The sequence below is a fragment of the Felis catus genome, chromosome D1 (assembly GCF_018350175.1).
Source record: "Felis catus isolate Fca126 chromosome D1, F.catus_Fca126_mat1.0, whole genome shotgun sequence".
In the NCBI taxonomy this organism is placed as follows: Eukaryota; Metazoa; Chordata; class Mammalia; order Carnivora; family Felidae; genus Felis; species Felis catus.
Genome location: NC_058377.1, coordinates 6011643 through 6281787, shown reverse-complemented (window position 1 = coordinate 6281787; position 270145 = coordinate 6011643). Strand labels below are relative to the sequence as shown.

At 40.3% G+C, this 270145-nt stretch overlaps 2 protein-coding genes and 1 long non-coding RNA gene across 20 annotated transcripts in view; 2 read left to right on the top strand and 1 right to left on the bottom strand.

Annotated features, from left to right (window-relative positions):
* The first annotated feature begins 3179 nt into the window (after nt 1–3179).
* ALKBH8 (alkB homolog 8, tRNA methyltransferase) lies at nt 3180–68947 on the top strand. 17 transcript variants are annotated; one of them, XM_045038219.1, is made up of 13 exons: nt 3180–3277; nt 10415–10587; nt 12378–12513; nt 15117–15354; nt 18424–18555; nt 19214–19309; nt 20616–20720; nt 21829–21899; nt 43530–43636; nt 53073–53224; nt 55987–56243; nt 65282–65431; nt 66546–68947. In XM_045038219.1, the coding sequence occupies exons 3-13, from the start codon at nt 12385–12387 to the stop codon at nt 67101–67103; spliced, it is 1995 nt and encodes a 664-aa protein (XP_044894154.1). In that variant the 5' UTR covers nt 3180–3277; nt 10415–10587; nt 12378–12384; the 3' UTR covers nt 67104–68947. The 17 variants fall into 17 exon arrangements, with proteins under 17 accessions (XP_044894154.1, XP_044894153.1, XP_044894162.1 ...); XM_045038218.1 differs by lacking the exon at nt 3180–3277 and adding an exon at nt 6128–6179; XM_045038228.1 differs by lacking the exon at nt 3180–3277 and adding an exon at nt 6141–6225 and having other exon boundaries at nt 10415–10583; nt 15161–15354.
* A 34816-nt stretch (nt 68948–103763) lies between these two features.
* CWF19L2 (CWF19 like cell cycle control factor 2) lies at nt 103764–253024 on the top strand. Of its 2 annotated transcripts, XM_003992324.5 has the most exons (18): nt 103773–104003; nt 105804–105914; nt 109982–110104; nt 121844–121954; nt 122676–122795; nt 127553–127646; nt 136282–136397; nt 152763–153424; nt 170395–170491; nt 172072–172164; nt 195435–195548; nt 197150–197287; nt 229504–229716; nt 233224–233340; nt 240734–240889; nt 243090–243170; nt 248643–248744; nt 252343–253024. In XM_003992324.5, exons 1-18 carry the CDS (start codon nt 103785–103787, stop codon nt 252484–252486), a joined length of 2811 nt encoding a protein of 936 aa, XP_003992373.2. In that variant the 5' UTR covers nt 103773–103784; the 3' UTR covers nt 252487–253024. The 2 variants fall into 2 exon arrangements, with proteins under 2 accessions (XP_019666792.2, XP_003992373.2); XM_019811233.3 differs by lacking the exons at nt 229504–229716; nt 233224–233340 and having other exon boundaries at nt 103764–104003.
* Nucleotides 253025–260979: 7955 nt separating this feature from the next.
* Nucleotides 260980–270145, bottom strand: part of LOC123380318 — a 15737-nt gene continuing 6571 nt past the window's right edge. The window contains exons 2-3 of the long non-coding RNA XR_006585885.1: nt 262781–262834; nt 260980–261140 (exon numbers count right to left, since the gene is read on the bottom strand). This is a non-coding gene — a long non-coding RNA (uncharacterized LOC123380318). The remainder of the gene's footprint in view (nt 261141–262780; nt 262835–270145) is intronic.

Sequence of the window (270145 nt, the reverse complement as noted above, 5' to 3'; positions counted from 1 at the left end):
CAAGCAGGCTCCATGCTGTCAGCACAGAGCCTGATGCCAGGCTCAAACCCATGAACCGCAAACTTGGGATCACGACCTGAGCTGAGATCAAGAGTCAGATGCTTAACCCACTGAGCCACCCAGGTGCCCCTTGATCCTAACCTTTTTAAAGCCATAAATCCCAGTACTCTGGCCACCCCAAAGGTTTTCCTGTACCCAGAGTGGTCTGCTCTTTATTCTATTTATGAAAAGTATGTTGCAGGAAAAAAAAAAAAACTCTGGGAAGTAAGCAGGTCTTTAGCCTCAAGAACAAATCATTTTGTGTTTGTCTGTTGGCGGGGGGGGGGGGGGGGGGGGGCAATTAAAACATTGTTTTACAGCTAAAATGTTATGTTTTGTAACTGACCAAAAAAAATCCCAGAAACAATCCTCCAAGCAGTGTTTTACGTTCTGTATAACAAATTGCAGGCTGGCCCCTTTCCTTTTTTCTTTTCCTTTTTTTTTTTTTTTTTTTTTTTTGCCTCTAATTACTGCATGGGAATTTCACCATATGACAACCCGCAAACTTTTCATTGAATTTTTATCACCAGAGCATGAATAATGCATTCAGTCTTGAAATGTCACTGTGAACATCAAATGCTTTCCCATTATGCATTCTTGCTGGAGTTTCAAGAAGCCAGCGATCTGGGAAGCAGCAGAGACAAAAGTTTGGAAAGGAAATTTGATACAAACTTGTCATTTACCTAGGAGGGATAAAATAAGTCGCAGAAGAGTAAGTGGAAAGACTGAGAAATGAAAGTGTATTTTTAAAACCATAAGGAGGAAAGGGGCGCCTGGGTGGCGTGGTCGGTTAAGCGTCCGACTTCAGCCAGGTCACGATCTCGCAGTCCATGAGTTCGAGCCCCGCATCAGGCTCTGGGCTGATGGCTCAGAGCCTGGAGCCTGTTTCTGATTCTGTGTCTCCCTCTCTCTCTGCCCCTCCCCCGTTCATGCTCTGTCTCTCTCTGTCCCAAAAATAAATAAATGTTGAAAAAAAAATTAAAAAAAAAAAACCATAAGGAGGAAAAAAAAATAATAAAACTTGCCAGTGGGGACAAGCGGGGAAAAAGCCAGAAGGTAGCCAGGAACAAATGGTCTGGGGTGGGAGCAAGGGAAATGAGAAAACTCCTAAGCATAGGAATTGAGTTTGAAAGTGCCGTGAAATGGCATCACAATTTGGAACCATAGTAAAAATGTAAGAAGTCTCAGGGTCTGTTGGGAACATCTTCAAATATTTTCTGATTGAGGAGTCTTGAAGTAGAGATGTAATGCTATTAGAATCCTACCTTTGGGGGCGCCTGGGTGGCTCAGTGTGTTGAGCGTCCAACTTCGGCTCAGGTCATGATCTCACGGTTTGTGAGTTTGGGCCCCACATCGGGTTCTGTGCTGACAGCTCAGAGCCTGGAGCCTGCTTCGGATTCTGTCTCCTCCCCACTTGTGCTCTGTCTCCCTGTCTCTCAAAAACTAAAGTGTGAAAAATTATATAAAAAAAAGAATCCTACCTTTGAATGCTCTGTTAGTTTATCACAGCACTCACCCTTCTAGCAATGCTGTCCCTTAGGTTTTAAGATAAATCCAGCCAGGTCAACTGTTCAGTCCTTTTATGGAATATGCTGTCTCTTGTCTACCCAACAGTTGTCTTCCTGTTTATTTCTTGCTAACAGAAACCTACTTTTAGAGTTTATGCCATCAAGGTCTCTTGATCTCGGGGAGGATGGGGCTCATCCCAGCCCCATGGAATTAATGATGATTAGCCTAAAGCAGCCATGGAAATCCCACACTAGTGATCGGTCAGAGGGTAAACACATGTTTTTCTATTGCTGCTGTAACACATAGGCACACATCTATTACTTCACAGTTTTGTAGGCCCTAAGTTTGCGTTGGCTCACTTGGTTTCTCTGCTCTGAGTTTCATAAGCACAGAATCAAGGGGTCAGCTGGCTGGGCCCTGACTACAATGCTCTAGGAAGGATTTGCTTCCAAGCCTATACAGATTGTGGGCAGAATCCAGTTCCTTGTGGCTGGAAATGTGGAAATGTCCCCATTTCCTTGCTGGCTACCAGCTGGGGGCTGGTTCTAGCTTATAGAAGCCTCTCTCCAGACGCTGCACACAGACTCTTACTTCTTGGAGACAGCAACAATATATCAAATCCTTCACACTTGAAATCTTTTTGATTTCTTCCACTTGAACTGTCTTGCTCTGGCTGGAGTAGATGTTCTGTTGTTTAACGACTTGGGTGGTTATATTGGGCCCCTGGATACTCTTATTTTAAAGTTTGCAAACTTTATTATACCTGCATATTCACAGGTTCCAATGTTTAGAGTGTGGTTATCTTTGGGGGTCCATTATTCTTCCTACCGCAGTATGCAACTCATGTCTGCTCAAAGAAATAAGAGGGAGTCCATTGGGACTGAATGGACTCCATTTTCTGAATGAAAAAGACGTAGACTCTGCTCCTTTTTTCCAGCTAGAGACACTAGTATGATGACAAGATATCAGGAGCAGCAGCAGCCACCTTGTAACCAGGAGACATCAAGAATGAGGATAAAAAGTGAACATACAAAGGATGGTGGAGTGGGAGTGTAGAAAGCGCCTGGGTTCTTGATGACATTTTGGAACAGGAGAACCAAAACCAGTGATTGTTTTGGTCTGGATGGCTTGTCAGTTGAGGGAAAAAATACTTTTTAAGCAGTCTGCCTAGGTTTCTGTCCCTGGCAACTAAAAGCAATTCTGAGTGATATGTTGCTCCTAGCCTTAATTCCCAGAGCTCTACTGTGGGACAGACTTCTGCTTTTCCATGCTTAAAATGTAGTAGTGACTAGCCTGATAAAATTCATTTATACACTAATTCATTATAAATGTCTTCAGTGGTGGTGCCAATGTTAGCTTCACCTTGAGACCGGGGTCAGGATTACAGGGTCCAGGAGTCAGAAAACTATAACCCATGAGCCAAATCCTGCTGGCATAAGCCAGGGGAGTTAAGGAAGGTTTTTAGATTTTTTAAAGGGTTGTTTAAAAGCAAACAAACAAAAAGGACAAAAAAAGAATATGTGACCGGAAACCATGGGTGGCCACAAAGCTGAAAATATTTACTTTCTGGTTCTTTTACAGAAAAATGTTGCCACCCCTGCATCAGTCACTCAGAGGACAATAATAATCATGACGCTGAGATGAGGTTTACTAAGGAAAGAGTCATTAGGTCAGCATTTAAGGCCTTAGAGAAATGATCATAGATCACCATGTAAAGCTTTTGGCACAGGTAAGGATGAATTCTATCTTCAAATTAAGTTTATTTTCAGCTCAACATTGATTGGATTTCTATTATTACAAGACTATGGAAGACCCTGGAGTTACATAATGAATACAACAGGGTCTTAGTGCAGCTGAAAATCGCTCCAGGGAGTCCTCTTCTCTGGGAGACACGATCCATGCAGTATTCCAAGCAAGACATAAGGGCCAGTATAAAAAGGATCGCATGCAAAATTTAAAAAAATGCTTACTTATTTGAGAGAGAGAGAGTGAGCGTGAGCAGGGGAGGAGCAGAAGAGAGAGGGAGAGCGAGAATCCCAAGCAGGCTCCCTGCCGTTGGCACAGAGCCTAATGTGGGGCTCCATCCCATGAGCCATGAGATCATGACCTGACCATCCCATGACCTGATCATGACCGAAATCGAGTCGGACACCTGACTGACTGAGCCACCCAAGAGCTACTGCATGCATAATTTTATACGTATCCACCTCTTTCTAAGGATGTCAAGGTGTCATCCTTAGATGTCCATTGTCAAGGATGGACAGCAGGTAGTTAGAAATTTGTGTCTGTAACTTAAGGTCTGAAGGGTAGAAAAGGAACAAACAACCATCTAATGGCTACTTTATAGTAATTATTACATCAGTCCCAAAAGGTGAATGCCATCTTGTAGTTTCTACTTCAGGTCATTCCCCAATGCCTGTGTTGTTTTCATTAAACCAAACTCCCTCCTACAAGGAAGTCAGGGGTGAAGATAAAACATGAAGGAATGATTCACAAATCTTTCAAACTCTGGGGAAGTAGGGAAAGACTATAGAATAAGAGAAAAACATCAAATACACAACCTGAAGGATTGCTTGCATTTAATTGTGGAAAGATGAAGGCAAGCTAGCAAAAAACCCGAAAACTAGTGATCAGAATGTGTAAAGACCTAAGAAAGAGAAGTTTCATGGAGGCTAAGAAGCTCAAAAGTTTTAAAAGCTTCAGCATATTCCAGCTGGGTGGATAAGCACATGAAATAATTGAACTTGGCCAACAGGAGATATTTTATGTTGTTGTTCAATTTGGGAGCCACTAGCCACATGCAGCTGTTTAAATTTTTTAAATGTTTATTTTTAAGAGACAGAGCATGAGTGGGGGGAGGGGCAGAGAGAGAGGGGGACACAGAATCTGAAGCAGGCTCCAGGCTCTAGGCTCTGAGCTGCCAGCACAGTGCCCTATGCGGGGCTCGAACTCATGAGTCCTGAAACCATGACCTGAGCCGAAGTTGGACGCTCAATCGAATGAGCCACCCAGGCACCCCACAGCTGTTAAAATTGAATCAAAACTCAATAAATATTTTTATTTATTTATTTATTTATTTATTTCATTTATTTATTGAGCACTTGAGCAGGGGAGGGGCAGAGAAAGAGGGAGAGAGAAAATCCTAAGCAGCCTCTGCCCTGTCAGCACAGAGCCTGAAAGGGGGGGGGGGGGGTGGGGGGGGGCTGGAACCCATGAACTGTGAGATCATGACCTTGGCTGAAACCGAGAATTGGACGCTTAGCTGACTGAGTCACCCAGGTGCCCCTCGATAAAATTTTTTAAAACTAAAAATTCAGTTCTTCAGTTGTACTTACTAGCCACATTTGAAATGCTCAAAAGCCACATATGGCTAGTGGCTAACATATCGGGCGCCTACAACATTGCCATCATCACAAAGCCCTGTTGGAGTGTGTTTTTGAAAGCATCCAGTTGTGCAGAAGTAAGAACGCAATGGGGGAGACTGAAGAGGTTGTCCCTTATGCCCTCTTTGGTAGTGGCCATGGTGAGGGTGACTTGACCTCTCCAGCTTGCACCTGGCCTCTTCACTTTTGCAATTGGGACTTCCCCTCACACTCTTTCCTGGACTGTTGCAGTGGCTGCCTTTCTGCCTCCCGACTTCTGTTCTTTCCTGCTTCTAACCTCCTCTCCGTGAAAACCCTTCCTCCGCTCAGCAACACTCTCGTTGGGGCCATGTTTCCCGGGCCGGTCCAACCTCAGCTTTCGCTGCCGCTCCACTGTGCTGGGGTGCGGATGGGGGGCAGCACTTCAGCGCCGCGGGGAGTGATCTCCTCCTGGCTCCTGGCTCCACTTCCTTCCCTGCGCTCACGCGGTTCCTAATACAATGCGGGCGGGCTGAATGGTGATCGGTGCAGTCGTGTCACACGGAAAACACTAGAGCCGCAACAATGGCTAACCCTCATCCTCTCCTGTTAACACCTTTTTCTTTTCCGTGCGCCAAGCCTGGGTCCTGGTTAACTGTTTGCTACCGTGCCTTTTTTTTTTTTTTTTTTTTTTTACCAGTGCAACAGCCTGTTAAACAGTCTTCTTTAGTTCCTCGTTCCGCCTCCCAGCGGAAGCTCTGGTCCCAGACCCGCAGGACAGGATGGTTTCTGTGATCACAGAGCGTCTTCCCTGACTCGGGGCGGCCCCTCTTCCCTGCCCTGCACCCGCCTCGGCGTTTTTCCACACGTCTTCCTGTCGCTGTGTGGTACTCACCAACCCCGGGCACGTTCGTGCATATTCCCTGTCCTCTCTGTGGCCCACGCGATGTCACCTTCCAGACCCCAGGGTCCTCGCCCGTCCCTCTTAGAAGATTCGGGAGGAAAGGTGCTCAAAGCCCAAGGAGTAGGGGGGACAGGGGGACACAACCGGCTTGGCAGTGCCCACCTGGGGAGCTATGCAAAGTAAGGAGCACTCCCAACCCTCACTATTCCAGAGAATAAGACAACCACACCTTGATGGTACCACACAGCCATTTACAGGCGGCCGATCTAGGCCGGGGGAGTGGCCGAGGCCCTCGGGGCGGCGAAGGGGATTGTGGGAGCGCTCCTCGCCGCCCCGCAGACTCACGGGAAATGTAGTGCAGTTTCCTCCAACATGGCTGCGCCCAGGTGAGGGGATGCGCCTGTAGCCGCCGCCGCTTTCGGGGACAAACCGGTGAGGCTGGCGAAGGAGAGGGCGCCGGCGCGGTGAGAGCCCAACCTGGGCCGTGGCGGAGATGTGAGGCACTTGTCAGAGGCGGGAGGGGTGGCTGCAACCCCGCGTTCTCCTGTCGGCCTCTTCCGGTCTCCTCTGACCGCCTCACCCCGTGGGCCTCGGCACGGAGGGAGGGGAGGGGTGGCCGGAGCGGGCCCCTGGGACGGTCCGTGGGCTGCGGGGTGTCTGTGCGTCGTCTGGTCGTGCCGCCGTGTGAGGTGCACGTGTGTGTGCGCGCGGTGCGGATGCTCACGTGACTTCGGTGTCGCTCTTGGGTTTGCTGTGGGGTTGGGGACTGGCGGTCGGCCTGGGGAGTGTTCGTCTGGCGCGATTAGGGCTTGTCCGACCTGTGCATTGAAAGAAGGGCGTTGCTCGTGGGGCTGGGCGGCTCACACAGCTCGCTCTTCCTGTGCTCCAGTTTGAGCAACCCCGGAGGCCTTTTGGCCGTTGGTGGTGCCAGGCTCTGATTTTAGTTGATTTCGTTTAACAGGCGTTTACCGATTCCCGCTGTCTGCCGGGCACTTTCTCCGTGACCTCAAGTAGACAGCATTTTTCTGGGCGAGCCCATCACGCAGACGGGTAGTTGTGATACAATCTGAAAAGTGCACAGATAGAGATACACTACGCATTAGTGAAACATTGAAGAGGGCCGCCAGACTCAGAATTCTGAGTGGCTTGGGAGGGTAGAAGGCAAGGTTAGGTAAATTTAGTGAGTATAGGCTTACTCAGTAAACGTTTATTGGGTGGTTACTTGTTGCCAGATCCTGTTTTTTGTTGTTGTTGTTTTTCCTACTTTTTTTTTTTTTAAAGTTTATTTTGAGACACAGAGAGAGGGACGAGTGGAGGAGGGACAGAGAGAGAGAGAGAAAGAGGGAGGGAGAGAAAGAATCCCAAGCAGGTTCCTCGCTGTCAGCACAGAGCGCCATGTGGGGCCGGGTCTCATGAACAGCGAGATCATGACCTGAGCCAAAATCAAGAGTGGGACGCTGAACTGACTGAGCCAGCCAGGTGTCCCTAGATCCTAGGGACGAAATACAGACAAAATACAGACTTTTCTTATTTTATTTATTTTATTTTCTGTTAAGTTAGAGGAAGAAGAGAGGAAAATAATGAGTAGTTGTTCTTCAAAGTAAGAAAATACAGAGTAGGTGTTCTTCAAAGAATTGAAACAGTGAAATGACAAGTGACAAGTGAAATGACAACCATTTACAATTTCAGGGGCACCTGGGTGGCTCAGTCATTTAAGCATCTGACTCTTGGTTTCGTCTCAGGTCGTGATCTTGTGAGTTGGAGCCCCTCATCAGGCTGGCTGCTTGAGATCTCTGTCTCTCTCTGCCCCTCCACCACTCACAGTTTCTCTCTCAAAAATAAACATTATAAAAATTTAATTTTCAGGGCACCTGGGTGGCTCAGTGAAGCCTCCTACTCTTGATTTTGGCTCAGGTCAGGATCTCACAGTGGTGAGACTGAGCCCTGAGTTGGACTCTGTGCTGGGCATGCAACGTACTTAAGGTTCTCTTTTTTTCCCTCTATTCCTCCTGTCTCCCCTCACCCTTACCCATTCACTCTTTCAAAAAAAGGTTTTTAATTTTATTTTTTATTAAAAAAATTTTTTTTAATGTTTATTTATTTTTGAGAGAGAGACAGAGTGCAAGCAGGGGAGGGGCAGAAAGAGAGGGAAACACAGAACCTGAAGCAGGCTCCAGGCTCTGAGCTGTCAGCTCAGACACAGGGCTTGAACTGACGAGTTGTGAGATCATGACCTGAGCCAAAGTCCCACACTTAACCGACTGAGCCACCTGGGTGTCCCTTTAATTTTCTTTTTAAATAGGAATGCAATTTGAAAAGCTGCTAAATTCAAAAGTTATGAAAGAAGAAAGCTCCCTCTCATTCCTGTACCCATCTACCCATTTCCCCTTCCTGGAGGCAACCCTTATCACTAATCTTGTATGTTCTGGAGATTTGTGTGTGCAGCCTATATACCTGTGCTGTAGTTTATAAACAGGGCTCATTTGATAGGAATTTGCCTACAAGCACAGAAGCATTTTTCTTTCTTTCCTTCTCCCTCCCTCTCTCCCTTTCTTTCTTTCTTTCTTTCTTTCTTTCTTTCTTTCTTTCTTTCTTTCTTTCTTTCTTTCTTTCTTTCTTTCTTTCTTTCCTTAATGTTTTTATTTTTGAGAGAGAGCCAGAGCGCCAGCCAGAGATGGACAGAGAGAGACACACACACACACACAGACACAGAATCTGAAGCAGGCTCCAGGCTCTGAACTGTAAGCACAGAGCCCGACATAGGGCTTGAACTCACAAAGCATGAGATCATGACCTGATTCAAAGTCCGAAGCTTAACTGACTGAGCCACCCACATGCCACCAGGAGCATTTTTCTATACTTCTTTGGTTAATTATAGGCACCCCGTTGTTCAAGGAGGATGACACATACTGCTGTTACCACTTAGGGGGATATCCAATAGGATATGTCGGGGTTCAGCTTACTAGCAGAGTCTGTGTGATCTCCAGACTCTTGTGTCCTACAGAGAATGTGCTTTAGACTTTGATTAGACTGGACTCACCATGGCTAGTAGGCTGTCTGGTAAATCGTGATCTCACTCCCGTCACACTCCCACAACATGGCAAGCAGCATCCAAACCTTTGTGCAGTGGTAGAAATTTCTTGGTGAGGGAAGTGGGTTTTCTAGAAAGAGGGCACCTCCAGACCTCAGCAGCTGCTAGCAGTCTGCTCCTGCTTGAGGTGACTCAGACCTGCTGGGCCAGCGCATTGCCACGTCCCTCTAACGGGAAGAAACGAGCCTCCGTGGCTACCTGGATTTGTCTTTCTTCACGTGTAATAATGTTGTTTGAGGGAGGAAGGGAAAGAGGATGACAGAGTGTGGTCATGAGGCTCCATCTGCTGGCACTGGGCTCTTAGTGTCATACTTTTACGAACATGTATCCAGCATCTTTTCTTTCTCATTTCTTCCACTTTGCAGTCTTTGCTCATGTGGCATGTTAAGAAAAAAAAAAAATCTTAATGCGTTCATCCCTTGTTTTCCATTTCACACTGCAAAAATGCCGTTCCAAAGATCATGATCTTGGGATAGAATGGCAATGAGATAGTTCTTTGAGGGCCCTCGGCTTTCCTTTGTCTTCTTAAACCATTCTGATCTGGCTCTTCTGGAAGTCACCAAATAATTATTAATAGGCATATTTAATCCTTTAAAGAAATTTGTGACATAGTGTCAGAGATTAACACAGCCAGACACTAGTTAAAGTGGTGAAAACAGGTTTTAATTAGTAACTACTGACAGTAGGAGAAAGAGCTCAGCTCCGTTCCAGTTTGTGAGAAATGATTCGGATGTTTTAAAGGGAGACTAGGAAGGGAGAGCAGAGCAGGGACTCCGTAGGGCCAGAGAAGAATTACAAAGGATTGGTCCGTGCAAATGCAATACCAGCCAGCCGTGTTTGCCGCTAGCAGTTATCGAAGTTAGGATTCTGTCCTACCATGGAGACTGGGACAGAGGCCCCATCCTTCCCGATGACTACATTCCAAAGGAATGGCCCTTAGGTCCTTGAGAGCAACACTTCTGAGCAGCAAGAGATACATAGTCACAACTGTAATTCCCTTTCAATAAATACTTTCAGAAGGGGAGGTAGGGGTCTGTTGACAGGTGTTGCTGGGACAAATGGCACACTTTCCTGGCAGCATTTTTAGTTTTCTCAGGCAGGCTTTTAATGGGGGTGCTGGGGACATCCTGGCTTTATGCTGCTGGAAGCCATAGAAGAGTTTGGTCAGATTTTTTAGTGCAGGGTTTAGGTGGAGTTACGTGCCAGGAACAGGCACTGTTACCCCATTTTACCGGTGGGGAGCCTAAGCACAGAAATGAGTAACTCACCCGGGATCATATTGCTAAGATTTGAGTGGACAACCGGGACCCCTGAACACTGTGTTACACTGTCGCTTAGCAGTGACAGAGGCTCCGGGGAGGCCATATAATCCTGGTCCTCAGAGAGCGCGTAGTCCAGTGGAAGGGACCAGATGCTGGAAACAGATCATTGTAATTTGTGCAGTTTTAAAAATACCCATTCAGCTGTCCTCTGCCTGTCTGTTGAGGACACCAAAAGCTTTCTCTCTCACCTGGTTTCTTCTCCTTTTAGCCACTTCACACTGTCGCCCGCCAGCCAGGCACCGCAACTCCGTACCTCGCCACGACCTCACACACGTTCTGTCCTAAATCCTACCCACTACCGTCTCGTCCTGACCTTCTTCTGACGTTTGGAGTCAGCCCGGTGTCCGAGTGCCATCACTAGCCTGAGACTCTGCCGTGTTAGTGAGTGATCTGTGTTTCCTCTTTCCCTCACGTCTGGGGAGTCACCAGGCCCTCCTGATCGTACTAGAACTTTCCCCGTGTCCTCCCCTGTCCCTGTTTCCTTTCTTCTTTCTTCCCTCCTTTCCTTTCTTCTTCTTCTTTCCTTTCTTCTTCCTCCACCCCGATCCTCCTGTCAGTTTCCACCTGGTGGGCTGGATTATCGAAGGTCCTCTTGCCTCCCCCTCCCCTAGTGCGCTGTGCAGCCCGCCTGTTGTCGCGGCCTTCCCTCTCACGCGCACTCCGTGTGCCAGGTAAGCTCCTTCCTGGCTGTTGTTTCAGCTGACTCAGCATTTTCTCTCTAGACGTAAAGATGGCTAATTAGAGTTTGGGCTGTTTATGAGCTGTTTTGGAGTATGATTTTATTGAACTTCCTACATTTATGTTGTTTGCTAACTTTGGAGGCTTTCAAGTGGGTGACGAGTGGGATCAGCGGATCAGCCAGCATTCCCTGCTCTAAAATTTTGCCCACCTCTCACTGCCTTTGCCAGACGCATCCAATTCTGTGTTGAGCTTCTGTTGTCTCGCTCGATACCCTCCTTCCGAATGGCCCTGTGTTCCTCCTGTCCTTCAGCGCTCAGCTCAAGTCGGCTTCTGATTTGAAGTTCCCCCAGATTTTTCCAGTTAACATCAACCTTATTTTTCTTGTAATTCACGGCACATCTGAAGACTGTACGGCTAACAATTGTAGAAAGATGTGTCATTCTTCCATTGCTTAGCGTCTGTGTGTTTTCCTCAGCTACGTGTAAGCTGCCTGTTACAGTTGTGGGCTGCACGCGCTGAGACCGTCTGTAGGCACGTGTGTATTTGCCCATCATCATCCGTTTATCCCTTCCACACATTTTCCTTGAGCACCTGCTCTCTTGGGGTTTACCTCCTGAGGGGGGAATTAAGCCAACAAAGGAATCATCACAACTTATGTTAAATTCTGTGACTGAAATAAGTAGGCTACTGTAATAAAGCATGACGTAGGGTCCTGATTTGGATTGTGTGAAGGCCTTTTTGGCAAAGTGCTCGGTAACGACTTGCTGACTGGCATATTTTAGTAGAAGGCAAACAGAGTTCTAGGGGTTCTTATGTCTGTATTTAAAAACTATAGAATTATATAACATGTACTGCTTAAAAATAAAATATACCTGAAACTCCATGTAACTTAAGAAAGACCTTGATGCTTTGTATGTGCCTTTTATATCACCTTCCTCTCCTCCCCCGCAGGAATAACTTTTCTCCTGCATTTTCTCTTTATTATTTCTTTGTTTTTCCTTGCATTTTGCTATGTATGTATTTCTAAACAATATATGGCTTATTTTGGGTTTTGAAGGTATGTCAGTAGAATCGTACTATATATTCTGTGAATTTTTTTGTTTCGTTTGTTTCTTTTTTTTTTCTTCTCTCCTAACATTATGTTTGTGAAATTTGTCTGTGGCGCATTTTACCTAGGCCTTCATAAGTAAGGGGGTATATACCTGTGGGTGATAGAGTGCATTTAATAGAGCTAAAGCATTGGAAAGTTTTGTAGAACCTCCAGAGATACTCTTAGATGTCCTTGCTTCTTTGTTACCTTCTTAAATATGTCTTTGTTGTCCAGGCATCTGTTTGTTTTCACTTCTCTTGGTTGGTGAAAAGTAAAGTAAACATTTTTAAAAATTGTCACATAGAAGTATCTATAAACTATAGAATATACCAATAGCATCATTAGAATTCCCTTTGGGATTCTTAAGGTTGACATTTTGTATCTTTTTTTTTTTTTTTAGTACTGCCATGGACAGCAACCATCAAAGTAATTACAAACTGAATAAAACTGAGAAGAAGTTCTTAAGGAAACAGATTAAAGCCAGGCATACTTTGCTGAGACATGAAGGCATTGAGACAGTATCGTATGCCACCCAGGTGACCTAAAACTATTATTTGAATGTAAACGTATTGCCATGTTATTGTTACAGTAATATTCGTTAGTAATTGCTCAGAGAAGGTGGCTATGATTGTTCAGTCATGTGATACATCTCTACCAAATGTGCATACGGTAGTACCTGCTAACCCTGGATTTGGGGACATACTTTGAATTTCCATTGATTGTGTTGGTTGAATTATGGATGCATATTAATAACATACTGTATATATATATATATATATATATATATATACATACTGTATGTATATATACACTGTATAACTGTTTATTGTTTACAGAGTGTCATTACATTCATTATTATATTTAATTCCTTAAGAATTCTTACATGATAGTTGAGAAAACTAAGGTTCTGAGAGGTTGTGATGTATCCTTTGATATAGTGTGGCTGAAGAGGAAACTAGAGCTAGGTCTTTTGTAACCTAATTCAGTCTTCTCCCCTCTATGCCTGACTTCATTTTTGTTATAAAGTATTTTGATCATATGCTATAAAACATTTTTAACTTATTAGACCTTATTTACAAAGCCTTTCCTTTTTCCGATGACCGTAATTCAGTCATATCCATATCCATATATATATGGGACTATGAGACGTCTCGGACTGTGGGTTAAGAAGAACTTACTTTAACTCTTAGCTTCTCCTCTTACTTGGACACGGGCAGTGCCTCTGATCTCAGCTCTCTTCATTTGTAAAGACCTGTTCCTGCATCCTTTTTATTCTGTTGGATTGTTAGATGCTAAAGGGAACATGTATGTGATGGTACTTACTAGTCATTAAAATTCCATGTGAATATCAAGTATCTTTTCTGGTTGTAAACAGTAGGAAGGAAGCTCGGCCATCATGTAACTGAAAGCAGGAGAGAGACATGTCTTTGAGAAGATGAAGCTGGGATTAAAACTTGGGTTTCTTGACTCTCAGACCAGTTCTCCTCCCTTACGCCATGATCACGCTGTGTCCTGTGACGAGTTAAGGTTGCCAAACGAGTGCTCTGTTGAGGGGGATTTAAATTGGCGAGGAAAAGGCCCATACTTAGATTTCATTAAGCACCATATCAATGACTTCAGAGAATTAAACTAAAATCCTGTAAAGAGGATAAAATACATAACATTACAAGTGGTTTGCCTGCACACACTTTACTCTTTGTGCCAAGAGCCACCGAGGCTGTGGGACGCTCAGAAGATGAAGCTGGCTTGGTCTCGTCTCATTGCCTCCCCAGTGCAGCTTGCTTTCTTTTCCTTCCGGGGTCGTGAAGCGAAGTGGTAAGGAAAGAAATGGGTTAAGTTTCTTTCCTGCCTTGGAGGCTTGTTTCTAGTAGATCCGTTTTCTTAGGATTTCTAGAAGCTTTAATCCCACATTTATGGCTTCCAAAATGTGTTCTTATTTGGGCTTGCTTATTTTTTCTCCACAGTATTTTTTATTTTTATTTTTTAATATTTATTTATTTTTGGAAGATAGAGAGACAGAGTGCAAGCAGGGGAGGGGCAGAGAGAGAGGGAGACACAGAATCTGAAGCAGGCTCCAGGCTCCGAGCTGTCAGCACAGGGCCCAACGCAGGGCTCGAACTCACGGACTGCGAGATCATGACCTGAGCCAAAGTTGGTTGCTTAACCGACTGAGCCACCCAGGCGCCCCAGAAGAATGTTTTTTAAGGGGTGCTGTGATTATAAGAGGTGCTGGGCCATAAGCATCAGAATAAAAACAGGAAGCTTCTCCCCCCCACCCCTCACTCCCACCCCTGAAACAAATCCCTGAAGTAAAGTTTAACGCAGGACTGCAAATAACAGGCAGGAATCATGAAGCTTACTAAGGAAAAAGTTTTAATTGTAAAATGGCTGAGTTACTCAGACACAGAGGAAAATTTTCCTGTTTATGTTCAGCAGAAGCTGTGGTTGATTTTTCCTTGAGTCAGTACCTTTACTTCAGTTTTTAGTAGCCATTGTAGCATGGTTATGTCAAAAGTGTGGATTCTGGAAAATGACAGAAGTATAGGTTGGAAACACAACTCCCCCCAATCACTATCTTAACCTACTTTTCATCTCTTCAATTTCTTCCTTTGTGAAGCGGGGTTAACATTAACCACCTTGTAGGCTTGTTGTGAAGCTTATGTTAACGAGGATTAAGTGGGTAAAAGCATCCATGGTGTAAGGTCTGGCAAAAAGTATTATGTAACTTCTTGTTCCTTCTCTACCTCCTTTCTCTTTCATTGCGTTAAACTTACAAACAGTAATAAATGTTATTTTAATTTGTGTGGCCATTAAAAAAGGAATATTTTGCTGAAAGGGCTATTTAAAAATCATCTATTATTTACACATAGGTGTACTTTTTAATCCTCAGTGTTTAATAAATTGTTTTACATACTGTGTATGAAATTAGAAAACCAAATAACCGCCATAAGGAGACCTTTTTTTCCATCTTAATTACACCTTTGTAGAAATCTAATTTAAAAATAGCCTTATTTTTATTTGAAAATAAAATTTCAAATCTTATTTGAAAATAAATGGGTTGATACTAATTGCTCCTGTTTTTTTGTTTTTGTTTTTGTTTGTGTGTGTGTGTGTGTGTGTGTGTGTGTGTGTTTCAAAGAGCCTGGTTGTGGCCAATGGTGGATTGGGTAATGGTGTGAGTAGGAACCAGCTGCTCCCAGTGTTAGAGACGTGTGGACCAGTAGATGCTCTCTTAATGCCTCCTAACAAGCCCTACTCATTCGTGAGCTACAAAACTGCAGAAGAATCCAAGAAAGCCTACGTCACCCTCAACGGAAAAGAAATAGTGGATGATTTAGGACAAAAGATCATTCTGTACTTCAATTTTGTGGAAAAAGGTATTAGCATATGGGCATCTTTTAAAACATAGTTGTTGCTTTTGGGTGAGTTTTCTTTTCATACCTAAGTGAGGAGGTGTGGTTTTTGTGAAACCGAACAGGACATCAGTTAAGTGCCCCCTCTCTCTTTTCAAACCCTCTTTACGCACCTAGTTTGTTCCAGGCATGGGGTAAGTAGCTGAAGGGACGTGAATTAGACATAGCCTCCCTTTAAGGAGCTGGGCCTACCAGCCCAACAGTGTGTGTATTATGTATGTCACGTAGTTTGGAATCCTGCTGTGTTTTTCAAAATTTAATGGTGAGGATTCAGATTACCAGTTTTGCAATCTACCCAGAAGCTTTCAGTTTAGCACTTTAGAGTTAATTGTGATCCAGATGACTGTGTGTCAGACTTCCATTTATGGAGGCTACCCGTTAGCCGCCAGACCCCTACAGCTTTATAGTGGCAGCGTCCAGTAGAACTCGCTGTGATGATGCAGATGTTCAGACGTTCATAGTGGCACTGTCCAACATGATTGTGGGATTGAGGAACTGATTTTTTAATTTAATTTTCTTTAAGGTAACTAATTTAAATAAAAGCTTTATAGGCTGATTTACAAAACTGCTAGGGAGATTATTGTCTCTTCACCCTTGTCCCATGGAAATGAGATGAACTTTGACTTAGACATCTGATCTCCTATTAAATTCACTTGCCACCTCTTTTTTTTTTTTAAGTTTATTTATTTATTTTGAGAGAGGGAGAGAGTACAAGCAGGGGAGGGGCAGAGAGAGACGGAGAGAGAGAGAATCCCAAGTAGGCTTCACACTGCAGCGAGGAGCCCGACATGGGACTCGATCTCACGAACCATGGGATCATGACCTGAGCTGAAACCAAGAATTGGACACTTACGTTATTGAGCCACCCACGTGCCCCTAACTTGTCACCTCTTCAGACAATGTCATGTTTTGTTCAGGTATCCTGGGGACTGGTAGGTGAGCATAATCTGACCAAATTTATGTGTTGGTAAAGTAAGACTCAAAGGAAACTTTTTAAAACTTTTTAAAGATCTATTTTAGGTGTTATAATTTTCAGTATCTGTATGTGTTTAATTTAAAATCTGGCTTAAGCTTTGCAGATTGAAAAAAAAACATATTATATCTAGTATGTGTTTATGATTGGCTTTTGAAAACTGAATGGTTTGGGAGTAAGTTTTAATTAGAAAATACTGTCTTTGGGTTTTCTCCTAGTCAGTATGTTGAACACCCTGTAAGAAATTGCCCAAAGTGAGTTCTAGAGTGTTCTTTATTTGAAATCCCGTGTTAGATACAGATATACTTTCAAGACTGTTGTTATCATGTTTATAACCTTGGAAAAAATTCTTTTTAAAACTTTTTTTTTAAGTTTATTTATTTTGAGAGAGAGTAAGAGCAGGAGAGGGGCAAAGGGGGAGAGGAGAGAGAGAATGCCAAGCAGGCTACATGCTGTCAGCTGAGAGCCTGATGTGGGGCTTGAACTCGGGAACTGTGAGATCATGACCTGAACCCAAATGAAGAGTTGGGCACTTAACCGAATGAGCCACCCAGGTGCCCCCACCTTGGAGATAATTCTTGGTAGAAATGAATAGACAATAGAGTTGTGTCACAGATGTTCTGATAATCACCACCAGAGAGCCACTGAGTAACAAATACAAGGGGTATTTTTAATCTTTTTTTAAATGTATTTTTAGAAAACTAAGTATGGGGGCGCCTGGGTGGCTCAGTCGGTTAAGCGGCCGACTTCGGCTCAGGTCATGATCTCGCGGTTCTTGAGTTCGAGCCCCGCGTCAGGCTCTGTGCTGAACGCTCAGAGCCTGGAGCCTGTTTCAGATTCTGTGTCTCCCTCTCTCTCTGACCCTCCCCCATTCATGCTTTCTCTCTCTCTGTCTCAAAAATAAATAAACGTTAAAAAAAAAAAAAATCAAACCTTTAAAAAAAAAAAAAAGAAAACTAAGTATGAATTTCTTATACTATAAATTGCCTATCTGTAAGGAATTTTCCCCAAGTGTTTCTTACATAATTTAAACAAATAATATAATGCCTGACATACAGTAAACACTTTGGTAAATATTTATCAGGTTATTCACTATTTGTATTTCTGAAATAGTAATAAAATCTAGTAGACATTTATATTATTATTGTTGTGAATTTTTATATTACATGATTCAAAGATGAAAACTCTTCAGCAGAAAAGCTTTAGAAATCACGTCTAACATGAACAATGAGATCCCTAATGATAAATGTGAATTGCACTGTTCCCTTTAATCATAAATTCTTTTTTTTTCTTTTACGGTTGCATCTATCTTAAACTTTAAGGACACAAGGACTTAAATTATTTTAATATATACCAAATAATTCCTTAATGCATCAATTCTACAATGATATTTTTATTTCTTTAGAATAAGTTTTTTGTTGTTTTACCTTTTTCTGTTACTTGACCATAGTTAGTATCAAGAACCTAAGGGCCAAAATGAGCATTTAAATTTGTGTTTTCAATATTTACAGACAATCTAGCTTTTAAATAGAGGAGCATATTGTAGATATTATGAAAAACCTTGTTTCCTAGTGAGATTTAAAAAGCTCAATCGTGGGGTGCCTGGGTGGCTCAGTTGGTTAAGCATCTGACTTCGCTCATGAATTTGCGGTTTGTGAGTTAGAGCTCCGCGTGGGGCTCTGTGCTGACAGCTCAGAGCCTGGAACCTGCTTCGGTTTCTGTGTCTCCCTCTCTCTCTGTCCCTCCCCTGCTCATGCTCTGTCTCTCAAAAATAAATAAATGTTAAAAAAAAAATTAAAAAAACCCCCTCAATTGTGTTCAAATAATATTGAAGTATATATTGTTTTATTTGCTGTTGGTAACTGTAGTGGATAAAATGTACCATGATTTTTATCTTGGTCTTTATTTTTATATTTTCCTATGTCGTGTGCCTCTAGTGTTCTTATTTATGAATATAAGGATTGGGAATTTTAGGATCTCATAAATGGCTATGGACAGAATTATTTGTATTCAGAAACTGTAAGTTTTGTATGTGACTGTTTTAATTTGGTTTCCCACAGCACAATGGAAAGAGTTGGGGCTTCAGGCCTTACCTCCAGGCCTCATGGTAGTAGAAGAAATTATTTCTTCTGAGGATGAGAAAATGCTTTTGGAAGGTATTAACTGGACAGAAGATACAGGCAATCAAAATGGTAAGTAAAACTTTTAAAATGTGTTATTTAAGTGTCTCAGCAAAATACCACGTTACTGCCCCTTCTTTCCTCCTCCTCCTTTGCTTTATTAAAACTTCTAATATTTCCTCAAAGTTATTGGAAGTAGCCTAGATCTAATATTAGGCAAGTCATACCAATAATTCTTAGGAGCATTAATCATAAATGACATTTATAGAACTATCAATTTTAAGCTCCAAACTAATTAATATTTATTAGCTAACTTTTGTAGAGCTAACACAGATAAGCCCTTTCACATGTATTATCTTAGTTGATCCTCTCCCCTCTAAGGCACGTTTCCTGTGAGGAATCACCAGTTCACAAAGCAGTAAGAGCCTCCTGGAGAGTCTTGCAAATTAGTTACCCTGACTCTTTCCGGATCTTTAATGGTCTTGTGATTGGCAGTGTTTGTGTTTAACTCTTTAAAGTTGACTGGAGTGAAAAAAGGGATTGTCACAATTTTAGACTGAAAATGTAGCAGAGATGAGGTAGAGTGGTTAATTTTATTAACGACCATAATTTAGCAGTTAGCAAAAATTACTGTTACTAAGGGAATCTTTACTCACAATTTTGACTTCGAATATACAAAGAAATGCAATTCTTTTTCTCTCAAGTAGTTTATTTTCTTCTCTTCGCATAGTTCAAAAATCTTTAAAGCACAGAAGAGTAAAGCACTTTGGTTATGAATTCCACTATGAAAACAACAATGTGGATAGAGGCAAGCCATTACCTGGGGGTAAGTAAGGTGACAAATGCTGAGTCAGAAAAGAAAGATTTAATCTAGTGGAAGGATGTCATAGTATGTTTCATTTGTCATTTCTAGGTAAACTGGTGAGATAACTGGTTAAATTTAAAACATTTAAATTGCATACGTAGTGCAGTTTTGTTATCAAAACTGGATACATATAGCCAAGGCTCAAGTCCCTCTTGAACACCATCCTCAGTCGCATACTTCTCAGAAGTAGTACTGTCAACCGGCTAGTACATTTTATTCCAGTCCTGTAACAAATGAGTTTACATCCCACCAGGGACACCTGTAAAGGTAGATAGTTGTTAGTATGTCATACTCACTATGTTGTGGTTATATGTGGTATGTTCACATATTACGTGTATCCTTCTGCTTGTTCTTTTCCCTTCGTTAAATGTCTGGGAGATCTAATACAGCTTTTTAATTTTATTCAGTGTTTAGCGGTAGCTTATTCAATTAGTTCCCTGTTGGTAAACATTTAGGTTGTTTCTAGTTGTTAGCTGTTATAAATAGTGCTGCTGTGAGTGTCTTTGTGCCCGCCTGTCATGCAGTAAGCCAGGAGAAGTAGAATAGTTAGATCAAGGTTGTGTTCATTTAAAAATGTTAGTAGACACTGAAAAATTGCCCCCTAAAGCAGCTGTGTCAACATATTCTTACCAAGCGTGTACCTCCTCTCCCACCCGCCACGCCAACATTTGATGCTGTAAAACTTTTAACTTTCTGTTATTTTTGACTCCAGTGAAAGTAAGTTGGTTCTACTTTGAAAGCTGTGTTTTGTTTTTGTTTTTTAAATATTTTATTTTTTAAAGTAATCTCTGTACCTAACATGGGGCTTGAACTCACAACCCGGAGATCAAGAGTCTCATGGTCTTATCAGCTGAGCCAGCCAGGTGCCCTGAAAACTGTGTTTTTCTAAAGGGAAATGACTTGGAATAACTAAGTTAGATTTAAATTTAATTTAAAATAATTAAAATAATTTAAAAAGAGGGGTCAGGCTAATGTCTAGTATATAATAGTAACTTTTATAATCTTATTGCTGTTTTACAAAATACCAAAATTGTCAGCACAAGTGTTCTTTTGGATACTTTATTGATTAAAATCAACAAAATAACTTCAGAAGCTTCTCAAGAAGGTTTTGTTTTTATTTTGTTTTGCGTTATGGGTCTATTGCTGCATTTGGATCTGACTGCGAAATTAAAAGCTGCGTGATTTTTCTCACAGTGACTTTATTCTTGAGTAAAACATGCAAAGTAAATATTTTAATATGTTTCACCTTTATGATTACCGACATCAGGTCTTCCTGACATTTGTGATGGCATTTTGGAGAAATGGTTGAAAAAAGGTTACATTAAACACAAACCCGATCAGTTGACTGTAAACCAGTATGAACCTGGACATGGTGAGTGCTTCTTCTTTTAATACTCCAACCACATATTTCATAACGAAGTAGAGTGTGCAACTCCCTAAAATCAAAGATGTTATTTTTTATCTTAAACTATCTCTTCACAGTAATTTGCTTGTGTTTGTTACATGTAAGGCAAACGTTAATCCCTTGAGGAACTTGCTTCTCAAAGTGTAGGTAAGCAGGCTGACATAGTTGCTGTGTGATTTTTTTTTTTTTTTTTTTTTGTGATTCCTTTTTTTGTTCACTTCTCTACGTTTCATTTAGAGAGAGGGGAGATTGTTTTAAGGACATAGGAGACAAGTGTGATAGAGGATCCAAATAATTTACAGATACCTGGTCTCTCTCTTCTTTCCCCTCAGAAGGTGAAGACAATTCTAGAATTGTATGTGAGTGAAAAAATCTTTAGGGTCCTGATTTTTTTGCATTTATTAGCATCTCCATTTGATGTTTGTAGTAACGAAATGGTCTTAAGGATCTGACTGATGTCAGACATTGTGGGGTTTTGTTTTTTTTTCCTGCTTTTATCACAATGTATTATAATTGCCTGTTTACCTGTCAGTGTTTCTGTTGGTCTGTACGTTCCTTGAGGACCATACATCTTACTTGTTTTATGTACTCATACCATGAGGCAAAGTTCCTTTTTCTAGGAAATACTCAGTTAACATAGATGAGAAATGGGTAGAGGAAGCCGCATGTTAATTATTGATAGGCTTGGTCCTCACACCTGGCTGTCGCTTTTGCCCTGCGTGTACTTGGGGATCCAGTGTTCAAGGAGAACGTGACTTTGGTATTTATCTTTCACACCTTTCTCTCGGGCTGGGACTGGGTCATTGTCCTAGGTCAGCAGTGACTCTCACGTTTTGGTTTCAAAATTGAGTGCCAGTGGCACTTCATCATGAAGTTAAGATATTTTTAGTTGAGATTTAGTTTGATTTTGTTTAGTCACGTTCACCCTAAATGTTTCCTTTTTACTAAAATTATCCTCCACTCCCGATTATCACACAGTGTTCTCAACCATAGTAATGAGAGGCTGTATTTAGAGTCATCTTAAATCTGCTAAAAGGAAAAATGAAGTGACATGGTATTTTATTTTCTGTCCCAGGAATTCCTGCTCATATTGACACACATTCTGCTTTTGAGGATGAGATTGTTTCTCTCAGTCTGGGGTCAGAGGTAAACGTTCACACATTTTTATTCCCCATCTACAACTCTATTACCTTATCGGATGCCAGGAAAACCCCTGTAATTTGATTTTTCACACATTTCACCGGAAGCCCTTGACTACAATCCAGACTGGCCTTACCCATGCAGCACTGCCATCTAGTGGCGGAAGGCGGTAGCTGCCGGCCACGCAGAAAGGAAACAAAACAGAAATGTGCGTGTCCAGAATTTTGATGCTTTTTCACATATATTAAGTGATTTGGTCTCTTCACGACACCTGAGCAGTACACGGTAATATCCTCATTTTTACAGATAAAGAATAAGTGGCTCATGTATATTCATTGACTTGTTTGTATCGCTGTACTTTACTTGAACTGCTAAAGAAGATGTGAAAAGTGTGATTTCCAGTGATGTTTGCAAACTGCAGATAGAGTTTTAGTTAAAAATCAGAACTTTAAGTCCAGAAGAACCCTTAACATATGAGGTCATGTGATCTAACTAGAGGTTGCTTCAAAATCTAATCTTGTTGCTGAGGGCTGATACTATTGACTAGGGGGTTTGTTTGTTTTTTTAATTTTTTTTTTCAACGTTTATTCATTTTTGGGACAGAGAGAGACAGAGCATGAACGGGGGAGGGGCAGAGAGAGAGGGAGACACAGATTCGGAAACAGGCTCCAGGCTCTGAGCCATCAGCCCAGAGCCTGACGCGGGGCTCGAACTCACGGACCGCGAGATCGTGACCTGGCTGAAGTCGGACGCTTAACCGACTGTGCCACCCAGGCGCCCCTGTTTGTTTGTTTTTTTAAAGGATATTTATTTTGAGAGAGAGAGAGAGAGAGAGTGAGCAAGAATCCCAAGCAGGCTCTAGGCTGTCAGCACAGAGCCTGATGTGGGGCTGGAACTCATGAACTGTGAGATCATGACCTGGGCCAAAACCAAGAGTCAGACACTTAACTGACTGAGCCACCCAGGTGCCCCAGGTGCTTTGGCTTGTTAACCCATGCTGAGCTCGTGTGATCATGTTGATTCTGGGACAAGCAAGCTGGTCTCATTTGATGAGACAGGACCATTGTATCAGCTACATGTGTGGATTTTTTATTAAATGCTTTAAAAAGTAATGAGGATGGGTAGGAAAAAGAAAAAGGTCTTCTTTGTCTAGCTTATTTTTATCTTCTTAATACTGGCTTATGGCTCTAGGGGATCAGTAAAGAACATCTTTGTCCTTTCCTCTCAACTGTGTACTGAACTGAGAAAGGAGACATAACTGGAGATCAGACTGCCCTAGATCTGTAGCCGTGTCCGTGTTAATACTTCCCCTTTGAGTTAAGAGACATGTCGTCCTTGTCCCTGGCACAGCCAGATGGCTGGACACCGTCCTCATAGAGGCAGAGACTTCCCCTAAAACAGGACTTGGAGGAGCATATATTAGGTTCTGCAAGCCAGCTAGATCTGAAAGAGAGAGGAAAGAGCTCAGCCAGATGCGTGGCCACAGGCAAGCCACTCAGTGGAAGCCAGGCCTTCTCTCCTGGGAAGTTAGGGGTGGGAGTGGGGTGGGGAGGAAAGCCTGCTATGTTCTGTACTTTCACTCCAGGGGACATTCCCTCCCCTCCTGGGGAAATAGGAGGACTGGGAACTAAGTGTCCCCCCATAGCCGAAAGTTGTAGAGAAGGGACAACGTGCCCCTTACCTGCACCGATAATCTGCTGTAATTGTTGTCTCCACTTGGTGTCTCTGAAGGCACATAACTGTTAGCTGCCAGTTTGCATGGTGGGGATCTTGCTTACAGCTGGCCTGGTAAGAGCAGGAAAGCATCCATGTTATACATGATGACATGAACAGATTTTCTTGTAAATGAGTTTTTGGGGGGTGGAGAATCTTTCTAACTTGGGGAAAAATATTCACTCGACAGGTAAGTTTGTCATGCTATTTAAAAAGTTGACTGTATTTGGAGCCCTTTGTCTCATATGAAAAATGGCATTAACATCAGCTCTTGCCTGGCTGAAGGATTGGGGGCTAGCGTATGCGGACTGCGTTCTAACTCTGAGCACTGGGTACATGTAGAGACGTCTTACTGAGGGGGAGCTACTTCTGGGGCTCCTTCCTGGAAGGTGTATCAAAAGGAAGGTTACATTCCCATGGCCTCAAAATAAGATTTCCAGTGGTCACCAGAAAAGTGACCTCAGCTTTTCCTCTTGAATTTACCCACTGTCACACCTGGGCCGTGTGCTGTTTGCTTTTTCCTGCTGTGCAATTGCTGGTTCTTTACCCCCGACCTGGAACTGGCTCCCAGACTTCTGTCCTTTTTTTCTCTATGTTCTCAGCCTTGACATCCTTAATTGTTGTAAGAAATGTATTACAGTGTCTATGCCAGTAATAATTTGTCAGCATAACCTTTTTTTTTTTTTTAGTGTTTGTTTTGTTTGTTTCTCCTTGCCCAAAATCTTTGAGATTATATTTAGCTCTTGACTTGCTTGCTTTTCCTAGAAAATTTCTGAGAACTCCTAATTTTTTTGAGTATAATTGACTTATAATATTATATTGAGTTCAGGTGTGATGTAATGATTTGATATTTACATATATTACAAACTGATCAGCCATAGCAAGTCTGGTTACCTTCTGTCACCCTGCCAAGTCCATATGTATCACATCAAGATTCATGGAAAGACTGTCCAGACGGTTACCACAGTGGGCACAGATCGCTGCTGGAATTAAACACAGAGATATTTAGAGAAGTACTAATTTTACAAGAAGTTGGTTTATCCGTAAATATTTTTCATATTGGTTTCTTTTTTTAAGATTTTTATCTTATTTTAAAAAAATTTAACATTTTTTTCAAAGTTTATTTATTTATTTTGAGAGAGGGGGAGAGAGAGGGAGAGAGAGCACATGTGAGCAGGGGAGGGGCAGAGAGAGAGACGGAGAGAGACAGAATCTAAAGCAGGCTCCAGGCTCTGAGCTGTCAGCACAGCCCGATGAAGGGCTCAAACCCACGGACTGTGAGAGCATGACCTGAGCCAAAGTCGGACGCTCAACCGACTGAGCCACCCAGGCGCCCTGGACAGTTATTTTCGTTATAGTACAGTCAACATGGCATTGGGCCACATCTTCATTTTTCTTTTTATCCAGTGTGTCCCTAACATTCAGAACTTCTGTGGATGAGTAGGTCTGCTGGTTTGTGGGCCAGAAATAAATGCTTTCCCTTACTTGGTCATGTTCATTTTTATAATCAAATTCTGTTTTCACTTAAGTATTTTCTCAAACTTGTGTTCGGAAGATTCCTATATTTGTGTAATTTTCTCATCTTACAAGGTCCCTTGGGAGCCAAACTTCCCTTTTGTGTCAGTTGGGCAAATGAGGGTCTGCTGACAGTTTTTAAAGTGTACTCTTTATCTCCTTTATATGCAGTAATATTCGTGCCCTTACAGTAAGGATAATGGCAAAGACATATGTCTATTTTGGCCAGTAATCTGCTAACAGGGTCTGTTTCGTGGTGCGACATCATAAAATAGAACATTTTGTTGTATTCGAGGTCTTCTGAGTACCAATTCTTGGATCTTTTCAGGTAGAATTCGTACATTTGCTTCGTAGCAAGATAGCAGCATTATTGTCACTCCAGGTATGTAGAACTAGGATAAAATTTATCAGTTGAGTGCAGAAAACTACCATAGAGTCAATTTTAGGAGATGTAGTTGGATCCACTGGTTGGCTGCTTATTGAGAAGTCACTGATTTGGGGATAATATTAGTAAAGATACATGTGTATTGTAAACATTTTGTTTTACCTCACATATAAATTTACTCACCAGTATTTTGATGTAGGTCCTTTCTGTGAGAGTCCACGGTCTGCCTTGTCTTTACAGTTTTCATTCCTTTAAAGTGAAGCAAAAGCTTAAAGACATCTATGGAACCTTCCATAGGTTTTAGGTTTTTTAAGGTTTTAGGTTTTGATGTTTTTATTTCTAAGGCTTTATTATTGAACTGTCACATCTGTTACAACGTTTATTATTTTGCCCACTTCTACTGAGTCTTTCAACAGCATTCAACCTGATTTATAGAGAAAAAAACCTATCTTCTCTTAAGTCAGTTTCATCGGTTTGCGTAACAGATGATTAAATCGAGTAACCGCAGAACATTTGTGGATGGCACAGAGTGCTTCACTTGCTCAGGTACAGCCCAGCCGGTGAGAGTAGAGGTCCGAGAGTGTGTCGGAGAGTTGCCGAGGATCAGCAGACACTCAGGGCATGAGTGTACTTTCTAGAAGTAATGGAGCCGGTTGGTTGGTCAAATAGATAACCTCTTAAAAGTGCTTTTATTTTTATTTTTTTAAATTTTGTTTTTTATTTTTTAAACTTTACATCCAAATTTGTTAGCATATAGTACAACAATGATTTCAGGCGTGGATTCCTTAGTGCCCCTTACCCATTCAGCCCATCCCCCCTCCCACACCCCCTCCAGTAACCCTCAGTTCTCCATATTTATGAGTCTCTTCTCTTTTGTCCCCCTCCCTGTTTTTACATTATTTTTGTTCCCCTTCCTTTATGTTCATCTGTTTTGTCTCTTAAAGGCCTCATATGAGTGAAGTCATCTGATATTTGTCTTTTTCTGATGGACTAATTTCACTTAGCATAATACCCTCCAGTTCCATCCACGTAGTTGCAAATGGCAAGATTTCATTCTTTTTGATTGTCGAGTACTACTCCATTGTGTATATATACCACATCTTCTTTATCCACTCCTCCATCGATGGACATCTGGGCTCTTTCCATACTTTGGCTATTGTCGATAGTGCTGCTATAAACATCAGGGTGCATGTGTCCCTTTGAAACAGCACACCTGTATCCCGTGGGTAAATGCCTAGTAGTGCAATTGCTGGGTCGTAGGGTAGTTCTATTTTTAGTTTTTTGAGGAACCTCCATACTGTTTTCCAGAGTGGGTGCACCACCTTGCATTGCCACCAACAATGCAAAAGAGATCCTCTTTCTCCGCATCCTGGCCAACACCTGTTGTTGCCTCAGTTGTTCATGTTAGCCATTCTGATAGGTGTAAGGTGGTATCTCATTGTGGTTTTGATTTGTATTTCCCTGGTGATGAGTGTTATGGAGCATTTTTTCTTGTGTCGGTTGGCCATCTGGATGTCTTCTTTGGAGAAGCGTCTATTCATGTCTTTTGCCCATTTCTTCATGGGATTATTTGTTTTTTGGGTGTTGAGTTTGATAAGTTCTTTATAGTTTTTGGATACTAACCCTTTATCTGATATGTCATTTGCAAATATCTTCTCCCATTCTGTCGGTTGCCCTTTAGTCTTTCTGATTGTTTCCTTTGCTTTGCAGAAGTTTTTTATTTTGATGAGGTCCCAGTAGTTCATTTTTGCTTTTGTTTCCCTTGCCTCCGGAGATGTGTTGAGTAAGAAGTTGCTGCGGCCAAGATCTAAGAGGATTTTTCCTGCTTTTTCCTCGAGGATTTTGATAGCTTTCTGTCTTTTTTTTTTTTTTTAATATTTAATGTTTATTTATTATTGACAGAGAGAGACAGAGCATGAGTGGGGGAGGGGCAGAGAGAGAGGGAGACACAGAATCTGAAAGAGGTTCCAGGCTCTGAGCTGTCAGCACAGAGCCTGAAGCAGGGCTCGAACTCACGGACAGTGAGATCATGACCTGAGCTGAAGTCGGAGGCTCAACTGACTGAGCCACCCAGGCGCGCCCGATGGCTTTCTGTCTTACATTTAGGTCTTTCATCCATTTTGAGTTTATTTTTGTGTATAGTATAAGAAAGTGGTCCAGGTTCATTCTTCTGCATGTCGCTGTCCAGTTTTCCCAGCACCACTTGCTGAAGAGACTGTCTTTATTCCATTGAATATTCTTTCCTGCTTTGTCAAAGATTAGTTGGCCATACAGTTGTGGGTCCATTTCTGGGCTCTCTATTCTGTTCCGTTGATCTGAGTGTCTGTTCTTGTGCCAGTACCATACTGTCTTGATGATTACAGCTTTGTAGTATAGCTTGAAGTCTGGGATTGTGATGCTTCCTGCTTTGGTTTTCTTTTTCAAGATCGCTTTGGCTCTTTGGGGTCTTTTCTGGTTCCATACAAATTTTAGGATTGTTTGTTCTAGCTCTGTGAAGAATGCTGGTTATTTTGATAGGGATTGCATTAAATGTGTAGATTGCTTTAGGTAGTATCACCATTTTAACAATATTTGTTCTTCCTATCCAGGAGCATGGAATCTTTTTCCATTTTTTGGTGTCTTCTTCAATTTCTTTCATAAGCTTTCTATAGTTTTCAGTGTATAGATTTTTCACCTCTCTGGTTAGATTTATTCCTAGGTATTTTATGGGTTTTTTGTGCAACTGTAAGTGGAATCGATTCCTTGATTTCTCTTTCTGTCGCTTCATTGTTCGTGTATAGGAATGCAGCCGATTTCTGCGCAGTGATTTTATACCCTGCAACTTTGCTGAACTCATGAATCAGTTCTAGCAGTTTTTTGGTAGAATTTTTTGGGTTTTCCATATAGAGTATCATGTCATCTGCGAAGAGTGAAAGTTTGTCCTCCTCCTGGCCGATTTGGATGCCTTTTATTTCTTTGTGTTGTCTGATTGCAGAGGCTAAGACTTCCAATACTATGTTGAATAACAGTGGCGAGAGTGGACATCCCTGTCTTGTTCCTGACCTTAGGGGGAATCTCTCAGTTTTTCCCCATTGAGGATGATATTAGCGTTGGGTCGTTCATATATGGCTTTTATTATCTCGAGGTATGATCCTTCTATCCCTACTTTCTTGAGGGTTTTTATTTTTATTTATTAAAAAAAATTTTTTTTAATGCTTTTTATTTATTTTGAGACAGAGAGAGACAGAGCATGAGCAGGGGAGGGGCAGAGAGAGGGAGACACAGAATCCGAAGCAGGTTCCAGGCTTGGAGCTGTCAGCACAGAGCCCGAAGCGGGGCTTGAACTCACAAACTATGAGATCATGACCTGAGCTGAAGTTGGATGCTTAACTGACTGAGCCACCCAGGCACCCCTCTTGAGGGTTTTTATCAAGAAAGGATACTGTATTTTGTCAAATGCTTCCTGTGCATCTACTGAGAGGATCATATGGTTCTTGTCCTTTCTTTTATTGATGTGATGCATCATGTTAATTGTTTTGCAGATATTGAACCAGCCCTGCATCCCAGGTATAAATCCCACTTGGTCGTGGTGAATATTTTTTTTAATGTATTGTTGGATCCCATTGACTAATACCTTGTTGAGGATTTTTGCATCCATGTTCATCAGGGAAATTGGTCTATAGTTCTCCTTTTTAGTGGGTATCTGTCTGGTTTTGGAATCAAGGTAAGGCTGGCTTCATAGAAAGAGTTTGGAAGTTTTCCTTCCATTTCTATTTTTTGGAACAGCTTCAAGAGAATAGGTGTTAACTCTTCCTTAAATGTTTCGTAGAATTCCCCTGGAAAGCCATCTAGCCCTGGACTCTTGTTTTTTGGCAGATTTTTGATTATTAATTTGATTTCCTTACTGGTTATTGGTCTGTTCAAGTTTTCTTTTTCTTCCTGCTTCAGTTTTGGTAGTATATATGTTTCTAGGAACTTGTCCATTTCTTTCAGATTACCCATTATATTGGCATACAATTGCTCATAATATTCTTAAAAAAAAATTTTTTTTAATGTTCATTTATTTTTGACACAGAGAGAGACACACAGCTTGAGCGGGGTGGGGCAGAGAGAGAGGGAGACACAGAATCCAAAGCAGGCTCCAGGCTCTGAGCTGTCAGCACAGATCCCAACATGGGGCTGGAACCCACAAACTGTGAGATCATGACCTGAGCCAAAGTTGGACGCTTAACCGACTGAGCCACCCAGGTGCCCCGATAATATTCTCTTATTATTGTTTTTATTTCTGTTTTTTTGGTTGTGATCTATCCTCTTTCATTCTTGATTTTATTTATTTGGGTCCTTTCCTTTTTCTTCTTGATCAAACTGGCTAGTGGTTTATCAGTTTTGTTAATTCTTTCAAAGAACCAGCTTCTCATTTCATTGATATGTTCTACTGTCTTTTTGGTTTCGATAGCATTAATTTCTGCTCTAATCTTTATTATTTCCTGTATTCTGACTGTTTTGGGTTTTATTTGCTGTTCTTTTTCCAGCTCCTTAAGGCGTAAGATTAGGTTGTATATCTGAGATCTTTCTTCCTTCTTTAGGAAGGCCTGGATTGCTATATACTTTTCTCTTATGACTGCCTTTGCTGAGTCCCAGAGGTTTGGGGTTATGGTGTTATCATTTTCATTGACTTCCATATACTTTTTACTTTCTTCTTTAACTGCTTGGTTAGTCCATTCATTCTTTAGTAGGATGTTCTTCTGTCTCCAAGTATTTGTTACCTTTCCAAATTTTTTCTTGTGGTTGATTTCTTGTTTCATAGTGTTGTGGTCTGAAAATATGCACGGTATGATCTCGATCTTTTTGTACTTACTTAGGGCTGATTTGTGTCCCAGTACATGGCCTATTCTGGAGAATGTTTCATGTGCACTGGAGAAGAATGTATATTCTGCTGCTTTAGGATGAAATGTCCTGAATATATCTGTTAAGTCCATCTGGTCCAGTGTGTCATTCAAAGCCATTGTTTCCTTGTTGGTTTTTTGATTAGATGATCTGTCCATTGCAGTGAGTGGGATGTTGAAGTCTCCTACTGTGATGGTATTACTATCAATGAGTTCCTTGATGTTTGTGATTCATTGATTTATATATTTGGGTGCTTTCACATTTGGCACATAAATGTTTACAATTGTCAGGTCTTCTTGGTCTATAGACCCCTTGATTATGATATAATGCCCTTCTGCATCCCTTGATACAGTCTTTATTTTAAAGTCTAGCTTGTCTGATATAAGTATGGCTACTCCGGCTTTCTTTTGTTGACCATTAGCATGGTAGATGGTTTTCCATCCCTTTTCAATCTGAAGGTGTCTTTAGGTCTAAAGTGGGTCTCTTGTAAACAGCATATAGATGGATCTTGTTCTTTTAACCATTCTGTTATCCTATGTCTTTTGATTGGAGCATTGAGTCCATTGACGTTTAGAGTGAATACTGAAAGATATGAATTTATTGCCATTATGATGCTTGTACAGTTGGAGTTTCTGGTGGTGTTCTCTGGTCCTTTCTAATCTTTTGTTGCTTTTGGTATATATATATATGTTTTCATCTTTTCTCCCTCAGAGAGTCCCCCTTAAAATTTCTTGCAGGGCTGGTTTAGTGGTCACAAACTCCTTTACTTTTTGTTTGTTTGGGAAACTTTTTATCTCTCCTTCTGTTTTGAATGAGAGCCTTTCTGGATAAAGAATTCTTGGCTGCATATTTTTCTGATTCAGCACACTGAGTATATCCCACCACTCCTTTCTGGCCTGCCAAGTTTCTGTGGATAGGTCTGCTGCAAACCTGATCTGTCTTGCCTTGTAGGTTAGGGACTTTTTTTTCCCTTGCTGCCTTCAGGATCCTCTCCTTGCCTGAGTAGTTTGTGAGTTTGACTATGATCTGCCTTGTTGATGATCAGTTTTTGTTGAATCTAATGGGAGTCCTGGATTTTGATGTCTGTGTCTTTCCCCAGGTTAGGAAAGTTTTCCGCTATGATTTGCTCACATAACCTTCTACCCCTATTTCTCTCTCTTCCTCTTCTGGGACCCCTATGATTCTGATGTTCCTTTTTAAGGAGTCACTGATTTCTCTAATTCTTAAATTGTGCTCTTTTGCCTTAATCTCCCTCTTTTTTCCTGCTTCATTATTGTCTATAAATTTTGTCCTCTTTATCACTGATTCTCTGTTCTGCCTTGTCCATCCGTGCTGCCGCTGCATCCAACCGTGATTGCAGCTCAGTTATAGCATATTTAACTTCATTCTGGCTATTTTTTCTTCTTTTATCTCTGCAGAGAGGGATTCTAATCTATTTTTGACTCCAGCTAGTATTCTTATTATCGTGATTCTAAATTCTGGTTTAGACATCTTGCTTATATCTGTGTTGGTTAAATCCTTGGCTGTCGTTTCTTCGTGCTCTTTCTTTTGGGGTGAATTCTTTCGTTTTGTCATTTTGAACGGAGAAAAGGAATTAATGAGCGAGAAAAATTGAAATTAACAAATTAAAATTAAAAAAATATTTAGATTAAAAATTAAAAACTCACACATACACAAAAATCGAATAGATGATGCTAGATCCTAGGTGTGTTTTGGTCTGGGTGTTGAAAGTGGTTTGACAGATTAGAGAAAAAAAAGGGGGGTGGGAGAGAAAAAAAAAGGATATCGTTGAGAATTTGAAAAGATGAATACACTGAAGTAGACTAAAACAAGATGATGGGGGTAAAATAGAATTTGAAAAAACATACACGAAAGTAAAGAATATAGTAGAAAAAATTAAAGAAAAATATTTTTAATAAAAATTAAAAATAAATATGAAGTTTTTTGTTTTCTGCATTTAAGAAAAAAGAAAAGAAACAAAAAAGAGAAAAAAGATAAGAAAAAGAAAAAAGAAATTGTTTGAAAATTTGAAAAAGTGAATACGGTGTAGTAGACTAAAATAAAATGATGGAAGTAAAGTAGAATTTGAAAAAATTTACATAAAAGCAAAAAATATAGTAATGAAAATTAAATAAGAATATTTTTAATAGAAATTGAAAGTAAAAATGAAGTTTTTCTCTTCATTCAAGAAAAAAAAGAAACAATAAAGAAAAAGAAAGGAAAAAAAGGAAATTGTTTGAAAATTTGAAACGGTGAATACACTGAAGTAGACTAAAATAAAATGATGGAAGTAAAGTAGAATTTGAAAAAATTTACACAAAAGAAAAAATATAGTAATAAAAATTAAAGACATTTTTAATGAAAATTGAAAATAAAAATGAATTTTTTCTCTTTCTGTATTCAAGAAAAAGAAAAGATTTGTAAAAGAGAAAAAGGAAAAAGAAAGAAAATTGAATAGATGAACCTGCTAACAGATTGAAGTAGGACTGAAATTGCTTCGTTTTCCCCTAGAAGTCAGTCTATGTAGCTCTTTATAGTCCATAAATTAAGCCAGCAGTGAGGTTTGTGTTCTTGAAGAGCGAAGCTGTCCCAGTTGGGTGGGACTCGGTATAACAGCTCCGCTCTCCACTAGATGGCGCTGCTAGCCTACTGGGGTGGATTGTTGCGGCGCTCATAGGTGCGTATTCACATGCTCGGGAGCGGTGAAAATGGCGCCACCCAGCTGCCCAGCGTGTTCTCCTGGATAGGCAATTGCGCACCGTCGTCTGCCTTCAGCTCTCGTCCACTCCCCGCTTCTTTACTCTCTCTGACCACACCCCAGGCAGTACCTCTCTCCCAAGCCTTGTCTCAGATGCGGCTGTTTTCCCCGGCCCCTTACTTCCAAGGTCTGCGGCTTTGACCCATTCCTCCCCTCTGCAGGAGGGTTTCACCAAGCAATGGCCAAATATAGGCTGTACCCAGGTACGCCCGCTGGACCCTGTTGTTGCCGGTGCCCCGAGACTGCAGGCAGATGCCAGCCCGCCCCAGAAAAAGTTCGTGAGATATAGCATAGCAGCAGCGTCTCAGGGATTATGGAAAATCGCAACCGAAATCTGGCACCAGGCTGTACCCTTAACGACCTTGTCCCAGCACCAGCGAATGTGGCCGCCTTCCAGAGTCTTCTGGGACCAGGTGGCTTCAACAGTCTCTACCAAATGTCCTTGCAGCAGTGGAACTGCTTTTCCCTGTGTGGCCTGAGAACCTCCCAGACCCCGCTCTGTTCCTGGGGATTCACCCTTCCCACCAGAGCACCACCAGGTATTGAGCTGTGGAGTTGCAGCCTTTGCGCTCCCCTTGTTTACAGTCTTAATGGAATTTAAACCCTCTCCTTTCTCCTTTCTCCCTTTTTAGTTTAGTCCCTGCAGCTGTTTCCAATTTTCTACTTTCTCTCCAACTGCTTTTGGGGAGGGGTGCTTTTCCTGTATTCTACCCCATCCCCAGTCTCTGTCCTCTCTCTGCCCACAAAAGCAGTTCCCTACATTTTGCGGCTTCTCACTCCCCAAGTTCAGCTCTCCGTGCCATGTACCTGCTGAATTCTGTGGTTCAGGTTGTGTGCATTGTTGTGTTAATTCTCCAATCAGTTTTCTAGGTGTGTAGGATGGTTTAGTGTTGGTCTGGCTGTATTTCATGGACACAAGACGCACTAAAAGCTTCCATGCTGTTACGCCATCTTGGCTCCTTCCTTAAAAGAGCTTTTATTGATGTGAACAGCATTTTCACAAGCAATTTGGGAGATAGAAAAACATTTCCAGCCTTGACTACCCCGTCCCCACCTCAGGTTTTCGATGTGAATATCCAGCTCTCTAAAAGATGTTTTCTTTTTTCTAAATATGAACTTGTTATCTTTGTCTTTAGCCATTTTCCACCCACTGCTATTCTCCCATACAAAACAAAACAGACTTTGTCTCTTCCTCAGTTCCCTGCTCTGTTTAATTTCCTCCAATCGATCAGTGTAGAACCTGGGAAACATTCTTGACGCACATTTTTAAAAATGTGAATTTTGCTTTCAAGTACTATTTTCACTGCACCCCACAATATTTTCTTCCAAGAACAGCTCCTACGTGTAATTGTCAATAGCTGCACATATTAAAATAAACACTCATGAAAGCTTCACCACTCTCAAGATAATGAACATATCCATCATCCCCAAGAGTTTCCTTGTGTCCTCCTGTTCCTTAATATCTTAGATTACATAGTATTTTCCAGAGTTTTTATACAGCAGTCATGCAGTATGTACTCTTTCCTGTATGGTTTCTTTTATTCATCACAATTATTTGAGATTCATTCAGAGTTGAAGCTTAATTGGAATCTTTACTTTTTTGCTGAATAGTATAAGAACTTCAGAACACTTTAACTCTGAGACTCCATTATAATTTACATACTGTTATTACTGTGCAGTTGAATTCTCTTCATTTTTTTTAGCTACTTCCCTGATTTATACCATTAGTGATCATTTAGACATACTTACCATTTTCTTTTCTCTTCATTCCTTGATCTCAGACCTCCCATCTGGGATCATTTTCCTCTTCCACAATGTACAACCTTTAAATTTTCTTGAGTCCAGGTGCACTGCTGGCTGTCCCTGTTATTCTGTCTGCAGGTGTCTTCACCTCACCTTCATCCTTCAGGCTATTTTCACTGGGTATAGAATTTGAGGTTGGCAGTTCCTGTAGTGCGTGCAAGACTTCATTGACTTCCTTGTGGCTCACATTATCACTCCCATGACCTTTGTTTATTTCTCTGGCTTCTTTTCAGATTTTCTTCTTTCTCTTGTGTTTCCTGTACTTTTATTTTGATGTGCCTGATTATTCTGTTTATTTTTATGGGTTTATTTATTCTTGGGACTTATTGGGTTTCTTGAACCAGTGGATTTTTTACTCCCCATCAATTTTGGAAAACTCTGAGCCATTATCCCTATAGATTTTTGCCTCTGTTCTGTTCTCTGTCCATCTGCCTGTTTTCTATAGACTTTATTTTCCTTGCCCTCTCTTCTGTGTTTAGTGTATTTTGTTAGAGACAGTTTTCTTCTGTCACTAATTCTTTTTTTCAACCATGTCTGATTGCTGTTAAACTCATTCATCAGTGGCCTAGTTTCAGTCATGGTATTTGTCAGTTTCAGAGTATCTACTTGGTTTTTCTTCAAATTTACAGTGTCTTTAAAAAAAAATCATTTCCAGTTCTCTGCTGAAATTTTCAGGTTTAGCATTTATATCTGTAAACTTGGTAAGAATTTTTGTTTTATAGCCTGTTTCTGATATTTATATATTTGAGGTCCCTGTGGTTCATTTCTGTTCTTTAGAGATATCTAGAGATGTTTCTCTAGACTATCTAGACTATCTTTTTCCAGAGCAGGTACTGTGGTTTATTCTGATTCAGAATGTCTGAGATGAAGGCCAGTTCTCTATATTTATAGAAGGCTTACAGACAATTATGATATTTAGCTAGAATTCTGAGTCGTTGAGTTAGAAAATGTTAAAATGCTAAATCTGTACAATATCAACTTCAAAGGCAGTAGGATTTCATATTAATCTTTCACAGAATAAATAGAAATGAGGTAATATAGGCACCCGATGGCAGTTGTAATCATCATTCAATCAAATGTTCCAGTGCAGTGCTAGAAACTGAAAAAGTCTGTGTGTCTTGTGTCCAGATCCTTACGTTTGCACACAGGGATTGGGTTCATCACTGGACAAGTCAGGAGAGTTGGGTTGTAGCTCATCCCTACTGGTAACTCTTAATGGACCATGGAGAAGTCACCTCCTTTCTGTGCTCTCTGTCACAGATTGAAGTTGGCATATAATTTTTGAATTTTAATTGTACAGAATTGAGAAGAATTCAACAATAACGGCAGCTACTGTTGCTGCCACCCCTATTGCTGACACTGATGTACCATAATCATCGCGCCAGCAGTGAGTTGTTGTTGTTTTAGTGTATATTTCATAGTTTTGGGGTTTTTTGTTTTGTAATCGAGATGTAATTGACATATAACATTGTATTAGTTTTGGGAGCACAACATAATGACTTGGCATATGTGTATGTTGCGGAATGATCAGCACAATAAATCTAGTAAGTCCCAGTAACTCTAGTGAGCATCTATCCCTGCATATGATTACAGTGTTTTCCCCTTGTGATGAGAGCTTTTAAAATCTCTCAGCAACTTTCATATATACACCACCGTATTACTATTAGTCATCATACTGTACCTTATCTCCCCACGATTTACTAGTTCTATAACTGGAAGTTTGTTTACCCATTTCACCCACTCTGCACTCCCTGCCTTTGGCAACCACCAGTCTGTTCCCTATCTGTGAGTTTGGTGTTTTAATTTTTTTATATTCTACATATTAAGTGAGCTCATATGGCATGTCTTTGTCTGACTTATTTTACTCAGCGTAATGCCCTCCTGGTCCGAGTCCATTCATGTTGTCACACATGGCAGGATTTCTTTCTTTTCAATGGCTGAATAATATTCCATTGTGTATAAATATCACACCTTCTTTATCCATTCATCTTTTGATGGACACTTAGATTGTTTCCATGTCTTGACTGTTGTATATAATACTGCTGTGGAAATGGGGGTGCAGATATCTTTTTGAGTTAGTGCTTTCATTTCTTTTGGGTAAATACCCAGAAGTGGAATTGCTGGATCAGAGAGTAATTCTAGTTTTAACTTTTTGAGGAACCTCCACGCTGTTTTTCACAGTGGCTGCACCAGTTTGCATTCCCAGCAGCAGTGCACAAGGGTTCTCTTTTCTCCACGTCTTTAACTCTTTAATACTTGTTTGGCTTTCCTTCCTTCCTTCCTCCCCTCCCCTTCCCTTCTCTTCCCTTATTTTTTTTCCTTTCTTTCTTCCTTCCTTTCTTCCCCTTCCTTCTTTCCCTTTTCCCTTCCCTCCCTTCCTCCCTTCCCCTCCCCTTATTTTTTTCTTCCTTCCTTCCTTCCTTCCTTCCTTCCTTCCTTCCTTCCTTCCTTCCTTCCTTCCTTCTTCCCTTCCCTTCCCTTCCCTTCCCTTCCCTTCCCTTCCCTTCCCTTCCCTTCCCTTCCCTTCCCTTCCCTTCCCTTCCCTCTAAGAGATGTGAAGTAGTACCTCATTATGGTACCTATGGAAGCTATTCTAATAAGTGGGTTTTGTTTCATGAGAAGTAAGCTAGGGCCTCAGCAGTAGATATACTCGTGATTACTATTGTTCTTTTTGCTTTAGCTGTCTCATTGTGGTTATCTGTGTATGTGAATCTGTTGACTTATTTTGCCTAAGGAGGAAAGCTCAGAAAAGAATTAAATGGAATTTTGGAAGTTTTCTGTCCAAAAATGTAAGGTACATCACCCTATTCTTTTCAAATAAATTGTTGATGGTGAATTTATTCATTAATTTATTCATTCAAAAATATTTGTTGAGTGTAATCTACTAGACAGAATGTAACAAGTAAATAAGCATAAAATATCAAATAATTTTTTAAAAAATTTTTAATGTTTGTTTTTGAGAGAGAGAGGCAGAGCATGAGTGGGGAGGGGCAGAGAGAGGGAGAAACAGAGAGAGGGAGAGAACTCAAAGCAGGCTCCAGGCTGTGAGCTGTCAGCACAGAGCCCAACGTGGGACTTGAACCCATGAACCGTGAGATCATGACCTGAGCAGACATCGGATGCTTAACCGACTGAGCCACCCAGGTGCCCCCAAATAATGTTTTTTAAAGCTAAAATGTTTCATTACCTTTGGAGTTTTGTCATATATAAAGCAAAACTTAATTTTACTGAAGTGGTTTGTGATTGTCTCTTGTTTTTGGATTTCGACTTTGGGGGATGTGGATTTTCACTTGACAGTTCCTGCAAAGGAATGAAGCCTCCGTGTGGTAAATGAAAGCTGATAGCAAGTGGTCCCAGTGCAAACACGTGAGCATGAATATATTACAGACATTTATGCTAAGCATTTATAATATTCATTGGTGGCTACAGTGTGTCCAATTCAGCATCTTTTCTTTTTCCAGTGTATTCTTCCGTTGTGCAGTGTTTACTTTGCTCTCTTTTGTGCCTTTTGCAAATGTATTTAGACCATTTAAACTAAAAAATGCTTCCACTTTTGTTTTATATTCTACTTGAGCTCAGCCAGACAAAACGGTTCAAAATCATGTGTATTTGGGGAAGATGTAGAGATGCCAGCCTCTATTCTTTCAGCAGTGGAGACCTAGTTTTGGAAGACAGAGTTGTATTCGAAAGGTGGAATTTGCTGACATACGCTCTAGAGTTGTTTGTGGTGTTTTCTTCTGAAATTTTAGCCTGATTTTGCTTGTTTCACACATCCACTACTGTAGGCAGGTTCCCAGGTATGGATCCTAAGTGCAGACGTGGTATCTGAGCAGCGGGGAAAGTTTTCACACCAGAAGCTCAGATGATGCTCTGCTTCTCGCATCCTCTCTCAGAGGCAGTGGGGAACGAGGGCATTTGGGCCACAGCGGTAGTTCTCTCCTGCACGTACTTCTTGAAGGACCACTTTGCTGTGCCACAAAGTACCATCTCATCTGTATGTTCTAATGCGCGACTTTGCCCCTCACGACAAGAATATTGAGGCCTGGACATTACAAAATTGCTTCTGACTGTGCAACAAGGGAGTAGAGTTTGTTTTCTTTCAGTGATTTTCAAATGGGAGACCATGGGTCTAGTATGTTCAGGGTGTGTGGCTGCCACAGTTTCTTTCCTTTGAGTTTCACAAGACTTGGTAATCTTGACTTCTCAGCTTTCAAGAAATTTAGCAAATTTCAAGGCTCCTGCTTTTGTTGTTGTTTGGAAACTTATCTTGCCAATAGGAGTCCAGGAAGGGAAATAGGTTTGTTTTGGTCTTTGATTTTAACTTGCCTTAAAGGATGAAAACTAAGCAGACTTATATGGCGTGGGTAAGAGATTGAAAGGTCATTGACATCAGCCAGTGTTCTCCAAGTGTCCCAGACAAAATTCCTATTAGTTCCTCTGCCCTGGAATAATATGGCGTATCAGCAGGCTTTTCTTCCAGCTACTTTTCAGTTTAGCAAAGTACACATTTAGGGGCGTCATTTTTTGTAGAGAGACAAAAAAGCTATTATTTGTTTTACTAAAAATGTTCTAAGTTCCTCTTCTCTCCCACAATGGACTATATATCTCATGATACACTGGGATTCTGTATTTGTGGTCCAAGGAAAGTATGTAAACAGACATTTTTGACATGACCTGTATTTCTTTGTAAATACTTTATAGCTTCAGTCTTGTATATTTGCATTCGTGACTCTCTCCCTTTTTCCTTTTCTCCTTTCCCACTTGTCCAAATGTGGTAGACATGGCCCTGATGAAACATGTAGAGTCACTTGTTTGCCATTTTTAAAAAATATTCATTTATTTATTTTTTACAGAGATAGAGGTGGGGGTGAGATTGAGTGGGCAGACACATAGGGAAAGAGAATCGCCAGCAGGCTTCACGATGTCATCTCAGAGCCCGATGTGGGGCTTGAACTCACAAACCATGAGATCGTGACCTCAGCTGAACCCAAGAGTCGGACGCTTAACCAGCTGAGCCTCCCAGGAGCCCCCTTGTTTGCCATTTAAAATAAGCAAATTCTTGCTTCATTTGAATCCAATGAAAACATCAGTGCAATTACAGAAGATTTATATTTGGCAGGAAATGGGGAACAGGTGGACTTCTCTAGCTCCTGCTACATTCTCAGCTGTGGGATATTTTCTTCAGTCAAACATAGTGACTTCCACCCTATCAGTCTTCATCGTTCTCTGTGACTCACATGTCATGCTTTACATCATATTGTCTCTCGTGCATATGCCGTTCAGGGTTTCAGAATGTTCATGATCTCAACCCAGTTTTCGAACCAGTAAGGATCCACATTAAGTTTGTCTTCTTTCTTGGAAATGCTCCCAGTAGCAATGTACTCTTCATTTTCCTGTTTAGCCGACACGCAGATCTATTTATTTCATGTACTTTTCTGTCATGAGTCATCTTTCCTTGAGGATAGAGTGATGGCTGTGTCTGGGGTTTTCACTTCTATTGTACTTTGAATGCATAAAGGTTTTATAAGATCAGAAAGTCTAGGATTTTTTGTTTGCTTGCTTTGAACTGAACATTATTCTCCATCATGCCCCACGAGCTTGCTGGGACCTTGATCTTTATTGACTCTGCCATCTCGGAAAATAAGGAAAATAGGTAAAACCACAAAGAATAATTGGAAAAAGCTCCTGTGGAGCAAAGCTGTCACATTGGCAGAATGATTCAGCAGTTGCAGGGAGCGTTATTGATTGTGAATCCTTTGTGAATTTTTTAAAAAGTTGTTTTTATTTATTTATTTATTTATTTTTTTTAGTATTAACAAGCCTTGTTTAGTTAAGATACAGATACTTTAAATAAATATGATGATAATGACAGTCTTTTATGATGGACTGTTTTAAGAAAAATTTAATTTTTTTAAAATTTTATAAATAAAAATTACTTTCTTAAAAAAAAAAAACAAACTCTCACATTGTATACCTGTGAGGTAATAGAAAACAGGCATATTAGTCTGTGTCCCCAGTTCCTGGCACAGAACTCCAAAAACACTTCTAAATTTCCTAAATAAGAAGAGTACTAGGAGCATTTTTTGTTCTAATATTTGGTAACTCACCCGGGTTCCTGACACAGACTTCCTAAAGCCTTTGGAATTCCCTGGGGGATGGCAGTGTCTTGTCCTAGTGAGATGACTCCTCGTGGGCTCCTGGATGGTGGCTGCTCACCAGAAAGACCTAGCCAAGGTCAGAAGCTTGGAATTTTCAGTCCCGTTCCCTGTTTTCCAGAGGCGAGAGGGGCTGGACATAGAGTTAGTAACTGGTCATGCCTACATGATGAGGCCTCCGTAAAAATCCCAATAGTCTGGGGGTCAGAGAGCTTCCGGGCCGATGAACATGCAGAGGTGCTGGAAGAAGGGCACAGTAGAGAGGGTATGGAAGCTGTGTGCCCCTTCCCACACACACACGGCCCTGCACGTCTCTTCCATCTGGATGTTCATCTGGATCCTTTATAATATCATTTTATAATCAACTGGTAAACAGTGAGTGAACTGTTTTCCTGAGTTCTGTGAGCCTGTCTAGCAAACCAATAATGATTATCATCAAAAATAATAATAAGTATTATGTATATTCTAACCTAATTCCCGTAAAATTTGACTTATTTGGTAGTGTGTTTTTCTTCCTTGAAACTTGGCTTCTGTATTCAGGACAAATATTTCCCAAATAATTAGCATCAAGTTCATACTTGTCTTGTTAGTTCTGATCATTTGTCTAAACTGAGATTTCTGAATTTTAAGATCATTACTCTCTGTTGATGGAAGGAAATGTGTTTGCATTTTACAAGTAAATAGGCACTGTAGATTTGTAACAAATGTTGAGTGTTTAATTAGCCAGGAACTGTAACCTCTGGGCAGGCAAGGACATGTTTCTTACTTACCATTGTGGCCTTTGAAAGCTCACACAGTGAAAAATAAATATTCATCTAAGGAATAAATGGGAGTCTAGTCTCTCAGAATAGTTTCTTGTCAGCAGTTTTCATTTCCTTAAGCCACAAATGATTTTCTCTGATAAAAAAAATTAATAAATCTGCTTGTCATTCTGTCCTCTACATGGACCTTAGTTTTTCTTCAGAAGATTGAAACCTTCATGTGTTGGTCTAAAAATGGGTCAGAGTGGGTTTTTCTCCCTTTCCCTCAACTTTTTAGTATGAGAATTTTCATATAGGAAAATAGAATGAATTGTATAGCAAATACCTATATAGGTACCACCTAGATTCTCCAGTTTTTAACATTTTTGCTTTATCGAATAGTTGTCCATCTGTCCATTCTTTGATCAGTCCATCGTCTTATGTATACATTTTAGAAAGTTGCAGGTATCATTATACTTCACCCTACAACTTAAGAATTCATCTGCAGTGTTTATAAATAGAATATTTTTAGAGCATGGTTTTTTGAAATTTCAAAAGTGATCATTTGGAACAGATAATTGTTAGAAAATGAAATTCTGTCAGTTCGCTTTATTTTCCCTATTTCCCAGGACAGATGCGAAAGGGAGAAAAGCACCTTGGGTCTTTATAATTCTTTGTAGTTTACGAGGAATTTTCATGTCTGTTGTCTACTTTGAACCGATAATAGTCGGTAACAGTTGTTATGCGAGGTACTGTGCTAAAAGTTCACCTTTAACAAAGATGCTTTGCTAAGTTCGTTCATCCTGCTGATACTTAGTTGTCATATTTATTTTTCAAGTGGATTGAATTGTTCACTTAAAAATATTTTTTAGCCCCGTGGTGTGCCTTTTAAAGTCACCTTTGTTAGCTGCTGCTATGTTTAGACTGAACTCTTTGGCATTTGGGTTCCTGAGGACAAATAGTTTCCTGGTGTTGTATCTTAATAGGTTGTTATTCATAATAATATTTGAGCACAACTTAGAAAGAGTTACTGAAAATGTTCCTGTGTTCTTCGATTGTCTCCTATAAATTAGCCTTCAGTATCCAAAATGTTGCATGACTTTAAAGGCAAAATGGGTTATATGAGAATAGGCATCTAATAGTTGTTTGGGGGGGTGTTATTAATTATTAATATCCTGTGTATAATTATATTATAGAATTTTTATATTATGTGCCAGATAGTGTCTTTTATGTCCATTATATATTTAATTCATGTAACAATCCTATAAGGACTGAAGAAACTGAGGCATGGAGGGGTTAACTGACTTGTCCTGGATCACATAGCAAGTAAATGGAAGAGTCAGGATATGAATGTTTCAGCCCCCAGTCCTAGCATTTGACCACTGCCTTCGTGTTTTGCATTGTATGTATGGTCCTCAGACCACCTGCATCATAATTTCCTGGGGTGATTGTTAGAAATGCAGATTCCTGGGCCTCATCCTAGACCTGCTAAGTTTGAGCTTATGGATGAAGGGTGTTTTTTAGCCATCCAGTTGATTTTTATGTGCACAGAAGTTTGAAGACCACCGTGCTATACTCTTCTGTAAGCATTATCATGTCTGAATCCCTGTTAACCTGGAAAGCCAGAATCAATTAATCATCCTTACCCTTGGAGTACATGACATTTTTGATTCATCTTTATGCTTTTGTCTTTCCTTCAAGGTTGTCATGGACTTTAAGCACCCAGACGGCATCACGGTGCCCGTTATGTTGCCTCGTCGGAGTTTGCTGGTGATGACCGGAGAATCTAGATACCTCTGGACACATGGGTATGTATTGAAGTGACCTTGATGGCAGAATACCTCTTCCTTTGTGACAGTTCTCATTCTCTCCTGCTTGAGCTGCCAGAACCAGGCCCCATGTCTGCACATTGAGGTGTCCAGGTTTAAATCCCCAGAGATATCTATGCCCCTTTTTTGGTAAATCTTACCCTTTTATTTTGATAAAAGTCAAGTTTAATGGAAAGTTGCTAGCATGGTATAATGAACTCCCCTCACCTTTCACCTAGATTTACCATTTGTGAACATTTTCCCGCGTGTTTTATTTCTCTCGTACATATTAGTATTATTATTGTTATTGCTGAGTCATTCGAGAACAAGTTGCAGACATTATGATCCTTTACTCTTCCATGCCTCATTGCAGTTTTCCTAAGAGCAAGTATATTTATTACATCAGGGGTTGGCAGCCTATGGCTTGTTGGCCAGATTTAGCCCATAGCCTGTTCTGTGCAGCTCTTGAACCAAGAATGGTTTTTACATTTTTATTTTTATTTTTTTTTAATTTAGGATTATTATGATTGTGATTATTATTTTGGTTTTTACATTTTTAAAGGGTTGTAAGAAACAAAAGCAACAGAGAATATGTCACAGAAACTGTACATGGCCCTCTATGCCTCAAATATTGGCTATTTGATCCTGTTACAGAAAAAGTTTGCCAAACCCTATGATAGAAGGCTGCTGTGCAACTCAAATTCAGAAAACTCAACATTGATAAAAATGCTCTTAGCACAGTCTTACACAAACCATCTACAGATTTTGCTGGTTGTACTTCATAGTTCAGTCCTGTCAAAGACTGCCAGTAGTTAAAGTGGCAAAACCGGATTTTCCTCAAACTGTTGCAGTAGGAGAAAAGGGACCACAGTATAGAACTTGCCCGGATTCCAAATACAACAAGGAAAAGTCAGGATTGATAGCCAAGGAGCTGGGATGGGGGTGGGGCAGTGTCAGTAGAGGGAAAATTACGAAGAGGAAACATCAGTGATGGGGCCTGAGCAGGGGGGCCGGGGGTGGGGGCACTTCTGGCTAAATCCACATAGGATGCTTGCAGATCAGAGGTCACCTGGGGGTGCCAGTTGGGGAGTGAGGAATATGTTTGGTTATTGAGGACAATCAGATATCTAGAGTGGGGGATTCTGGTTAAACTGACTCAGCAGGATTCTTTCTAAAATTGGGCTCTTGCCCAAGGATGGGGTTGAATCAGGCTCATAGAAGGCCAACTAAAGTTTGGTCAAGCAGAGGATCTTTCCTAGTGGTTTATAGTACACTTCCCCTCTGATCTGGGATCCGTCTGGGAGTTCACAATGTCCTTCCCCTCTGATCTGGGACTCTGCCTATGACATGCTAACTTGTCAGTTCTCTTTAGTCTTCTTTAATTTAAACAGTTCCTCAACTTCTCTGTTTCATCATTTTGGCATATTTAAGGGGCCAGTTGTTTTCTAGAATGTCCCTCACTTTGAGTTTGTTTAACTGAATCTAATCTCAAAGAAATGGGTTTATGCACTTTTGATAAGAATATATCTTTAGTCTTCAGAAGGGAGACATCATACCATTAAAATTTACTTCTATTCTACTTAAAATACTGCTGAGTTCTTCACTTACTAATAATGTCCTGCTTGAAGATTTTAACTGATTCATTTTTATAAGAATTCAAGGAAATGAACATGTAAATGAATTTGTAACCTGTCTTGAATGTGAACCATAAAAACGGATGGCCTGATTTTGTGCAGTGAGGCTTAAATTTACCTGATTTTCTTTTCATGGCCATCTAAAATATTTTCACTTACAGTAAATGAAAAAGGTGAGGTGATCCAATGGCTTCAAGTATTCCTAGAATTTTGAGAATATTCACATTTTCTTTTTTTTAGGTTTAAGCATTTTTACTGTTGGTAACATTTAAACTTAAGAGCAGTGGTATTTCAGCAAATACAAAATGAAAAATGACTTTTCATAAGCCTGTGTTATAAACATATTTTAATCTATTCTGGGTGATGGTACAGATTAATTCTCCTAAACATCATTTTGATGACATTATTTTCTCATCCAAAGTATATTGTGCTGTTCATTGTTAAGAGGAGTTATCTCTGCAAGATTGACCAGAGGGCAGTTATGTCTGCCCTAGAATGTTACTTACAAATTCTTAATTTGATCTAGTTCAGGTTTCCTATTCTAGTCACCATGCTCTTTACGGCAGATGGGCAGCACGTGGGTCAGATACAGTGGTCAGGCGTGTTCTCTTTGGCTGGGGTAGTGGTGGTATGTGTGGTAGCATGTTAAAAAATTGTGTACGTAAGAAAATCAGGTGCTTTCACATAAAAATCTGAGTCTTCAGCGTCCTTTGAAAATTGGGAAATGTGAGGCGCCTGGGTGGCTCAGTCAGTTGGGCATCCAACTTCAGCTCAGCTCATGATCTCACAGTTCATGGGTTTGAGCCCAGCATCGGGCTCTGTGCTGACAGCTCGGAGCCTGGAGCCTGCTTCGGGTTTCTGTGTCTCCCTGTCTCTGCCCCCACACATGCTTTGTCTCTCTCTGTCTCTCAAAAATGAATAAACATTAAAAAAAAAAAATTTAAAAAAAAGGAAAATTGGGAAATGTGACAACAGTGGGCCCTAGCAGCCCTTGGCCGTGGTTTTATTAAGTCAGTGGCCTTCTTTAGATGAGGCGGATGTTCTCAAGTTCTCTGCAGTTCCTGCCTGGTTCTGTGGTTCCCCACACTGAGGCTGAGCATCACCTGTCACTTACCACTGTGCTTGCACTGTTGTGTTTATCTTGTGACAGAGTCACCTGAAAACTAAATAGATCTCGTCTGTGTTACAAGTAGAGAATGGAAAGCTAGAATGGGTGGAAGAGAACACTTTGTTGTTTTGAAATGAAACGATTCCAATGTGTTTAACAGCAAATGACGCATTTCTTTTTATTATTGTTTTTAATGTTTATTTATTTTTGAGACAGACAGAGAGCATGAACAGGGGAGGGTCAGAGAGAGAGGGAGACACAGAATCCGAAGCAGGCTCCAGGCTCCAAGCTGTCAGCACAGAGCCCGACGCAGGGCTCAAACTCACGGACTGTGAGATCCTGACCTGAGCTGAAGTCGGACGCTCAACGGACTGAGCCACCCAGGCGCCCCATCAAATGACACATTTCTAAACAAGCCCACCTGCTTCACTCCATGAGGGTATTTGACTGCCTGGGGAGGCCCTTATTTATACATTTCTTTGATTCTTCTTTTAAATTACTTTTGGAGCGTTTTCTTTGTGCTGGCCCCTTGTGCTTAGAGTTTCACACAGTTTGCTGACTTAACTCATCCTGTCACAGTGGAAAGTTTGTTCCATGCTTTGTCCCATTTTTAAAGGAAATTGGAACATAAAGAGGTTATGGAACTTGTACAGAGTCATAGAACCATTAAGTGTCAGAGCCAAGATGAGAAGCCAGGCAGTCTGGCTTCAGGATCTGTGCCCTTAACCATGATGGTCCAGCTGGACTCGATTGCTCTCTTTCCTCCGAATTTATATGGTGCCCTCTGTACCCTCTAGCCTTTCCACTTGCGCCAGCCCTCAGTGCAGTAAGCTTCCTTTCCTTTGTTTTTACAGTAAAGCTCAACCTTGACTTCCTTTATAATTTATAAAACTTCTGGGTACATTAGCCTGAAATAATTTCTCCCTTAAACTCCTAAAGATTGTTTGATCCTTGAGATGTCTCTTCTATTGAACTATTATTTAAATCTAAAAAACGTTTTTATCTTTTTATTTAAGATTTTTTTTCAACTAGATCATAATTTGAGTACAGAAGGAAAAAAAAAGGATGTTCAGTACTGTTTAAAGAATTCATTCTTAAAAAATTTTTTTTTTAAATGTTTATTTATTTTTGAGAGAGGGACAGACAGAATGTAAGCAGGAGAGAGCCAGAGAGGAGGAAAACACAGAATCTGAAGCAGGCTTCAGGCTCTGAGCTGTCAGCACAGAGCCTCATGCGGGGCTTGAGCCTATGAACCGCAAGATCATGACCTGAGCCGAAGTCAGATGCTTAACTGACTGAGCCACCCAAAAGCCCCAAGAATTCATTATTCTTAACCTATGGATTACCCATTGCGGAAAATCTCAGAAAAGCAGTTAAGTATTGCTTGGCCTTTGTCTAAGCTTTAATTGTAGGCAAGTGAAGTAATTGACTTAAAAGAGCCATAACTGGATAGAACTGGAGAGTGTTATGCTAAGTGAAATAAGTCATACAGAGAAAGACAGATACCATATGTTTTCACTCTTATGTGGATCCTGAGAAACTTAACAGGAGACCATGGGGGAGGGGAAAGGGAAAAAAAAGTTAGAGAAGGAGGGAGGCAAATCATAAGAGACTCTTTAAAACTGAGAATAAACTGAGGGTTGATGGGGGTAGAGGGGAGGGGAAAGTGGGTGATGGTCATTGAGGAGGGCACCTTTTGGGATGAGCACTGGGTGTTGTATGGAAACCAATTTGACAATATATTTCATATTTAAAAAAAAAAAAAGAGCCATAACAGAGAAGTACTTAGTCCTCAATAGAGAAATTTACTTGCTAATTACAGTTTCAGGATACTCATTGTACTAAAATATCTTGACTGCATTTAATACCATAGCTTTAATCATTTTCAGCTATCAGGGTAACAATCATATAAAATCAGGCAATGATTGCTTGCTTCTGCTTCTAAAAAATTGCCTTCAGTGCAAGCTGTTTTCCAAGAGCCACTCTCCTAACTTGTTTTATGAGACCAGCATTACCCTGACACGAAAACATGTCAAAGACATTACAACAAAAGAAAATTACAGACCAATATCTGTCATAACAGAGATGAGAAAACATTCTTAAAAAATATTAGAAAATCCGATTGTATGAGATATATATATAAATACATCATGACCAAGTAGAGTTTATCCCTGGATTGCAAGATTGGTTTAACATTTGGAAACCAAAACGTGTAATTCATGACATTCAAAGGACAAAGGAGAAAAAAAAATATTTAATCATCTTGATTGATGCAGAAATTGTATTTGACAGAATTCAGCATCCATTCATGATAAAAACTTGGCAAACTAGGACAAGAAGGAAACATCTTCAGTCGGATAAAGGCTATCTGTGAGGAACCCACAGCTAACGTTTTATCGAATGGTGAAATATGGAATGCTTTTTCCTAAGATTCTGAACAAGGCAGGGATGTCTGCTCTCACTACCTCTATTGAATATTATAGTGAGTGTTTTACATAGTATAGTAGGTCGAGAAAAAGATGTAAAGATCATTGAGATTTGAAAGGAAGAAGTAAAACTCTTTATGATTGTGGATGTAGGAAAATCCTAGGAAATCTAAACAAATGTTAGAACTAAACCGTGAATATAGTAAAGTTGTAGCATACTAGGTCAACATTCAAAAATTAATTTTTGGAAAATGAAATAGAATACTTAAAAAATTTTTAAAAATATTTATTTACTTTTGAGACAGAGAGAGAGAGAGAATTGGGGAGGGGCAGAGAGAGAGGGAGACACAGAATCCAAAGCAGGCTACAGGTTCTGAGCTGTCAGCACAGAGCCAGATGTGGGGCTTGAATGCAAGAACCATGAGATCATGACCTAAGCTGAAGTGGGACGCTTAACCAACTGAGCCACCCAGGTGCCCCTGAAATAAAATTCTTTTTAAAATAGCATCAAGACCTGTAAAATACTTCGTTTTAGTACCCGAATTAGTTAATTATGATGTGGTTTAAAAAGATATTAGCCTGGGAATTCTGATTCTTTTTTAAATTGAGATATAATTCACATATAAATTGTGTTAGTTTCAAGTGTACAACATAATGATTCTTTATCTGTATGTGTTGTGAAATGATCATCACAGTAAGTCTGGTTAACATCCATCACCACATGTAGTTACAGGCTTTTTTTTTGGGGATGAGAACTTTTAAGATTTACTGTTAGCAACTTCCAAATATACGGTTCAGTGTTATTCACTGTAGTCACCATGTTATACATTGCATGCCCAGGATTTATTTATGTAACTGGAAATTTGTACCTTTGACCACTTTCACCCATTTTGCACAGCTCTGCCTACCCTGGCCCGCCCCCACCAGCCCCACAGCCCCACATTTAAGGTGTTTTAACAATGTTTATTTATTTATTGTGAGAAAGAACACGAGTGGGGGAGGGGCAGAGATAGAGGGAAAGAGAGAGAATCCCGAGCAGGCTCCACACAGTCAGCACAGACCTCTATGCAGGGCTTGATCTCACAATCAAGTGAGATCATGACCTGAGCCAAAATCAAGAGTCAGATGCTTAACCAAGTGAGCCACCCACATGTTCCAAGTTTGCTTTGTTTTTGTTTTACATTCCATATATACGTGAGATCATATGGGATTTGTTTCTCTTTGCCAGACTTATTTCACTTAGCATAGTACCCTCAAGGTCCATTTACATTGTTGCAAATGGGAAGATTTCTTTCTTTTTTATGGCTGAATAATATTTCATTACCCTTCCCTCTCCCTTACACACACACACACACACACACACACACACACACACACACACACACGTTTTCTTCATTCATTCATTGATGAGCACTTAGGTTGTTTCCAAGTCTTGGCTGTTGTAAGTAATGCTGCAGTGACCATGGACTGCAGATATCTTTTCAAGTTGTTTCCTTTGGAAACAAAAAATCCAGAAGTGAAGTTGCTGGATCATAGGATAGTTCTACTTTTAATTTTTTGAGGACCTTCATCCTGTTTTCTCCAGTGGCTGCACCAGTTTATATTCCAACCAACAGTGTACATGGGTTCTCTTTTCTCTGCCTGCTCGCCAACACTTGTAATTTCTTATCTTTTTGGTAAGAGCCATTCTAACAGGTATGAGGTGATATCTCATTGTGGTTTTGATTTGTATTCCCCTGATGATGAGTGATACTGAACACATTGTCATGTACCTGTTGACCATCTGTATGTCTTAGGAAAAATGTCTCATCAGATCCTCTGCCCATTTTTAAATGGACTGTTTTTTTGCTATTGAGTTTTATGAGTTGTTTATATATTTTAGATATTAGCCCCTTACCAATATAATTTGAAATGTTTTTTTTCATTCTGTAGCTGGCCATTTCATTTTGCTGATGGTTTCCTTCACTGTGCAGAAGGTTTTCAGTTTGATGTAGTCCCAGTTTATTTTTGCTTTTGTTGCCTTTTTTTTTTTTTTAATTTTTTTTTTCAACGTTTATTTATTTTTGGGACAGAGAGACACAGAGCATGAACGGGGGAGGGGCAGAGAGAGAGAGGGAGACACAGAATCGGAAACAGGCTCCAGGCTCCGAGCCATCAGCCCAGAGCCTGACGCGGGGCTCGAACTCACGGACCGTGAGATCGTGACCTGGCTGAAGTCGGACGCCCAACCGACTGCGCCACCCAGGCGCCCCGCTTTTGTTGCCTTTTGGGAATTCTGGTTCTAGCAACAAATTGAAGAAACAGTATAACAGTGACAAAACGAAAACAGAGCTGAAATACATTATTTTCACTTCAGGATCAAATCCATTTTAATGATATAGTTGAACTTTCTCTTTTTTAGGTGTGTAGAAAAAAACGTATCTGGCTCTTAGTAAAGAGAAGTCAACACATTAAGTATAAAATTATGCTTTTGTATAATTTGCTCAGACCTTTGAGGCTTAGCACATTCTCTCTGAATGTAAAACCCACCTCTATAGGGAGATAAACTTGCTAGGGTAAATCAAGCAGAAAACTTGGCCTCAGATTTAAATCTTGGGGCACCTGAGTGGCTCAGTCAGTTAAGTGTCTGACTCTTGATTTTGGCTCAGGTCATGATCTCACAGTCATGGGTTCAAGTCCCACATCAGGCTCTGTGCTGATAGTGCTGAATCTACCTGGGATTCTCTCTCTCTGCCCCTCCCCCAGGTTGCTTCCACTCTTTCTCTCAAAATGAATAAATAAACATTTTTTTAAAAAAGTTTTAAGTCTTAGGAATAACTTAACAAAAGATATGCAACACATATACACTGAAAATTATGAAACACTGCTGAGAGAAATTAAAGAAGACCAGAAAGAATGAAGAGATAGAGATGCCATGATCATGGATAGAAACTTAATATTGTTCAGAGGTTGTCCCAAGTTGATCTAGTGTTTCAGTGTAATTCCAGTTAAAATCTTAAGACTCTTTTTATATAAACTGATGAGCAGATTCTAAAATTTATAAGGAAATAGGAAGGATCTAGAATAATCAAAACAATCTTGAAACAGATGAACAGTTTTGGAGGATTTATTTTACCCAGTTTTTAAAATTTACTGAAGCTACATAATCAAAAGAGTATAGTGTTAGTGTATAGACAGACCATTGGGGCAGAATACATCCACATATATAAGATCAGTTGATTTTTGACAAAGACCCCAGTATAATTCAGGGTGGAAAAGACATTTAAAAAAAAATTTTTTTTAATATGAAATTTATTGTCAAATTGGTTTCCATACAACACCCAATGCTTATCCCAACAGGTGCCCTCTTCAATACCCGTCACCCAGCCTCCCCTCCCTCCCACCCCCCCACCCCCCCATCAACCCTCAGATTGTTCTCAGTTTTTAGGAGTCTCTTATGTTTTGGCTCCCTCCCTCTCTAACTTTTTTTTTTCCCCTTCCCCTCCATGGTCTTCTGTTAAGTTTCTCAGGATCCACATATGAGTGAGAACATATGGTATCTTTCTCTGCCTGACTTAGTTCCCTTAGCATAATACCCTGCAGTTCCATCCACGTTGCTGCAAATGGCCATATTTCGTTCTTTCTCATTGCCACGTAGTATTCCATTGTGTATATAAACCACAATTTCTTTATCCATTCATCAGTTGATGGATATTTAGGCTCTTTCCATAATTTGGCTATTGTTGAAAGTGCTGTTCTATCCTATTTTTCAGTCTTTCTTTTCAACCATTATCTGTCCTTATTTTAAGGTATGCATCTCTTATAATTGACATAGAGTTGGACTTTATTTTTTTAATCCAGTTTGACATTCTTTGTTTAGTTGGATATGTTAGTCCTTTTACATTTGACGTAATTGTTGATTGGATTTAAATGGGTTTTTTTGTTGTTTTTGTTTTTGTTTTTTTTTTACTGTTTGTTTCCTCTTTGCTCCATCTGTTCCTTATTTTTTTCTCTCATAATTGGTATTAATTAAATATTAGTTACTCTGTATCTCTTGAATAATTTGTTAGTTGTACATTCTTTTAATATGATTACCCTGAGGATAACTTTTTAAAAGATAGAGACTTCTATTTTTTGTTTTCTCTACAATGCTTAACAATTCAGGAAATCCAGTAGATATTTGCAATAAATTCTTCTAAATTTGCTCTGTTCCCTTACTGTTTTTAAAAGGACCTGAAATACTTTTATGAATGCAGTGTTAAATAAATTATTTTGACTGTCGTTTTTAGAATCACACCCAGAAAATTTGATACTGTTCAAGCATCCACGGGTCACAAAAGTGGAATTATCACCAGTGATGTTGGAGACTTAACTTTAAGCAAGAGGGGAATAAGGACATCATTTACATTTAGGAAAGTGAGGCAAACACCTTGTAATTGTAGTAAGTATATAATTTTGGTTCCACTGTACAATGGAGTAAATCAAGTGTAAAAATCTTTTAAAGTCCCATTAGAACCAAGGAGAGCTCGGTCTTAACTTCACTAAGGGTATTTTCCATATTTTGCTTAGTGTTGTACTTAATGTAGACTTTTCTTTTTTTTTTTTTTTTTAATTTTTTTTTTTTCAACGTTTATTTATTTTTGGGACAGAGAGAGACAGAGCATGAACGGGGGAGGGGCAGAGAGAGAGAGGGAGACACAGAATCGGAAACAGGCTCCAGGCTCCGAGCCATCAGCCCAGAGCCTGACGCGGGGCTCGAACTCACGGACCGCGAGAGCGTGACCTGGCTGAAGTCGGACGCCCAACCGACTGCGCCACCCAGGCGCCCCAATGTAGACTTTTCTTAACCCATCCCCATTAGAGTTTATATTCCTTGAAGGCAGGGACTGCATTTTATTCATCTTTATTTTTCCTAAATATAGTAATTGAGCATAGTTGGATGCCGAATAAATATTTTATTTATTGGAGTCACACTTGTAGGACATTAAAATATCACTTATACAAAAATAGTTTTTATTGGAAATAGCTTGTCTTGTTTCTAAATTACTTCTCATTAACCCAGTGAGGAAGTTAGAGATGACAGATTGTTCCTTAGTAAGTGGGTAACTCTAGGGGGATAAACAGTGGTTTGTGTTTTGGTCAGTTTGGAAATCTAGAAGGGAATAAAAGAAGTGCTCAAAAACATGTCAGGAGTATGTTATTTCTACTTATCTATACAAGTACATCATGACCTGTATTTCTTAGACTCAGTGAATAAAAATCCCTTTCATTTTGTAAATAGTATCTGTTAGAAAACTTGAAATTGCTATATTTGATATCTAGTGAAACTTCAGATTTTTGTTTCTTTTGCTAAAAGTGTCATTGCTACCTTAAAACATCAAAATTTTTATCAATTAAAAAAAAAGCTTATTTAGTATTTGTTGAGTGTCTAAACTGCCAGTAGTTTTATTTATTTATTTTTTTATTAAAAAAATTTTTTTTAATGTTTATTTATGTTTGAAGAAGGGAGAGAGCATGAGCAGGGGAAGAGCAGAGAGAGAGGGAGACACAGAATCGGAAGCAGGCTCCAGGCTCTGAGCTGTCAACACAGAGCCCGACGGGGGGCTTGAACTCAGGAACTGCGAGATCATGACCTGAGCTGAAGTCAGAGAGGCGCCCCATAAACTGCCAGTAGTTTTATAAGATACTGACAAATAAAGCATGGCTCATGTTCTCCAGGAACTGAAGTCTAGTTGGAAAGACAAGCCGGTTTTCTTATGCAAATGTTTCTTTGTTGTGGACATTAATTAAATGTAAGGCGTATTGTAGAAGCTCTGAATGTATATTCAGTTTACAGATGATTTTCACGTTCAAGGCCATCTTTTAGACACTCTTTGTCAAAATGTATGGGTTTTTAAGGATAAGGGTTGCTCCTCCCTTTAGCTAACTTAGATGTTTATAATTTCCAAGAGAATAAAAATGTTCCTAAGATCAGTTTAGGATAATTCTAATGTATATTGTGTCCAAGATAAGGTGACCTGTCTGTTTTCACATGTACGTTTTAGAGCCCTCAGGCTTTCTGTGGCTGCCCTTTTCTGAAACGTCCACATAAACTGTTTACAGCTCCACCTCACACATTAGCATAGATGAGCTATCTCCTGCCCCATTGCTCAAGGTTCAGCACCTTCTAACTATAGGCAGGGAGAATTCCTGAAGCCGTGAACACTGCAGCCCAATTCTTAGCTGCCTCACGATTTCTGATTATTTCCTTTGTCCTGACTGTGGTTTCTCCAGGGACACCACTCCTTTTTCCTTTATTTTCCAGAATAAAACGATGTGTATCATGGACTTTGGCTGAAGATAAAGGGAAATTATAGGACAGCAGAGAACAGACAAGGATTTAAAATGAGTATTAGACATGATTGCAGAGAACAAAGGACAACTTCAGAATTCAGTTAATTAGAATAACAGTGTATCCTAAATTTCCTTCATCATCTTGACTTGATGGTGTTCTCCTTGGAGTTTGCTGATTCGACTGAAGGAGGCGACACCTGTAGTCACTGAGAATGTGGGCTCCTGTGTTCCCACCGGCTGGGTGCAGTTCGGGCTCTACGACTTGCCATCTTTGTTGCTTGAGGATTGTTATTTGATGTTCTCTGCTTCAGTTGCCTCATCTGTAAAGTGGATGCAATAGTACCAGCTCATGATGTTCCTGTGAGAACTGAGAACACACATATAAACTGTTTCAAAGAGTGCTCGTTTAAATGTCTGTGATCATTACCAAATGATGCACTTTGCTCCTAGGGCTTGTTTTTCTGAGAGTCTGAGGGCCCCGGAAGTCCTATCTCCTCTGCCCACCAAGAGAAAAACCCTACGTCATGTTGGTTCAGCTAAATTTCTTCTGTTTGGGCCAGGCCCATCAGGAAGCTTTCCTGAATGAGAGGACCCTTAATCCTGAGAGGTGATAGGCACCTGCATTATATGGCCTGCAGACTTGCAGTCATTTCTGTCGCACATGGATTTTTCCCCTTCTGTGTGTGTTAGACCCTTGCACATATAATTAGACTTGTTGGGTACCAGCTATTTTTAAACTGATAAATCAGAGCCTGCTTAGCCCCCGTCACCAAATTTGGATTGATTTGCTTGTTCTTTTAAGAAAACATGATGCCTTATGAATCACTTGGATAAAAATGAAAGGTTTTTATTGCTTAATTTTTGCATTAGGTTACCCTTTGGTCTGTGACAGCCAGATGAAGGCGACCCCCCCATCATTTCCAGAGAGCGAAAGAGAAGCCTCACAACTGGAGCAAGAGTATGTCCACCGAGTCTATGAGGAGATTGCTGGGCACTTCAGCAGCACAAGACATACCCCTTGGCCACATGTGGTAGAGTTTTTGAAAGCTTTGCCCCGTGGTTCGTTAGTGGCTGATGTTGGCTGTGGAAACGGAAAGTATCTTGGCATCAATAAGGAGTTATATATGGCAAGTAATTGTTGCCTCTGGCTCTCTTTTGCTTTATTTGTAAGGGTTGTTAGCACCTTCTGCCTTATGATATAATGTTGTTTGTTGATTAGGCCATTACAGAAAAGTTATAACCAACAGATGGAAAATTAATGAGCACTCATTCTTATTTATTCCCCGAGAATTTGTGGGCATGCATACCATTATTTGTAATTTCCCCCTTCCCTTTCCTTAGATTTTGCTTCCTGAGATTATTTTATCAGTAATACTATCTTATATCTGTAAAACTCTTTACAGGTTAGAAAGGATATTTACATTTTTTTTAATGTTTATTCTGAGAAAGAGCTTGCAAGTGGGGGAGGGGCAGAGAGAGAGAGAGAGGGAAAGAGAGAATCCCAAGCAGGCTCTGTGCTGTCGGCGTAGAGCCTGACATGGGACTCAATCCCATGAGCCATGAGATCGTGACCTGAGCGGAAATCAAGAGTTGGACACTTAACTGAGCCACCTCAGGTGCCCCTGGAAAGGATATTTATAGAAGCCATTTTCTTTGCATTGATCCTCCTAAATATGAGAAAGTTAAAGCAGATATTTTCTGTTTTTTTTTAATCCTGTTATTTATTTATTTATTTATTTGTTTGTTTGTTTATTTACTTACATCCAATTTAGTTAGCATATAGTGCAGTAATGATTTCAGGAGTAGAATCCAGTGATTCATTCCCTACATATAACACCCAATGCTCATCCTAACAAGTGTCCTCCTCAATGCCCTTTGTCAGTTTAGCCCATCCCTCCACCCACAATCCCTCCAGCTAACCTCAGTTTGTTCTCTGTATTTAAGACTCTCTTATGTTTTGTCCCCGCCCTGTTTTTATATTATTTTTGCTTCCCTTCCCTTATGTTCCTCTGTTTTGTATCTTAAATTCCACCTGAGTGAAGTCCTATGATATTTGTCTTTTTCTGACTAATTTCAGTTAGCATAATATACTCTAGTTCCATCCACGTTGTTGCAAATGGCAAGATTTCATTCTTTGTGATTGCTGAGTAATATTCCATTGTGTGTGTGTGTGTGTGTGTGTGCGTGTATACACGTATATATACGTACGTATATATGTATATATATGTATATACACATATGCACACACAATGGAATATTACTCAGCAATATACATGTATATATATGTATATATATGTATATACACACACATATACATATATACATACACATACATGCACACACACAACACATCTTTATCCATTTATCTGTCGATGGACATTTAGGCTCTTTCCATATTTTGGCTGTTGTCGATAGTGCTGCTATAAACATTAGGGTGCATGTGCCCCGTTGAAACAGCACTCCTGTATCCTTTGGGTAAATACCTAGTAGTGCAATTGCTGGGTCATAGGGTAGTTCTATTTTTAATTTTTTGAGGAAAAAAACTCTGGAAAATACTGTTTTCCAGAGTGGCTGCACCAGTTTGCATTCCCGTCAGCAATGCGAAAGGGTTCCCTTTCTACACATCCCCACCAGCCTCTGTTGTTGCCTGAGTTATTAATTTTAGCCATTCTGACAGGTGTGAGGTGGTATCTCAGTGTGGTTTTGATTTATATTTCCCTGATGATGAGTGGTGTTGACCATCTTTTCATGTGTCTGCTAGCCATCTTGATATGTCTTCTTTGGAAAAGTGTCTATTCATGTCTTTTGCCCATTTCTTCACTGGATTATTTGTTTTTTGGGTGTTGAGTTTGATAAGTTCTTTATAGATTTTGGATGCTAACCCTTTACCTGATATGTCATTTGCAAATATCTTCTCCGATTCTGTCGGTTGTCAAGCAGATATTTTCATCTGGTTTTTTACTAATGAAGAAACGGACGCTCACAGACTGTATTCTTCCCTAATGTTGTAGAATTAGGGAATATAACTGGGATTTAAACCCATGCCTCTGACGCCAAATATAGTGTGCTTTTATTCATAGTAGGAAAATATAAAGGTTACTATTTATTGGTGTCTTACTGTTGAGGAAACTAAAGCTTAAGTAGATTAAAAAATGTGACCGAGGTTACAGTGCTAGGCCCAGAATCTGAACTCACCTGTCTCTTATGCCAGGGTTTCTGTTTTCAGTTGCTGTAATTTCCTTTTTCTAAGGTTGACTTTTTTTTCTCTTATGCTGGGAAGTAGAAAGTTCTCCCTGCACTAGTGCATTATTATAAATACATCAGCGCTGTTCTGGGAGGACTGAAGCTTCCCTTTCTCAAACTAGGGAGGGAGGACTAGAGTGAGGACAGTAGGCGAGGAGAATGAGAGCCATCTACGCTCACGGGCTGCTGTAGCACATCAGATTGTGCGTAATGTGTTTGCACCTCATCCTTGACATCACACACCTGTGTCAACAAAGTAAGTTACTCCTGTGCTTGAGGAAAGGTTTGTGCATTAAGAGATAAAAGCATAGCTTTTCATCACAATAAAATGTTAGTAGTTGTATATTGTCATTATGTTTGGATGAAGTTTTAGTTTATAAAGAGAAAGATCGAATGAATTATGTTTTTTCATGTTGAAGAAGTAGGTTTTGATATGCCACTTAAAATCAAAGTGATATTTCTGATTTTATAATCTTAAGGCACTGTCCAAAATGTTTCTCAGTGAGCTCTGCTTTTGCACTTTCTTTTCTTTTTTTTAATGTTTATTTATTTTTGACGGAGAGAGTGACAGAGCATGAGTGGGGGAGAGACAGAGAGAGAGGGAGACACAGAATCTGAAGCAGGCTCCAGGCTCCGAGATGTCAACACAGAGTCCGATGCTGGGCTCGAACTCACAGACCGCGAGATCATGACTTGAGCTGAAGTCGGATGCTCAACTTTTTGAGCCACCCAGGCGCCCCTGCTTTTGCACTTTCTTGATGATAACCCTTAACTTTATCTAGTCAGGCAGCATCTGTGACCAAGAAGCTAGGTTGAAGTCAACCACACTGACTTAGTCATGATGATAACATTATCCTGTTACAATTGAGAAAAATGACTTCTTGGTAAACTGAGGTATAAATCTGAAGCTATTCGAGAAGGAATATATTTAGAAGAGTGGGAAACCCACAAGTACTGTTACCTTCCATTGCTCGTATTCATTTTATCAGTGGCTGTCCGCGTGTATTTCTTCCTGTCTGCTATTCCCAGAGCCTCCTGCACTGTCTGACTTCTCGGGAAGGCTCAGTAAGTGTTGGTTCAGTGAATGAATGAAAGGTACAAGTCTGGTTGGACTTACAGTTTTCATTACACCAGAAATGAAATTATATACAATATAGGGGAGCCTGCTCTTGTAAGCTGCTGAGGCTCCAACCTGTGTATTTGAATGTACTTTGAGCAGCTGTCTTTGAGCCTGAAAATATGTATGTTTCTTGACATTCATGAGGAAATGTGACCTGAGACATTCATTCTAGGTATTAAAACATAGGATAGTCTCAGAATTTAAAAAGTCATTAATATTATTAGTACATAATTCCTTAATAAAGCACTTTATTTATTTATTTATTTATTTATTTATTTATTATTTTAAAATTAATCTTTGTGAGAGAGAGAGAGAGAGAGAGAGAGACTGCATGAGTGGGGGAGGGGCAGACAGAGGGGGAGACATGGAATCTGAAGCAGGCTCTAGGCTCTGAGCTGCCAGCACAGAGCCCAATGTAGGGTTCATGAACTCATGGACCTTGAGATCATGACTTGAGCCAAAGTCAGATGATTAACCGCCTGAGCCACCCAGGGCCCCTAAAGTGCATTTTTGAAATAGTAGCTTAAGCTCTCTTGTAGATACTTTTATAAACTGCTTTTCATTTTTTATAACATCATCGGTTACTGTTCATTTCTGTCATCAGCACTAGCTGTTGTCTTTATTTTCAGAGTTAAATTTTGTAAGCAAAACTTGAGACCTTCAAGAGATTTATTGCCTTTATAATAGTACCAATAAGAGGTGAGACAGTATGAACCCAGAGCTCAGCCTGACTCATCCATTGTAGGGACTTTCTTGGTTGCTTTAAATAGTCTGGATTGCAAATATAAGAATAACTCCAGGAACCTATTTATAATTAGAAAAAATTGGAGATATGTTTATATAAACCTCTTCTGCACGTTTCTGGTTTGGTTTGGTTTTGTGTTTTAACTGTCAACTATGCCAATAAAGGAAAGAACAGAAGGGATATTAACATCGACAGGTTCCTCCCGTGAGCTGAGTGCTGTGCTGTGTGTTCTCACACAATGTGGGAGACTGGCATTACTCCCTCCATTTTACAAATGGGAAACCGAATGCTCAGTCAGGCTATGACAGGCTCATGGTTACATGGTGTCAGGACAAGTGTTGGAGCCTCATGTCCAGCCGCACAGTCTGTACTCTGTGGCATTCTGCTAAGAGAGATTTAGAAAATTAAAAAAAAAAAAATTTATGTGGAGGGGGGAGGGGGCGGAGAGACAGAGGGAGAGAGGGAATCCCAACCAGGCTCCGTGCCTTCAGTGCAGAGCCCAACGTGGGAATCAGTCCCACGAACCATGAGATCGTGACCTGAGCCCAAATCAAAAGAGTCAGTCATTTAACGACTGAGCTACCCAGGTGCCCTGAAATCGTGTCTGTTTTGTTGTCCACCTACTTGGCACGTGATAGAAGCTTATTAATGGTTTGTTGAACGGTGAGGAGCAAACCTGTGAATTCACCCTCAATTTCTTACATGGAAAGCAGAGTATACACAATGCCGTGTTGTGTAATCTTGAAGGAAATGCAACAACATCAAAGTGGGTGGGCCTTCCTCCAGAGTAATGTACCTTGAGGATACAAGGATCTCTCTTTGTATCTAGACTCTGGGATGCGAGTTTTTGTCCACTCTTTGTTCCATATAATAATAATGATAGCATTTGCATAGCCCTGCTGTGGTTAGTGAAATATTTAGTTTACATCATTTTGTTTGATTCTCATATGAACCTTGAGAAGTAGGCATTTTTATGATGAGGAAACAGAAACTCTGAGATACCATGTGGCTTTCCTAGGTTGTTCGCCTAGTTACTGCTGGAGCCAGACTTCAGCTCGCGAGTTCCGAGTGCTGTTTTCACTGTACTGGACTGACTTTGACTCTTCCCCGGCTCTCTCAACTGTGTACTGCCCGTCTGATCTCCCTGTAATTGCTTGTTTTCTTAGTAGTTTTAAAAATGTTGTATTTTCTAAGTAATAAAAATAATGTAGCTGCAGTTCCAAAGATGGAAGGAAAGGTGTTTACCTATAATCTTAACACCCTAATAAACCAGTTTGTTGTGAGAAAGATCGTTCCAGTGTTTTCCTGTAATGTTTATATTGTCATGAGTATGTGTACAGCTCAATAACTCATTTGTATTGCTTCATATTTCCATTTTGCTGTGTGGCCTTACATGGGTCCCGGACTTTATGATGCTCTTTGAGTTACTTGATGGTTCCTCATGTTCAGTGTGAAGTTGTTATAAATAACACAGTAATGAGAATCTACCCTGAGAAATACTGTGACAAGAAGGAAGAACGCGGCTTTTTGGAGTGAGAGACGCCCAGGTTTAAATCTCTGCTCCGCCGCTTAACTATCTTACTTGAGCCAAACTACCTACATGCTTTGAGAGGAGGTTTCCTCATCTGCAGTGTAGTAACAGTACCTGACTCAGGGTGTATCTTTGCGGTGGGTACATTAGCACAGAGAATCTGCTGTAAGATTTAGTGGGTGCCCCAGTAAAAGGCCCCCCCCCTTTTTTTAAATCCTGTTTAGCTTTTTCCATATGTTGGATTATTTCTTTTTTAAGGATGAATTTCTAGAAGAACAATTATTGGGTCAAAAGTTGTGAACATTTTTATCTTCCTTGAAAAGCGGTGTGCCAAACTGCTTTTGAAAATGGGTAGAGTCCATTTGTAGCATCACTAGCACTTTTGAGAGCAAGTTTTGTTACTGCCGTCACCATGGTGTACTGTGGTTTTAAAATATTTTTGATACCTTTGAGGGAGAAAAACGAGATCTTGTTTTTCTAGTTTGCCCCTTTGATTACTAGTTTGAATACTTTTTCTTTTTTTTTTACCAGCCCTTCCAGAATTGCATGTTTAACGTTTTGTTGGAGATTTTAAAAATTATAAACAAGTTCAGGCACTAAGTGGCTCAGTTGGTTAAGTGTCTGACTGGATCTCAGCTCACATCTTGATCTCAGGGTCGTGGGTTCAAGCCTTGTGTTAGGGCGCCACTCTGGGCGTGGAGACTACTTAAAAAAAATAAGTGAAAAAAAATTTTTTTTAAGTATAGAGGAGTATAAGCAAACATTTTAAGTCCAACCTGTATGTGTTTTTATTCATTGATCTCCATCTGCCATACAGAATTAACAGAGCTTTACGTAAGTCTTTTAATGAATGCTAGTATTTATAATTAGGCCATTTTCTGTCATATTGTTGACATTATGCAACATCATTAAGGAGAATTTCAAGTACTGGGTACTATCCTTGGTATAAAAACTTAAGGAAATTTAAAAAGAGAAAAGAGAAAAAGATAGTGATGATTTTGACTGTAGTATATGAAAGACTCAGGCCAGTTAAGTGCAGGATGAAAGTTCTGAGCCAGGCACGAATCACGTTTACGCTACACCTGATGCTTTGTGACTGAGACTGTCCCATCCCTCACACTGCCACACAGGGGCACTTTGTACAGGTAACGGTAGCAGCCTGGCAGCGGGAAGAGGGACATTTCCTCTTGTTTTATTTGGCTGCTCTTCTCCGTGTTCTGCTTTATCTATGGTTCTTGGGTAATAACTTTCTTTCCATGTTGAGCTCTATCTCCTGGTATTTGTTCTGTAGTAAAGTTGCACTTTTTTCCTGTCGACTTTCAGCTAGATTTATAGCAATGTGTCAGGGTTGGACATACTTGAAACATCTGATTCCGTGAACTGAATTTTATTATAAAAACAGTGGCAAACTCTAGAATGTAATATGCATATTACTTCAGTGGTGTTGTCATCTTGATGTTGTCACTGCTAGCTCAGTGGTATAGAATATGGGTGAAAATAAATACAAGGAATAATAAAGCACTTAACGTATCTTGCATAGTTAAAGACAGCAATCATTTGGGAATTGGGCCCCTGTTGTTATTAATGGGCTCTTGGTACTTTTTCATTTTTTTTTTTAAATTCATTTTGAGAGAGAGATAGAGAGGCAGAGAGAGAGAAAGAGAGCGAGCGAGTACAGGTTGGGGGGCAGCGAGAGAGGGAGAGAGAGAATCCCATGCAGGCTCCACACTGTCAGCACAGAGCCTGATGTGGGGCTCGAACCCACGAACCATGTGATCGTGACCTGAGCTCAAACTAAGAGTCAGTTGCTCTACTTACAGAGCCACGCAGGTACCCTAGGACTTTTTTGTCTTAAAATATATCAAAGGGAAATTGCTATATTTTACCTCTAGTGTGGTACCTTTTATTATGCTTCAAAAATAAATGCAGCTCTGGGATAGAATATAGAAGCTGTTTAATACCAATTAGAAATTGAGCAAATTCATATTAAGTATGAGTAGCCTGGCAGTGTCCATTAACTTAATAAGAGTTGTTTTGAGGGGCACCTGGGTGGCTCAGTCAGTTAAGCATGCAACTTCAGCTCAGGTCATGATCTTGCGGTCCATGAGTTTGAGCCCCACATCTGGCTCTGTGCTGACAGCTCAGAGTCTGGAGCCTGCTTTGGATTCTGTGTCTCCCTCTCTCTCTGGCCCGGCTCTGTGCTGACAGCTCAGAGTCTGGAGACTGCTTCAGATTCTGTGTCTCCCTCTCTCTCTGGCCCTCCGCCCGTTCATGCTCTGTCTCTCTCTGTCTCAAAAATAAATAAGAAAAAACATTAAAAAAAAAAAACTTAAAAAAAAAGAGTTGTTTTGACATGAGGACTCATGCTCCTTATTCTCACATAGACCAAGGGAACCCTAACAATCAGTGCTCACTGCATCAGAAATTCAGATGAGTAAACACAGGGTCGAGGTGGCCACTGCTATCTGATGAAACCTGCTTTCACATTTCTTTTTCTCTTTTGTAGAGAGTGAGTAAAGAACTGTCTGGGGATAATTATTAATTAGTGGTTTAACCTTTCTGATGCCCTGCCCACCTTCCCTGTCCTCCCTCATTTCACGTGTGCACACTGCGTACATGCTCTCTCCCTCCCCTCCACACGCACACACGCACACACATGTGTGCACACACATGGTGCCCTCAGAATCAAACAGCAAAACTGAACACAACAGTAACAACCAAAGTAGAGAGGAGAGAGGCTGCCGCGGTGCCCAGATGCTTCCCGCAGAAGCAGACACAGGCAGAAAGGCACGTGAGGTCCCTGCCCAGGGACATGAAGGGAGGCTGCGAGCTGCCTTCATGCTGCCTTTCCCTAGGGACGGTTCGCTTAGACTGCAAGGTGTAATTAGATAGCACTTGACAGATTTTGAATTCAGCACTTCATTCCTGATTTATATGGGTTAGGTGTTTAGCAGAACAAGACTCAATAGCTTTAAAAAATGAAATGTTATTTTACTTTTGTGTTGTTTGGGGTTTTATTTTCAGATTGTACAGTAATATGTACTGAAAAGTAAAAAGAAGCAGGCACAAATCCCAGCCACCCTCTTGCTATCTGGGCCAGCACAGTATCATTGGTGTAGTGATGAGGGACATCTGTAGGTCCGCACAAAGGACCGAATGTCTGCGTTTACAGAATAGTTTTCATTTTTATACGTGCGATCTCACATAAGGATCTAGGTGGGTGATCGATTAGAGGGCAATTAGGCCTTTCCATTTCCACTGCTGCCATCTTTATACTAGTCGTTTTCTTTCCGTTCGCTACTTTGAGCTCAGTCTGGTACCTGGTGAGATCATAAAAGCTGTCCCCTAAACGACGGAATCTGACTTTGTGCCGGCTGTAAGAACTGGTAAACCCTGGCTTCACCCGCTTCACGGTGCATACAAGGTCTGCGCCCTCACTTTATGGTAATGAAGAAGCCCAGTGCTCTTAATTTCCCATGACCTTTAAACAAGGGGTTGTGAGATTCGTCGCTTCTGCCTGTTACAGATCGGTTGTGATCGGAGCCCGAGCCTCGTGGACATCTGTCGAGAGCGGCACTTCCAGGCCTTCATCTGCGATGCGCTGGCTGTGCCCATCCGCGGCGGGGCCTGTGATGCCTGCGTCTCCGTTGCTGTTATTCACCATTTTGCAACAGCGGTGAGTGCTGTCTCTCTCTCTCTCTCTCTCTCCAAGACCTCGTGGCTGTGGTGGCAGGAAATGCTCATGGATTTCACCCACGTGGACCCTACTTTAGCTTTTCTTTTCTTTCCCTTCTCTTCCCTCTTATGTGGTTTGCCCCCTGTGCTGAGAAAGCGCGTGGAAGGAGGTGAGGTTCCCCGCTGCGGTGGGCCTCTGCCCTCTGCCCTCTGCCCACCACCCGCCCTGAGCCTTCCTCATTGTTGTGTCCTCGAATCCGGGGCCACGGCGCTCCGGCTGTCAGGGGCTGGAGGCGCTCATCGGCCCTGCGCCTCCCCAGCAGTCTCTCCTCGGCCTCTCGGCCTCTTCTCTGTCCGTGCCCCACCTGCCTCTCCCTGCCCTTCTCCGCAGCCCTGACATCTGTGTCCTCTCCTTCCCATTCTGCTTTTCTTCTCTTCTCAAAATTCAAGTATTTAGCTGCTGGTGGTATGTTACTCATGCTTTTAGTTAGGCACACAGGTCCCTAATTTTAAAATGAGTGAATTTAGGGGCGCTGGGGTGGGTCAGTTGGTTCAGTGTCTGACTCTTGATTTCAGCTCAGGTCGTGATCTCGTGGTTCGTGGGATCGACCTCCACATCTTCATGTCTCTCTGCCCGTCTCCCGCTTGCACTGTCCCCCCCCCCAAATAAATAAATAAACTTTAAAAAAAAAGTGAATTTAATATTTTATATTTTTCTTATAAGAAAACAGAATCTTATTTTTCCTGTGTGTGGGTGGTTTCTCCCTTAATCTCAGCAATAATTTTATAAATCGCCCTGTGCTGGCATTACCAGCAGTCCCCACGCACCTTGTGACTGAACTGAACGCAGGACAAAACCAAGTGGCAAACCCTCTATGCCTCTATTTAATTAACACAAATAAAAATGTCCTTTTCCTTATTTCTTCAACACTTTTTCCCCTCAGAAGATTTCCCGTCTCTTTTTTCTCTTTTTTGTTTTTTATTTTATTTTTATATTTTGGTAGATTTTCTGAGCTGTTCATCGTAATGAAAAGCAGTGCTATCGCCGGTCCAACTTCCTGTTTCCTCTCTATCTCCTCTTGGCTGATAAATGGCAATGTGTGTTTTTACCGTAGGAGCGCAGAGTAGCCGCTCTCCAAGAACTCGTTCGACTCCTGAGACCTGGCGGGAAGGCACTTGTTTATGTCTGGGCAATGGAACAAGAATATAATAAGAAGAAATCCAAGTATCTTAGAGAGAACAGAATGAGCCAGGGGAAGGAGGAGGAGGTCAGCAGCGATACGCCAGGCCCAGAGTTGCTTGTGGAGCAAGTGCCTGACACAGGCCATAAGGAGCCAGCATGTCGAATGCCCTCCATCAGTGACTTCCAGGAGGGAGGGCGGAATTCAAGGGAAGTTACTAATTCCAAGCTCCCCGTTCACACTAATAGGACTTCTTTTCATTCTCAAGACGTACTGGTTCCCTGGCACCTTAAGGGCAACCCTGGGAAAGACAAACCTGCTGAGCCGTTTGGTCCGGGAGGATCCCATGACCCAAGTGCTGTGTTTCATCGTTTCTACCACGTGTTCCGTGAGGGGGAGCTGGAAGCCGCCTGCCAGACTCTGAGTGACGTCCGCGTCCTGCGAAGCTACTACGATCAGGGGAACTGGTGTGTGATTCTCGAGAAGGTCTGACGTCTCTGAACATACACACCGGAAGGAAAGGCTCGGCTTTATTTTTTAAAGGACTCTAAATTTACTGTCTTTTTAAAGAGAAAATGTGTGGAAAAGAATCAAAGAAAGGAGAACGCCTGAGAGAAAATTGGAAGTAGAGATTAGTTAGGACACATTTGGGCTACTAGTATGGCCATTTTATCCATAAATGTGGGAACGGTTCTCTTAAATAGGGAGGCATAGGGAGGGATTTTAAAAGTGACTGAAGTAGTTTGTGAAGTTTTTGGGGTCCCAGCGTAAGAATGCAGCATTCTGAAGACAAAGTTTTGGTATTAAGGTTACTCAGCGAACTAAATCATGTAGAATCTTAGTGATGCAATCATACAACATTTTAATAAAGAAGTATTTCTGGACAGTAGAGAATTGTCTGAAGACTTTGACTCTTAGCTCTGTAAAGTCACAGGCGATAACCTCTCCCCCCTCACCGTCCTAACGCAGGCTTGACACGTAGTAGGTGCTCAGTAGAATTTCAGCCCATCAGGTCGTTCATCCCACAAATACTTACAGAACCCCTACTAAGTATTTAAGTACTGTGAGTGGAGCTGTGAACAAGAGTGAAAGCTCCTGCCCTCCTGGAACTTCCGTTGTGGAAGAAGGACAGCCGGTATGCAAATGAAATTGATCCAATGTGCCGGGTAGTGAGAAGTGAAACAGGACTTGGAGGTTTTCCCTGGGAACAAAGGATCATTTCCAAAGGGCTGCGGTAACCACGAATCCTGACTGTAGTTGGTTACCGAGAATTAGTTGGTATTCCTGATGTATTTGACCAGGTGTTAAAGGCAACCCCAGTGGGCTCTTATAACTCCTTTGTTTAAGTAGCAAAAGTTAGAATGGTCGGTCAGACTTAATTATGCCCTTACAGCCACAGCTGTGGTGTCACTACCGGCTGTCTCCAGTTCCTTCATGGTTTGTACCAGTCTGGGCTCAGTCAGCAGTTTTTACCTCCAAATACTTCACACTCAGTCAACTTACCACCCAGGTCAAGTTTCCAGGAAGAACAAAGGTAGAAAGTCAACCGTAGCTCAAATGATCACGCAAAAGGAAAGTACTTTTTAAAACATGCATTGCTTTTATAGCAGTTATGCTTAAGACTGCTTCAAGAAAAATTGCTTCCTGTGAACGATGACGCCCAGACAATTGTGTCTGTTGTTATTGTTGAGATGTTTCTTTTCCAGCGTCAAGCTTTCCGAAACCGGCCGTGATGAATAGGTCTCGGATGAGACGACGATTGTTTTTGTCGTGGAATCTTCACTGCAAGATTGTAACTGTTCCCTCCAGATGAATGTATAAGGTTCATGATATGAAAAGACAAATTATGGGGCTAAAAAAAAGCAGTTTTATTCTGACAGAAATTCTAGAACTTCACATTGCAATGTGAAGCTCAGCTCCTGCTAATAACTTTTAAAATCTAGATGAAATGGGCGATTTTCAAGGAGGATGCATATACATGAACTCAAGAAGAGGCAGAAAATGGAAGGTGTTGAAAAAGCCGCATAGGAATTCAGAACTTGGCTCTTGATTCAGACTGGAAATTGAATTCTCGATCTGCCATTAGTTTTAGCCGGAGACTCTGGACAAACTCCCTCCCTTGTCTGTGCTCCAGTTTTCTCAGCTGTAGTGCTGGAGGAGTTGTTCTGCAATTAGCTGGGATAACAGCTCTCAGAGCAGTGCAAGAATAGAGTGTGTGTGTGTGTGAAACATGTTTATTATCATTAGTCCCAGAGAAAGCCCTCAAGAGTTTCAGGAATTGAATGACATCAAATCTAATTTGTTAATTGTGTATTAAAAACCTATGGTTTTACTGATTTTTTGTCTTTTTGCTTGTTCTTATTAGTTGCAACAGATACATCACAATTTCGTGCTATGATTGTGGATTTCTCTATTTTTCCTTCCAGATCTATCAATAATTATAAGGCAGAACTGGAAGGAAAATCCCAATGTCCATCAGCAGTAGAGTAAGTGAATCGAATGTTACTACCTAAGCAGTGGAAGTGAATAAATCGTCTTCACAAGGTACCCTGTGAATAGATCTCAGGACCATAATGCTGAGTAACAAACCCCACAAAGTAAGACCATACAATTCCTTCAGAGTGCAGGTGTCTCTGAGACTACCTTCGCTTCTGACACTGACTGCAAGTTCAGGGGCTCCCAAGAGTATCCTCAGGTTTGGTCATTTGCTAGAAGGATTCATAGGACTCAGGGAAACTGTCATACTCATGACCATTGTTTATTACAGCAAAAGGCTACAGCTTAAAATCAGCCAAGGGAAGAGGTGCAGGAGAGTTACACGCATGGAACTTTCTGTTGCCACCTCCCGGTGAAATCTGGATGGAGCTGACTTCTCCCAGCAGCGGGTAGGATAATACACGTGGAGTGTTGCCAGCCACGGAGGCTCACATGAGGCTTGGGTTCAGATTTTTAACTGAGGGCTTAACTACACGCACATGGTTGACTACCCATATGGCTGACCTTTCATCTCTAGCTCGTCTGGAGGCCCCCCCAGGTAAACATCCTTCTCAGGCAGGATATTGCAAAGGCTTAGAGATTAACTCCCAGGAGCCTAAGACAAAGGCCAGACCTCTTCTTGGATAAGGTCAACTCTACTACATAGTTTTTTTTAAGTGAGAGTTTATAAACAAGCAATGTTATACTTTTACAAGACTGGATAATAGTGAACTTTTGAAAGGAAGGAACGAGTTCAAGGCCTTCTGGGGTGCTCACAGTTTATTTCTCGGGGTGGTATGTACATAGGCGCTTGCTTTGTGTTAATTCACTAACATTGAGTGTGTGATAAAGCACTTAGGATTTGTTACCTTTATATGTAATATAAACTTCAAAATTTAAAACAGTTTGTAAAAGAAAGTTCAAAACATGCAGTGAAATATTTTAAATATTAAAAAAAATTCAGTTTTTTTTTTTTTTTTTTTAAATTTTGAGGGAGAGAAACAGAGTACAAGTGGGGGAAGGGCAGAGAGAGGGAGACACAGAATCCAAAGCAGGCTCCAGGCTCTGAGCTGTCAGCACAGAGCCCAGTGTGAGGCTTGAACACATGAACTGTGAGATCATGACCTGAGCCGAAGTCAGATGCTTAACTGACTGAGCCACCCAGGTGCCCCAAACCAAACTTTTTTTTATGAAATAATCTCTACACTCACCATGGAGCTTGAACTCATTACCCTGAGATCAACAGTTGCATGCTCTACTGACTGAGCCAGCCAGGCACCCCTGTCAATTATTTTTTAATTTTAAAGATTGTGCTTCTTGTGTTCTGTTTAAGAGATTTTTGCCTAAACCAAATCACTAAGATTTTCTTTTATGTTGTCATCTAGAAGTTTTATAGCTTTACCCCTTACATTTAGGTCCATGATCCATTTCAAATTAAGTTTTGTGTACATGTTGTGAGGGTTGGCTTACCTTTCTGCATGCTGCTATCCAGTCGTTCCAATATCATTTTGAAAAGATTAGTCTCTTCCCCAAGTGAATTGCTTGACACCTTTGTGGAAAACCAATTGGTCATACATATGTGGATCTATTTCTGCATAGTTTTTTTTTAATTTGTGTGTCTATTTTATGCCAATACTGTTTTGGCTACTGTAGCTTAATAGTAAGTTTTGGAATAAGGTTTCCAACTTTGTTCTTCTATGCACTTAATAACAGCTTCAAAATACACAAAGCAAAAACTGATGTAAGTATAGAAACATAGACAAATGTATAATTACAGAGGGAAATTTCAATAATTGATAGAACAAGTACCTAGAAAGTCAGTAGGGTAGTATTAACCTCAGCCTTATTGGCATTTTAGAACAGCCCAGCCAACAACAGCAGAATACACAAGAACATTTATTAAGACCATCTTCTAGGCCATAAAACAAGCCTCAGGAATTTAATAGTATTAAAGTCATACAAAATATGCTGTCTGGACACAGTGGAAATAACCCATAGATTCAGCAAGAATTCAAAAGGGAAAACAGAAAGTATTTTGAACTGAATGAAAATAAAAGCACAGCCTATCAAAATTTGTGCACAAAAACAAAAGTATACCAGGCTTGACATTGCTGTCCTTAGAAAGACCTGCTTAGAAGGTTAGCCCTTAGCTGGTGTCCGTGAATTTGGATTTCAGGGCGTGGGATTCCCACTGCCCTAACTGATAGGAGTAGCTCCCTGTGCCTAACATGTTTCTACAAATGCTATGGTTTATGCCGAACGCCTGCTTCCCTTTTGGGAGTCTGGAGTTGGGCTGTGTGCCAGCAGAGAGTGCCTACGTGACCAGCTCTCAATAAACGTGGGCGCTAAGTCTGTAGCTTCCCTGGTTGGCAGCATTTCATGCTGGAGGGATTAGGCATGTCCTACGTGACTGTACTGGGAGAAGACTCTTGGAAGCTTATGCCTGGTTTCCCCTGGACTTCGTCCCGTGTGCCTCTCCCTTTGCTGACTGAGTTGTGTTTTGCTCTCATAAATCTTAGCCCTGAGAACAATCATATGCTCAGTCCTGTGAATCCTCCTAGAGAATCACCAAACCTGGGAACCGACTTGGGGACTCCCAGCACATTGCTCAGAGTAGTACTGAGGGGGAAGCGTACTGCACTAATTGCCTATGTTAGAAAAGAAGAAAGGTCTCAAGTACAAGCACCTCAGCTTTCTTCCTAAGAAACTAGAAAAGGAGGAGTGAATGCAGTGCACTGTATGCAGATGAAGTGATAACGATCAGAGCAGGAATCAGACACACAGAACAACGGTAGAGAAAAGCAGTGAAACCAAAAGCATGTTCTTGGAGACTAATAACATTGATAAACCTCTAGCCCGTCTGAGTTGACCAGGGAGACAATTCTCTGAATTTTATAATTGGAAAATTCAATTAATAAAAAAAATTAAAATTCTCATGTACTCACTTTTTAAGCCTAATGGTTGAAAAGGGTTTATTATTGTATTCATAATGCTTATTTTTCCAAAAATATTTATAGTAGGATTACTTCAAATTCCAATTAATTTAATTATGCAGTTTTTCTATGATCTGTTGAGAGAAGTAAGACACTGTTTGTATATGAAAGAAGCATGATCTTAGTCAGTTCCTAAATATGTTTGGAAATTGTGTTTGAGAATTTGAGATTCCGGGTAGAGCAAGAAAGCCATGTTGACTGACTATAAGGATAAAAATTCTTTTTTTTATTAAAAAAATTTTTTTTAATGTTTATTTTTGAGAGTGAGAGAGAGACAGAGCACAAGTGAGGGAGGGGCAGAGAGAGAGGGACAAACAGAATCCGAAGCAGGCTTCAGGCTTTGAGCTGTCAGCACAGAGCCAGATGTGGGGCTCAAACCCATGAACCTTGAGATCAGGACCTGAGCCGACGGTGGACGCTTAACCGACTGAGCCACCCAGGAGCTGCAAGGATAAAAATTCTTAAAACATATTATTTATTCTTTTTGCCACTTTGAGTATTTCTCTATTACTTGACATTTAAAAAAAATTAAGAGAAATTCTTTCATTGTAATATTCCCTTCATTGCTTTTCTGCTTTCAAATAGCAAATGTGTGCTGTTGGCCACATTAGGAGTTTACTAAGTGAGTCCCTTGTTCTTGCCAATAGCCTCAAGTCAGCCTCCTGAATGTTTTCCACTCACAGTGGGCAGAGAGTGTGTTACTTCTCTCTACGCCTCGCATTCCCGGCTTCTTCTCGGTTCCTAGCTTCGTCTGGTTATTTTGTCTTCACTTGAAGTGGAAGAGGAACATTCAAGGTACAGTCTTGTTGGCATTCTCCTGAAGAACCTTCTTTAGTAAAAGTCTTGATCTTGCCATAAAAGAATTCCCATATAGGAAGAGAACACATACACTAAGATCTGCAATTCGCTTTTGCGGTTATGACCCTATAGTTTTTTGTTTTGTTTTTTTTAATTTTTTTTTTCAACGTTTATTTATTTTTGGGACAGAGAGAGACAGAGCATGAACGGGGGAGGGGCAGAGAGAGAGGGAGACACAGAATCGGAAACAGGCTCCAGGCTCTGAGCCATCAGCCCAGAGCCTGATGCGGGGCTCGAATTCCCGGACCGCGAGATCGTGACCTGGCTGAAGTCGGATGCTTAACCGACTGCGCCACCCAGGCGCCCCTATGACCCTATAGTTTTGAAGAGTTTCTTTAGTTAATGAGAGGAAGAATCTCAAGTTTTAATAGAGGGCGTTGGGGGATCAGGATATACTGCGACTCATAATTCTTCCCTCTACTGTTTGATTAGTTTTTGAATTAAAGTGTTTGGGGGCTGCAGGTAGGGTTAGAAATATTAGCTCCCCACGTGTGGCTTCAAAACCCTATTTATGGTATGGAAGATAACCTAAGTGCCTCTGTTAGAAAAGAAGAAATAATAACCTGTTTAAATCAGCACTGGATAAGATAAGACCCAAGTATAAGAAATAAGAATAGGGCTCTCATGTGATAGGAATCATAGTTTCTATAGCTGGCTCTTTGAAAATTAGTTGTGAATAGCAGAGTATGGTGGAGACTATGGCTGCTTTACTTTTCAGCATCTGCCTTGCTAAATACTCTTCCCTAGTGTCCTTCTGACCTGAGGCAAATTGGTTTAGTGGTTCTAGAATGAATAAAATGTTTTTAAGCCAGACGTGGATTTGAAACTGAACTCCAGTACTTCCCAGCCATAAGACCCTGGGGAAACATGTGTCTGCAAAGAGAGAACAATAATACCCACCTGCAGGCTGTTGGGTGGATTATGTGATTGCGTGTAAAATACTCACGGCACTTACTACATACTAGACAGTCAGCAAATGCCAGGTCATTCCTTCCCCATCTCCCGCTTCATCGCATCCCTGAGAGCAAACAATCTGGTCTTTACCTTCCCTAACCTGTGTGTTTATGTGTATGTGTGTGGTCAGTTTGACACAGGCATTAATGAGTTCAGGGCTCATTTCTCGATCGCTTACTATGTGCCAGGCACTATTTTAAATAATGGATACATCAGTGAACATGAAAGGATCCTGTGCCCACGGAGCTTACAGTCTAGTTGGAGGGAGTAGTATCACGGCCTGTGGTGGAACGGGCGATAAACATAGTAAGTCAACCGTGTATTATGTTGTTTTCCTCCATCGAGAAAAGAAGCAGAGCAGAGAAGGAGGTTAATGGTGGGAGGGCACATGAGTTCCAGCTTCTAAAAGGGTGGTCAGGAGAGTTGTCTCTGAGAAGATGACGTCTGAGTGAAGACTTGTAAAGGGGGAGGATTAACTGTGTACTTATCTGGGAAAGAACATTCCAGAGAGAAGGAGAAACCAATGCAAAGGCCTGAGACGAAGGAGCGCCGGGAGGCCGGTGTGGCCGGGGGACTGCGTGAGAGCTGGTGGAGGTGAGTGAGGTCCGAGAGTTGCTGGAGAGGTGAGGCTTACCAAGCGGGACGTGCCAGAACGTCTCCGGATTTTGCTCTCAGACGGTGAGCTGTTTGGAGTGGCTTTGGGTGGACCAGCCACACGTTCATCAGCTCCATTTTAAGAGAGATGCTCCGGCCACTGGGTGGAGATTAGACAAGAGGATGCAGGTGGTGCGGGGAGACAGGATGGAGGGCTGTGGCCATAATCCAGATGGGAGATGACAGCTGGCGTGCCACAGCGTGGTGGCAGTGGAGGTGGGGGCAAAAATAACAGGCTGGTGATTGTGTGATTTGGAGGTAGAGGCATCAGTGTTTCTGACGGGTTCGATGTGGGGTGTGGAGAGTAGGAGGCGTCAGCGATGCCCCCATCCCCGTGAGAGGGCAGCCACTGCACAGCGATTCCCATCTGTCCCGTGGGCCCTGTCGTTCAGAGGCAGTTTCTGCTTGTCCTATTCTTCCCCTCCTCGGTCGTGGGCACAGATCCATCGTGGCACTGCCCCCAGCATGTCGTCCTGGTAACATCTGCAGATAAACCCAGCAGGTACTTTAGGCTCCCGAGAAGCTCGATGTTCAGTCAGTGTGTGAAAACAGAAATAGAAGGCAGCACAAGGATTGTGATCATAAACTCCTTTAGGGACCATTAGATCGAGGTAAACACACACACCCAGGGATTCCAAAGTAGTGTAAGCAATAGAAAGGCAGGTGATGGAGGGCACTTTATTTTTAGTAAGTTGCTAAGGAGAAAATGCTTCCCCAAGAAGAGCCAGGCATGCAGGACCATAACCTTCCAATGCCCTTTGCAGAAGCAAGGGGAATAAACAGTGATGGAAAGAGGGAGTTAAGAGCTTTGTTGCTGCCTTGCTTCTGTTGCACCTCTGTCAACAGGATCCCCAAAACCCTGAAAAGCAAATGTGAAGGAAGAACAACAATAGATACTCTCTCATGTGCAAAGCCTCATTTTCTTCCCTCTTGCAGAAGAAGCCAGTGGAGTTGGTTATTGATTAATGAGAAATGGCGAAATAAGCCTATCGTGCAATTTTAAAGAATGTCCATTCTGGCTTTTGTAGTTTCCAGCAAGGAAAAGAGGGCAGTTAAGGAAATAAAACCTTTTAAAACACATTTTAAAGGTTCAGCCTAAAGGGCTAAGAGAGGTCTATATAGAGTTCAGGAAGGAATTCTTAACCTGTGGTCCATGACTAAGCTTCAGAGTGTTTGTGAGTGACTCACAATTGTGTACATAACTGTGGGCAGGTGCATGTACACATCTTCTTAGGAGAGGGTCCATTTTTTTTTCTAAAAAAAGTTAAAACTCACAAGCTATAGACTCTAGGCAGTGACCCCCTCCCTTCACCTTGCTTATGCTCATGAGATTTTAGAGACAGCCCAAAGTCCAAGCACCAGAGGCACTGATAGATTCGGATATAAAGGTGCCCCCAAGGTGTGTGTGTGTGTGTGTGTGTGTGTGTGTGTGTGTGTGTGTGTAGGCGGTAGTATGTCTATAAGATTATTACTTATTACTTGAATCAGTCTTTGATCCAACCCTTTTGAATACATATTTAGGTCCTATTTGGAGAAAAGACTGTAAGCAAAAATGAAGAGAGTACATGGTATGTTCTTTAATTTGTGATTGACCTTGGGGCAGGAATAGGAGAGACATGATAAGTATTAACCAGGATAGTGGGTATTTTCCTACAGAAAACTCCCATTTTTGCTCTTGGACGATAAAACAAGCCAGACTAGTACATTTCCTTGTTAAATAGAGCGATTGAACCAATAGTAATGGAACCCTCCCACTTTCAGACAGACCCGTGGCAACAGCCAATTATAGAAAAAGACGAAACTGGGGCACCTGGGTGCCTCAAGTTGGTTGAGCGTCTGACTCTTGATTTCAGCTCAGGTCCTGATCTCACGGGTTCATAAGATCATGCCCCGCGTCAGGCTCTGTGCTGTTGAGAATCTAATTGGGATTCTGTCTCTCTCTCCCTCTCTCTCTGCCCCTCCCCTACTCCACTTGCATTCTCTCCATCTCTCAAAATAAATATTTTTTTTTAAAAGAAAGAAAACAAAAACTATTCCCCTACAGATTATCAGTGGCTACTGGGCTGTACAGTCATAAGACTGGTGGTGTAGGATTGTCTCTGATCTGTTGCACTATCACTGTGGCCAGGGGAATGAGGTGCTGATTGGCTCAGGCCTGGGTTGTGTGCAATTCTCTACACCCATCACTGTAGCTGGAGGAATGGGGTACCTTGATTGGCTTAAGGAGTCAGGACCCTCCTGTGTATCTTTGGGTAGCACCAGTACTACACAAACTATGGGATTGGGAATGGGGAGAAGGTTTCCCGGAGGGAATTTGGCCTGTACTAACCTGAATGACCATAGATGCTGGGCTGCACATAACAAGGATTTTACTGTTACCCCTCCAGAAAAGGGTGCAGGTGAACCTACATCATATAAGGTTTTGTAGCCTTGGCACCATGAGGCTTTCTGGCAGGGCAGAAATGGTATTGCAGCATCTTCTGTCCAGGACCATCATACCCGTGGGATGATAGCAATGTCTCCCAATGACAGGCAGAGCAAGAGGGACTATCCAAGCAGCAGCCAGAGAGACCTCAGAACCATGTGGAGCAACGATGGCGTCAGGAAGAGTGTTGGTGGCTGGGACCTCCGAGGAGATCTCAAGTTTGTGAGGAGTCCCGAGGATCCTTGAAGAGCTCTGTGCTCACTCTTCTCTGAAATTACAGTGAGAGCTGCCAACAAACTAGGACCCCCAAAGCAATGGGGGCAAGGGGATTCTTGGGAGGCAGGGGCTCAGTGGCTGCCCTTGACCACCAAAGCAAGGTGGGCACAGTTACCATGAAGGACAGCAGAGTGGAAGCAGCAGTCAGAGTCTGGCTGCAGGAGACCAGGTGCTGGCTCGTTGACTATTCTGTCCCTATAAGACAGTTGGATGAGAATCTACTAAATTTTTACTTGAACAGTAGAAGCAGGAAAGTTCCAGTTGAAGACTAACTTGAATCACCAAAACAAAGAGTCACAGCTGTTCAGTCAGTTCCCAGGCATGAGCCAGTTTACAGACCAGAACTCCTTGAATTAAGAGGAAGCCAGCTCCCCTTGAGGAAGGATGCTGGTCCCCTGCTAAAAATTTATATTGTGAACCTTTCTCTCAGCCTTCCTCAAAGGGACACACTGGCCTTGACCGGGCGACTGTGCACTGGGAAAAAGAAAATAATCAGACCTTGTGGGGATCACTGGACACGACGCTATAGCTCTGGGAGACCCAAGATGGCACGTGGTCCAGCAGGAAGAGCAGGGGCTCACGGAGGTCAGGTGATCATTGGAGTTTTAGCTCAGGTCCATCTCACAGTGAGCCCAGAGGGCCCCCGAACCCAACTTGCAGTTACTTCCCTGGTTCCAGAATGAATAATTGGAATATTCAGCTGCCACAATCCCTGTGTGGGTTCCCTGCCCTCTGGAGTGAGGGCTATGATTGTAGGAAAGGCCAAGTGGAAGCCACTAGAACTGCCTCCCTAAGGAAAATAATGAGCCCAAGGCAGCAGCACATTCCTGAAGGCACCGCACAGATCAGTGTCACCATCGAGGGCTCGAGCCACATCCCCATTCCACTGGCCTTTCTTTGGCTGGTGCAGAAAACAGGCGGACCTTGACAAATGACGGGGCGATGGTCATAAACGTGCCCAGGTCATGACTGCAATGGCAGCTGCCAATTCAGACACGGTCTAAGTGCTCAGGCTACTGAACCTGTCCCCTGGTTGCTGGCGTGCAGCTGGGTCAACCACCAGGACACATTGCCAACGATTTTTAGTTTTTCTTCGATTACTCTAGCTCAATACTGCATTGTTTGAATAATGAAAAATACTTAGTGACTTAGTTCTTTTAGTAATGAGGAGCAAGCCATGTTTTGGATTCTCAATCTGCCCTTAAATAAAAAGCATAGGTCTTTCACACCAAGAACACCACACGGACTTGTGACTTCTTTAGCAGCAAAGTCACAGCTCCTCGAGGACTCCCAGAAGGCACGACCTCATAACTAGGTATTCAAACATCTACTCTGGCCTCTCCAGCCCTTTTATTTTGTTATTTTTAATTTTTTTTAATGTTTATTTTTGAGAGAGAGACAGAGCGTGAGTGGGGGAGGGGCAGAGAGAGAGAGGGAGAGACAGAATCTGAAGCGGGCTCCAGACTCTGAGATGTCAGCACAGAGTCCAACGCGGGGCTCGAACTCACGAGCCGTGAAATCATGGCCTGAGCTGAAGTCCGATGCTCAACCGACTGAGCCACCCAGGCATCCCTCTCCAGCCCTTTTAAACTACTCCCCACCCTGGACTCCATTCCACACACTGCCTGAACCTCCAGATTCAGTACTGTGAGAGATTCTGTCTCGTGCTGTTCAGTCATTTCTTGCATTTTAGGTCGCCAAGTTCCACTGATTCCTACTCCCGAATATTTCATGCATTGATTTCTCCCCTGCCCCATGCCTCACCTCTCTTTGATTTTCTACACTGCTGCCAAAGTGAATTTTATAACATCTGAAGCTGTTTGTCCTTAACTCCATCGTGACTTTTACTTCCCAGCGATGAAATTCAACCACTGTGAATGTCGGACGTGACTCTTCATCGAACAGTGCTCTGCTAGGTGTGCCCCTCACTTCTCTCTGCTCCCCACCTCCACCTAGGGCCCCATTCATACCAAGCCACTTGGTCATTTCCATGCATGCTTCACACTTTCCCTGTGTTGTTTACTGATTCTTTCTCTTCCTGCTCCCGAGATGTTCTTTTCTGTTATTTTCAGACGCTCAAATCTTATCCATTATTTAAGACCTACTTTGAGTGCTGTCTCCTCTGTAAAGCTTTTTCCCATTCCCCTACCCCAGTTGGGAGTAATATCTTTTTCTTCCAATCTCCAAAGCATTTTACCTGAGATGCTCCTGTTTATTCTTTTGTACCTTATTATATTCATTTGTATATATGAATTACCATCTTTATTTTAGAATGTAGGGAATAAGAACATAGTAGGGAATCGGTAATTCTTTGTTGAAAGAAATGTCATAATTAAAGGTATTAGAGCTAGAGGTGTCTGGGGGGCCCAGTCGATTAAGCATCAGACTTCAGCTAAGGTCATGATCTCGTGGTTCATGGGTTTGTTTGAGCCCTGCGTCGGGCTCTGTGCTGACAGCTCAGAGCCTGGAACCTGCTTCAGATTCTGTGTCTCCCTCTCTCTCTGCCCTTCCCCAACTCGTGTTCTGTCTCTCTTAAAAATAAACATTAAAATTTTTTTTTTAAGTAATGAAGATATTGAAGCTAAATTTTGGAAGGAAATATTAATAAATCTGATACCTATTATGCTTGCTTTTTATTAAAATGTTTAAATGTTTATTTTTAAAAGAGAGACAGAGACAGAGCATGAGTCGGGGAGGGGCAGAGAGAGAGGGAGACACATCATCTGAAGTAGGCTCCAGGCTCTGAGCTGTTCGTGCAGAGCCTGATGTGGGGCTGGAGCTTACGAACCATGAGATCATGATCTGAGCCGACGTCAAGAGTCGGACATTTAACTGACTGAGCCACCCGGGTGCCCTGAAACCTGTTATACTTGTATAAAGTTTAATTATCTCTCAAGAAGCTCACAGGTGTGGAAAAACAATCTGGTTAGAAGTAGAGTAATGGGATAAGAGCTATGTCATGCCATTGGGTTGATAAATTGTTACTTTTTTTTTTACTTCATTCTCAACTTTATTTCACTTCCTTGTGATATGAAGATATGTGTAATCAAATCTATTCTCTTCTTGTCCTGTGTACACTGTCACGCTTAATGCTTGTATCATTCATTGGTTTGTTTGTAATGCAACAAATAATTACTGAACGCTTGCTGTGTGCCAGGTCCTGTGGTGCTCCTGGGTACTACGCTGGGAATGAAACACACCTGCCCTTGCCTTCCTAAAGTTTAAAGTATTGAGAAAAGAAAAACAACAAACAAGTTAAGATGCAAGTCATTACATAAATTACAAATCCTGTAAGTGCTCTAAAGAAATAAATCTGATTTGGGGAGCCTGGTGGCTCAGTCAGTTAAGCATCTGACTCTTGATTACAGCTGAGGTCATGATCTGTCAGTTTGTGACATGGAGCCCCAAGTCGGACTCAGTGCTGACAGCGCAGATCCTGCTTGGGATTTTCTCTCCCTCTCTCTGCCCCTCCCCAACTTGCCTTCGTGCATGCTCTCTCTCTCTCTCTCTCTCTCTCTCTCAAAACAAATAAAAAACATTTAAAAAAATCTTTAAAAAAAATAAAAAAGAAGTAAATTGGATTTACTGATAGAGAATAAAAGCAGGAGAGCTCCTGCAGAATGATGAGATTACCAAAAAAGTAAATGCATTTTTAATTTGAAAACTTAAATAAGGGACACCTGGCATGAGACTCTTGATCTTGGGGTCATGAGTTCGAGCTGCACTTTGGGTGCAGAGATTACTAAAAAAAATAATAATAAACTTAAAAAAAGAAAAAACAAGAAATCTTAAGTAATATAGTCACATGGTTCAGAAAAATTTAAATACAAAAAAGGTGTTTGGTTGCTTCACTACCAAGTACCTTTTCACTGATAACCTTTTTGTTATTTTAAAATTTTGGGCGGCGCCTGGGTGGCTCAGTCAGTTAAGTGACTGTCTTCAGCTCAGGTCGTGATCTTGTGGTTCACAGGTTTGAGCCCCACATCGGGCTCTGTGCTGACAGCCCAGAGCCTGGAGACTGCTTCAGATTCTGTGTCTCCCTCTTACATTGCCCCTCCTCTCTCTCTCTCTCTCTCTCTCTCTCTCTCTCAAAAATAAAGACATTGAAAACCTGTTCACCACCTTGTCATCTATATGCCCAGTTTCTGACATCTTCCTGTTGTAGATTGTGGTTGCAAATGGCTCCCCATGATGCCTGCCTTCTGGTGTTCATGCCCTTGTATGATCTCTCCATTTTCTGTGTGGACTAGACCTTGTGGCTTGCTTCTGAATACAGCAAATGTGATGGATGTCACTTCCATGATTAGGCTACAGAAAGTGACCTCTGTCCTGCTAGCTGACTCTCTATTTCCATCTTGGCTAGCATGCTTGGATGATAGCAGGTGCTGTGGGGGAGAGGCCTTGTGGCAAGGAACTGAGGGCAAGCTTTGGCCATCAGTCAGTGAGGAACTTGGTCCAACAACCTTTGAGGAACGGATGTTGCCAACAGCCACTAAATGAGGTTGGAAGTGCATTCTTCCCCAGTTGCAGCTTCTGATGAGTCTGCAGATCTGGCGGCCTCATGAGAGACAGTGGGGCCGAGGACCAGCTGAGCTATGCCCAGATTCCCAACACACAGAAACCGAGATCGTAAATGTATATTGTTGTAAGCCTCTACGTTTGGGGATAATTTGTTATGCAGCAATATAACCAATACACTTATTATCAGCTATTGTAAAAGCACGTGTCTACCTCATACACTTGTATATTTTTCAATAATATATCTATAGGAACAGCTCCAAAGTGCGGGATCACTGGCTCAGAGAGGATGTGCATATGTAAATTTGTTTGCAATTTCCAATTACCCATCACATAATCCATACTGATTTATAATCCCATCAGGAGTAAGTGAGGATGACTCCCCATCTGAATTTGCTATTAAAATGTTGGATAGATGGAAAATCATAGCTCATGGCATTTAATTTGCATTTCTCTTGTGAGTGAGGTTCAGTATGTTTTCTTGTATTAAGTCATCTATATTTCTTTTTCCATGAATTGTCTCTTCATGTCTTTTGGCCATTTTTCTCTTAAGTTTTTCTCTGTTGATTTTTAAGGATTAGGCCTTTGTGAGATGAGTTGAAAATATTTCTTTCCAGGTTTTTATTTGTCTTTGTAGTTTTCTTATGGTATTGGTAGCCAATCATGGGGCTTTAGTGTCGATCTTTTCTTTCATGGTTCTGGATTTTGAATCAAACTTAGAAGGATCTTTCTTATCTGTGTCTTCCATTCCCACCCCACACTTAGATTTTAGTAATCTTGGCTTTATTTTTTATGCTTAAATATTTGATCTATTTGGAGTTTATCTTATTTCATACTGTACCATAAGGGTCAAATTGATTAATTTCTGCCACATGGCTACTCAGTTGACCCAGTACCATTTATTAAATAGTCTGTATTTGCTCAGTGGTTTGAGATGTCACATTTACCACATATTAATCTTCTGTATGTAGCTGGATGTATTTATGTGCTTTCTAATTTGTTTCATTATTTCTTAATCTACTCATGCACTAGTTCCATAAAGTTTTAATTGTTGAAGATTTATTGTATCTGGCGAGTCTGGTCACCTCTCCCTCCCCACCAATTGTGCTTCTTCAGAGTTTCTGGTGTGTGTGTGTGTGTGTGTGTGTGTGTGTGTGTGTACTTTTGAATCACCTTAATTTTAAAAACTTGGAGGTGCCTGGGTGGCTCAGTCAGCTGAGCATCCAACTCTTGATTTCAGCTCAGGTCATGATCCCAGGGTCATGGGATCAAGCCCCCCAGTGGGGTCCCCTACTCAGCATGGAGCCTGCTTAAGATTCTCTCTCTCCCTCTCCCCCTCCCCCACTCATACACTCTCCCTCCCTCTCTCTCTCTCTCTCAAATAAAATTCTTAATAAAATACTAAAAAACTTGTTGGTCTTTTTGCTTAATAGTTTTAACCCCTCATTTATAATTGTTATGACTCTAGTTTCTTTTCTCATCTATTTGTGTTACTCAGTATCTCCAGTAAAATTTTATTTTATTTATTTTTAATGTTTTTATTTATTTTTGAGACAGAGAGAGACAGAGCATGAGCAGGGGAGGGGCAAAGAGGGAGGGAGACACAGAATCTAAAGCAGGCTCCAGGCTCTGAGCTGTCCGCACAGAGCCCAATGCAGGGGTTGAACTCACAGACCATGAGATCATGACCTGAGCCGAAGTCGGACGCCTAACCGACTGAACCACCCAGGCACCCCTCCAGTAAAATTTTAAATAATAGTAGACATAGTGCTTATCTTTGTCTTATTCTTTTAAAAAATTTTTTAATGTTTATTTATTTTTGAGAGTGAGAGAGACAGAGCAAGAGTGGGGGAGGGGCTCGAACGCATGAACCGTGAGATCATGACCTGAGCTGAAGTCGGAGGCTTAACCACCTGAGCCACACAGGTGCCCCATCTTTGTCTTATTCTTAACATGAGTGGAAATGATTCTTGTGATTTCCTTTAAGCATGTTACTTGTATTGAGGCTGAAATGGCTGAAATTTTATTCTAGTATCAAGTCTATTCCTATTTTATCGACTTTTATTTAAACAGGAATGTTGTTAACTTTTTAAAGTGCTACTTTAGCACCCCAAGACATGGATGTAATTATTTTTCCTTATATCTATAACCTGATAAGTTGTATTGATAGATGTTTTAATGTTGGAGCATTGAAAACTGTTCAGGTGAACCTCATTTGGTCATGTGTGTTTTATTTTAGTAGGCTAATACTTTATCCCAGATCTTTGCATTGCCATTCATGAACAAAAATTGTTTGTAGCTTTCTTTGGAGTCTTTGTCAGGTTTTAGTGTCAATGATATATTCTTTTCATAGAACTAGTATGGAAGTTTTCTCTCCACCTGCCCATTTCCCTCCACCTCCTTCCTCAAGCTCTGAGATGGTTGAATAGCATTGGGATGATCTCCTTGAAGTCTGGGTACAACTCCTATGAAGCAGTCTGGGCCTTTTTGTTTTGTTTTGTTTTGTTTTGTTTTGTTTTGTTTTGTTGAGTAGGGATAGTCTTTAGCAAGTTTTCTATTTCTTCTATGGAAATGTAATTAGATTTTTCTGCTTCCTCTGAGGTCAGATGTTGTATCTTAGAATATTCTCTCTCTTCCTCAGGTTTTCATAATTGTTTACACAAGGTTGAACAAAGTGGTCTTTTATGATTCTTTTAACTTTCTTTTCCTGTGGTTACTTTTTCTTCTCATTTCTTATTCTGTGTTTCTGTACTTTGTCCCATTATCACTTGATTCGGTTAGTAGTTTGTCCAACTTTCTCTTTAAAGAATTAGCTATTGGTGGGGGCACCTGGGTGGTTCATTTGGTTGAGGGTCTGACTTCGGCTCGGGTCATGATCTGGCAGTCTGTGAGTTCGAGCCCCATGTCAGGCTCTGTGCTGACAGCTCAGAGCCTGGAGCCTGCTTCAGATTCTCTGTCTCCCTCACTATCTGCCCCTCCCCCACTCTTGCTCTGTCTCTCTCTCTGTGTCAAAACTAAACATTAAAAAAATTAAAAGAATTAGCTATTGGGGGGCGCTGGGTGGCTCAGTGGGTTAAGCGTCCGACTTCGGCTCAGGTCATGATCTCACGGTTCATGGGTTCGAGCCATGTGTCAGGCCCTGTGCTGACAGCTCAGAGCCTGGAGCCTGCTTGGGATTCTGGATCTCCCTCTTTCTGCCCCTCTGCTGCTCACACTCTCTCTCTCTCTAAAGAATTAGCTATTGGATTTATTCCTTAATACTGTTTTTCTATTTTCTAACTCACTGACATCTTTCTGCTTTCCTTTTTGAGACACGTGCTTAATTCATTTATTTTCATTTTCCTTTTGTATTGATTTCCCTTGTCCTCTAAGCTCTTCTTTAGATTCTGATAACGTCACGTTTCCATCATGGTTGATTTTAAGAAATCTGGCAACTTCCATTTGTCAAAGCGTTAATTACAAAAAAGACCTTTAAATTTCCCAGGCACAGTGGAAACATTTATCTTCTGCTTTTACAATAAATTTTTACAAAAATTCCCTTACTTTTCTCCTCTTACTGCATTTATGATCATAGAATGTTGTCCGTGCTGTTTCTACTTTTTAATAATTTACTGAGGCTTGGTTTGTGGCCTAGCATACGGTTAGTTTTTGTGAATGTCGTAGCATCTGAAAAGAAGGCGTTTATTTTAGGGATATAAGGTTAGATCTGTATCAGTCAGATCTGCCTTATTTATCACCTTATTTGAGAGCTCTCTTTCTTTACTTTCCAAATTTGAATCAAGGCAGCCCCAGTGTCTTTACACCAAGGTTACTAAGAAGTTCAGTATTGTTATGGCCTATTTAAGGGTTACTCTCTGTATAAGTTGGGGTCCAGCAAACAGCACAGATGACATACTCTAATTAGGTAATGGGGGAAAGTTTACTGAAGGGGCTGGTGACAAAAGTGTGGGCAAGGTTAAGGGAAACCATCGGAGAGAAGTACCCCATAGCTGGCAACAGCTGGGAGCCATAACACTCTCCAGGCATGAAGTAGCAAGACCAGAGGGAGGGGATAGTTTCTGGAACCAGGAGAGGGTGGCCGTGGGAGAGGGCTGCTTGACAGCAGCAGTGGCCTTTGATAGAAGAACACAGACTATTTAATCTACAGCCAAGCAGGTAGGGAGTCAGGGGAATAAATACCCCTACTCTTTCTTTTCCTGTCTGCAGTCTTCTGCCTGTGTCCCTCACTGGCTGAACTGAAGAGGAAACCAGAAAGCAAAGGAGCCCGGTGATACAGTCCATGAAGGGCAGCTTCCTGGGGCACGGGGAGAAAGATGTGGATTGGATTTTGCCACGTCTGACCTACAACTAACTCCCTTTTGGCTTGAAATCGGAAAGTTAATTAGTTTCCCACTCCCTTTCCAAAGCACTAGACGGCCTCAATATTGTTTTGAGAGTGGGAAAAATTCTTTTCAGAGAGCAAGACACAGCACTGGGTAATTTGCCAATACCCTGTAGGCTTATCCTCGGTATTATTGTTATTACTGGCCAGATACTCCTGACCTTCATCAGAAACCAGAGGACTGGGAAGGGCAAAAGACAGAAGTTCTTTGAGCTCTAAAATCAAGTGGTGCTCAAGAGAATAGAGAGCCTTCTTTTAAAATTCAGTTTAAACTAGACACAAGGGCTCATCGGATACAGTGTTCTCTCCTTTCTCTACATGATGCTGCATAGTTGAGGGAAGATTCCCTGAAGGAATGAAAGATCTGTTGCCTCCAGTTAGAGAATAACCTTGATAAAAGTCCTGCTGGAGAAATGAATAGACCCAAGTAATCTTGGACGACACAAAGTTCGCACAGGTAAGTCAGGATATTGTTGACATATTTGACCTGCAGAAGAAGTTTCATGCCAAAAGGCCAAGTGTCAGTTTTTATTCTTGGTGATACATTTTCTTCAGAATGTGAAGGTTGTTGTAAAATGGTCTCATTTAAAATACTGGAAACATTTTCCACAGAAGCAGGTGGTTCTGTTTCTAATCTAGGCAGAGTTTTTTGGTTTGTTTTTGTTTTTTGGTTTTTTTTTTTCCAGGAAGCCATAGAACATTACCCTGGTCAACTGAGCAGAATGTCAGTGAAGAGTCTCTCATGAGGGAAATTTGGTTTGAAAGCTCCAAGCCAAATAAACTCCTCCAAAACCCTTCTGGAATGAGAAGTGCTGCATGCGACTTCTGTGCTTCCCCAAGGACAAATATAAAGCCAGTGCACCTGTCATAATTCAGGGGGAGGAGGTTTGCAGTGGCCGCCAAGCAGTCATCTGGTCAACCCACTGTCTGCTGGTCTGGAAGACTGACAGCTGTGGTTTTAAGAAACAACTTTCACAATTACAAAGAAAAGACTCTTGGGCAAAAGGGCTGTGATCTCAACTGGCCAAAAAGTGTTTTTCCCTCAATTAATTCTTAATTATTGTAGAATTATCATTTTACATGGGTAATATGGCCCTTTGGAAGTTTTCCTACCATCTCCATATGGTGTGTATTCACCTAGAGCAGTTTTCCTCAAAATGTGGCTCCTTAACACCTGCCTAAGAATTACCTGGTTGTGCCCAAGGAGATCTGTGCAGGTAGACAAGCTAGAATCGCTGAGGCTGGGACTCAGGTGTGTGCGTTTTAACAGGCTCCTGGAGTGATGTTTGTGCACGGCAAGGGATTTGATTCCGTTCCTGTTTTAAATATTTCTGACCAGGTCATGATGCTCAGAAGACCCAGGCTCAGCGTGCTACTTTGTCATTTACCAGCTGTGTGAGCTTGGGGAAAAAACCACACTCTCTGAACCAGAGTTTCTTCATCTATAACTTGGGGGAGATAAAACCTCCATTATATGGTAAACTGAAAATATTAGGAGAGATTTGCAGAAGAACTTTGTGTACTGCCAGACCTGAAATCAGTGATAATTGATTACTTATCACAATGAGAGATTGTGTAGGTGGAGCAGATTGATGTAAGAATTTGGAGAAAGTCTGAGATAACCTCGGGCTAGGGGAACCCTGACAGAGATTCATGGAGGGTGGTGTTTTAGGGGCACAATAAAGAACGGGTAGGATTTCCACAGCCGTAAAGGAGCTAATTAATCACAAAGAGGTGAAAGCAGAAACGTCCACACTGTCATTTTCAGAGTCTGGTTTGACTAGACCAGGGCTTCTCTACCTCCCTGTACACTAGCATCACTTGGGCAGCCTTTAAAATACAGAGGTCTGATGGGGCGCCTGGGTGGCTCAGCTGGTTGAGCATCTCACTTCTGCTCAGGTCATGATCTCATTGCTTTTGAGTTCAAGCCCCGCAATGGGCTCTGGGCTGACAGCTCAGAGCCTGGAACCTGCTTCAGATTCTGTGTCTCCCTCTCTCTCTGCCCTTCCCCCACTTGCACTCTGTCTCTCTCTCTCTCTCTCTCTCTCTCTCAAAAATAAATAATCATTAATTTTTTTTTTTTTAATAGAGAGGTCTGAGCTACCCCAGGCCAGCTAGAGAAGAACCTCTGAGGACTGGGCGTAGGCATGCTCAGGCGCTTGTAGGTGGAGAAGTGCTATTTTACACAGTGTTGTCTGCGTGGAGGGAGGGGCACCGGTGGTGAGGCTGGAGAGAGGTTGGGATAAGGATACAGTGGGCTTCAAATGCTCGTTAAGGAAAGTGGAGCTTATATATAATAGGAACTGAGTCCTAATAGTTTTCTGAGCAGCAATTCAGGAAGAGGTATCCTGTGGTGGTGTTTGGATCAGGCTGGAGTGGGAGGGGGCCAGAGTAGGGTGCAGGGGTTTGGCCGCAGCAGACTGGTCCCTGAATGATGTGAAAGAAAGACAAATAAGCCTGTCTTGACAAAAGGTGAGATCAGAAAAATGAATTTCTTCTTTAAGGAAGATGTGCAGCTTCAAGGCCCTGTGGTGCTTGTTGGCTAGATGGGAGGTTAAAGGAAAGGTGTCGACGCCAGTGTATTTTTGGTTACTTTTTTCACTATAATAATTGATCTGTAACCGCCTAACTCAGAAAGAAAAGAAGTTTCCAGCGCTTAGAAGTCTCGTGATTCACTGCTTTTGTTTTTCCTCCCTCCCTTCCAACAGATTAAAGACCTTGCATCTCTGGGGCCTTTTAAATGTTTCCAATGCTTCTTACACACTGTTCAGATAATTCTACTTCAGGAAACAGTTGTAGGTGTGAATATTAAAGGTGACTTAAAAATGTATTTATTAAAAGATATAAAAACGTACTCTTTTTCTTTCAGAGGCCGCCATTCATAGCTCATGAGTTTCATCTCTCTTGTTGGTGTTCAGTGTACAACTACCACAGTGGTTGTCAAAGGTGATTTGAAAAGTTTTCCTGAATCTTAAACAGTGCAGAAGAGTTTTGTTTGCCTAATTGTCTTTGACAGTCACGTGATAAGAAAATGTAGCAGTTGGGTAGCAATGGGAGGAATCCCCTAAAAGAAGATACAGCAACTGCCTTGATGGGCGGGAACAAGGGCAAAAGAAAATTGCCCTTGTGGGAGTCCTGGAGAGACGTCCTGAAAGAGAAGCCGGCTCTTGGGAAAGATAAATCCAGCATCACTGACTCGACAGTCTGAGATGCCTGCCTCCCTCCCTCCCACCACCTCCTCCTCCTCCTTTGGACAGGTGGAGAAGATGACCCCAAAGATTACAATGTCATTGCCCTCCTGTTTCTGGGAATGCAAATGTGTGCAGCCACTCTGGAAAACAGTGGAGGTGTCTCAAAAGAGTTAAAAATAGAACAACCCTATGATCCAAGAATCGCAATACTGGATATTTACCCAAAGAACACAGGAACACTAATTCAGAGGGACAGATGCGCCCTGGTGTTTATAGCAGCATTATCTACAAAAGCCAAATCATGGAAGCAATGCAAGTGTCCATCAACTGATGTATGGATAAGGAAGATGTTGGAGATATATATATATATATATATATATATATATATATATATATATATATATATATATATAATGGAATATTACTCAGCCGTAAAGAAGAATGCAATCTTGCCATGTGCAACCACAGGGATGGAGCTGGGGAGTATTATGCTAAGTGAAATAGGTCAATCAGAGAAAGACAAATGCCTGTTTTATGTAGGTCAAGCTTTTGCTTATGAGGTAACATCCATGGGTCATAAACATATGTAGGCCTTTGGCGGCTGTTGATCTCCTACAGTTTACTGAATGACAGAAAGAAATTACAAATCGTCACCCCTGGTCCCGATCACCATGAGTCACACTGTCATTATTCTCCAATGCTGAGTGCTGTGGAAGCAGGGAGAGGACTTTTCAATAGTTCTCTGGCACAGACAATGGCTTAACCATTTCTTTCTTCTGGAGTCGTGTTGTCCAATATGGTAGCCACTAACTACACATGGTTATTAACATTAATTAAAACAGAATAAAACTTAAAAATTCAGTTCCTCACTTGGACTGGTCACATTTCAAGTGCTCAGTAGCCACATGTGGCTAGTGGTGGCTACTATACATTTGAGAGTGAAGCTATAGAACATTTATATCATCACCGAAAGTCCTGTTGGACAGCACTGGTCAAGGAAATTTCAACCTTCGGTGAAAATCTACAGTAGAGCCGGATGCCACGATCCCAGGAGTACTTCTTTGGAAGTCCGTCCTGAAGGATGAAAATATTTTAAAAGGCATCCTTACCCTACCCCGTGCCGTGTTGTGCCCCCTGCCCTGCCCCACCCCTGCTTTGGTAAACGCTATCTTCTGCAGAGATGCTGCTTCATGAAAGTGCTTGGGTATTGACTGCAACCTGAATTCTGGTCTGCAGCACAACCACCCCATGCAGTGAGGGCATTTGGAAGGGAACATGTGTGATACCCTAGCACATCGGATGCAGAATCCCTCAATAGCGGGTTCGGTTATTCTTATCAAATCCATTGCATTTATTTTGTGAAGATACACTGGCACCATGAATTGGGCGGGTTTGGGGGGGCCTATAGGAAATCGTTCTGTAAGAAATTAGGTAAAAGGAAAACAATGCAGACCTTGGGACTTCCCTTCAAGAAGGTGAGTCATGATGAAAAGGAAGCTAGAGCTGGAGGAAAGGAGGAGAAGCTATAGAGAAGTGGAGCTCGAGCTCCTACCCCAGGGCCTCCTAGCGTGTGACTCTTGTGTTTCTCCTGGCGTCCTGTCCTTGGACAGTCGCCTCTTTAGATTATGAACTCACTGGGGAATGACCGTGTTCACTTTACGAGATGCCTTGCACCTGTTCACTAACGGTGCTCAGTTAATATAAACCAGTACAACATGGGGAATTATAAAAGTTGCTGCAGTTACAAAGCAATGAGACTTGCTGCCTTCCAGACAGGGCCGTCTGCGTGACGTGACAGATGGGCTGGTGGTCATCACTGTCCGGGTTTTGGCCTCAGGCTTGCAGATCCTGAAACTCAATTTTGACCAGAAGGCCAGGGTTGATCAGGAGGAGCAGACTGAGTCTCAGTACCCAAGATCATAAGAGGCTGATCAAGTCCCCTCTTGTTCCTGTCTAATGGAAGACTTTTCTTTCTAGAACCTAAACTTCAACCAAAAACATTTGTTATATGTTCTTACTTGTATTTCCAGACACTCCCTTGTCAGAATTGACGTTCCTGGGAGGTAGAGTTAGTCTTAAAATGATGCTTGTGGAATCCCTAGAATAACATGGACACGGTGGCTCCTAGATGTGTGCCTCGTGATGGCCTGGGAATCACAGCACAGATAATATTACAGCCATGATAAGAATTGACAAAACGTTGACAGGTCACATCGCTCTGGTGATTGGCATGTCAAAGTGTTATCTGCTTTTTCCTCTTGAACAATAGCTGATATGTGTTCTTAGCTTTTTCTTCTTCTAGGTTCCCAAAGACTCTTCCCTTTCTAGCATGTGGTTTTCCTCAGATGTAGTTCCCCTCTGTTTTTTTTTTTTTAAGTTTATTTATTTATTTTGAGAGAGATAGTGAAAGCTTGAGTGGGGCAGTGGCGGGGGGAGGGGGGTAGAGAGAGAGAATCCCGAGCAGGTTTCGCACTGTCAGTGCAGAGCCCAACGCAGGGCTCGAACCCATGAACCATGAGATCATGACCTGAGCTGAAACCAAGAGTTGGATGCTGAACCAACTGAGCCACCCAGGTGCCCTCAGTTCACCTCTGCTGAAGCAGGGGCATTTGTATAAAACATAATCTGCATTGACCTACTGTTGTACATAATGCAGATTGAACTAAAATGGAGGTAGAACTGGATAAAGAAGATGTGGTACACACACACGCACACACGCACACACACACACACAATGGAATATTACTTGGGCATCAAAAAGAATTAAATCTTGCCATTTCCAATGAAATGGATGGTGCTAGATGGAATGTATTAGTGCTAAGTGAAATAAGTCAGTCGGAGAAAGACAATACCATATGATTTCACTCATGTGGAATTTAAAAATAAAACATTAACATAGGAGAAGGGAACAAAAAATAAAATAAGATAAAAAACACAGGGAGGCAAACCATAAGAGACTCTTTTTTTTTTTTATAATTTTTTTTTCAACGTTTATTTATTTTTGGGACAGAGAGAGACAGAGCATGAACGGGGGAGGGGCAGAGAGAGAGGGAGACACAGAATCGGAAACAGGCTCCAGGCTCTGAGCCATCAGCCCAGAGCCTGATGCGGGGCTCGAACTCCCGGACCGCGAGATCGTGACCTGGCTGAAGTCGGACACTTAACCGACTGCGCCACCCAGGCGCCCCTAGAGACTCTTAACTATAGAGAACAAACTGGGAGTTGGTGGAGGGGAGGTGGGTGGAGGATGGGCTAAATGAATGATCAGCTTTAAGGAGGGCACTTGTTGGGATGAGCACTGGGTGTTATATGTAAGTGATGAATCACTCAATTCTACTTCTGAATCCAATACTATACTAGATGTTACCTAACTTCAATTTAAATAAAATCTTGGAATAAAAAAAGATTAAAGCACCTAGCTTTAAAAAGTATTGTATGGGAGGGGTGCCTGGGTGGCTCAGCTGGTTAAGCGTCCGACTTTGGCTCAGGTCATGATCGTACGGTTCGTGAGTTCGAGCCCTGTGTAGGGGTCTGGGCTGTGCCCAGAGCCTGGAACTTGCTTCAGATTCTGTGTCTCCCCCTCTCTCTGCCCCTCCCCTACTCATGTTCTCTCTCTCTCGCTCTCTGTCTCAAAAATAAGTAAACATTAAAAAAAATTCAAAAGTAGTGTATGGGAAATAAAAGCAGATAAACAAATGTGGATATCAAGAAAACAAAAATATAAATATATCTCCACGACCTACCCCTAGTTTCCGTTTAGCACTCAAACCATCGCCATCTTTTGTCCAAGATTAAAAAAATCTCAATCACTACAAGAAATGTTTCCTCTTCTTTGATGTTCTGTTCAAGTTATACTTAACATCACTGCCCTTTCTACTGTGAAAGGTGGTAGAAAATAAATAGGGAATAATACTGCTGTCGAAATCAGATTGTCTTGGGTTCTTATGCAACATAACCTCTCTGCATTGCCCACCTGTGAAATGAGGACAGTGATGGTACCTTCCTCGCAGGGTCGTGGCAAGGACTCACAGAGCTAATACACATAAATTGCTTAGCACAATTCTTGGCGATACACTTAGCAAGTGGGAGCTTTTCCTCTCTCCTTCCCCCTCCTCTTTTTCTCTTTCTTTTTTTCTCCTGCCCTCTCTCAACGTCTTGACTACCTATTTTATTATAAAATTATTTTCAGTGTGAGGTAAACAAGCATAGTGCTTGAACATGTCCACATCGCAACAGGTCGTTGCTGATAAATGTGTTCTCTCTCTTTTTTCTGCCTGTGTTATTCCATGAGTATTCCATTGGCATAACTGTCCACATATTCAATGCCTCGTTCTAAATTACACCCCACCTGCGCCCCTGATTCCACCATATGCTCTTGTTACGTGATGTCTCAAGTGCTCATAACGGACTCTTCACAGATGTATGGGATTTTCCTATAGTAAGCATCTCGTCTAAATATCTAAGCCAAGTCTGGCCTCTGCCACTGAAAAAAGCTTTTGTGATGTCTTCTCCTATGATTTTAAGGCTCGGTGCTCAGGGAAAGCAGACTCATTTCAATAAAATTACAAACGCAAGATAACTAGCAAAGTACATCTGCCGTTGGGGAGAATAATGAAGCTCCAAAGCTTATGCTATTTAGGACAGTGCTCTACAGAAATATGTCATTCCTCCCTTCTATTACTGTGGACAATGAAATGTTGATTGGTATTTAAAACACAATGAACTTTATACATGGGAAATAGAAATTAATATTTTGTTATTACCCGCCTTTGTTGCTTACAGGACTAAAAATCTGCTGACTGTAGGCTCAGCCAACCTGGGTCCCAAACCCATGAAAACCTCATGTGACAAAACAGTGAAAGTCCAAAGCCCGCTGACATGGGTGGGATCGGTATCCTGACCCCTAGTCACACAGTACACCAGTGTTTCCATCGAGTGGGGGGCACAAGTGAATAGTAGCAGGAATTGGGAGAAACTGTAACAGGGGCAGAAGATATGGTGACCTCCATGGAGAAACAACATTCTTAAATCACTAAGAATAAGGAACTATAGCCAGTTCTGCTCTGCCTAGAGCAAGGGCCAATATCCAAGAGGGCTGGGCCAACGGGAAGACTGTGGGGAATCTGGTAGAGAGATCAGAATCCTACAGGTCGGGGATCCTTGCAAAATAGTGTGAGATAACAAAAACAGGGTCAAGCCCCAGGAGAGAGGCTGGCAGGTAAGGGAGATCCTAGAGCCCCTTCCGGCTGAGCTGAGGTGCAGAACCAGGCTCCAGTCCTAGAATCCAGCTCCAGTTTTACCCCAGTAGAGGAAAACCAGAAACTGCATACTAGTCATGCAGATAGACCACAGCTAGTGCGGAGATGAATGCAAAACACCCATTGTCCCGGATTCACCCCCAAGAACACCAAATGCTGGGTCAAAAAGTAACTACCTAACTCCCTAGTACATGAAGCACTCCCAGTATCCTGCTGATTTAGACTTTAGTTTTCCACTGGGTGGAAATGAACTTGTCAGGTCGCAGACCTCTGGGGTTCATGGTAGTCAGAACACATCAGACAGATGTGTTTGAATACTTTCAAAGCAATTCTACTGAGACATCAGACAGTAGTGAAAGAGTTCATCATGGTGACATCTCTCACCTTAAAAATCAATTATTAATTGAGAATCAATGAAGTAAAATGAAACACATCAGCATTTAACTAACGAGGGTCAGGTGAGGTGAAGGTATTTTGGACCACATGGTCTCTAAGTAGAAGCTAGCGCTTTGTCTGGTGCCCAACCAGGCGAACAGTGATCTGCCAGTTCTGGACAAGTACTGGCAGGGTGGACTCACTGAGAAATGGTTCTCTTCGTTTCCTGTATGACTCGAAAATGTGCATGCGATAAATCTAGCCAGCACCCATGTGGTAAAGATTAGAGAGAAAAGAATGGTTTAGTGTGGCGTCAGGTAATAGACAAGGATGGGATGAAGTCTGAAAAGATTATTGCTGACATGCCCTGAGCTGCAGTTTTGACACATTGTTCTTTTTTTCTTTTTTTTTTTTCTTTTTTGTTTGCTTTGAGAGAGCCTGAGTGGGGGAGGTGCAGAGAGAGAGAGGGAGACAGAAGATCCGAAGCCGGCTCAGTGCTGACAGCACAGAGACTGACACAGGCAGGGCTCAAACTCACTACCCGTGGGATCATGACCTGAGCCAAAGTCGGACCTCAGCCAACTGAGCCACCCAGATGCCCCTTGTCATACTGTTCTAAGGTTTAACTTATTGTACGTTTCAACCCGTCTAATTCTCGCTGAAGTTCTGCGAGGTATCCGTGACCATTATTCCCATTTCACAGGTGATATAAACTGACACAGCTAGTCAGTGGCAGGGTTCGTATCTAACCCAGAACACTGGCTTCGGAACCTGAGCATTTAACACCCAACTAATTCCTTTAAATTATTACAGTCATGGCTGGAGGACAGGGACTTTTAAATCTGTGTGATCGACTGCAGCATATTGTTAGAAGACTCTTGCCCTTTCCTTCAACTCTACCCTCTTCTGAAGATAGGCAGGAGCAAGATCTTCACGGTAGAGTGGCCGTATGATATATCATCCAAACTGGGACACTTCCAAAAGTCAGAAGCTATTAATAACTTCACCAGGAAAACTGGGACATATGGTCAGACTACTCACAAGGTAAGTTTAACTTTCAAGACCTGCAGAGTACTGGAGAAGTTGTAGAAACCTGAATCTGACACACACAAATACGTGTATATTACTGTTTACGGTTGTTTTCACGAGATAAGGTGCCTGTATTTCATGGGCAATTTGAAGGTTTTGATGGATAATTTTGACTGTGCCTGCCTTACCCCAGGGTGGTAGAATTTAACCCCTACAAAGAAACCACCCCATACAGTTAGGTGAAGGATTTTTCAAACAAGTTCTCTTATCTAGCAGGTTAGCCAACTTGCAGAAAGACGTTTTTGAGAGACTCTGTATGAACTGATAGCTTTTGATTTTCCTGCAAGAATTAATACAAATTCCAAATAAATGAGGTTTGCAAAGAGTTTTTTTTTAAACTGCAATAGATTAATACACTTTTTTAAAATATAAATTCATCCCTTCCCTGAATTTGCTGAGCTGCCCTGTCACACTTTGCTAAATGCTGCAGAGACAGCAGGAAACAAATTGGCAAAAAGAAAAAAAAAAATCTCAAACAAAACCTCCCAAAACAAGTGGAGACAGTTACAGGTGGAGACAAGAGCTATGTTGGAAATAAAATAGAGGGTGTGATGGAGTAACCGGGGAGCAGTGTCAGGACAGGGGAATTCGAGTGTGGTCAGGGAAGGCTTCCTCGAGGAAGGGACATTGGATCTGAGACATCCATGACAAAAAGTTGCCAGTTACATGAGTCCCCGGAAGACGCAACAGCACGCACGTGCAAAAAAGCCTGAACTCATGCGCAGGGGTGGGAGGTGCAGAGGGAGAGAAGGGATAGGGGCACTGCAGCTCCCACGCCCTGTGTGTGCATCTCCGTCTGTCACTCAGAGACCAGATTTCCATCTCTGTCGTCCCTTGAGCACTGGCTGTGTTTAGTGTGGATCGGGACCCAATAATGTCTGCATTGGGCAGGCGGCAGGCCTCACCTTTAGGTGAACCAGCCCAGCTAAGCACACTGATGGACCTCCTGTGCAAAGACCTATTTCTTTTTTTTTTTTTTAATTTTTTTTTTCAACGTTTATTTATTTTTGGGACAGAGAGAGACAGAGCATGAACGGGGGAGGGGCAGAGAGAGAGGGAGACACAGAATCGGAAACAGGCTCCAGGCTCTGAGCCATCAGCCCAGAGCCCGACGCGGGGCTCGAACTCACGGACCGCGAGATCGTGACCTGGCTGAAGTTGGACACTTAACCGACTGCGCCACCCAGGCGCCCCAAGACCTATTTCTTGGAGATGTAAAGAAGACGAAGAAGGAGGCCCCAGGTGGGAGCTAATCTCATAACTGAGCCATATTTCCTCAAGGCGATGGAAACTCCTTTCATATCTAGGCTTGAGAAGACCTTCCACTTCTGTAGATTTTTCAAGAAGCCCAGGAGTAGAATCAAGCATCCGCGTGCTATTCAAAGAGGCAGCATTCTCCCCAAGTGGCTACATTAGAAAAAAGGATCATTCTAATTGGCTCCTAGCTACTTTTGTTACCTTTGGGTCCGCAGTTCACCTCCCTCCCCCTGCCAAGGTGTCATGTTCTCTTGTGCTTCTGTACATTTCATTACATTGTGCTCTCTGCCCTGAAGTCGCCCTCTCCCCCCATGCCCTGTCCTCTGTTCTTAAAGGTGTGTCGAGATTCAGTTTAGGATTGTTGCCTATGGGAAGCCTTTTCAGAAACCTCAACGCTGACCTCAGATCATTCCTCTCCCCTCCCCACCACCTACAGTCATGATCACCTAGGGGTTCCTCTAGCAGAACAACCACATGCCTTGAAATTCTCCTGACAAAAACAAGAAAATACAATGTGTATTTACGGTAGGCATTGTTGTGGGCACTGAAAAAAGAGTAGACTAAAATCTCTGCTCTAATAGAATTTATTTTTGATGGGGGAAAACAGACCGTAAGTGGATGAATAAATTCCTATAATTGGATACTATGCTGCTGTGAAAAAGAATCAGGAAGAGATACGTAGCTTGCTATATGGCCTCTAGGATGTATAACTTGTCTAGTAAAATTCTGGACTTGGTGGGTTGGATCACTTCTGTGTAATGTCACTGAGCCTGTTTCTCTAGCTCCTGTGTTTTCAATAAACTAGTTAGATCTAGAAGTTGGATTGAATTCACGGGTTTGTTTGTTTGTTTGTTTGTTGGCAAAAATGCCTTGTCAGCAATGTGCTTCCTAGCGGGGAGGGACATAACGGGAGAATTTATATCAATATTCCTTACAGTGGAAAATATATCATTGCAGTTTTGTATAATAACAAAACATATTGGGAAAGAGAAGGAAACATTGGTAAGCAAGGAAACTTGCAGTATAAAATTAATCCATATTGGTGATAATGAAGTTTATAAATGCTGAGAAAGAAGTTTTTGAAGCCAAAGAGGTATAATATAAGGGAAACACAAAAACATCCTACAAATAACTTGTTAAGATTTAGAAAACTCAAGCATGTGTATGGAGGTGTGTTTAGAGATGACAGGGAGAGGATGTCCAGAAGGCATTTTGATTTCGATGGAAATGAGAGGGTTGGGCTAATAGATGATCCAGATGAGGATGTACAAATAGATATTATTTTTACATAATAATGAAGATATAAATGTTTAATTATATCATGTGAGAGCAGTGAGATAACTGTTAAGAGAGCTAGAATACATACCAAGGATTATCAAATCAATGAGGGAAACCTTGCCCAAGGCAGTGAAAGTAATTAACAGGCGAAAAAAGAAACAATAAAATAAATAGAACAAAATAAAATTTAAGAGAAGCATAAAACAAGGAAGGCCAATATCTGGTTTATCAATCATTACACCAAATTTGAGTGAACTGATTTCTCCCAAAAGACAGGGTTTAAAAAAATCAACATCCAGTTACATATAGAATAAAAGAAATATGTCTATAAAACATGGACTGCTCATCCCCCAAGTGTTGAAAAAATAAAGATATAGGCAAGGAAGCTATACCAGGAAAGTACACAGAAACAAAGCTAGCAGTGGTAATACTAATATCCATTCAAGGTGAGGAACATTAAATATGCTTTAAACAGAGCAATTAAATAGAGTAATTAGAGACATTATGTGTTTTTTTTTCAAGCTTTTATTTAAATTCAAGTTAACGTATAGTGTTGTATCGGTTTCAGGAGTAGAATTTAGTGATTCATCACTTACATACAACACCCAGTGCCCATCCCAACAGGTGCCCTCCTTAATGCCCATCCCCTATCCAGCCCATCCCCCACCCTCCTCCCTCCATCAACCATCAGTTTGTTCTCTATCATTGAATCTCTTGTGGTTTGTTTCCCTCTCTGTTTTTATATTATTTTATTTCCCCTTCCCTTCCCTTATGTTCATTTGTTTTGTTTCTTAAGTTCCACTTATGAGTGAAATCATACGGTATTTGCCTTCTCTGACTTATTTTGCTTAGCATAATATACTCTAGCTCCATCCACATCATTGCACATGGGAAGATTTCATTCCTTTTGATGGCTGATGTTCCGTTGTGCATATATATCATATCTTCTTTATCCATTCATCAGTTGATAGACATGTGGGCTCTTGAGGCACTATCAACAAGAGATATTATGTGTTAATAAAAGGTACAACCCAACAAGAGAGCATAAACTGAAAAAAAAAAAATGATTGTGGAATCTCAGCAGAGGTGGCATAGTTTTTGAATCCCTTGAAATCTCCGAACACGAATATAGACAACAACTAGGAAAGCAACACTTCAACCCAAATAGGCAAGAAAATATCCCAACAATGGAGAATTTGAGTGGGTTAGGCCAAATCATCTACAACTTCAAGAGCTACGAGGAAGCACAGGTGTATGGGAGCAAAGGGAGCAGGGATAGAGGGCACTTCTGAGTGTCCCAAGAACCATGACCCGGAGATCAGCAACAAGTGCTCACTTCAACATGATGGCATCCAACGCCGAGTGAAGGAATAGTTTAACCTAGGAAGGGCTTTACATACTCCCATCTGTAAGTGAGTAGACAGAGGCTGAAGTAAGAGCTGAGCTGAGGTGGCCTGGGTGCTCAAGGCTCTCAGAAACATCCAGAAAACATCTTGGCTGTAGGAGAAGCTTCTGATAATAGAACACACTGATCAGGGCAAAACTCTTCTGGTAAAGGAGACAGAAGGGTCAGATAAGACTGTAAGAGGTGCCAGAGAATGGAAATACAAAAACCTGAGGGAAAGCTGGTGAAGATGTAGAAACTACATTTTTCATGTCATGGAAACAGTGATAAAAGGCACCCTAGAGCCGTGAAATAAGTAATCCTGGCCCCACACATCCTCCTTCTAAAATTCCTAGATAACCCATCTCCCAGATAAGATATTGTAAAGGGGAAAAAATAGAATGATGGGACTATCATATTCACAGAGAATGATATATTGGAGAAATAGAGCTATAAAACAGAAGAAAATAGTAATTCGTTGTTTTAAACAAAGCTGTAGGAAATTAAAGAAAAACAGAAGCTATAAAAAGAATGCTCAGAGAACTTTGGAGAAAATCAGAAATCAAAGAAAACATTTCAGAAAGAGGTACCTGGAAAGTATAAGGAAAGCAGAGGAAGAAGAAAAGTGGGAAAAAAAATCAAACAGAAATGAAGGGAATAAAAGTTTTTGGAAGTGATAGTTATAGATGAGAGTCAAGGAAGAGTCGAAAGGAATCCAAAGAGAAAAGTCAAAGCAATGGCAGAAAACAAACAAGGGTCCAAGGACCTATGGAGAGGGGAGAAGCCTGACTTAAGTTTGGTCAAGTCAGCTTAGCGGGTAGATTGTGCAGATCGGTGAGTGGGAACAAACAGTCCAGCTAATCATTTATTATTTTTTAAAAAGAGAATTTGGAGAGAAGTTGTAGTCTTATTTGTAAATAAGGATGTCATGAGCAAGTCTCATCTAAATCACATGGGAAGGATGGTTCTTTACAGCAAGCCATTTCCTGGCACACAAATGGGTAGGTGGATTCCTACTCCTGACCTCTAAAACGACAACTGTGTCCAGGAGCACAGGGCTCAGGTAAACCTCAAAATGGTCAAAGTGAAGATCTGGGCATTAGACACGATCATTAACATTGGGGGATTGCTGTTTTTAGGTCCTCTTAATGGACAGAGCTGGGGAGACAGGTGATATAGATACACAGAAATGTTTGTATTTCTATATCTACCTATAAATACTAACAACACGAATGCTTACAGATAACTCCAAATCCAATTCAACACCACAGTGTCCATTAGAGTTTGCTTCATTTCCATGCACAGTAAAACGTTGGTTTGTGAGCCTAACTCGTTCTGGAAACATGCTTGTAATCCAAAGCTCTTGTATATTAAAGCGAATTTCCCCATAAGAAATAATGAAAACTCAGATGATTTGTTCCACAACCCAAAAATATCCATATAAAAATGATTACAATATTGTAATATAATACAAAAAAAATAAAATGGAAAATATAAAGAAAAATAAACAAATTAATCTGAACTTGCCTTTGAAAACCTCGTGGCTGGTGTGAGGGAGACAAGAGAGTGTAGGATGACTTTCACTATCACCAACGGAATCACTGCTATCTATTGGCTCAATGGAATCTTTTTCTTTTAGTGAAACTTTAACAAGGAACCAATAACCTAGAATGAAGCAATGCATTCCTAAGCTTACTCTTGTATGGAAAAGCAAAGGTGCTGTCCATAGGTGCTTTTCTTTTTACTTAAAAATTTTTTCTTTAAAATGGTTATTTATTTTTGAGAGAGAGAGAGAGAGAGAGAGAGAGAGAGAGAGAGAGCATGAGTGAGGGAGGGGCAGAGAAAGGGAGACACAGAATCTGAAGCAGGCTCCAGGCTCTGCGCTGTCAGCACAGAGTTCAACGTGGGGCTGGAACCCACGAACTGTGAGATCATGACATGATCTGAGCCCAAGTCGGACGCTTAGTTGACTGAGCCACCCAGGCACCCCCATAGGTGCTTTGAAGTGACAAAAAATACAATAGTGCCCGTGTGGACACCTTCCAACGTTCTGGAAAAAATCACTGATTTCTGACAAACACTGTGGCCTGAGACCGAGCAATTGAGCATGGGAGATGATTGCCCATTCCTGCAGAGAGAGAGAGCGAGAGAGTGAGAGAGTGAGAGAGCGAGAGAGAGAGAGAAAACCATTGGCTCAGTTGTGATCATGTGACATTTGGCATCACATACTATTCGTATTCCAAGACACTGCTAGTTTGTCACATTAAAATTGATGAGCAGTGTTTGCTCATCTTGCAGAACACGTTACTCACAATCCAAGGTTTTACTGTATTCTTAAAATTTGAGACAGAGAGAGTGTGAGTGGGGGAGAGGGGCAAAGGGAGAGAGAGAGAGAAAACCCAAAGCAGGTTTCGTGCTCAACCCCGGGGCCCCACCCAGGGCTCAATCCCACAATCCTGGTACCATGACCTGAGTTGAAATCAAGAACCGGTGGCTCAACTGACTGAGCCACCCAGGCACCCCTTCATTTCCATATTTGAAACTCCATTCTACAACAGGGATAAAGCTAGTATATTAACATCTTTGTGCAAGTATCCAAGATATAATGAGTATTTGTTGCCATCATGGTTCCCTTCCTGGCATGGAGGCCCTCCTCACCCCACTCGAGCCCTGACATCCTGTGCTAGGTATCCCACTCACGTTCCAACAGTGTTAAGTAGGCCACCCTCCAACACAGATGTACTCCTTCCTCACCTGCTTGGGTCCTGACACCCCGGTCTCAGCTGTCCCTCTGCCACAGCAGCACTCTTCTCAACCCTCCTGTTCTGGGAGCATTCCTTCCCATTGCCCCCTAAGTATGCACACCTTGCTTAGCCCACCCAATGAATGACTTCCGGGCTGACATGTAGGGGAAGGGAGTGAAAAGGAGAGGAATTGGAAAAGAAAGATGACCTAATAAACCCGATGCGAATCTGATTTCCTTTCTCTTAAAACGGAATCAGTCTTCCTTCATTCTATTTGTTCTATAACACACACGAATTCCATTTTATTATCATTATTTTAGTTTATTTTATAGATGAAATTGTTGCTTTTATTTAATGGAATATATGAACAATGAACAGGTGAACACGATTTAAAAACACTACATAAACATATTCACTTAAGTCATAGAAGAAAACCTATTTTTTTGTCCTCAGCAACCTTTTAGAGACTAATCTCCATGTGTTTGATTACTGATGCCACACTCATTTATATTTACAAAAAACAAAACAGAAAAACGCAATTGAATCGATCTTTCTGCCTGTATTCTCCAGATACTGTTTTCCCTTTAAAATCCCAATAGTTTTCCTATAATAGGTCTCATTGCTCGCTGTTCTGGGTTGATTTTCCCAAGTACACAGCGCGTACTTTTAGTAAGTAGGTTTATGGCTTTTTTATTAAAAAGAAGTTTTCTTGAATTGTAGCAAAGCACCGAAACTGCACAGCAACTGGTCTTTCCTGCCCCCTTTCAGGCCATCCCTCCTGCACAGGGAAATTCTTTGCCCACAAGGGCACTTTGGTGGGAAATTTCGAGATGTAGGGACTTAACTTCTATGAGCTTTTAACTCGTAGATTTTAAGAGGAAATCGAGGAGAATGCCGTTGGTGTCGTGCGAAGCGCGTAACAAACGCAGTGTGACATTTTTCCTGCTCGAGGAGATTCCAATTTGCGAAGGGAGCACCGGTCCTAACTTCATTCTGCAAAGTCTCCCCTGAAACCTAAAATCCGCGTCAGCACCGGAGACTTAACTGACGCTCACACGCGCGCATGCTCCGTTGGTGTAGCAGCGCCCCTCCTTTTCCGCCAGGAGGAAGTCCTGTTTGTTTATTAAATTACGACAGTCGTAAACTGAGATTTTTGTGCCGGCTTCCTAGCTTTACGACGGTAGCAACAATGGCGGCCACCAGTGGCAGGTTTGAAAGTGAGAGAAGTATTGAAGAACGTAAAGAACAGACCAGGATTGCCAGGGCCGAGGTGTTGCGCCAGGTATCTCCGTTTTGGGGGTTTTGGAATCATTTAGAATTGGGAGTGGACGGTTCCTGGGAACTAGGCCTCTGGCTGTCTTCCTAACCCCCTCTCTTCTTTCGCTACCTCAATGTCTCACCTAATCTGGGTGAGGGTCTCCCTTTGGGATGCGCAAAAAGTCTTGGTTATCTCCCGCCTCGGAGATGCGTTGGCAGTCTCTAGTTGCTCATTCTCTTTTTAGGAAGACCTGTTTCTTCCCTGAGTTTACTTACTTTTGAATTTCTCCATTCTTGATATTTCCATCACTTGGCTACCAGGGGCAGCGCCCTTTTGAGGTACTCTGCCACTAATGACGGCTCTCCCAGCGCGTTTCACAGCCTCGGTCCTCGCCCCTCTTGTATCTGAAATAAAAATTACGGTTTTGAGAAATACTTGTGAGGCACATTGCAACAGACTGTTTCGCGCTCTTGTCTTACTGTTGATATTAGTTGCAGGGTTATTGTAAATCCTTACTGATCAATGCAAGGATTGACAGGAGAGACTCGAAAAAGGTTAAGACACATTGTATTTCTAAGGTTGAGATGCATAGAGGGTAACCTGTAAAGAATGGAGGAAGTAAACTGTATTATCTGACAAGATGTAAGAATGAAGGGGAAAAGTTGTGACTGAAGAGCAGCATGGGGTACAAGTGGGCGTTTTTGTTTTTGCTTAAGATGGAATACTTTTAAATAAATACCGATGAGAAAGAGCGGGTAGAGGGGAAAGGCATAATGACTATAGGCAGATGTCAAGGGGAAGAGTAGGCGATTAGTGTTGGACAGGTGAATGGTTGGTATTGTTCTCTGATTTCAGCATACTGTAACATACATGTATAATAAATATTCTTCATCCTTGCTTTTTTGGTATCTCGGGCAGTTTTTGGAGGGAGTAAGATTTGTAAGCTAGGATAAATTTTATAGTAAAGGGGACTGGATGACTCAGTCGGTTAAGCGTCTGACTCTTGATTTTGGCTCAGGTCGTGATCTCACGGGTTCGTGAATTTGAGCCCCATGTCGGGCTCTGTGCTGGCAGTGTGGAGCCTGCTTGTGATTCTCTCTTCCCCTCTCTCTGTCTGTCTCTCCCCTGCTCATGCCCTCTTGCTCTCTCTCTAAATACATAAATAAACTTAAAAAAACTTTTTTGTAGTAGAGATACCCATAGAGTTTGAGAAGGACAAAACCAGCTTTGGAATTTGGAGAGAGAATGAAAAGGCAAAAGCAACCTCCTAGGAAGAACTTATTTTACTTGACTAATTGTTGAAAGATGAATACACATTAGTAACCCGATCATTTGTTTTTAGAAAGATGATTCTTCCTGAAGCATTGAGGGCATGAGAAGAGTATGACATTGCAGATTGAAGGCATTGCCATTCTCCTAACAGTCACTGAAGTCCCAGGCAGTAGCAGTGGGATGGTGAAAGAAAAAGAGATTCAAGTCCTATTTAAGACAGGGAGCTTGGGCAGAGGGGGCGGTCTACTATAGATCCCAACATTCTGTCCCTGATTCATTAGAGACTGGTGATGTGATTAGTAATGTGGAAGGAGAGGGTTTAAAAAAAATATATATATATATATATATATATATATATATATATATATTTTTTTTTTTTTTTTTTTTTTTTTTTTTTTTTTTCTTCCCTATACTTTGGTAGAAGCAAATTCCTGTCAGGGACAGACAGTGATTTATGAGACTTTATATGAAAGTGGAAAATGACTTTGTTTTACTTTTTTTTGTGAAAAATAATTGGATCACTTGTTAATTTTTCTTTTTTCATTGTTTTAGGCTAAAGCAAATTTTGAAAAGGAAGAGAGGCGTAAAGAACTTAAACGACTTCGGGGTGAGGATACATGGATGCTACCTGATGTGAATGAGCGAATTGAACAGTTCTCACAGGTGAGTATTAACAGGTTTATTGATGTAACAAATCTGTCTTTTTTTTGCTCTTATTCAAGTTAATATTGGAAAAGCAACTTTATTTTTTTTTAATTTTTTATTTTTCAATATATGAAGTTTATTGTCAAATTGGTTTCCATACAACACCCAGTGCTCATCCCAAAAGGTGCCCTCCTCAATACCCATCACCCACCCACCCCTCCCTCCCACCCCCCATCAACCCTCAGTTTGTTCTCAGTTTTTAAGAGTCTCTTATGTTTTGGCTCCCTCCCTCTCTAACCTTTTTTTTTTTTTTTTCCTTCCCCTCCCCCATGGGTTTCTGTTAAGTTTCTCAGGATCCACATAAGAGTGAAAACATATAGTATCTGTCTTTCTCTGTATGACTTATTTCACTTAGTATCACACTCTCCAGTTCCATCCATGTTGCTACAAAGGGCCATATTTCATTCTTTCTCATTGCCACGTAGTACTCCATTGTGTATATAAACCACAATTTCTTTATCCATTCATCAGTTGATGGACATTTAGGCTCTTTCCATAATTTGGCTATTGTTGAGAGTGCTGCTGTAAACATTGGGGTACAAGTGCCCCTATGCATCAGTACTCCTGTATCCCTTGGGTAAATTCCTAGCAGTGTAATTGCTGGGTCATAGGGTAGGTCTATTTTTAATTTTCTGAGGAACCTCCACACTGTTTTCCAGAGTGGCTGCACCAATTTGCATTCCCACTAACAGTGCAAGAGGGTTCCCGTTTCTCCACATCCTCTCCAGCATCTATAGTCTCTTGATTTGTTCATTTTGGCCACTCTGACTGGCGTGAGGTGATATCTGAGTGTGGTTTTGATTTGTATTTCCCTGATAAGGAGCGACGCTGAGCATCTTTTCATGTGCCTGTTGGCCATCTGGATGTCTTCTTTAGAGAAGTGTCTATTCATGTTTTCTACCCATTTCTTCACTGGATTATTTGTTTTTTGGGTGTGGAGTTTGGTGAGCTCTTTATAGATTTTGGATACTAGCCCTTTGTCCGATATGTCATTTGCAAATATCTTTTCCCATTCCATTGGTTGCCTTTTAGTTTTGTTGGTTGTTTCCTTTGCTGTGCAGAAGCTTTTTATCTTCATGAGGTCCCAGTAGTTCATTTTTGCTTTTAATTCCCTTGCCTTTGGGGATGTGTCAAGTAAGAGATTGCTACGGCTGAGGTCAGAGAGGTCTTTTCCTGCTTTCTCCTCTAGGGTTTTGATGGTTTCCTGTCTCACATTCAGGTCCTTTATCCATTTTGAGTTTATTTTTGTGAATGGTGTGAGAAAGTGGTCTAGTTTCAACCTTCTGCATGTTGCTGTCCAGTTCTCCCAGCACCATTTGTTAAAGAGGCTGTCTTTTTTCCATTGGATGTTCTTTCCTGCTTTGTCAAAGATTAGTTGGCCATACGTTTGTGGGTCTAGTTCTGGGGTTTCTATTCTGTTCCATTGGTCTATGTGTCTGTTTTTGTGCCAATACCATGCTGTCTTGATGATGACAGCTTTGTAGTAGAGGCTAAAGTCTGGGATTGTGATGCCTCCTGCTTTGGTCTTCTTCTTCAAAATTACTTTGGCTATTCAGGGCCTTTTGTGGTTCCATATGAATTTTAGGATTGTGGAAAAGCAACTTTATATACAGTTTTCACAAGTTACAGAATGAGTATTACATAGTTGGCATTACTGACTGGTTTTATCTCCCTGGCAGAAATAATATATTTTAATATTTTTGGACATTATAACAGACAGATTTTGTTACTTGAGTTGATGGGTAGGAAGCTTAGCAAATTTCTGGCCCACTTATATCAAGCTTGTGGATCTAAAAAATTATATCCTTTAATATTTTTTTTAAATTTATTTAAGTTTATTTATTTTGAGAGAAAGATAGTGGGAGAGAGAGAAAACGTGTGAGCAGGAGAGGGGCAGAGGGAGAGGCATAGAGAGAATCCCAAGCAGGCTCCATGCTTTCAGTGCAAAATCTGACATGGGGCTCAAACTCATGAACTGTGAGATCATGACTAGAGCGGAAGTCAGATGCTTAGCTGACTGAGTCACCCAGGTGCTCCTACATTTTATATGGCCTAATAATCTTCTATAAATTCTTACAGGGCCATAGAATAATATATATATATATATATATATATATATATATATATATATATATACACACACACACACACAGTTTGTGTATAAATGTATTTATTTGATTATATCTGTCAGATGAATCTACAAATAAATTAAAACTAAAACATCCCCCATATTTTCCTGATAAGGTATCTCAGCTCTGTGACTTATTTGTGGGGCATATATAATAGATGCCCACATCTAAATCTCAGAGGATTTTATTTCAATGTATTTGTTGTCTCATTTCATGAAAATATGGTTTTTGGAATACAGATTTGTTTTTCCTCAAAATACTTGTTTTATTTTTTTAATTAATTTTTTCCCCATGATCCATTTGCTCAAATTACCTCTGATGCTTTTATTTATTTATATATTTATTTATTTAATGAATATAATTTATTGTCAAATTGGCTAACATACAACACCCAGTGCTTATCCCAACAGGTGACCTCCTCAATGCCCATCACCCACTTTCCCTGCTCCCCCACCCCCTTTACCCCTCAGTTTGTTCTCTGTATTTAAGAGTCTCTTGTGGTTTGCCTCTCTCCCTATTTGTACTGATTTTTCCCCCTTTTCTTTCCCCCATGGTCTTCTGTTCAATTTCTCAAGATCCACGTATGAGTGAAAACATATGATATCTGTCCTTCTCTGACTGACTTGTTTCACTCAGCATAATACCTTCCAGTTCAATCTACTTTGCTGCAAATGGCATGATTTCATTCTTATTGCCAAGTAGTATTCCATTGAATATATAAACCACATTTTCTTTATCCATTCGTCAGTTGATGGACATTTAGGCTTTTTCCACAATTTGGCTATTGTTGAAAGTGTTGCTATAAACATTGGGGTACAGGTGCCCCTATGCATCAGTACTCCTGTATCCCTTGGGTAAATTCCTAGCAGTGCTACTGCTGGGTCATAGGGTAGGTCTATTTTTAATTTTTTGAGGAACCTCCACACTGTTTTCCAGACTGGCTGCACCAGTTTGCATTCCCACCAACAGTGCAAGAGGGTTCCTGTTTCTCCACATCCTCGTTAGCACCTGTTGTTTCCTGAGTTGTTCCTCTTAACCACTCTGACCAGTGTGAGGCTTTGATTTGTATTTCTCCCCTTGGGGAGAAAGTCTCCCCTTGGTGGTGGTGGGGAGAAAAATAGCGACACCCCAGTCTCTCCTCCATTGACTGAGTGTCCCAAACCACTCTGTTCCAGCCATTGTCACTGTGCTGTGGATGCAAACAAGGTGGTTTGTCCTGCTCTGCCGACTCCTGTGCCTGGCTCTTGGCTGGGACTCAAACTCCCGCTCCGTGCACCGGGGTACTGGGGAAGCACCGTTACACGCTGCCGGATATGTGGTCCCCGACCGGCGGGCACAGCAGGCTTCGTCCTCTCCTGCAGCACTCCAGGGAGGGGATCGCTTTCTCCTACTGCAGACTGCATCCCTGACCTAGCCACTGAGCCTGGGGCTGGCTCCTTCCTTCCCAGTCACATGATCTGGAGACCTGACCCCAGTCTGGAGCAAGCCCCGCAGTTAGAGATTGGCTCTTTCTCTGTCCTGGTTTGAGGTTTTTCTCTTGTCCAGATACAGTCCTATGCTTCCCCAGCTGCACTTTCTCTTCCCTTTGTCTCTCTGCAGAAGGGGATCCCTCCCCTCCTTTCGTTGTATCTCTCCCAGTTCAGAATCACGCACTTTCGGCCCGTCAGGTTGTCCCTGTGGGTCCCTGGAAGCGACTGTCTCTTTTCCTCCCGGACTCTCAGAATTCACAGTCCTTTAGCTTCAACACTGCTTTGTTTGATAGACGAGGGAACTTGGGATCCCCCTACTTCTCCGCCGTGTTGGCCCCTCCTCTACTGGGTGATTTTTCAAAATGCTTGTTTTAAAGTAAGATAAAACTAAATTCCTTTCTCACCTCTTTGAAATGATTATTTACAGGAACACTCTGTGAAGAAAAAGAAGAAAAAAGACAAGCACTCAAAAAAAGTAAAGAAAGAGAAGAAAAAAAAGAGTAAGAAACAGAAGTGTGAAAAAAGCAAGGAGTCAACTGATAGTTCATCAGTAAGTATGTATTAAAGCCAGGCAAAGCAGCTGCTTGAGAAAATTGTGTTTGAAGGAATGATGTTTAGGAACTTAAAATATATGAGAACTGAAAAAACGTGACGAGTTAGGGTATGAAAACGCCTGGGAAACACCGACTTGGAGATGTCCAGGAAATGCTGGAAACATGGATCTTAGGTTACAGGGAAAGGTAGGAGGATGGAGTTAGGATTTGGGAGTCATTGCTCTGTGAAGCCATGAGAATAGATGAATTGTCCAGGGACACTGAAGAAAAAGGGGGGCACAACACTGAAGAGCCAGGCAGGAGCGAAGGCTCTTGAGTAGAAGTAGCTGGAAATTGGAAGGAGTTGCAGGGAAAGAGCTGTTGTGTACACATAAGAGAAAAGAGTTTTTTTTTTTTTTTTTTTTTAATTTTTTTTTTTTCAACGTTTATTTATTTTTGGGACAGAGAGAGACAGAGCATGAACGGGGGAGGGGCAGAGAGAGAGGGAGACACAGAATCGGAAACAGGCTTCAGGCTCCGAGCCATCAGCCCAGAGCCCGACGCGGGGCTCGAACTCACGGACCGCGAGATCGTGACCTGGCTGAAGTCGGACGCTTAACCGACTGCGCCACCCAGGCGCCCCAAGAGAAAAGAGTTTTAAGACACTTGTGAGTCTACTACTCTTGTTTATTTTTTTTAGTAGAAATTAGCAATTCTTTAAAATAGGACATGGTAATATATTTATCTTCATGGTCACAAGGATGTGGCCCCACTGTGTCTCTAGCCAGTTCTGGGATGAGAGGACTCACAGCGGAAGGGAAAGCCTCTCATGAGTATTTTCAGGAAGAAAGAGGTACATGGTGCTTAGAGAGCTATGGGCTATAGATGTTGAGGGATAGTTTGGTTTTCTAGGTCTGATCTTCAGAGGGTTGTATGTGCAGGTGAATCACCAAATTCCCAAGTGTAGCCCTCTTGCCATTTCAGAAACTGAGCGTGTGGCGGTACCCCTGAGATGATAAATGGCTCGTGGAAGCCTGTCTTATGTGAGAATGCAGTTTATTAATTCACAGTGGATACTTTATCCACAGCTGGATACTTTGGTCAGGTAGCCAGCATATTTTGTAGTGGTAGGAATATTTAGGTTTTACAGAAAAAAATTTGTTAAATATAATTCAGGACGAAGTGAGTTGGAAAGTCTTAGAGCAGAAAGAAGGTAGAAACGGTGTTTCCACAGCTCTGTGTTGAGTTGCTGGTCCTGTTGAGAAACTGAAAGAAGTGAGTGCTCCTCTTTGTGAAAAGAAGTTTGTATTTAAAGTTGTTTATTTCAGTGGGATTTATGAAACTCCCTGGGGTTTAGGCAGAGATCACAGGTTCGGCATCCCTGTCCCATGGGGGTGGATCTGGCAGGCGGAGTAAACATTTAATAATCTGACTCAGGGTGCTTGCTTCCTTTTAGAGGCACACTGCCTGTTATTTCTCTTTGTTCTTCCCTAGAAATACAGTTGCCCCTTGAACAGCATGGGCTTGAACTTTGTGCATCCACTTACAAGCAGATGTGTTTTAGATAAATATAGTACAGTACTCTATTTTTTCTTCCTTATGATTTCCTTTTCTCTAACTTACTTTATTGTACGTATAGGTGCATAATTCATATAACGTACAAAATACATGTTCACTGATCATGTTATCAGTAAGTCTTCAAGTGCACCCATAGGCTATTAGTAGTTACATTTTTGGGGAGTCAAAGTTGTATGTGGATTTTTGACTATGTGGGGAGTCAGCACCCGTAATACCCTCGTCATTCAATGGTCATCTGAATAGATAAGTCTTTTTGTTGCAACACACAACGTGTACACTTTTACATATATAATAAGTTGTATAGCTTTACCTCGGAGAGAGTTGTTTGAGTGAAAGGTCAGTGAAAGCACAGAGAGTTCCAAACAAGATGAACACAAGATGGTGTCTACACCATGGCACCAAATAATTAAAGTGTCAAAGGTTAAAGATAAAAAGAGAATCTTAAAAACATCAAGAGAGAAACAAAAAGTTACCTACCAGGGTAAAACCTATAAGGCTATCTATCAGCTGATTTTTCCTCAGAAACTTTGCAGGCCAGAAGCGAGTGGCATGACATAGTCAAAGTGCTGAAAGGAAAATGCCTACAACCAACAACATTCTCCCTGGCAAGGTTTTCATTCAGATTTGAAGGAGACATGAAGAGTTTCCTAGACAAACAAAAGATAGAGGAGTTTATCACTACTAAACCAGCCTTACCAGAAATGTTAAGGGGACTTCTTTTTTTTTTTTTTTAATGTTTATTTATTTTTGAGAGAGAGAGAGTGAGAGAGAGAATGAGTGGGGAAGAGGCAGAGAGACAGAGACCCAGAATCCAGAGTAGGCTCCAGGCTCTGAGCTATCAGCACAGAGCCCGATGTGGGACTTGAACTCACAAACTGTGAGATCATGACCTGAGCTGGAATCAGCAGCCCAGCCGACTGAGCCACCCAGGTGCCCCAAGGGGACTTCTTTAAGTGGAAAAGAAATGGCCATACTTAGACATAAGATTAATACGAATAAAAAGATGTAAAATAGGACAACACGTACATAAAATGTGGGGAAGGGTGTAAAAAGGGAAGAGAAGGAGAAAAAGATTTTTTTTTAAGAAAATGTTTGAACTTAGATGACCATCCAATTAATATAGACAGCTGTTTACTTAGGATGCTATGTATGAACCTCATGCTAACCACAAACCTGAAACCTATGATAGACTCAAAAAGTGAAGAGAAAGAAAGCCAAACGAAAGACTATAAATAATCATTTGATCACAAAGAAAGAGCAAGAGAAGAAAGGAAAGAACTATGAAAACAATAGAAAGCAAATTTTAAAAATGGCCATAAGTACATACCCGTCAATAATTACTTTAAAAGTAAATGGCCTAAATGCTCCAATCAAAAGACAGAGTGGTGGAGTGGATAAAATACCAAGAGCCATCTGTGTGCCATCTGGAAGAGACTCACCTCAGGCCTAAAGATTCACCGTGCAAATGGAAGTGGAAAAGAAAACTGGGGTAGCAATATTTATATCCGATAAAATAGACATTAAAACAAAGACTACAACAGAGACAAGGGCATTACATAGTGATTATCCAATGATTCCACTATTGGGTATTTACCCAGGGAAAATGAAAACACTAACTTGAAAAGATACATGTACCACTGTGTTTACTGCAGCATTATTAACAACAGCTAAGACTTGGAAGCAGCCCAAGTGTCCATCAGCGGATGACTGGATAAGGAAGATGTGGTACACACACACGCACACACACACACACACACACACACACACACACACACACACACAGAGGAATATTACACAGCCTTAAAAAAGGATGCGATTGTGCCATTTGAAACAACGTGGAAGGACCTGGAGGGTATTACAGTAAGTGAAATAAGTCAGACTGAGAGAGACAAATACTGTATGGTTCTACTCATAAATGGGACCTGAAAAAGATGAATGAATACACAAAAAGAATAAGAACTGCAAATATGGAGACCAAACTGATAGCTGCCAGAGGGGAGGGGTGTAGGGGGGTTGGGTGAAATGGGTGAATAGAAGAGGGAGGTACAGGCCTCCAGTTAAGGAATGAGTAAGTCACAGGAATCAAAAGCAGAGCATAAGGAATTTAGGCAGTGATGTAAAAGCAATGTAATGGGGCGGATGGTAGCTACATTGTGGTGAGCACAGCATAATGTATAAACTTGTCAAGTCACTAAGTTGCACACCTGAGACTAATGTAACATGGTAGGTCAACTGTACTCAAAAAAGAAAGAGAAAAAAACCTCATGTGTAGGTTAACAATAAATATCCTTTGAATCTTGGACTTTGAAAAAAAAAAATTACTGTGACTTATTTTTGGGCCCAGCCTGTGATCTATCTTGATGAAAATTCCATGTGTATTTGAAACAAGTGTGAATTCAGCTGTTGGTAGGTGTAGTATTCTATAAATGCCAGTTTGGGAAAGTTGATTAATAGTGTTAAGTATTTTATATTTTTACTGATTTTTGATTTTTCTCTTCTGTCAGTTATTGAGAGAGCAGTATTAAAATCTCTAACTGTAGTAGATTTTTGTCTATTTCTCCTTCAATTTTGTCAGTTTTTGTCTTATGTATTTTGAAGTTTACTAAGTATGTACACGTTTAGGATTGTTATATCTTTTAGATGAACTGGCCATTATATTTTTGTGAAATGTTTCTTTTTATCTCTAGTAATACTTTTGTTGTAGGTAACTTTGTTTCATGTTAATAAACTTCAGTTTTGCTATTTGTTTTTTCATTTTTTATTCCTTTATTTTTAATTTCTTTTGTTTTTATTGAAAGTATTCTTGTAGACAGTGTATATTTGGGTCTTGCTTTTTTTTTTTAAATAAAAAAATTTTTTTTTAACGTTTTTATTTATTTTTTGAGACAGGGAGAGACAGAGCATGAATAGGGGAGGGTCAGAGAGAGGGAGACACAGAATCTGAAACAGGCTCCAGGCTCTGAGCTGTCAGCACAGAGCCCGACGCGGGGCTCGAACTCACAGACCGCGAGATCATGACCTGAGCCGAAGTTGGCTGCTTAACCGACTGAGCCACCCAGGCGCCCCTGGGTCTTGCTTTTTTATCTAACCTATCAATTTCTGCCTTTTTAATTAGAGGCTTTTCTGCACTATCTAATACAGTAGCCATATGTGGTTTTTAAAATTTTAATTAAAATTCATTAAAGTAATATTAGATTGAAAATTCATTTCTTCATTCTTATTTGCCAAATATTTTTTTAAATTTTTTTTAATGTTTATTTATTTCTGAGAAAGAGAGAGAGAATGCGAGCAGGGGAGGGACAGGGAGAGAGGGAGACACAGAATCCGAAGCAGGCTCCAGGCTCTGAACTATCAGCACAGAGCCTGAGGTGGGGCTTGAACTCATGAACTGTGAGATCATGACCTGAGCCGAAGTCCAACGCTTAACCAACTGAGCCACCCAGGTGTTCTGCCAAATATTTTAAGTATTTAGTTATCACTTATGGCTAGGTTATGCCCACTGTATTGGGCAGTGTAGTATAGAAAAATTCTATTGGATAACAGTGGTTTAGATCACTTATGTTTAATGTAATTATAGATCTTTCTTGACTTACAGTTGGGTTATGTCCCAACAAACCCACTGTAAATTAAAAATATCGTAAGTCAAAAATGCACTCTATACACCTAACCTACTGATTGTTACGGTTAAGTCTAGCCCACCTTAAATGTGCTCACAGCGCTTAACATTAGCCAATGTTGGGCAAAATCATCTAACACAAATTCTGTTTCCTTAGCTCAGTAAGATTGTCATATTCAGCTCGAGTCAACCCTTTCTTGTGCCTTGGTCTGGAAAGTGCTTTGAGGCAAAAAGCTGTGGAGATAGTAATGATAACATTCACCTCATTTGTTTCCCTTTTCAGGGATCACGGCCTGGTATTACTGAGATTCAGTGTTCCGAATAGAGCTTCAAACATTTTCCATTATCATTTCTATTTCTGTGTATTTCTATTTTGATGCCATTTATTTTGTCACGGACAGAGGCAGAAGTCCTTAAGTTCCTTTGATTTTTACTGGTAGCACTTTGCTGTCTGGGTTCCATCTTAGAGATTTTGGCTGATAGGATCAGAGGTATGGTTGTTATAAAGGCTGCATATGAGAACAAGAGTTCTGGGAGCTCTGTTAGGTCAAGCACATTAAGCTTGATGGTGTAGGAGTTCTTCAAGGTACAATGGAGGATTGAAAAACTGAAATCCGCAGAAGGACTGAGGTCATAGCATATTGGGGAGAGGGAAATAGCAGCCATGCTGAAGTAGTGAGCTGACTGTGCAATGGTGAAAGTGAGAAACAAAGTTAACAGACAGGGAATGAAGGTAGGCGCTTTGTACACAATGGTGCAGGTATCACCCTTCTGTAAACAAATAACAAGAATACTAAGTGTATCATTGATGCTTCTTTCCTTCAGTGCCTGGTATTTAATGCTTGAATGCTGGCTGCCGATTAATGTTTCTGATTAGGGCTATTGGAAGGGCAGGAAAAGAGGAGTTAGTTAATTTTAGGTTCACCTTTATTGCATGCCAACTCTGTCAGACACTGGTATAGACACACGGAATGTAAAAATATAGTTTTTTTTTTCAGGCCTTTGGAGAACTCATTTTGTAGCTAGATAAATAGATACATAATTTCATTATGTAGTCTCCTGATGCCAAGATAGAACAATGTATTAAGGGAAAGAGGATTTCATCTGCAGACTTGTTGGGGAGATAATATTTGAGTTGAGACCTGAATAATGACTAAGAATTAGCCAGGCACAGAAGGTTACTGGCATTTCATGCACAAGGAATTGTGAGAGCAAAGGCCTGGAAGTGAGATAACATGGTGTATGTGTGTATGTGTATGTGTAAGTAAATAGAACTACGAACAATATGATAGCACTAGGTTACAAAACAAGGGGGGAGTGGATGGTGATGAAAATGGAAGAGTTGATAGGGCCTGTAAACCAAGAGCTCTGGCACTATTCAGTAGGAAGTGTGTCCTCTAATTAGGTTCAGTCGCATTTACCAGAAAATCTGAGAGTAGCCATAGGTTAAACAAGATAGTTAACTTTTCTCTCTCATGAAAGAATCAGGTAGGCAGTCTGGGACTCGTGTGGTCTTCCGGGACTAAGGCTTCTTCTGTTTTGCCCGTCCCTCATCTTTATAGCATTACCTCTTCATCTAGGTGACAAGAAAGGGGACCCTCTCTTTCATAATTTGTCTTCCAGAAAGTCCCACATAATACCTTCATTTCAGTGTCATTGGACACTTGACCATAGGGCTTTGCTTTGCAGCAAGGGAGGCACGGTAGGTCTCCCAATAAGATTGGGTTCCGTTGGTAAGAAAGAAGAGGAGCTTTGTGACAGGGAGCCATAGAAGGGGTCATATGTGCCCTTTCTGTTTCTCCAGATGTGTCTAGGCTGGAGATTGGAGAAGGAAGGACCGGCGTCCAGGTTATTGCAGTTGTCTGGGTGTGAGATAAGATTTGACCTAGGATGCTTCAAGGATGGACAGGAGAGGTGTGTATTAGTTGGGGCTTTTGGTTGCAGGCAATAGAGATAAAACAAATTGGCTTATCCAGAAAAGGGGGGGACACTTTATTTTTTTTTAATTTTTAAAAATATTTGTTTTTGAGAGCGAGAGAGAGAGCGAGCGGGGCAGGGGCAGAGAGAGAGGGACACACAGAATCTGAAGCAGGCTCCAGGCTCCGAGCTGCCAGCACAGAGCCTGATGTAGGGGCTTGAACTCACAGACCCCAAGATCATGACCCGAGCCGAAGTTGGATGCTTAACCAACTGAGCCATTCAGGCGCCCCAGGGGGGCAATTTATTATCAGAGTACAAAAGTCTCATAGTACCTCTAGGTGTGGGAATGCAGCTGGCCTTCAGGAATGGCTGGAACTGGAGTTGTAATGGTTTTATGAGTTGTCTTGCCATCTTACGTTTTTGTTTTTCTCCGAGTTCACTTTTTTTCTTGGTAACAGATCAGTTTTTTGCTGAATTCTATCCTCATGGCAAAAATGGCTTCTGCCAATCCATTTCCAGTTCTCTTTAGTTTAGAGCAGCCCCGTTTCGTTTTGATTTCAAATTCCTGGAGAATAACTCAGATTGATATCAATTGGCTCAGAATCCTACCTTTGAACCAGTCAGTTATGGCCAGGGGTGGAAGTGGGGTCCCATGGTAGGCATGTGGTGTTCACTGGATGATGTATTTGAGAAAATATTTTGGAAATGAAAATAGTAGGTTTTGATGGGAGGGGCAAAGTTGATCCTAAGATTGTTGACTTGGTTAAGTGGGTGGTTGGTGGTACCAGGTGATTCAGTTCAGCAATTTAGGAGGAGGAACAGGTTTTGTGGAAGAAGACGATGGGTGTATGTTTTGTGTTTATTGAGTTCAGCATGGTATCCAAATATGGTAGGTAGTTGGTTAAATCACCGATACTTTGGGTAGACCAATTTGAAAGATATCAGCACAATTGATGGTAGTTCAAGGCATGAGAGTGGATTTAATGGCCAAAGGGGAATGTTTAGAGATTAAAAAATTAGTGTGCCAAGAAAGGAGCCCCACACAGCATTGATATTTAGGGGCTGAGCAAAGGAGGAAAAATGCATAAGGGAAATGGAGAAGAAAGCAAGAATGGAAGCAGAACTGGGAAAGGTCCTGGAAATCAAGGAAGTTGAGTTATCAAGAGTTGTATTCAGAAACGTTCTGCTGCATTGGACAAAGTGGCAGCCGGTGGTGACCTTTGAAGAAATTTCAGCAGATTAGTGAGAAACTTAGCCATATTGTAGAGTTTTGTGGGGATGTGAAGGCAGTGGCTACAGACTACTCTTTGAAAATTTTGGCTTAGAGTAAAAGTTGGAAGATAAATTGCTGCCAGGGGGAGACATAAGGTCAACAGAGGTTCCTCTTCTTCACTCATTTATACACACATACCCACACACATGCACACACACACGCACGCACACACACACAGGATGGAAAATGCTTGAGCATATTTCTAGGCCAATAGAGTGCTTCTTGTAGACCAGGCTACAAGAAAAGGAGATAATTGATGGTCCATGGTCCTGGAGGAACAGGAATGGTTGGGACCAAGATCTTTGGAGGAGCACCTGCCTTGAATAGGAAGAATTAACAGGAGGAAAGGAGAGGCACAAGTGTACATAATTTTGTTGGGGGTTGGATAGGAAGTTAAGGTGGCATCATTTTGCTTGGTCAAGGAGGAGGAGAGATCCATTAGCTGAGTATGTGGTGAATGGGGTTTGATAGAAAACTTGAGGAAGATGTTGAAGAATATAATAAGCATCACCTCTCTGCTAAGGTGTTAAGCTATGTCTTTGGGGATACGACCTAGGTGAGAGCAGAAGTGGTTTTTGCCCTCCTAGAACTTACTGCCCAGTGGGAGAGTGAGACATCAATCAGATAGTTACACAAGTAAATGTAAGAGTGATACATCTTCAAAGGGGAGTGAGCCAGGGGAATGAAAGGGAGAACTGACCAGGGGCCAGTAAGAGGAATACTGGTTGTGAATGAGAGTCTAGCTCAACTGAAGTTGTAGGTCATGATATGGACTGGCCACCGGTTGCAGCTGTGGTGAAGCAGCTGGTGGCTCTGATCACTGACTCGCAGGTGATTGGTTAGCAGCTAGTAGGATACAGAAAATCTGTGGTTTTAGAGGAGGGCCTTCGAGGGGCGCCAGGCTGGCTTCGCCGCTGGAGTGTGTGACTCTTGATCTCGGGGTTGTGAGTTCGAGCCCCACACTGAGTGTAGAGATTACTTAAAAATATAAATCTTAAAAGGAAGGCCTAAATGTCCATCAACTGATGAATGGATAAGGAAGTTGTGGTTTATATATACAATGGAACACTACTTGGCAATGAGAAAGAATGAAATCTGGCCATTTGCAGCAACGTGGATGGAACTGGAGGGTATTAAGCTGAGTGAAGTAAGTCAGGCAGAGAAAGACAGATACCATATGTTTTCACTCATATGTGGATCTTGAGAAATTGAACAGAAGACCACAGGGGAAGAGAAGGGGGAGAAATAGTTGCAAACAGAGAGGGAGGGAGGCAAATCATAAGACTCTTACATACAGAGAACAAACTGAGGGTTTTTGGGGGGTGGGGGAGAGGGGAAAGTGGGTGATGGGCATTGAGGAAGGCACCTGTAGGGATGAGCACTGGGTGTTGTATGGAAACCAATTTGACAATAAATTATATATACTTTTTTATTTAAAACATTTTTTTTCCCTAACATTTATTTATTTTTGAGAAAGAGAGAGACAGAGTATGAACGGGGGAGGGGCAGAGTGAGAAGGAGACACAGAATCCAAAGCAGGCTCCAGGCTCCCAGCTGTCAGCACAGAGCCCGACGCGGGGCTCGAACTCACAAAGTGCGAGATCATGACCTGAGCTGAAGTCAGACACTTAACTGACTGAGCCACCCAGGCACCCCTATTTTTTTTTTTTAAAGGAAGGCCTTTAACAGAATCCTGTGGAAAGCTAATGTAAACATTTTTTTTTTTTTTTTTTTTAGCTTGATGTTAGCAAATTGGCACCCAAGGGATGTGCTTTCAGATAATAAACTTCCTTTCAGCGGGTAACAGCAAGTGGTAGGAACCAGGCTGCTAAATTGATCTTTTTAAAAAGTTTTTATTTAAACTTCAGTTAGTTAACATACAGTGTTCTGTTAGTTTCAGGTGTACAATATAGTGATTCAACACTTCCATACAGCACCCTGTGCTCATTACGACAAGTGCACTCCTTTCTAAGTTGGTTTGACGATGTAAATATGACTAGACCAGAAATATGTTCATAGTGGTTATCTTAAAAAGTTTTAACTATATATGTCAGTAAGTAGCTCTAATGTTTCTGTAAGTCCAAATCAAGGTCTGAATGAATGAATGAATGAAGTCTGCTTTGTATTGGGAAACAGTTGGCACTTGAAATGCCAGAGACAAATATGTTTTCTCTGAGTAGATTATACCTTTTACCAGACATATGTTTGTTCTCTGGTTAGATAATTATCAAGAACTTTGTGTAGATAGGGGGCGCCTGGGTGGCTCAGTCAGTTGAGCATCTGACTTCGGCTCAGTTCATGATCTCGTGGTCTGTGAGTTTGAGCCCCGCATCGGGCTCTGTGCTGACAGCTCAGAGCCTGGAGCCTGCTTCAGATTCTGTGTCCCCTTCTCTCTCTGCCTCTCCCCTGCTCATGTTCTGTCTCTCTCTCTCAAAAATAAATAAACATTAAAAAAAAAAAAAAGAACTTTGTGGAATGAAAAAATATTGTTCTCATTCAGGAGACCCACCTTTGCTTCCCTTGGCCTCCAGGTTTCTCTGTGGGACATTAGCAAGTGTTGTGTGCTAGGTGATTTCTAGGGTCTCTCCTACACTTCCATTGTACAGCTCCAAAGAGATTTTAGAGCCAGACACATCTAGGTTTCTATTCTGGTTCTCCTGCTTGGATACCGTGGAACTTGGGCAAGTTACCTCATTTGGGGAAGCTTTTTCTTATTTGTAAAACCAAATAGTATTTTATGTAGGGTTGTTTTAAGGAGTCAGCTTGAGAACATATGTGAACGTACTTATTACAGTACTTAACATAGAAGGAGTTGATTGATGTATTTGTGGAAAACAAAATCCAGAACTTGGCATAATGCTGAGCACATAGGGGATGTTGGCTAAATACTTCCTAGCTGATTTAATAATCTGGTATTTAAACACATTAACAAAGTGCCTTACCAGTCTGGCTGTTCACTGCGATCTCTGCATTTTTAAACCCAGGGAAATCCAAAAACTCGAAACTTAGAGGCAGAGTCATTTACTTGGGTGTTGTTTCCCTTGTTGTAGTTAAACAAAGATGTCGATATCACCTAATGTTGGTAGGAACCGCAGCTCTGTGTTGAAGTGAGTTCTCTGCTGTCACTTCTGATCTTTTGTTTTTGCTTTCCCCTGGCAGGAAAACAGTCTTGGTGTTTCATGGGCTTGTCCCAAAAGAGTGGGTTTACAGGTTCTTTGTTCAGATTTTCAGTGTAGCTTTTTCAAGGGGAAGTATACTCTAAGAATTTTCTCTAGGAAACTGAAGAATTTACCATTTAACAACAGCACAGAATTTTTATGTGGAAGTGTGCACGTTTGAGAACTTCTCTTCTATGCCGCCTGTTCCTAGAGCTCTGAAGACGAGTGGGTGGAGGCAGTCCCGGCCCAGGCTCCTGGCAGGGAGAAGGCCTGGAAAGCGAAAGGTGAAAATACGGAAAGGGAAGGCAACCAGGTTGTCCAGGTAAGTCACCCGATTTTAAAGAAAGAAGTATGGACTTCTAAAAATAGATGGATGCTAAAATGACAGATGGATCGAATTGCTTCAGGAGAAAAATGAGACTGTGAAAACAGTATACTTTTACAAATAATTCTGGCAGTGGTACCGTTTGCTTAGTCTTTAGACTTCCATTTTTCTTCTGTGAGAAAGTGAGTACTTCCCTCTGTGTGAGTCCCACAGAGGGTTTCCTGCTTCCAGTTGTTGCTAGAAACACAGCCCTTTGTCCTCCTGCCCTGGCAGCTCTGTGCTGTTACCTGTATGTGACCTTTCTCTACTGAGTAGTTTCCCTTTGCCACACCATGTCATCATTTCTCTCAGCAGTATTTAGAGTTGGGTAGTTCACAAATTTGGGGCCCTAGTTCACCCGGCTATGTGCGAATGCATCGAGCCACAGCGAAGAGGGGTGGAAAGAACTGGTGTTTGAGTACCTGTTGTCTGTCGGGCACTGGCCTTTGCTCCTTAAATCTTGTTTACTCCTTGAAACAGTCCTAAAAGGTAAGACTTTATTCCACTTTACAGGAGAGAGATTAAGGCATACAGAGACTAAAAAACTTGTTTTAAGTTAGGCGAATGTAGGATATGATCCAGGTTTCAGTTCCCCCAGAATCCCTGCTGTTATTACCAAGTGTTTATTTTCACTTCTAATCAATTTAGATTGAAGTGACTTTTTTTTTTTTTTAAACAGAGAGATGAGTGGATGACTGTTGATTTTATGTCTGTTAAAACTGTGTCATCATCGTCGCTCAAAGCTGCAAAGGAAACTGTCAGGAAAATAGAGCGAGAGAAAACCCAAGCGCTAGAACAGGTAAGAGAATATTTCAAATGCTGTAACTTGTAGTTTACCTTTACTAACCAGTGAGACATTTAGGTAAATGCAGTTTCGCTTGTGAAGTATTATTTTCTCTGCTGTGGTAGTTAATAATATTAGTGGGAACAGCTATGAAGTGTGATAGAAGTTCTAGTGAAATGAATCTCCTGTAGGAAGTCAGCTGAATGCTATGCTAGATTTATAAATCCCAGGCATGTATCGTTGCCTGAGTATTGAGTTTGGTTCACGGCATGGATTTGTAATGGTTTCACTGCTGCCTGTGGTCTGAGAATCTTCAAGGTGAGAATTTCTTTTAAAGCTCTCTTGTGTTGGTAGTGCCTTGAAGTGCTTGGCAGTGGTGAACCCTGAGGCTTTCTGGAGGACCGCAGTGTCGCTGTGCATACCACGGGTTTTCCAGAAACAAGCTCACAATGTGGAATCACAAAATACATGAAAATACAAGGCTGGTCCATGAATGAGAGGCTTCTGAGGTAATGAGCAGTAGGATCAGACACGTGAAGCCTTTATCTGTTGGGATATTTAGTAGCGGTATACAGTACCAGTAGATGTGGAAAATGTGAGTAAGAAGGAAAAGATTATTATGAAGGCAGATATGAGAAAGAGCCAACAAGAACTTGTAGAAATGAAAAACACTACCGTTGGAATTAGAAACTCAGTAGATGAGTTATCAACAGATTGAATACAGCTGAAGAGAGAATTAGTGAACAAGAAGATCATCCTTAAGAATTTACCTTGAACACATCATAGACAAATAAACGAAAAATGTGAGAGTGATGGTGAGAGTCCTGTGATCGGTGTTGTTTTCTCCCTCGTCCCACTGTCCAGTCTAATTTTAATTCTGAAAGTGTGGGTGTGGCACGTGGTAATGGCTTATTAGCTAAGCAGCTCTCCACACGGAACATTGAAGTCCAGGGAGTTTTGGAGCATCTTGGCTGAGCTCTGTAAAATATCTTTGAGACCTGAAGGAGTTGGAGTCATGGTATCAAAAGAGGAAAGGGGAAGTGCATGTAGCAGTAGGGAGGTAACCTGTGGACAGTGGAGCCTGCAAAGTCTGGAAGCCGGTAGTACCCATTGTCATTACAAGCTTGCTTCTGAAATCGTGCTCCGCTGTTTGCAGGCACGAACGTTTTGGCATGTTGGGGCAACCTCGCTTGTGGTCTTCTGTTTTGTTCATATCCTATTCTGGCCTATTCTCCATATCAGACAACAGAACATAGTAAACCCTTGACTATCTTTACAGAGTGAAATAGTGATCAGTTATTCTTAGAAATTCTGTCCCATAAAGCTATCTTCATTTTCCTATGAAATGGTAATAGTTTTTTCTTGCTTATCTCCCCCCCTTTTCAGCTTTGTCTTCAGGATTTCTCACTAACATAATCTTTTCTTACAAATTCTTCTATAAACTTCTCTGATTCAGTTACGTCTGCATCTGTTGCTGTGCCCACATCTTGTCCTGTGTCTCTGTACCGTGTTTTTCATTCCTGCTGCTCCTGCTTGAGTTGAGTTGCCACTTAATCAGCTGTATGTCTGACTTGGCCTCTCGTTCCTCATTTACCTCCTCTCTCCTGGAGCTGAGTTAATGCGTGTGACGAACTGAGGACAGCCTCTGGGACTAAGAGCCATTCGCGGTTAGATGTTATTATGGTTCCGGCCCTGATTTACTCTTGCGTGGGCAGTTTCAGTGCCCTCTTCATTTTTCACTCCGCATCCTACAATGATGTCAGGTCAAGTGTTTGACAGGACAGCTCTGGTCATGGCGTTACTCTGTGTAGAAGTCTTCAGTGATGCGAGTTGAGGGGAATGTCTTCACCATTTCTCATGTTTCTTTTTGGGTGGAAGAAGCTCCACTAGTGGTTATCTCACGTCACCCTCTTTCCTCATTCTGTCCTTGAGGCTCTGCAGTAAATATTCTTCTGGAGAATTTGGAAAGAATATACCTGGCATACTTGGCTTAGCCCAGCCTTGCCTGCTTATGGAACAGGCTGCCTGCAGGGACCATGTGGGGAATCGGTTGCGGTGGGGTTGGTTCGGTGCTGATCGTACCTGGGAAAGTGCCTCATTGTGGGGTTCACTTAACAGGCCCGTTTGGTTTTTGCTGAAAGAAAAATTCTCTTCCGATTTAGCCTTCACCAGCAATAAAGGTAGTTTTTGTCATTTATCTCCTTATGTTTTTTTTTTTTTTTTTTAAATTTTTTTTTTTTTTCAACGTTTATTTATTTTTGGGACAGAGAGAGACAGAGCATGAACGGGGGAGGGGCAGAGAGAGAGGGAGACACAGAATCAGAAACAGGCTCCAGGCTCTGAGCCATCAGCCCAGAGCCTGACGCGGGGCTCGAACTCACGGACCGCGAGAGCGTGACCTGGCTGAAGTCGGACGCTTAACCGACTGCGCCACCCAGGCGCCCCGATCTCCTTATGTTTTTATTGCATTTCTTAACTTGTTCAGAGGCTGGGCTGAAAAAATAAGGTGCTGTATTTATTTTTCTCCCCTAAAGACCCTGTCCCTCAAAAGCTGCTGTAAATAGAATTCAGACACATTGGATTGGACTCTTTCTCTTAGGTAATTTGTACCTCAACTAGGCTAGTTTAACCACTGTCCCTCATTTCTTTGCAAATTCCTATCTCTGTATTTTTATTCATTTGGTTCTTTCTTTGCTTCTTTCATGCTAATTAATAGTGAGAGATGGCATTTCATTGTTTTTTCTTTTTAATGTTTATTTGTTTTGAGAGAGAAAGAGTGTGACTGGAGGAGGGACAGAGAGAGCAAGAGAGAGAATCCCAAGTAGGCTCTGAGCTGTCAGCACAGAGCTCGATGTGGGGCTCAAACCCACAAACCGTTGAGATCATGACCTGAGCCGAAGTTGGATGCTTAACCTACTGAGCCCCCCAGGTGCCTCTCTTGTTTTTTTTTTTTTTTTTTTTTTAAGTTTATTTTTATTTATTTTGAGAGAGAGATAGAGAGCAAGTGGGGGAGGGGCAGACAGAGCAGGACACAGAATATCCTAAGCAGGCTTCATGCTGTCAGCCTTTTGTATTCTTTTGAGACTTTGATGTGGATCTTTGAGTGTCTGCACAAGACCACTGGAAGAAACACCTTGATTTTAGATGCTTTGAGATTTTGTAGTAGTCTAACAAGGGAGGTGACAGAATCTTTTTTTTTTTTTTAATTTTTTATGTTCATTTATTTTTGAGACAGAGAGAAACAGAGCATGAGTTGGGGTAGGGGCCGAGCGAGAGGGAGACACAGAATCAGAAGCAGGCTCCAGGCTCCGAGCTGTCAGCACAGAGCCCAACGCGGGGCTCGAACCCACCAACCATGAGACCATGACCTGAGCTGAGGTCAGCCGCCCAACAAACGGAGCCACCCAGGTGCCCTCAGAATCTTTTTTTAATTTTTATTATTTTTTTGGTACAAACTACTCTAAGAAGTCAAATTCTTATGTTTTTGCCTATCCTTCCACGTTAACCTTGAACTTAAATTTTGTACTTTGAAGATTCTCTACTTTTTTTGTCAACTCATGAATGTATTTTAAAAGCTTTAAAAAAGTTTTATTCACCATTTTTTGTTTTCATTAATATGGTTGGCTCATATTACTAGAAACTGACATTGAACTCTCTTCATTCTTCTCCATCTAGTTGCCATTATTAATTCTAATAATTGTTGTTGTTAGTCCTGGGAAACATTTTCTGGCCTCCTCAGGTCAAGTCAGGTACCCCTTGTGTGTGGTTCTATAGCACCCTTTACCTCCATAGCACTTCCTGTATTGGAATTGCTTAATTGTCTCTCTCCTTTCTCTAGACGGTCCTTTCTTTGAGGGAAAGGACTCTGGCTTCTTCATTGCAGCCCCAGGGCCCGCCACTGTGCTTGGGACGCGGAAGGCACTTGGTTTGCGACAGGGCTACTGTCATCTCTTTGCTGATTATTACCACAGTCGTCTGACTGGATTCCTGCCTCTGATCTTGCTTTCCTGTACTCTTTCCTCTACTCTGAACCCAGTTTGCTCTTTGTGTAATTCAAAGCCAATCACTTCCATGATTCACCACCGCCCTACTATGAGAGCCCAGTAGCAGTTTCAACTGGCTCACGTGGCCCTTGTTCCTGGTTATTCTACAACCTAATGTCTTATCACTACTCACTTATGCTTCTAGGTTTTAGACAGTCTCAATTATTTTAAGTTCCTTGGAAGTGTTATGTTTTCTGCTTCCTCTAGGGTTTTATAAATATGCTGCTACTCCTCGCTGGAGCATCTCTATGCCTTCTTCCCCCACAAAAGAGGATTTGGCTAATCCCTGCTCCTCTTTGGGTCTCAGACTGCATGTACTACTTCCTCTAGGAAGTCTTTGATTTGCCAGTGTGAGAGGGGTTTAAGTAATGTGTGGCTATAGCACTCTGCACTTCGTCCTCAAAACACTTGTCAGTTACTTGTTAATTGTCTCTGTTCCTCACTATCTCCTAATCTAGCCAGGGACGAGTTAGGCAGATTATTATATCTTCTGCATCTACCACAGTTTTGATTCATAGTAGGCGTTCATTGGAAGCATTGGACGAATGTTAATTTAGGCATTATTTTTGCAAGTTGCAGAAGAGTGTGTCTTAGGAGTGTTTTAATTATTTGTCCAGGTTTACAATTGTTAACTGAGTCTCATATTAATGTATTTTATGAGTCTCTGATTAATGTATTTTATGGCGGCTTTTTAAAAAAATTATGACCTCTGAAAACGTTTTGTTCTAGTCCAGACTGCTGGAAAGAGAACTGAATCCATACTGGAAAGATGGTGGTACAGGTCTGCCCCCAGAAGACTGTAACGTGTCATCAGTTACTAAAGGTATCTCTACATTTTGGTTGTAGCCACACAGGCGTTTCTTGTAACTTGGTATTCCTAAGGGAACGACCAGAGTTTGTTGGTAGATTGGGAAGATCTGATTATTTAAATATCGCGTGTTTCTGTGTAGTGAGGTGGTTTTAAGTCTGTAATTATCTGTGCTTATTTCTGTATTTGAAAAACAACTGTAAGTTTACTGATCATCTGATGTGGAATCCGGTGGTTTCATATTATGAGCCTCTATGGATTATTATTGAAGGTTCAGATTACATAGGACCAAGTAAATAAAATGTGTGTGGTCTTTTGAGGCCTTGTTTAAATTTAGTACCTGGAAAGATTGATTATGTTAATTATATATGTTGGGGAGGAAATTGATTAAATCTATATTTTTATACTTGATAATGTTTTCATATTTCAGTGTCTGTTTTGAATGGATTAATACAAAGTATGATTTTGTGAGGATATAATAATGCTTTGGGTTGTTACATCCTGTAACAAAATGTAAAAAAGCGGTATGTCTGAACTTTTATGAAAATAACGTATAAATATTAAAGATGTGATTTCATATGTTCTTTAGAAATTCCTACTTTGCCAGCATTCATAAAACTTGTTATTTACCTTGGATAGTGCTATTATTTTCCAACAGATGGAGACAAAATATTTAAGTGTCACATAATCACACTTGATACCATAATTTTGAAAATATTTATATGCCGGGCGCCTGGGTGGCGCAGTCGGTTAAGCGTCCGACTTCAGCCAGGTCACGATCTCGCGGTCCATGAGTTCGAGCCCCGCGTCGGGCTCTGGGCTGATGGCTCAGAGCCTGGAGCCTGTTTCCGATTCTGTGTCTCCCTCTCTCTCTGCCCCTCCCCCGTTCATGCTCTGTCTCTCTCTGTCCCAAAAATAAATAAATGTTGAAAAAAAAAAAAAAAAGAAAATATTTATATGCCAATTAAGTGTTCATTGACACCTCCATGAAAAGTTCATTCAAATACAATTGACCCAGTGTACAGAAAGTGGCATTGTAAGTTAGGGTGTTATCTTTTCATCTTAGTGATTTACCAGATTACGTTCCTGCTTTTTGTTATATCTTTTATTTTTATTGTGGCCATTCATAAAAATTCTTCTTATATTTTATGTAGAGATGTCCCTAGAGCCCCCTTCCAGTTTCATTTGTAGTTTTTTCTTTAGCAGTTTTGCTGAAGTTATTGGTAATTGTAGCATTTTCTTTATTGCCTTTCAGCACTGGTAGAAATGTCTCTGCTGGGTTATATCATAGGAAGTGTAGTCACACAGGAATCTCTTTGAGATACTTTTTTTTTTTTTTTTTTTAGACACTTAAAAGCGAAAGCGTAGAGCAGTAAGTTAGCTTCCTCAACCATTACTGTGTCGGGCTAATTTTATGATCCAGGCTTTTACCAGCACACTCTTGTCAGAGGGCAGTCAATAAATTCATCTCTGGGGAAAACTTAGAACTGACAGACTTAATCTTTGGGTTTTTTGCAGTCAATAGGTTCTTAACTTCTTGAGTGTGGGAGCCTCAAAGTTCTACCTTACGTGGTATCTTTCAGTTGCAACAGCATAATCAAAGACGCTAGGAGAAAAACGACCTAATATGAAGCTTTTGGAAAGCCTTTTTCTTTCCTCTTCATGTATGCTTTCACTGCTTCCCTTTCCTGTATTATTTGGAAGGAAGAAAAATGACAGAAAGCTTCTCTCCGTCAGACGTTCAGATCCCAGAGTTGAAATTAAATTAAAAGCTTTTTTTAATGTGTATTTATTTTTGAGAGAGAGAGGGAGAGAGAGAGAGAGAGCGCGCAAGCAGGGGAGGAGCAGAGAGAGAGGGAGACACAGGATCCGAAGCAGGTTCCAGGCTCCGAGCTGTCAGCACAGAGCCCAACACGGGGCTGGAACTCAAAAGCGATGAGATCATGACCTGAGCGGAAGTGAGATGCTTAACCTCCTGAGACACCCAGGCACCCTTGAGTTAAAATTAAGTTTTAAATGATCTGCGGGTTTTACCACATATGCAGATAGTATAGTCATTCTGTTTAGACCAGTGGTAACGCTGAAATGGTTAGGCACCTAAAAGTGTTGTAACTTTAATATTAGGGAGTTGTGTTTGTTGGTCACGTAGTGTTAGAGTTAAGGACTCAGATTTTGGAGTTAGGCTACTTGAGATTGGAATTTTGGCATTTCCACTTACAGCTTTGTGATTTGGGGAATGTTTCTTGACTTCTCTGAGTCCAGTTTACTCATTTTTAAAAAAGTTTTTATTTAAATTCAATTGCCTAACATGCAGAGTAATACTAGTTTCAGGTGTACAATATAGTGATTCAACACTTGGGTACGTCACCGGGTGCTCATCACTGCAAGTGCATCCTTAATCCCCGTCACCTGTTCCCCCCCCCGCCCCACTCACCTCCCCTCTGGTGACCATCATTGTGTTCTCTGTAGTCAAGAGTTACAGCCCTAGTTTTTAATCCCTGTTTTACAGTAAGAGGTTAAGTAAATTCCTCAAGTTCATGGCTAGTAAGTATCCAGACCACAGTTTGAATCCAGATAGTTTGGCTCCAGAGCCCGCTCACTTCCCAGCATGCTGTTCTGTGCCTCTCAAAGCTGGAGACAGAAGTGTACTTTCATCCTCTGTTTGGTCATACATCTATGCCTGAATTTTTTTCTAGAGTAAGCATGTATTTTGTATTTGGAAAAAAAGAAAACTATTTGAAACCAGCCAGTTTAACTTGGTGTCAAGTTCATGCATTTAATGTTCTGCCAAATTGGCAAATCCTGAAGTTAAGAAAGATAGCCGCATAAGGACGTACCCGCACACAATAAAAACCCTAGGCTGATTCAATATGGTATTAAGTCATCAGGTCCCATTCTTTAGGGGTAGAAAGTAAGAGTTTTTGTGGTGGTGTTAGTTGCCAAGGCTTCACCCTTGCGTATGGAACCAGATTTTGCATCTCAAAAGTAGAAAGCTAGTCAGAATTTTCTTGCTCAAAATATTTTTAAAGAGGAATGTCCTTTATGTAGTATAAGATGGAAAGAATTAAAAAAAGTTTGTCATCTGTACCTGAACCAAGTCTGCCTTTCTCTACACGACCACTTGGCTGTGCTATCTCTTGATTCTGCTCTTGCCTGCTCTTCGGTGATCTGCTTGCTACCCCTGTAGCCCATGCTCCCCAAGACGACCATAAGCAGGTCCTACAGAAGTAAAACCAATCCTGTCATAGGCCTCCTCCTGTAACATTCTTCAAGGGCTTCCCATTGTTCTTGGGGTAAGAACAAACACCCTTCTGGAGGCCAGTGATTCCTTGCACCCTCTGCTTTCTGGCCACTGATGCAGTTCCTGCAGCCTTCATTGAAGGGCCTCAGGGCCTTTGCACAGGTTTCCCCTCCATTACCTAAAGAGCCCCTACTTCTCTGTCACATCACTGCTGCGACATCCTCTGCGAGGCTGTTCCTGACCCCCGGACCAGGCTGTTCCCTGCTGTGTGTGCTAGCTCTGTGTCACCTTCAAGACCCTTACTGTTACGGTAGCAATTTTACATGGACTCATGTGGTTATTTGAATGTCCATCTGTAATGAGATTATGAGCTCTGTGCTGATAGGGTGGCTGTTTTGCTTACCTTTTATCCCCAGTAGCTAGTACAATACCTTTCCCAAGTGAATAACGTGACAGGCTGCTGAGCCAAAGTGCTATGTGAAACAAAATATGAAAAACAGCATCTTGGTGAATGTTTGATGTTTTATCATTCCTTCCATTATTACCCAGTTAAGCTCAGTTTGGAAATGAAAATAGAAAGGAAATGGTATATTATCCAGTTAACTTATTGAATATTACCTACAGAATATGTATGTACCTGTATTTTATGTAAGAAAAAAAAGGGTTTCTCAGTCTTTACATAATACCCATTCTGTGTAGGAATAATAGTAGTCAATGTTAAATACAACTCTATTTTTTAAAAATGGTGCATCTTTATATCAGAACATTCACGGGACATCACCCCTTAATCAACCTAAATTTGCAGTAAAAGTTGTTTTCAGAAATAAGTATTTGTGAAGTTGACAAGCTCCAGTAAATTCTTAAGGCAAATAACTATAAAACCTGGACAGAAGGCTCCTTAGTTTCACATCGTCTAGAAATAGCTTCACAAATCATTTGGAAAATCCACCTAGGCGTAATCATAATAAACCACATTTCCCATTCATTTTTGAAGCCAGTCTTGCTTGAGAATTGATCAGACAGCACCTGTTGCTGAAGGTAGCAATAAGGCCTGACCCTGATACTTAAGCTTTGATTCTGGATCAGTTTTCTGGCTTGGGCTGGTCAGGAGTCACTTCCTTCAGAATCTTCATCAGTGAACTGAGGCAAGTATGCACTCACGTTATCTTCTCTTACAGCTCTGCATCCTTTTCTGGTAGAGAGAGGTTGTCAATACCCAGCTGAGATGCATTTACTGTGGCTTTTGTTTTTAAGAGGTAGCATAGCGTTTTGCCACTGGAAAGGCAGAAGTGACCTCTCAAGGCATCCAGGGCAGCATGGGTAGAATACAAATGGAAACCAGTGGGAATCCCACAGGAAGTCCAGAATCAGAGGTTGTCGGTGCTGCCTTTGAGGAGACCTTCAAGGCCAGCTAGAAAGGGAGCTTCCCATACCACCATATTTGTGAGTCTAGAGAAGCGCCCAGCCCCGCCCACTGCAGCAGGTCTCTGGCCAGGTGCCCAGGGAACCTTCATGGGAGCGCGGTGTGGCGCCAGGTGCACTGGAACAGGTGTCCCTCTCAGTGCGGGGCCAACCAGCTAGGACTGCTCAGCACCTGCGTGTCCTACTCCTTGGACCCGCACAGGAAGTTTATCACTTGCCTTGTTGGTGCCATCACCCCGGGAACATGGTGGCCGGTCTTAGGTGGGTGCTGTGAGGATCCAGGGAGGAGATCTTCCAGCAAAATCTCTGGGATACAGTAAAATAATGATGACAGTGGCAAATACTTGTCCTTATGATGAAATGTTTTGGGAAAATGAAGTTTTCAACGGTTTGGTTTGGTAGTGATTGAGGTGCCATGTTTTCAAAAATCAGTTCATTAGTCTTGATCTTTTCCCCTTAGAAAAAATTAAGTGGACAAGTAAGTAAACTGTTTTCAGCGTTCACACAAAATTATTTTTAACCATATTTTAGCAGTGGGAATATTTGTACAGTTTTAAAGTACCTGCAGCACATTTACACGTGAGCTCATTTTCGTAACAACCGTGTGAAGGTAGCAGAGTAGGTGTTATTGTCCTGAGTGTTACAGCGCAGGAGAGTAAGGCTCAGAGTGGCCGGGTCGTTCCTCTAGTCAGAGGGGTGGTCCTGGGACCAGGTCTTCTGATTGCTGGCCCACGTTGAGTCGCTCTGGATTCTTCACTACAGGACTGGATGTGTGACCATGGAGTTAGTAGACATTCTTGCTTACAAACTGTTCTCATGTATTTTTGTTCTTTCCAGGATGTTTTCCCCTCTGTTTTTTGACTTTTAGAATCTTCTGAGTTGGAAGAAATTTCATAGGCAGTTTAAATCAAAACTGCCCTGTAATACAGATGAAGAAGCAAAGATTCAGTCAGTGACTTGGTTACGATCTTACAACTAGTTTATAGGAACAGTGAGGTTAATATCTTGGTCTCCTGATACTTTGTTTGTTGCTGTTTTTATATTTGTCTTATGAGAAACGTGGGGAGTGGAGCTTGGATTCATTTGGTTGTGTTTTGCATATACCAAATAACCTTTAATTATGATGGAAGCATATACTTTTAGTCTCTTACATTTTGACCTCAGATATAGGTGTATATATGTTGTATACCATGAGATTATTATAGTTATTTGATATATCTTTATCTCTGCATAAAGGATAGCGACTATGTTTTATTTATTTTTTATTTCCTACTGTGTTTAACACGTTTTCATATTTATAGTAAATATTCACTAAATATTTGTTAGAACGAATTTCATGATAGATGGTGCTGCAAATTGGTATTTTTTATTTGTTTTTAAAATATTTGATGATTTTTACTGTTAAAAATATTTCATTATTGTCATCTCTAATTATAAGATTAATAAGACTATTGAAATAGAACATACAATCAACTAAAGATGTAATATTATTGAATAATTTTTTTAATGTTTATATATTTTTGAAGGGGAGAGAGAGAGAGAGAGAGAGAGAGAGAGACAGAGTGTGAATAGGGGAGGGGCAGAAATAAAGGAAGACACAGGATCTGAAGCAGGCTCTAGGCTCCGAGCTGTCAGCACAGAGCCCGATGTGGGGCTCGATCTCACAAACTGTGAGATCATGACCTGAGCTGAAGTTGGACGCCACCCGGGTGCCCCTAAAGATGATATTATTGTATAAATATTTCTAAAATTGTGAGTCTTACTCCTACCTGAATTCATTGAAAGGTTTATTCTTTTTAAAGAAAAAAATTTTTTTAACGTTTATTTATTATTGAGAGATAGAGAGAGCATGAGCATGGGAGGGGCCGAGAGACCGGGAGACAGAATCTGAAGCAGGCTGCATGGTCTGAGCTGTCAGCACAGAGCCGGATGCGGGGCTCGAACTCACAAACCGCGAGATCATGACCAGAGCCAAAGCCGGATGCCTAACTGAGTGAGCCACCCAGGCACCTGAAAAGTTTTTTTCTTGTTTGAGTTTCTTGGTAAATGTCAACACAGAGGAATAAAAGTCTTCCTTTTTCTCTGAGCTTTTTTTCTCTGAACTGTGTTAATATACTGGTGATTGTTAAGGAAATCTTGTCTTCACTCTGCCTGTCAGCATTTTTTTCAGTTTCGTAGATAATTCTTTGAAATAAACTTAATTGTGTAACTGGGATGTTAATATAGGTATTATTGATAATGGGTTTCTCTTATCCTCGTGTAAATTGAGGATTTAGACTAACTTCCTTGAGTAATTGCATTGTTAATTTTGAACTCATACATTGTATAAAATAAAAAAGGAGTAAGAGCAAAATAAACTTGAAAGAAAAGTGAATCATTGAGTTAACTGGACATCTAGGTTTCGAAGTACGAAGTATTTTAGATCTGTAAAGAGAGACTTCTTTTCTTTGAAGAGATTGCTTAACAAAGATAGATTTTTGAGATTTGAGTGAGACTGCAGTTAGAGGATTGAAAAATCTTTTTTTTTCCCTTTAAACTTTTTAGTAAAGTCTAACACATACAGAAAAGTGCACAAATTGTTAAGTGTACAGTCTGATCATTACTCCAAAGTGAAAATACCCGTGTAATCAGCAGACCTTTTGAGAAACAGAACATCATTAGCATCCCACAAGCTGCCTTGTGGCGCTTCTGGTCACTCTGCTCCTGTCAGAATAGCCACTGCTTTGGTTTCTAGCACCAAAGTCCATTTTCCCTGGAATCCCATAGTAAGTACCGTGTTCCCTTTGGTTTCCTGCTTCCTGTGTTCCCATTTTCAGAATCACCCATGCTATGCACTGTTGTAGTCATTGATTTCCATTGCTGTGTATTTTAGGAATATGTCACAATTTATGCTGTTTACCCGTGTTACTAATGGTGGACATTTGGGTTGTTTTCTAAGCTGGGATTACTGCAGACTTTTCCACTATTATGATTTTTACACATGTCTTTTGGGTTTTGTGTGTGTTTTTGTTGATTGTAGAACTGGGATGATCTAAAGCCATCCTATTTTTGGACAAGGAAAATCAGGAACAGAATTTTGACTTAAGTAATTGATTAGATTTCTTTTTTTTTTTTTTTAATTTTTTTTTTTCAACGTTTATTTATTTTTGGAACAGAGAGAGACAGAGCATGAACGGGGGAGGGGCAGAGAGAGAGGGAGACACAGAATCGGAAACAGGCTCCAGGCTCCGAGCCATCAGCCCAGAGCCCGACGCAGGGCTCGAACTCACGGACCGCGAGATCGTGACCTGGCTGAAGTCGGACGCTTAACCGACTGCGCCACCCAGGCGCCCCGATTAGATTTCTTTATGCGCGTAAAAGTGTGATGTGTGTAGAAGGAAATACAAGCAGCTTAATAAAGTTTGTTGAAGGCATTCAGATTTTCATAGCTGGCAGTCATGACTATAATGGAATAATTTGTTTTGGTTTGCCTTTCAGTATTCTCTTCTGTAATTTCCTCATTTGTTCTTTGTTTCTGAGGTAACTTTTTCCTCTTCTGTGTGTGTACTTTCATCCTTTCTTTCTGGGCATGCCCTCCCTGCTTTTATCTTTGTTTGTGGACATCCAGCTCCTTGTTTTCAGCCTGATCTTTAAATTTTACGTGACCTTCCATTTAGAAATAATCCATCTCTCATTGTTGTATAATTCTTTATCTTTGTATAATTTTTACTACATATTATCTTTATTGTTATTGTTTATATCCTTTTATCTTTATACTTTTAGATTGCACTTTTTTTGAGGATAGTTTAATTTTTGCCTTCCTCAGTCCCTAAAATACGTACCTTGCATATATAGGTATGTAAATAATATATTGAATTTTAAATGCACTTATGGTTCTTTTATGTTCAAGGAAGAATAACTTATACTTTAAGAAATTGTCAGAGAAGCAATATTAATTCTGTTATAACTACATGAAAAGTATAACTGACATTTAGTACTGGAATTTAGTTTCAGTGGTAGAAGATGGTGGATTGAGCTGGCTGAGGAAGTCTTACCAGAGAATGAAGGAACAAGCTGAGAAACAGAACAGACGCTTTGAAGACATTGTGGCTGAAAGATATGGGGTAAGTACTGGCATTAAGGAGACATGTATTATATTCAAAGTTGTATGAGAAATAATGTCTGTAACTTTGTCAGTGTCTTGTGCCATGAAGCTCTTTTGAATTAAATGGGTATTTAATCTCAACTCTGTCTACTGCTGAAGCCATTTTCTGCCTTTTTTTAATTGTGTAAACTTCTGTAGCGTATTTTTATTGATATGATGAACATAAAACTTAAGTGTGTGTGTTTAATCTAAAAATAACATTTTCTCATTGTGAGAAAATTTAAATAATGCAGGAAATCCCCCAATATGCCTCTTGAGATAAGCACTGTTGAAATTTTGGTGTATTTCAGAGTTTTTCTTTATTCCAGAGATTTTATTTCCAGAGTTTTGAAATACAAGTTTTTTTTTTTTTTGTTCTTGTTTTTTGTTTTTTTGCTTTCTTTCTTTCTTTCTTTTTATTTATTTATTTATTTATTTATTTATTTATTTATTTATTTATTTTAACATTTATTTTTGAGACAGGGAGAGACAGAGCATGAACAGGGGAGGGTTAGAGAGAGGGAGACACAGAATCTGAAGTAGGCTCCAGGCTCTGAGCTGTCAGCACAGAGCCCGATGCGGGGCTAGAACTCACGGACTGCGAGATCATGACCTGAGCCGAAGTCAGCTGCTTAACTGACTGAGCCACCCAGGTGCCCCTGCTTTCTTTTTAAAGAGAGAGTGTGTGCCCACATGATATTTTAGAACCAGCTCCCCCATTTACCGTGTGGATAATCTATTTCAGTTGTTAGTAATGCCCTTTTCTTTTTTGATTTCTAGCAAAAGATGTAGAAAGTAGTAAGATTTCAAAAATATGGGCAAGTAAAAAAAAAGTGAGAGAAAAATCATATTTATTCTGGAGATTTTTAAAAAATGTTTTATTTATTTTTGAGGGAAACATGAGCGGGAAGGGAGCTGAGAAGGGGACAGAGGATCCGAGCATCTGAAGCAGGCTCCGTGCTGACAGCAGCAATCCCAGTGTGGGGCTTGAACTCACCTTTCAGATCACCACCTGAGCCAAAGTCAGCCGCTTAACCCACTGAGCCAGGCAGTGGCTGGGAGATTTTTTTTTTTTTTTTAATGTTTGTTTATTTTGAGATAGTGCCAATGGGGGAGAGGCAAAGAGAGAGGGGGACAGATCTTCCAAAGCAGGCTCTGCCCTGACAAACTGGAGATCAAAACCTGAGCCAAAGTCCGAGGCTCAACCAGCTGAGCCACCCGGCTACCCCCAAATCATCCTTTTTTTTTTAAAAAAGAATGCTTGTGAGGATAGAGGAAGATGGCGGTGTAGGAGGACGCTGGTCTCACCACGTCCTGCGGATCACTTAGATTCCACCCACATCTGCCTAAATAACCCAGAAAACCGCCAGAAGACTAGCAGAATGGACTTTCCAGAGCCAAGCGTCGACGAGAGGCCCACGGAGAGGCGGTGCACGCTCCACAGACTGGCGGGAGGGAGCCGGGGTGGTGGAGGGGCAGCCTGCCCTGCAAGGCAGAGCCCCCGAATTCTGACTTGCAAAAGCAGAGGGGCTGGATGGAGTGTGTTCTGACAGCCAGCTGGACTTAACATCTGGAATGTTATAAGTCAACAGCTCTGCTCAGAGAGCGGGAGGGCTGGAGGACAACCGAAGGGAGAGTTGTTGAGCCCTGGAAGACAGAGCTCAGCTCTCCGGGGAACAAAGGCACTCGGAAGGGCCATCTCCCTTGTCCATCCCCCAGCAGAAATCCCAAAGGGAACCAGTTCCCGTCACCGAACTTGCTTGCACTGTGCAAACACGCAAGGCTGTGCTTCTGTGGATCCATCCCTCCGACGGGTCTGCCTGCCTGCCTGCCTCCCAGTGCTGCAGGGACCCTCCCACAGTGGACCACTGATGGCAAAGCGAGCTAAGCCTGCCCCTCCCGCCCCTGTGCACCTTGCGGATCCATCACGGCTAATACGCCCTTGGCCAGGTCCCATCTAAGCAGCACCACAAGCCTGGTAGTGTGCAAGCAGTCCAGACAGGGGCCACTCCACTCCACAGTGAGTCCTGCCCCTCGGAAAGGGGAAGATAAGGTACACATCAGTCTGTGGCCCCAGCGGTGGGCTGGAGTCAGACATCGGGTCTGACTGTGGCCCCACCCACCAGCACAAGTTACTCAAGACAGCACAGGGGAAGTGCCCTACAGTTTGGAGCCATCGCAGAAACTACCCAAAATGATAATATGGAAGAAATCTTCTCAAAAGAAACTCCAGGAAGTAGCGACAGCTAACAAATTGATGAAAACTGATTTAAGCAATATAACAGCACAAGAATTTAGAATAATAGTCATAGAATTAATCGCTGGGCTTGAAAAAAGCATAGAGGACAGCAGAGAATCTATTGCTACAGAGATCAAGGGACTAAGAAATAGTTATGAGGAGCTAAAAAATGGTATAAATGAGGGGCAAAATAAAAAGGAGGTGGCCATAGCATGGATTGAAGAGGCAGAGGAGACAATAGGTGAATTAGAAGATAAAATTATGGAAAAAGAGGAAGCTGAGGAAAACATAAAAAAATCCAGGAGTATGAGGGGAGAATTTGAGAACTAAGTGATGCAATGAAGCACAATAATATCCGTATAATAGGGATGCCAGAGGAGGAAGAGAGAGAGAAAGGGGCTGAAGGTGTATTTGAACAAATCAAAGCTGAGAACTTCCCTGATCTGGGGAAGGAAAAAGGCATTGAAATCCAAGAGGCACAGAGAACTCTGTTCAGACGTAACTTCAATCGATCTTCTGCACGACATATCATAGTGAAACTGGCAAAATACAAGGATAAAGAGAGAATTCTGAAAGCACTAGGGATAAACTGGCCCTAACTTACAAAGGTAGACACATAAGGGTAGTAGCAGACCTATCTACTGAAACTTGGCAGGCCAGAAAGGAATGGCAGGAAATCTTCACTGTGATGAACAGTAAAAATATGGAGCCGAGAATCCTTTACCCAGCAAGTCTGTCATTCAGAATAGAAGGAGAGATAAAGGTTTTCCCAAACAAACAAAAACTGATGGAATTCATCACCACTAAACCAGCCCTACAAGAGATCCTAAGGGGGATTCTGTGAGTGAAATGTTGCAAGGACCACAAAGTACCAGAGACATCACTACAAGCATGAAACCTACAGACATCACAATGACTAAACCCATATAATAACACTGAATGTAAATGGACTAAATGCTCCAACCAAAAGACATAGGGCATCAGAATGTATGAAAAAAAACAAGATCCATCTATTTGCTGTCTACAAGAGACTCATTTTAGACCTGAGGACACCTTCAGATTGAAAGTGAGGGGATGGAGAACTATCTATCATGCTACTGGAACTCAAAAGAAAGCTGGAGTAGCCATACTTATATCAGACAAACTAGACTTTAAATGAAAGGTTGTAACAAGAGATGAAGAAGGGCATTATATAATAATTATGAGGTCTATCCATTAGGAAAAGCTAACAATTATAAATGTCTATGTGCCGAATACGGGAACCCCCAAACATATAAAACAATTCATCACAAATGTAAGCAACCTTATTGATAAGAATGTGGTAATTGCAGGGGACTTTTGTACTCCACGGACAGCAATGGATAGATCATCTAGACACAGGATCAATAAAGAAACAAGAGCCCTGAATGATACACTGGATCAGATGAACTTGACAGATGCATTTACAACTCTGCATCCCAAAGCAACAGAATATACTTTCTTCTCGAGTGCACATGGAACCTTCTCCAAGGTAGATCACATACTGGGTCACAAAACAGCCCTTCATAAGTATAAAAGAATTGAGATCATCCCATGCACACTTTCAGACCACAGTGCTATGAAGCTTGAAATCAACACAGGAAAAAGTCTGGAAAACCTCCAAAAGCATGGAGGTTAAAGAACACCCTACTAAAGAATGAATGGGTCAACCAGGCAATTAGAGAAGAAATTTAAAAATATGTGGAAACAACTGAAAATGAAAATACAACCATCCAAACGCTTTGGGATGCAGCGAAGGTAGTCCTGAGAGGAAAATACATTGCAATCCAGGCCTATCTTAAGAAATAAGAAAAATCCCAAATACAAAATCTAACAGCACACCTAAAGGAAATAGAAGCAGAACAGCAAAGACACCCCAAACCCAGCAGAAGAAGAGAAATAAAGATCAGAGCAGAAATAAACAATATAGAATCTCAAAGAACTGTAGAGCAGGTCAATGAAACCAAGAGTTGGTTTTTTGAAAAAAAAAAAAAAAAAAAAAAAAAAAAAAAGAAATTGATAAACCTCTAGCCAGGCTTCTCAAAAAGAAAAGGGAGATGACCCACATAGATAAAATCATGAATGAAAATGGAATTATTACAACCAACCCCTCAGAAATACAAGCAATTATCAGGGAATACTATGAAAAATTATATGCCAACAAACTGGACAACCTGGAAGAAATGGGCAAATTCCTAAGCAGCCACACACTTCCAAAACTCAAACAGGAAGAAATAGAAAGCTTGAACAGACCCATAACCAGTGAAGAAATTGAACCATTTATCAAAAATCTCCCAACAAATAAGATTCCAGGACCAGATGGCATCCCTGGGGAATTCTACCAGAGAGAAAGCAGAGATAATACCTATCCTTCTTAAGCTGTTCCAAAAATAGAAAGGAAGGAAAACTTCCAGACTCATTCTATGAAGCCAGCATTACTTTGATTCCCAAACCAGACAGAGACCCAGCAAAAAAAGAGAATCACAGGCCAATATCCCTGATGAATATGGGTGCAAAAATTCTCAATAAAATACTAGCAAATTGAATTCAACAGCATATAAAAAGAATTGTTCACCATGATCAAGTGGGATTGATTCCTGGCCTGCAGGGCTGGTTCAACATTCGCAAATCAATCAATTGATACATCACATTAATAAAAGAAAAGAAAAGAACCATATGATCCTGTCAATCAATGCAGAAAAAGCATTTGACAAAATTCAGCATCCTTTCTCAATAAAAAACCCTCACAAAAGTCGGATTAGAAGGAACATACTTAAACATCATAAAAGCCATTTATGAAAAGCTCACAGCTAATATCATCCTCAATGGGGAAAAACTGAGAGCTTTCTCCCTGAGATCAGGAACACGACAGGGATGTCCACTCTCATCGCTGTTGTTTAAATGGTGTTGGAAGTTCTAGCATCAGCAGTCAGACAACAAAAGGAAATCAAAGGCATCAAAATTGGCAAAGATGAAGTCAAGCTTTCACTTTTTGCAGATGACATGATATTATACCTGGAAAACCGATAGACTCCACCAAAGGTCTGCTAGAACTGATACATGAATTCAGCAAAGTCGCAGGATACAAAATCAATGTACAGAAATCAGTTGCATTCTTATACACTAATAATGAAGCAACAGAAAGACAAATAAAGAAACTGATCCCATTCACAATTGCACCAAGAAGCATAAAATAGCTAGGAATAAACCTAACCAAAGACATAAAAGATCTGTATGCTGAAAACTATAGGAAGCTTATGAAGGAAATTGAAGAAGATCCAAAGAAATGGAAAAACATTCTGTGCTCATGGACTGGAAGAATAATATTGTTAAAATGTCAACACTACTCAAAGAAATCTACACATTCAATGCAATCCCAATCAAAATTTCACCAGCATTCTTCTCGAAGCTAGAACAAGCAATCCTAAAATTTGTATGGAGCCACAAAAGACCCCGAATAGCCAAAGTAATATTGAAAAAGACCAAAGTGGGAGGCATCACAATCCCAGACTTTAGCCTCTACTACAAAGCTGTAATCATGAAGACAGCATGGTATTGGCACAAAAACAGACACATAAACCAATGGAATAGAATACAGACCCTAGAATTGGACCCACAAAAGTATGGCCAACTGATCTTTGACAAAGCAGGAAAGAATATCCAATGGAAAAAAGACAGTCTTTTTAACAAATGGTGCTGGGAGAACTGGGCAGCAACATGTAGAAGAATGAAACTAGACCACTTTCTTAGACCATTCACCAAAATAAACTCAAAATGGATGAAGGACCTGAATGTGAGACAGGAAACCATAAAAATCCTAGAGGAGAAAGCAGGAAAAAGCCTCTTTGACCTCGCCCGCAGCAATTTCTTACAAGACACATCTGCAAAAGCAAGGGAATTAAAAGCAAAAATGAACTATCAGGACCTCATGAAGATAAAAAGCTTCTGCACTGCAAAGGAAACAATCAACAACACTAAAAGGCAACCTATGGAATGGGAAAAGACACTTGCAAATGACATATTGGACAAAGAGCTAGTATGCAAAATCTATAAAGAATTCACCAAACTCCACGCCTGAAAAACAAATAATTCAGTGAAGAAATGGGTAGAAGACATGAATAGACACTTCTTTAAAGAAGACATCCAGATGGTCAACAGGCACATGAAAAGATGCTCAACTTCGCTCCTCATCAGGGAAATAAAAATGAAAACCACACTCAGATATCACCTCACGGCAGTCAGAGTGGCTATAATCAACAAATCAGGAGATTATAGATGCTGGTGAGGATGTGGAGAAATGGGAACCTTCTTACACTGTTGGTGGGAATGCAAACTGGTGCAGCCGCTCTGGGAAACAGTGTGGAGGTTCCTCAAAAAATTAAAAATAGATCTCCCCTATGACCCAGCAGTAGTACTGCTAGGAATTTACCCAAGGGATACAGGAGTCCTGATGCATAGGGGCACTTGTACCCCAATGTTTATAGCAGCACTCTCACAATAGCCAAATTATGGAAAGAGCCTAAATGTTCATCAACTGATGAATGGATAAAGACATTGTGGTTTATATACACAATGGAATACCATGTGGCAGTGAGAAAGAATGAAATATGGCCCTTTGTAGCAGCGAGGATGGAACTGGAGAGTGTGATGCTAAGTGAAATAAGTCATACAGAGAAAGACAGATACTATATGTTTTCACTCTTATGTGGATCCTGAGAAACTTAACAGAAACCCATGGGGGAGGGGAAGAAAAAAAAAAAAGGTTAGAGAGGGAGGGAGCCAAAACATAAGAGACTTAAAAACTGAGAACAACCTGAGGGTTGATGGAGGTGGGAAGAAGGGGAGGGTGGGTGATGGGTATTGAGGAGGGCACCTGTTGGGATGAGCACTGGGTGTTGTATGGAAACCAATTTGACAATAAATTTCATATTAAAAAAACATTGCTTGTTAAATTTCAATGTATTCATTTTTATAGATTTCTTTCCTGTTTTTTATATACTTTTAAAATAGTTTTATAAGAGTAGGCTCATGGAATACATTCTGGGTTTTTTAATGTACTAATAGAGGCATAGTTGGATGTCAGTAAATACACATTTTAATGACCTTAATATTTTAATATATATTTGTATGGATTTGCCATGTATTTATTTACTTAATGATGGAATGACATTTTTATTTTATTTTCCCCTGTTAAATAATATTGTACTCATCATCTTTGTTTAATGCATTTTGTAAACTCACCAGCTTACTTTCTTAAGATGAATTACTAAAAACAAAATTGTTATTTGAAGGATAGGGATACTTAAAGTGAGTTGTATATTAACAAATATCTCTACAAAAAGGATCAAACAAATTATATTTTCATTACAATGACTCTTATCACATGATTTTGTTAGTCTTCATAGTGTGCTACTGTGCTAAGCAGATTTTTTTTTTTTTTTGCTTTTATTTTTGCTTACTAATGCACTGGAATGTTTTTACATATTTTTTTGGTCATTTGTATTTTTTTTTAAATGTTTATTTATTTTGAGAGAGAGGGTGCATGAGAGTACGTATAGAACTAGCGAAGGGACAGAGTGAGAGGGAGAGGGGATCCCACATTGCAGAGTGTGATGTGGGGCTCAAACTCATGACTGTGACCTCATGACCTGGGCTGAAATTAAGAGCTGGATGCTCAAGTGACTCAGCCCTCCGGGCGTGTTGGCCATTTTTATTTTTAAGTGAATCGATTGTTGATGACATTTACCCATTTTCCCTTTGGGATATTGATTGCTTTAAGATCTTTTAATCTGTTGTAAATTTTTCTCTCAGTTTCATGTTTAGTTTTTACTTTGTTTATATTTGCTATGGGTAGGTTTTGAACATTTTTGCCTAACAAAATCCATCAGGTTTTTCTTTCATCACTTAATATTCTTGCTATAATTCACTGAAAGGCTTTTGTCACCCAAAAAATCATAAAAATGTATGTCTGTATTTACTTTGAGTATTTGCTCAGTATTTTTTATGGGTATCTTTCATCTTTTTGCAATATATGTATATATGCATATATATATATATGCATATATATATATATTTGTGTATGTTGTAAAGTAGGTTTCTAACTTTATGTCTTCAGATAATCATTTATAATATATTGAATAAGTTTTCCCACTACTTTGAAATGACACGTTTATTATATATTAGTTTGTCTTTTATAAAATGAGTCTATTTTACTGTCAAATCTATTCTGTTGATTTTTCTGCTGTTTCCTGGAATTAGTATCCTGCTCTTATAATTACTCTTGTTTTCAGTAACTCATGCAGATAGTAAATGATTAGTGAACACCTACTGTATGGCAAGGTCAGTCTTTTTTTATTAGTTATTAAAAAATTAGCTCTTCATTCTTACACATTTTTCGGTTGTTGTTAAATGTAAAAAAATTGTTAAAAAAATGTAGAAATTGTTTTGTCAAGTTCAAGCTCAACTGAAACATTTTCCCGAAATTTATCATAAACTTACATATCTTTTTGGAATTTTGATTTGAATTTAACTAAATTTAACTAAATCAGGGATGATTAATATCTTTATAATGTTGAATCATCCTAAAATATTGGACATTTATTCAAATTTTCATTTATATTCTTCAGTAAATTTCTCTGTGTAATTACTATGCATGTGTCCTTAAGGTTTAAAAATCTTTTTTTCGGGGCGCCTGGGTGGCACAGTCGGTTAAACATCCGACTTCAGCCAGGTCGCGATCTCGCAGTCCATGAGTTCGAGCCCCGCGTCGGGCTCTGGGCTGATGGCTCGGAGCCTGGAGCCTGTTTCCGATTCTGTGTCTCCCTCTCTCTCTGCCCCTCCCCGTTCATGCTCTGTCTCTCTCTGTCCCAAAAATGAATAAATGTTGAAAAAAAAATTAAAAAAAAATCTTTTTTTCTATTTTATATTGAATCTTTTTTCCTTTGTGGGTTCAGGCTTGCTGTTGGTGCTAGAAGGCCATTATTCTAAACTCGCGTCATTAAATCTAATTTTTTAAATTAGACTCGCGTCATCTGGAAAGATAGTTATATACAAATGATTTCTTTGCTTTATCCCCTCACTATTAATGATGTTTGATCTTTTTTGTCTTCTCAAAATAGAATTTCAGAACTTTGATAGAAGCCCTTGGAAGCTAGTTCTCTTGTTTTTCCATGTAAATGCTAGCTTCTTGCATTTAAGATGAAGATTATCATCTTTAAAAAGTATCCTTGCATTCAGAGTTTAGTAGATAGTAGAGGTGTTCTTTTGTTTCCTTTTTTAAAATTATAAATGGGTATCTTAATTTTTATGAAATAACTGTTGTGATGTCCTTTGAGATTTTAGGATTTTTTTTCTTTCAGTTGATAATGAGATGAATTGTGTTAATACATTTCCAAATGTTAGACTGCTCTTGCATTCTTTGACTCCTATTTGATCATGGCATTTCCTTTAATATGCTACTAAATTAAATTTGTTAATATCTTATTTTGAACTTATATCTTCACTTACATATGTAGTGGCCTTCAGTTTTCTTCGTATGTTATTTTTATTAAATTTTGATAGGGTTATTATAAGTTTATTATTTGAATTGTGAAGTTTGTTATAATTTCTGAATGCTTTAGAACAGTAAAAACATTGGCTTTGTAGTCAAATAGTCCTTAATTTCAATATACGTTTTCTTCCTCTTTTGGTGTGTGGCCTTAGCTTCCTTTTCTCCCCATTATAAAAACACCTCTATTAAATAGCAACCTCGTAGGATTCTTGTGAGCATTAATAATAATTTGGGTCCTTTTCGTGTGCCAAACACTGTTGAAGTGCTTCATGTATAATTAATTAATTTAATACCACAACAGTACTATTATTCTTATTTTGCAAATGAGGAAACTGAGGCAGACAGAGGCTAAATAACTTAACCAAGATTAGATAGTTAATCAGTAGATTTGAACCCCTAGGTATTGTCTCCTAAAACTCATTTAAATGATGTAAAATAGGTAATATAATGAGAATTGGATAAATTGTGGTAATTGGTGTTTTTTTTATCATTACCATACTTTATTGACTCTAAGAAGCCACTAATGGTAGATACACCATTATTTCATGTATCAGTAAGAAAGTAAAAAGCTGCCTTTAAGGAAATGTTTTCATTATGAAACTGCCCTCCCTCCTGCCCCAACCCCCTCCGCTGCCATCATTTCTGTTCTGTTCATATTGTTACTTGATTTAAGAAACATGTCAAATCTATAATTTTAAATAATTAAAAAAAATGAAACATTAGGGATTATCTCTGCCTAGGCTAAGATAATAATTTTACCATATTTTGATCCCCCATCTCACCTTTCAGACTTGGTTAAAATAATTTGAAAAAAAATTTTAAGTTTTAAATTTCAGTTTGTTAACATATTGTGTAATATTAGTTTCAGGTGTACAATGTAGTGATTTAGCCCTTCCAGACATCACTCTCTGCTCATCACAGCAAGTGCTCTCCTTAATCCCCATCACCTGTTTCCCCATCACCCCACCTACCTCCCCTCTGGTACCCATCAGTGTGTTCAGTATAGTTGAGAGTCTGGTTCTTGGTCTGCCTCATTCTCTCTCTCTCTCTCTCTCTTTTTTTTTTTTTTTGCCCCGTTTGCTTGTTGGTTTTGTTTCTTAAATTCCACGTATGAGTGAAATCATATAGTGTTTATCTTTCTCTGACTGACTTATTTCGCTTAGCATAATACTCTCTAGCTCCATCCATGTTGTTGCAAATTGCAAGATTTCTTTCTTTTTTATGGCTGAGTAATACTCCATTGTGTGTATACCACGTCTTCTTCCTCCATTCATCAGTCAATGGATACTTGGGCTGTTTTCATAATTTGGCTATTATAGATAATGATGCAATACACATCAGGGTGCATGTATCCCTTTGAATCTGTATTTTTATATTCTTTGGGTAAGTTCCTAGTGGTGTGATTGCTGGATCGTAGGGTAGTTCTATTTTTAACTTTTTAAGGAACCTTTGTTTTCCACAGTGGCTGCACCAATTTGTATTCCTACTAACAGTGCAAGAGAGTTTCCCTTCCTCTGTCTTCTCACCAATACCTGTTGTTTCTTGTGTTGTTGATTTTCGCCATTCTGATAGATAATAATGTAATATCTCATTGTAGCTTTGATTTGCTTTTCCCTGATGATCAGTGATGTTGAGCATCTTTTCGTGTGCCTGTTGGCCATCTGGATGTCTTCTTTGGAAAGATGTCTGTTCAGGTCTTCTGCCCATTTTTTAATTGAATTATTCATTTTTTAGGTGTTGAGTTTTTTTTTTTTTTTAATTTAAAGTTTATTTATTTTGAAAGAGAGAGAGAATGAGCAGGGGAGGGGCAGAGAGAGGGCTGGGGGTGGGGGGGGACAGAGGATCAGAAGTGGGCTCTGTGCTGACAGCAGAGAGCCCAATGTGAGGCTTGAACTCATGCATTGTAAGATCACGACCTGAGCTGTAGTTGGATGCTTAACCAACTAAACCACCCAGGTGCCCTGAGTTTTAGAAGTTTTTTTTTTTTTTTTTATATATTTTGGATACTAATCTTTTAGCTGATATGTCATTTGCAAGTAATTTCTCCCATTCTGTAAGCTGCCTTTTAGTTTTGTTGATTGTTTCCTTTGCTGTGCAGAAGCTTTTTATTTTGATGTAGTCCCAATAGTTCATTTTTGCTTTTATTTCCCTTGCCTCAGGAGACATATCTAGTAAGAAATTAATGGGCCAATGTCAAAGAAGTTCCTGTCTGTCTTCTCTTCTAGGATTTTTATGGTTTCATGTGTCACATGTAGGTTTATTCCATTTTGAGTTTGTCTTTTTGTGTATAGTGTAAGAAAGTGGTCCAGGATCAACCTTTTGCTTATAGCTGACCAGTTTTCCCAACACCATTTGTTGAAGAGACTATCTTTTTTGTACTGGATATTTTTCTCTGCTTTGATTGAAGATTAATTGACCATATAGTTGTGGGTTCATTTCTGGGTTTTCTATCCTGTTCTAGTGATCTATGTGTCTATTTTTGTGCCAGTACCATACTGGTTTGATCACTGTAGCTTTGTCATATAACTTGAAGTCCAGAATTATGATGCCTGCCTACAGCTTTGCTTTTGTTTTTCAGGATTGCTTTGCCTATTTTGGATCTTTTGTGATTCCATACAAATTTTACAATTGTTTGTTCTAGCTCTGTGAAAAATGCTGTTGGTGTTTTGATAGGGATTGAATTAAATGTGTAGATCGCTTGGAGGTATAGACATTTTAAAAGTGTTCTTCCAATCCATGGGCATGGAATGTCTCTCCATTTTTTTGTGTCATTTTTCCATTTCTTTCATCAGTGCTTTTCATAGTACAGGTCTTTCATATCTTTGGTTAGATTTATTCCTAGGTATCTTATTGTTTTTGGTATAGTTGTGAGTGGGATTGATTACTTAATATCTCTTACTGCTGCTTTATTATTGATGTATAGAATGCAACAGATTTCTTTATGTTCATTTTGTGTCCTGCAGCTTTGCTGAATTTGTGTTTCAGTTCTAGCAATTTTTTGGTGGGTTTTCAATATATAGTTTCTTGTCATGTGCAAGTAGCAAAAGTTTGACTTTTTCCTTGCCAATTTGGATGCCTTTTCTTTTTGTTGTCTAATTCCTGAGGCTAGGACTTCAGGTACTATGTTAAATAACAGTGGTGAGAGTGGACATTCCTGTCTTGTTCCTGACCATAGAGGAAAAATTCTCAGTTTTACCATTGAGGATGATATTAGCTGTGGTTTTTTCATAGATGGCCTTTATTATGATGAGGTGTGTTCCCTGTAAATGTACTTTGTTGAGGGTTTTTATCATGAATGGATGTTGTACTTTGTCAGATGCTTTTTTGAATCTGTTGGAATGATCATACGGTTCTTTTCCTTTCTCTTACTGATATTATCACATTGATTGATTTGCAAATATTGAACCACCCTTGCAGTCCAGGAATAAATCCCATTTGGTTGTGGTGAATGATTTTGTTAATGTACTATTGGAAGTGGTTTGCTGGTATTTTTTTTTTTTTTTAATTTACTTCCAAGTTGGTAGCATATAGTGCAACGATTTCAGTAGTAGATTCCTTAATGCCCCTTACCCATTTAACCCATCACTCCTCCCACAACTCCTCCAGCAACCCTCTGTTTGTTCTCTATATTTAAGAGTCTCCTATGTTTTGTCCCCCTCCCTGTTTTTATATTATTTTTGCTTCCCTTAGGTTCATCTGTTTTGTATCTAAAATTCCTCATACGAGTGAAGTCTTATGATATTTGTCTTTCTCTGACTGACTAATTTTGCTTGGCGTAATATCCTCTAGTTCCATCCACATAGTTGCAAATGACAAGATTTCATTCTTTTTGATTGCCAAGTAATACTCCATTGTGTATGTATATATCTTCTTCTCCATTCATCTGTTGATGGACATTTGGGCTCTTTCCATACTTTGGCTGTTGTTGATAGTGCTGCTATAAACATTGGGACGCATGTACCCCTTCAAAACAGCACACCTGTATCCCTTGGATAAATAAATACCTAGTAGTGTAATTGCTGGGTTGTAGGGTAGTTCTATTTTTAATTTTTTGAGGAACCTCTGTACTGTTTTTCAGAGTGGCTGCACCAGTTTGCATTCCCACCAGCAGTGCAAAAGACATCCTTTTTTTCCGCATCCTCACCAACATCTGTTGTTGCCTGAGTTGTTAACGTTAGCCATTCTGACAAGGTGATGTGGTATCTCATTGTAGTTTTGATTTATATTTCCCTGATGATGAATGATGTTGAGCATTTTTTCATGTGTCGGTTGGCCATCTGGATGTCTCTTTGGATAAGTGTCTATTCATGTCTTTTGCCCATTTCTTCACTGGATTGTTTGTTTTTTGGGTGTTGAGTTTGATAAGTTGTTTATAGATTTTGGATACTAACCCTTTATCTGATATGTTGTTGGCAAATATCTTCTCCCATTCTATTGGTTTCCTTTTGTTTTGCTGATTAGTTCCTTTGCTGTGCAGAAGGTTTTTATTTTGATGAGATCCTAATAGTTCATTTTTGCTCTTAATTCCCTTGCCTCTGGAGACGTGTTGGGTAAGAAGTTGCTGTGACTAAGGTCAAAGAGGTTTTTTCCTGCTTTCTCCTTGAGGATTTTGATGGCTTCCTGTCTTCCATTTAGGTCTTTCATCCATTTTGAGTTTATTTTTGTGTATGGTGTTAGAAAGTGGTCCAGGTTCATTCTTCTGCATGTCGCTGTCCAGTTTTCCCAGCACCACTTGCTGAAGAGACTGTCTTTATTCCATTGGATACTCTTCCCTGCTTTGTCAAAGAGTAGTTGGCCATACATTTGTGGGTCCATTTCTGGGTTCTCTATTCTGTTCCATTGATCTGAGTGTCTGTTCTTGTGCCAGTACCATACTGTCTTGATGATTACTGCTTTGTAATACAGCTCAAAGTCCGTGATTTGATGCCTCCAGCTTTGGTTTTCTTTTTCAGGACTGCTTTGGCTATTTGGGGTCTTTGTGGTTCCATGCAAATTTTGGGATTGTTTGTTCTAGCTCTGTGAAGAATGCTGGTGTTGTTTTGATAGGGATTGCTGGTTTGCTAGTATTGTATTGGGAATTTTTGCATCTGTGTTCATCAGGGATATTGGCCTATAGTTCTCTTATTTGGTGTTGCCTTTATCTGGATTTGGTATCATGGTAATGTTGGCCTCATAGAATGAATTTGGAAGTTTTCCTTCCATTTTTTTTTTAATTTTTTTTTTTAACGTTTATTTCTGAGACAGAGAGAGAGAGAGAGACAGAGCATGAATGGGGGAGGGGCAGAGACAGAGGCAGACACAGAATCTGAAACAGGCTCCAGGCTCTGAGCTGTCAGCACAGAGCCTGACGTGGGGCTCGAACTCATGGACCGCGAGATCATGACCTGAGCCAAAGTCGGATGCTTCACTGACTGAGCCACCCAGGCACTCCTGGATAAGCCCTTCATATGTGGAAATTCGCTCGGGAAATTTTCTTATATTATTCTTATTACTGATATTATTGTTATATTGTTAATACTTTGCTCTATTTTTGCTCTTTCCTCCTGGAAGTACCCATATATGCATATTAGATTCTCTAGAGTTAATTGTCCTTGTCTTTTTTCCTTATAACTTACATTTATTTACCATCTTTTCTTAAGTAGACAGAATTCCCAGACTAGTGTGGAGTTCACTAATTTGGATGTTTTCTTTTCTTTTGTTTGCTATATATATATATGCATATTTTTGGACACGTAGTTTTCATTTACAAGTTTGTCTTGTTCTTGGACTGTTCTTTTTTCATGAAAATCTGTTTTGTTTTAGTAATGTTGTGACCTCTTGAATCTCAGTGACAGTAGGAATTAATTTTTCATAAATGATATCTTCGCTGTTTTCTGTATTACATTTTGTTTTAGTGCTGGGCAGTTGGCCTAAGTGGCCCCACATTTGAGTTCTTATATTTTTTTCATTGTTTGGTAATTTTTTGTTGATTAATCATATTTTTTTAAGCATTTATCTTAGGATGATATATTAGTTTGCTAGGGCTGCCATAGCAAAGTTCCACAGACCAGGTGGTTTAAACAACAGAAATTTATTTTCTCACAGTTCCAGAAAATTGAAGTCCAAGATTAAGGTGTTACAATGTTTGGTTTCTTCTGGAGCATATCTTTTTGGCTTATAAATGGCTGCCTTCTCTATGTCCTCACATGGTATTTTCTCTTTGTGTACTTATCTACTATATCTCTTTGTATTTCCATATTTCTTCTTATAAGAACATCCAACAGGTTGAATTAGGGCCCAGCTGAACTTCAAGCGCCTGTCTCTAGATGCTGTCATGTTCTGAGGTACCAGAGGTTAGGGCTTCAACATATGAGTTGGGAGAGGGCACACTTAAGCCTTTATTGGGTAGAATGATTGTATGGGTTCTTTCTTCTCTCCTTTATTGGGTTTTTCTGCATTGTGCCATATGATGGTGTATCACAGCACAATGGCAAATGGGGGTACGAGTCATTGAACCTTTCTTAATTTCAGATATCTTGTTTACTTTCTCTCCTTTGTAGTCAATGGAAATATTTCAGTCGAAATTAGAAGAAGCTGAAAAAACTGCATCCACAAAAGAAGAGTGTAAACGAGAACGGTGGAGGAGACCAACATGTTCAGATAAAGCACAAAGTAGTCAAGAAAGTAGAAAATCAGACTTGGTAAAAGATAATAAAAGTTCAAGGGATAGATACAGTTTAACAAGTATTACAAACAGTGTCAATAAAGAAAAGTCTAGTGGTGATGAAAAAGATAATAGGTCTGGGTCTTCAGAAACGTATAGAAGACAATCCAATCCAAGCCAAAATCAAGAGTTTTCTTCTCTTGGAAATTTGAAACCTAAATTTTTAAGACCCTCTGATGATGAAGAACTGTCATTTCATAGCAGGGGCAGAAATTTTGACCCATCTAGTTCATCTTCAGTACTGGTCACTCAGGATTCCGTGCATCGTAGTTTTCGAAAACCCACAGAAAACAGTGAAGAAAGTTCATCGTCATGGAGCCAATCTGGTAGGAGAGAAGGAGACAGGAAACATTCAAATCAACGGTCAGTGGACACCTGTGGCAGTGTCGGCGATGGGCACATTTCTGAAGACACAAGAGAAAAATCATGGAACGAAAGCTTGAGAGGTGATTCTGTGAAGAAAGAGCATGTGCAGGACGCAAAGTCTTCCTCTGCTGGGTATTCTGTCATTTGTTTATTAAGCTGTTAAATGTTAAATTTTAGAAGAGTCAAAGAAATTGAGCCGTATTTTTAAGAAATCAGTTATTAATGAGATGTGAGTTATAATCTGTTTCTTAAATTTTGTGGAAGAGATAAGATTTGTCCATTTAACAAATCAGTAGTTTTGTTTTATGGGTTGCATTTATTTCATTTCATGGTTTCATTTAATAAATGGAAGAACTCAGTAGCTATATTAGCTCAAAATCTGTTGCTTTTTTGCACATTAAAATATTAAATGAGTTAATAATCCTTTGAAATGGATATGCCACAGGAGGTATTTTGGTAGATTGTGCTCCTGCTGCCATAATTGCTTTCAAAGGAAACCACTTAATTGTAAAGCATAATCATAATTGTAAATATGGCATGCCTGCCTGGAGGTAGCCCTCATATGAAGTGAAAAAGATATACAGAAGATCCTGTAGAGGAAAGCATGAATTAATGGACTGTTTTGCAGACAAATAATCCACTTTGGACAGTTGACTGGTTTTAAAGATAATGTTAGAGTTTTAAAAGGGTGCCTGGGTGGCTTAGTTGGCTGAGCATACAAATCTTGACTTCTGCTTAGGTCATAATCCCAGGGTCATGAGATTAAGCCCCACGTTGGCCTCTGTGCTGAGTGTGGAGCCTGCTTAAGATTCTCTCCCTCCCTCCCTCCCTCCCCCCCCTCCCTTCCTCCCTCCTCCCTCCCACTCTGCCCATCCTCTGCCTGCATGTGCGCACCCATGCTTTCTCTCAAAAGAAAAAAAAGGGAACTATAGGTAGGTTAGTGGTTGTACCTGTAGTAATTAGGCATAGCACTCACTGGTGTTACTATTCTTGCACCTCTTGTACTTATATACAGAGCTGAGTCAGTAGAACAGGAAACCCAGGTTGAGTGGGATCAAACCTAGGAAAAATTGACTTAGCTATAGAGTTGGTTGTATTGGAAATAGCCATAAGTGGGGAAAAAAGTGTCCAAAGAATAATGAGTAGCTTAGAATGATCATTAAAATATGTTTTAAAATACCACCAAATGAATAGGACCCTCAAGGAAGAGGTTTTAGGAAATAATAGAAATCACTGGTGGCAGTTGTAGGTATAAACGTTGTGGTTTGGGGTCATGAGTATGGCAAATCATTTTTCTTAATCCCATCTGAAGCTGTGGATTATAAAGCACCATGTGCAGCTTTCAGTGGGTGGAAGCTGGCAAAACCTGGACTGAGTGATGGGAGCCCCAGTCAGATGGGCTCTGGTTCAAGGCAGGGTTTTGTTCCCAGGAAACCAAAGGAGAAATCTGGTTGTACTGACTGGATAAACAGGACAGGGATTAGAGAATGTCTTATGCTGTCTACATATATAATTGTCCAGGCTTTGCTCCACCTACTCTGGAAGGTAACTGTTTCTAGTCCCCAGCTGCTGGCACTAGGAGACTCTTACTTTTTTTTTTTTTTTTTTTTCAGTATATGAAGTTTATTGTCAAATTGGTTTCTATACAACACCCAGTGCTCATCCCAAAAGGTGCCCTCCTCAATAACCATCACCCACCCTCCCCATCAACCCTCAGTTTGTTCTCAGTTTTTAAGAGTCTCTTATGCTTTGGCTCTCTCCCACTCTAACCTCTTTTTTTTTTTTTTTTCCTTCCCCTCTCCCATGGGTTTCTGTTAAGTTTCTCAGGATCCACATAAGAGTGAAACCATATGGTATCTGTCTTTCTCTGTATGGCTTATTTCATTTAGCATAACACTCTCCAGTTCCATCCACGTTGCTACAAAGGGCCATATTTCATTCTTTCTCATTGCCACATAGTACTCCATTGTGTATATAAACCAAAATTTTTTTTATCCATTCATCATTTGATGGACATTTAGGCTCTTTCCATAATTTGGCTATTGTTGAGAGTGCTGCTATAAACATTGGGGTACAAGTGCCCCTATGCATCAGGACTCCTGTATCCCTTGGGTAAATTCCTACCAGTGCAATTGCTGGGTCATAGGGTAGGTCTATTTTTAATTTTCTAAGGAACCTCCGCACTGTTTTCCAGAGTGGCTGCACCAATTTGCATTCCCACCAACAGTGCAAGAGGGTTCCCGTTTCTCCACATCCTCTCCAGCATCTATAGTCTCCTGATTTGTTCATTTTAGCCATTCTGACTGGCGTGAGGTGATATCTGAGTGTGGTTTTGATTTGTATTTCCCTGATGAGGAGTGACGTTGAGCATCTTTTCATGTGCCTGTTGGCCATCTGGATGTCTTCTTTAGAGAAGTGTCTATTCATGTTTTCTGCCCATTTCTTCACTGGGTTATTTGTTTTTCGGGTGTGGAGTTTGGTGAGCTCTTTATAGATTTTGGATACTAGCCCTTTGTCCGATATGTCATTTGCAAATATCTTTTCCCATTCCGTTGGTTGCCTTTTAGTTTTGTTGGTTGTTTCCTTTGCTGTGCAGAAGCTTTTTATCTTCATGAGGTCCCAGTCATTCATTTTTGCTTTGAATTCCCTTGCCTTTGGGGATGTGTCAAGTAAGAAATTGCTGTGGCTGAGGTCAGAGAGGTCTTTTCCTGCTTTCTCCTCTAGGGATTTGATGGTTTCCTGTCTCACATTCAGGTCCTTTATCCATTTTGAGTTTATTTTTGTGAATGGTGTGAGAAAGTGGTCTAGTTTCAATCTTCTGCATGTTGCTGTCCAGTTCTCCCAGCACCATTTGTTAAAAAGACTGTCTTTTTTCCATTGGATGTTCTTTCCTGCTTTGTCAAAGATTAGTTGGCCATACGTTTGTGGGTCAAGTAGTTGGGGTTTCTATTCTATTGGATTGGTCTATGTGTCTGTTTTTGTGCCAACACCATGCTGTCTTGATGATTACGGCTTTGTAGTAGAGGCTAAAGTCTGGGATTGTGATGCCTTCTGCTTTGGTCTTCTTCTTCAAAATTACTTTGGCTATTCGGGGCCTATTGTGGTTCCATATGAATTTTAGGATTGCTTGTTCTAGTTTCGAGAAGAATGCTGGTGCAATTTTGATTGGGATTGCATTGAATGTGTAGATAGCTTTGGGTAGTATTGACATTTTGACAGTATTTATTCTTCCAATCCATGAGAATGGAATGTTTTTCCATTTCTTTATATCTTCTTCAATTTCCTTCATAAGCTTTCTATAGTTTTCAGCATACACATCTTTTACATCTTTGGTTAGATTTATTCCTAGGTATTTTATGCTTCTTGGTGCAATTGTGAATGGGATCAGTTTCTTTATTTGTCTTTCTGTTGCTTCATTATTAGTGTATAAGAATGCAACTGATTTCTGTACATTGATTTTGTATCCTGCAACTTTGCTGAATTCATGTATCAGTTCTAGCAGACTTCTGGTGGAGTCTATCGGATTTTCCATGTATAATATCATGTCATCTGCAAAAAGTAAAAGCTTGACTTCATCTTTGCCAATTTTGATGCCTTTGATTTCCTTTTGTTGTCTGATTGCTGATGCTAGAACTTCCAACACCATGTTAAACAACAGCGGTGACAGTGGACATCCCTGTCGTGTTCTTGATCTCAGGGAAAAAGCTCTGTTTTTCCCCATTGAGGATGATGTTAGCTGTGGGCTTTTCATAAATGGCTTTTATGATCTTTAAGTATGTTCCTTCTATCCCGACTTTCTCAAGGGTTTTTATTAAGAAAGGTTGCTGAATTTTGTCAAAGGCCTTTTCTGCATCGATTGACAAGATCATGTGGTTCTTATCTTTTCTTTTATTAATGTGATGTATCACATTGATTTGCGAATGTTGAACCAGCCCTGCATCCCAGGAATGAATCCCACTTGATCATGGTGAATAATTCTTTTTATATGCTGTTGAATTCTATTTGCTAGTATCTTATTGAAAATTTTTGCATCCATATTCATCAGGGATATTGGCCTGTAGTTCTCTTTTTTTACTGGGTCTCTGTCTGGTTTGGGAATCAAAGTAATACTGGCTTCATAAAATGAGAGGAGACTCTTACTTTTATCCTCAGGGTTGGCTTAACATTTGGGCAGTCTGTAGATCTTGACTTCTGTGACTTCGGCTATGTGGGAAATAGCCTTACACTCAGTATTTCATCTGGTTCTCTAATTGCTTCGTATTTGTAGGTCATATTTAAATTGTACATTTCCGATACATATACTGTAATATAGGTACTCACTAAAAGCTGTATTTTTTTGGTCTGAAGGCAATACACGTGCACACACACACACACACGTACATGTATATATTTTAAATGTTTATTTTTTCTGAGAGAGAGCAAGTGAGCACACACGAGTGGCAGGGGTTGGGGGTGGGGCAGAGAGAGGAAGAGAGAATCCCAAGCAGGCTGTCAGCACAGAGCCTGATGAGGTGCTCAAACTCACAAACTGTGAGAACATGACCTGAGCCAAAATCAAGAGTCGGATGCTTAACCAGCTGAGCCACCCAGGCACCCCATGAAGGCAGTATTTTTGTTAGCTGTGTCATTTTGGTGTTGCAGATGGTTTGGAGCTTTCCATGAATTCCATGATTGACTGGAGAAGGAAAGAACAATCTAGAAATCATCTACATATATGTGAAAGAAAAGATTCCTGAGCCCGTGTGGGTGGTGTAAAGTCAGAGACCAGGAAGCATGTTGAGGAATATCTGTTTCCAGGGACTGAAGAGGTTCATTGAAGTATTATGGGAAGCTGTTAGTTTGAACATTATCCTGGGTATATGCTGAATTCTTTATAAAATGCTAGAATTCTAGGGAGCTTTAGAATGAATAAGTTTTTTTTTTTTTTTAACGTTTATTCATTGTTGAGAGACAGAGAGAGACAGAGCATGAGTGGGGAAGGGGCAGGGAGAGAGGGAGACACAGAATCCGAAGCAGGCTACAGGCTCTGAGCCATCAGCACAGAGCCTGATGCGGGGCTCGAACCCACAAACTGCGAGATCATGACCTGAGCCGAAGTCAGACGCTCAGCCGACTGAGTCACCCCTAGAATGAATAAGTTTTAGAAGTAGGGGGAAAAAGCGTAGAAATAATTGTACAACTAGAAGAAATAATAGTCTGTCCTGTATTTTCCACATGCAGAAACTGAGGCGTTGAGGGTATAGCTCACACAGTGGTGTGTTGAGAGAGTTGCCAGGTTGAGCAAATAAAAAATAGTAAGTCCCTTGCAGTATGCGGACAGACTGACCCCAAAAAATTTTTGTTTACCTGAAATTCAAATTTGACTGGGTGTCATGTTTTTTATCTGACAATTGTATGTAACACTTAGCCATTTTCTGGGTTTGTGACCATTTTGGTAGAGATAATATTATATAAAAAACTTAATTACCTATCTAAGTTACATAGCTTCACAATGTATATACCATTCTGAACTTTGATGTGTTTTTTTTCCCCCAATCAGTATATCTTAAAGATGTTTTCCCATCATCCCATTTGTATGTACTTTTTAAAGGCTCTTTAATATTCTATTAAAACTGAGGTATAAGCTAGTAGTTCTCCTGGGTCCCCTCTTGGTGGATTTTAGGTGATTTCTAGTTTGTCGCCCTTACAAAAGTGCAGCAGTAATAGCGATGTGTATCTTTGCACATTGGTTAAATATAGCTGTAAAATAAATTCAAGCGGTTGGATTATATTTCTAAATCTTGTTATATTAGCCAGTTTACTCTCTTACCAGCCAAATATTAGGATGACTTTTCTCTTCCTTACCATCAGTATTATTGAACTTTTTAGCCTTGAACTTTTGTCATATGCATCATTGAGAAACAGAATCTTTGCTTGATTTGCATTTCTTTAAATCTGAGTGAAGTTTGGCGTATCTTTATAAATGTTAGTGTTTGTTTTATTTTTGTTAACTAGTCATCTGTTTTGGCTACTCTTTGAGTTCTCTGTAAAGACTCTTTATAGTTTTCACGTAATATATAGTGTTTACATCACTTGTAGATTTCCTTTTTCTTCTTGTTTCATTTTCCTTTTTCATCCTTACTTTTCATTCATTCTTGCTGTGATCACATTTCTCATTCTTTTCCTTTGTCCTTTTCAGGCCTTGCATTTTTCTCAAGTAGGCGAAAAGCATCCTCTAGAAGGAAGGTGTCCATATGCTCAAGAACTTTAAGCTTATTATTCCTAGAAATAAAATGCGTTTGTGGATAATTTTGTTTTGTTGGAAAATATATCAGTTGTGTATTTTCTGGATTCTGAAACCTAGAATATTATGCCATATGAACAAAAACTAGTGTGCTGTCCTTAATTTAGATTTTATAAAGTTAGTATCAGGAACTAACCCATTTTATATACTGTCTTAGCCTTTGGGTATAATTCTTGGCAGAGTTTGCTGTGGGAGCTCAGAAGGACAAGAGAAGGATGACAGGTTCTGAAGGTTTTGAGTATAGTCATGAGATCCTTGGACAGGGAGAAAATTGGCGAACAAGCGTTGAGAGTAATTAAGGGCAGGAGATCTATGAACACTGCCAGCAGGCAAAGAATAATTGCAGTGTACTCAGGGTTTCTGAAATGTCATTGGGGTGGAGGTTTTTTAATTACTTCTTCCTCAAAAGTTTTTAGGCAGAGTTGGGTGTGTGTGTGCTGCACAGAGAATACATTTTAATGGGAAAAGGGGATTTGTTTTTTAGAAATTAATTATGAAGAAGACTTCTGAAATGTAGCAGTAATCCTGGAAAATGAGAAATGCTTGTACTTTTTCCTTTTTACAGGATGATTGCAGATGTCATGGCGATGTTTCTTTCAGGGCATTTGCTCATTATTGTCATTGTTAAGAGGAAGTAAGGGAGAGTCTGTTCCTTGCATTTGCTGCCAAGGGGTGTCTTTGCTGTGGTGTTAACCAGATGAAATCATGTGTCCTGTATTCACTGTGTGCCCAGCAACTCATTTTAGTCTTTATTTGATACCTATTATTCTATGAAGTGAATTGAAGTGTATTTAATATTGAAAATATTAGTATCAGAGAGGCTCAGAATTCTTGTTATATCATCTAATTTATCCTTATCTAGTTTTTGTCTCCTAATAAACAATTTAATTTCTGTTAGAAAATACACCCCCCCCCCAAAAAAAAAGATGTACGAGTATGAATTTTATGACAGTGAAGGTTGTTGCTTTTAAAGCTTTCGTGGGATTTCAGTTACCTTCTTGAAACTTGGGAGCTTTGGTTGGAGTTTAGCATACCTTCATTGTCCTCTCTCTCTTTTTTAATGTTTATTTTGAGAGAGGGAGAGTGACAGGGAGAATGAGAGGGAGAGAAAGAGAATTCCAAGCAGGCTTCATGCTCAGCTTAGAGCCCCACACAGGGCTTAATCTCACAACTGACCTGAGCTGAAATCAAGAGTCAGATGCTTAACCACCTGAGCCACCCACGTGCCCCTTCACTGTCCTCTCTTCATTGAATCTTCAACCTTGCATACTAAGAAGTGGTGGGAAGAGTCAAGTAAAATGACAAAGATATGCCTTTGGATAGAAATAATAGAGGTCTTTGGCAGTTTAATAAAAAATATTATCATTGTAGGGGTGCCTGGGTAGCTCAGTTGGTTAAGCGTCAGACTTTAGCTCAGGTCATGATCTCATGGCTCATGAGTTTGAAACCTGCATTGGGCTCTGTGCTGACAGCTCAGAGCCTGGAGCCTGGAGACTGCTTCGGATTCTGTGTCTCTCTCCCTCTGCCCCTCCCCTGCTTGCGTTCTGTCTGTCTGTCTTTCTCAAAGATAAATAAAGATTAAAAAAATTAAAAAAATCATTGTGAAAGAGGATTTATCAGCCAGATTTCATAGACTAAGTTATGACTGTGGGTCATGAGGTGGTAGAGATGGAAAGTGTACATGGGAAACATGGGTTAAGTAAAGTGCCTCCTTTCTCTTTCCCTTTTTTTTCTTTTAAGTTGCAGACACTCGAATATGTTTATATATTAAGGGAGAAGTATCAATTTTAGAAGAGTGATGATAGATGGCATAATTTATGGGCAAAATCCCAAGAGTACTGTGGATAAATGTAGGATCTGATATACTCAGACAAGTGGAAGGATTGGTCTTGGACGGGGGTGTTGAAGAAGAGGAGAGTGTGGCTGTAATTTGTGAGTGACAGGAGAAAATTACAGAAATTCTTGACAACTCAGGTCATTGTTTTTCAACATAGGATCCCCACAATATTGGTGTTCCTTTTTAGTCTTTATATGCACCACAGTGAGTTTGGTGGCTTCAGAAGAGAAAAAGTGACAGAACAATTTAATTCACACACAGCTCACAAAGTTGAAATGTCCTCTCATTGTTATGACTTAACTGCTATTAGCTTTTTTTTTTTAATATGAAATTTGTTGTCAAATTGGTTTCTATACAACACCCAGTGCTCATCCCAACAGGTGCCCTCCTCAGTGCCCATCACCCACCCTCCCCTCCCTTCCACCCCCACCATCAACCCTCAGTTTATTTTGTTTTTAAGAGTCTCTTATGGTCTCCCTCCGTCTCTTTTTTTTTTTCTTCCCCTCCCCTGTGGTCTTCTGTAAAGTTTCTCAGGATCCACATATGAGTGAGAACATATGGTATCTTTCTCTGCCTGACTTACTTCCCTTAGCATCATACCCTGCAGTTCCATCCACGTTGCTACAAAACGCCATATTTCATTCTTTCTCATTGCCATGTAGTATTCCATTGTGTATATAAACCACAATTTCTTTATCCATTCATCAGTTGATGGACATTTAGGCTCTTTCCATAATTTGGCTATTGTTGAGAGTGCTGCTATAAACATTGGGGTACAAGTTCCCTTATGTGTCAGCACCCCTGTATCCCTTGGGTAAATTCCTAGCAGTGCTATTGCTGGGTTGTAGGGTAGATCTATTTTTTGAGGAATCTCCACACTGTTTCCCAGAGCGGCTGCACCAGTTTGCATTCCCACCAACAATGCAAGAGGGTTCTCGTTTCTCCACATCCTCGCCAGCATCTATAGTCTCCTGATTTGTTCATTTTAGCCACTCTGACTGGCATGAGGTGATATTAGCTTTTTATTTTGACCAAAATGTTGATGAACAGTTAAAATTACTGGTCCGTGTGCATGTCATATTTTCTTTAAGTGATCTTTGGAAGTTGAAAGTTTGAGAAACAAACTCTCTTTTATTCAGATTTGAAAAAAAAAGAAAAAGTATCTGTTCTGGTATGACCAGGAATGCAGTGATGAGGGGAGGTGATTTTTGTACCAGACATGTCCCTTGGAACTTCAGTTAGATGGCTTTGACAGATTCTTTCTGCTGTGCATCTTACATTTACTGAATTCAGCACCTCCTTCTTAGGTCTAGTGCTATAAAAACAGTTATGACACAGTTTCTGCTTTCAAGGAGCTCACGGTATCAAAGAGCCAGTTATATAGGCATGTGAAGAAATATGTACATAAACGCCGCGATACTTAGTTAGTTGGAGGTCTAAATATAGATCCTTATGATTACAATTCCTGTGTACAACAAGGGATGATTAACTCCTCTGAGATATCACTGGGGGAACAGAATCCAGGAAAGATAGGGTCTTGAGGGATGAACTCGTTAGGTGTTAAGTGGGAAGGGGTAATCGACATGGAGATAACTTGGAGACAAGTCAGCGTGGTCTAGATGAGCATTTGAGAGTAGAATTTTGGAGTGTCAGATGCAGTAACTCCCTGAGGAGAGGGCATATTTCTTTTTATGGTCTTTGTGTCTCTGAATCCTGGTAGAGCGCATAGCACAAATTCACCTCTCAATAACTTGTGGAATGTAGTTGAATGGGAGGAAAATGGGTAGGCAGTTATAGCGAATATGCCTCACGTGCCTTGTAAACAGCTCCAGAAGTCATGCTCCCGAGTTGGACAGTATTCTCTAGTGATTGGAAACAAGTATCTCCAGGATTTGAAATAGATCAGATTTGTATTTATTTATTTATTAAAAATGTTTTCACATTTATTTATTTTTGAGAGACAGAGCGTGAACGGGGAAGGGGCAGAGGGAGGGGGAGACACAGAATCCGAAGCAGGCTCCAGGCTCTGAGCTGTCAGCACAGAGCCTGACGCGGGGTTTGAACCCACGAACTGTAAGATCATGACCTGAGTCGAAGTCGGATGCTTAACCGACTGAGCCACCCAGGTGCCCCCAGATTTCTATTTTAGAAAGATTCCAACATACTGTGTAGGCCAGTTTGGGAAATGGAACAGATTTGAGGATGAAATATTGGCGAGGAAGCTCTAGTTGAGAGACAAGAAGTCATGAACCAAAGGAGTGAATGTAGAGGAAAGGGGGAGCTTGAGTTGGCTTCTGTGGGCTCAGTGATGAAGCATCTATTTCTGTGGCCCCTTGGAAGGATTTGCTTACCTACTGTGTACCATTTCTGGGCATTCTTTTAAACAATTTTCCTTAAGTTTATTTGTTTAAGTCATCTCTATACCTGACTCGGGGCTCGAACCCATGACCCTGAAATCAAGAATTGCATTCCTCTCCAACTGAGCCAGCCAGGCACCCCTCTTTCCTTTCTTGAAAAGATTTCACTGTTGGATTTTGAACGTGGTGAACGGAGGACTGGTTGGAACATTCCTCTTTGACTCAGTAATTGGCTCTCAGTGGCAAAAGTTACCATTATTGAGCATCAGGCTATGTGTTGTGTTTAGAATTTTATTCTATTACTGAATTTATTATAATTTTATACATTGTCACATTTGATTCTGATAATGTGAGGGTAGGTATTGATCATCTTTTTGGTTTTATAGCCTGAGAGAGGTTAAGATACTTGCCCAGTCTCATAGAGCCTGTAAAGGACAGAGTCTGGATTTGAACCCATGTCAGTCTGACTCCAGAACTCCTTTTCTTGTAATACTAACAGGGATTTCTCATTTCTACAATGATGATGCAACAGTAGGATTAGCATTCTCTTTATTTATTTATTAAAAAAATTTTTTTAATGTTTATTTTTGAGGGAGGGAGAGAGAGAGACAGAGACAGACAGACAGAGTGTGAGTGGGGGAGGGGCAGAGAGAGAGGGAGACACAGAATCTGAGCTCTCAGCACAGAGCCCGATGCGGGGCTTGAACCCACAAACTGAGATCATGACCTGAGCCACAGTCAGATGCTTAACCGACTGAGCCACCCAGGTGCCCCTGCATTGGCATTTTAAAGAAACAGCTTCTAGTGCTTCATGAAAAGGTTGCATTTAGAACTCTTAGAATTTGAATCTGTTTTTAGGTGTTTATACCTTTATTTTTATCCCTATTTGTAGGCATGAATCTGTTGACATATTGACCCTTGAAATTAAAGTAAATTACATTTATAATAAAAATGACGTGTACCTCAGAATTGAATTTGGAAAAAGTTACTGAAAAATATTTTCCATACAAAACAGTCCAACTAACTGACAAGCAATCCCTCCACGTCTGGCAGCAAGTAAATGGTAGTGATGTTCTGCTCACATGAATGCAGTGTCTCTACTGCTCTTCCTAATTGGTTTTTAAAATGTAGACTGAAGGAATTTGAGAGGAACAAAAACATTTTCCTTTCTAATGGTGCTTTACCTAATATTTCTAATGGTGCTAAAATATTTTAGGTTTCTTAGTCTGAGCACCAGGGTGTTTTTTCTTTCTGTGAGAAGAAATGGTTCTTCCAGAATTTCTGCAGATATTAATGTCTTTTTTTCAAAAAATTCACATGCTGTCTCCTGAAAGATTTGCTTTTTTTTTTTTTCCAAAAGGGAATTTGCTATTTAGAAATAATTGCTTGTTAGGTCAAGTTTTGATTTGAAGATCTGTTTATATATTTTGCTGTTACCCACTCAGAATGTATGTTGAAAATGCAAGTTGATTTCAGTAGAGTCTGATGAAATGTGCTAATTCAGGAAAACTAGAAATATCATAGATACATCCTTGATATGTGAGATTCTGACAGGGTTTTTAGCTTGAAAGGTTTTTTTTTTTTTTCAACGTTTATTTATTTTTGGGACAGAGAGAGACAGAGCATGAACGGGGGAGGGGCAGAGAGAGACACAGAATCGGAAACAGGCTCCAGGCTCTGAGCCATCAGCCCAGAGCCCGACGTGGGGCTCCAACTCATGGACCGCGAGATCGTGACCTGGCTGAAGTCGGACGCTTAACCGACTGCGCCACCCAGGCGCCCCTAGCTTGAAAGTTTTTAAAATCACTCCTCTTTGAGGGTTTTGAAAAACAACTATTGAAGTATAATTGACATGTAATAAACTGCACATAGAAATTTACAATCTGGTAAGTTTAGAAGTATGTATGTTCTCACAAAACCATCATCCCCCAGGGTTTTCTGGTACCCTTTTATATTTCTCTCCCACCTCTCCCCACACCCTTACAAACCCCCTAGATTTCACTCATCTGCTTTCTTTAATTATAGACTAGTTTGCATTTTCTGGAGTTTTATGTAAGTGGGATCATATGTTATGTACTCTTTTTTTGTCTGGCTTTCACTGTGCATAATTATTTTGAGCTTTATCCATGTTGTTGCAGTAATTCATTCCTTTTTATTGATGGGTGGGTAGTTTTCCATTGGTAGATAAAACAATTTTTTCATTCACCTGTTGGTGAACATATAGAATGTTTCCAGTTTTTAGCTATTGTACATAATGCTTCTTGGAATATTCATGTACAGAACTTTGTGTGGATGTATGCTTCCTTTTCTCTTGGGTAAATACCTAGGAGAGGAATGGCTAGATCATGTGGTAATTATATCTTTAAATTTTAAGAAACTGCCAAATGGTTTACCCATTGATTGTATCATTTTACATAGATTTGAGATCATTGATTTGAGATCTTTCTTTTCTAATATAAGCATTTAGAGCTATAACTTCTCCCTAAGTAATGCTTTACTAGCATTCTATAAATTCTGATTTGTTATGTATATGTATGTATGTGTGTGTGTATATGTATATGTATATACATATACACATGTTTATTTTTGAGAGACAGAGCGTGAGTGGGGGAAGGGGCAGAGAGAGAGAGGGAGGGAGACACAGAATCCAAAGCAGGCTTCAGGCTCCGAGTTGTCAGCACAGAGGCCAATATGGGGTTCTAGCTCATAAACCATTAGATCATGACCTGAGGTGAAGTCCGGCGTTTAACCAACAGAGCCACCCAGACGCCCTGTTATGTTTATATTTTTATTCGGTTTGCAGTACTTTTTAATTTCTCTTTGATTTTGTTATTGACCATGGGTTATTTCCAGATATGCTATTTAGTTTCAACATAGTTGAGGATTTCTCAGAGATCTTTGTTAATGATTTCTAATTTAATTTCATTGGGGTTAGAGAACACAGTTTGTATGACTTAAATCCCTTTAAATTTATTGAGACTTGCTTTATGGCTCAGAATATGATCTATCTTGGTAAATGTTGGCATGCACAGGAAAGAATGTGTATTCTCTTACGTGGTAGGGTATTCTCTGAATTTCCATTAGGTCGTGGTAGTGATAGTATTATTCAAGTCTTCCATATTCTTGAAGAATATATTAAGTACTGGGAGTGGGGTCTTAAAATCTGCAACTGTAATTGTAAAATTAGTCTCTTTCTCTTTGCAATTCTGTCAGTTTTTGCTTTGTGTATTTTGAAGCTGTCTTACATTAGGGATTCTTTTGTACTCTTGATGGATTGACCTCTTTTTCATATGAAGTGAAACAGCTTTCTTTGTCCCTGGTAATATTTATTGCTCTGTAATCTAATTTGTTTGATAGTAAAGAAGTCACTTTACCTTTCTTTTGACTAGTGTAAAACATGATATATCTTCCCCTCCCCCCTTTTATATTTGACGTGTTTGTCTTTATGGTATGTTTTTTGTCATTGAGTTTTGCTCTTTTATCTGACAATTTTGCCTTTTAACTCACATGTTTAGACCATTTATATATGTGATATAAAGGTTTAAGTCTAATTTTGCTCTTTGTTTTCTACTTGTCCTATGTGTTCTTTGTTCCCTTTTTCCTCTTTATGTGACTTATTTTAATTAAAAAAAATTTTTTTAATGTTTATTTTTGAGAGAGAGAGACAGAGACAGAGACAGAGACAGAGACAGAGACCCAGCCTGAACGGGGGAGGGGCAGAAAGAGAGGGAAACAGAATCCTTAGCAGGCAGGCTCCAGGCTCTGAGCTGTCAGCACAGAGCCCAGCGGGGGGCTTGAACTCACAAACTGGGAGATCATGACATGAGCTGAAGTCAGCAGCTTAACTGACTAAGCCACCCAGATGCCCCTTTATGTGTTTTATTTTAGATTACATATTTTTATGATTTTGTTTCATTTCTCTTGTTATAATTTTTTTGGTATTTTGTGGGGTTTTTTGTTTGTTTTTAGATTTGATAGTATACATTTTTAACTTCTCCAACTTCATTATGCCATTCCTGTATGGCATAAGAACTTTACAATAGTTTATTTACATTTATCCCCTCCAGTCTTTTATTGTTGTCATACATTTTACTTATCTTTGTCATAAACCTCTCATATATTGTTATTATTTTTGTTTAAATAATTATTTTACAGAGACTTATGTAATAAGAGAAAGTATTCTTCATTTACCCTTGTAGGCATCATTCTTTGAGTTAATCCATACTACAGTCTGGTATAATTTTCCTTCTGCCTGAAGGCTTTTCTTTAACATTCTTTCAACTCTGTCTGAAAGAGTTTTCATTTCAATTTGTTTTTGAAAGATACCTTCACTTGGTATAGAATTTTTGGTTGATAATTTAAAGTACTTTGGAAATGTTGCTGCTCTTTTCTTGCTTGGATTGTTTTTGATGAGAGATCTGCTGTCACACTACTTTTTTTCTGTGTGCCTAAGTGTGTCTCTCTTTTATCCCCCCCTGTGGCTGCTTTAACATTGTTCTCTTTATTACAAGTTTTGAACAATTTGATTATGATGTCCCTGGGAATAGGGTTTTTTTTTAATGTAGTGTTTTTTTTTTTTGTTTTTTTTTTTTTTGTTTGTTTGTTTTTGTGCTTGGGATTCCCTGAAATTTTTAGTTCTCTAAGCAGCTTTTCAGGTGTTTGGAAAATTTGGCCTTTGTTTCTTCTGTCTCCCATTTCTTTTGGGGACTCCAATGGCCTAAGTAGTCAGGTTTAAGGTTATCCCATAGTTCTCTGATGCTCTTTTTATTTTTTAAAATTCTTTTTTTTCTGTATGTTTCATTTTGCATAGTTTTTAATGTTTATTTATTATATTAAATTTTTTTTAATGTTTATTTATTTTTGAGAGAAACAGATACAGAATGCAAGTGGGTTAGGGGCAGAGCGAGAGGGAGACACAGAATCCGAAGCAGGCTCCAGGCTCTGAGCTGTCAGCACAGAGCCCGACGCAGGGCTGGAACTCACGAGCTGTGAGATCATGACCTGAGCCGAAATTGGACGCTTAACTGACTGAGCCACCCAGGCACCCCTGTTTGTTTATTTTTGATAGAGACAGAGAATCCCAAGCAGGCTCTGCGCTGACAGCGCAGGGACATGGGTCCCGAACTCAGCAACTGCGAGATCATGACCTGAGTCGAGATCAAGAGTCGCCCAACTGACTGAGCCACCTAGGCCCCCCTAGTTTCTAATATTTTAAGTTCACTACTTTTTCCTTGGCAGTTTAATCTCCTGTGAATCCTATCTAGTGTGTGTGTTTTTTTTTTTTAATCTGAGACACCAGTGTTCAACTGTAGAAATTGACTTCTGATCTATTTTATGTCTTACTTGTTTGTAACGTTTCAAACAAATGGAATGCAGTTACAATAATAACTTTTAATGTTCTTATCTGCTTTTCCTTACATCTGAGTCAGTTCTGGGTTTATTTTGATTGATAGCTATTTCTCCTAATTGTAGGTCTTATTTTTCTACATCTTGGCACGTCTGCTATCTTTGGTTACTAGATGCTATGAATTTTACTGTGTTGAGCATGGGATATTTTTGCATTCCTGTAACTAATTCTTGATGTTTGCCCTGGGGGAACATGGTTAAGTTGATTGGAAACTCTTTGCTCCTGTAGACTTTTGCTTTTAACATTGGTTCATTGGGCGTAGATCAACATTTAGCCTAGAGCTGCTTATTTCCCAGTAATGACGTGAGACCTTTAATGCTCTCCCTAGTGCTGAGTTGAAGCTTTCCTCGTCTGGCTAGCGAGATCAGGCACTTTTCCCAGAAATGCTGGATGTTGCTCCTCTTCTCTTTGGGATGGGACTTTCTCCGGCCACGGGCAGTTTCTTGCTAAATACTCAAGGGGAACTCTTTAGTTTTGTGCGCTTCTCTCACACTGCAGCTTTCTTCTGTCTGGCTGTCTTTGAGTTTTGGAATCTTAGCTGTGTCTCCTTCACTGAGGAGTCAGTCCTTCAGGCTCGGCCTGCATCCCTTCCCCGTACCGCAGTAGGGAAGTAAGCTGGGACAACTTTTTATGTGCCAGGAATCTAACCTTGGCTGGAAATTTCTCTGGTCTTCAGCGAGTCTAGGTTTGGCCCATGACCTTAGTCATAAACTAGTATTTGTTGTCTAATTCAGTAATTTCGCATTTATGTTGCAAAAAGAACACATGCTCATTGTTTTCATTCTTTGCAGTTAAGCATGCCATTTCCTGTTTAGTTTCTTAGACTATCAGTAATTTATCACACCCAGCTGTGTAGAACTATGGCCTGATTGTAGTGTTTTAATTTTCTCTTGTTTGTTTACTTTTTAGAATGAGTATGGGAATATTAGATAGTAAAGAATAGTTCACATAGTATTTATCTCATTCTTACTGGGACTTTGGTCAGTTATTATAACTGCCTGATTGTGGTATTGTGACATAGAGCCTTAAACTGGTGATTTTTGGTGGAATATTGAACCTTTGTTTTTTGTCTTGTTTATATTTTAAGGTTTTAGAATCATGATCTCTTGATGCTGAATATTTTGTTGAGGTCAATTAAAATCACATTTATGAGTCCTGATGTTGTTAGTTGCAGTGTCCCTCTGTTTCTTATGCTCTTAATCTGTCCTGTTCAAACAGAGGCAGTCTTGAAGATGATTCCATCCACATTTTGAGTGTTGATGAGAAGAACAAACTGGGAGCCAAGATTATCAAGGCAGAGATGATGGGAAATATGGTATGTCTTCTGTGGTGTTTCTAGGAGAATAGGAGTTAACTGTTTAACTTCTTACCAGTAATTTTGGAAGTTTCTTCACAATGTTGGCTGTAGCCAACTGCTGCTTACTGATTCTTTTAACAAAATTCTTGAACATTCCTAAATCCTGTACTGCCCACTTCTAAAAAAATTGTCTACTTTTTCTGTCAGATCTCTGAAGTCTGAGATCCCAGGGTATGACATGTTTTTTAAAATTTCTACTTTGCAATTCTAGCATAGCATATTTGAGGGAAATAAAGATGTCATTGTCTTCTTTCCCTTGTTTTGTCACATATTATTGAGAGCATGTATTGCTTTCTTAAATTCCTTTACTTAGGTACCTAACAAATGAGCTCCTAAAAAAAGATAGCTGTTTCATGTAGGCATATTTTAATGTAGTACGTTTGTGCCTGGTAAGTGTTTGATGCATTGTATAGATTAGCTCATTTAATTTCCATAATAATGTTATGCTGTAAGACTGATTGACCTGAGAACTGAATAGAAAATATGGATGATTTGGTGCGAGCTACACCTATCTCTATTTATCATTGCTGTATTTTAGTATCACATTTCTGATAATACTAATACGTGTGACATCATACATGGCAGAATAGCAAATCCAGACAGCTTTGCATGGTGTGACAGAATAGATTTCCTCCTGGTCATATGTATGTACTGATCTCAATACCAAATATAAGTGATCCCTAAGTAGGCTTCCGTTTTGTTGTACTGCCAGTATGACCCTGTTTGGTAGCATAAAAGTTGCCAAACAAGATGCTTCTATTTTTATTAGTTTGTGTGTCTGTTAAAAGGCGTATCTTGCACATGCTGCACTTTCTCATTGAATCTGGTTCTTGGTAACACTGAACTGCAGCTCAACCCTGAAGTTTGGTAAGAGAGACAACCCGCCAGGATATAATAGCAGGAAAATAAAGTTTGAGTTTTGAAAGCACAAAGGAATTAGTTCACACTAGTGAAAGAGAGGCCACCAAGTTAGGAGGTTAATTTATGTTGAAAGAATTGTTCCTTTGGTCACGGAGCCACTGCAGTGGAGAACACTGTTCTTTGCCTGTTCATATGCTCCTCTTTGTTTATTTCTTTACATGTCACTTGTTTTCTATACATTTCTGTAAACTTCCTAGAGTAAAAATGAGATACGTTCAGAGTTCTTATTAAAATTACTTAACAATAAAGAAGGTAATATGTTAAATCTTATTATGGCTTTCTTGTTACAGTAATTGAAATTTTGAGTACTGGATGGTGATAATATCCGAGGAATTATAAAAATGTCATTCTTGAGGTTGTTTTCCCCATATCCCGGTCTCTCCCCTAGAATATATGTCCTTGTAATTGTTTACTCTCAAATCATAAACGAATGCTACGGGCATTTGAGACATATGTAACTGAGATGAATTCATTAAAAAGCAGTCCCCTGAATTTAGGTTTACTGCTGCATGAGTGTTCACTCTGCTCTTTTCCCTTCTGCGTATACATTTGAAGTATTCTTCACTGAGGAATTAAGCTATATATGACACTCATTGTTCTTGTCTTTCCCTCTGAAGGAATTAGCGGAACAACTTAAAGCTCAACTTGCAAAGGCAAATGAATTCAAAGAAACTGTAACACAGACGTCATCCAAAAACCCTGGGGTGGAGGTGAGTTAACGGAAGTTTGTTTGTATACTACTACTACTGGGCAGTGCTGATATTTTAATGCAGGGTGTTTCTATATCTGTGTTACTGTGTTTATACGTGCGTTTGCTTGTTTGTTTACTTGTTTTAAAAATGGATTTTCATATGTATTCTCTTATGCTCCACCAGTGCGTCCCAGGGGAAAAGAGAGAGACCCGGTTTTATTTTGGACTGTGCCATTTACTGACTGTTTGACTTCATAGAAATCACACTGTCCTTAAATTCTTGTCTTAAAGAGTGAGAGACTTAAATTTGGTGTCTGTTTCACATAAAACAAATTATTTTGTTCCAGGATTCGTTCCTCCATCTATTAGTGAGCAAAACAGATAGAAGCGGCTGCCTGCATGGAGTTTCATTTGGGTAGGGAGGAACAGTAAAGAACAAAAGTAATAAATAGTGTAGCATGTTACAGAGTGATACATCCTATGGCAGGCTAGAGGGGATCTTGAGTGCCCAGTGTTGGTGGCTTTGGGTGCACAGGCTAGTTATTATTGAAAAAGTGACCTTGATGCAGAGACTTGCTGTGGAACAGCATATCTGTGTATCTGAGTGAAGAGCACTCTGGGCATGAGGAGTGGAGGATGTAAGGTTCCAAAGATGGGAACATGTCTTATGTGTGGGAGGAATAGCATGGGGCCCAGTGTCGCCAGAGTGGAATGAATGAATGGAAGGGAGGCAGGTGGAATATCCAGGTTAGAGAGGCTGTGGGAGGCTAGACCACGTGAGGCTTGAAAGTCAGGGTCAGGGAGTGGGTTTTATTCTGGGTGAGATGGCATTGGAGGGTTTTCTGTAGAAGATATATTTTGATGAGACTGTCCTGGCTTCCTTGCTAAGGGTGCATTGAAAGTCAGGGTCAGGGAGTGGGTTTTATTCTGGGTGAGACGGCTTTGGAGGGTTTTCTGTAGAAGATATATTTTGATGAGACTGTCCTGGCTTCCTTGCTAAGGGTGCATTGAAGGATCATAAGGGCAGAAGCTAAGGAGATGGTTAGAAGTGGTTAGGTTTTTATATGCATAAATATTTCCTGTGTGTTTTATGAAAGGAGAGCAGACAGGACTTTTTTGATGGTTTGGATGGGTTGGGGGATGTAGGAGATACGGAGGGGAGGCAAAGTCACTTCAAAGTTTTTAGGCTGAGCAGCTGGAAGAATACAGCAGCCATTCTTGGGAGTGTAGAAACAGGAGGAGTGTATTTGGGGGCGGAGGGTTCAAGTTCTTTTGTAGATATTTGGCGTTTGGGTATCTTTTAGATTTGGGGCTGGAGGAGATGTCAGGTAGGGAGGGGGATGTTGGGAATTTAGGGAAGCCTGAGCTGGAGGTGGAAACTGGGGAGCTCTTAACATAGAGATGGTATTAAATCCTGATGCTGCTTGAAATCAGCCCAGGAGTAAAAGTAGATAGAAAAAGTTAAAGGGCTGAATTGGGTATATTACAGTGTTGAGAGGATTATAATTAGGTTTATAAGTGATTTTAAAGAACTGTTCTCAAGGATTAACTTATGTCATTTTAATGTCAGTGTGTGAGATGAGAATGTACAAAGTCAAGTTCCATAGAATTGTCTTCAAGCTAACATTATTGATGATTTAGATAATAGTATATAGAGAGAGTATGTTTGTGAAATTGGCTGTTTTTACTACTATGTGCCAGCTCATGTTTTAAAAGATATTTTTTAATATTTATTTATTTATTTTTGAGAAAGAGAGAACTTGCCAGGGAGGGGCAGAGAGAGAGGGAGAGAGAAATCCCAAGCAGGCTCCACACTGTCAGCGCAGAGCCCGATGCGGGACTGGAACTCATGAACCATGAGGTCATGACCTGAGCTGAAACCAAGAGTCAGACACTTAACCAACGAAGCCACCCAGGTGCCTCGCTAGCTCATGTTTTAAAAAAGTGGTTAAGTTAGAATTCCTTACACAGATTAGGGAGGTTGACTTCTCACGTGGTTTCTTTGTGCCAACCATATTATGTACTGATCTTCCCACAGTGTGGCCTTCCACAGAATAGCCCCCTTTTCCAGCCTCACCTCCAAGGCTCTCTTATCCCTAACATGCGTGTCTCTTTGACATTTACATGTGCTCTTAATTATCCATGCCAGATCCTACCCTCTTGAGTGCTGTCCACTTTTCACTTTGTCTTTACCTCCTTCTTGAAGTGTCTTTTCTCAGCTTCTCAAAAAGTTGTAACCTATTCTTGTTTTGAAACTTTAAAGACCCTTAAAGTATTCTCTGTGGAATCTATCTTTTGAAATGGTATATATTTGTATTCTTGTCATCACCCTGTAATCTACGCGTTTCTTTCCTGACACTTGTCACTTTATATGAAAGGGTTCTAACTCTGTGGCTGGACTTCCAGGGATTCTTGAAATTGAAAGCAATTCAACTGAAAAAACTGAAGCAGATCTTCTTTGGAATAACGTTTTTTCCTGCTGTTTTAAGCATATCATACAGTGACTGACAGACTATATCTCATCCCTTGAGCACACACTTTATAATATTACTGATGTCCATGATTTTTAGCTCCTCCTAGCTTTTGAGCAGTGGCCCTCATAACCCAGTGGAATAGGATTCAAAGTTGTATTCAGAGTTGTACACAAAGTTGTATTTCCACTTCTAAACTCTTTTGAATCCCAAGCTATATGAATAGCCATAAAGCTTCATATAGAAAAAGATTTTTATTCCAAGGATTCTTTGAACACAGAGAAAAAGGTTCATCTTCTCTGCAGAGATGATGGACTTGTGATTTTGTTCAAGCTTTACCCGGCGTATGTGTGGAACAGACTTCTGCCCATAGCTCTGCAGGGATTCTCTGCTGCCAGTAGTCAGTGGATTCTCTCAGGGCCAGGGCCTTGACTTCTATGCCCTGTTTTAGTGTAGTTTTGTTAGGAATGACAGTAGAATGCAAAGTTGTTTACTACCTCACAGGAATTTCCTGACTTTTTAGAGGAAAATCCTGAAACACTTCTGATAAAAATTTTGCTTTTTGAGAGAAAAAATTCCATTCATAGAACAGTTGAACAGGGAAGAAAACTTTTCTTTTCATTTTTCTTTTCTCTTCTTTTGTTTTCTCTTTTCTTTCTTTTCTCTTTCCTTTTCTTTCTTTCTTTCTTTCTTTCTTTCTTTCTTTCTTTCTTTCTTTCTTTCTCTCTCTCTCTCTCTCTTTCTCTTTCTCTTTCTCTTTCTCTTTCTCTTTCTCTTTCTCTTTCTCTTAAGGATAGGGAGAGAATAAACACAGCATGCATGAGCAAGAGAGGGGCAGAGAGAGGGAGAGAGAGAGAATCCCAAGCAGGATCCAAGATCCGTGCTGTCAGCACAAAGCCCAATGTAGGGCTCAATCTCACAAACTCTGAGATCATGACCTGAACTGAAATCAAGAGTTGGATGTTCAAATGACTGAGTCACCCAGGAGCCCCAGGAGGAAAGCTTTCATTGCATGGTTTGTTTGTTAGAAATGTTAGGCTGTATGAACAAGGTGAATATCTTGATTCAGCAATCTATGAGTATTATTTTGCCTTTAGTGAAAAACCATCAGCACTTGTAATTATTAGTTTGCTTATTTCTCTTCCCTGTTAGAGGGTGAACTATTCATTATTTAGGACAAGGACTGTTTCATTTCATATCTAGTGCCTTGGGTAGTACATGGCTGTAGACAGCCAAGAAGTGCTTGAAATATTTGTTGTATGAATGTCTTTGATTTATTTTATCACTTAGAGTTTTCTGTTGTAAATCTTGAAAATGATCCCTGAATTTCAAAATTCTCTGGTCTGGCCTTCCTCTGAGTATAGCTTGCTTAGTGAGACAATAACCCAGCTGCACAGTATCTCCATGTAACTTATGCTTTACACTAAGTGATGGATTTTGGAAGACCACCAGTTCTCTATCAGGACAGATTGAATGCTAATTTTTTAATATAATAGATCCGAATCTGCCTTTCTAGAACTTCTACCTGTTAATAATCCTTCAGTGGAATCACATTATGGACACATTTAATCTAAGGGAATTCAGCTTTCCAGGTTTTGTTTTTTTTTTTACACAGTAGTTCACGAAATTCAGCTCCCCATTTATGACACATAATGAAATCGTCATTGTGTGATGGTGCAGCGACTTTACAGTTTTATAGTTTGTTTACACAACTGGCAAAAAAGAGAAATACATTGTAATAGTCTCTGGGCAGCTGTGTGGGGAGGGTTTCATAGACATTCTCTTGAAAGAAATTGAGGAATTAATGGAAGGCCTAAGAGGGCGGTCGAGAAACATTAAGTAATAAATAATTGAAGAAACCAATAAATTCATCTGTGGCATTTTGTACATAAAGTCAGGCACGTGACTGGTGATTTAAAATATTTCCAAGAGTAGTTTGGCCATAGTTGGCCTTAACACTGTCTTTTGACTCTGATTCTTTAGTATGTTGTGAGTCTATTATTACAACTGCTGGGATTCCTAGAATGTGTGTGTGTGTGTGTGTGTGTGTGTGTACACACACCTAGACTGTGTTTCTGTGTATTAGCATCCCAGTCTTTACACCTGATCCTCACAGGCGTAGTTAACAAAATTAATTACAGGATTAAAATAAGTATTTTGCCTTTCTTTCTTTCTTTCTTTCTTTCTTTTTCTTTCTTTCTTTCTTTCTTTCTTTCTTTCTTTCTAAGAGCGAGTACTTTAGTTGATTTTTTTCAGATTTTGACATGTAACAGATAAGAGAACATAGGGAATATTTTACTAGCAGTGTTAACAAGTGTGATTTAAAATATCTGCATAAAACTTTATTCCCAAAACATGGCATCCACTCTTGTTCCAAATACCCATGGAATATTTACAAAAATTAATTTTACTTAGGCAAAATGTTGATAAAGCCCCAAAGTAGAAGGTTTATAACTAAGCTTTTATTTTCTAACCACAATGCAATAAAGTTGGGATTTAACAACTATGTATTTTTTCCTTAAATAGATAAAAATTTCAAAACCTCATTTTAAACTTCTGGGTTTTTCCATTTCTTTATGTCTTCTTCAATTTCCTTCATAAGCTTTCTATAGTTTTCAGCATACTTTTACATCTTTGGTTAGGTTTATTCCTAGGTATTTTATGCTTCTTGGTGCAATTGTGAATGGGATCAGTTTCTTTATTTGTCTTTCTGTTGCTTCATTATTAGTGTATAAGAATGCACCTGATTTCTGTACATTAATTTTGTATCCTACGACTTTGCTGAATTCATGTATCAGTTCTAACAGACTTTTGGTGGAGTCTATCGGGTTTTCGATGTATAATATCATGTCATCTGCAAAAAGTGAAAGCTTGACTTCATCTTTGCCAATTTTGATGCCTTTGATTTACTTTTGTTGTCTGTTTGTTGATGCTGGCACTTCCAACACTATGTTAAACAACAGCAGTGAGAATGGACATCCCTGTTGTGTTCCTGACCTCAGGGAGAAAGCTCTCAGTTTTTCCCCATTGAGGATGATAATTAGCTGTGGAATTTTCATAAATGGCTTTTATGATGTGTAAGTATGTTCCTTCTATCCTGACTTTCTCGAGGGTTTTTATTAAGAAAGGATGCTGAATTTTGTCACATGCTTTTTCTGCATCGACTGACAGGATCATATGGTTCTTACCTTTTCTTTTATTAATGTGATGTATCAATTGATTGATTTGCGAATGTTGAACCAGCCCTGCAGGCCAGGAATGAATCCCACTTGATCATGGTGAATAATTCTTTTTATATGCTGTTAAATTCGATTTGCTAGTATCTTATTGAGAATTTTTGCATCCATATTCATCAGGGATATTGGCCTGTAGTTCTCTTTTTTTACTGGGTGTCTGTCTGGTTTAGGAATCAAAGTAATGCTGGCTTCATAGAATGAGTCTGGAAGTTTTCCTTCCCTTTCTATTGTTTGGAATAGCTTGAGAAGGATAGGTATTATCTCTGCTTTAAATGTCTGGTAGAATTCCCCTGGGAAGCCATCTGGTCCTGGACTCTTATTTGTTGGGAGATTTTTGATAACTGATTCAATTTCTTTACTGGTTATGGGTCTGTTCAAGCTTTCTATTTCTTCCTGTTTGAGTTTTGGAAGTGTCTGGGTGTTTAGGAAAATTCCTAACCATTTCTTCCAGGTTGTCCAGTTTGTTGGCATATAATTTTTCATAGTATTCCCTGATAATTGCTTGTATTTCTGAGGGATTGGTTGTAATATTACATTTTAATTCATGATTTTATCTATTTGGGTCATCTCCCTTTTCTTTTTGAGAAGTCTGGCTAGAGGTTTATCAATTTTGTTTATTTTTTCAAAAAACCAACTCTTGGTTTCATTTACGGCTCCTTTAGATTCTATATTTATTTCTGCTCTGATCTTTATTATTTTTCTTCTTCTGCTGGGTTTGGGGTGTCTTTGCTGTTCTGCTTCTATTTCCTTTAGGTGTGCTGTTAGATTTGTATTTGGGATTTTTCTTGTTTCTTGAGATAGGCCTGGACTGCAATGTATTTTCCTCTCAGGACTACCTTCACTGCATCCCAAAGCATTTGGATTGCTGTATTTTCATTTTCATTTGTTTCCATATATTTTTAAATTTCTTCTCTAATTGCCTGGTTGACCCATTCATTCTTTAGTAGGGTGTTCTTTAACCTCTATGCTTTTGGAGGTTTTCCAGACTTTTTCCTGTGGTTGATTTCAAGCTTCATCGCATTGTGGTCTGAAAGTATGCATGGTATGATCTTAATTCTTTTATACTTATGAAGGGCTGTTTTGTGACCTAGTATGTGATCTATCTTGGAGAAGGTTCCATGTGCACTTGAGAAGAAAGTATATTCTGTTGCTTTGGGATGCAGAGTTCTAAATATATCTGTCAAGTCCATCTGATCCAGTGTATCATTCAGGGCTCTTGTTTCTTTATTGATCCTGTGTCTAGATGATCTATCCACTGTTGTCAGTAGAGTATTAAAGTCCCCTGCAATTGCCACATTCTTATCAATAAGGTTGCTTACGTTTGTAACTGTTTTATATATTTGGGGGCTCCTGTATTTGGCGCATAGGCATTTATAATTGTTAGCTCTTCCTGATGGATAGGCCCTGTAATTATTATATAATGCCCTTCTTCATCTCTTGTTAAAGTCTTTCGTTTAAAGTCTAGTTTGTCTGATATAAGTATGGCTACTCCAGCTTTCTTTTGAGTTCCAGTAGCATGATAGATAGTTCTCCATCCCCTCACTTTCAATCTGAAGGTGTCCTCAGGTCTAAAATGAGTCTCTTGTAGACAGCAAATAGATGGGTCTTGTTTTTTTATCCACTCTGATACCCTATGTCTGTCTTTTGGTTGGAACATTTAGTCCATTTACATTCAGTGTTATTACGGAAAGATATGGGTTTAGAATCATTGTGATGTCTGTAGGTTTCAGGTCTGTAGTGATGTCTCTGGTACTTTGTCTCACAGGATCCCCCTTAGGATCTCTTGTAGGGCTAGTTTAGTGGTGATGGATTCCTTCAGTTTTTGTTTGTTTGGGAAGACCTTTATCTCTCCTTCTATTCTAAATGACAGACTTGCTGGATAAAGGATTCTAGGCTGCATTTTTTCCCTGTTGAAAACATTCCATGCTCATGGATTGGAAGAATAAATATTGTTAAAATGTCAATACTACCCAAAGCTATGTACACATTCAATGCAATCCCAATCAAAATTGCACCAGCATTCTTCTCGAAGCTAGAGCAAGCAATCCTAAAATTTGTATGTAACCACAAAAGGCCCCGAATAGCCAAAGTAATTTTGAAGAAGACCAAAGCAGGAGGCATCACGATCCCAGACTTTAGCCTCTACCACAAAGCTGTAATCATCAAGACATCATGGTATTGGCACAAAAATAGACACATAGACCAATGGCATAGAACAGAAACCCCAGAACTAGACCCACAAAAGTATGGCCAACTAATCTTTGACAAAGCAGGAAAGAATATCCAATGGAAAAAATACAGTCTCTTTAACAAATGGTGCTGGGAGAACTGAATAGCAACATGCAGAAGGATGAAACTAGACCACTTTCTTAGGCCATTCACAAAAACAAACTCAAAATGGATAAAGGACCTGAATGTGAGACAAGAAACCATAAAAACCCTAGAGGAGAAAGCAGGAAAAGACCTCTCTGACCTCAGCCGCAGCAATTTCTTACTTGACACATCCCCATAGGCAAGGGAATTAAAAGCAAAAATGAACTATTGGGACCTCATGAAGATAAAAAGCTTCTGCACAGCAAAGGAAACAATCAACAACACTACAAGGCAACCAACGGAATGGGAAAAGATATTTGCAAATGACATATCGGACAAAGGGCTAGTATCCAAAATCTATAAAGAGCTCACCAAACTCCACACCCGAAAAACAAATAATCCAGTGAATAAATGGGCAGAAAACATGAATAGACACTTCTCGAAAGAAGTCATCCAGATGGCCAACAGGCACATGAAAAGATGCTCAACATCACTCCTCATCAGGGAAATACAAATCAAAACCACACTCAGATATCACCTCACGCCAGTCAGAGTGGCTAAAATGAACAAAACAGGAGATTATAGATGATGGAGAGGGTGTGGAGAAACGGTAACCCTCTTGCACTGTTGGTGGGAATGCAAACTGGTGTAGCTGCTCTGGAAAACAGTGTGGAGGTTCCTCAGAAAATTAAAAATAGAGCTACCCTATGACCCAGCAGTAGCACTGCTAGGAATTTACCCAAGGGATACAGGAGTCCTGATGCATAGGGGCACTTGTACCCCAATGTTTACAGCAGCACTCTCAACAATAGCCAATATATGGAAAGAGCCTAAATGTCCATCAACTGATGAATGGATAAAGAAGTTGTGGTTTATATACACAATGGAATACTACCTGGCAATGAGAAAGAATGAAATATGGCCTTTTGTAGCAATGTGGATAGAACTGGAGAGTGTTATGCTAAGTGAAATAAGTCCTACAGAGAAGGACAGATTCCATATGTTTTCACTCTTATGTGGATCCTGAGAAACTTAACAGAAGACCATGGGGAGGGGAAGGAAAAAAATGGTTAGAGAGGGAGGGAGCCAAACCATAAGAGACTCTTAAAAACTGAGAACAAACTGAGGGTTGATGGGGGGTGGGAGGGAGGGGTGGGTGGGTGATGGGTATTGAAAAGGGCACCTGTTGGGATGAGCACTGGGTGCTGTATGGAAACCAATTTGACAATAAATTTCATATTAAAAAACAAAACAAAACAAAACCTCTGGGTTATAGGAAGACTAAAAATTGAGTGTATACTTTTTTTATTTTTAAATTTTATTTATTTATTTATTTATTTATTTATTTATTTATTTATTTATTTATTTATTTATGTTTTAATTTACATGCAAGTTAGTTAGCATATAGTGCAGTAATGATTTCAGGAGTAGAATCCAGTCATTCACACCCTATGTATAACACCCAATGCTCATCACAAGTGTCCTCCTTAATGCCCTTTACCCATTTAGCCCATCTCCCCACCTACAACCCCTCTAGTAGCCCTTAGTTTGTTGTCTGTATTTAAGTCTCTCATGTTTTGCCCCCCTCCTTGTTTTTATATTATTTTTGCTTCCCTTCCCTTATGTTCATCTTTTGTATCTTAAATTCAATGTGTAAGTGAAGTCATATGATATTTGTCTTTCTCTGACTACTTTCGCTTAGCGTAATACACTCAAGTTCCATCCTGGTAGTTCCAAAGGCTGCCTTTCATTTTTAAGCAGTGAACTTTGACCTTCATTCAACAAATACCTTTCACTGCCTTCTTTGTAGAAGTCACATGTGTTCTCAGTTTTCTGAATCAAATATTTTAAATCTAAAGTAAACTTTGCGGCCTTGCATTTATTCCACGACTTACCATGTTACATTACCATGGATATACTTTCCTTGGTAGTTTAGCCTTTCCTGCCACAGAACAGGAGCACGGAGAGGTCATATCCCTTTGGTCACTTGGCTGGTTTCCTCCCTAGCCAAGCAAAGTAGGGCAGTGGCTGTACCTCTTTTGTACACACTCCTACCTCTTTTTTTACCCTCTGTAAAGTATCTGTCATTTCTGTGCTCTACATTTAGAAATATCATCCGTGCGTTACTAGAGAGCGTATTTCTTTAAATAAACTATTACTAAAGAGCAAACATTTTAAGCTAAATTAAAGCCAGACAATTTCATAGATGATACATACATACAAACACGTTTTATAGTAACATAGAATCTTATATCTATTCACTCTTCTTACATCTTGCATCAACTTCCTCTTGAAATAGTGTCAGCATTATTTGCTAAATATTTCCTAAATCTGCTGTTTGCTTTTCTTATCACTGCATCAGCTCTTTATGGCTATCAGCCCTTTATCATCATCCTGTGGACCTCTGAGTACTTTTCTCTCCGTTCTCACTGTCTTTGCACAGAGTTTTTCCTTTGCTTAGAATGTCATTCCTCTTTCCCTGTGTTCCCATAGTTACCTCCTATTCATCCTTTACATCTTAACTCAGATACCACATTTTCCTTTGGAAAGCCTTCTCTGTGGAAAGAAATCTTATAAATAAGATCAGTTATACAAATATATTATTACAGCTTTGTTATAAAGGAGAAGTATAGAAATATGGGGATACTGAAGAGGGCCCAGTGCAGTCTGGGCATCCAGAGAATGTTTTGAGGCTGTAGCCATTATTTTTGGTTCTTATCATTAGTTTTGTAACTTTGCCAAAGGAAAAGCTATTTTCTTTATGACTGTGCTCTGTAAGACTACTACTAAGTCACAGAAATAATCTTCACCATGGCTGTTAAGTATTATCCAGCTGGAAGTGATGACCCATAGGCTTCAGTTACTGATTAGGAAACACTCGCTTGAATGACTTGTCGGCCATATTTGTTAACAAGCGCCATCCAGGTAGGTGTTTTGTTTTGTTTAAATGTTTTGTGCAGAGTATTCTCCCAAATGTAGTAACTTAGAGTAACTTGTAATTATTTTGGATAGTTGTGATCATATATGTATCAGATTGAATTTTGGTATGAAGAATTCTTTTGAAGACTCTCTTATATTTTGAACCAAGATCGTACAGAAATTACCGAAGCCATACCTAGTTAGTTGGTTTTCTTGGAGAAGGAGGAATGACCAAGGAACAAGCTCTCCCCTGTACCAGTTCTCCTCTGTTCCCTCAAACGCTCAGTAGTCTGCTGTCGTCAGCGTTTCATTGTTTTTGTGTGTTTTGTTTTGTTTCTGTTGTGTAATTAAATTTAAGGGAAAAATGAAATGCTACTCCATATGGGCAATAGTGCATCCTAAGATTTCTGTGTTCTCTTGAAGGGCTTGATTCTAATACATTGTTTTCGAGATTTTGGCGGGGGCATGGCAATGGAAAGATGATGTCACATACTTATATTGTGGATTTGTAATTTAAAGGTACAATTTTAAGTTAAACAAATCAACCCCAAAGTAAATTTTATCCTTATATGTACTTAAAAATTACTCTATATTCTACTCTTGTAGTATGCATAAGTTAGTTATAAGAAAGTCAAATTTAATGTGGAAAGCCAAAAGGTTTTGTTTTGTTTTAATAATCAAACCATTTTATTGAGGGGCTTCAGGGAAAGGCCAAACAACTGGGAGGATGAGATCCAATGTCCTTGGCCCAGCTGTGATCTCCCCTGCTTTATAGTTCCTGAAAACAAAGTGCACTTTTCAATCTTGTAGTGCATAATAAGTGCGCACGTACCATACTCAGATTCTGAGTACAATAATTATAGTAGACGGTTGCTAATAAAGATTTATGTGGAAGAGAAAATAAAATGAGTTGAGTGGAACTAAACACTAAAAAACAAAAAAAACCTCACTTCAGAGGTTTTTCACAGGCAAAAAAACTTAAAAGAGAAAATAAAAATCATAAAAAAATCATAGAAAAAGTTTATGGTATTTGTTATGTTCCTGTCTGCCCAGAAATACCCAGTGTTTCATCCATGTGAGATTCTCCAAATTAAGTCTAAATAATAAGTGATAAAATATTTTGTTTTAGAAGTCTCTGTCACCTGAGCATTATAAGATATGTGTAATAAATAATTATTACGTTAAGAAAACCACTTTGCTTCTAATTCCTTTAATAATATTTTTTATTTAGGTTCTGTTTCTAAATTTATTTAATTAAATTTCAAGATAGAAGTTTATTTTTCACGACAGCAATATTGATTGATGTGTATAGTATTATAACTGGTGCCATTATTAATAGTAATGGAGGATATTTTTTGAGGACATCCTGTGTGTCAGGACTTGTTTTGATTATTTTATTTATAGAAATTTATTTGATTCTCATTAAAATCCTATGAAGTCATTTATCTTCATTTTCTTTGGATAAATTAAGTGCAGGATGACCTGAGTCTCATTTAAGTTTTTATTTGGTGGCAAGAAATGAGGTTAGGTGTGTGTGCAATTTATAATTATTTAAAGTAAATAATAATTACTTAAAATAATTGCTTTGATGTAAATTGATGAACTGGTGTTTGAAATATAAAAAAAAATCTGATGTTGAAACTGATGTCATATGTGCTGGTTATGCAAACTCTAAACATGGAAATTTAAGTTGCCTAGAAATGCTCACACAGTTAAATAGAAAATTTCTCTATATTTTGTATATGTGCTTTAAAAAGTAAACTATGTTTTCAGGATGCATGGGTCGCTCAGTCAGTTGAGCATCTGACTTTTGATTTCAGCTCAGGTCATGATCCCAGAGTTGTGGGATGGAGCCCCACATCGGGCTCCACACTGAGTGTGAGTCTGCTTAAGATTCTCTCTCTCTCTCTCTCTCTCTCTCTCTCTCTCTCTCTCTGTTTCCCCGTCTGTCCCTCTACCCTGCTCACACTCCTTTCCATCTAAAATAATAAACTAGAAAAAAATAAAAAATAAAGTATATTTTTCTTTATTTTTTTATTGTTAGGTGACTTCTAAGTAAAAGTATAATATGTATTCTTTGTAGAAACATGGAAAATGCAAAAAAACTTAAAAGAGAAAATAAAAATCACACCAAATCCTACCACTTAGTGATTATACACTGATAAATACTTTAAAGTAGTTCCCTCTAGATTTCTTTCCTTCCTTTGTAATGACATGTTAAATATTTTTGTACAATTGGCAAGCAATGCAAAAAACACACAAAAATCTACATTTAAAAAATATTCAATGTTTCCCTTAAGTCTCTATCCATTATAACTGTGTAAACACATGCATAATTTACATAATTGTAATCTCTTTTGGTCTTTTTTTAAAAATTCATTCTGTCAACATTTCTCCATGCTGTACAGTATTTATTATTAAATTAAATTGTAATTAATCAGCAAGCATATTTGGTATCCCCAAAATACAATTTCTAAATTTTATTTTAGAAAAGGAGACTGAAGAAATTCAGAATGACCTATTTCTCTCTGCAAATTTGCCTGCAAAAAAAAAAATCGTTTTTCTCTTAGCAGTTACTCAAAATTTTTGCCATTCTCCCCGAATTCCCTGGTTTATTCTTAGGAGTCACTTTGCTGTGTACCTGACTACAAGGTTGAATGTCTTCAGTGTCTGTCTGTTGTTTTTGTCCCCAGAAAACCAGTCTTTCTGTATCTCTCATCTGGCAGTGGGGACAGTGTTGTCTTTGCCTTTGGGGTAGGTTCCTTCCCAGTGCTCATGGTCTCCGTCCTGTTCCGCCTCTGGAACAGTTCCCACCTTGTCTTGTATGGGATCTTCAGTTTCCCTCTGTTGGCCCCTTTCTCGTTATTGGCAGATGCCCTTCATTCGCTGGGCCTGTGACACGAACAGCTTCCTTTTTTCTTGGCGACTTCACTGTCCTCCTCCCGCAAACCAGCAGGGAAGGGAGGTCTAGGCATAGGAGCATGGGTGAGGGTGCTGATGTGAGAGTGAGGTGGTATGATCTGAAGACGGTGTGTTGTTCTGAACGGCCACACAGTGAGCTAGGAGCGAGGGAGGGGGAAGAAGAGGTTGGGTCATAAACACGGATCAAATCCCTGTTCTCGCCCTGGCTGTATCTCTTCACTTCGTGGTCCCAGTTTTCATCTTTCTGTGGATGATCTGTCACTGGAGCTCTGCACTCTGGGCTGAGCTCTAGACTCGCGTTTTCAGTTGTCTGCCTGACTTGTAAGGATGTACCATGACTTCAGAACCTATAAAACCATCCCCTTTACGGATGGAATTTTCCTTCTCTTAATTGCATGCTCATCCTGCTGTTTTTCTGAGTTTAAGCCACAAAGTCCTTAATTCCTTCTTCTGGCAGTACATTCAGATTTCACCAAGTAATAGCGTTTTACTCCACCTTCCCTCCTGTGCACACCTCACCCTTTTCATTTCTCCTGTCCCTGCCGTAGTTCACTGCCCTGTCGTCTCTTGTTTCGAGTACGGCAGTAGCATCCCAAGTGATCTTCTTGCCATGATTCCTTTGCTTATCACAGTGTCCTTTTGATTGCCACCAGGCTTCATCTCAGTGCAGTTGTGGTACAGTTGAAAGAGCCCTGGGTTTGGGGAGTTAGAACCTCAGGTCATGTTTGACCTTCTTTACTCCTTTAGCCAAGTTAGTTATCTTGAGACAAGGGCATTTGAAATACTTTTGAGAACTTTAAAATGTAATATAGGTACAAAATTTCTCTAAAACATGAATATGCCTTTACTTAGAAATCTTTAAGCAATACTGGATCTCTGCGCTTTGTTGTGGTTGTTTCCTTTACTTCTTAACCCTTTGCCATTTCATCTTTGTTTCCAAAGATGCAGTTCATTTGTACCCAAGAACACATCTGTTTCTCCATCCCGTGTGATCGGGTACCACTTGATTTATACTTTATCTTACTTAATAGTCTAGTGGAGATTTCTATCAACTCCCTGTTTCATCTTTCTCCCCCTCTCCCTGACATTTAATTTATGAATTCCTTAACAGCTGGAACCATGTCTTGTTCATCATATTAGACACATTCACACATTCATGCTGTTGGATCACATCATGACAAAAGTTATTCTGAGTGGTAGGAATTCATTGATCAGATGGAATGGAATGAAATAGAATATTAAAAAAAATGAAAAGTCTGCAATGTTTTTGATTTACTTTTTATGCCACTTATGGCCGTATCTTTTCAGATTGCCCGAAATTTTATCCAAAAGCTGGATAGTATCATAAAATACATTAAGCCAGTAGTCAAAATTTGGCTTGGTTGTTGAGTCCTTAATAAGGTACGCAGGCATTCTCAGGAAGTGTGCAGATTTTCATTTGGGGGAAAGAAATTTTTTGTAATCACAAAACCTATCATTTTTTCAGTTAAAGGAGCATTGCCAACTTACCTTTTCTTTGAAAAAGTGTCCGTGTTTACTAAAGTGTTAGCGTTTACTAAAATTTCATTTTTTAAAAACACTTCTTTTTTTTAAATGTTTACTTGTTTTTGGGAGAGAGAGTGGGAGAGAGGCAGAGAGAGAAGGGGACAGAGGATCTGAAGCAGGTTCTGTGCTGACATCAGAGATTCTGATGTGGGGCTTGAACTCACGAACCGTGAGATCATGAGGTGAGCCGAAGTTGGGTGCCCAACCGACTGAGCTATCTGGGTGCTCCTAAAATGTCCTTTTTACTGACTCATTTTATTAGAGAAATGGAATATTAGAAATAGCACATGATAGAACTAGTAAAGGAATGGAAATGGGATTTTAAAGCCAAAGATTTATATTGGATCCAGAACTTCATCATTTATTTTACATGGTCCTTAGTATCCTTCCTTATAAAATATGGCTCAGTGATAGCCGTGTTACAAGGTTCTTGAAATCACATGAGCTCTATTTTAGAACTTTATAAAATTATATGAATATTAATTTCTTTTTTAAACAATTTTTTTAATGTTTATTTTTGAAAGGGTGACAGAGTATGAGTGGGGGGAGGGATGGAGAGGGAGAAACAGAATCTGAAGCAGGCTCAGGCTCCAAGCTGTCAGCACAGAGTCGGACGTGGGGCTGAGCTGAAGTCAGACACTTAACTGACTGAGTCACCCAGGTGCCCCTATAAATATTAATTTCTATCTGGAAAAGTTGTCTCGGCTTTTTTGTTTTTAAGTTTATTTATTTTGAGAGAGAGTGTGTGAGCAGGGGAGAGGCAGAGAGAGAGGGAGAGAGAAAATCCCGAGCAGGCCCTCAGCTGACAGCACAGAGCCCAACATGGGGCTCAGTGTCATGAAGCATGACATCATGACCTGAGCCAAAATCAAGTGTTGGACACCTAACTGACTGAGTCAGCCAGGCGCCCCATCTTGGTTTGTTTTTAATGAGGAAAAATATAAGGCAGTGTTTAGATTTTTTTGCTATTGTTGATATACTAAATCACATACATTATCCTTAAATTTATCTATTTCATAAGTGTCAGAATAAAGATTTTTTTTCTTACATCTGAAAGAACTCTATCATTTTAGTGTGGAAAGATTCCAGAATGTCAGTCAACGTTAAAAAAAATTTCTCAATCTCCTTTCCTCCTCTCATCCCTCCCCACCCCGGCAAATGCTGAAAGGAACCTGGTTAAAAATACAGCGTAAAGTCATGTGTTTTTTTCCTAGCTGGCTTCACATGTAAGGCTTACAAAGAAGCAACGATGAAAGAAGGAAAGGAGACTGAAGAACGGAATTGGCTTTCGTATCCGCCGGCACCAGATATCACGCTGGCTGTACAAAATATGTGCCTAACAAAATTAAAATCACTAGTGGTTAAATGTGTCCCAGAGAATCCACTGTTGAAACTGTGAACTGGAGTCTAGTCTTAAGTATTACTTACAGTTTTTTAGTAATGATCCCTCACGTTGATATTTGATTTTCTCCAGCTTGTGCGTGGTTAGTGTCCCTCCCACCAGCAGCTTCGTGGCGAAGAGGTTAGGCACCTCTTTACTGTACCAATTTGACGGGAAAGAAAACCGGGATAAAAACGTGCCTTTGGTCTAATGCTACAGCGTGCTCTAGAAGAGTTCCACGATTAACGGGGTGGCTTGGGGAGCCGGGGGACGCGCTCGTGGAGCACGTTTCAGTCTGTGTGGGGCCCTCCCGGGTCTTCCGAAGTTCGGCGTCGAGGCGCCGCCTCCCGGTGGCCCCTGCGGCGCCGCGTGTGAGATCCCGGAGCGGCATTTCCGAGCTCTGACCGCGCGTGCGTCGTGCTTTGAGGCCTGCGCTCCGTGCGAGAGGGTAGCGATCGCAGACAAAATACGCAAAGAGAAAATTGGGCGGCGTGTAAGGCGCTTAGAAGTAGAGACGGCCCTCTGTGGAAGAGAAGCTGAACAGAAATCCGAAACTGTGAGGAGCTGGGGCTCGCCGGGATCCGGCTCCCCAAACAGGCAGCGCGGCCGAGAGCTGAGCGCATCCGAGAGGCCGAGCCCTAAAGTTCTCCTTCCGGCCTCTCCCTGCCTCATCCCGGTCTGAGGCCTCCTGACGACGGAGGCTGAAAAGGCCTTGAGTACTTGGACGTTAGCTCGCGGGAGACTGTGAAGGCGAGAGGTGTTCTCGGTGGGAGAAACACACGTGGCCTCGCGGCCCTTGCTTGGACTCTGTGGACCGTGCCCAGTATCACAGGGCGCGAGGTCATCGTAAGAACCGGGAACCCCCGTGCATGGGGCGCACACTGTCAGAGCCACGGATTACTGACGGGTGAGAGGAGGCGGAGAGGCAGGAGGGACGAAAACGCACCTCCCACTGACGCCCCGGGCGCTAGCGTACCAGAAAACATTAGTTTTCCCTCAGACAGAAGAAAAGAACCCCGTTCCCTCAGACAGTAGGAAAGAATTGGGACGTAAACACTCGTTGCCAGTAAATTTCAAACGGTAGTGCAGTCTTAAAAGGACTCTAAGTATGTGTAGTAGCCTCGCTTACAAGTACAGAATAACATTCTGAAGAGTAAGTGAAACAATAGTAGATGAATGTGGAGAAGAAATAATGTCCTAGGAATTTTAGAGATGAGAAGGGGTAAATCCTAGGAAGGCCTCAGTCAGATAAAGAAAGGACTGGATAAATGAAAGTGAGCTAAAGAGTATAGCTAATATTTATTGATCACTCACTTTATTCCTAGGCGTTGTTTTATTTTTTTATTTTCATTTTTTTAATATAATTCATTGTCAAATTGGTTTCCATACAACACCCAGTGCTCATCCCAACAAGCGCCCTCCTCGATGCCCATCACCCATTTTCCCTCTCCCCCACCCCCCATCAACCCTCAGGTTGTTCTCAGTCCTTAAGAGTCTCTTATGGTTTGCCTCCTTTCCTCTCTGTAACTTTTTTCCCCCTTCCCCTCCCCCATGGTCTGTTAAGTTTCTCAAGATCCACATGTGCGTGAAAACATATGGTATCTGTCTTTCTCTGCCTTATTTCGCTTAGCATAATACCCTCCACTTCCATCCACGTTGCTGCAAATGGCCAGATTTCATTCTTTCTCATTGCCAAGTAGTATTCCATTGTATATATAAACCACAACTTACTTATCCATTCATCAGTTGATGGACATTTAGGCTCTTTCCATAATTTGGCTATTGTTGAAAATGCTGATGTAAACATTGGGGTACATGTGCCCCTATGCATCAGCACTCTTGTATCCCTTGGGTAAATTCTCCTAGGCATTGTTTTAAATACTTTGCATGTTTGATCCTGTAAATACCTTGTTATTTTATTTTACAAATGAGGAAAGTGAGGTAATTAAGTATACTTGGAAGGTTCTCTAATGAGGCAGGATTGACGCGTGGGCTCCTGACCCTGGGATCCACGTCAGCATGCTCTCCTGGTGGGCCCAGGCCAGGAACTCATGGCAGAAAAGATAAGAGAAAACGTATCAAAGGTGTTAAAACATATCAAATGAAATTACTGAAATAGCAAACCAAAAGTAAGTAGAGGTTATCAAAAAACCAAGAAAGAAATTAATAGATAAGCCTTTAGGAAGGCTGATCAAGGGGGAAAAGTAGAACACACAAAGAGTATTCAGAATGGAGAAAGAGAGAATTGAGAATTATTGAAAGGTGGACAAAACTGAGGCTGCTCGGAGTCTGTCTGGTACCATTATGCGCTTAGCAAAAGGTGCTTCCCTTGAGCCTGTGCAGTCATGTGAATAACTCTGTACCAATTGAAAAATAGCCTTGAACCAGGATACGCATGTCGGTGAATGTAAAATGGCTTGATGTTCAGTCCTCCCATTGCCGTGGTTGGGAGCTTGTATGTACTGAGTAACCTGCTCTCTATGGACATAATTAGAGATAGAATAGGGATTGTTTAGAAAGCATGAAGATACCCTGAACTGTAATTACTGCTTATTTATTGAAACGTTAAAAGATAGAAAATGGAAACAGGTGTTGTAGGGCCTTCAGTGATGACGAACTTGCCGAATACCAACTGGTGGGAAAATCTGATGTAGTGAAAGTTTTCCTTTATTTACAAGATGCCACAAAAGGATTTTAAGCAAACATTTAGAATTTTTAAATACCAGCTTTGAAGCAAGGCCCTGAATGCTTTTTCCTTTTCTTTTCTTTTTAATCAGCGTGTTACATGCAAATAGTGCTCAAAGGCTGATGGGAAAGAATGACGGTGCCTCGAGCCCTTTTCAGACCTTATCCTGGTCCTAAGATCCCAGTTTTAGTTCTTGGCTCTTTCTTCTGGCCTGGTTGTTTCATGTATTTTTCCATATTGTCTAGCTTCTTAACTGTGGCGGGTTATATCTGGTTTTCCTTGTGGCCCTTCTGGCCAGAAATGGACTTCCAGCGTATGTTAACAAAATGAAAGCGTACCGGGTCCCTTTCTTTCTGTCTGTGATATTATCAAGCAGTTGCAAGTTTTTATCTTGCTGTTCTCAGGTAAAGTAATCATTAAATGATTTTGAATTAGTTTTATCCCTTGAAGAACAATAGAGATCAAAGGTTAGCAGTCTTTTTCTCTACAGACCAGATAGTAAATGTTTTAGGCCTATGGTCTATCCAGTCTCTGTCACAGCAACTCAATTACATAGCTCTTAAGCTGTCGTGGAATGAAAGCAGCTACAGACAGTATATAAATGGGTGAACACGGCTCTGTTCCAGTAAAACATTATGGGAACTAAAATGAGAATTGTATGTAATTTTTATTTGTCATGAAATATATTCTTTTGATTTTCCCTCAACAATTTAATAGTGTAAAAACCATCCTTAGTTGGTGGGCCAAACAAAAACAAGCAGCTTGCTGGATTTGGCCCACAGGCCTTAGTTTGTTGGCACTGGTGTGATTCTTAAATAAGCGCCGTGTTCTGTATTATTGTAGTAGCCAATGTGGAATTGCTTGTATTTCTGTCGTGGGAACCCAAAGTGGGGAAACCTGGTGTCCCCTGGCATGCCCGAGGAACAGAGAGTAGAAAACTGTGGAGAAGAAGACCGTAGATGGGGCAGTGGGTTAGCTATGGGGGTAGAATTCATCTGTCCGAGGCATTTAGTAAGTACACATTGTTTTTGCCACTGTACCAGGTACTGTAGACAACAGGTAGTGTGTAGCTTGGTCTTTGGCCTGGAAAAGTGGCAAAGACCGATCATTGTAAATAAATAGACAGATAGTGACTGAAAAGATTATGGTCTGGCAATACAAGTATGCCCAAATTTATGCCTACAGTTATCAACTGGATGGTAAATTTATAAAAATTATGAGGAACTAGAGAAGAAGTGTATTTCAGGAAGCCCATAGTATTTGAATTTGAAGGGCCTTATGTGTTGTGTTAAGGTGCTTGGCCTTTATCCCACTGTCTAGGACAGTGTTTCTCTGTGCTGTAGGATCAGATTTTTTTAAAAAAAATTTTCCAGCCCATTATGAACTAATAGTTTTATAAAATACAATAAAAATTATAGAAAAATGAAATAAAGATATTATAAAATATACGTCCAAATTTTAAGTTAGATTGAGCCAACATAAAATTACTCTTTAAGATTGCTGGAAAAATTTATAAGCACCCAGGTTTTGTACTTAACTCCTCACAGGCTGATAACAAATATATCGTGGCTGACAATTCTCACACTGTCACTGGTCTGTGGGCCAACTTTGAGTGGTACTGATCTCTCCTAGCTAATATGGGGTCTCTGCAATTTTTCAGCAAACAATGACATAGTTATTTTTGTGTTTAGCATAATGAATTTTTTGTCAGCACAAGTGGTAGTTAGGTTTCTGGGTGGAAGGATGGAAACCAAGGAGCCTTGGAGTCATCAATGCTTGAAATGTAGCTCAAAGTGGAGGAGAAAGTGAAATTGACTCTTCTGATTCTCATTAATTCATGTACAGGATAATTCTTGCAGTAGCCTATAAACTTCTTGTAGGCAGGTACTGTATTTCTTTTAGTAACTACATAAGGCAGGCACTTTTCAGAATATTTAATGACTGAATGAATGGGTCAGAGAGGTGAGGCAGAACCAGGAAAGAGTAGAGTATGTATAAAACTAGAATAAGAAGGGTTTCAGGCTGAGAATATAATGAACAGAATCAAATACTTTCAAATAAACGAGGGTGATAATTGATAAGTATTTATTAGATTTAGTAATTTGGAAGTCCTTAGGGAGATCACTTTAGTGACATGATAAACTTAGATAAAAAATGTGTTTCCCATTTCTGTTATCCAGTAAGAGAATGAATAGAGATACCCTGTATTTAAAAAAAAATTTTTTTTAACATTTATTTATTTTGTGTGTGTGTGTGTGTGTGTGTGTGTTTATTTTTGAGACAGAGAGAGACAGAGCATGAGCAGGGGAGGGGAAGAGAGAGAGGGAGACACAGAGTCTGAAGCAGGCTCCAGGCTCTGAGCTGTCAGCACAGAGCCCGACACGGGGCTCGAACTCACAGACCGTGAGATTGTGACCTGAGCCAAAGTCGGACGCTCAACCGACTGAGCCACCCAGGCGCCCCTAACATTTATTTATTTTTGAGAGACAGAAACAGAGAATGAGCAGGGGAGGGGCAGAGAAAGCCCCTGAAGCAGGCTCCAGGCTCTGAGCTGTCAGCACAGAGCCCAGTGTGAGGCTCGAACCCACGAACCGTGAGATCATGACCTGAGCCAAAGTCAGACACTTCACCAACTGAGCCACCCATGCGCCCCTCCCTTTTTTTTTTTTTTTTTTTTAAGGTAGAGATACCCTTTAAATATGACACATCATTAGGGCGCCTGGGTGGCTTTGTCAGTTGAGCATCCGACTTTGGCTCAGGTCATGATCTGATGGTTTGTGAGTTTGAGCCCCCCGTGGGGCTCTCTGCTGTTAATGCAGAGCCCACTTGGGATCCTCTATCCCCTCTCTCGCCCCTCCGCAACTTGTGTGTGCGCATGTGCTCACTTTCTCTCCCTCTCTCTCTCTCTCTCTCACTCTCTCTCAAATATAAATAAAAATATCTAAAATATGACACATTCTTAACTAATGCTAATTATTTGAAGAAGAAAAGTGATAACTTTAATTAGTATTGTATGTGAATGTAAGATCAGTATTGTATTTTTTTCTTCCATCTTAAAAAGGGAACTAAGTCTCTAAATGGAGTTGAAATTGATTTTTAATAACTTGTTCTGAGTTGAGCAAAAAATTGAAATGTGAATAATTTGGTTGGTCTTATTTCAAATTGATCTTTAATAAAGCAGTTATCTAATATTTTTTATGTGATTCTTTGTTAGAACCTTTCCAGTAACATTCTATTTTCATCATAGAATAAAGTTTAATCTTAATCTGTACTGTACCAGGCAAGTATTTGGCCAGTAGTTTGTAGGAAAAAGATGATGGATTGAAAGTATGTGGGTTATAAATTCTGAAGAGTCAGGGAACTGAAAAGCATTTGAGGGCTGTTAATGGAAAGAATAGAAGTTGTCTGGAGCATCATTATAGCAGCTAATGTAGCAGTTTGTTGTGTCCTTTAGTTGCTTTATGTCTTAGAAACAAGTTTTAGTAGCATCTTTAAATTGAAGAAACACGCATTAAACATGATATCTATTGCCTAAATGTGTGAATATTGGTACTTGGTCATCTTTAATATTGTCTAGATGGAAACGTTATTTGAATTTTCCCTCTGTGATTGCTTTTCAAAAAAAATAAAATGGACTTTGGATATTTTCCCCCCCTTTTCTCTGAAAAGATCGTGATCATTTTACTTTACGGTGGGTAATGAAATTCCAGGCAACTTAAGGTAAACTGTAATTTTTATGCTGTTTTGTATTATGAAATATAAATATTCAGTACTCTTCACAAGAATTTCAAAAGTTCTCTCTACATCTTTCCATAGAATGAAGACCAAGAAGTGGTCCTGGTCAGAACAGATCGGTCTGGAGGAGTGTGGCCTGTGAGCACAGCAGGAAAACCTCTGGAATCTACAGGAGGAAGAAGGAAGAGGCAGATGGTGTGTTTACCATATGTCATTTTTAATTCGGAATTCCTTTCCCCTCCTTGGCTTTGTTTGCATCAGACTATTTCAGAATATTTTCTAAAGTGTAGGTTTATACTACAAGCATTAGAAGGTAGTAAGTTATAGTATTGCTTTTATTCTCAGGTATATCCCTTTGCATTTTACAAAATGGAATCTAATTCAACTATGGGTTTCAAATGCGAACATGGAGTGTTTAAAACAATTTTAATTTTGTGTACGTTGTTTTTGCCATTGTTTCTAACTTCCTTTTACATATTCACCGTAGCTCTTAGGGAAAATTTTGCATTAGCTAATTTGAGCCCTGGTGATGGGGTGTCGATATGCAATAATGTCTTAATTATGTGGTTCCTGTGATCCGTTATAAGCCTTATTTTCTTTTCCATCTTCCAGCTCTACCAATTAGTTTTTAGCACTACCCTGAGGCTCTAGAGATGGTAAGAAGAGTGTATTCAGTTTTCCCAAGTTAGATTTTTTGTTTTAAATTTGGAAGATCATACAAACAGTAATTGGGTCCACAGAAGATTTGTTTGTTCATAATTTTTCTGTCATATGTTTACTATTTGTCTATTGAGTGCCTGTGCTGCTGGAGAGAGTAGTTGGTTCAGCAAATAGAGCGGGATAGATCCCTCCTCTAATGAAATGGGAAGAACTAAGGGTTTGGAGCAGAGATGGGGCAGGAGAATAGTAAAGGTTTGAATTCTGTGGAATGACGGAACTGGCTAGGGAGCCATAGATGCATTATCCGATGGCATCAAGGGCTCTGTTTGAGTTGCCTGCGGCCGAGCACTTTCAGGTACAGGGTGAAGAGGGCAGACACGTTCATGTGGGACCGAGGTTTGCCTTTTGAGTGTAATGACAGGATAGGAGGGCCAGAAATTAAGGGTCTGGAACCAAGGAGTGATTGAAGCCACTCAATGTGAGATTTAAGCTAGTGATTTCAGGAATAGGAATGTTGGGAAAAGTACTGGGAATGTGCTTCCAAAGGTCTCAAAGAGGTTGAAGAGTGGGTTTTGTTTGGCTAAGGGAGTGTGATGATAAGGGACATATGGGAGATGTGACTTAGGAGAAAATACATGACACTTTTCTTTGCTGCAGGTAGGTATGGAACCCACTGATAGAAAGACCCAGGACTGACTTAGATGAGAATCAGAGTATCAGCCTTGTCCCTGGCAGAGCTGTGTGAAATGAGTTTGCTCGTACTTGCCCTCTGTTTTCAGTGTGCTCACTTTATCTCCCGATGGCTGTGCGCTTCCCTCCACAGCAGTCAGGAGTTACTCCAAGGACAAGAGCAGATGGGAGGGAAGAAGGTTAAAGCCATTCTGCCTTTTCCCCCAAACCCGGAAGTCAGATAATGCCATCCCTGGGGAAGAAGAGAGTAATGGGGCAGAAAGAGAAAGTGGTATTTGAATGGAAATTCTTCCAAACCGGAAACACATAGAAAAGGGATAAGCTGGAAGGAAAGCTTGTGATACGTCGTGGCATGTTGTACATTTAATATGAGATTTACAGGTAATTAAAAATACTTCAGAGACCCAGACCCATGTTTTCACTAAATAATGTTCATTTTCTCATAGGCTTCAACTCACGAAGAAAAAGAAAGGGTTAGATACTTTCACGATGATGATAATCTCAGCCTAAGTGATTTAGTCAAGAACGAAAAGATGGGAACAGCAGAAAATCAGAACAAACTTTTTATGAGAATGGCATCTAAGGTAAGATATATTCCTAGGATATCTTTCAGTTTTGAGAAGCTGGTTACTCCCATCTAGCAATGATGGATTTTTCACAGAGGTCTGTTCTTTCTGATCTTGATTTATTTGAATAAGTCAAACCCTTTGTAAGACGTTAGGAACATGCATTTTGGAATTGATTGGGAAGTATATATTTGAGATTGATTTTGTTTTTATTTTTTATCTTTATTTATTTCTTTGAAGTTTATTTTGAGAGAGAGAGAAAAAGAGAGAGAGGGTACATGCACGAGCAGAGGGGCAGAGAGAGGAAGAGAGAGAGAATCCCAAGCAGGCTCCATGCTGCCAGTGCAGAGCACGATGTGGGGCTTGAACTCTTGGAAATCAAGAGTAGATTCTTTAACCAACTGAGCCTTAGCCACCCAGGCACCCCATTTCGTTTTTAAATATAAGCTCTGGTTTAGTTTTTTTATGTATGCCATGAAAACATTAATTGTGTATTTGATCTACCAGTTAAGGGAAAGTCTTGGGCCAGAGTTTAATGTTAGCAACATGCTGCTAGTTAGGTGACCAGTATGTTTTGTCTTAATGTTCCTCCAGTTCTTCATAATGTTTACCACAAGGAATATATTTGAAGTAAGGTATTACGGATTATAGAGGAGGCATCTTAGAATAATCTTAAGTCTGTTTATATGAGAACTTGTATTTGAAAACATTTTTTTAATGTTTATTTTTGACAGAGAGAGAACAGAGTGCAAGCAGGGGTGGGGTAGGAGAGAGAGAGAGAGAAAGAGCGAGGGAGACACCGAATCCGAAGCAGGCTCCAGGCTCCAAGCTGTCAGCACAGAGCCTGACACAGGGCTTGAACTCACGAGCTGTGAGATCATGACCTGAGTTGAGGTCGGCTGCTTAACCGACTGAGCCACCTAGGTGCCCCTGAACACTTGTGTTTATATTTCATATTTAAATGAAAATGTATATTAATACATCATTATGATTAGTAGGATTAATATTTGTTGCAGATAGCATTCTTTGTTGCAGTCCCTTCCAAACTTGCCCACTAACATTTTTGATACAAGAGATATTTAAGCTCAGCTGTCTAACAGGGTTTGACTCCCCTGGAGCATCAGCTTGCTGTCTCTTTGCAGATGCAGTTTTCCTGGAAAACAGCTGTCTGCATTTGTTTACATATTGCCGAAGATTGTTTTCACTCCATAACAGCCGAGTTGAGTGAGTTGAATAGAGTTGAGTGAGTTGAATCAAGTTGAATGAGTTGAATCGTTGTGGCAGAGACCTTATAGACCACAAAGTTGAAATATTTGAAATACTTTGCCCATGCCTTTGTGATACCATTGGTTACTTTTTGGTGGTGGGCGTTTGGACCAGGTATCTGAGGTACGGGAGGAAGACTCTACTGCCTGGTGAAAAACTTAATGGAAACTAGAATAAAGATAACTAGAGGTATCTGTGTATGTATATGTGTGTTGGGAGGAGTGACACAAACTTGGGTTTAAATAGAAATGGTCATTCTTCCCATCACTAAGAATTGTAAATTTAGCCCATAGGATCATTTCATTTCTCTTCATCTGGAGGGAAAGACTAGAAATCAATCCCCTAGGGTCTGGAATTTCATTTCTATGAAAGTTTTCTTCTCAGAAATGGGGCATGCCACTTTATGTGGAACTCTGAATTAAATACAGTTTTAGTAATCTGAGCATAGTACGTTTGGGTGTATACACAAGATTAAAAAAACACCTTGTTAAAAATTGTAATAGTCATTTGTTCACTTGTTCATTGAACAGCTGAGGGGTGCACAGTAGTCCCTATGCTGGTGCTGTGAGTAGGGATCCGATGAGTTCCTCCCCTCCAGAGGCTTATGTTTCTAGTGGATGAGACAGAAAGTGAACAAATAGATGGTATAAAATACTATATAACATAAGTAATATTACACAAAATAGGAAATATTTTTGTAGGAAATAAAGCATAATCGGAGGTGATAGGCTGGTGTTTTCAGTAGAGAGTTGAGGGCAGGCCTCTCCCTGGAGGTGGTGTTTCTGCAGCCTGTGAACAAAGTCGGGGGGTGGGGTCCACATGACTATCTGGAGGGAGGCTATTCGTGCAGAAGAAACAGCACATGCAAAGGGTCCACAGCAGAGGCGAGCTTGGAGCATGTGTGACCTGACCAGGGGCACAGGGAGGTGGGACAGGGGAGCAGAAGAGGCGGGGGACACAGCAGATCTTACAGGCTGTGGTGTGGGAGCGCACGCTTTCGTTGTTAAGTGATGGGACGCCATTGTGAAGCTTCGTAGTAGGACGGTGTCATGATTTGGCTTATGCTTTGTAGTTGCCCCACAATTCTTGTGTGTTCTGTTTTTTTCATTTGTGGAAGTTTCTCTTGTCATCTTCCAGCTCCGAGGTTCTTTCCTCCACTGTGTCTGGTCTGCTTATAAACCCATCATTTCTTCATTTCCGTTGTAGTGTTTTTAGGCTCTAGGATTTCTTTCTGGCTCTTAGAGTTTCCACCTCTCAGCTTACATTACCTGTCTGTTCTTGGTGAGCCTACGCTCCTGGACTGTGAGCCTCACCCGTACTTGTCAGTTTGTTTTTCCTGCTTAGTTGGGAAGGGATGGCTGGGGGGGCTGGAGTCAGGTGCTCCCTTTACTTCAGGTGGGTTAGGCCATGATAAAGCCCCAGCAGGTACAGCTCTGGTAACATTGTTCCTCCTGAGAGCTGGGCTTAAGATGAACAGAATGTTCTGGTGTATTTCACAGTGGTGCTCCTCTCCCTGCCTGCTGCTGGAAGCGAGAGAGCACCTGGAGGTAAAACTCACACAACTGTGGGGACTTTATCCATGACTGGGTCCCCCTGGAGTTTTTAACTCTCAGACTTGTCCATTTTGTCCACACTGAGCCTCCAGCAATTTGTCAGCTAAAGCTTAGGTTTTCCTGGCCTGGCGGTGGTTCCCACGGAGCCCCTGCTCTGTGCACACAGATAGATTGTGATTCCCTGTACCCCCCTGACTGGCTCCCTGACTTTGGGGTAGAGTCGCTTTCCTGAGAGGCTAAGGAGAGGTGTTGATTTTTCAGCTTCTTCAGCTTTATACTTGTTTTTGGGGCAGAGTGGCAGCTTCTCAGCTCTTTAAATGCCAGGCTGGAAACTGCTGTTTTATTTTTGAAAGGATTTTTCTGGCAGCTCTTTCAAGAAGATGATGTAGGGAGGCAGGAGTGGAAATAGGGAGATCACTTTAGGAGGGTCTCGCATTAACTCAGATAGAGCCTGGGATTAGAGTGTAAACTGGTGAGAAGTGTTAGGCCTCGGGGCAGTGCTGATGCTATTTACTGAAATAGAAAACCCTGCAGGGGTCACATATCGCTGGAGGTAGGAGATGGGGAATACTCTCACACATACGTGATATATGAAATGCCCATGAGACAGTCACATGGTGCCGTGGGCTCATTGCCATGGAGCTCTGGGTCTGTGTTAGCTCTCACAGATGCTTGGGTGCTCTGAACGTTGAAATGTATATAGAGCCATGGGACCCAGGGAATTATTAAAGTGGCTGTGAAGACTGAGCTCTGGAGCACTGTGTGGAAGGGGACAAGGAGGGTTCCACAACTGATGCTGAGAAGGGGCAGCCACTGAGGCACAAGGAAGACAGGCTGTGGTGGTTGAGAAGCGGGAGAAGATAGGAAGGAGCCTGTGAATAACTGTCAGTTGCTTCTGAGAGGTTGAGTCAGATCTTTGAAGCCGGGGAGGTGACCGTTAGGTTTGGCATTGTGGGGGCTTCTGGAGACTCAAAGGGAAGGCAGAGTGTCCATGTGCAGAGGCAGATGGGCTTGTAAATATGGTAGAAGAAGGAACGGGGCCCCTCCTCTTACTGTTCCCCTTAGTTTAGTGAACACTAAGGTTTTCAGCTGGGAGTCATGGTGAGGAAGGGGACATCAGAGGGTCGAGAAGAAAGAGCGAAATGGTTTTAGAGAGAAGCTGTGTGAAGTAAAGCAGGATTGCCAAGCAGTACTGAAGGTCCATCTGAGGTTTACAGTTATAAATTTAACAGTGAACATGGCAGGGTGTTCGTGTGGTTTTTTTTCTATCATGTTTGGATGGAGACTTAGTTTTACTGAATCATGATATAGTCATCATGACTTGTTTTGTATTTTTCAGATTTTACCACCATTGTATCTTGCTTTAAGGGTGCAGATAGTAGACCATGTTTATGTTTTTTTTTTTCTCTGTTTGTATATTATAAGATCTTTTAGTAATATTTTATCGGATAGGGTTGTTTTTAGTACTCACCGAGTTGACAATGATCATGATCCCTGAACATCTAAAATCTTTGACTTTTTGAAAATTCGAGTTTACTAAGCTAGAACATTATAATAGGTACTGTAAAAATTCACAAATGGGATGTCACCAAATGGCAGAGTAATGGCCATCACCTCCATCCCCTCACAGAGATCAGCCATCAGGTGGCTGACGTGACCAAGGAGAGCTCTAGAGTCTGCATAAAACCTTCAGCAACACAGTGGGACAGAAACACAGGAGAATGACTGCACAAGATGGGAAAGAGGACAGCTTCACTTTTGCTTGGACTGTCCTGTCCCCACGCTGGCGTTGCTCAGCACCGAGAGGGAACGCTCCAGCTAGGAAGAGTTCCTGTGGCAGGGAAAAGAGCAGGGTGAGTGACCAGCTTCCCTAGTGTTTCGTGGCACCACGTGAAGTTCCCAGTTCAGTTTCCGCCCACCCAGGGGCCGAGAGCAGAGACAGAGAGACAGCTAGGAACAGGGGAGAAAAGTAGGGGCCCCCAGGAGCAGCCACACTGCGGGTGACTATGGTTCCCAGGGGTCTGTCCTGCAGACAAACCAACAGCATTTGCCCCTGGAGAGAACAGTGAGTGCTGCCGCTTGCCCTGGTGTGTAGCTCTTGCAACAGCCCTTGCAGCCTCTTTGGGCCCCCCGGAGATTCTGCCGAGGATCACGTGGTTGTTGATGGCATGGACCCCGGTGACTTGAGCCAGTGAGCCACTGCCCTCCCCAGGCTTGTTGCCACCATATGCCCTCATACTTGGCACCCTACACCTTTAGACCTGAGGTCACCACACACCCCAGCATGCCCCTGCGTGCAGATAGACATTTTCCCTTACTGCAGTCCATAAAGTCTGGAAGAGAGGACTGCTTTTTCAAATGCACATCTACACAATGTTGTAGGGATTGTAAATAATTAGAGAAACATGACTCCAACAGTAAATATCTAATTACCATCACCCTCCAAAAAAGAAGATAACAGGCATTACCTGATGAAGAATTCAAAATAATCGTTTTAAAGATGCTCAGAGAGCTGTGAGGACATTGATAAGCAGTGTAATGATATCAGGAAAACAATACAAGAACAAAATAGGGAGTTCAACAAAGAAACAGAACACAAAAATAAACCAGACATTCGTAGTGGAAGAATACAATGAGTGAACTGTAAAAAATTCAGTAAAGAGCTTCTCTCGCAGACCAGACCAAACAGAAAAAAGAATCAGCTCACAGAGAATTTGTTTGAAATCATCCCATCAGAGGAGCATCAAGAAAAAGGATGAAAAGGAAAGGAAGAAGGCATATGGGTCTTAAGGAACACCATAACAAATAATCTGCATCCCTGGAGTCCCAAAGGAGAAGAGAGGGAGAAAGGGATAGAAAGCTTACATAAAGAAATACTGGTTGAGTACCTCCCAAAGCTGGGGAGAGATTTGCACTTTTAAGTTCATGAAGCTAATAAGCCACCCCAAAATTTCAATCCAAAGTGATCTTCTCCAAGACACAATTTAAAACTTAAATTGAAGAAAAAAAGAATTTTAAAAGCAATAAGAGAAAGAAAAATTCTCTCCTACAAGGAACCCCTTTAAGTCGTACAGTGGATTTCCCAGCAGAGTCCTTTCAGGTCAGGAGAGAAGGGTTTGGTACAAATGCTGAAAGAAAGAAACTACCAACCAAGAATATTTCACCCAGCAAAGCTGTCCTTCAGAAAGGGCAAGATAAAGACTTGAGCTTGTTACCACTAGGCCTGCCTTCTAGGGAAGGCTGCTAATTAGTGACATGAAAACATAGGAAAATGTACAACACCCTAGTAAAGGTAAGAATCTAGTCAGATACAGAAGGGTGTTAACCACTTAACTCTAGCCTAAAAGTCGAAGGACAAAAGTGTTAAAAATAGTGATAGCTACAATAATTCGTCAGTAGATACACAATATAAAAAGTAAAGTGTGGCATCAAAAACGTGAAATGTGGGTGTTGTGGGAAATAAAAGGGTAGAGTTTTTCTGTGAGATAGAAATTGTTAGCAGTTTAAAATGACTTCTGTCTCTAAGATGTTTCAGGTCAGCCTTAGGGTAACCATAAACCAAAGCCTGCAGTGGAAAAGATGAAGGGAACCAGTGTGTCCCCCTGTGGCCAATCATCCATTCACAGAGGAGGACAGCAAGAACGGAAGGAAAGAAAAAGGAACTGCCAAACAGCCAGACCCATTCACGAGATGATGATACAAGCTCTCACCTGTGAACAATTACTGGGAATGTAATGGCTTAAATGTTCCACCAAGAAGGCAGAGAGTGGGTGAATGGATAAAGAACCAGACTCAACTATCTTCTTTCCGTAAGAGACCCACTTCAGCTTTAACAACACAGATAGGTTCAAAGTGAAGGCATGGGAAAGAATAGTCCATGCAAACGGGAACTAAAAGAAGCAGGGGTAGCTCTACTTCTACAGACAAAATGGGCTTGAGGTCAAAAACTGTAACTGGACACGAATAAGGTCATTATAAAATGATAAAGGAGTCAACTTATCAGAAGGAGATAATTGTAAATACATAAACACCCAACATCAGAGCCCCTAAATAGGTCAGGGAAATAATAACAGATCTAAGAGTGCTAGATAGCACTACAGTAATACTAGAGGACTTCATTCAGTACCTCACTTTCATCAGTGAACAGATCATCCAGCCAAAAAAAAAAAAAAACAAGAAGAAGACATTGAACTTGATCGACACTTTAGATCAAATGGACCTAAGACACATATACGGAACATTTCATCCAACAACAACAGAGTATGTATTCTTCTCAAGCACACATGGAACACTGTCCAGGATGGAACATAGATTGTTATATCACAAAGTTAATCTTAAGAAATTGAAAAATAGAGAAATGATGGCAAGTACCTTTTGAGACCACAGTGGCATGAAACTAGAAATCACTAATGAGGAAACCTAGAAAATTCACAAATATGTGAAAATGAAATAACACACTCCTGAACAACGAATGGGTCAAACAGAAATCAAAAGGGAAATTAAAAAAAATATGGAAACAAATGACAGTCTAAACAGAATATACCAAAACTGATGGGATGCAGCCAAAACAGTGCTAAGAAGGGGGTTCATAGTCCTAACCATCTATAGTTACAAAAAGTAAAGATCAGAAATAACAACTTACCTCTTATACCTCAAGAACTAAAAGGAGAAGAAGGAGATAGCAAAGACCAGAGCAGAAATAAATGAGCTGGGGAATAGAAATACAATACAAAAGAGCAAGGAAACTAACTTTTTTTTTTTTTTAAGATAAATAAAATTGACCAACAATTAGCTAGACTTAGCAAGAAAAAAGAGAGAGGACTCAAATAAGTAAAATTACAAATGGAGGCACCTGAGTGGCTCAGTCGGTTAAGTGTCTGACTTCAGCTCAGGTCATGATCTCGTGTTTGTGGTTCCAGTCCTGCGTTCGGCCTTGTGCTGGCAGCTTAGAGCCTGGAGCCTGCTTCAGATTCTGTGTCTCATTCTCTTTCTGCCCCTCCCCTGCTCGCACTCTGTCTCTCTCTGTCTCTCAAAAAATAAAATAAAATGTTAAAAAAAATGTTTTTAAATTACAAATGAAAGAGGAGACCTTTCAACTGATGCCACAGAAATTTAAAAGATCATAAATCAGATACTGTTATGAACAATTACATGCCGACAAACTGGACAACCTAGATGAAATGGATAAACTCCTAGAAATAAGCAACCTACCATGTCTGAATCATGAGGAAATAGAAAATCTGAACAGATCAATAAAAAGTAAGGAGATGAATTCATTTATCAAAAACCTCCCTTTAAAAGCCCAAGGCCAGAAAGAAAAGGAACAAGTGGGCGCCTAGGTGGCCCAGACGGTTAAGCTTCCAACTCTAGGTTTCAGCTCAGGTCATGATCTCAAGGTTCGTGAGTTCAAGCCCCGCATCGGACTCTGCACTGACAGTACAGAGTCTGACTGTGGTTCTCTCTCTCCCCCTCTCTCTGCCCCTCCTCTCCTCTCTCTGTCTCTCAAAATAAATAAACTTGAAAAAAAAAAACAGAAAAAGAAAAGGAACAAGTAAAACTGTCTCTGTTATTTGCAGATGACCTATTATATATAGAAAACCATAAAGATTCTACCAAAAATGTGTTACAGCTAATCAACAAATTCAATAAAGTTTTAGGATATAAAATCTATATATAAAATCAGTTGCATTTCTATACAGTAATAATTAACTATCAGAAAAAGCATATTACAAAATTCAACACTCTTTTATGATAAAAATTCAAGAAATCGGGTACAGAAGGAACATACTTCAACATAATTAAGTTCATATACGAGAAACCCACAGCTAACTTCATACTTAACACTGAAAAGTTGGCAGTTTTCCTTCTATAATCAGGATAAGACAAGAAGGTTCACTCTCAGCATTCCTATTTGACATAGCAGTGGCAATTCCAGCCGGAATGGGTAGGTCAGAAAAGGAAAGAAATGGCATTCAGATAGGAAAGGAAGAATTAAAGTGTTCTCCATTGAAGATGTGATTGTGTATTAAAAAGAAAAATGCTAAGCACTCCGCCAAAAAACTGTTAAAACTAATAAACAGTTCAGTAAAATTTCAGGATACAAAATCAGCATGTAAAAACCAGTTGCATTTGTATAAATTAGCAATGAACTATCTGAAAAAGAAATAAACAGTTTTCATTTACAGGAGCACGAAGAGCGGTGAAATACTTGGGAATAGATTTAACCAAGGAGGTAAAAGATCTGTACACTAAAAACTATAAGACACTGATGGAAGAAATTGAGGACAAATAAATAGATACCCCAGGTGCATGGATTACAATGGTTAATGTTAAATTTTCCATACTGTCCAAAACCATCTATAGGTTTAGTGTAGTCTCTAGCAAAAGTCCATCACCATTTTTCACAAAAATTGTAAAAGCAGTCCTAAAATTTGTGTGAAATCACAGAAAACCCCAAGTAGCCAAAGCAATTTTGAGACTACAAACTTGGAGACATACTTCCTGATTTCAAACTATAGTACAAAGCTATAATAGTCAAAACAATCTGGCACTGACATAAAAAGAAACACAGACCAATGAACAGAATTGAGAGCCTAGAAATAAACCCTCACATAATATGGTCAACTTTATTTGGCAAGAGAGCCAAGAAGCTTGATGGGGAAAGAATAATCTCTTCAAAAAATAGTGCTAAGAAAACTGGATATCCACATGCAAAAGAATGAAATTGGACATCTGTTTTGCACTTTTCACAAAAATTAACTTGAAATAGATTAAGGATTTAAATGTTAAGACTTAAACCATAAAATTCCCAGAAGAAAACATAGGGAAAAAGCTTCATGATGTAGGTCTTGGCAGTGATGTTTTTTTGTTTTTGTTTTTGTTTTTTTTTGATAAGACAAACCAAAAGCACAAGCAACAACAAAAAAATTAGCAAGTGGGACTACATCAAACTAAAAAGCTTCTGTAGAGCAGAACAAAGGCAGCCTGTAGAATGGGAGATAATATTTGCAAACCATCGCTCTGATAAAGGATTACTATCCAGAATATGTATAAAGAGCTCATACAACTTAATAGCCAAATAACAAACAGTTCAATTTAAAATGGACAGAGGACTTGAATAGACAAAATTTTTCTAAAGACGACATTTAAATGTCTAAGAAGTACACAGAAAGATGCTCAACATCAGTAGTCATCAGGGAAAAGCAAATCAAAACCACAGTGAGATATCACCATACACCTGTCAGAATGGCTTTATGGAAAGGAGAAGAGATAATGTTGGTGAGGATATGGCAAAAAAGGAACCCCTGTGCACTGCTGGTGGGAATGCAAACTGGCGCAGCTGCTGTGGAAAACAGTATGGAGGTTCCTAAAAAAATAATAGAACTATCCTACGACCCAGTAATTCCGCTTCTGGGTATTTATCCAAAGAAGATGAAATCACTCTCTGGAAGACATTTGCAACCTTCACATTCACTGCCGCATCATTCACCATAGCCAAGACGTGCAAACAACCTAAGGGTACATTGATGGATGAATGGATAAAGAAGATGTGATGTGTATGTATTTGTGTGTGTGTGTGTGTGTGTGTGTGTGTGTGTGTATTTCAGTAAAGCTGGGAAAAAATTATCAATGGTATTTGCCTTAAAAATTCCATTCCTGGTCTACACACACACACACACACACACACACACACACACACACACACTGGAATATTAGTCAGCCATGAAAAATCCCTAAGTCATTACTGCCATTTGTGATGTGAATGGACCTTGAAGGCATTATTCTAAGTGAAATAAATCAGGCAGAGAAAGACACATAGTGTATGATCTCATGTGTAAGTGGGCTCTAAAAACATCAAACTCATAGAAGCAGAGTAGAGTGGTGATTGCCAGGGGCTGAGGGGTAGGGGAAGAAGAGGAGAGGTTGAACAAAAGGTACTACGTTTCAGTTATAAGATGAATAAGTTCTGGAGATCTAATGTCCAGCATGGTGACTATAGTTAACAGTGTTGTTTGTACACGTGAAAGCTGTCGTGACAGTAGTGCTTTAACGACCTCACTGCAGCAATAACAATGGTAGTGACGTGAGATGTGCAGTATTAACTAACTGTATTGTCATAAACAGTATGCAATATGTATCAGATCATCACATTGTACACCTTAAACTTACACAGTATGTGTGAATTGTATCTCACTAGAGCTGGGAAAGAATTTTATCAATTGTATTTCCCTTGAAAATTCCATTCCTGGTCTGCATTAGCTACAACGGAAATTTTTGACTTCCAAAATAATGTCCCAATTTTATAAAATGACAAATTTAGGATTTAATAGATGTACAAAATCATCCTTATTAAATGGATTTATAAATCTTCCCAGGGTAGACAGTTGGCATTCAATAATAAATGTTTATTTCCTACCTTCTGTTCATTTTTTACATTTTTCATAAATAAATACTGTTTTTATTATATGATTTAGATATTACCAAATAGTCTTTGGTAGAAATCAGCCAGAACTGGTAACAATAAGTAAACTTACAAGCCAGAATCATTTTTGAGTGTGAAACTGATAAACTTAAAACCCAGGTTCTTAAAAAAAAATCAGTTATGTATTGTTGAATTTGTAGTGGTGTCAAGATTGTGACATGGGCGTTTTTCTCTGAGCAGATTGTCTTCTGTGTATTACTTGATGGGGGTGTTAATTTCGTTCTAGCGGCTGAGGAGATACCATCCCACCCATCTCCCTCCTGCCCGCAATCCTTTTAGCTTTTTCCTGTTTTTTTTTTTTTTTTTCTTCTTTTTGGCTCAAGATTGGTTTGTATATGATAGCAGAAGGAAGAGGTTGGCTTTTCATAGGAAAGGATAAGCTTTTTTTTTTAATTTTTTCATGTTTATTTTTGAGAGAGAGAGGAGTGAGAGACAGAGCATGGACAGGGGAGGGGCAGGGACAGAGGGAGACAGAATTTGAAGCAGGCTCTAGGCTCTGAGCTGTCAGCCCAGAGCCTGACATGGAGCTCGAATCTACAAACCCTGAGATTATGTCTGTAGCCGAAGTTGGATGCTTAACCTATTAAAGCCACCTAGGCGCCCTGAAAAGGATACGCTTTTTAAGAAATACACAAGGTAATGCTAGACCCTATCTATATGCAGTAGAGCTAATGGAATGACAAGTTACTATAAAAATACTGGTTTGGGGGTGCTGAGCCTGGGTGGCTCAGTCGGTTGAGTGTCCAACTTCGGCTCAGGTCATGACCTCATGGTTTGTGAGTTTGAGCCCCGCGTCGGGCTCTGTGCTGACAGCCCAGAGCCTGGAGCCTGCATGCGATTCTGTGTCTCCTTCTCTCTCTGCCCCTCCCACACTTGTGCTCTGTCTCTCAAAAATAAATAAATGTAAAAAAAAAAAATGCTGATTTGGCACTGTGATTTTTTTTTTCTTTTTTAAAATTACTTAAAAAAATTTTTTTTATTCTTATGTTAGATAACGTACAGTGTAATCTTGGCTTCAGGAGTAGAATCCAGTGATTCATCACTTACATATAACACCCAGTGCTCATCCCGACAAGTGTCCTCCTCAATGCGCATCACCCATTTCCCTCCCCCACCCACCCAACACCGTTTTTTGTTAATTGTGTCTGATAATTAACCCTAGCATAGTAACAATTTATTTTGTGTGTATGATACTTAAAATCAGCTCTGCTAAAAACCTGTAGTACTAAAAGCTTACTAAAAAAAAGTATTTGAGGGCACCTGGGTGGCTCAGTCAGTTAAGCATCTGACTCTTGATTTTGTAGTTCGTGGGATCGAGCTCCATGTCGGGCTCTATGCTGTCACTGCGGAGCCTGCTTGGGATTCTCTCTCTCTGCCTCTCTCCTTGCTGGCACTCTCTCTCTCAAAATAAAGAAACATTTAAAAAATATCAAAAAACCCCAAAGCATTTGGGTGTTAACCATTTTTATCAATACCATGCTTAATCTCTTTACTCTTAAGAGACCTTGAATTCACAGGTGTGATTACATTTTTAGAGCCAGTCATATGATTGCCTTATTGTCTAGATATGTTAAGTATTTTCATCAAGAGACACAAAAGCTCATCTGTATTTCTTCCTTTATTAGTTGAAAGGCATTAGTCTAGGATAGAGATTGGAAAAGTTTTTCTTACAGGACCAGATAGTAAATATTTTCAGCTTTCCGGTGCAGCCACCAGAGGTGGCTGAAGGTGGTACGGTAAGTGAGCGGCAGTGAGCGATATGGGGGTACTCCAACAAACCTTCACTTACATACACACGTGGTGGCCTGATTTGGCTTGTGGGCCATGGTTTGTCAGTCACTGGTCTGGGAGTCTAAATGATAAGTTATTTCCACGGGAAATGTCTTTGAATTTGGGTACTTTCCTTACTCAGTAGTTACCCTGAAAATGGATCTTAAAAGGCCCTGGGAGAGGTAACCAGTCAGGAATAGTTGGTATTAGATCAAGATCCTGTTTATCCATTTTATCCATTTATTCCGTCAACAAATACTAATTGATCGCACTGGTTGTGTGAGGTGTTCTTTTGAGGATTCACTGGTGCATTAGGAAGACATGGCCTTTGCCTTTAGGGAGCTTACAGGCTGGAGAAGTGAATTCAGTAATTATAGATGTGCAAATTACTGTGAAAGACAAGTGGAAAGTCTTTTGAGAGAAACATCAGGGGGTCTTAACGTAGATGCTGCTTCTGGTCAGTATTCATTCCTACCCTATCCTATATTTTTTACTGTCCATCCTTTTGTTTTCCTTTCTTTCTTTTTTTTTTTTTTTTTTGGCAATTCTGAAATTCAGATTATGCTTACTTTCTTTTATATTTTAGCATTAAGTCTCTAATAGTATTTCTTTCTTATAACCAGGTTAAGAAAGGAATCTCATGCCAAATACAAATTTGATTATATTTTTGTGTTTGGATAGGACATTTATGATTTTTTTAATGATATCTGTAATTTTTAGTTTTCCTGAATATTTACTACATAATTCATAAAAAAAAAAGGGAACAATCAGAAATCCTGAAAAAGAGGGGTATGTGCGTCTCTTACCGTACATACGTATGTGTCTTAGAGTATGGCTGGTACTATGTTCATTACGATGTGGTAGGAGACCGTAGGTACCTAGTAACTTCCTTTTTGGAAGTTTCTTCCTCTAGAATCCTAGAACCGAAGCATATGTGACTCTGGGGAGAGATTTTGCGAATCTTGCTCACCCTTTCACCTGTTACTGAAGAGGGACCGGGGACACTAAGAGAATCACATGGCCAGCGCCAGGCTGAGTGGTGTGTCCGAGTCCCCACAGCCAGTGAGGGGCAGAGCTGGCATCCCAAGCCTCAGCCCCGACTCACAGTGCAGCTTTTCCCTGGAAGGTTACGGCCTTTCATGTGACTTGGGTTAACGGGTAGTTGTTGGTTGTTGCTTAAGTTTAGTTCTCTTTGTACAGTTTCCATGTGTCATGTATTGGTGTCTGTGAATAAGTGGTGTGTGCTTTGCTCTTTCTTAAAATACATCCTATCGACTCCAACTTTCTTTAAATATAAACTTTTCCATTTAAAATCTAAGACGTCAGTGTTTCCTTGGCAACATAAACTTAAGGCGCATCTTCATGAGATCTCTGTACATCTTTGCTCATTAATTTTGTTAGCACCGTGGGCAGTAATTTTATCCTTTTTGTACTCACGGTGCATTAAAAATGGGCTGGAGGGGAGAGAAGATGGAAGGTACATGAGAAGAATAAGATCGGAGAGAAAGACTCAAAAAGTAATTAGGGTTTTACCTTAATATGGTAAGAAAACAAGATGATTTTATGGTCTAATAAAAGATGCCTGCATTTCTGTTGATAAGTTCATTTTTTTCTGAATTTGTGACACTCAAGGCTTGATAATTTTTTGATGGAGTAGTCTTGAAAATGTGAAGTACATATTTCCATAAGAGGTGGTAGAACTTGGAATCCTTTTTAAAAAAACTTCCAGCAAACTGTATTAGTAAGGGTAAGTCTTGAGAGGTTGGGGGGCTCAGCTTTGTTAATTGAGCGATCAGAAGGTGAGGAGAATCAAGACTGCCACCTCTTGGCAGGACCCCCGGCTGTGTGGGTGCTCAGGACAGCCACTCCTGTCATCCTAGACATTCGCTCACCTGGGCGAAATTAGCCTGGGAAAAGGCTAATCCATGCGTGTGAAATTATGCATATTGTCCTGTGACGTCCTCTACGGAAAGTTTGGAATTTGGGCATCAAAAGATGATAGAAGTGATATTTTGCTTTGGTATGTAACTGAATAAAGTCTGATGTAGTTTGTTCATTTTTCCAGAAGATGTAGGTTTGAATTCAGTCCAAGCTGCTAACAAAATAGTTTTGTTTTGTTTTGTTTTCTGAGTATCACTTAGGGGTGAGAACACCAGAAAAGTAATTTATCTAGCTTTCTTTAGTTCAGGTCCCATTTCTTTTTTTAATACTAAGATATGCATGAAATTTAACCATTTTCAAGTGTACAATTTCAGTGACCTTAAGTACATTCACAATGTTGTACACCCATCTCTACCCTCTGTTTCCAGAATGTCTTCTGTCATCTCAAGCGGAATCCCTGTACCCATGAAACAGTAACTCCCTTTCCCACCCCTGTATCTCCATCAACCCTGGAAACCTCTCTTCTACTTTTGTCTCTATGAATGGGCCTATTCTAGGTACCCCGTATAAGTGGAATCATATACCATTTGTCCTTTTGTGTCTGGCTTACTTCACTCAGCACAATGTTGTAGCAGGAGTCAGAATTCCATTATATGTATATACTACTTAAAAATAAAAGCAATCTGTTCACCTGTTGATGTGTATCTGGGTTGTTTCCACCTTTTGGCTATTGTGAGTAGTGCTGCTGTGAGCATTGGTGCACAAGTATCTTTCTGAGTCCCTACTTTCAGTGCTACTGTGTTTTTATCTGGGTGTGGAATTGCTAGGCTGAATGCTAATTCTGTGTTTGATTTTCTTTTTTTTTTTTTTAATTTATTTTGATTGCTTTCTTTTTGTATTTATTTTGCTTTATTATGTATTTATTTTGAGAGAGAGAGAGAGAGAGAGAGAGAGAGAGAGAGAAAGTACAGAGAGAGGGAGAGAGAGAATCTCATGAACCAGAGATCATGACCTGAGTCAGTCAACCGAATGAACCCCCCCCACACCCCTGTGTGTCTTTTCAGGAGCCACCAAACTGATGTCCATGGCAGGTGTTCCATTTCACATTCCCACCAGTCATGCGCAAGGGCGCCAGTCTCCCTACATTCTCACTAATTCTTACTGTTTGTATTTTGTTGTTGTTGATTTGTCTTTCAGTAGCAGGTGTCCCAGTTCCTGACCATGGTGAGATTTTATGAGAACTGTAGGCATTCCTGCCAGATTTTGACCTATTATGTTGAAATTGTTGGCCACTGGGTATGCTGGTTCAGTACTTTATCCTTTTTTTCTTCCTAAAGAAAAATAAGGTCTAAAATTGTATGAAATTTTATTTCATTAGCTAATTAATCTTTTTTCCAATGAAACTGAGGGCTTGGAATTTGAAGGATCATTTCAAAACTTTGATTTTGATCAAAATTTTGATTACAAGTTTGTCATAAAACTTGAAAAGCTTTTTCAAGTCTAAGAATTAGACACAGTCTGTTTTTCTTGTTGATAATCTCTGTGTCATAATGCAATACTAATTAGCCAGATTTGTTGCAAACCATTGTTTCTACATAATGCTAAAAAAAGCTTGTAGTTTTCAGTTTTCATGGAGTCTTTCTGAGTGTCTGATTTTTTATAAGATGGCATCTTTTTTGTCTTTTTTAGTTCAGGCTTTTTTTTTTTTTTTCTCCTACTAAAACACCAAAATGGTGAAGCAAATTAGTGTTCATGGTTAGAAAACATTTAACATTTTCATACACTTAGTATTTAGGCTGTGAATTCACTAACATCTTCCATTGGCAGGCTTGAATTTGGAAACTATTTGCTTGGTTAAACAGAATCTAAGTAATAATTCCATTTAACTTCCAATTCATGTGGACAGTGGTTACCATTAATGAATCCAGAAGAACTTCCCAGGCTACAGTAATGTGATCATAATCCCTCTGGACCAGGGTTTCTCAGCCTTGGCCCTGTTGACGTTTTGGGTTGGCTAACTGTTGTGGGAGGGCTCTTCGTCTATTATGGGATATTTCACAGCCTTCCTGTCCTGTACTCAGTAGATGCCAGTAGCATCCACATCCACCCTGTGTTTTGAACAACTAAAAATGTCTCCAGATATTGTCAAATGTCTCCCAGTGAGAAAGTTGCCCCCGTTGAGAACGCTGCTCTGGGACAGTGTGGGAGAGAATAACAAAAACTACTATTTTGTGAGGATCTGCTCCATGTTAGGCTCTTTGCATACGTTGATGCTTAGAATTATCTGGCAGCATTGGTATTGTTAACTCCTTATGGTAAACCTATGTTCAGAGATACTCTGTGGTTTTCTTATGATCACATATCCCTTTTCTGGACTGAGTTCATTTTTATTTTTTCCTTTATCAGTATGTAGTATTACTAGCTATACTGGGTCAGAGAGCTGGGAGTCCTCAGCGATCCCTTTCCTTCCCTCCCTTTCCACATCAGATCTGTTGCCAGTCCTGCTCTCCCCTCAGTCCAGTCAGTCTGCTTCCCTTCAGTCTGCTAGATCTGTGAAAATAGGCTTGTAACCGGTTTGCTGGCATTTCTTTTTATTTTCCTTCATTTCTTTAAAAAAAATTTTTTTTCAACGTTTATTTATTTTTGGGACAGAGAGAGACAGAGCATGAACGGGGGAGGGGCAGAGAGAGAGGGAGACACAGAATCGGAAACAGGCTCCAGGCTCTGAGCCATCAGCCCAGAGCCTGACGCGGGGCTCGAACTCACGGACCGCGAGATCGTGACCTGGCTGAAGTCGGACGCTTAACCGACTGCGCCACCCAGGCGCCCCCTTCATTTCTTTTTTAATTCTCCCTCATTGAAACCAGAGTGATTGGTTTTTCTTTTTCCCAAATGTGTCTCTGACCCTTTGGCCTCTATGTGAAAATGTTTCCTATGGTATTTGGTTGCTGTCAGATTCTTTAACAGGACTTAACAAGACCTTGACTGGTGTGGTCTCTTAGGTTTCCTGTCTGGTGTCAAATCTTGCTCTGTTTGGCTTTGCCTCCTCTGTGTCAGCCATGCTGACTTTGCTTCGGTTCCTCCTGGGTGCTGTGCTTTCTCTTGACATGGACTCTTTACACGTGCAGTTTTTGTTCTGTCTAGTTGACTTCCTGTTCGTACGTGTCTCACCTTTCTCATTCTTTCAGGGAAGCCTTTTTTATCTCTGTGATTGTGTCATCCCCTCTGTTAGGGCCTCACATTGCCATCACAACTGTAACTCGACTTTTTTTATTGAACATCCCTGTAGTTAATGCCTGTCTTTCCCATATCATTCCATGTTATTGGAATCATGTCTGCTTCTGCTCACCATTGTGTCTTCACTATCTGTTCTACATTTTCGTACACAATAGCGTCTGATAAATATTTACTGTGTAGAATAACATACCTTGAGGCTTGAAATTGAGTGCAGAAGTCTCATTTTTACCACTATACTACATTGCATAGAAAATTCATATATTTTCTGTTGTTTTCATCAATGACTATTGTTTTGATTTTGCAACAATATTATGTTAAAAACAAGCATGTCTCTTATAATTGTTGTCCTTTTTATCATCAACCTTCTCCACTTTGTTCCAGTACAGACCACATTTGAAAAAATTTCATAGTGGGCCTAACATTGATCTGCAGAGAACTGTCGCTTAGGTTTTATCAGAGGAGACGTGTGGTCACTCAGATAGTCAGATCCTGAGACAGGTTTCCTGGAATGTATGGGTAATTTGTAGTGTGCAGGATCCAGAATTAAATATATAAGTTTTTAAATTTCAGAAATAGTGATTTTTTTTGGAAGTTCAGATGCTTAAAAAAATAGCATGATGAGAATATATTAACTATTAAGTTGGCTGAATAAAATTAGCAGGGTTTTAATGGCACCTTCAAAAAAACATTTGTCTGTAATTTGAATATCAAATACTTAGTTACACATAAGCCACTGCTACAGTGGAGAATAATCTTGAGTTCTGCCTGTAATTCCTACCATTGTTCTTGCAACAAAGACTTTAGGGAGGGATCAGGAAGTTTTTACTTCCTGGCATAGTATGCATGACCTAAGAAAGCTGTAGATGGAAACATTGGAAAAGTAAACTTATAATTAGGCAATATCGATATTGTAAAATAAATAAATAAACAAACAAACAAACCTTGTTGAATAGTCTTTTGAAAGGTGTTTTATAGACCAAAATGAAACAGAGCACCGTTCCTGTGCTTCTCAGTAGTTTAATAATAAATTACCTGTATAGCAAAAGAAGAATGGCAAAGATTAACTAAAATGTTCCCTGATCTTTTAGAGATTTTAGACATGGAAATAGTCTAATGAAAAATGTTGACAGTTTTCTGTCAAAGCTAACATTAAAGTTTATTTACTTGGATAGTAAATAAAAGGATGTGGAATTAAAAGCTGTCCTGGATTCTGGTCACTGATAGGTCAAATCTCTAGTGCTTCTTATGGCATCAGTAATATCCACGCTTTAATTTTCAGTGTTTAAGATGAGGTTTTCTTAATTCTGTGATTCAGCGTGATTTCTTCTCTTTCCTGATGGCATGATAACTTGTGTGTATGTGTATTTTCTTCCTTGAAGAAAACAATTGCTTATGAAAGAATGACTCATTTTTGTCTCACAAAAGCTGTTATCTCTAATAAGTTAGTTTTAATCCTCAGATGTTTCGTGAGGGGCAAAGATGAGTCAGAAAACAACATAAGGACTTAAATCATCTGGGAGTGAATGATTTGTTATTTTATTTCATAAGATTTTAATATAGTTTTAATGGAATTCTGTTGGGTTTTCTTGTCCTGTTTTTTTTGTTTTAACAGGTTTTGTTAGATAAATTATGATCTATTCAGCATATCTATTTAGCTGCTGACTTTCTAGTGTCGGAGAGAGCAATTTTTAGAAATAGAGTTTGTCAGCTGAGTTGCTATAGCGGGATGTATTTCATTTGAGATTTTTCTCTCAACTGAAACTTAAACTTAATGGTTATGTAATCATCAGGAGGCAGCGTATCAAGAGTGTTAATTGTATTGTGTATGTACTTAGGTGGTGATTATGTGAATAACTGAAACATGAGTATATTTCTCATCATTTCATAAAGCTAATACTTGAAATTAGTGTTCTTTTCAATAAGCTAGGTGATAGTAATATTGGTTCTTTATGAACTCTGAGGGTTTTAATTGTCAAAGAGGTAGATAATATGGTCCTTCACATAGTTCGAAAGGATCGGGTGAAGGCCAAAACCACAGTTCATTTATTTCGTCTTAATACGTCATTTGTTTTGTCTTTGCCAATGGGCTTTAGTTTCACTTTGAAAAACACTTCCTTGTTAGTCTTGGTTTTGAGTGATCTGAAATTAATTTTGAAAATGTATGGAATCAGTTTCCTTATTTTCTTCTTGTAACAAATTATTGTGACTATTTTAGCGTCATAATAATGCCTTGTTTAAATGGCAATTAGTGGTAGAAGAAACAGGATTCAGAAAGTTTCTTCTAGCCAGGATGTCATTGTGTACCAGAGAATATAAAACAAACCCATGAATCCCTTTTTCTATGATTTGTCATGGTTTTAAAAGTCATTTTGTGTATCATCTCTTGATGCTAATCACGTTTATAGATCGTAAGCTAGCTTTTTAATGTTTACTCTAAATTTAACAGCTATTTATTGATTCCCTACAGGTTTCCCTCAAGCCCTACTTTTTTATATTACAAATAATGCTAATGTACTTGGTTATCCAGTTTTAGACCAGAAGTATAATAATAAAAGCAAACTGGAAGTGAGGAAACAGACAACCACAAGAAAAAATGCTTATAGCAGTGAGAATTGACAGCTGGCTTAGTATAGAGAGCAAAGAATGAGATGGAAGAATGGGGAGAAAGAATAAAAAATCATGGACCTCTTTGTCGATGTAGCTAGCATAGAAGCTACCAGCCCTCGAGAGGGTCATTCCTCAGTTATGATACATTATATTACTTATCCCAGTAATTATTCTATATTATCAGGAAAAGATTAAATTAAGTTCCATGTATTACGTTTTATTTGTTTTCCATAATAACATTCTTTTTTTTAAATATGAAATTCATTGTCAACGTATATTATGTTTTACATGGAAGGAAAGTTGATAATACTATTTGGGAAATTTCCTTTCAAAATGACTGCAATGAGAAATGTTTTTTATACTTAAATGGAAAACCCTTACCTACTTGGAAATTTCCTGTTCAGAAACGCTGACTCTAGCAGTTTATAATAATGGTTGTATTCTAAACATCAGTCATATATGATTATCGTTCACATTATTGTCAACTACCAGTCACTCTCTAATAAAACCCTGACTTCTTTCTTTTCCTCCCTTGACAACTCATTCAGGAGGCTTAGCTTCCTGAGGGAAGGTGATCAGTATTTGAAAGGAATGATTAAAATAGAAGAAGCTGTGACATGCTTAAAACACACTTTCTAGTTTGGAAGAGTTGTTGGCGAGGGGAAGAAAGACTAATGGTGCGGGAGAAGAGGAAGTCCTGAGTGCCATCTGTAAGCTCCCTGCAGGGTGCGTCATACCCAGAGAGTATGAAGTGGGGTCGGGGCCCAGCGAGTGGACGACGGGGCTGTTCCCACAGAGGCACAGGTGCCCTCCAGTGCGGCAGGGGGGAAGGAGGAGGAGCCAGCATTTGCTGGGGGTCAGTAGGTCCACTGGTGGGAAGATGAGGAAGTTCTTGTCTGACTTTTCTTTGAGGTCTTCTACCGAGAGTGAGAGGAAGATTCGTGGAGCATCCAGGGCTCGATGGTGATCGAGCCACTGTGCACAATGGGAGGTTTTCAGAATGGTGTTGAAGAGCCAGTTCCGCTTGTGAGTTTATAGTGAAACCGATTGCAAAATTTAATGACTTTTCTATAGCACAGCAACCAGGGCATACGACCAGAGCAGGAAGGTGGTTGATCACACATTCAGATTAGACCAGACTAAAATAATACTATTGGATTTAGTCATTAGAGATAATGGACTGGAGCTGAAAAGGAGTGGTTTTATTTTATTATTAATTTTCAATCACATATTATGCAGTTGACATTTGAAATATCTGAATTCTGTATACTGTTATATACCTATTTTTGCACAGTGGTTAATGATATTTAAAAAATAATATTATTCTTGGAACATTCTTGAAAAAATGTACAAGCAGAGCCTCTGAACAAAAGCAGCTTGTTACTGCTATTTATAGAAGGTTAAATCTGTACCAGTCACTTTTCAGTCAGAGAAACAGAACTAATAAAAGACAGAGACACAGGCTTCTTACAGGGATTTGAACTTGTACAGTTGTGGGAGCTACGTAAGCAGTCCACTTCAGGCTCTTGTGTTTGTGTCTTTGTGTCTTTGAGCCCAGAGGCAGGCACTTGGGAAGGAAAAAGGAATGTAAAGAGACTGAGACCAAGAATAAGCTGGAACCCACAAGCATGAGCCGGGGCTCTCAAGGGTGGGCAGGAAACACACATCCGTTCTTGTTGCCTCTGGCCTTGGTAGTGTGGATACCCTGTAGACTAGGCCAGGAGCTACATACACACGTCTGGCCCAGAGCTCAGAGAAGCTGAAGGGAAGGGAGGCAATGGGGGAGCAGGTGCAGACCCAGCGGCTGCCCCATACAGGAGGCGAACCAGCAGACAAGTTGACAGTGTCTACTGGACAATGGCTGGACTTCGCCTCTGTTTTCCACGTCTCCGGTGAGAATTTCTCCCATTGCCCACCTTGACCAGAAACACACAGGAAAGGGAATTCTGGAAAATGTCTCTCAGAGTAGTCAAATTGACAGTAACCACAACCCATGGCTTTTTACTTCGGCACATCTCCTTAAGATGTATTTAATCTCCAAACAAAGAAAGTTAACAAAATCGTGCTTCTGTCTAACATGATACAACTGTCCCACATACAACCAAAAATATGCTAACTCTTTCCCCACAATAGAACACAAAGCTACTTCTGGATTTTTAAAACTAAAAAAAAAAAAAAATTTTTTTAAGTTTTTGTTTATTTTTGAGAGACAGTGTAAGCAGGGGAAGAGCAGAGAGAGAGGGAGACACAGAATCCAAAGCAGGCTCCAGGCTCTGAGCTGACAGCTCAGAGCCTGACATAGGGCTTGAACTCACAAACTGCGAGATCATGACCTGAGCCGAAGTCGGACACTTAACCGACTGAGCCACCCAGGCACCCCTGGATTTTAAAAAATTTTTACATGTTTAAATTTTTAAAAATGTTTTTAGAGAGAGACAGAGCATGACAGAGAGAGAGGAAGAGAGAATCTTAAGCAGGCTCCATGCTCAGTGTAGAGCCCAGCATTGGGCTGGATCCCACAACCCTGGGATCATGACCTGAGCTGAAATCAAGAGTTGGATGCCCAACTGACCGACCCACCCAGGCGCCCCACAAAGCTACTTTTAATATACTTATGTTAGGTGGTAAAGAGATGAGAGAGGGAAGAGAAGAAAACATTTGGTTAATATTTAAATGTAGATTCACACATATTCGTATCAAAGTAGTGAAGAGATACTGTAATTATTATAGTATTAACTTTTGAAGCTGGTTATGTGGTTTTAGCTAGTGTGTATAACCACGTTCCTCCACTACCTGTTCCATATTCCTTTTGCCCTCAAGGTTCCTTGCCTGGTGGGGTGGACCCAAGTCTTCATTCTGAAGGTCTGAGCCATTTCCTTGTGGCCTTAATTTGAGTCGTAGTTTATCTGTGACTTGAATCAGAGGCCATTAGAATACTAAGAGGTGCCCTAAAAGATCTCCTGCATTCAAGATACACGTCGCCTTGCCTCTGTGAGGTAGTGCCCGACCCATTTTGCCCTTGGTCAGGATCAGTCACTCCAGGCAGGATGGTAACTGCCTTCTTTGCCTTCTGGTTTAGTGGAATGAGGGGTCAGAGCAGCCCCGTGGCCGTGTCACCTTCAGGTGCAGTGAGTCACTGTTGTGTCCCTTGGTAGAAGTGTTCCTCCCTTTGGAACTGACACCTGTATACCAGTAGGGCCTTACGTCAGAGGCATGGGAGCATACGTTTTGCTGGTGTATCATAAGGGGTAATGATAAGATGGGTCACGCCTGTTTTTCCCCTAGTTCCCCAGACCTGTGAATCCTGGCAGTGAGAGAGATCCCATCATCGTTTGGATGTTGATTTAGAGCACATACTGCATTCTGGAGGACGTTGCCCTAGCCCCCTAGGGGCCATCTAGCCAGCATTTCTCGTTAAACTTTGAAAAGGCCAGTTTACTGTTCAGTCAGCTAGCTACCTCGGCATGATGGGAATGTGGTGATCATCATTGCATAATGAATGCAGTGGGCGTGGACCCATTGCCACAGTGCATTTGCTAGGAGATTAGTTACTTGGTCACAGGAATGCGTGTGATACCATGGTGACATGAGTCCAGAGATAGTATGTTTGGCAAAAGTATTGCATGTAAATCCATCCATATCCAGAGTAAGCATCTCTTCCAGCAAGTACAGGGTCCTTCCCCTTCCATGACAGAAGCAGTCCAGTGTGCCCAACCTGTCATCAGGTAACTGGTGCCGATCAGGGGCACAGTGTGATCTCTCTTGTTCGTGGATTGGGTCTTCAGCAGTGGCTGTAGCCGGATCAGCTCTGATAAGTGGAAGGTCATGTTGCTGAGCCCACTCCCAACTTCCGTCCCAGCCTGGTCACCCCATTCATAACCTCATTTGGACAAAGGTCGGAGTGGCTAGTTACATAAATGTTTTCACAAAGGCTGGAAATGGCTTTGTACTCTGTATCAGTTTGGAGAGATCTGTCCACGTATTTCTTCCCCAGACCTTGTTACTAGTTCTCTGATTGTGTTACGTCCAGGTCCCTGAGCATCCAACCAGACCATCAGCCCTAGTTGACAGATTAGTTCAGACTTGTGGCTCTCCCCATCCCTCCTTCCAGGCCGCATGAACCAGATGCTCAGAGTTCTTCTCACTGGGAGGACTTCCTTGCCCCACTGTCCCCACTGCCCTCAGGGCCGTCTCGGTGTGGAGCTGCCGTGCTGCCACTGTCCACTGTTGGGTGGTGTCTGTGTCTTGTGCAGAACCATATGTTTACTTGAAAAGTATTCATTTATAACCTATATTTAGGGGCACCTTGGTGGCTCAGTCGGTGAAGCGTCTGACTTCGGCTCAGGTCGTGATCTCACGGCTCGTAGGTTCGAGCCCCACTTCAGGCTCTGTGCTGACAGCTCAGAGCCTGGAACCTGCTTGGGATTCTATGTCTCCCTCTCTCGCTGTCCCTCCCCCACTCACGCTGTCTCTCTCTCTCTCTCTCTCTCAAAAATAAGTAAACATTAAAAAAATTTATGATCTGTATTTAAATTTTTATAATTTTTTTTTTTTTTGAGATCCAGAATCTGACCAGTGTTTGTACATTGCATTTGGTTATTATGTCTCCATGGTGTTAGACTCCCCAAGACACCAGCTGCAAGTTCAGGGATCCCCAGGGCTACCCTTCGGTTTGATATTTCACTGCAAGAAGTCACGGAATTCACTAAAAGCTGTTACACTTGCTGAAAGAATACAGATATAAACTCAGTCAAGGGAAGAAGTGTATGGAGCTGCGTCTAGGAGGTTCCAAGCCTGAAGCTTCCATTTGTCCCATCCCATTGAGTTGTGGACAGGGCGAACTTCTCCCAACAATGATGTGTGAAATGTGGCCAGAGTATTATCAACTAGGGAAGTGCACCCAAGTGTTAGCATGCAGGGTTTTTATTGGGGTTTGGTCATGTAGACATGGTTTGTTGCTTGTGAGGATGACCTTAGTTTCCAGCCACTCCTGAGGTAGAGTTGATGATGTGTGGCCCAAAGCCCCCACCATAAATCACACTGTTAGTGTAGACTGTCTGGTGTGACCAAAAGCCCCCAGGTAAACAAAGCCGCTCTTACCAGAAGGGACATTCCAGGAGTTTAAAGATACCTTCCAGGGGCACAGACAAAGGCCAGACCTTTCTTTGGTTAAGGTGACTTTTTTATTTAAAAGCTTTATTGAGATATGATTCATATACCATATAATTCACCCATTTAAACTGTACAATTCAGTGGTTTTTAGCATATTTACAGACATGTAGTCCCTTGAGACTGTCAGTTTTAGGACATTTCTATCACCTCAAGAAGGAATCGTGTAACTTTTAGCTGTCACCCCCTAACCCTTTCAGGCCCCCTTGCATCCCCAACCTCAAGGGCCACAGATCTGTTTTCTGTGTCTGTAAATTTCCTTTCTCTGGATATTTCATGTTGATAGTGATTTTGTGACTGGCTTCTTTCACTTAGCATGATGTTTTTGTAATTCACGTTGTAGCAGGTGTCAGTACTTAATTTCTTTTTTGTAGCCTAATAATACTCTGTCATACAGATTTTACACGTTGTTGATCTCTTCATCAGTTGATGGGCATTCACCTTGTGTCCATCTTTTGGCTGTTATGAATAATGCTGCTGTAGAGATTCATGTTCCAGATTCATTCCTCCTGGAAGTGGAATTACTGGGCTGTGTGGTAATCCATACGTTTAGTTGCATATTTATTAGTTTGTATTTAATTGTTTGAGGAACTACCAGAATGTTTTCCAAAGAAACTATAGCATTTCACATTCCCACCAACACTGCGTGAGGGTTCTAGTTTCTCCACATTCTTGACAACACTTGTTATTATCTGACTCTGTTTTAAAAAATTTTTTCTTAATGTTTGTTTATTTTGAGAGAGAGAGAGAGAGAGAGAGAGAGAGAGAATGAATGAATGGGGGAGGGGCAGAGAGAGAGGGAGATACAGAATCCCAAACAGTCTCCAGGCTTTGAGCTGTCAGCATGGGGCCCAAAGTCACGAATATTCAGATTACCACCTGAGCCGAAGTCGGAAGCTTAACCAACTGAGCCACCCAGGCTCCCTTCTGACTCTGATTCTAGCCATTCTAGTGAGCCTCAAGTGGTAACTTCATTGTCGGTTTGCTTTTTGCATTTCCTTGTGCTAATTGGGCATTTGGGTAGCTTCCTTGGAGAAATGTCTGCTCAGAACCTTTACCTAGTTTTAAATTGGGTTGCTTGTTTTTTTGCTTTGGTTTTTGTTGTTGTTGAGCTCTAGGAGTTATTTATATATTTTGGATATATGATTTGCAAAGACTTCCATTCTGTGGGCGGCCTTTCTTTCTGTTGACAGTGTCCTTGGTGCACAAAAGTTTTTCGTTTTGATGAAGTCCATCTTACCTGTTTTTTCTTTGTTGCTGTGACTTGTCATCATAACTGAGAAATCATTACCAAATTTAATGTTAGGAAGCTTTTCCTCTATGATTTCTTCCAAGAGTTTAAAAATTTTAATTCTTAGGTTTAGGTCTATGATCTGTTTTCAGTTCGTTTTTATATATGGTGTAAATTAAAGGTCCAACTTTTTTTTTCTTTTTTTCTTTTTTTTTTTTGGCATGTAAACATTGAGTTTTCCCAACACCATTTGTTTAAGAGACTGTCATTTCCCTGTTCAATGATCTTGGCATCCTTGTTGTGAGTATTTTCAGCATACTTGAGAGGGCTTATTTTTGATCTGTCTGTTCTATTCTGTTAGTCTGTTTGTCCATCTTTATGATAATATTACATTGTTTTGGTGACTGTAGCTTTGCAGTAAATTTTAAAATCAGGAAGTATGAGGGACACCTGGGTGGCTCAGTTGGTTGAGCATCCGACCTCAGCTCAGGTCATGATCTCGCAGTTCATGAGTTGGAGCCCCGCATCGGGCTCTGTGCTGACAGCTCAGAGCCTGGAGCCTGCTTTGGATTCTGTGTCCCTCTCTCTCTGCCCTTCTCCAGGTCATCCTCTATTCTGTCTCTCAAAAATGAATAAACGTTAATTTTTTTTTTTTAATCAGGAAGTGTGAGACCTCTGCCTTTGTTCATTTTCAAGACCATTTTGTCTGTTTGTAGTCCCTGAGCCCCATCGTATGTGAATTTTAAGGTAGATTTTTCTCTTCCTGCAAAAAACATTATTGAGATTTTGATAAGCATTGTGTTGAATCTCTAAATCACTTGGGTAATCTTCCCCCTCCTTTCTTTTATCTTATGTTTTTTAATGTTGTAACTGTTTTACCACATTTTTCTCGTTTATTTGAAAGAGGTTCTCAGAGTTGAAAAATTTATGATGTATGAACTTGAGCTTGAATCATCCCATCCGCTTTCTTTAGGACTTTTTAAATGATGAAGAGTTTTTTTTCCATACCTTCTTTTCTTTCTTCACCTCCTTTCTTTCGACAAGGTTTTTGCTTTTTTTCCTTCTTAGACTCACTTCTCCATTCTGTGTTAACATTCTGTCCATTAAAACAATTTTTTGTTGTCAAATAGGAAGATGGTGGGCTGAAGATCACAGGAGATGTGTACATGATTAATAAGTTGAAAACATTTTGGATCAAATCCCGCAGAGAAGATAATGGGAAAAATTCAAATAATTAGAGGGTGTAGGAGGAGAGGATTGTAGTTGTGTTGAAGCATCAGTTTTGTATTGTGTTAAAAAATTATGCAGATTTAACAGACAAGACTGTCCTCTATTTAATTCAATACTATGAATCAATCAGAGAAGTTTGGCAATGTCCACAAAACATAGATTTAAAGTATAGAAGCACTATCTTCTGTATACAAAAGATTTGATTTGAATTGAATAAATTCCCTGATCACTCATGAACTGGTTTTTAATAACAGTGTTTTTATAACATTGTACATGTGAAGGGACAGTTGCATGTGGAGGTATGTATTCTGCTTCATTAATATACTTTAGAAAAGATCGATACCTGTTAGATGTCTGTGTTGTCTCTGATAAGTACCTTAAGTCATTTGGGTGTATTTATTCTAGATGACATTTAAGATTTCTTCGAATTCTCTGTTCTGCTTCATAGACTATATTTAAAATACACCCTTTTCGGGGCGCCTGGGTGGCGCAGTCGGTTAAGCGTCCGACTTCAGCCAGGTCACGATCTCGCGGTCCTTGAGTTCGAGCCCCGCGTCGGGCTCTGGGCTGATGGCTCGGAGCCTGGAGCCTGTTTCCGATTCTGTGTCTCCCTCTCTCTCTGCCCCTCCCCCGTTCATGCTCTGTCTCTCTCTGTCCCCCAAAAAATAAATAAACGTTGAAAAAAAAAAATTAAAAAAAAAAAAAAAAGAAAAAAAATAAAATACACCCTTTCTGTCTTTTAAAGGTGGATTTCTTTTCTTTTTTTTTTTAATGTTTTATTTATTTTTGAGACAGAGACAGAGCTTGAGCAGGGGAGGGGCAGAGAGAGAGAGGGAGACACAGAACCTGAAGCAGGCTCCAGGCTCTGAACTGTCGGCACAGATCCCAGCGCGGGGCTCGAACTCATAAACTACGAGATCATGACCTGAGCTGAAGTCAGACGCTTAACTGACTGAGCCACCCAGGTGCCCCTAACGGTGGATTTCTTAAGTGAGAGGGGCTCCCTGAATGTCATATACTCTTCGTTTTTATAGTCAGATAGGCCTACTTTGGATTCCTGCTCCTGTCTCTTAATAGCTGTGTGATTTTGATTATTTAGTCTCTCCTAAGCTTTTTTTTTTTTTTTAATGTTTATTTATTTTTGAGAGAGAGAGCACAAATGGGGGAGCGGCAGAGAGAGAAGGGGACAAAGGACCCAAAACTGGCTCCGTGCTGACAGCAGCGAGCCCAGTATGGGGCTCAAACTCATGAAGCATGAGACCATGACCTGAGCCCAAGCCGGATGCTCCACCGACTGAGCCACGCAGGCACCTTAAGCTTTGTATTGTAATCTAACAAGTGACAGTGACAATTCATTCCTATGTTGTAGGGATATTTGGATGAGAGAGTACTTAAGGTCTCTATTAGTACCTAGCACATAGTTGGTGACTATTACGAAAATAATTAGTGACTAGTTCTGATATTTTTAAATGTTATGTGTTACAGTCGAGATAAAGGTCTGAAGTTAAAATAATTTGTAAGTCAGGGCAGTTCACATAAATAGACAAAGTTGACACAATAGAGAGGTATAAACAAGGATCAATAATGGAGAAAAAGTAGAAGATAAAAAATAAATTCTAGTATAGAAAAGGAAACTATTGTGCTCAGATACCTTATTACTAATAATTAGTACCTGGTTTCTGATTTTTACCTAGTTCTATCAATAATGACATCTTAGAAATCTTCTTCTGTTTACATTCTGTTCTCTTTTCTATTCTTTTTTTAAATTTCTTAAGGTGGATGTTGACATCATTAATTCGCATGAGGCCTTTCTTCTTTTTTCTTTCTTTTTTTTGTCTTCCGATATAGGTGTTTGGTGCTGTAATTATCACTTTAAGTACTGCTTTAGCACCATCCCACAAATTCTCATTTTTTTTTTTAATGGCAGTTCAAAATACTTTCTGATTTTTCCTTCCTTCCTTCCTTCCTTCCTTCCTTCCTTCCTTCCTCCCTCCCTCCCTCCCTCCCTCCCTCCCTCCCTCCCTTCCTTCCTTCCTTCCTTCCTTTAATACATGTGTTATTTGGAACTGGGCTATTTAATTTCCAAGTACTTGGCAGTTTTCCAAATGTATTTCTGCTGGGATTTCTAGTTTAATTCCATTGTGTTCAGGGCACATACTTTACGTTACCTGAATCCTTTTAAATTTATTAGGAATTGTGCTATAACTAAGAATGCCCTCTATCTTGGTAAATGTTCTTTGTGCACTTGAGAAGAATGTTTATTTTGCGGATGTTAGATAGAATTTCTGTCGATGTCAGTTAGGTCAGAGTTTTGGATAGTTTGTTCAAGTCTTGTGTACCTGTTGATTTTCTCCTTGTTCCATCAGTTATTGGGAGAATGTGTTTAATTCTCTGACTACAGTTGTGGACGCGTAGTTTTCTGCAGTTCTGTCAAGTTTTGGCTTCATGTATTTTGAAACTCTGTAATTAGGTGCATAAATTTTGCTATTGTTATATCCTCTTGATGGTATGACCCCTTTATCCTTATGAAATGATCTTTTGTGTCCTTCATTTCTTTGCTTTGAATTCTACTTTCTCTGACATAAATGCAGCCATTCTAGCTGTCTTCAAATCTTTTTAACTGTCTGATAAGATCCAAGCATCCTGCTATTGCTTTGTATTTGATGATGAAAAAGAAAAAGAGTTCACTTTTGGTACTTAGTAGACTAAATAGAACTTTGAACTTAGCCTAATGAGAGAAAAACAGAAGTTAGTGAGCAATTATGATACAGTGTGGTCATGAAACTGATAGGAGTGCAGTACTAGAGGGTCTTGGGAGATCCAGGGATGTTCTTTTGTGGAGGTGACAGCTAAATCTAAGCCTCAGGTTGGAAAATGAGTAGCAAATGGCTAAACTGAAGGCAGAAATTGGTCAGAGAGCAATATGTGCAAAGCCTGAAAAGGTAACAGTACTTTTGGGTTGAAAACAGGAAGACCAGAGCATAAAGTTCAAGTAAGGGTGTGATCAGATGTGACTGGAAAGGTCATCAATGCCAGATTATGAAGAAAATTGTAATAATAATGGGGGCCCACATTTGTGAGTCCTTATTGTGTGTCAGGCATGCGTTGAGAGGATTAAGCAAGATAGCCCTGTTCGGTGGATAGTATTGTTACAACCATTGTGAAATGAGGAAATAAAGCATGCGGAGAGCACAGAGAGATTAAGTAACTTGCCCAAGGCTCTACATACAGGAGACAGAACTTTGCCAGGGTCATTCTATCTATGTCTATGATGTAGTAGGCAAACCAGAGTTTGAACTTGATCCTGTTCACAATGTGGAGTTCTCTGAGGATTTTAAGCAGGGACATAAATAAAATAAGTAAAATTTGTGTTTTAAAAGCATCCCCCTGGCTACAGTTTATGTTGGGGGAGATGGGGAGAAGCTGCCTGGAGAGAACAGTTGAAAAATGTTTATGTTCTCTATGGAGCGTATGCTAATTTTAAAATGAAAGTAGTTCTTAACCTCTCTGTGGTTCAGTTTCCTGATGCGGTAAATGGAAATGATGATGGTCTCATTCTCACAGGAGCATAAAACAAATTGCATAAAATTGTACATGGTAAATACTCAGTCAACTTCAGCTGTGATGATGATGATGATTGATTGATTGACTTGAAAATCAAGCTTAAATGTTTAATCACGTTTTTCTTCTTCTTTTATTAAATTTAAAAGTTGTACCATGGAACTTACAGATATGTCTTTGGTAGCTGCAATACAATAAAACGTTAACCACCTCCCTTCTCCCCACTACTGTTATTTTGGTTTTTCAGTTTATGGGAAAAACAGATGGAGACTATTATACCCTAGATGACATGTTTGTCTCCAAAGCAGCTGAGAGAGAACGTTTTGGTGCAGAGGAAGAGAACCAGAGGAAAAAAGCCATTGCTGAGCATCAGAGTCTCGCTGCCCGAATGGAAAAATGTCCCTACTGTTTTGACAGCTCTCAGTTTCCCAAGCACCTTATTGTTGCAATAGGTGTTAAGGTAAGAAATACCACACTCATGGCCCCAAGGAAGTGACGTAGTGCTGTGTCCAGATTTGCCTCTTTCTTCAGACCCTTACAGGATTCTAACATGTCTGGTCTTCTCTTACTCTGTGTTGCAAATAGTTTTCTTTTCTGACTTCCTGTGATTCTTAGACTCTTCCCTAGAGCAGCATAAAAATTTAGGTGACTTGAAGCTCACATTTTGTATGATTCTCCTCTTTAGAGGAGCAGCACTGGACCTGAACTTGGGAGCCCAACTGCCTGAACCCGGGTTCTGGCCCTGGCATTGGCCAGCCGTGGGACCTCATTTTCATGGTTGGCACTTGATTCTTAGTATTCAAATCACTTCAGAAATACTCCGTCTAAAGCAGTTGCTGCTTCTTCCCTTACTTTCTCATAGCACCTATTTGTTTCTTCTTAGAATATCTGATAATTTGAAAAATTTTACCTTATTTTACTTGTGTATTAAGTCCCTCTTCTGATAGGCTGTAAGTTCTGTGAGCACCTAGATAACTCTCACTCATCATTATGCACCAAGCATGAATTCCATTGTTGACCAAACATATATCCCATCGTATATCAAGAGTGTATGTTCGTAGTCACTTATTTTAATAAATATTAATGATTGCTTAATTACTGATAATTGTCACTTATTTCAATAAATATTCAGTGAGTTAATTCTTGTATTGATTAATTATTGTGTACCCGACATACACCAGACCGTAATTAGTTTCTAGAGAAAAGTAGACTCAGAATCAGAAGTACTTGTGGAGCTTGTATTCTAGTAAAATAAGGCAGAAAATAAAGTAATAATTGCCCTGATTGAAGAAAGTGTTGTCAGAAAGCAAATAGAGCAAGGGAATGGGACAAAATGATGGGAGAGTATGTTTTGAGAAGGTGATCTAGAAGGCCCCCTGTAAGGAGGTATTTTAGGGAAGGTATGAAAGATGGAAGGAGCAAGCAACATGAGGATGTGAATGACTGATATTTCAGGAAGGGACGTCAGCAGGTGAAGGAAGAGCCGTGAGGAGGAAAGAGCTGGTTCGTGGAGCAGAGTGTGGCCCAGGGCAGAGGGAGTGAGAAAAGGAGAGGAGAGGAAGGAATGAGTGCCATGCTAGTTCAGGAACTCATAGTTCAGGGACTGTGCATATACGTGTTTATTTGCTAGTTTTTTGTTTCTTGTGTATGTCCCGCCCCTCTCCACACACGTGTACCTGTGTGTCCAGAGAACTGGTGTGGGCTTTTCCATTCCGACTCTAGCCTTTAGTATCTTTAGGTTGTTGTTAAGACAGTCAACTTATCAGTTCACGTTAGGGTTTCTTTAACTTTATTTTTTCACTCTTCTTTTTTCCCCCTTCCAAACTATCAAAGAGGTAAATGTAAAAGTTCCATTTAAAATTTATTCACTTAAAAAAAATAAAATTTATTCAATTAAAAAAACCCCACCATAACCAATTACTTGTATCAATTTTTCTGAATTCTTTTCCAGACTTTCATAAACATTTACATTTTTCTAGTTACGACATTATAAATATTTCATTCCTCTTCAGTCCGATCCCTACCTTTTAAACACGTAAGAGCAAATTAAACAAAGTAAATTTTTCCTGCTGTGCTTTAGAAGTGTGGAGAATTTTCATTGGGGTTTTTTGTTTTCCCCAGTGCACTGGAGACAGGCTGGGCCCAGTGGGGCACAGACCTTCTGTTCACCTCCTGCCTTGTAGGCTGCTTCCCCAAGGAGGCGTTTCTCAGTTCACTCGTGAAAGTGAACTGCTGGCCTGTGAACAGACACTTTCTGGTTCTTATCTTCCACCCTTACTATTTGTCATACACGTCTTTCCCTGTTCTTGTCGGTGGTCCTCTTCCACTGTCAGGTAATCCACTCTTTCCCACTAGTCTTTCCTCATGGTATTAAATTCTTTTTGCCTTTCACTTCCTGAGAGTTGGCTGACCTGTTTCTTCCCTTTGGGACTCAGTCTTTTCATTCTAGTTTAACTTAAAAAACCACTGGAGTCTCTCCTTTCTGCATCTGTGCGTTATATGCTCTAAAAACTACCATCTACCTCCAGCCTTTCGGCTGTGACTATGTTAATACAGAAATATTTGAAATATTGATTAGAAGGAACCTTATCCGTCATCTGACTACCTATTCCATCCACTGTAGCTAACAGGCCATTTAATTAATCTGAATAAACAAGAAGAAATTACTCCTTTCAGTTATTACCTAAGTTAATCTTAGATGGTTTTGAGTTTCTAAGGAATTATTTTGCCATTCAGTGAAAATGATAAATCACATTCCACAGCAATTCAGTAATTCTCACTCAGCTTGAATTTCTAATATTTAAAGTGAATGTTTTAAATCCAAATGTATTAATGAAACTAATACTCATTAGAATCACAGAGTTAAATAACTTCTGATTGTCAGCTTTTTGTGCTTTCTTCCTCCTTTTTTTAAAAATAAAAGTTATCTGTCTCCCTCGTCTTAACACTGTGCTTTACTTTTTTAAAAAATAGACTTTGTTTCTTTTTTAGAACAGTTTTAGATTTACAGAAAAATTAAGAAGACAGTTCCATGTACGCTGTATCCAGTGTCTTCCCTTACTAACACCTGACATTAGTAAGCAAATTTACAAGTTGTAAATTTGTTACAATTAATGAATCAGTACTGATGTTATTTTTAAAAATATTTTGAATATGGTTATGATCTTACTATAAACTTAGGTAAATTTCCATATCCATTCCTTCTTTGTCCTCTCTCAGCAGAGTTTTAGAAAGTTTGCATTATTTTGTAAAATAATATTGTCTGCCATACAAAATAGTTCTATCTAAAACCTAACAAAAAATAGTAGAAAATAAGAGTGAGCCCCTTTGCAGAATATTTTTAATGTTCCTCCTGAGCACTCTTTGCTCACTATATATAGGCTAATTGACTTTTTTTCTTTTTTAAGACAGTTGTATATAGTGGAAAAATAGCACCAGTTTGTAGGTAACACATGTATTTAAACAGATGGAACTTAAGCAGAGCTGTAAAACCATACAGAGAACATTTCCTTTCTCTCTTACTTGGGTTAATTCTCTTTGCTTAGGCAGTATGATAAGGAAAACCTGATTGATAGGCACCAGTTAGACTTCTCTTTGATTACCAAGCCATATATCTTTTCATTCTTGCCCCAAATTGTGTTGTTTCAAGGGCTTTGAAAGCATATAACTTTCTCAGATCAAGGATAAAGTGTGTCATTCATTTTGCCCTTGGGTACGCTCAATCTCTGAAATACATAGAACAGTTAAAATTGAGACTTGTGCTGTAAATTTCCATTTTATTAGAATCTGCCTTCATGGCTTTTAAAAGTATTTTGAAAATATCAGCTATCTTTAAAAATATTAAAATAAAATATATTGCTTGTAAACAAGTGTGCTTTATTAGGTGTCAGCCATGTTTCCCATGGCTCATTGGTCGCAACTGAGAATAAATACAGTAACATTTCTCTTTGCAACTTTTTCCCCATAGGTTTATTTATGTTTACCCAACGTCCGATCTCTTACTGAGGGACACTGCCTGATAGTCCCTTTGCAACACCACAGGGCTTCCACCTTACTGGACGAAGACATCTGGGAGGAAGTTCAGGTCAGCATGGTAATCTCATCATTGTAATGCGCAGGAGCAATTTTCACAAAATAATTGCCAGTGGGTTTCTTTATCACCTTTGTCCAGTGATTTTGCTTTCTGAACTTAACACATTTGTATACATTTCCCTAGTTGTGTACATCTCCAGATCATGTTTTCACCACTCACTCCCTTTTTAGTTTATTTCCCTTATGTACTCCCTGTTTTGAAGGTTTTTTTTTTTTTTTTAATTTTACTGAGATACAATTGATGTATAGCCTTACTAGTTTCAGGTGTACAACTGAAAGCTTTTGTGTGCTAAACAAACTGTGACAAAGTAATAAGTATTTTTACTTAAAAAATCAGTGTAAGATTTCTAATCTCTACTTTTGTGGAGCAGGAGATAGCCATTCTTGACAAAGTAAGGTAATAAAAGAGATTTTCAGATAATAAAAAATAAATTTTGGAAGCCAGAGGTTCATATTCAGCATTTGCCATATTTTCCTGTAATGGAATTGGTCTCTGCTGCTGTGATTTTGCTATCAGCCCTTACTTTTATACTTTTCCCTTTATTACCTGGCCCAACTTTTAGATTCAGGATTTTTCTTCCCTCCCCTCCCCTCCCTTCCCCTCCCTTCCCCTCCCTTCCCCTCCCCTTCTTTTTGTGGCTGATTCTGCAAGAAACTGGAAGGCACGACATGGGTGAAATTGCTGCTGAATTATTTCAAGACCTCATAATGACCAAAAAAGAAAAAAATAAAACTCTTCATTTTTCTAATACTTGACAGTTGAATAGGGGTTACAGGGACCCCTAGTTAGAAAATGTGAAAATTATGAGACTGTAAAAGACACTATGTACTGGTCTTTGCATCATGTTGACAAAGATGCCAAAGAGGAGATATTTTGACCACACATTGTGAAATTCAGTCTCTTACTCCTTGTAATCTTTACATTTATGCTGTGAAAGTAAAGGGCAGACTGTTACCATACATCTGTGGCCAGGCATGGGTAAGAATGTGGACAAATACACTTGATGTGGGAAAAAATTTTTTTCTAGTAGTGGATGCCAGTGCAGTAAATAATTTAAAGTGGAAGTATGCAAATTTGGTTTTCAGAATTATTTTGAGACTTTTCTGGAATGTCTTTTTAAAAATTTATGCATGCAAAACTGATTTAACTTAGAGCAAACTACAGTGCCAAAAAGATTTTAAGTAATACAGGAATCTAGTCTGTGTGTTTTATATTTCTGTAAGAAATTAAGCCACTTGATGGAAAACATTGAGGTGGATAAAGAAGAAATGTATTCATTCAGTAGATACTGAGGACATGAATGTCGATAATCCCGGTGTCCTGAGAAATGCAGAGATAAAATCATTAATTCTGCCCGTAGGTGTGGTGTATTTTCGTACAGGTTATATTGCACTACAGTGGATTTGGGAGCTGTATGCACTATGGAAAATTGAGTGAGGGAGGAAAGCCAAGTTCTCTTACACAGAGAATAGCATTATGGCTTTTTGTGTGATAAGAGAATTAGTTGTTACAAGTTGTAAATTAGTATAAGACAGTGAGCAAATAAAGTATTTGAATTCTAGCTTATTTAAAGAAATGTAGTTTTGGGGATTTTTGTTCTTACCTTCAAATATATTCAGAAGTTCACTACTGACTGGCTGGCTCAGTCAGAAGAGCATGCGACTCTTGATCTTGGGGTTTGAGTTTGAGCCCCATGTTGGGTATAGAGATTACTTAAAAATAAAAAATCTTAAAAGAAAAACTTCAAGTTAATCACGCCCTGGTAAATACCTTTATGGTTATTCACCCCTTCTAGAGAATATTTAACAAAGATTATTTGACTTAGGAAAAAATAATGTTTGGAAATGCAGGAGCCCATTTTTCTAAGTGATGTTTATCCCCATCCTCTAGTAACATTTAAATTTAATTTTGGATCTTATATTTAATAGAAAATGCAAAACTAAGTTTCAGCACAGCATATGGGAATAATCACAGATTTTGAATGAATAGGAGCCAGGTTTTTTAGTTTCATTAACTATATAGTGAAGCTTGGTCCCCTTTAAAGTTATTCTTACCAGTTTGACAGATAGGTTTGAGCTTATGTTATCGTCAGACACCATGGATCCATTATTTAAATATCCCAAATTAGTGGTGTGGTGGTGGGGCCATTGCCTACAGTGGGCTTTGCTGCTGAGCGGTGTGATGGGGCCATTTCCCTGGGAAAGCTCCAGTATTGCACCCCCAGGTCTTTTTCTGGGGGCGATCAGACTCTCCAGAGACAATTCTTCCCATCTCTCACCTGGTGCATCTGAGACGGTTTGCTCCTGTTCTGGCAGACGAGTGGGGGAAGAAGGCTGGGGCAGCAGAATTTCAACACTCTGTAACATTTCCTGTAATGCCCCCGTTATCAGACTCCAGCTGTGTCAGGTTTTGCCAGCCCAGCAAACTTACTGTTGACCTTCTACAGAGAATAATGCAACAGCGTTCTGCTGGTGTTGAGGGTATCGGCGTGTTAATTGCTTTTTTCAAAAGACTTCCATCTATGCCATTTGCTTGTTGCTACACCTTCACTCTCCTTCTGTAACCGCTTGGTGCTTACCAGTTCTTGAGCCTTGTGAGGGTTCTGTGGTGCGGGATGGCTGTTTTCTCTGCTACCCCTGCCGATCCCCTGCCGCCACACCTGCCAGGGATGAGCCAGCTTGCTGATGTTTAAGTCACTTATTATGGAGTGATCTGATTTCCAGTGAGGCTTCTCTTGTTCTCTTTGTTCCAGTAATTTGGGCTGTTTTAAAAATTACTTTAATGTCATTTCTGAGTGGCTACTCCATGGAGGGCACAAACTTAAATATATGTATTCTATCTCATAACATTTATCTCCGGATAACTTTACCTTTGGACATGTTCTATTTAGAAAATCTGAATAAATTATAGTATTAATATTATATGATCAACCTTACATAGCTTTGATATTTCCAAATATAATGCTTTAATTTTCATTTCAAAAAGTTTTACTTATATACACCTGAATTGTTATAATGTGACTTGATACAAATTAAGAATTGCAACACTCTAGTATAGCTTACTTAAATATATTGTAAGGAATTTTAGTCTAGATGTGTTAACTAAAATGAGGAATGGCATGTAGGTGAGTAGTCATAGTTTAGAAATGTGGAAAATAGTGATTACCCAATGGGTAGAGTTTTTTCTACTAGAAAAATGGGAATGTTCTATAATCCCCATAATATGGAGATCTATATCTCTGTGAAGCATAAAATAGTTTTGGTATGTTATAATAATGAACTAAAAACCTTTCTCCAGTGTTTGGTTGTCGTATAACTTAAAGAATGAATATTATTTAAATACGTATAGTGTATGTGTTATACTGAGCTTCGGGAAGATCCTTCTTTAGTGGAGCGGGTAACCTCAAATTCTTCCATTGAACTCGTGTTTTTCTTTTTTTTCTTTTTTTTTTTTTTAAATTTTTTAACATTTATTTATTTTTGAGACAGAGAGAGACAGAGCATGAACGGGGGAGGGTCAGAGAGAGGGAGACACAGAATCGGAAACAGGCTCCAGGCTCTGAGCTGTCAGCACAGAGCCCGACGCGGGGCTCGAACTCACGGACCACGAGATCACGATCTGAGCCGAAGTCGGCCGCTTAACCGACTGAGCCACCCAGGCGCCCCTGAACTTGTGTTTTTCAAGTACAGTTTTTTTATGCAGAGAGAAGTACTTGAGTGTTTGTGTGTGCCCTGCTTGTATGATGTTTATATTATCATGGTGAACTATTCTTGCATCACTACTAATTTAGTACCTTTAAGTTTGCATTTGTAATTCATGACGTCTGGAGTCTGTCTTCCTCACTGTCATCCACATAGTATCTAGAACAAGCATCAAAACAGTTAAACCAGGAAAGGGCTGTGAATCAACAGGAAAGCAAGGAAGTTTGTGAGACAATGTTACATTGTCGGTGCTGCTGCTGCTTTATATCCATTTGCTCCTTTCTTCAAAGAAGCTTAGTTTTCAAATATGTAGTTCTACTCCAGCAATGGTTTTCCTTTTTCTAGCCGGTAAGATTATGTTACCACTGCACTAGGTAATGAAATAAATAACAGTTCATCGAAAATATTCATAATAAATAAAAATTCACAAACGGTAGCAGTTAACAACATAGAGACAGTCTAAAAAACTATCTTATAAAACCAGCTTTGTATATTTTCCCCATTTTGTTTTCTAAGTGTTTTGTGCAAGTGTGTTTGTTTTCTAAGTGTTTACTAGGCCTGCGAAGGTAACTTTTGGGAAAAACGACAGGGTAGAGGCGGGAATGGATGAACGGTTGTCACTTCCTGGCTCGTGAGCCGTGTCAGTCTTAACACCGATGTCTGTGAATCGTCCATCGAATTGTGGTCACTGTTGTTGCAAACAGAACCGAGCTCACAGTGCTCAAGACAGGAAAAGTTAATTTCTTATGTCATGGTCCAGTGTGGGTTGGGCAGTTCCCAAGGCAGATCGCCCCCAGGCGTTTAATTGGGTATCCAGGCTCCTTCCATCATCAGGCTCTCCTGTGGTGGGGTCCTCTTTCAGGACCTTGGATGGAAGAAAATGAATACAAGAAGGCACACTGCCCCTTCACTGTTTCAAGGGACACATAAGTCACTTGTCACAAGTGACACCTATCATTTCTAGATACATTCCTTTGCCCAGAATTAAATATGTCCCCATCTAAGTCCCAGAGAGGCTGGGAAATCTAGTCTTGTTTGCCCAGGAAGAGGAAAATGAAACCGTTTAGTGAACATGGCTTTTCTTGGGAAGGTTTGTTGTCTGCAGAAATCAGATTGGGGCCATGGCAACTATAAAATTTGACCACTTTCACCATGTAGATACCTATACCAGTATTTTATATTTTATGATTTTTTACTGTAATTTAAACTCAGTTGTGTGTGCACTGTTAATTTGATTTTATGAAGTGTAGTACAAGATTCAGAGGATTTTTAAAGGGGAAGCACTCCTATATAGTCATCTCTAATGATTTAGCTAACAAGTCACCTGACAATGAGATTATTAGACTATTAGCCAAGACTTTGACAACAAATGGAGTCTTTAAAAGAGGCTTTGCTGAACTTCTCTACAGCTCTGGTCAGAAATGAAAAGCAAATCCTGTGTCTGTTGCTTACTAGGTATCTTTGTAGTTTATCTCAATGTATAATTATTTGATTTCCTTTTTTCCTACTTGTTCTTGTTTTATGAAATGAGTACAAAACGGAAGCGTGACAAGTCATTACTGACAAGCGATCATCAGAGGCCTGGCGGAGTCCCAGGACCCCCATCCCCCAGGCAGCAGTGACAAGTAGCTTCTCCCCTTTTGGGGTGTCCGTGGAGGCTGAGTGGGGAAGCTGAACAGCTGTCTGCACGTGGCAGTCGCTAGGCAGTGTCTGAGCCACAACCTGGCTGAATCTCCAGGGAGTTAGGCTGAGCTAAGACCAGGAGCCTCAAAAGGTGGTGTGATTCCACCTGTACGGCATGCTTGAAATGGTAGGATTAAAGAAATGGAGAACACAGTGGCGGTTTTGCCCATGTGATGAGAGGGAGTGTGGCTGGGAGCATTGGGATTGCTCTGTGCCTTCACTGTGTCCCTGTTAATATCCTGGTTGTGATGCTGTACTGTGGTTTTGTAAGATGCTACCATTGGGGGAAACTGGGGTAGAGGTGTATGGGATCTCTCTATTTTCTACGTGTGATCCATAGTCCTAATTGAACAATTTAATTAAGATATTTGAAAGTTATAAATTAGCTGACAAATCTAGATTAAAAAATGTTTCAAGGGGCGCCTGGGTGGCGCAGTCGGTTAAGCGTCCGACTTCAGCCAGGTCACGATCTCGCGGTCCTTGAGTTCGAGCCCCGCGTCGGGCTCTGGGCTGATGGCTCAGAGCCTGGAGCCTGCTTCCGATTCTGTGTCTCCCTCTCTCTCTACCCCTCCCCCATTCATGCTCTGTCTCTCTCTGTCCCAAAAATAAATAAACGTTTAAAAAAAAATTAAAAAAAAATGTTTCAAAAATAAATTTAATAAGGTGGGGGGGGGGCGCGCCTGGGTGGCTCAGTCAGTTAGGTGTCTGAATCTTGGTTTCGGCTCACGTCATGATGTCACAGTTCATGAGATCGAGCCCCGTGTTGGCCTCTGTGCTAACAGTGGGGAGCCTGCTTGGGATTCTCTCTCTGCCACTCTACCGCTTGTGCACTCTCTGTCTTTCTCTCAAAAATAAATAAACTTTAAAAAAAATAAAAAAAAATCTTTCTTCCTCCTACTTAGACAAATATACTAACACTTAATAAAGTTAGAATAAATATATGACACTCTACAAGGCCAATTTTAAATTTCGAATTCTTAGACACCTTGGTGGTGTGGGGAGAGTCAGCTTCTGGCTACAGCCTTCAGCCTGGTCCCCTTTCTTCTAAGCCCTGACATCATCCTCTACCACAGGGGATGTCCTGTGCATACCTGTGAGCGTCTGGACGGCGTGTCTTTGCTCCAGGACTCAGGGTGTGAAATAATAAATATGTAAATAAGTAGAAAAGAATAAAAAGTAGGGATTTTATAATAACGCTGAGTTCTTTGGGAAAAGAAAACACTCTTACTGTTCCACCGTAGTATATTTGACTTTGATACACTCAGTGGGACATGATTGTACGTGAAAATAGGGGATGCTTGAGTATACAAGGTCCAAGTGCAGGGTCAGCAGACGTGTGTGGGAACCAGTGGATGAAGATGCTGTGAGCCTAGGGAGATACTTGGAAGTGGGTTCCACACCCACCTTCCAGGAGTAAGTACCTTCTGTGTTTTGTGGTTATTTTCCTCTGATTTTATCATCTGTTCTGCCTATTTTACTCCTTGAGTTTGATTTTATCTCTTCCTTGTCTTATTGTAGTCTATTGGAACATTTCCAATATATACACAAAACTCTGCAGAGTAAGTTTCAGTTTAAAAAGAAAAGTTGGTTAGGGGCGCCTGGGTGGCTCAGTCGCTTGGGCTGACTGACTTCGGCTCAGGTCACGATCTCACGGTTCGTGGGTTTGAGCCCCGCATGGGGCACTGTGCTGACAGCTCAGAGCCTGGAGCCTGCTTCTGATTCTGTGTCTCCCTCTCTCTGCACCTCCCCTGCTCGTGCTCTGTCTCTCTCTGACTCTCAAAAAATAAATAAATGTTAATAAAAAAAAAAAAGAAAAGTTGCTTAAATATGTGAAATGATATAGTAGATTTAGAAAGTAAAGTAATGGTAAGGTAACAGTACGGAATCTAAACATTGTTGACCATTTATTTTTTATTTTAAAGGGATTTAGTGTACCTTTTATTGTTTTCCATATTTTGTCTGTAAGTCTTTTAGTTACCTCATCATTTTATTTTCTTCAGATGTTTAGGAAATCATTGGTAAAGATGTTTGAAGATAAAGGGTTGGACTGCATCTTTTTAGAAACCAACATGAGCATGAAGAAGCAGTACCATATGGTTTACGAGTGCATTCCTCTCCCGAAGGAAGTGGGTGACATGGCTCCCATCTACTTTAAGGTATTTCTGGATACTTTTGCATGCATCCTGTTTCACAACAGTGCTGTTTTATGAATACGGTTATCTTTTTTCTTGTATTTTTTGTCCTTATATACTAATATCAAACTTTATATAAAGAAATGCAGTAAAGCACACAAAAAAATTCTTTGTAAATTTCTGTAGAGAGAAATTTGGGATTTTGACCTTTAAAAAGCATGCTTATTTGGGAGTGCCTGGGTGGCTCAGTCGGTTGAGTGTCCAACTTCAGCTCAGGTCGTGGTCGCACAGCTTGTGAGTTTGAGTCCCGCATCAGGCGCTGTGCAGACAGCTTGGAGCCTGGAGCCTGCTTTGGATTCTCTGTTTCCCTCTCTCTTTCCCCCTCCCCTGCTCACACTCTGTCTCTCTCTCTCAAAAATAAATAAACATTGAAAAAAAAGCATGCTTATTTGTAAATATGAATATACTGTTGAATGGCAGTTTATGATTTCTATTTTAATTTTTCAGTTCTAAAATGAAAAATCAGGGTTTTACCTTGAAGTCCTTTGCGGTCAAAATTATAGTCGTAATTCTAGAAAACTCACTGAAATTCACAAGAGCTGGAGAGAGTTACATACAAATAGTCCATGTTACAATTGCTGAGACAAGTTACTGTTCTTTTAGTATTTAATACCTCATGATGCTATTTGTAAGAAGAAACTAGTATCTAACCTTGACATACGTTTTTGGACATAATTACTAGAGTTTTTAATCGGTTAAGTGTCATTATAATATTCAGGCAGCTTTTACAAGATAGCATGGTTTTGAGGCTGAGCTGAATACATTATAATTTATAGGCTAATATAAATGCATGTGTAGAAACGTATATGAAATAGTAACATGTAAAGTGAAAAATGGAGGCAGTGTTTTATGAAGTGATGCACGGAGACTTTCCCATGCAACATTTAGACGATACAGGATGGGAGAGTTTATTCGTGGACTGGAAAACCCTGTACAAAGGATGGTGAGACTTGTTGAGGTTAATGAGGTGGTGAAAATACGCTTTCTCTCTACAGATTTCTAAAAACAATTTGATTATTTGATTTTAAGAAATATACTAGTAAAGTAGGAGAAAGAGCCAACTTGCCAGTTGTGTGTTAAGCAAAATCAGTTGGGAAAGAGATTATTATTCTTTTCTTCATTTTTTTTTCTTTTTTTCTTTTGTATCTCCTCAGTAGAGTCTTAGGTGATTGTGACCACAGGCATTTAGGTAATCGGAATGTAAGCAGCCACTGTTGCTCATGTTGGGTGACAGAAGTGTCATCACTTAGAATGGTGTGTCACTTTTCTACCCTAAACCTTTTATTTGATTTGCCTTCAGTTTTATACTGAATGTGCTGTGTTATAGTATCAGCCCCAGTGCCCCATATGCCTTTTAAATATGGACCAGCAGTGTATCTGATACTTTTAAACTGTGGTTATTTGAATGCTAATTTTATGTTTAAAATTTGCTTCATTAAGGATGACAACTGTACAAAAGTGAGAGTACTTGATACTCATCATCCTGGTTTTTCTATTAAATATTTCTTTACCATAAATACTAGTTCTGTTGCTTAGGCTCGGGGGTCTTACAATGCCATATCTATGTATTTTTCCCCTTCATTTTCACTTCTTTGTTATAGGGCCAAATAGTTCAAGTACTTGGTTGTCAGAAATTACTCTTTTGCGAAAAGGGCAGTAAAACTAAACGAATTTATTTGAGTAGGTTTCTATGAATGGGATAAGGAAGTTGTGAACTTTTATGTTCATAAACTTACGTTTAAATTAAATTGCTTAGGCTTATTAAGGATTGTATTTGTGGTGTAAAGTTGGGCTGAAGTTAGTACAAGAATTAAGAATGAGTAAATAGTATTTCCTTTTTCCTAAAGATAGGACTTTAAAGAAAATTAAATTATTTTAAATAATGAATTAAAGCCTTAACCCATTTTAAATAATGAACCACCTACCATGTATACTATATCTGTGATTAATTCACTGTATTACTTTATTTTAAATTATTTTAAATAATTTACTTTATTTTAAATTATTTTAAATAATGAATTAAAGCCTTAACCCATTTTAAATAATGAACCACCTACCATGTATACTATATCTGTGATTAATTCACTGTATTACTTTATTTTTAAACAGTCTCTTTGTGTTTGCTTATAAGCTATTTTTTCATTAATAAATGGCTATTTCTTAGAAAGCCATAATGGAATCTGATGAAGAATGGTCTATGAACAAGAAATTGATCGATCTCTCTTCGAAAGACATCAGAAAGTCTGTAAGTATCTTTTTCTTGCCCTTGGTATAAGAAATGATCCTGATGTTTAGGGATCATTAATTGTCACATCTTACTTAAGAAAGAGACCATTTGGGGCGCCTGGGTGGCTCAGTCGTTTAAGCGTCTGACTTTGGCTCAGATCATGATCTCACGGCCTGTGAGTTCGAGCCCCGTGTCGGGCTCTGTGCTGACAGCTCAGAGCCTGGAGCCTCTTTAGATTCTGTGTCTTTCTGTCTCTCTCTCTGCCCCTCCCCTGCTCACACTGTGTCTCTCAAAAATAAATAAACATCAAAAAAAAAATTAAAAAAAAAGAAAGAAAGAGACCATTTGGCTGAGTGACCCAAGGTGAAGTAAGTAATTCTATGAATAAGAAATTCTTTTCATTCTACTTGGTCTAGCAAGTGCTCCTTTGTTCAGATGCTTATGTGAATATTTATTCCTGACCTTCTGGCCTTGTGCCTTCCTCACCTTCTGGCACTGTGCCATTGTGGTGCCTACAGTTGGCTGTGACCACATCAGACTCTGCTGTAGGAGCTCCTGTAATGGGCTTCTCAGCCTCTGTGGAAGTAGGGAGAGGGGCCCTCTCGTTACTCAAATTATAGTGAGGATAACATTTTCCTAGAGGCTCTGTTTGATTTTGGAGTTCTTCCCCCTCCCCCCCCCATATAAAGATTACCTGTTACAATCTTTAAAACAGTGGCTAAGTTAGATTATGGGTTCATTTTTCTTTAGGGGAGTTTCCCAACCGAGCTTCACAGCTTAGTCGATCCACAGACTCACTCTGAGACACGTTACACAAGTTGAGTACTGTCACAAGGACCTCTCTCTTTTCTAGACGTCTAAATGAACTGGAATAGAGATATACTAGAACTGTGGATTCCTTTTTGGTTTTCTGTTCAAAACACACTTTGCTGTACAGCCGTTCACTGAGTGAGAGCTGTTTACCAGGCACTCTTCTATGTGCATTGCACGTGCTGGAACAGAACAGGGATGTGGACTCAGGGGGCGGGGCAGGCACTTCAGCCTGTGTGCTAGGTCATCCCTCTGCCCTCGTGTGTAAATAACGTTATTCGAGTGCAGCTACACCAGTTTGTTAGGTGCTGCTTTTGGAAGCTTTCATGCAGCAAGGGCAGAGTGGAGGGTTGCAGCAGAGACTATGTAATCTTCAAAGCCGAGAACATTTTATTTAAATTCAGACTCTTATGTTTTCTTAAGTTTGCTGACCCTTGTTCTAATAGATGACACTAGGCTCTTTTCTTCGTATATTCTTTTTGGAAAGCCAGACTCCTGATACAGGTGACTGGTAAGATATCTCATTGCATTTATTATGTCCTACTCAAGAGATTGAAATTTCATTGCCTTACTGAAGATAGGTTTAATACAAAGGTAAAACATTGTCTATAGTCTTCTTTTCTCCCCTTGCTGGCGAATTTGACCAGACAGTATATTAACTCCCCCCTTAACAAATGTCCTTTTCATTTCTGTCTTCTCTGAGCCTATAGTAAAACGTATCAAGGGGGCAGCTGAGGGGTTCATTCAGTTGAGTGTCTGACTCTTGATTTTGCCTCAGGTCATGTTTCCAAGGTCATGGGATCAAGCCACGTGTTGGGCTCTGCACTGAATGTGGAGCCTGTTTGGAATTCTCTCTCTCTCTCTCTCTCTTTCTCTCTGCTTCTTTCTCTCTGCCCCTCTCCCGTGCTTACATGCTCCCTCTGTCTCTAAAAAAGAAAAAAAGAAAACGATACCTAACATACACACATCTATTATGCCTGAGTTTTTCACTTCTCATAATCTCCATTGCCATTAAATATTCTTTTTTTTCTTTTTTTTTCTACATTTATTTATTTTTTGAGAGACATAGAGAGACAGAGCACAAGTTGGGGAGGGGCAGAGAGTGAAGGAGACACAGAATTCGAAGCAGGTTCCAGGCTCCGAGCTGTTAGCACAGAGCCCGATGCGGGGCCTGAACTCACAAACCGTGAGATCGTGACCTGAGCCAAAGTCAGACGCTTAACCGACTGAGCCACCCAGGTGCCCTGCCATTAAATATTCTTTTATAACATGATTTTAATGGCATTTGAAAGTATTTCTAAGTAGAAGTTTTTAAAGATATGTATTATTCTCTATTTGCTATCCTGCGTATGCAGTTTTCTTCCTGGTGAACCATCTAGTACCTATTTTAAGTTTGTTTTTTAAAACGTGCTCAGTACTTGAGTCAAATGCCTAGGGAGTTTTAATATTTTAACTAATATGGAAAATCTGAAACAGATACAGACCTTTGTAGGAACAGTAGTTGTATATTCTACTTGGAAGCATTGCCGGGATCCCAAGAGTTGCCTTTCTAAGTCATCACATAGTATCTGAGAGTCACAGCAGACAGGGAGTGGGCCAGATGACATCTCTGGTCCCTTTTAGCTTTAGGATTCGATAATTATGTGGATGGAATTGTGAAGAGAACTTGAGTATTAGGAATAATTCTAAAGGAGGTCACTTTTTAGGTTAATAAGCTTTTCAGTGGCTTTTTAAAATGATAAAAGTGTTTCTGAGCACAAGGTGAACAATCTTGACTTATTTTAATGTTATTTCTATTCTGGAAGAACCTCATTATACTTATTTTTAAAACTCTGTGTCCTTGGTAGTTTCATAAAGTGTTTTACCTGCTTTGTGGGGTGGGGTGATTTTTTTATTCAAGTAAATTCTTGGCTTCTGGTGATTTATTCTGATTCTTTGTTGATTTATGTATTTCTGCTGTGAGTATGAGCTTCTCTTTTTGTGCCCCCTTGCTCCCTTTCTGGGTCCTGATTTCTCTGTAGTTGTGTGAAGTTCGTGGCAATACACAGGGAAACACATCTCTCTGTGTGCTCAGTGCAGAGCACTTGTGTGTTATCAACTAACTTGTCGACAACACTGCTCGGTTTTCACAAGGCTGTGACATTAAGATTTCATGTGAATTCTTTCTCAACTTTTAATGTGATGATTTTAAGTTTAATTTTGTGATAGCTATAATTAAAAAACACCTAACACATTTAGGGATTTTTAAGACTGAGGAAAGTCCATGTCAAGGAAAATTTGGGTTCACCCAGAGACCTTCAAGCTCAAGGACAATTAGAGCAAGTCAGGAGTAATACCTGGAAATATTGAAAGGGGCAGATTCAAATATTACTGTTTTGTTGTTGTTTTCCATCAATAAAATGTTTTGCCATAGTTCTGTCAGTGTCTTTCAAGAGCGATACCAGAGGTCGTTCCCTCTGTCTAGCCAAGGCAGGAAAAGCAAAGTGGTAAGTGTGCACGCGCTTTGATACTAGAGCCTTCATGCGCCTGCTGACGAGCCACCGTCCTGATGAGACAGCCGGTTGTCCCCAGTAGCCACAGGGAGAGGACACAAGCTCGTGGCAGCCCCCGCTCCTTGCAGAGCAGTGGTGTGTTTACTGTGCCGTCTGGGCACTTACGTCCTGAGTTGTTGAGTCAGTCACTTGGCATGGATGTTCGTTTCCTACCGGCGGCGGAAGGACACAGATTTATTTTGCAGTTCTGGAGGTCACAAATACGAAATGTGCTGCACTGGACTCAAATCAAGGTGTTAGCAGGTGTGCGTTCCTTCTGGACGCTCTAGGGAAGAATCCGTTCCCTTCCCTTTTCTAGAAGCCACTCGAGATTTCCTTCCTTCATCTTCAGTTCCAGCGGTGTGGGATCTTCCAGTTTTTCTCTGATGCTGACTCTCCTGACTCTTACTTATAAGTATCCTTGTGATTGTATTGGGCCCACGAGGATAACCCAGGATATCTCCTCATTTGAATATCCATAAACTAATTGCATGTGTGAAGTCCCTCTGCCGTATAAGGTAGTATATTCATGGCAAATAGAGGATTAGCGTATATTTCAAGGGCCATTTTCCTGCCAGATACAATATGTTACAGACAAAGGGCATGGCCCCCATCCTTACAGATTGCTTCCTCAAGTTCCCTCTCCCTTGAAGTGCTGTCTGGTAGTCAGCATAGTTCCGTAACTTTGTTTTAGCCATTCCTGTTCATGCCTCACGTACAACGCTCTGCGTCACCTACCAAAAATATTCTTAGGGAGTCCTCTATCCTTTTTGCTTTGACCACCATGTTTGCACAAAGCCCTGTTGTTTGGAAACCAGGAAAGACAGTAATATTTGAATGACCTTCTCTGTGTGAGGCATCGGGCTTACCCTGGGTGCGCAGCTTCTAGTTCATCCTCGCAGCAAACCTCTCAGTTCTTCATATTTCTCAGGAGACCCAGAGGTGGTAAATGACTGGCCTGGGGCTACATAGGCAGAAGGTTCAGACCTTTGATTAGAGGCCTTCTCAGTCTCTTGACTTTATTTTTTCCTGACTGTCTAGGTCGTGTACTTGTTTATCCTATTCTGAAAACGTGAAAGTAAGAAAAATAAATAAAGCCACAAAACAGTAACCTGTTTTCCCTGCATTTGATGTTATATACTATTATATAGTGTGTGTGTGTGTGTGTGTGTGTGTATATATATATATTTGATGTTATATTCTACTATTTGATGTTATATACTATTTTATAAACTGATTTTTTTACAACATTAACTACTTATAGTGAAATAGACATGTGGGATTCAGGGCCAGAATGAGCACGTGCGTGCGTGCGCGTTTGTGCGTTTGCGTGTGTGTGTGTGTGTGTGTGTGTGTGTGTGTGTAGAAAGGAGAGAGGAAAAGATCATAGTTAGTCCTGGAGATACTTTGAAATGAGGTTGGTTAACTAAATATTGTTATACCCACCTCACCAGTTAAGAAAAAATTATGATTGGGTTTAATTTATTTTTAAATTTTTTTTTCCACGTTTTTATTTATTTTTGGGACAGAGAGAGACAGAGCATGAACGGGGGAGGGGCAGAAAGAGAGGGAGACACAGAATCGGAAACAGGCTCCAGGCTCTGAGCCATCAGCCCAGAGCCCGACGCGGGGCTCGAACTCACGGACCGCGAGATTGTGACCTGGCTGAAGTCGGACGCTTAACCGACTGCGCCACCCAGGCGCCCCATGATTGGGTTTAATTTATTTTTGATAAATAAATGGTAATAAAAATATTATGAGCAAAGCTCTAAGTATATGGTTAGGCCTCTCTTCCTGTTCTGTTTTGTGAGGGAAATATAGGAATGATACCCTTATTCTCTGTGTAGTTTAAAGAAAATTATTCTACTGTTATCTATATAAAAACAGTACCTTTTCTTGCTGTTTTCCACAAAGACAGGAAAAGAATTGGTTTTGATTATAGCTAAAGAGCTATCTGGCTGAAAGGCTACCAAATGAAATGTTTGACTCTGAAAGTTACGTCACTACGTATTCTTGAATTGGAAATTTATTATATGCTCTTGTTGTGAAGGGTTGCCTAACTTCCGTCATATCCTAGAGCAGGAGAAGGGATTGCACAGAACTTGCCGATTCCAGGCTGTACTCATGTGTGATTTATCTGTTTATTTAGGTACCCAGGGGCTTACCTTACTTCTCTGTAGATTTTGGCCTCCAAGGAGGGTTTGCCCACGTCATTGAAGATCAACATAAATTCCCTCATTACTTTGGGAAGGTAAGCTCACAAGTTTAATAAAATTCCAGAGTGTTGTAGCAGTTTGGTAATAGCACTTTTCTTTCAAAGGGAAATCAAAACTTGGGGCACAATATAGAGTGAAGTTGGTGAGTGCTCTTCTACCCAGTTTTAGAGAGAGGACCTCAAAGCTGCCAATAAAAATTCCTCAGACCGTTGCTAACAGTCAGGAATGTCCCTTTGGAACCCACCATTTTCTGACACCGTCGAGAGGGAGGGTAGCCGTTTTCCTATGGAGGCAGCCGGCCTTGTGCCACAAGGGTGACACTCTAGACACCCACAGTGAGTTTGCTCGCGGTGACTCCGCTTTGTGGAGGCTGTCCTTCCTTTCATCTTACCGATGTGGGAGCCGGGCTGCAGACAGGTTGTGTGACCCAGTCACGCGCTTCTAAGGGACAGAACTGGTCCGTGCACCTCTCATTCCTGGTTGAACCTGAGAACGGATGACCTCACGTCTGCACTTATGACGGAGCACCATGTGGTCTGAGAAGAGTATATGACTGAGTCATTTCACATGGTTTCTGGGCAGATGTCTGCGTGGCGATCATAGATCGCCATTCGTTTCACTGCTGGGGGTGCAGCCACAAAGTAGGGTCCACTGCGTATCTGGGAAGTACGTGAGGTCGTGTCAGGCGCTGGAACGAAACTAACGTGGCCGCTGCAACAGTCAAAAGAAGTCTGGGCAGTAGTAGTTCTAGAAGTGGCTTTTGAATCGAGTCTGGCTCAGGCTTTCCTGCTCATACCATCCTCTGACTAGAGGAGCCCTCGTGAACTCTGCCCTGGGGCCCCTGTCTCCCTCCTCACTCTCATCTCCCCTGTATGGCTGTCCTCTACAGCGAGTAGGCTCGTGTCAGGAGGAATCTCGACCCCAGAGGTTCGGATTCAGAACTATTTATTCTGTTGCCTTTAAAATGTTAGAGGCCCCAAATCACATGCATTTTTGAACTGTTGAGATATAGTACAGAAACGTGTTTGAGAAATTTTCAAAATGTTTTTTCACAGAGTTAATTAGAAAGAAATTTGTTTTCATTGCTCTGAAAACCCCTGTTGTTTTAATCAATAGAACTCTATAACTGAAGGCTCTCAGACTCTGGATTCCTTCCTTCCTTCCTTCCTTCCTTCCTTCCTTCCTTCCTACCTGATCTTTTTGAAAACAAAGTAAAATACCCATTTTTTTTTAATTTTGTAAATTTAATTGGGAGATTGCAGTCCTGAACAAATATGTTTATATGATACTGTTTAAAAAGAAAGCTTCCTCAGCATGGCATCGCTGATCCGTTTCCCCCCAAATTTGCTTCTCAAGAAGCAGCCTGTGAGCCCAAGAACTCCCTTCAGCCTGCTGCCTAAGCGAGTGTTCAGAGAGCAGGAGGGGGATGGTCTCTTTCCATTCACAGCTGCTTCTGTTACCAAGACTCAATGGTACCTGTATGGTACCCATAAGACAAAACTTGGTATTTTACAGAGACAGTGTTAGGCCAGTTCATAAACTAGGCTTGCTTAAACTACATTGCTTACTTGGGCTGATGCCAAGAAAACTCTCGCATTAAATCTAAATTTAGTCTTGATGTTTTCTAAAATTACTCTCTTTGTTGGGCCCTTTATTTCTGTTTCTCAGTGAAGGAGCTTACACTAAGCCTTTTTTGATGTATCCAATAACTAGAATCTTCTTTTTTTTGAGTCTCCATGTAGTCTGCAATGGCATTTACCTTATTCTGCTCTTTAAGACAGTTCTTTGTGTAGTTGGTCATTCTTCTGGTCCTACCACAGGCCCACATTCTGTTAGTTCTCTGAAGACAGGTTGATGTATGTTAGTTATCTTTGTATCCCCAACGACATTTGGTACTTGCTTGTACACAGTATGTCCCCTTGGTAAAAATGTTAAGAGCGTGTCCAGGATCTCACCACACAGCCCTGTGGAAGTAGACTGAACATGCAGAGTTTGATCCTCAGCCCAGTGTTGTCCTGTGTTGCCATACTGCCCTCCCGTAAGCATTGCACGTTTCTGCCGTATCCTTGTGTACGTGGATACTCACAGGCATAAATTGCATTACTTTCTGTAGCTAACAGCACAGGAAGAGAATCATGAGGGAAGTAATCTAGGATAATGAAAGCAGTCAAATCAAAATCCATCTCTTACAGGAGTTTGGAATGTGACTCTTAAAAGAAGGTGGTTTATAATTTTTAATTCTTTGTTTATTTGGATTATTAGTATTAAAATATGATTCTAGGGATGCCTGGGTGGCTCAGTCATTGAGCGTCCGACTTCGCTCAGGTCATGATCTCGAGGTCTGTGAGTTGGAGCCCCACGTCGGGCTCTGTGCTGACAGCTCAGAGCCTGGAGCCTGCTTCGGATTCTGTGTCTCCCTCCCTCTCTGCCCCTCCCCCGCTCATGCTCTGTCTCTCTCTCTCTCTGTCAAAAATAAATAAAACATTAAAAATAAAATAAAATAAAATAAAATACTCTATTTCCTGAATAAAGATCTCCAGCTAATAGTAGAAGAAACTGGCTTATAAATATAAGGGGTAGTGGAGAGAATGTTGGCCTGAGATTCAACTGCAGTCCAACACCAGAGTTAATAATTGTTGCATGTCGGCCAACTTTTTATCCATGCTGGTTACCAGAACAGCTCATGAGGACCAAATTAATTAAATGTTACGCTCCCTTCCTCCCCTTTGCACCTCTCTGGTAGATGTGCTAACAAGCAACAAAACAGACAAAGAACAGGACAAGAGACAAAACTAGCACTGCTAGAATTCTAGGGCTTGCATAGTTAGAACTAACTGAAAACAAGATTTTTTTCCCCAAGTTTTCATTTAAAGTCCAGCTTGTTAACATACACGTGCAATAATAGTTTTAGGTGTAGAGTTTAGTGATTGATCATTTACAGACAGCACCCTGTGCTCATCCCAGCAAATGCCCTCCTTAATACCCATCACCTGTTTCTCCCATCCCTCGCCCACCTCTCCGCTGTAACCATCAGTGTGATCTCTGTGGTTAAGAATCTGTTTCTTGGTTTGCCTCTCTTTTTCCCCCCACCATGCTCATTTGTTTTGTTTCTTAAATCCCACATATGAATGAAATTGTAGCCATTTGTCTTTCTCTGCCTGACTTACTTCACTTAGCATTATACTCTCTAGCTCTATCTGCATTGTTGCAAATGGCAAGATTTCATTCTTTTTGATGGCCAACTAATATTCCATTGTATATATACCACATGTTCTTTATCCATTCATCAGCCAGTGGACACTTGGGGTCTTTCCATAGTTGGCTATTGTAGATAGCGCTGCTGTAAACATTGGGATACATGTACCCTTTGAATCTGTATTTTTGTATCCTTTGGGTAAATACCTAGTAGTGTAATTGTTGGGTCATAGGGTAGTTCTGTTTTTAACTTTTTGAGGAACCTCCATACTGGAAAGTAAGATTTTTTAACTTGAAACTACTATGTGTGTAGAATTTGAGTATCATCTTGGAGAACTACTGACTTTTATACTTAGTATAAATATAAATATAAATAGTTTCATTCTGTTTTCAGCATTTATACATATATGTGTCTGTATTTCTCTCATTCTTTAAAAGGAAATCATTGGTGGGATGTTGGATATAGAACCCAGGCTGTGGAGGAAAGGGATCCGGGAAAGCTTTGAGGATCAGAGGAAGAAGGCACTGCAGTTCGCTCAGTGGTGGAAACCATTCGACTTCACCAAAAGTAAAAAATGTTGAGTCAAGCCTTTCAGTTTTTAAACGTCTTCTTCAGATTCCTTTCACTTTTATTTCTATTCTGTCTCAACAACTGACCCTCAGGCCACAGGGAGAGAAAGTCCTGCTCTGGGTCTTAGATGCCTGTGCATCACCGGATTGTTTCCTTTCCTACCTTGTCCTGCGCCCTTCCCTGTTGTCATTGGGGAGCAGGACCAGATACGGGGTGACCCTGTGTTCCCGCTCTGTCCCTACGTCTTTGTGTTCCGACCAGTACAGTTAAGATGGGGAAGGACTTTCCTGAAGGATTGCCGAGGAGGGACAGCAGATCACTGGTTCAGAGGGAGGTGGGGCTGCTTCAAGGTGGTGAACACTGTTGACCAGCTTCTCTTGAATATTTTAAACTGAGTTGGCATATTCAGTAATAATTGCAACTTCTCTTTGTAGCCTTTTATAGAAGAGCTCTTCATTTTCTACCAGTAGCAGATATATCACTGCTATTCTTTTTATTAAAGGAAGAAGAATGTTCGAGAATAATAAATAAAGCATCACATGTTCATGATTTGTTGGTTTCTATTTCTGGATTAAAAAAAATTTTTTTATGTTTGTTTTTGAGAGAGAGAGAGAGAGAGAGAGAGAGAGAGCGAGTGAGCCTGAGCGGGGGAGGGACATAGAGAGAGGGAGACACAGAATCCGAAGCAGGCTCCAGGCTCTGAGGTGTCAGCACAGAGCCTGACGTGGGGCTTGAACTCATGAACTGGGAGATCATGACCTGAGCTGAAGTCGGATCCTCAACCGACTGAGCCACCCAGGCACCCCTTAATTCTGGATTTTTAGATAGTGTCTTTGAGTTTGCGGGATGTTGAAAGTCATTGTTCCAGATGACACAATTTACAGCTGTTTGGGTTTTGAAAGTTGAAAAATTTAGCCAAATTGTCATTTTGGGTTTGTAGTATTACAAAAGCTTAAGTAATTAGAGTATTCTGAATGTCTAGAGCACATTCCGTTGCTCGGCACTTGATCGAAGCTTCCTTTTTCTTTGTTCTTACGCTTGGTATCAAGGGGTTTCGAAACCATATATTTAAAAAATATGACCATGGGGTAAGAGTGCTCCTATTTTTTTAATATGGGAGATGTTTTTGATGTAACCCCTTCTCAAAGATCCTTGACATTTTGTCATGAAATGTTGAATACGTAGAATCAGTGTGATGCATACTCTGGAGAAACTCCTAACTCTACACAGTTATTTTTTAATATCGGCGTCTCGTTATTTCTTTAGTAAGGCACAAAATGTTTATATTCTACCTGTAGTTTTAAAATTTCGCATATGAGCTGAAGTTTACTGGTTTCATTTTCTCAGTATTTGCAAATTGAATTTAAGTATAATTATCAGATACTTGATAGTATTTTTTTTTAACTGCTATTTTCAAACTTGTTAGGCTGTATTACAGAGACACAGAGGAATCTATGACATTTATGTAATCAGTGAGGTAACAGTTCGTGGGGAATTTTGGTTTTGTGCTAGTAGAGTGCAAAAATAAAAAGTACTTCCCCTACTTTAAATTATTTTACAGTCTAGCGGACGAGGAGACTTGCGTCAATGATATAGCACAGTGTAAGTTCTAACGCGAGGTATGTGTCAGGTGTATCCGAGCGCCATGCTGAAGGACTCTTCACACCTCCTCTGTCTGTCTGGGTGGGTGACTTTGCTGCTCGTTTTACTGAGATTGTAGAGCCGCAGAGACGAGATTTTCCACGACATCTCCCAGTAGTCCTCCATGTGCACCCATGGGCTCTGCGTGCCCTCTTGCTAACTATAGATAAATTATTTTGTTGTTCTTCTCTAGGGCTCATCCACGCCATTATGTCCTGGATTTCACCCCCCTCACCTACTCAGTTGGCCCTACTCTCTCCCTATTACTAGGATTTTCCTCTTTCTGTAAAAGTGAGTTCCTATTAGCATATGAAAACATCTTGTAACAGTCCACCACAGACCCCCCCATCACATCCCCTCTAGCCATTTTCCTTCTCTGCTTGACAGCAAAGCTCATTTAAATAATATTTGTGTCCTCTCCTTCCCTCCTCCTCCTGTTCTCAGTACGCTAACCCCCCCCCCCCCCCCCCCCCCCCCCCCCCGCCTCGTTCTCAACTGCTTGTGTCAAGGTCCTCTGTGAACCTGCCACATCGGGAAATCACGGAATTACTGCCCATGTTCCTCTTGCTTGCCTGTCGGCGTCACTGACAGACTCGAGACACTTTCTCTGCTTCCAGAGTGCAGTTTCTTATTTCTCCTCCTTCACTGCTGGCTCCGTCCTCCCAGCCTCCTTTGCTGGTTCCTCTCCAGCCGGTCACGTGTTGAAATGCACATCCTCACTTATCTGTTTGCTGTTACATGCTGTCTCTCAAGGTGATGTCATACGTAAAATGGTCCTATGGACCACCTTTAGGTTGGCTCATTTATTCAACAAATATTTGAGTGTTTTCCTTGTGCCGGTTACTGTTCTGAGTGCAGGGAATACACTATGAATAAAACAAAAATGCCTCCTTTGAGGAGTTCATATTGTATCAAGGAAGACAAAGTAGTAAATAAATTATCCAGAAAATGTCAGAGGTGGTAAGTGCTATGGAAAAAGGAAAAGTAGAACAGGACAAGGAAGACGCCTCTCAAATTTATGCCTTCATCCTGGACCTCTTCTGCGAACTCCGGAAACAAATACCAAGGTGACATCTCTACTGTATCTAATCTGTGAGATGGACATCCCACCTGAACTCCTGATTTCCCTCTCGTTCCAGGTATTTATAACAACCATTTCATTACACCATGTGGTTGTATAGATGAGGTCTTTGTTTAGGGCTCAGCTGGATGATTTGCCTCTGTTTCCTGATGTCTGGGGCCTCAGCTGGAGTGACTCAAGCGTCTGGAGATGACTGGGGCCACACGTGTAGGGCCTCCGTTCTTCACATGGGCCATGTGTGCGTGGAGCTGGAATAGTCGAAATAGTCTTTCACTCACATGTCTGGTGCCTGGGACAGCTTGGGGACAGACTGATGACACTCTCTTCTCGTATGGCAGTTTCAGTGTAGTTGGGCTTTACCATATGACTTCTGACTTCTGTTCCAGAAGATGCTTCCAAGAGAGAAGAGGTGGAAGGTGCCACTCTCTTAGTTAGGGCCTGGGACCGGAAATCAGCACCGCGTCATTTTGCTGTGTTTTGTCTGTCAAAGTTGTCACAGAACCCACCGACATTCCAAAAGAGGGGTCATTGGTGGCCCCCCTTCATCCACCACAGTCTGCCCTCCGGCCACCAATTTATACTCTCCCACATTAAAAATACATTCAAGTCCTCCCAAGGAAGCCTTATCCCAGGAATGCACTAGGCCTGGGCTGGAGATTCAGGATCCCAACTACCCAGGCTCAGATACACAAGGCCCTTCATTCAGATGCTTCAATCTGAAGATGTGTGAGTTTAAGAGACAAATTATCTGCAACCTAAACACACAATAGTGAGAAAAGCACACAATAACTTCAGTATAGGCACCTTCACTGAAAAAGATGGAAAATTCGAGACACATTGCCATCACTGTTGACTAGTTCTAACATCAAGTCGAGTGTATGTTGCCAGTTTCTTGATTAGGACTGCAGTCCTGCTTCTTGGAGGTGATTCTGTGGGGCTTTGTGCTCCGCCCTGCATACTCTTAGTTCATCCCTGAATCAGCCTTTTTTTCCCCCCATAAATAGCCGAAGACTCATGTTTCCACCTGAGACCAACGAGCCACGTTATCTTCCAGCCTCAAACGACCAAAGAATTGACAACATACATGTAGTGATGGTTTTTAAGACATGGGTATCAAGCAAGAAAGTATAATGATCCCTAAGTGACGGGAAACAAGTAAAATAAGCTTTGTGATGGCCCTGCCCTCTTGCTCTGAGACTGTCCTCATCTCATGGTACCAGGTGTGGGACCCCAGTCAGAGCTTATAGAACAGGCTGAGTTAAGGACATAGACTTGGGAATCTTGGGGGCCCAGAGCCACAGGGCGGGTTAGTAGGGAATTACGTGCAGATGCGGAGGCTACCTGGGGCCAAGCATAGGTTGACCTACCCGAGAGGTTAGAGGTCACACTTCCCACTAGCTAGAATGGAGGGTGTCAAGACTGTCTGGGAAGTGCGAGTACCCACAATGATGGTGAGTAGTGTGGAGTGATGAAATCTCAAGACTTAGCCCTCATCTAACCTTGACAAACAAATCTTACATGCAAGAGGCAAAAGGATCAAGCTGTTTCCAAGTAACTTTACTGTGTCCCAGAACAAAGCTCAACAACACATAGGAATAAAACTATATCCAGTAGTCACAACATAAAAAGTGTCTGGAGTACCAAAAAGCACAGGATGGTAACTACATGGGTAAATATATAAGATTTTTCTTATTTATTACTTTTATTTAAAAGATACTTTATTGTTCAAGCAAGAACAATTAGTATGAGGTTTATAACATATGTAAAGACTAAATGACGATAATATAATGAAGGTGGGAGGGGGACAAATGGAAGTATACTATTATAAGGTCACCGTACTCTGCTTGAAGTCGGGTGGTAGGACTTGAGCACAGACTGTGATAAAGATGTAGAATTCTGGGGCACCTGGGTGGCTCAGTAGGCTCAGGTCTCACCGCTCGTCAGTTCAAGCCCCGCGTCTGGCTCTGTGCTGACAGCTCAGAACCTGGAGCCTACTTTGGATTCTGTGTCTTCCTCTCTCTCTGCCCCTCCCCCGCTTGTGCGCACGCTCTCTCTCTCTCTCTCAAAAATAAATGTTAAAAACAATTTTAAGATGTAGAATTCTGAGCTGTAAAGCAGGCCTTACGATTAAAAAAAAAAGCAAATAGAGATTTATAGCACTAATCCAATAAAGAAGATAAAGTGGAGCATGAAATAATAATCTAAATGAAGGCAGAAAGGAAACACTACAGGTGGTACAGATAGAAAATGAGCAGCAAGATGATGGATTTAAGCCAAAACATTCTACCAATAATACTCATTTTTTATAGCTGCTTGGCAGTTGAAAGCAGCACACATTTATTATTTCTCGGCTTCTGTGGGCCTGGAGTTCAGGTACAGCTTGACTCATTCCCACACTGAGCTGGGAAAAGACCCATTTCCCCGCCCACGTGGTTCCTGGCACCCCTCACCTCCTTGCTGGCGGCCCCGTGTCCCTTCCCACATGAGCTTCCCCAACACAGCCCCTTGCTTCCCTCACCACCGGCGAGGAAGAGGGAGATGGTGACAAGGTGACACTGACATCTTACACCACACAGTAACGTCATCACACAAAATTACACACACCCCTTGCCTTAGGGTATCATTGGAAGCACATCACAGGTCCTGCCCGCACGCAGGGGTGGGATCACACCAGGACATGAGCCCCAAGCAGGATTGGAACACCCCGGAGGCCCCCAAAGAATGTGCTACTTCACATCTGAAGAGACTTAAACTGAATTCGTACATTTCTCCCATCCTCTGCTTTGTCTTCCATTTTACTAATGTGTCTATCATAATCCGCAGAATGCATTCTTTTGCTTTAAACACCCAATTCTAAAGTATTTTTAATGAGAAAAAGAGCTTTTTATATTTGTTCAAATATTTGCTGTTTTTCGTACTCTGCATGCCTTTGAGTTGATTCACATTCGCATTTAGTGTCCCCTGAGTCAATGCGCATGTAAAGTCAGTTTGAAGTTTTTTTCAGGCTTGCCTTTTCTGTTTCCTGAGGTTTCTGAATTGTTGATCGATTCTGTAGTGATTTTTGTTTTCTTTTCCCCCCTTGCTTGCTCATTCATGTTTTTATATCCAAGTGATCTCCCTAGTTCTATTTTTTTTTTTTTTTAACTCATCTTGTTTTTGAGCTCTGGATATGAGATTTTCATCAGGCTTTTCAAGACACAGTTTATAGAAATGTCTTTCTTTTGTGGTTGATCTTTCTTCTAACTGGGTTCTTTTTAGTTTGCGTGTTTTGTTTGAACTCATTTATACATTTATTCTTTTACTATTGTTTTGCCAGGGTGTGTATACAGAGTTGCCACAGTGTTTCTTTTCATCAGCTCACGCTTGGAGGTCTGTGCTTCATGATGATGGTTACATTGTTATTTGGTACATAAATATTCATCAGCGTAATTTATTTTTTATTGTGAATTGTGCCTTTCAGTATTAAATAGGGAGCAGCCCTAGGCTCCTGAATCACCTCTTGTAGGAATATTGCCAACCCATTAGTAACACCTGGTTTGGATTTTATAAGAGCAATAAATAGACTCTACCTTTTAGAGTCATTAGAAATTTTAAATTTTTGTTGAAGCAGCCTGAGCTACTATAGAATTTGGCACTTTGAAAATCGGGAGCTTCTAAACAAAAGCCTTTAAGATATGTGACATTGGTTCAAGTGCAGCCTTCTATTTTTAGCACCCAGGTTCCTTGTGTGTGGATAGTCCTTATAATATGAAAGTAAGTGTAGGGAACTCTGGTTCTGATGTGTTTGTATTCTCTGAACATGAATTGTTACCCATAAGGTGTGTAGAGATCACATGATGTCAGTTCATCCATTTATTTGGTGTCACTCGCTTGAATAATCAGTTCTGACTTGTCCACTGGGTTGCCAGTTGTGACAGCTACTTAGTGCTCATTAAAGGAACTCGGTAAAATAAATATTATCATTAAAATGTCAGCTGTGAAAACAGTTTTTTACGTGTTAATATAGTGTTAGGTTTTTAAAGGGAATGCTAAGCAGTGTGTGAAAAACCATTTAAATGGGTGTCAAAAGGGAGAACTTTCTCCAAATGGAATTATGAGTGTCCTTTTAAGAACCTTTAAAGATATAGACACATGATGTAAAGAGAGAAATGAAAAATTAGAGTCCCATCACCTCAGTGTTAGCCAGATAATGCTTAAGTCTTTAGGCTGCTGCTCTAGATGATGTAGGATTTTGCTGGAACGTGTTTTGGTTTACAGATAGTTAAAAAGGAATCTTACTCATTTTTTCAAACAGTAGAAATGTAAGTTTTTGTTTTGTGAATCCCTTTGGAATTACTAGTGATTCTTTGTTAATTTCTGTTTCATTAAAAAAAAATTTTAATGTTTATTTTTGAGGGGGGCGGGCAGAGAGAGAGGAAGACACAGAAACTGAAGCAGGCTCCAGGCTCTGAGCTGTCAGCACAGAACCCTACATGGGGCTTGAACTCAGGAACTGTGAGATCATGACCCAAGCTGAAATTGGATGCTTAACCGACTGAGCCACCCAGGCACCTCTGTGTTTTCATTGTGCTCTCATAAGTTGTGCTATTTTTCCTGGAAATGAAAAAGATATACAAAAGGGAAGACTATGAAATTAGTCATTACTGAAATGTCATCTCGGTGATTAATTTGGTTAAACAATAATTCCTGGAGTACCTACTGATGATAAAAGCATTTGCTCTTCAAGGAAACTTTAGATTCCTTCCTGGATATCATAACACAAGTCAATAGCAAATGTAAGTAGTATACTACTTAAGTCAGCTAATTAATTTTACCCTCACATTTTCCTCAGGAATTAATTAATTAATTAATTAACATCCAAATTAGTTAGCATATAGTGCAACAGTGATTTCAGGAGTAGATTCCTTAATGCCTCTTACCCATTTAGTGCATCCCCCCTCCAGTACCCCTCTGTTCTCCATATTTAAGAGTCTCTTGTGTTTTGTCCCCCTCCCTGTTTTTATATTATTTTTGTTTCCTTTCCCTTATGTTCATCTGTTTTGTCTCTTAAAGTCCTCATATGAGTGAAGTCATAGGATTTTTGTCTTTCTCTAATTTCACTTAGCATAATACCCTCCAGTTCCATCCACGTGGTTGCAAATGGCAAGATTTCATTCTTTTTGATTGCTGAGTAATACTCCATTGTATCTGTATACCACATCTTCTTTATCCATTCATCCATCGATGGACATTTGGGCTCTTTCCATACTTTGGCTATTGTTGATGGTGCTGCTATAAACATGGGGGTGCATGTGTCCCTTCGAAACAGCACACCTGTATCCCGTGGATAAATGCCTAGTAGTGCAATTGCTGGGTAATAGGGTAGTTCTATTTTTAGTTTTTTGAGGACCCTCCATACTGTTTTCCAGAGTGGCTGCACCAGCTTGCGTTCCCACCAACAATGCAAAAGAGATCCTCTTTCTCTGCATCCTCACCAACATCTCTTGTTGCCTGAGTTGTTAATGTTAGCCATTCTGACAGGTGTAAGGTGGTATCTCAGTGTGGTTTTGGTTTGTATTTCCCTGATGATGAGTGATGTTGAGCATGTTTTCATGTGTCAGTTGGCCATCTGGATGTCTTCTTTGGAGAAGTGTCTATTCATGTCTTTTGCCCATTTCTTCACGGGATTATTTGTTTTTTGGGTGTTGAGTTTGATATGTTCTTTATAGTTTTTGGATACTAACCCTTTATCTGATATGTCATTTGTAAATATCTTCTCCCATTCTGTCGGTTGCCTTTTAGTTTTGCTAATTGTTTCCTTCACTGTGCAGAAGCTTTTTATTTTGATGAGGTCCCAGTAGTTCATTTTTGCTTTTGTTTCCCTTGTCTCTGGAGATGCGTTGAGTAGGAAGTTGCTGCGGCCAAGTCAGTAATCTTCTTAGATGAGTGACAGTTCAAAAGTACCTTGGGGATGATGGTAGTGACAGTGAGTTTTTGAACCTCACTAAATGCTATAAATAGCAAAGCAACTAAAATGCAAAACTGAAGACCCACAGAAACCATCTTCAAAACAGAGTATTCCCATAGCCCCCAATTATAGTATGCTTGTAGGGACAGACTGCCAACATTCATAGCCTCTGAGCAATATCAGCATCTGCACAAGAGAGAGTGGAGGGAAAACACATGGCCTTTTAATGTCCCCAGGTACAAAAGAACCCTAAATTGCCAAAAAGTGCTGACTGTAAAGCCTGACAACTTAGTCTGAAAAGAGCAGCCGAAATTGGAAACAATCCCAGTTGGGTTGAGTCTGATGGCATCTGATGGCTGTGAAGTTAAAAGAAATAAAGAGCTACTCTGGCATGTTCACTGCCTCTGAAAGTAGAGGCCGACTGTCTTCATTCAAAACAGTAAGTGACAGGAGATAATCTCAGTTAAATCCCATGCGAAGTTTTTATGAAATAAATGTGAGAGATTAGGAACCAAACAGTATTCCTATAGACAGAGCTCACAGATAGATATGTCTTCAAACTGATGAAAACCATAACTCCGTAGTTCAAAATGAGCTTAAAAATGTAAGAAAATGATATAATGTATGAAGAACAAACAGCATATATTAGGACTGTAAAAAAAACCTCAGAGATGAAGTGAGGAAAGGAAGATTTTACATGATTATTTATTTACTTTAAGAGAGAGAGCATGAGCAGGGGAGGGGCAGAGAGAGAGGGGGAGTGAGAATCGCATGCAGGCTCCATCCACCCTGTCAGTGCAGAGCCTGATGCAGGGCTTGAACTCATGAACCATGAGATTGGGACTTGAGCCAAAATTAAGTGTCGGACACTCAACGGACTGAACCACCCAGGTGCCCCAAAAGGAAGATTTCAGATGAGAGTTTCCAACACTCAGGAAGGATTTAGGATTCAGAAATGAAGACAAACTAGGAAAAAAATATATATAACAGATAATTTAATAGAAAGGTAAGCTGTAAAGAGGAAAACTTTTTTTTTTTTTTTAATAAAAAAAGATGTAAAAGGTTGAAGAGAATGTGATGGATACAGAAGATAGGCTGGACTTCAACACAAATTCAGTAAAAAACTTTGAAGAAGGAAATCAAGGCAGTGAACAGAACAGGAAGAATGAGGCCCAGATAATGTCTTGAGATTTTACTAAGCCTTTAAATGTCCAACAATCCTAATGCCTCTTCAGCTTTTTCAGTGGGCAGAAGGAGAACTTCCAAACCAGTTTCATGAAGCAAGTATACTCTGATCCCTAAACTTGAGAAAGGTCGCACCAAGATAGAAAACTCGCAATATCATCTGTCATTTATTAATATTGATGCAGAAATTATACACTGATATTAGTAAACATGGAAGGCGTCCAAGATGGTGGTGTAGGAGAATCGTGAACTCACCTTCTCCCACACACCACAGCTACATATGGATTATTTCTCTCTGGAAAAGATCTTGAAACTGGCTGAACTGCTCCACAACAAATAAAATGACCCCATTGAGACTTATAGGACAGACAGAAGCACAGGCTGGTAACCCCGCCCTCCCGCCTCCCCTGCCCACCCCAGCTCACGGACATGAAATTGGGAGGGATCTCACCAGACAGGTGCTTCTCCTGGAGGAGTGAGGGTCTGGCAATCTGACCTCTGGGACCTGCAGGGGGAAGATGAGCCCCTTGAAAGTCTGGCCTGGAAAACTGTGGGGGTCCCAGAATTCTATAAGAAGCTAGGTTCCCCTCTTGGAGTATTTGCATGCAGTCCTGTTTGCCCCCAGGGCCAGCGAGCAAACAGTGCGTTGGAAAGTGCCTAGACTATATGTGAGGGAGATTGATTTGCTGACCTGGGGGTACTGGCTGGAGGGGCAGGGGCCAGTTCAGACTCTCCCCCAAAAACAGAGGTGTGTGCAGATGCTGTTGCTGCACTGTCCATGCAGCCTGCTAAGCACGGGTGGATGAGCTTGGACACGGCACCTTTGTACCACGTTTCTGGGATAGAACCGGGTAAACAGTCATAGCAGTTGCTCAGGCCAGAGAGTGCAGGTGATGGCAGTGTTTTCCCATTCCCTGGCTGCAGGGGGCAAGTACGAGTGGTCATAGAGTTCTCTCACTTCCTGGTGAAAGGCTGCAAGTGTGGGCAGTTCCTATACTCTGCTACCCGCTGGCCAGAGCTGGTGAGCGTGAACGGTCACAGCATTCTTCCACTCTCAGTCTAAAGCTGTGTGCAGACGCTGGCAAAGCACTCTCCCCCTGTGTTTCTGAAGCTTGTAGGCACAGGCATTCAAGACATTTCACATTACTTTTCCGAGATCAGCAAGCGTGCGCTGCCCCCTGCACTCTCCAGCTGCCTTGACAGCAAGGAAAGACAGGTGTCAGCAGGCCACTTCCCCCAGGGCACCGCAAAGACAGACTGAAACAATCCCAATCTTCCTGTGAAAGAGGCCTATTAGCCTGGAGCTTCAGCTTGAGGGACAGGCTTCAGGTTTCCCACACATCTGGAGCCTAAGTAGGGGGACAGAGTCCTTGTGTACCCCTTTGGCCTCACTACAGGTAAGACTTCCCAGAAAGGGGATTATATGTGGAGCTCATGTGGAGCTCCAATTTTTGAAACTTCACTCAGAGGACACCTTCAGATCTCCAGTCTGGAGGCCACAGGGATCATGATTTTGGCCCCACAAGATTGTGTATATATATTCATACTTCAAAAACTGCTACCTGAGCATCTGCCTTCCAGTCAACCTGAAACTAGATGGTAAATGGGATTCTTCCCCTTGGATCACTGACAGGTCTTGGCACACTCTCAACAATGCGGGTATATCAAGAATAAATCAAGCAGTTTAGATGGTCACAAAAGTTGGGAAACAACGAAGAGCTAGAGGAAGGTTGAATGAGAAAGATTATCACCTATGCAAGACCAGCTTTCAAGGCTGAGAGAGATAGCTGTCTTCATGCACAGAAACACAAGAGCGTTGGCCAAAATGGAGAAACAAATATGTTTCAAATGAAAGAACAAGAAACAAGAAAACCTCAGAAAAAGACCACAATGACACAGAGATCAGTAATCCACCTGATAAAGAATTAAAAGTAATGGTCATAAAGATGCTCCCCAAACTCAGGAGAAAAAAAGATGAACACAGATCTTCGAGAAAAAAAATCATAAAGTACTGAACAAAAGTCACAGAGCTGAAGATTACAGTAACTGAACTGAAAAGTACACTGAGGGGTTCAACAGCAGACTGGATGAAATAGAAGAATGGATCGGTGAACTTGAATATAAAACTATGAACTCTCAGACATAGCACCTGAAGGAAAAAGAATTAAAAAAAAAAGATAAGGGACTTCTGGTATGACATCAAGCAGAATTACATTTTCAATTAGGGGGTCCCAGAAGGAGACAAAAGAGAGAAAGAGGCAGAAAACTTATTTGAAGAATTAATGGCTGAAATTTTTCTCAACCTAGGGAAGGAAAGAGACATTCAGGTCCAGGAAGCCCAGAGTTCCAAATAAGAACCTAAAGAGAGCCACACCAAGACCATTAGGATTAAAAGGTCAAAAGTAAAAGGTAGAGAATCTTAAAAGCAGCAAAACATATCATTACATACAAGGGAAACCCCATAAGGATATCAGCAGATTTCTCAGAAGTTTGCAGGCCAGAAGGGAGTGGCATGACATATTCAAAGTGCTGAAAGGAAGAACTTTCAACTAAGAATACTTGACCTACCAAGGTTATCGTTCAGATTTCAGGAGAGATAAAGAGTTTTCCAGACAAGCAAAAGGTGAAGGAGTTCATCACTACTCAACTGGCCTTGTAAGAAATATTAAAGGGACTTCTTTAAGCTTTGGAAAGAAATGGCACTAATTAACAAAGCATATGAAAGTAAAATCTCACTGGAAAAGGTAAATATATAGTAAGGATAGTGGATTAATCACTTATAAAGCTACTAAGAAGGTTAAAAGATAAAAGTAGTAAAATTAACTAAAACTACAGTAATAAGGGATACATGAAATAAAAACAGTATAAAAAGTGACATTGAAAACATTAAATGGTAGAAATAAAAATGTAGGTGTATAATGTGTTCAAATTTAGGTTGTTATCAATTTAAAAAGATGATTATATACATAGGATGATATATATGAATCTTAATGGTAACCACAAAACAAAAACTTACATACACAAAAGAAAATGAGTAAAGAATCTAAGAATAACACTAAAGAAAGTCATCAAAACACAAAGGGATAGAGAAAGAGAAAGCAGGAACAGAAGAACTACAAAAACAGCCAGAAAAAAATATGAACAAAATGGTAGTAAGTATATACCTATCAATGATTACTTTATTATTATTTTTTTTATCAACGATTACTTTAAATGTAAATAGACTAAATTCTCCAAATAATAGATAGAGTGGCTGAATGAAAAAGAAAAAAAGGAAGCAAAACAAAACAAAAAAAAGATCTGTATACTGACTACAAGAGAATTACTCCAGAAATAAGGACTTACACAGATTGGAAGTGGAGGGATGGAAAAAGATATTCCATGCAATTGGCAATGAAAAGAAAGCTGGGTAGCCCTAATCATATCAGACAAAACAGACTTTAAATCAAAAACTGTAATAAAAGACACAGAGGAACTACCTAATAATAAAGAGGTAAAACTAGCAAGAGGATACAACATTTATAAATATATATCCACCCAGAATAAGAGCGCCAAAATATATAAAGCAAGTATTAACAGACCTAAAGGGAGAAATTGGCAGCGATACAATAATAGTAGGGAGTTTTAATACCATATTTACGTTAATGGATAGATCATCCAGGCAGAAAATTAATAAGAAAATACTGGCCTTAACACAGTAGACCAGATGGATTTATTATATACATACAGAACATTCCATCCCAAAGCAGTAGAATGCACATTCTTCTCAAATGCACATAGAATATTCTCCAGGATTGATCACATGTTAGACCATAAAGCAAATCACAATAAATTCAAGAAGTTTGAAACTATATCAAGCATCTTTTCTGATCACAATGGTATGACACTAGAAATCAGTTACAAGAAGAAAACTGGAAAACTACAAATAGGAGGAGGTTAAACAATATGTTACCAAAAAGTACTAAGTCCTGGAAGAAATCAAAGGAGAAATAAAAAAAATACATAGAGACAAGTGAAAAAAGAAATATGAGAAATCAATGGGATGTAGCAAAAGTGATTCTAAGGGGGAAGTTAATAGCAACACAGGCCTACTTCAAGAAACAAGAGAAATCTCAAACAATTTAACATTACACTTAAAGAATTAGAAAAAGGACAAATCCCAAAGTTAGAAGGAGGGAAATAATAAAGATCAGAATGGAAATATATGAAATAGAGACTAAAAGACAGCAGAAAAGATCAATGAAACTAAGAGCTGGTTCTCTGAAAAGATAAACAAAATCAAACAACCTTTAGCTGGACTCACCAAGAGAAAAAGAGGGCACAAATATATAAAGTCAGAAATTAAAGAGAAGTTACAATTGATAACCACAGAAATACAAAGGATCAGGACAGACTGTCATAAACAATTATATGCCAACAATATTGAAAAACCTTGAAAAATGGATAAATTCCTAGAAATTTACAGTCTTTCAAGACTGAAATATGATGAAATAGACAATCTGAGTAGGTGAATTACTAGTAAGGAGATTGAATCATTAATTAAAACTTCCCAACAAATATCTAGGACCAGATGGCTTCACTGGTGAATTCCAGCAAACATTCAAAGATTTGTATTTATTCTTCCCAAACTATTCACCAAAATTGAGGAGGAGTGAATGCATCCAAACTCATTTTATCAGGTCAGTATTACCCTGATACCAAAACCAGAAAAAGATGGGGGGCAAGGGGGAGCCAAGAGAAAAGAATAGAAAAGGAAAAGGAAGAAAATTACAGATCAGTATCTCTGATGAAGATATACACAGCAATCATCAACAAAATATTAGCAAACTAAATTCAATGATACATTAAAAATATTACACCATGATCAGGTGGGATTTATTCCAGCCAGGGATGCCAGGATGGTTCAACATACAATCATTCAATGTGATAACTGAATGAAAAATAAAAATCATATGAGCATCTCAATAGATGCAGAAAAATCATTTGACAAAATTCAACATCTATTTGTGATTAAAAAAACAAACAATCAACAAAGTGCGTACATGGGGAAAATACCTTAACATAATAAAGGCCATATATGACAGACCTACAGCTGGAAGCTTTTTCTAAGATTAGAAATAAAACAAGGATGCTTACTATTCCCACTTATATTCAACATGGTATTGGAAGTCCTACCTACAGCAATTAGTCAAGAGAAAGGCATACAAATTGGAAAGGGAGAAGTAAAGCTCGTTATTTGTAGGTGACAAGATACCATTTATAAAAAAAATTGTTAGAACTAATAAATGAATTCAGTAAAGTTTCAGGTTACAAAATTAATATACAGAAATGTTTTTTCTATACAGTAATAACAAACAGAAAGAAGTAAAAAAATCCCATTTACAATTGCATCAAAAACAGTAAAATACCTAGGGTAACTTTAACCAAAAAAGGTAAAAGATCTAAACATTGAAAACTATAAAACATTGATCAAAGAAGTTGAAGAAGACACAAAAAATAGATCTTCATGCTCATGGATTGGAAAAATTAATATTGTCAAAATGTCCATACAATCCAAAGCAATCTAGAGATTCAACGCAATTGTTATCAGAATTCCAGTGGCATTTTCTTTATAGAACTAGAACAAATAATTCTAAAATTCTTATGGAACTACAAAAGGCCTAAAATAGCCAAAAACATCTTGATAAAGAAGAAAAAAGTCAGAGGTATCATTTTGCCTGATTTCAAAGTTACCCTGCACAGCTATAGCAATCCAAACAATATGGTATGTATATAAACAGACACAGAGATGCATGGTACAAAATAGAGATCCCAGAAATAAACCTATGCATATATGGCCAATTAATTTGTGAGAAAGGAGGCAAGAATATAAAAAGGGGAAAAGGACAGTGTCTCCAATAAGTGGTGTTGGGAAAACTGTACAGCTGTTTGCAAAAGAATGAAACTGGACCACTATCTTATACACAGAAATAACTCAAAATGGATTAAAGACTTGAATATAAGACCTGAAACTGTAAAACTCCTAAAAGAAAACATAGGCCATAAGCTCCTTGACATTGGTTTTGCAATATATACATATATTTTTGGATCTGACTCCAGATGCAAGAGAAACAAAAGTGAAAATAAGCAAATGGCACAACATCAAACCAAAAAGCTTCTGCACATTGAGGGAACCATCAACAAAATGAAAAGGCAACCTGGTGAATAGGAGAAGGTATTTGCAAATTATGTATCTAATAAGGGGTTATTATCCAAAATATATAAAGAACTTCTATAACTCACTATCAAATAAAAACCCAAATAATCCTATTAAAATGGGCAGGGGAACTGAATAGACATTTTTCTAAAGAAGACATACATATGGCCAGCAGACATATGAAAAGATTGTCAACATCACTAATCATCAGGGAAATGCAAAAAAAAAAAAAAAATGACAGAGATATCACCTTACACCTGTCAGATTGCCTATTATTAGAAAGAAAGAAAGAAAGAAAGAAAGAAAGAAAGAAAGAAAGAAAGAAAGAAAGAAAGAAAGAAAAGAAAAGGAAAAGGGAGAAAAGCAGGTGTTGATGAAGATGTGGAGAAAAAGGAACCCTCACGCACTGTTGGTGAGAATGTAAATTGGTGCAACCACTATAAAAAATAGTATGGAGGCTCCTCAAAATATTAAAAATAGAGCTACCATGTGATCGAGCAATTCTACTTCTAGTTATCTACCCAAAGAAAATGAGAACATGAATTGAAAAAGACATGTGCACTCCTGTGTTCTTTGCAGCATTATTTACCATAGCCAAGATGTGGAATCCACCTTGTCCATCAATGGATGGATGAATGGGCAAAGATGTGGTATATATACATATATAGTGGAATACTGATTATCATAAAAAGGAATGCATTTTTACCATGTGCTACAATATGAATGGACCTTCAGAGGCTTCATTCACTTTTTGCTTTATTCACATTGACATCCGGTGTTAATAAGCTTCTTTGCCAGCATCACACACAGGAAGTTGTAATGATGTTGACCCCGACCCCATGATTTCCAGAATACTATTTGAGGAATTTTGGCCTGATGTTAGTTCCAGGTAACTAATATCCTCCACAGGTTCAGATTGAGAAATTCGATGCTTCTTCTAATCTGCCAAAAATCCCAGCTGACTTGCTAATAATACTATCGAGTGTATTCAAATAAGTCAGCAAACATTACAAAATGTATAAATTTAATGTAGAAAAAACTGAGTGACTTAAAAATGCAAAAAACCTAAAATATTATTTGCTACGAGTGTAAATAAAAACAAATAATAGGGGAGAGGATGAAAGTTTATATCCAACAGAATTTTCTCTGCATGGTATACATGCACTCTCTATGAAGTTAGACTCCAGTGTTAATGATTTGGCCAAAGCTTTCTGCTTTTGGTAGTGGCAGACTAGGAAATACGAGCCAGCTTTCACACACAGAAGCTGAAGTATCTAGAAAAATGTAAGGCAAACCAAATCTACCTGCTTGAAGGTACAGAAAAGAGTTCACAATGTAGTAGAGTCTAGGAGAGATAAGTATCCAGAGAAATCCAACATTTCCTATCACTTTGCCACTGGGGTTAATTACTGATTCCAGAAGCCAAGCTGCATTACATGTGCAGCGTTTTATTTGTTGAGGCAATCCCAAGGATGTACCCAGTTGCAAGTGCAGGAGAAGTAGACTTCACCTTTTGCTAGGGGAAGGGCAGGGTATTAAAAGAGCACACAGAATGAAAATATTATTACATTCATTTCTGGAAAATACAGTCTGTTATAGAAGGTCAATGGAGTTAAAGTG

Coding starts and splice junctions, on each gene's coding strand:
- ALKBH8 (XM_045038214.1), top strand. Junction 18,556..19,213: donor AGATACAGGCAATCAAAATG/GTAAGTAAAACT, acceptor CTCTTCGCATAG/TTCAAAAATCTTTAAAGCAC. Junction 19,310..20,615: donor AGGCAAGCCATTACCTGGGG/GTAAGTAAGGTG, acceptor TACCGACATCAG/GTCTTCCTGACATTTGTGAT.
- CWF19L2 (XM_003992324.5), top strand. CDS start 103,785: ATGCTCCGTTGGTGTAGCAGCGCCCCTCCTTTTCCGCCAGGAGGAAGT. Junction 153,425..170,394: donor GCAAAGTCTTCCTCTGCTGG/GTATTCTGTCAT, acceptor CTGTTCAAACAG/AGGCAGTCTTGAAGATGATT. Junction 170,492..172,071: donor CAGAGATGATGGGAAATATG/GTATGTCTTCTG, acceptor TTCCCTCTGAAG/GAATTAGCGGAACAACTTAA.